Genomic DNA, 226,927 nt, shown 5'->3' with positions numbered 1-226,927 from the left:
GGGTGGCGTTTCTGCCTAACCAGATGTTGGGAGGGGAAAAAATCTTCTCATTAGGAAACTGAAGTGTAAGTAGAAATTAAAAGAACCAAGGAGGGTAGTGCTGAAGGAGCAGGCACGGTTAACCATGTGCTGCTGCACGAGTAGAGTCCCATTAAAAAGGGTCAGTTGAGAATGAGCTACTTTTGAAGCTGTGTTACATTGCCTGCAGTTTTTGAAAGCCTGAATAGGGATTAAGACATGAGGGGCTGGATGTGGATTCATGATGCGTGGAACACAGGCACTGCTGTGCTGATGTTCTGCATATAGGCGGTTAAAAACAGGACTGGACTTAGTGTCATATGGAAGGTTACTGGCTCAGCTGCTTCAATCTTTTTTCAAAGTGTTTTGCAGAAATTTGCAGGGTATCTCTGAGACCAGTGTGCCCTTTAAATTGCATAGAAATTGCTTTGTCATCATAGGATCAACTTGAAATGGCACCTCTGGCCAGGCACTGCAGTGACCCAGAGCAGAACCTGTGTGCCAGTGGTGTGATTACCCTTTTAAGCTCAGGCTGCTTTTTGTGTCCTTAGCCTTGTGCTGTGTGAGCCAGAGCACTGCTTGGCTGCTGTTCTGCAAGATGGAAAGAGGCTTGTGTGTTTGTTGTTTTGTTTTTTTTTTTTTTTTTTTTTTTTTTAACTGGCACAGAATTTTCCTTCAGCTTTCCACGTTTTTGTGCATCCCCATGGAAGGGACAAAATTATGTCTGTTCACCATTTTCTGCTTTGTAGAATGCAACCTTGAGCCAGGACATTCTTATGGCTTCAGGTTAGTTGCTTTTTTGTGGCTTTCCAGAGCTGGTAAATGCTTCACAGTGGTTTTTCCTGGGATTTTGGGGATGGTCTGAGTAGGTGAATCGTTACAAGGGCTGGAATAAGTATGAAAAAGAGATTGAGCTGAGACCTTTTCTATGGGCCCTACAGAAAAAAATTCTGGAAGTTTTTGCTGGAGCTCTGTTTGTTGTCTGCACCATCCAAGCCTCAGAGCTGCTCCCAGTAGGGGTTGGAAGGGTCGGAATTAGAGGGAAGGGCATAGAGAGATTTTAAGGAGATGTAAGAGATGATGAAGTTGATTACAAACATTCCTGTCCCTGCAGTGGGCCATTCTGCTGGGACAAAAGATCTGCAACCAGATCATTACATGTAATAAGCTGGCTTAAAAAAAAAAAATTAAATTGTTGTAGGTTATAGCATCATCCTCACAGGCCATTACAACAGCAGAACTGAAGGGCAGAGCAACCAGCCCAACTCAGGCTCTGGGAAATGGAGGGAAATCTGCAAACCTGTAGCAGCATCCTGTGCAAAGAGCTGCCTTTCCTGGGGACCAGCTGAGTGCACTGCTTGTTCCTGCTGCAGCTTCCCCCAGGGCAGAGCAAGGACAGTTGCCATTAGAGCCAGTTCCAGCTGGGTTCCTGGGCACAACAGCACTGACCTGCCAGGTTTAGGATTTAGCTCTCTTCAATTTCTTCCACAAATTGATTCAAGTACCACTTAATGTAAATGGAGAATGAGGGTGCAAGATTCAATGGCTGTGAAGTGGGATTCCTCAGTGACAGGCACTGGAGTGAGGGAGCTAAGGTGGAAATCTGCAGCTTTCCTAGCCTGGAGTGTGAGGGAGGTCTCAGAGGAGTGATTTGAGTGATCTGAAAATAAGATGCAGGCTGTTGTAGCTCAACTAGAGCTCAGGCAGCTCAGTCTGTTCTGGAGATGCTGGAAACACAATATTCTCAGTTTCAGGCTAGTGGATAACTGCTCTCTGCTCTGTATTTAATTTTACCTTTTCTGTGATTCTCTAGCAGTGGGAGTGAAAGGAGAAGGAAAAGGATAGCAAAAGAAACTAAAACAAACCCTTTTTTCCCTAACTTTCTGGCTCCCAACCTTGCTACCATTTCAAGCCTGTGTGGCTAAGCAGAACAAAGAGCTGGGCAGCCGAGCAGTAAGAGGAAAAGCAAAATGTGAAATGTCTTGAGCAATGATGGTCTGGCACATGAGAGGAGAGAGGTGCAGGGAGTTGGCTTCCTACGCTGGGGCAGCCTCCTTTTCTGAGACTTTGAATTTGGGTAAAACATACAGAGAAGGATGTTGAAAAGCCAATCAGGTAAAAATACAGCCACTCTTTGGACTGGGCTTAGTTGTGCAGGAGGAGCATTGAGGGCAGGCCCCCTTCTCCACTCACCTGCAGCAGCTGAGTGTGCATGCAGGCAGCAGAGGCCATGGGACTCGTGCCTGCAGGAGAGTCAGCCTTGGAGGTTTCACTATTGCTCAGCTCTCCAGCCCTAAGGAAGAGCGAGAGAGGAAGTGGAGGACTGATGATGATGGAGTGGTTGGCCTCACAATGCCGTGTTACTCATAATGTGGTTCTTGCTGCTAATTGAGTTGGAATTACACTGTGAATGGCTTAATTCACTACAGCCCTAATTGACTTCTGATGGAATTTGAGCAGAATCTCATCAAAATAGGTGTTGTGGCAGGATGTATCACTTAGGACGAATACATCACTTCCTTAGGTTCCTTTTTAGGAGAAGAGCTATCACTCTATTCCCTGACTTCATTTAAGACTGAGATTGAAGGAGGGCTCTGTGGCAAGAAAAAGTCTCACTAGACATGGAGTTCTAGTGGCAGAGAGTGGTGGTGCCAGTGGAGAAATTTGTCTAGAAGTGCAGAGATGCTTCACTGTACAGCCAAGAGATGTGGGGCAGCCTCCACCAGCTTTGTGGGTGAAGCAATGACTTGGTGGAGGAAGGAAAAAAATACAATAAACTCTTGGAGCTGTGATCAAAGGAACTTCCTGCTTTTCATTCCCACTGTATCCAGGGGCACATCTCCCTGTGTTGCCTTATAAAGAAACAGCATCGCACAGGAGCTGAGTCCACCTTTCACTTTTCCTCCCCCAAACTCCTGGCACTGAGGCACTCCTGGTGCAGCAGCAAGGGAAGCATCCTTTCTCCTAGCACAGGCTCTTCCCTTCCAGGTTGCTTTACTCAATCCTGAGCTGTCCCTGGGATTTGAGAGGACCCTGGCAAAACTTCCCAGCCCTGCAAGCTGCTGGATGGATGCAGCCTGCCCAGGCTGCCCCATGGCCGGTGAGCACGTGTTGAAAGCTTATTTCGTTTCCTTTTCAGCACTTCCCCATGGGAGCTGAGAAGGGCATGGGGGCTGCATGCATCCTGTCCACACTGCCAAGTCCATCCTAGATCAGAGCTGGCTCTTTCAGACCCCATTTCTGCCTCCCAAAGCTGATGCAGGTGCAAGGAGCTCAGCTCTGGAAGAGAGACAGGCTCTAGCCTTAGATTAGGTTCTCTTCTTGACTGTGTATTAACATCGTCACTAGGAACTGCAGCAGGCTTTGAAGCTGAGGTTATGGGCACAGCCAAAACAGGTTTTAATGATGTAACACAGCCCAATTTGCTATGCAGGCTTTTGATCCTGTGGGCTGTCGATCTGCTTGTGCAGCTCACAGCTCGCCAGCTCATCATTTTCGGAAGCACAAGGCACCCATACATCTTGCCCTGATGTGTCCTTGTGGGTAAGGCATGGATAAAGCTCTTGATCAGCTTTTGCTTGAAGCTCAGCTCACTATTTCCCTCTCACCTGTGAAGTTTCTGGGAGGTGACTTCAAGGAATAGCTTTTGCTCCAGCATGGATCCTCAGTTACACTGCAGTGGGACCCCACACGAGGACAGGTGCCAGGTTTGTGCCATCTGTGTTTGTTCAGGCCCCTGCTGTGAGGCTGGAGGGGATCCACATCCCAACATCTCTCCTTTGCTAAGGGAAGTGCTCAACCTTTGTGCTGCAGCCAAGGAATTTGGTTCAGAGTAGGGATGGCCAGCACAGCTGGCAGCCCTGCTGCACTTGAGGATAACTAGAGGGTATCTCTACAGCGTAGGAGGAAATTATACCGGGAGTAAAGCCCCACCTACCTCAGAGGTCGTTTGCTGGTACTGGTGAAAACTGCTTGAACAGAAAAGCCAGCAGGGCTTTTTTTGTGGGGCTGACTGGTGCAGGGCAAGTGGCCCCACTGCCACCAGTGGAAATGTCAGGACAAGGGTGAGACCAGTATTCCAATGGCCAAGGATGTGACAGCATGTGCACACCCTGCAGGACTGGTCCTCTCAACTGGCTATAGCTCAGCCCTAAACAGAGGGACGCTGAGGATGAGCCAAGCCTGGCAACACATCCCCATGAAGGGACCTGACATGTTTGTTTTGGGCAGAAGATGAAAGGGGATTAGGGAGAAAATCACAGAGGGGGACCAGATAGAAGTTTCTCTGTGGCTCCTCTCCCATAAGTGGGAGCAAAGAGATACGTGATGGAGAGAGGAAGTGGGCACCCATTCCATGGACATGGAGCATGGCAGCTGCAGAGCTGTGTCCAGGATTATCATGCAGCATCATTTCAAAACAGCTTCTCTCCAAAGTAAGATTTCAAAGTCCTGAACCCCTGGGTGGAGAGAGCAGTTGTTCCCTGCTCTGCTGTCCAGGATCTGACAGATAGATCAGTTCCCCAAAATCTTCCCTCTGCAATCCCCTGGCACCTCTGTGAGCTGTGCTAGAGGATGCCTGCTCTCCATGGGTCCACAGTACCTATGGCTTGCCCAGCAGGAGAGGCTGCCTCATGACAGTGCCACAAACTATTAAAAGCAGCAAGATGATTAAAATAAACTCTCATGGGACATTCACTCCAAACAGAAAGCATGAGCTGGATTCTGTCATTTCCCGGGAAAATTAATCTGTGTTTGCAGGCTGCCATGAAGTTGGGAGGCACTCAGGCAGTGCTGGTGGGAGGCTCCCCAGACTAATTTCTCTACTGGCAAGGGGGGGGGGGGGGGGGGGGGCGGGGCGGGGCAGCAGCACTGCTGTGGGCAGCTGGCTCCATTTTCCCCTGTCAAACAAAGCCTTTTCCTGGCCACCAGAGTGGAATAAGCAAACACCTCCGAGCAGGCGCCGTGGTGGGAAGAACTGAGTCTGGAAATGCCCATGCTCTGCTCCTGGCCATGGCAGAACCTTGGCTGTGTTGCAGAAGGATGAGAGGTGCTTGGGTGGGAGCTCATGGGGCACTTCTTGGTCACAGTCCTGCTTGCTGGGACATCCCACCGAGGCAGAGATCGCTTCCTGTGAATTGTAGCGGGCTAGTTGGACTTTCATCCAGCCGGAAGAGCCCACAGCTCCCTTCTGCACTCGGTTTCCTCCAGCACAGTTCAGAGATTCCCTGAGAATCCTCCAGCTGATCCCAGCAACATTCCCACCTGCCCAACAGGGACCCTTGCCTCTCTGCAGGCAGGTAACCCCACGACTGTTGCTGAAAAAGAGGCCCTTAGGTTTGTGTTTATGTTGGGGGTAAATCGATTGCCACTGCCCAGGTACCTTTGCTGGGGAGGATCACAGACACCCAGTCCCAGGCCTCCCAATCCTGTGTCCTCCTCACACTGCTGGGGACACATCTGGTGTGTGCAGGGCTGACCTGTCCTGTTTGTGTTGCTGGGTAAGAGTGAACCAAGCAGCAGAGGTGGGTTGCACAGGCAGCAATATATTGCTCTGACATAATTTGTTCCCTTTACCTGTTTAGCTTTTGGATTCTGCCTTTTCTGTTGCAACTGGCACAGCCCTTCTTATTAACCTGGGCAGTTACTGTGCCAGGACAGGGATTTCTCTCACATGGTTTTGATGCTACTGCTTTATGGTTTTCTTGAGCAGTGAATAGATAAAATATTTGCTATCTTTTCTCTTTTTCTTTTTTTCTCTTTTTTTCTCCTCTCTTTTCTGAACTACCCAGCAAATCCTTTGCTGCCAGACTCAGTCACAGCACAACATTTCGCAGAAAATAAGTGTTCATTGCAATTCCCGCTTTGCAATTTAAACTTCTGTCCTCTTTAAAAACAAAGGTAAAATGTGGGGACATGAGGATCTGGTAGAATCCTACTGCTAAATTACTGCCTTAGAGAATGATGTGGGAAGTGTGGATGGAGAATACTAGCTGTGACTGATGGACTGGGATGCGTTTAAAAATTAAGTACCTCAGAGAACTAATGAAGAATGGTTTCAACTGAAGAAATTTCTCATGCGTTGAAAGCTTGAGGAAAGAGATGAATTATCAATGATACAGCAGGTGAAAGGGGCTGCCTTATTTATTTCCGAAGCGCAGCAAGACTTGATGTGTACTTACCTGTGTTGATTATGAGCCCTGCTGAGCTTGATTATAATTCGCTCTCCAAGGCGAGCATGCTGTGCTCGGTGGCAGGGAGGAAGTGCAGAAGGAATTCATCTGTGCCAGGATGAAATGTGATTACTGGCTGCATGCTGCTCGTTTCTGGGGGTTGGGGATCCAACACCTCTCAGGTATCCTATGAGTGCTAAAGCACTTAAGAGAAGTTTATTTTTTTGGCCGGTTTCTGGTTTGGTGCCATAACACCTAAGCTCACACTTGGTCACAGCACAGAGCCGATAGTGTGAGGTGATCTCTTTTAAACAAAGCAATAGCTTTATATGAAAGGGAGAGCTTTGTTATAAACTAATTCTAAAGCAGCTGCTCCACAGCCGTGGAGGAGCTGGAAACTGCTTTAACAGTGGTTTTAGTTAGAGCTTGAGCAGTTTATGGACAGGATTACCTGGTATGATGTCTGTGCTAGCAGATTCCTGGGCTCAGTGACACAGGACAGCAATGGGCAGCCCAAGCAGGGATTTTGGGGATGCTGCAGGATTTGGGGTACACTGCAGAGATCTCAGTGGGTTGTGGGTTAGAAGAGGGCTGAGCAGAGACTGGGCAATGAGCCCTTGGCTTGTAGACTCACACTCCTGGTAGTTCTGGGAGCCTTCTATGAGGTTTTGGCAGTGGAGGGGTGGGTTCATTCCTGCTCACAATCTAAACCTCTGGCTCTCATTTCTATTCCTCTCCCTTCCCCTACTAATGTCTCCCAAGGAAATGTTCCTGCTGCAGTAAAGGGAGGAAAAGACAAATCACAAAAGCACAGGGCTGGGGGTTGCCGGGTGGGGAAGCAGCTCCAAGGGGCTGGCCTGCTGGAGCAGACTCAGGAATGCTGGTGAGGGAGTGGCAGCAGGGACAGTTGAAAATGGATATTAAGGAGAGAAAAGGACTTTTTAAATCAGTATAAGCAGGTTCAGGAGATAAAACTGCAGTGTCTTCTCTAGAATGACATGATTATAGACTCGTACCACAATTACATTTATTTGGGCACCCTACCTGTGCATTCTCACTGCTGAAGAATGCACTCAGACTGCTTCCAGCTTTCCCTTCTGTGAAAAATTGCTGGAATTGCTGCACTCACTTGGGAGACCATGATGATTTACCCATTCCATATTTAACTCATGTCAGCCAAACCACCTAAACTCCATCTGAATGCAAGTTGTATGAAGAAAGGTGGTATTAATAAAGTCAGAGGCAAGTCTCTGGAGGGAGTGACCAGCCTGAGATGGTAATCCTGAGTGACACAGCCAATTTCTGGGTCAGCCGGACTCTACAGCACAGGGCTGGTATGCCCAGCCAGCCTCAGTGTCACTCAGGTCGGGCTTTCCATGACGGTTTTATCATCAGTTTTGCCAGGCTGTGGATATCCTTTTCTGAATTTTGCAAGGGCTAGTAACATTTCATTTTGATTTGGATCTCTAGCCCTGATCAAATGGCTGTTCAGGCAGGAATAGGAGAAGGGGCTGGAAAACATGACTAAATATGGCTGTGTTTCTGGTTGCTACAGACTGCAGGATTAGTGGCCTCTTCTTGCCAGCAGCCACAGCTGAAGTTCCCAAGGTTTGAGGATCACTGAGGGGAGCTATGGCCCAGCCCTCTCCCTGCTTTATTTATTTATTTATTTATTTATTTTAAATTTTGTTTTCCACAGAGAAATCTGCAACCTATTGTGTGGGCTAGCAAACTTGGCAGCCTCCAGCTGCCTATGAAATTGCATTAGGCATTTATATTTCCTGTAGTGGATTATGTGTTGTCTGGATTTCAGATGATTTTGTGTGAGGGGCTTAGCCTTTTTTTTTTCAGGGGTGCAACAAATTGCATTTGAAATAATTTCATCCTCTTGGAGATAGGAGAGCACTGGCAATCAGTGGGGCAGACAGATGTGTTTCAAGACAGATGTAGGCAGCTTCCCTGCCTGCAATTTACAGAGCTACTCCAGCCGTGTGTGCAAGGCATAGGCACCAGGGTCCTCACCTTGTCCACATGCCCATCAATAACCTCATTGATTGCCACGATATTTCTCATGCTTAAAGTTAAGCAAATGCTTGAATGTCATGCTGAATCACAAGCAAAGGATTTCTTTGCACTCTCACAGAGTCAGCTCTCTTGACCCAGATGGCTCTGTGAACCCGCACACATCGGGAGATTATCTGAAATCTTAGTATTTATGCAGATGTAGCATACGTGAGGGGTTTTCTTTTCAGACTGGAGGTTGACTTACTTTGAAAATATCCTCTTGGCTTGTATACAGAGTATTTATTGTGCTTTACCACTGTTTTCTAATTTGGATCTGAAGCCAAAGAGGCAGTAACTATTTTTAAAGTGGAGAAATCACATAGGAAAAAAAAAGAAGGAAAAATATGTTTTCAAATCTAATTTGAAATCTGTGTATCAGCAGCAAATAGCATTGTGAAAGAGTAAAATCAGAGTGCAAGTGCTTATTCATACAATGTTGTCATAAATTCACAGAGTACTTTTCTGCACGAAGGAAAATCGATCATCTTTTGCTGCAAATGTACAATCTCGGGGCATGATTTTGGAGTCATGTTTACGCGAGTAAGTTGTGTCTCACAGTCCTTGTGATGTGAATGCTGCAGTACTGGATAGTCAGCAGGTGGAGTCATCTATAATGGATGCGCTGTGGTCTGGAAAGTTGAGTAAGTACGGGACGGGACAGGATACATGGAAATTTCAGTTGGAAGTTAGGAAGACCAAGGAAAATATAAGGCATGGAACTGGAAAACTGTGAACGTGTCATACAAAGAGCTAAAACTTTAGCAGCAGCAGAGGAAGGACATGCAAAATATTTGGAATAGCGAAAAGCTGGAGCAATCCTGGAAACACTTCTGTGGCTTGGATCCCGAGGCGTAATTCATGCTGTTGTAATTTGCACAGATGGTGGATGTCTCAAGGGAAACATCAGGGTGTGGGCCAGCTTCAAACACACACCCTTTCTTTATCCCTGAATCAGTCACAGAAGTGAAAGGTGATACCGAGATTGTTGCAGAAAATATCTGCAAGCTATTCTCTGTGCTGGGAGATGGCTCCTTTTGCATGGTGAGTCTTGTAAAGGATCAGCTTAGTTTGGCATTTTTTGTGTAAGAATGCATTTTCAGAAGCTTATCTGCCTGTTACATTGCCTCCAGAAATGAACATTGCCTCCAGCGGGGGCATTTGCCCATCTCAAGCTGTGCGGCCTCCAGCCTATTTGGAAATGCACAGTTGCAAATAATGATTAGTGCTCTCTCCTTGTCTGTGTGCCCGTGTAAGCAGAATAGTAATGCCCGGCTGCTACAGACTCATGTCTGAGAGAGGAGAGGGTGGCACAGCCCTGAGGTGCTTCAGAGACACAGCCAGAGATGTGTAGCCAGGCCACGGGAGGACTCCATCAACAGCAGCCACTGCTGACCCATTGATGTGAACTTCAGCCTTCAGCAACCTCTGGTTCACTCATGTCAGGTAGCCAAGGGGAATAAGTGCCAGGTATTTCCCAAGTACTGTATCTCTGGCATCCAGTAGGTAGGGGAGGGTCAATGAGTTTTTTGGGGTTTTTTTCTGGTCTGTGTCCCCATGAAGAGACATACCCTGTGGTACCTCTGTGGCTCACACTGTTTATCTTGATTATTATCTCAGTCTTATTTATCCAGCCAGCCCTGCCATCTCAACAGGAAAACAGGAGGCCTTTCATCTCCCAGATGTGTTCTTCACACACCTTTCTGCTATTATATGTTTTTGGGATATATAGGGATGCCCTTTCATGTTAGAAGTGCTGAAGGACCTACTTTATTCCCCATCTCCCCAGACATAGGCAGTGCTGACAAGATGGCATTTTTATGCTAATTGCATCCATGCAGGCAACTGCATCTGTGCTGCAGGTGCCATCCTGATTTAGCAGCATCGGGACACCTGAAATGACACAACTGCTGTACAGCCTGATGCCCCACAGAACTACGGACCAAGCAAACAGCAACAATAAATGTGCTGCAGCAATGTTTGCAGGAAAAAGGAAAATGAGTCAGGAAAATTTTGCTCTGAGCTCTCTGGTGGATTCTCAGCTGCTGACGCTGCTGTCTAACTGGAGTGCTGAGGTGCTTGGAGGCATTTGCTGAAGCCAGGTGTCCTCATTGCAAGAGGTGGCCCTGGGAAAAAAGTGGTTGCATTGTGGGTGCTGGCCCAGTGACTGACAGCTGCTAGTGCCTCTGCGCCACAGTGACATATTGATATTGGCATCCTGCCGCTGTTTGGGCACTGGCATAATCCTGGCACATGGTTTGGGCCAGGTGACAAGATCTTAGGATTTTGCTGACTTAGGTTATGAATTTTTGCTGTGTGCTAATTGGTTAAAGGAAAAGGTAGCTTCTGCTGGTAAAATTTTGTAGCAAATTGCTGGCCTGAGACAAGGAAGAAGAAACATTTACCCACACTAGTTACTACAGAAAGCTCCATTGCCTCTTCCTGAGAAACAAGGACCAAAGTTCAGGCTGAAACTTTACCTTGGCGGCACTTCATCACCTGTAGGAGTACTGCTGTGAGGAGGAAGAGCTTTTGGCTTCAGAGGTTTGTCTGACTGGACAGAAACAGCAGGAATGATCAGGGTTGGGCAAGGTGCTAGACCCCACCTGACCCACTTAGCAGAGAGACAAAACCCTCCACGAAGGAGAGGAACAAAGCTGCTGGAGGCTGAAAGGGCAAGAGGGTGGTCAACAGGGTGAGACATGGTGTGCAGATGGTGGAAACAGCAAGAAACTGTTCTCAGTCATGGTGGTGGAGAGGAGACATTTGCTTTGAAGTGTCTCTGAATGCTTGCTATGCCTTTGAGCCAAAGGCTAATAACTGAGTTTGTGCCTCTCTTCATGCCTGTGCCTTAGAACCTTCGTGAGTCACTGCCTCTGCTCTATTCAAGCACCTTCTGGGACCCAGCCCTTTGTACTTCTACAGATGCTTCACACATCCTGATCCCACTTGATCTCCAGCCCAGTGGGAGCACCAGTACATGTTTCCCCAAGAAATCTCTTCAGCAGGTATCCTTCTGGGGGGAAGAAACCACCACCATTTTATTCTAAAATGAAATGAATTAATTTATTTCATTACCAGCTTCTGGGAGTTCTCTGCAAAGACAACATATCTTAGGATTGCTTTTCTTTGATCTGTCAAAGACAAAGCACTGGTGAGCACTCTGCAAACTTGTTGATGCAATCACAGCACATAAAAGCCTTTGGCAAGAGTGCTGTGCAACAGTGGAAGGGTTAACAGAGGAGTCAGCTGTCTGTTTAGTATGTCTCAGATGTCACATACAAATACCTAAAAGGCAGCTGGGTTGTGTGAAAGGAAATCAACGGATTAAGATTGTGTCTCAGCTCAAAAGCTTTTTTGTGACTTCAGGAACGCCTCATATCCCATCTGTTAAATGGAGATAATACCCAACCCACAAACATACCATGAAGATAAATTAATTAATCTTATTTTAAGAGGAAGTGGAAAGATCTGGACAAATGGTAATATGTAGTAACACGGCAGTAATGTCAGAAAGCTCACAATGGCACAGAGCATTGTGAGGGTGACAGCTGCAGGACACGTTGGTAGGAGGGCACAGTACTCTCCTCAGCTCTTTTCACCTGCACCATAGCTCAGGGTGCTCTGTGCTTCATGGTGGTCCTGGCTCCCCCCTGGCAGGCTGCATACCATAGCCAGCTGAAAACACCTCACCAAGGGACATGCCTATGGCACTGCCAGCTCTGCCAGGAGCTGCTCTGCAGCACAGACCATGTGCACACAGGATGCAAGGGAGAATTGGTAGCAGCTTTGGCACCCTGCATGGCAGGAGATGGTGGAAATGGGGTTAGGAGAAGGAGAAGAGAAAAATGTAGGCTGGGTATCATAAGGCAACTCCTTTCTTTGCTATCCCCAAGGGAAGCGTCAGACAGACACTCAGTTACCACAGTGAAATAACTGTTCCCAAGATTTCTCTCCAAACTGTTTTTCTAACTTGTCTGAAGGTTGAAGACTTCTGCAGCTCTTCACAGGCAATACCTTAACCTGGACCCTTCACATAGAATCCCTCGTCAAAATTAGGGGGCAAAGAGAAGTACAGAAACACTGCTTTTCTCTGTATGAGAAGCATCTCAGTCATGAGAATTTCAGCCTTTTTCCAAGCCAAGAGTGGACTGAACACGTTACTTCAGTGTTGTTTGACAGTCTGGCTCATTTTATCAAACCTGGTCAAGATGACTGAGACATGTGTTTAGCCTTGGTGGGTGAGCAGACAAAAGCTGCATGTAATTGTCTTCTGGGTGCCTGCCACTCCATGGGGATTTGTAATCATTTCGAAAAAAGGAGATTTCCCTCATCACTGGAGGAGACAAGCTGGCACCTCAGCAGAAAACATACCACTTAAAATAGCTTTCAACGTGGCCTTGAAAACTATTTTTGGATGAGGAAAAGGGAAGACTGGAGTTGTGTATGGTAACTGTAACTCAAAAGCAAAAGCTCTATAATTTCATGAAGATCAACAGATGTACAGGGGACATGGAACACTAAGATAATCTACCTGGTCCCCAGGCTTTGTTGTACATGGTGATATTAGAGAAGTCAAGAAAGGCTTCCTCACGCTAACCAACTCCATTTTTAGTTTTTCCTTTTTTCTCCAAATTGTTGGCAGTCAGGAGTGTCATGCCCATTCCATAAATCAAGCCAACAGCAGATTTGTATTATTATGTGTGGATCAGTTCTCCATTAAGTTGCCATGGCTTCCAAACTATGTTCAGGATGATACAGGCTGCCTATGTCTTCCTCATTCCAGAGCAGGTATTGTCGTTAGTGCTACCAGATAGCATCTGCATAATAAAATCAACTTTTTGGTTGATAATAAAATCAATGTTTTGGTTGAGGATCCCAAATTTGTTCCTCAAGATCAAAAACGTGGAGACACACAAAAGGGCTGATGAATGGGCTTTGGGTTCTTGCAGACTGGTGTCTCTGTCCTGTTGGAAGTCATATGCAGCAGAAAAAACGAATATATATACATATATGTATATAAATGCAGGAGAAAACTACAGAGGTCATTAGGGACAGGAAATCAGTGTAGCCCGTTTCTCATGAAATCAGATGTGCTCTGGGGCTGCGAGGTGAGCCCTGGAGTGAGATGCAGGGAGGAGGCCTGGAAAAGGCCGGAAAGAACACAAGGCACAGAAAGATGCGAGGTTGCGTTGAGCAGGGATACGGGGCTACGGAGCTGGGCAGCACATCCTCTGCCGCTGGATGCTCCTAAAGCGGGGGGCCAAGCCAGTACCCATCACCCCAGATTCGCCTATGTTCCTTACAGAACCGCTGCGGAAAGCTCACGCCGAAAGGCAGTCCTGAGCCAGCGGGGCCGGGACCAAGCCGGCCCGTGACGGGGGACCCGGCTCTGCCCGAGGGCTGGATTCCCCTACGGCCAACGGGACCGCCGCAACCCCGCCGGGGTCCTGCACCCACCGCGGGCCCCCACACGGCGGCCGCGGCCCGACCCGTGGCGGGCTCGGCGTACCCCGCTACCGAGAGCGGTGCTGCGGGCCGGAGAGAACCCGGCCGAGCGGCCATTTCCTGCCGCTCCGCACGGCCCCGCGGCGCCCGAGCCCCGCGCCGGCCCCGCCCCGCGCCCCACCCGCCGCCGCCGCCGCCGCCGAAGGTTTCCGAACGGGGGTCGAGCTGCTCCGCGGCGTTTCCGGAGATTGCCGAGGGGCTCCGGCCCCTCCCCAGCTGCCGCCGAGCCCGTGACCGAGGCGCTCCGGTGGGTCGGAGCTGGGCGCGCCCGCTGCTACTCCGGTCCTGGCGCGGGGCTCGCCGCCTTCCTCCTCCTCCTCCTCCTCCTCCTCCTCGTCCTCCTCGTCCTGCCGCTCTTGCTCCTCCGGCAGCGCCGGGCGCCGCGGTGACAGAGCGGGGCGATCGCAGCGTGGGGCGGCCGGGGCTCCGGCGGCGCGGATGGCGGAGGGCGGCCAGCCCCCGCAGCAGCAGCAGCAGCCACAGCCGCAGCTCCTGGCCGGCGGCGGCGCGGGGTCCGCCCGCGGCGTGAAGCGGGAGCCGGAGCTGGAGCAGCCCATGCCCGGCGGGGACGGCGCGGAGGGCGGCCACAGCAAGCGGCTGAGGACGGAGGCGGAGGCCGACGGCGGCGGCATGCAGGTAGCGGGCAGGGCCGGGCCGTCCCCGGCTCTCCCTCGCCAGGGCTCGGCCGGACCGGGCTGCCTTTGATTTCGGTGTGCGGGATTCGGCGCGTTGCGCTCGGGCGTGCGGCCCTTTCCCCGCGGGCGGCTCCCGGGGGCGCAGCCCAGCACGTGGGGCGGCGGCGCGGGGCCCCGGGGGAGCCGCCGCCGGGTCCGGCTCCGCGGGCACCGCCGGGCAGCCCGGGGAGGCCGCGGTGGTGGGGCCGGGTGCGGGGCGCCGGCAGCGCTCCGGGGCCGGCGGCGTTTACCCGCGTCGCTTGGGGCTTGTACGGCACCAGGAGAAATCTCAGGTGCTGCCTGGGAAGGACGAGGAGCGGGGTGATGGGGCATTTTCCATGTTGGTTCTCAGAACCCCACGTTTGTGTCTTCTCTTGCCAGCATGGTTTGATCGTCCCCAAAACAGCTTGTTTCAGGTGCGTTGGCCTTTGTGTTTGAAGGGTGATGCTGCCAAGGTGTTTCTGCTTCCCTTTGTCTAGTCGTTGTGGAGGGTGGTTTTATTATGGTAGTTGCTTCTGTCTCTTGTGGTGAGTATATCAGAGCCCTTTGGAAGCAGCGTGATTTATTCATTTGAACTTGTTTCTCTTCTCGCCTTTTCTGGGATTGATAAGCACTCCTGGCTTTCCAAAGGGAGCATCCTATTCCCTCCATGGTGCTTCTTATCAAGATGCCAAATGCTGGCCAACACTCTTCCCTTTTTGTTTTCCAGGCTGTCCCCTGTTTTCCTGCTCAAGAATTATTTTTTTTAAACAGCTTGCAGTAGGAGGGTTTTGTTTGTGGTTCTGTCTGATGTTCATCCTTTCATGGTGGTCTCAACGCCCCACAGCATTGTGTTTTCCCAAGTGTGATGGCATGGCCTGAGCCCTTGCTGGGGCTTCATATCCCATACCCAAGTGCTGCTGCTTGTGCTCTCCCAAGGGCCAGCGAAAATCGTGCTCTTTTATCCCTTGAAGCAGTGTATTCTCCCACACATAGGTGTCAAGTATGACTCAGGCAATGTGTACAAGCAAGGAGAAAGAGGCTCAGCATCAACGGTGTGTTTATATGGTATGCCTTGCTAGGAGTTATGAATGAGTACACAAGCATGGTGGCATGAAATTCTTCCAGCTCTTCAGAGTTGAAGTGAGGCAGAGATCCTGTATAGTTACAGAAGATGCAGCAGTTTGCCCTGCCTATAGTGGTTTAACTGGTTTTTGTTGATATAAACCTGAGTAAATCAACTGAAAATTGCCCAGGAAGGGACTTGGGCTGGTTTAGCAAAAGTCTGATTTTTTGTTTGTTTGTTTGTTGGTTTTTTTGTTGTTGTTGTTTTTGTTTTTAATTGCATATGAGTACAATTTCTCTACAGATAAAAGACTCCTCCCTATATTTACATTGAAAAGTGTCTTCTTGTCTGTTCAATGAATAATGCAAGATAGTAAGATTGCAGTGTTCAGCCATGGGGCTGCAACAGTGTGTGTGTGTGTGTGTGTGTGTGTGTGTGTGTGTGTAGCAGTGTGTAATGCTGGTGGTCATGATACTAGGGATCAGTTGTGGAATTAATTAGCAGAAAGTTGGAGGTTATTTCTGTACCAAATAGTGGAGAAATTAGGTGAGGTGCAACTAGTAGAGCTGAATTTTTAAGTGTGTCTGTAGTCAGTGCAACTGTTCTTCAGATTAGGATACCCATGTTGTACTTACTTGGCATTCTTAGTGTAATTTTAGTCTTTCCAAATGTATGTGTATGGAAAATACATATCTTTTTATTATAAAAGATGAAGATAAACATATGTATATGTGTTCGTATATATGTACAAATGTTCCAAATAATGTTCCATTATTTGGAACTAGGTGATCTTTAAGGTCTTTTCTAACCCAAAGCATTCTATGGTTCTATGTCCAGAATTTTCTCTTGACTTTTTTTAGTTTTAAAGATAGTAGTTTATATATTTGGAGAATCTTCACATGTTTGCAAGTAAGAAGTACCAAATTTGAAGCCAAACATACCAATAATATCAGAGTTAGGAAAAATGTGTTCTCTAATGTTTGGGAAATTCGGTGTCTTTTTACTTAAAAGGCAAAACACAAGATTGTCCTTCATGAGGATTTCTGTTCAGATAGTGCCTTTTTTCGAAGTACTTTACTTTAGAATAACAGCTTCTTTTTAGCAAATCCTCTATGTCTAACTATATGTAATGTTTACAAGAGGAATAAAGAGCCTATTCTTTGATGGGCTTTTTTCTCCCTCTCATATGTACTAGAGGCTTTCTGAAACTGGAAATAAGACCAGCAACTGTTGTACCTTGTTTTTCCTGGAGATCCTGTCAATTTTCTACTTCCTGTTCCAGAGCCATGGGCTGTTGCTGTGTAAACTTGGTGACCTTTTGTCTCTGGGCTGATAGCAAGGAATCACGGAATGCTATGCCCACCACCAGCACTTCTTTGCATAACCTGTACCTACCAATGGCTCAGGATATAAATACAGTATGTAATGCTGAAATAAATAATTTAGCTGTAGAAATTACTAATTTCTGTAAATTTCTGTAAATTCTTAGCTGTAAAACTAAGATTTTTTGGGGGTCTGTTAGCATGGAATATCAAAACTAGGCTAAAGGAAGATAAAACAGTAGCTAGTTATTAAGACCTTGGGGCTGAGGGTGCCTAAAAGCTTTGAGTAGCCCTTAAATTCACTGGGCTTCTTGTTTTCTGCTGTCTCAGGCCAGCATGCTCAGACAGCTTATGCAGTTAGGGTTTCATTATCTAATCCATCTTTGATCAGGCTGGATAAATGGTGTTTGGCCAGTGCTGATCTTGTTAGGAGGGTGGTGTAAAGCTGCTTGAGTTGGGATTGGGACAAATCGGATCATGGCTGCTATCTGCTTCTGGGACATATTTCAGTTAATCATGGTGTGGGAGGAAAAGGTCTACCAGGAACTGCTGGTTTTTAGCTCCCTCTGTTCCATAAATGGCAAAAGTCTAATGCTACCAGGCAGGAATGTCACCTGGAAGTATTTGGATAGGTTTGTAAGCTTTGGAAGTAAAGGGCCCCAAAGGTACTGCTACTTTTTAACTGTATAAATACTAGCAAAAATTACCTTTTGCTCTGTTTGCTGACTTGGATGGTTGAATCATTTGGATTAGCTTGCTGATCTGGGTAAAAATAATGCCTAACACAGGGGAGAAGGCAAAAAAAAAAAAAAAAAGAAAGTTATATTAGCCCAAGTAACTTGTGAAACTGCACTGAAATGCAGTTGTTGATGCAGCTGTATTTGCTTCTTGTCAGAAAATACTGACTGCCGCACAGATGGAATAGAAAGTACCCTTGCAACAATCTCTCTCCTCTGCTCTTTCTTGTGTGATGAAAGATGAGAAATGTTGTGTCTAGCTGGGAAGTGTGCCTTTCTCTTTCAAACTGCAGACAAGGCTGTAATTCCAGAGTGCTATTGTCTTCCCCTTCCAGGTGCTAGAGCTGTACCAGACAGTTTACACTGCTGAAAAAGTTACTAAAATATCTTCCTCTTGCTTGGCGTGGGGTTGAATGAGTTAATCAACTCCTCATTTAGTCCCCAGCCTGAATTTTGATTTAACTTTTTTATGGAGTCTAGGCTGGTTAGTAAATGAAAATCATACCTGGTGGTAATACATGGGTGGAATTAGATGCAAGATGTGAACAGAGCTGATCCTTGTTCCTCTCTTTGAATGACTTGTGTGCTCAGTATCCCTGAGTATTTGGGAGAATTACTCTTTTTGCAACTGTGAGTGTGGCCAGCTGGTCAGGACAGACAGTTAATGCAGCTGTGGTCTGTGCCTTGCCCAGTCCACATAAACCTTTAGTGGCAGCATTGAGTGGTAACTCTGTGTTGTCATTCAGCCGTGTCAGGACAGCGTTCATAAAGATGACTAGTGGTTTTGAGATCAGTCCCCTGTGACTGAAAGATGATGTAATAGATGATAAGTCTTTGCTTCATAAGAAAGTCTGTGGTTTCTCATCCTATCGTGAGCCAAAGATAGTCTCCGACACCCTCTACCAACCTAACTTCTTTCCAGCACAATCACTGGAAGCTTTGAACTGCAGGATGCCACAGAAAGGGGAGAGTGGGGACATAGCTGGTGCTTTATGACGATCAGTATCCTTGTTTAAGCTATGGCCCGTTTGTTGTGGTGCTCCAGAGGATGGCAAGGAATCGGTCTGCTGATAATTGCTAGATAGGTTTGGGTTTACAAGTAAGATGGTAGACTGGGATTGTAATTGAGAAGGGGCCAGTGAATAACAGCTTTTGTGCTGTGAGGGACCCTTTGGAAGTCTGTATTTTTAAATCTCACAGAAGAGAACATTTAGTTCCAGTAAATTGTGGAAAAGCTGTGTAATCAGGTTAGCTTTTTCCTCTCTCTTATTTTTCATGGCATGGCTGTCTTTGTAAAGAGATGCAGAGCAATGCAGGGGACAGAAGACATTATAGTAAAAGAAACAAAGTTCCAATCTTTCGACCCCTGCCTTGGATCCAGGATGAGGTTTCCTGTGATGCTGTTTCGACAGAGTATTGCTGATGTGATGAGATGTAAAGAATCACCTCTGAGTTTTTTTTTTTTTTTTTTTTTTTTTTTTTTTTTTTTTTTTTTTTTTTAATATTTGAATGCTATGAGTTAAACTTAACACAGTCTGGGAACATTTAGAAAATCTCCAGTTTAAAGAAAACCTTTGGCAAGCAGACTGAAAGTTAGGATTTTAGAGTTGTTAAGAGTGCTTGAATGTTGGCTCTTTTCTTGCCATATTCAGGAAAATGGAAAGCCCAAGTGAAGTATTCTGCATGCTTTAGTACTCCTCCCAGTTCTCTCAGTATTTCTCTGTAGATTCCAGAGGCTTGTGTTCAAAGGTGATGGCCACATTTGTGAGGCTGGAAGCCAAACAGAGGTCTGGCTCTACTGGAGATGGTTTCCTTCTGCATATGTGTGCCAGCTGTAGACATAAGCTTTTTTATTTTTCCTTTCAGAATTCCTGTTTGGAAACACAAGTGCTCTGGTATTTTGCAGGAGACTTGGTCTCTCCCTTGCATGTTGGAAAGGTTGCCCACCTAGCTGAGTTTGGAGCAGCTCCCAGGCACATTCTGTGCAATACCCTCTGTCAACTGTTCCTCCCAGTGATGCAGCAAGCAGAGTCCCTGCATTGCCCTTCTGCACTGGGCACTTGCACTTCTGTGTTCAGGGTTATCTCAAAGATGTGCTGGTCACCGAAGGTTTAGCAGCTGTGTTCCTGTGCTGCCTTTGTGCCTTACTGTGACTGCCCTTTCAGCCACTGCTGTAGTGAGGCTGGTGGCAGCAGGAGTACCAGAACACGAGATGCAAAGGAAGCAGCAGTAAAATAAAATAAAATAATCAACTGCTTCGTTTGCATTAGAGGTAGGGAAGCGAAACTAAAGTTGAGATAGATTTGAACAGGATTCTTTGTGTGGTCTGTGGCCCCCTGGAAACTGCTGGTGAAGGACATACCCCTGTTAGCTTTGAAAAATAAAGCCTGTTGTTAGCAGTGTTTGGTTGGCTGCACAGAAACCTCTGTCTCTGGAAAATGTTAGGAATCACATTAGTTGAAGATGTGTCACTCTATGCTGCTGACTTGTCTTGTGGTACTCAGCAAACCTTAGTTTTTGCATGAAGTGAAAGAGAAGGGCAGATGTTTTGGTTGTCTGGAAATCTCTTATTTAATTTGCCCATCTCTGATATTACTTGACCTTCTGTGTATGTGTTTGCTGTTGAAATGTGGTGGCTGAGGGATCAGAGGAACATCCAGAAGAGAAGTGAGAGATGCAATTAGAGGTAACGAGTTCCAGTTCACTGAAGCATTCTGTTGATCTACATTTTACAGTGGTATTGAGTGGACACCCAGGTGTAGCTGTCATGAGATAATCCCAATGTTTAGGGATTAGAACTGCTTGACTGCGTTTTGGGCATTAACTCCCTTTGCTCTCCAGTAAATTTAATTTTGCCAGCAATCTTCTGTAAATTCAGTTTGAAAGATGTGTATACATTTCCCTCAGCATGTTTCCCCCTCTCTCTGCTTCACTTTCTTGCATGCATCTCATTTTTTCCAGGTTGAATTAGAGATATTTGTAGGAGCCAAGTCCAACTATGGCAGAGACTGGATGAAACAGTCCTCACGAGTCCTGGACCACGCCACCAACTGGACCCTGCAGTGTTCCCTGTCAGGGCCCTGCCAAGCTGCTCTGATGAGCTGTGCCTGGCTACCTGTCCTACAGGAAAGCTTTGCTGAGAAAGGCCATGTAATTTTCTAGATTTCTAACCTGGGTTCTGGAAGATTTCCCTGGTGTTTGTGAACCATTCCAGTCTCTCTCTCATTTGGCTTGTCACAGGTACATATGGTGTCTATCTAAACCACCCCTATCAGCTCTCTTGCTGGGCCAAATGAAGTGGGACTCCAACTCCTTAGCCGTGATATGAGGTATTTAAGTGGCCACAAAGAAAGGAAGGTTGTATACAGAAGCTCCCTTATTTAATGAGCAGCATCAGTTGAACTAGAGCTGGTTCCAGCATCTGCTTGGGCAAAGTAGGAAGCTTTGGCAGTTTCTGTCAGCTCACTTGGTGCAACATTGATGTTCAGTCAGATATACCATTGTGCCAGCTCCTAACCTTTGGAGTATGGGCAGAGAGTACTTGTGGTTCACACTGATTAGAAAGAAGTAATGAGATCTTCTTGGATAGGACTATGGGATTCAGGCTGGCATGTTTTTGAAGTGGCTATTTGTTACTGGGGCTGTTGCTTATGTTTGCTTTTGTCTAGGAGAGTTCGTGGTGCAGAAAGATTGAATGCTTGCTTCAAAGAGCGTGGAATAGAAGCACTTGTTGTTTTTCTTGCATGGCATTACTGGGTTTTATCTGCTCATAATTGCCTCAGCAATAATGCAGGTATTAGCATAGAGATCAGAAAGAAGCTGCACCATTTAAGAGGGAAAAAACCCTCATGATGTCAGCACTTTTTCCCTCTGACTGTGCATAACTAAATTTCTTTTAATAGGCTAAAGAATCAACCTTATGTAGCTTTTCTGTGTGTCACAAATATCAAAATAAGCTCCCCCGAGGCCTTTGAGGCCTTGAGATCTGGATCCGGCTCAGGTTTCTTCAAGGGACTGGATCATTGTGCACTTTTAACTGAGGTTTTCTGCACAGCTTTCCCACTGCTATTTCTGTAGGAGATTCTTGCAGACATTTGGGGTGGTTGTCACTGTTGAGGGTGATGCCCAGGAAGAAAATCCCACCAAAGCATTACTAAAAAGCCTTGATTTAGTGCTGTGTGGGCTGAGGAGAGGCTCTAGCTGGGATCCTGGTGCTATAATTTGCTGTTTGTGTTTGCTGTTGTCCTGCCTAAATAGGGGTGGGAAGGTTACTTTCCTCCAGCCTGCTCACTGACCTCAGGCAGCAAGGTGGGGAAAAGGCCAGGCTCTGCCCAGCTGCAGGGCTGGGCACCTTCTTACTGCGTCCCCAGATCTGCAGGCAGAGTAGGCAAGCATGTCCTTCCTAGCAGGTCGTGTGAGAAATCCTGCTTCTCAGCCATCTCTGTCTGGCTTTTTGATTTTATACTGTTCTGTGTCTTTGCTTCCCTTTTGTGGGAAGAAGAAATGAGGGCAAGTGCAAGCAATGGCTTCTTCATTACCCTTTGTACTCTGCTGTCCTGGAAAGCAGCTCCATCAGAGGCCTCTTTCCTACCCGTATTTCATGTTAAAAGCCCTGTGCGGCTTTGGAGCAAAGCTGGACCCTGATGGAGTAGGTTTTGTAGGTGCTTCTCCTTGCCTATAGGCACTAGTTCTTGAAGCTCAGCTTTGGAGTGACCTGGGGTGGTTCCTGGGATTAAAGACCTCTCTCTGAGTGGTGCTGCTTCTGCTTCCAAGAGTAGGACCAGCCACACAGCCTGGGGAGATCCAAAAGGTTCATTCAGGGAAGGAGGCCTAGGCTGTGATGTTGCTGCAGCAGAGGAACTGTGGGGCATACCAAAGGAAGTGGGGGCTGGCAGCATGGTACGGGCAGATGTCCTTGGGCTGGTGGCGTGCATGAGGGTGGGAGACAGATGTTTGTGTTATAGTGGCCTCAGGAATGATTTGAATCATGGGGGAAATTGAGACAATAAAATGTATGCAACACTACTGCCGATTTGCAGCAGCAGATCTGTCTCTTGGACAGTCTGCAGGAGAATCCAGCTGGCTTCTGAAGCACCTGCCCATCCTGTGATTTGTTTTGTCCAGTAGTGGAATTTGAAGTGTGTGGAAATGCAGAATGCTTTCAGTGCTCTAGTTCCAGGAAGAGATGTGCAGCTCTGTGGTGGTGCTGGAGTTATGTTTGTCCTGGGTGGTCTGGAACTGCAGGTGCAGGCTCCTCCATGCAGAGGCTTGAGGAGACAGAGAATGTGCTGGGGTGAGAACCTGTGCACAGCAGGCTGACTGGGGAGACTTTAATTTGTGGTGCATCCGCATTGAAGGGGCAGAACTCATAGCCAGTAACCGCCCAGCAGGAGAGTGTGAGAAGAATGCATCATGTGAGGTCATAATTATGTGTTCATACTTTTTATGTTTTCAGAGATGACTTCATTTCCACAAGTGCAGCAAATGGATAGTGCTCACTGAGGCTCTATTAAACTTAATGGGAGTTTTGTAACCAGTTAAAATGGGTATAAGGTCAGTTCAATATTTCATTTATTCTCTTTCATCTCACATATGACCTCAAACTGAATATACTGCAGATAACCTAAACCTTGCACTGAATACAGACCTATTAATTTTTAATTGTCTCTTCTACACTACTTACCACTGCAGTGTGGGTGCTTCACAGGTACTAATGATTTTAATTTTTAGTTTCCTGAGAGGTAGAAAAGGTACTTTGTCTTACTGTGGAAGAGGAGGATTGAAGTACCTGGTAATAAGACCAGTTTTGACAAAAGAGGATTGACACTTAGAATCTAATATATTTTTATTTGTAATTTTGATTGTAGCTGGGGCTTTTTTATTGAGGTCAGGTTTTGGCGATGTTTTAATCCTTGATCTACAGCTCTCTACAACTTCCACTGTATGTGTGTGTGTATATATATATATATATGATGCCTACTGCTTCCATGGACTGATCCTTAAGTGTGTCATGTTGGGCAAATGCACAGTGGTGTTGTTTTTATCCTAAAACCCAAAAGAATAGCTTGAATTAAGGAGATTGGTCTGCATCATAGTGAAATTTTACTTGGAAGAAATCCAACTAACTTTTAAAGTAGAATGGATGCTGCTTGTCCTAAACTATGAAACTACCTACCATTTGGTTTCTGTAGCTGTTTATACTGCTCAGAACACAGCACTTCTTAGGCTTGCATGAAACAAGAATTAGGAAAAAGTAGCACATAATCCTGATTTATTGGTACATCCCTGCACATGAGGAAACATTGAAAGTTGCATGGATAGTTGCTATTTTTTAATCTGCAGTCCTTGACTTTTGCAGTTGCTATTTTAGGAGAGAATGTAGCTACGCTGCCTTTTGAGTTAAAAAGCATCTTTTGGTCTGTTAAGAAGCAAAGAGCTGCTGTGTGGACAGCAAAGGCAGGAACCAGCTCCTGACCTGTTCCCTGTGCTGGCTCCCAGTGGGGGCTGGCAGCTCTCTTCCCTTTCCTTGGGACACAGGTGTCAGCGTGGTTGCTTGTGGGGTCAGCGAGGACAGAGGCATGTTTGCTGAGGAGACTTTGTGACACATTAGAGCTCCAAAGGAATCCTGCCATTTGGATACAGGTGTCTTGGATGAAAAATACGTAGTTGATCATGGACTTGGTATCTCCTTTTTGTTTGCTGAATAATGAGTGCTTCATGCATCCCATCACTGCCTGCTTTTTATTGCTTCTGCGTGGATGTTCAGTTCTGTTCTCCTTAGCTGTGTAAAGGGAGGTGGGCAGAATTGTGTTATATGGCTGGGGTTCTGTCATCTTCAGAGAGCCCCAGACAACAAGCCTAGTTTTGGGCTGAATGCCTGATCTTACTGCTAGGATTGTTAGATTACAATGCTAGAAGTAGTATAAAGCTGTAGGGGAGGAATAAACATCCCATCCCACTGCTTTTTGGAAAGAAGAGGTAAAGACCAGCCTGGCAATGCCTTCTTTGTGCCTCTGCATGTGTTATGGGAATTCCATTGCCTTGAAGTGAGGGGAGAAGATGAAGCTGGTGTCCTCTCCAAAGCTCATGTGAATCCAGTGGAGACTTGGCATCTGCTAGTGTCACCAGCTGGATCTAGCAGGTTTTTCCCTATCTGACTTATATGCTTATACTTAAGCACTTCTTGGGAAAGTCTGATTTCCTGGGCTGGTTAGATTTCCGTAAGAGTGACGGTCTACATGCCAAGTGCCTCATGTTGTGAGAGCTAAGCTGAGATCTCAGAGTCACAGACAGAGGAGACAAGGCTGTAGTTTGCAATGGTGGGATGGACTCAGCAGGAGGTGATAGTGGCATTTGGAAACAGTGCTGTCAGTGTGTTGGTTAGATATCAACCATGGGCTGGAGAGCACTTCAGAGAAGAGGAGAATGTAAAAGGAAATGGACCAACTGTGGATTTTGATTGTCAGATAGAGAGGGTTACAGTGGAACTTCACTCCATAGTGTTTCCATCTGTTGTGGTTTAATCTTAGCTGACAACTAAGCCCCACACAGCTGCTCACTCCTTCCCACTGGGATGGGGGAGAGAATCAGAAGACTAAAGTAAAAAACTTGTGGGTTGAGATAAAGGCAGTTTAACAGGTAAAGCAAAAGCCACACATGCAAGCAAAGGAAAAGAAGGAATTCAGTCACCACTTCCCATGGGCAGGCAGGCAGACATTCAGCTATCCCCAGGGAAAGTGGGGCTTCATTGTGTGTAATGGTGATTTGAGAAGACAGACTTCACTCTGAGTGTCCCCCTTTTCTCTTTCTTCCCTTAGCTTTATTGGTGGAGCATGATGCCATGTGGTATGGAATATCCATTGGGTCAGTTGGGGTCAGCTGTCCTGGCTGTGTTCCCTCCCAGCTTCTTGTGCATGCTCAGCTTCCTCACTGGTGGGGTGAAGCAGAAAAGGCCTTGACTCTGTGTAAGCACTGCTCAGTAGTAACTAAAACATCCCTGAATTATCAACACTGTTTCCAGCACAGATCCAAAACACAGCCCCATAACAGCTACTGTGAAGAAGGTTAATTCTATGAAAGCCAAAACCAGTATACAGTCTGTCCATCTCTTCTCTCAGTTCTCACAGAGACCCATCAGTGCTGTTATGATGGATGTGGTGAATGGGGCTAAGGCTGGTATTTGAGTACATATTGTCTGACCAATTGATACTTGTCTGTATACATGTATACATATACATATATATATATATACACACACATATGCATACATACATACATACATATATATGTGTGTGCATGTGTGTGGCTTTGCCAGGAAATTGAAATTATGCTCATAATTAGGTTTGGGTTTTGTGTTTGTCTCTGTCCCTTAATGAGATCCTTCCAGAAAAGGCTTACTCCATTTCACTGTCTTGCCTGATGACTTCTGGCTTTCAATAGGAATATCATATGGTCAGTGCCAAATGCTACAGTTTCAGAAAAATAAGTTTTATCTGTTGATAAATCAGAAATTAGCACCACTAAGAATTCTTCATGCTTCATGTTCTGTCTTGAAAACTCTGTCCATAGGTCTGATAACATATCTGAGTGTATCTCTTTCTTTCAGCCAGATCAATGTATAAATTCTCCTGATTGTTTCCCATGGGGAAGATGTTGACTTGAATAAATGGAGGTGCTATGAGACTTCTTGTGTGTAAGTTTTCCTCCTGTTATTCATTGCTTAAAGGGTGAATTAAGAATTCTTTCTTTGCTGGTCAGTGGGTTGATGTTTTCATCTTGGGCAGTATCAGGTATTTATGACTACTTTGCATGCCAGGAGTAGAATGAGTTGGGTTTGCTCCAACCACAACCCCTTTAAGGACTAGGAATTCTTTGATGAGTGATTACAGTTAACTCTGGACTCTTAGTTGATGGATGTGATGGAGCATGTCCATGTTTCTTGGGAAGGTTTCCTTAAATAGGCATGACCTTTCTAGTGAAAACAGGAAGATAGTTTTTGCTTTTTTCCTCCCCAGCATGGCATTTGTTTCATTTTTTGACCTCATGATTACTGCAGGCATTTACCATAGGAGTAGCTTATAGGCTTGGTAGCTTCATGGGCAGAGTTTGGCAGCTCCATTGGAGTTTTGATAGGGGTATTGCCTTGCTTTGCAGTGGGGTGTTTGATATAGCATTTGTTCCATCCTTTCTGTAGCAGCCACTGTTTTTCACCTTTGGTGACCTGGTTCTCCTTTCTTATCCTTTCTGGCATCCAAAACTATGAGGCATCTCTATGTGCAGAGGAAGACTAGCCAATCTGCATGTTTTAATATGGAGTTGGGGAATGGATTCAGTACATCTGGATCATCCTATGTTCTTGTTTCTGTTTGGTTTCACTAGATATATGGAATCTACAGGCAAATTGGAGAGAATGGTCCTGTTACCTCAGAGTTAGAAGCCCTCTGGCTGTGACTTGAATGTGAGACAGTCTCCCTGAAGTAGTGCCTGTCCCTGACCATCCTTTGGAAATTTAGCAGGAGAGGGATGTGCTTGATTCTCCTGTGCATTGAAATCTTCCAGGATGCCTGGTGTCAGATAGTCACTGTTGCTGACAAGGTGTTAGCAGCTCTTTTATGAGGTTTGTGTTTACATAAACATGAAATCTCTGTGTTTGGGCTCTCATATCTATTGTAAGGTGTTCTGTGAAATTGGTTCCCTTGGATTTGGTGTTTGATAAAGAGATGATGCATATAGTCTGGAAAAGGTGCAGTACAGTGGACAAACTGACCAGCCCTGCTGGCACAGTAATATCAAGTGCTTTGTTTGGCTTGTGTAGTTTACCTCATCCTCAGGATTAGTGTGAAGTACAAGTTTGATGTACATTCTCCTAAGCAATTTCTTTTACTGTGTCACAAATTTCTTGATGCCTGAAATGTTGGAAGTTTACAATTAAAGATTCTAAGGTCTGTAGATCTATCTGCTTGGTTCTGGGACTGGCAATTTTTACTTTTGTTTTTAGGATAAGATTTTAAAGATAATCCCTAAAAATCTCTGGACCCCTTGGGCAGGAGTAAACATATGTCATTGTTCTTCTTCCATGGGTGAATTACTACCCTTGTAAGGCTTTCGCTGCCACTGAATTCGGAGGCAGGATTTTTTATAATGAATAGTCACATTAAGTAGAGGAGAGCTTCCCAATTTTACTTTGCAGGTAAATATTTTTGTGTCTTGTATGGATTTTCCTGGGGTGCAGAGTCTGTTGGATGGTTAGCTTTGCTCTCTGAACCATGTGCTTATATACAGGCAGTTATTGCATGGTGCTCCTCGTGGAGGCAACCATCTTGATGAAGTTGCTTGAAAAAAATTACTGTTGCATTTGTACAAGCTGCATTTGAACAGGTGCACTGTGAAAATAAGATTGCAGTGGGAACGGAGAATGGGATGTGGTTATCAGTCATCTTCCATCTCCTGTCCCAGGGGAGCCAGGACAAGTGGTCCTGCCTTCCCTGATGACTCAAAGGGTACTGTCACGTCTGTTAAATTAGCCCTGGATTGGTGTTGCTGGAAGCGTGTCTAGTCAAATGCTAATTCAGCATGTTGTGTGTGTAGCTAATTGGCAGGGTAGAAAAAGCAGTGTTTCCTGTAGAAACTTTCTTCTTACCTGCAAGAGCTTAAACGGTAAAATTGTAAAATATCCAGTAGGAAAATGTCTTCTTCCTTGCATGGTTAGCAGTGGTAACCAAAAGCAGATTTTTCAGTTCTATGTTCAGAGCCCTCTGATAGTATTGTCATGGCTTGTGCTTCTGTTTACAGATTTCCCATGTAGCTGAATTAAATTAACTAGACCAGTCAATTCATTGCTGCTGTATTTAAACCCCTGGGCAGCAATGAATCTGGCAAGGATGGAGCATCATTTTCATGTGCTACTTGGAAAGGGAGGATGTACAGAGAAATGAAATAGTGTTACTGCTTGGAGGAGGGGTTCACAGTCATGGGTCAGGCGGCAGATGAAAAGAACAGTGTAGGTTCCCAGAAGTCTTTTTTGTCCACTGCTTCCCGTGTGGCTCAGTCACTAGGTAGCAGGAGGTTTTTTCTGTCATGTATGGGCTAGCGGAAGATCAGTGTATACACAGAGTTTATTCAAGGCAGATAGCATTACAGGAATCAAAACAGACCTCTTGGTTCCTGTTCACTGATTTAATCCTTTGTTTCTAGCAGTTAAATATCCCTGTATTCTTTAGCCTAGCCTCAGTTATCCTGGATTTGAGCCCTTCTTAAATCTTAATTGCATAGTATTCATGTTAGGAAGAAAGGTGGTGTGAGGTGATGCACAGAGAAATGAGACAAGTCTCCCAGGTCACCTGCAGAGGAGCAGAAATCTCAGAGCACTGAGTTGAGTAGACCATCTTTCCTCCCCTTGTTTGAACTAGTTGGCCTCCTTTATTGCTGCCCCCTCCATTTAAAGGATGGTCCTTTGAGGCTGTTTTGGAACACATGGTGAACTGCACACTGCTCTTGCCTTACTCTGCATCAGCTTTCTGTGTTAGCAGTAGGTAGTTTGCAGCATTTTACAATATCTTTCCCTAGCACCAAAATTCAAATGAATTACATATATGGATCTGCATCCTGTTGTTAGATGTTTCATATTTTCTTTAGGCTTATGCAAAATATGGTGGAAAAGGTGCTACAGATTTATCTTTTGTTTTTAATGCCCTCTCCCATGAGTCTGCATAGCTTGTGAGACTGGGATGATACTGTATGCTTAGCTTTGCAGCCAGTTTGGAATTCTGGGCTTCACTGTGTCTTGTTTGCTTCTCTTGTCTCTTGTCTGTTTCCTCCAAGTCTTTCATGTGGAGTTTACAGATACTGGTGCAGTTTGCATAGCAGAAATTTATAGCAGCTGGTGAGTGGATGTCAGACAGCTGATTAAGCTAAACCTTCAAAAGTCTTTTGAAAAAAACCCAGTAGTATTAAATTTATGATTTGCAAATGTTGTATCAGTACTACTGGGCTAGACAGCTTTAGACCACCTGGTATAGGTTGGTCTGACTGATGACAGCCCTTTGCTCTGGGCCACCAGTCCTTGTGTTTGTGGGGTATTTACAGTGGGCACAACCTCTGTTTACTGACTCTCTGTGTTGGGGTGCATGGTATGAAATAATACCTCAAGGTTAAGCTGGAGGTAAATAGGTTCTGAAAGAAGTGATCCTTTCTCTCGGCGCTCCATTTGACTCAGACTTTATTTTCATGATCTCATAGAAAATAAGTAATGCCAAAGAGAAGAATTTATCTCTAAATCCAGAAGACTCCACTATGGTGGATGTGTTGCCTCCGCTGTCCTTTCAAGAGGCAAGCTGGTGTCTGGTGCTGGCTGTGCTCATCTCAGCAGTGCTGACAGCAGCAGTATGTGGGGTGATGTGGCATGATGTGTGCGGCTGCCATGTCACTTCTGTCACCTGGTAGTATCTGTCGGTGCACAAGGAGGGTCTTCTGCATTTTTAGTACCATCATGCTACTGTCAACCTCTCTCACATCCACATTGCTTTAGAAATGAGTGGACATCTGCTCCTCCTGCAGAGGAGGAGGGTAAATGTTTGCTCATCCATGGTTTCTCTGATCCAAGTGTGTTTTCAACTCTGCCTTTGTATTTGATGGCAGGTCCTCCATCCCCTTGGCGCGTGTCTGCAAAGTGCTCATGTGCCGGCATGCGTGTGCTGCCCTTGAAAACAGACCAAACTTATTAAAATCATTGCTGGTTGCCATGGCGGCTGTTGTCGCTGTGGGCTAATAGGAAAGGCAATTACTGCTGCATGCTGGGGAGTATACCGGGAGGCTGCAGGCAGGGAGGGTACAGGCGACTGCATGCTGATGTGTTGTGTGACTGATAGTTTGGATGTCACAGTGAGCAAGTAGCAGAGGAGAGAAAGGCAGGAGATACCCTGTAATGGGGTTTGGCCAGATATGCTGTATTTCCACCTCCTGGGCAGGCTCATTGAGAGATTCCCACCCTTCCTTTGATTGTCAGGGGGAATCTCAGTGTTGAGTTTTATGTTTTCAGCTGGGTGCAACACAGTGCTGCTCAGTGACTCTCAGCTGGCCCAGAAAGTGAAACGGAGCTGGAAAACTTTATGTGTGTTGAAGATACTAATTTAGTCCCTTTCCTGCTGTTTCCTCTCTGTGAATATTCCTCTTCACTTCTTACTTTGCTGTTTCCTGTAGGTTGAATGTCATGATATAAAATAGCTCCAATTTTCTTGGAGTGAGTAGGATCACTTAAGAAAAGTGCTTCTTATAATGAATGTAAAGCTAAAGGGAAATTGCATCCTTCATCTTTATTCTCTGAATTTGGGCAGCATGTGTCCAGGCAATGCCAGCACTGTTTGTGCCAAGTGCAAACATGAAAAGAACTGGGATTGTTTTATAGTGCAGAGCTTGTAGAAAATCAGTAAATTCCTTGAAAGATTTGAATTGGAGAAGTAGGTGAGAGTTGCATATCTTGGGGATATTAAAAACTGCTTTGGCAGGGTTTGACAGAGCACTGCACTCCCAAATTGAAACCCTCTGTCCCCTTCAATTTGTTCTGCTTTCCCTTTCCCTTGTGCTAAACAATGGCCTGAGACCTTGTTGCACAGGAGCACTTCCAGGAGGCTCTCTTTGTACATTTAGAGGCACATCGTGTATGTTTTTTCTGGCTTACAGAATCCATGATGGTTTCAATGAAGTTAAAACGATGGCTGTCACCCCCTTCAATAGGGAGACTAGTCCCTGGAGGCATGGGGGGGGGGGGGGGGGCGGGGGGGGCGGGGCTTCTGGTCCAGACAAAGTGAGAAGAATAAAACAATCTTCTTGGAGCAGGCAGAATTGGAATCTTGTGTCAATTTCTCTCTTCCGGCAGATCTCTCAGCAGCTGTTTCCAGAGGGCCTCTGGATCATGCCCGCTGAGGGATAGCTGTGGTGACTCACCCGGCTGGGATCATTTCCACAGCGTGTGAGAGCAGTGCTTCCCAGGGAGCCGTGGCAACAGGAAGGGGAAGATTTCTAGTGTGTTTGATTCCTCAGCGAACATTATGCTGTGTCTGTTTAATTAGAGACTGCTACTTTCTTTACTGGTGTACTAAATATAAATGGAGGAACTGGTCTAATATACTTGAAATTGCAAATGTCAGGAGTCAATAGCTTTATTTTCTTCTTGCCAAATCTGATTTGGTTTTAAGTACTGCCAATATATCTAATGATGTCGTGTCCATTAAAAAGAATGAGGGATTTAGACTGACACAGCCTTCATCGTCTTCTCCCATTTCTCTCTTGTCCCATCTCTGTTTTACAAAGTAAGAGATACTAGTTGTTTTGCAGGTGTTTGTACAGTAAGATCTGAGGGTCAAAAGGCTCAATCTAAATACACTGTGAACTGAGTTTGTATTCAGCTAATATACCGTTGTTCAGGTCTTCTCTCTGCACAGTTTTTGGCCCAGACCTGTACATTCCAAGCATTATCTTTGTGACAGTCAGTAGACTGCCAAAAAACAATTTAAAAATACAAAAAATGCAGTAAAGATAAAAAAGTTGCCTCTGGAGCCCAGGCTTCGTATTCTCTCTGGGATTCTTTGTTTGCTGAGCTACAGTCTAAGTTGTGCCAGGCCCCAGGGAGATCTGTAATGGGACAGACATCTATGCTTAAGATGCCTTGCCCTGTTGGTCTGCTGTGCAGGAAATGGAATAAGTATCAAATGAGATTTTTTTCCCTCTCTGGGCTTATACTGAGCACAGTGGACCCAAGCTACTTAGTGTCCATCTGCTTAGTGTACATCTGTACAGTGCCATTGCAGACACTGCTTGTGTGTGACTGTGAGCTGTAGCACGATGCCTGGAAAGTAAGTTCACTGGGAAGTACAGCTTGCTAGGAAGTACAGCTGGTACTGCCAGCCACTGTGTGAAGTGTATGGTCCCAAATTGGTTGAAAAGTCCTTGAGAGCAGAAACGATGGGGAGAACTCCTCCTCATGGTGAAGACATTCAGTGCTGCTAGTAGCAGCGGTCAGACTCTGCATCTTGCCCTTGGCTTCAGTAACTGCTGTTCGTGCCCTGGCCAATCTGGAATGCTTTTGTCCTGGCCAGTACAATAATGTGGGCTACCTTGTCTTGGGGCAAAACTGGCTGCTGGGCTGGAGGAGGAAGGAGCATGCTCATTACATGCTGGAGGCATTTTTGCCGTGTTGCAGCATGTGCTGGGAGATGCATAATTGAAAAATGAGAGCACCTAGAACCTTGGCCTGACCTGCCAGGTCTGTTCTGGCCTCAGGACTTGAGGTCTGGCAGAACAGCTTCAACATTAGATATCTCTTTGTGAAATGGGGAGGAAAGAAATCCAGAGATACTTTTTGCACTTCCTGAAGTTTTCCCATTTTAATGGTGGCAAGAAGAAATCTTTGTTTCTGGAGTGTGTTGAGTTGTAATCATTGTCTGTTCTCAGCCTGCATAGAGTAGATGAAAACTGTCCCCAGGGTTTCTGTGTGCTCCACGTCATCATTAGACATGGCCTGACATGCACTGACCCGCACAGAGGATTTTTTCCAAAAGCTGCTTCCTCTGCTCTATGATGCAGTGTTGTAACACTGTTGCTTTGAAGGTTAACATTTTTCATATCCCCAACATTGTTTTGCCTTATCCCTCTTTTCCCTTCCCGCAGCTTTTCCTATTTTTGATTAGTCTAACACAAACGTCTCCAGGGTCAGAGGAGTGGCTGCAGGAGAATAGCCTTCAACCTCTTCTGCTTTAAGCTTTGGGAGCCGGGCTGATGGAGAGCACATGACGCTGCCGGTGGCTTTTCCTTCCCGGCGGGACACAGGGAGCTGTGTGCGCGAGGGGCACAAGCTGTGCTGGGTAGTGTGTCGGCGCTCCGCTCCCGCTGGTGGCGAGAGCAGGCCGGGCTGCTGCCAGCGTGGCACGGCTCGCCCAGCCGGCGTCTCTCCCGGGCACGAAGGGGCTCGTCCAGCCGGGTGCCCTTCGCGCACCGCCTTCGGTCCTGACCCCGGACGGGAGTGCGCAGAGCGGCTGAAGGCGATGTGGGCAGGCTTCATCTTTCCTCGGCATGGTGTGAGCGAGCGAAGCGCCTGAATTATTCACTCCTCCTCGGCCTGCTGTTCCTATTGAATTCCCGTGTCGAGGCACCCTGCCAGCACCCGCTGATGAATTCATTGCTGCGCCTGCCTCAGGGGCACCCTGTGTGTTCAGGGCGGGAGGGGGCGGGGGGCGGCCGCCTGCGCCTGGCTCGCCCTGGAATTGGGTAGCTGCCTGTCGGTGAGCCCGAGTTGCCCTGAAGCTCTTCCGTCTGCAGCGTAGGTGGGCGCCGGCCCCTTCACTGCTCAAAGGGTTGTTGGCAGGTCTGTGTGTTTTTATCTGTCTCTGCCTTGCAGCCGTGCTGTAGCCTGCCTGGGCTCCCTGTCCTGATCTTCTTGTCCCAGCTCTCCACATGTGTGACCTGGTATTGTGTCCTATCTGTATTTTGTCCTGGTGGAGTGGATTTCTCTGCAAACCACATCCTGATGTTTCACACACCATTTGAGGTTCTCCTTATTTCTGTATCCTGACTTTTCAGGGATGATTGTGCTAGAAAAAGATCACGTTTTACAATTTCTGAGAGGAATTTTTTTATTATTCTAAAAGAATCCATTTCCCTTTTGCCTATGATGTTTTTTCTTAGTAATCTGAATAATTTTTTTGTTAAACGTTTGAAAGGTCTCTGCTGTTCACATTATCACAACTCATTAAAAGCTGTTGAAGACACATTTTATACTTTTGAAAAGAGGTTATCGCTTCTCTTAACAAGAACTTCTGGATGTATGTTTGGTACCATCTTCATTGTGTTGATTCTCTGCTTTGTTCCTCTGTATTTTCTTTTTTAAGCAATTACAGCAGGTGGCTGGTCTTTGGGGAAGCTTCCTTTGACCAGAGTGCTCTCTGGTCCCAGTTGACAGGGGTGGATGGAGTTTCAGGTCCTCCTCCTGGCTGCACAGAGGAGTGTTTTTTCACCTCTAATTGGATCATGTAAATCAGCTCTTTCTTTGTCTGGTTCTCTTTGTTCAGAATCTCCTTCTGGATTTTGACCAATAAATCGGCCTTGACAATGGATTGGCTTTTCCTTTAGTAATTATACTGATACTTGAAAACTGGTGTAACTGATGAGCAAAATATGTGTAATAATCAGAATTGTGACCGATAATTTTCCTCAAAAACTGATTTCTGTAGTAGAAGCAATAAGTGATGGAGTACAAAGTAGCAAGGGGTTTTTTTAATCCTGTGCTGTTACAGCCCTCTGGGACCAGTGTTTGATAAAGTGCTAAGGAGTCCCCAGGGTCTGAGAGATGCTGGAGAAAACAGAGCTCCCTTCCAGAGAGAAACCCAGTCCTTTCATGCCAGTGCAAATGCTGGATGCTGGAGTGGTGCATCTTTCTCCTGGGCCATGGAAACCTTATCTGGCTGTCCCCTCAGCCAAAGGCAAAGTCTTTGAGAGTCACTGGCTGCAGTCTGCAGTGTGTGTGGTTGTGTTGGGTAATGTGGGAGGAAGGATGTGCTGTACTTCTTTTTCCCACTTTGGCACCTATGCCTGCAGCAATGGAGTGTGCTGTTACCTCTGAAGTGGTGTCTACAGTAATGCTTGCTGTGGCTTCTCTGCAGCACAGAGCGGAGTAATTCAATGGAGAAGGAGGAGCAAAACAAACCTCAGGAAAGCCTAAATCACAAATTGCATGAGCATCAACTGGCTATTGAAGCAAAAAGGCTAGAAGGAAGGGAACAAAGGATAAAGTCATCTGTTTTGTCCTTTGTACAGGCAGGAATGGAGAAGAGGTAAGTGTACTATTCCCTGTCAGTACAAGAGAGGGAAAGCAAGCTTCTTCATATTGCTTTTAAAGTTGGATGAGTGGGAGACATGAAGGTGCAAAGGTATGTATCCTTCATGCAGCAACCCAGAGAAAGTCTAGGACTGCGCTTCCTGAGTAGCACACAGGGGTTGCAAATGTGTTTTTGCTGTGGCAAAGGCATCCAGCCCCTCAGAAGTAAATACAAAGAGTGGCAGACTCGGACTCGTAAATGGTGAGGCCTACATGTAGTCAGTTGGGAAGCTAAACCTAGTTGTAATATGTGGCTTCCAGGATTCAGGAGAGCTGAAATTGCCTATTGTCAAAGTGTGGGACTATCTGCTTTCATGTTCTCTTTGCGTAGTAGAGATTCAAAGCTTTGAAGAGTCTCATTTGTAGCCATTTTGGCTTCAGTAATGGCAGCAGAAGAATACTTTTTCTTTCTTCCTTCCTTCTTGTTTTTTTCCCCCAGGAGATTTTTGACTGTTTTCTGAAAGGAGCAGATTTTGGTCTTTTTCCCTCATCTTCTGATCTGATTGAAGAGCAGTGGGGGACAGAATTCAATCTGTGGTTTGCTGCATGTGTTCAATCCCTCTGTCCCAAATCTGTACAGTGTCTTTCTGTGCAGCTGATAACAGCTTTCTCATGCAGCACTTACATCTATGTGAAATTACAGTATCCTTTCTTTTTTCTTTCTTTTTCTTTCTCTGCTGCTCCTTCAAAGCCACAAGTAATCCTCCAGCAACAGTGCTATCTTTCAATAGACTCTGACTGATGCAGTGCTATCTTCACAAGGAATGGGATTTGGGAGGTGCAGTTTTTCACCTAGGAGGATTACAAGCTCCATCTTGATACAAACATTTTTAAAGTACAGGTGGTAGTGTTGGTGCCTCAGGACTTTGTTTTTGGCACTAAGAAGATATGCTGCAAATTCAGGAATGCTCCTAGACCTTTCTTCCTTTTTGTGTCAGTTTTAGAGCTGCAAAATCTCCATTGGTGTCAGTAGTTGCCTAGGAAGTTTAGGGGTCCGTTATGTTTCAGTTTTGGTCATGTTCATGTATAACTATGTATAATGTAGCTGCAAAAACAGATGTTTTGTATACATGCAACCTTATCTTCTGTAATCATAATTTAGGTGCTTTCTTGTAATGCATTAAGCAATGTGACTACTATATGAGATTGGTTTTGTTCTTTTCTCTCCTTGTAAGGGAAAGCAATATATGCTCTTTCAAGATGAGTTTTTGAAGACTTTTTGTCCACATTCTCAGTGTGAAAGAAAAGTTATGCATACTTTAAGTATGCCTACTGATGAAGTCTTCTACGTGCTTCATCCTACCATTGCCATTCTTCCCCATAATCAGTGTTCTGATTCATAATCAAGTTGGTCTTGTCAAATCTGTGACATGTTTGCGACAGTGGTAGATGTGTTTATAGCTAAGAACAGTGCTTTTGCAATGGGAAAACCTGGGAAAAAAGGTATTAGAATTTGTTTTCATAGATCTTCTCCAATTACTGATCTGAAAAATAGCTACCAAGTGTAGATAGATTTAATTAATGAAAATGCCTTTTCCCTCCTGGATTCTCACAGCCCTGGACATAATTAAGGAACTAAGCATGACAGCTTGGTTTTGAATACTCTTTGCTACTATCCTTAGAGCATCACTTTGCTCATGAAAACTCTCTTAAGGAGCTCCAGTCTCTGGTAAAGTAGCAGCAGACTTGCATTGTTCCTTGCTTCTGAGGGAGAAAAGAGCCAAGTATGAGCCAACATCACCTGTATCTGGTTAGGCCATACAGTACCGGAGATGTTTTGGCATGAGGAAGGGAAGCCATGAAATGTGGTGACACCATGACTTTCTTCTGCTGCTTCAGATGGCTGCTTGGTGTTTCTGATGATTAATTCTTCAAGGGAGTGAAAATTCTGACTCCTACAGCATTGTTTTAGATGCCTGTGTAAAAGGCTCTGAAATACATGGAGGTCAAGGACTGGTAGTTTCTAAGGAGAATTCTTATCAGCAAAGGTCTCATTGCTGCAGTTGGTTTAAGCTGATGGGAAACTGCTTTCATTGAAAGAGAAGCCCTGCCTTCTCCCCGACTCCAACCATGTGGTCATGCACTCTCCCACATACAGGTGTTAGGGATTACGTGGCCTGTAGTGACCACCTTTGTTCATGAATCTAATCCTTCACCTTTTTGAGGGATTAGTTTCCAGGAGGATCAGCAAGCTGATCTGACTTGAAGTTTTCTTCTGTGATCCCTGCTGTGCATGCAAGATGTGAAGTAGGGATGTGCACTTGGGAACCAGAGAGGAAAAAAACCAAAGTGATTTACTTTGCTGGTACAGTTATTTTTGAGATTGGCTTAATCTGGCTGTAAAACCCATACTCTTAAAAGGTTTGTATCACAGTCTAGCTCAAGGGAGTTTGAGGCTTAATCCCTTTATATTTGGGCTGAGCAATGTGCAGAAGGAAGGAGCAAATAGAACTGAATTTTAGGACTGCAACTGTCTAGAACTTTAACAAAAAATGTTGGCTATATTTACAAAGAAACCATGAGAAATAAAACAAAAAACCCAAATGGTGCTTTGGCAGGGTTTTAAGATTTAACTAGCCCTCTCCTCTGCTATTTGCCACAGTGCCTTAGGTCTGCTCCAGCTCAGAGGTTTACTACACTGCCAGTTTCTCTGTACCTAATTTAAGATGTTTTTGTGTTCAGTGGGAGGGTGGCTCCCTTTTTTGTTTGCTTCATCTGAATGTGCTGCATAGGAAGATACACAATGCTGTAATTTCAGGACCCCAATGCTTTTAGATCTCTTTTGTTCTGCATTTGATCTGTAGGCTCAGGGAGGGAAATGTTATTTCTTAATGCAAAGAAGTCTCCAGGGATTGCACACAGGAGAAGTTTTTAGACTAAATTGTGAAGGAAACAATCTTAGGTGAATGTGCTGTGACAATCCCTGCCCACACATACGCACTTAAAAACCAAGCAGTAATTTCAATTCCATTTTAAAGTTGGAGGAATTGTAATGCTATCACTTTCCTAAAAGCTTTGTGAAAAATGGTGATGGAGTGGGAGAGATGCAGACAAGTGCCCCATAGAAGCCAAGGCGGTCAGGACTTGTGGATTATGCACTCCATGCAGAGCAGCTGGACAATTGGTCTGGCCATGCCATGGTGTTTGCTCCCTTTTGCCCGGAGGGACCATAGCAGGGGACATATGGGGGGGGGGGGGGTGGGGGGTGGGGGGGCTGCGGTTGTAGCTGCAGTAGGCTGGAATGGGAAACAGTCAGGGGGCAGCGGGTACAAATCCCCGAGGAACTAGTTTGGGTTAGTTCCACTGCCTTGTTTATTTCATTGTCCTGCAGGCAGGGAAGGGAGGGGGCTTTGATGCTTTTGTGTGGTGCTGGCAGAAATGCAGTCCGGGGGTTTTGAGACCTCCTGGAGGGGGTCGTGGGTCTTTTCCAGTGGCTTCAGACTATCCATAAAGACAATAGAGTGGAACTGAGGCTCTGTGAGGAGTTTGTATGCTGTTCCTGAGGACTTCTGGGGCTTTAACTAAGCCTAAAGCTCGTAAAAAGAGAGAAATGCATTGGAGGCATGTAGGATGCTGCAGGGAAGAACGGTGTCTGTCTCCTGCCTGCTTGACAGACCCAGATCTTGCAGTTCCCCAGGTTCCTAGGGTGCAGCAGCCTGGGACTTTATTAGTGCAGTCACCACAAAGGTCTCTGGCACCTGTCTTCACCTCTCACAGGCCAAATTTCTTCCTATGAGCTTGTGCTATTTAATTACAATCTTTTTTTTGCTGTTGATGGCTGTATTTACACTCAGGATGTGTCAGAATATCCAATACCTGAGACTGCTGGAAGTCTCTCACTTAATTTTCCCATTAATACATAAAGTTCTTGTCCCTTCTGGGCAGAATTCAAGCAGCAACAGCTATTCCGTTATAAGCAGAGCTAGCATTCCCATCTGGATCAAACTGAAGAATTCAGACCACTTGCAGATACCTCTCTGGTTAATTTTATTCTCCACAGTAGTATGATCTTTCTTAGAGAAGTCTTCAGAGAGGCTTGCCTAATTTCCATGCAGTGAAAGGGAAACAGCAACTTACTGCAAATGTCTAGTTCGGTCCCCTTAGCAGGTGGATTGTATTTTGTTTTATATCTTCCTCTCTTTTCAAAGCAATCTCCCAACTTTTTGTTCCTTTTTCTTAAAATTTTGAAATAAAATGTGTACTTTATTTCAAAAATATATATGTATATATAAAACCCAAAACTATTCCAGAGAGGAGGCGTTCCTCCTCTTGAGGGAAGGAGATGCTTTGATAAGTGTTCCTTTCTTTTCTCCTTTTAATAGTGTTCTAGCTGTGACCATTGCTTGCATGGGAATGCTTCATCCCTCCTGCATAAGTTATTTGACTAGGTTGGGACATCAGCTGTAGCCTGCCATCCTGTGCAGATTGTCTAGGTGGGGTATTTCTGGTAGCTTAGGCAGGATTTCTGTTTTTTCACATGCTTTGCAGTAGGGACGTGTGACCACAGCTACCATGCAGGTATCTCAGGACAATCATGTTTGGCAAGAGCTTTGCATGAGCAGCGAGGAAGTTTGTATAACACAAGTGGATTCCAAGGAGTCCTTGGTTAATGGCTTAGAAAACCTATTATTTTAAGACTTTCTTTTTTATTATTATTTTTATAAATTGCGCTCTGGTTATAGAGAGCTCTGGCATGTGGCCACATCCCATTCCGCCTGTCTGTGGCAAGAAGGTGGCAGTCAGCTACAGGGTGGATGTAAAAAGAAAGGCAAAGATGTGTTTTCTGTAGTGGAATCACTCATTACTTTTCATATGGAATTGCTTAATTGGGATGTTGAAAGGTTAGCTTTGATTTTGTTTTGATACTTCTCTACAATTTTGTAGGCAAATGTGTAGCACTCCAATGTCTAATTAGAAGAAAAACCCTGAAAAATACTCATATGTGTGGGAGAGATGAGTAAAGGTTAAGCAAAAAGGGAAGGGAAAAAGCAGGCTTTATTTCTTCGTGGAGATAGCAACCCTTGCAAGGGGAGTAACCCTCTAATAAACTGTTACATGAGGATTTATTCTGGTAAAATTCAACAGTCATGGCCTCTGTTTTTCCCTTTTAAAATACTAGTGAATGGCACTTTGGGGATAGACACCCTCTTTGTCTTCAGAACATGTGCTGAAGCACTAAGAGGCTGTTCCCTTATCAGAGGGAGCCTGTCAGGGGTTGAAATGGCTGGATCAGTCTCTGCTGCCCTTCTGATCCTTGGTACCTCTGAGGCAGTAGTGTAGCCGTCAGCATGATGATGTGTTCTGCATCATGGCCTTTCTGTTCTCTTAAGAACAGAATTAAGTCTTTTGTGTGTGTCTGGAATATTTGTCTCTGCTGGAGTGGGCTCTCTCAACTCCATGTGCTGATTTATGGTGGAGAAATAAGAGATTCCAAGAGCTAGAATTCAGGGTATCCCTGAATGTGCACAGTTCCCATTTGGGGATATTATATATAGCTGTGGGATGACTTGCTGTCCATGTTTTCCCCAAGCTGATCATATTAGGTGCAATTAGTGCCCTGGATGCTCTTTGGGATGCACTTTGGGGTGTCTCTTGTAAGCAGAGGGAGCTGCCATGCTGTGCAAGTTGCTCTTGCAGCAGCACGAGAGGGGGTTCATTCCCTTTTAGAGATGCCCTTTTGTTCCCTGTTTTTGCAGGGAGAGGAGCTTTCCAGGAGGGGGATGAGGAGGCCAGACTTAATGGTCTTAAGAGTGGATTTTTTTTTTTTTTTCCTATTTTGCAAAGTAAGGCCTGGGAGTTGTTTCTCTTTAACTGTTTCCAGATGGTGCTGCTGGAACACAAAGATTTCTAGTGTGTTTGGGATGGTGGCTCTGAGACCCCCAGCCCCCCAGCGTTTCCTGTGTAGCTCCACAATCCTGCAGGCTTAATCAGAAACAGTCCTGGCTGCTAAAGCAGGCTGCCCCAAGCCCTCTGCTTTCTCCCTCCTCTAGGCTTTTTAACCCCTTGCCATTACAGCTCCAGCCTGTGAGTCTGCCCACTTCACTTCTTTCTCAAGCTGGCTGTGGGCACATGCAGTGTTCCAGAGATAAAACTGCATGTGGCTAGACTGCTTGAACAATTTATGTCTTTGGGGAAAGGGAAGATGGTTTGTAATGTGAACCTGGGAAAATAATTTCTCTAACTATGTAGGGCAGCTTATGCAATCAGGCCAGTGTGTCCAGGGCGCAGAAAATTTCTCTTGCACCTATTGCCTGCAGTACTTACTATACAGTATGATTTCGTCAGAGTCTTCTGCTGTTGAGCCTCTCTTTTTGTGCTAATTTCCCTTTGAGCAATACAGATTTAATTTTATATTACAGCCTCTTCACACCCAGCTGACAAATTAGCTTCAGCTTTCTTCTTCTGAAGGTAATATGACAACTGTAATTTTGTTTGCAAAGGAGGAGTACTCTTATTTCTTTTTAGCCTTTGAGCAACAGCCTGTGAATATTTGTAAAATCAGCCAAGAAGCTTGTGATCGATCAACTGACTTCCCTTCTGGATCCATGGTATCATCTCCCTCGTCCTGTTCTCTCCTGTATTCTCCATCTTTTTTTTAAGAAAACGGAACAGTGAATCTGTCTACTAAGGAAAAACTCTGCAGTCCTCTTCACCTTGTGAAAGCTTGTAGTCATCATGTTCAAGCAAGCCAGATTTTCATGCCATGAACATGTTGCCCTGTAATGAGTTTCCTTAGTGTAAATTCTGTGTGAAATGCTTTCTCAGCTCCATGTAACAATTACAGCATCCAAAGGTGACCCAGTGCTGGATTTTAGAGCTTTGTTATGAGCCCTCTCCTATTTCCATTGAGTAAGAGTATAAATGAAGATGAACTGCCATTTCAAAATGCTTCTGATTAGTAAAAGAGGAGGGAAATCAATATTTTGTGCTATTGACTTCTGTGCATGCGGAATGTCCTTGTATTTGCTGGATCACAGACGTCACATAGTGCACAGCATTCCCACGGGCTTTAACTTGCACTGGATCTATCGTTGCCATTGTCGGTCATGAACCAGCAGAGTCAGACTGTATTTTCGTTATGCCTGGAGCAGTATGAGGATGCTACCATATGTAGTCCAAAGAAAGTGTATGTTTTGCACATTTAAATTACACTAAATTAATGAAATCTCATCTATTTGAGTAGCTGAAAATATCCGTTGGCTGATGTGGAAAATAAAAACCTAGCTGGGGGAAAGGCTGCTGCTGACCAGAGAGCTGCTTCCATTATTTGGGGGAAAAAAAAAAGGAGTCAGGGAAGAATCAGCATTGTTATAAAGAATATATGTAAGATACTTCAGTTTTAGCTGTGAAAGTGCTTTTTGTGTATGAAAATCTCCCTTCTCTGCAGCATTAGACATCTGTACTGTAATTCCATATGGACACTGTCAGCTTTAAGCCTGAGTATGCATTTGTAAACCTGTTGCATCATGAATATTTTAACAGACCTGAAAGTATTTAAACTTTTCTGTAAGGTTTGGTTAGATGTGTATTTGTCTGTATTCCATTTGCAGCCTCTGCTATGGCAGTCAGTTGTTTTTCCTATTTTATACATACGGTTTTGCAGAAAAGAAGTGGCAGGAGATTGGAGTTAAGAAAATACATATTTCAAAATACAGAAAATGGCACTGACATGTTAGGGTGGCATCACTGGGCCTATATTCAATAGGGATGCAGCCATCACAAAGTTGCCCTATTCTATCTGACTACCTTGTGGGCTTCCCTAGCTGACTGCTCCAGATGATTCAAACTCTGGTCAGGGCAGGAGACTATTTTTATTAATCTGACATCATTTTCCTTTTTTGTCTTTACTGTGTCACTGGGCTTCCTGCCCAGGGAGCCTGTGGCAGGCCTGGCCTCCCTCCAGCTAGGCTCTGCCGGGGTCCTGCCCCTTCCCGATGGCTGGACGTAAGACCTGTGGTCCCACAGCGGGCTGTGGGCACCCTGGGGCCATGGGTACCATGTCCCTGCTAGAGAGCTGGGTGTTCAGCTTTGCGGAATTCTGAGGCCGGAGTGGACACCCAGGACAGGGACCCCCTTATGCTGTGGGGTTAGGGTGGGTGCGAGGCTGCAGGTGGGAGCTACATTCCTTGGTGCCTTCTGAGGCACCTGGGACATGGCAGCATGGGAGCTCTTCTGCCCCATCTGTTCTACATTGTACTGGCTCCTGCAGAAAACACAGTATTTTTAGGATATGGGGAAGCCTGGAACAGCAGGGTGGGGGTGGGCCTAGGCCAGAGGCTGCTGTTGCTGCAGCAACAGGGCCAGAATTCCAGGAAGGAAGAGGGGCCGGATGAGCCTCTGTCCCAGCCTCTACTGGGCTGCAGAGCAGGGAGCTCATGGGCGCTTCTCTGCTCCATGGGCAAAGCTGCCGGCATCAGGCCCCCACAGCCAGAGCCCTGCACTAGCAGCTGCAGCCCCTGCTTTTCCCTCCCTCAAGAAGTAGCCTCAGTCATTGGGGTGGTGTCAGAAGCCAGGGCTGTGCTAGCCAGCATTCTTCCCAGCCATCGAGGGCAGCTGTGGGCAGTGTACTTGTTGTGGTGATTTTTATCAAAATCTCAAGCTTGTAGTCCCCAAATAAACTTTAAAAAAAGAGGGAGTAGAGGGGTGTGTGGGTGAGTAGTGGGTGAAAAGTAAAATTAAGTCCTGCTACTTGAACCAGCAAATTGTACAGGTTTGTCAATGTCAGGACACTAACAATGAAGCAAGTAAGTAGAAGGTCTTTGCTAAATGATGTCTGCACATGTGGAAAACAGCCAAAGCCATGAAGCAAGTTTAATTGAAAGTGAAGACAGCTGAAGGGAAGCGTCCCATACTAAAGACACAGATATTGATGCTGCAGAGTAATTAACAAGAGCTGTATATCAAATTAGGATAAGTATCGAGGGAGAAGGGTGACATTAAGATCCATTTAAAAACTACTTAGTTCAGTTTTTCATTAATAATTGGTAATTTACCCTTAGATGGTACTTTTCCCATTAATTTTATCCAAAGACAGTTTAGGGTAGGAGACAGTACACACAATTGAGAAGGCTGAACGTATCAGATACACTTGGACAAAGAAATGGTTATTTCTTTTTTGTTTTTATGCAATAATTTGTGCAAGTACGGGTCTGATAAAGAATTGCCTATTTTCTTAGCAACAGATAATAAAATCAAGGCATTTAAAGTTTTAGCAGTGCTCTGCCACAATTAACTACTAAAAAGCCTTTTTCAAGACAATCCCCCCACCCACCCTGCCTTTCCCCAGCACAGGGTTTCTGTCTTTCGTGTGCAAGAAGTAAAACAAAAAAGGTGGTGAAATCTCAGAGCTGTGATAAACAGCACTGGGATTTCTGTCTGGCTCATGATCTTTACTTTTTTGCAACTGTCACTTTCAGATTAATAGCATCATAGCCAGCATTTTCAGCCTTTTTTTTTTTTTTTCTTCTTGTGACCATCTTATTCACTGTGCTCTAAAGAAGCGACTTCTGTTTGTCTTGTTCAAGTCTCTGATAAATGTGTAGCTTGTGCTATCTCATCACTTCAAAATCCCATTTTGCTTTTGGAAGGAACAAGTAATTCCTTGTTGCCTTTTTTTCAACGCTCTGTGTAGTCCAAGGGTTTCTGGCTTTCTGGTGTGGGGACTTTCCCTTGTCACTTTTTTTCCAAGTTACCAGGCTGCCACACCACCCGTAGCTCTTGGGGGCAGCCAGAGCAGAGACTGATGAGCTGTTCCTGTGAGTTTTGCTGCTGCTGTTCAGAACCCAGCAAGTGGTTATGGAACTTGAAAGGACTACATGAACTTCACTTTTCCTGGTATCGTCACAAAAGCAGGAATGCTGCCGATCCAGGGAAGAGATTGCTTGGTCATGTTTTTGAGAATATCTTTGCAATGGAAAGGACTCAGCATTTCAGGTTGAAGCTTGGATTCAGCAGGAATTGATTTTCTGGCTGGGGGAAATGTGGATGAACTTGCTAAGCTAACGGTTCCTATGAGCAAAGTTTTAATCTGCAGACTTTAGGTTTAATTCTGCTGTCAGGAAACAGTTGCTGATCAGGCCTCAGTGATTGTTGCACATGGCAAAATGGCAAGTTGTGATGTAAAATTGATTCATTCTGGGGTCAGGTGAGTCGAAAAATAGGATTATTGCATTTTTAACCTAAAATTCAGTTTTAATGTTAAGAAAATGATAGAAGGACTTTCAGACCTTCCATTATGTGTTAGAGCTGGGACATTTTCCCTAGAAGAATGACTTTATTCCAGTCCTTTGGGTCCTTTCATAAGTTAGTGCCACCTGCAGAGAAGATCACTTCTTAATGCTATCTTGGTTTATTGACAGTTCCTTATGTTTTTAAGAAGTGTCTAATTCAGTAGCTCTTGGAATTTGTCGAGCTGGGAGGTGTCAAAACCCCCAAAAACTCCAAAGCCTGGCTGTTCTGCTCGGAAAGGAGCATCTACTTTGAACTTCAGTCATCTGCAAATGGCTGTGCTGGGTCTATCCTCTGGCCTGTGGCAGTACCTGTGACTTGCAGTTTGTGGCAGACCTTACTATTGCAAGTGCCAGTGGAAAAAAACTTGTGTTAGCAGGGCTGGGAAATGAATGAATGGGAAAACTTTGAAATAAAGGGGTGGTAAAAACTTAGTGGATTTGACTGAGTTGTGACTTTTATCCTGTCAAATCCAGTTGGCCTGCATAGAGGCTGTCGCTGGGGTGCAGCCACAATGGTCACACATCCTATGGAAGTGTGGAAGCCCATGTGTGAGATCATCCATATGGTTTGAATAAAATCCCAGTATATATTGCAGAAAGCTGATTTATGGTATTAGCTTCCAGCTTCATTCTCCCTACTCTAAAGCAAATTGCAAGTGGCTGAGAAATGCCTTTCAGTGGTAAACAAAGTAATGAAACATCCCAGTGGCAGTTTGATTTGATTTTGCAGGCTAGTGCTACCTAACTCAATTTCTTTATGAATGTCTGGTTGCATGTTGGCATCAGAAGAGAGTGTAATTGGCAGGAGGGAGCTGTGCAAAAGAGATGGAGTTTTCCGGGAATTCCCTCTCCCATCAGGCTGCTGCCAGAAGGCAGGGTCCCTCTATGTTTGTGGTGGGTACTTATCTGTGTCAAATCTTCCCTCTCCCTTTTTCAATTCCATTTTGTGAGATTAGTTTTGTTTTGTGCAGTCAGAGGAGGAGATTGATCTATATCCCTAGCTTCTGCTGCCTTAGATTGCCTACTAGCAGGGGTTTTCTGTCTGGGTGTTGCTGGACTGTGCTGTTCCAGTTGCAGGAGTTTAATACCTTCACTTCTTGCTCTGTTTAGTTTTTAACAAAAGCAAACTCCGTATGGAATAATCATGCAGCAGGCCCCAGATTCACCATTAGCAACCTGTAAAATTGCCGGCACTGGAGATTATTGGCAGGAGATGGTTTCCCTAGGCGCTTCTGGCCTTCTCCTGGAGAGTTAAGTTCAATTAGAGCAATGATACGCACAGCTGGGATTTTGCAAAGAGTCCAGTACTTGGTGGTAGCATTGCTGTATGAAAGGCAAAGAGATATCTTTGGCCTTTTTGTGACCTTAATGCTCCAGCTGCTGCCCTCTTTCTAACCTCTGCTATCACGGAACTCTCACTAATGTAACTCTCTTTCACCTCTTCTTTTACCTCCTGATGCAACCATACCCCTCAGACATTTTTAGTCTGCATTCTGTGAGATTTGTCTTTCAAAAAGCAAAGTGGAGATTGCAGGATGTGTGGCATTTTCCCCTCCATTCAATTTTTCTTGTTTCTTTCTGGCTTACGTATTGAAGAGTGCCCTCAGATCTCTGTAATCATCTTTCTCTTCACTTTAGTGATTTGCTTCTACTTTCAAAACTGTTCTATTTCTAGATGTAGTTTCTTGGTACCCAGGTTCTTTGATTTCAGGGAATCCCACAAACTTGACTTCTGTCTCTTGTCTGCCACAGCCTCAGGATGACAGTCCCTCTTATTAGTCTCTGATGTGGAGAACATCATCCTGAATATAACAATTTCATTTTCCTTTCTTTATTATAACTTTTAGCTTGCATTCACTGCCCTTATAGTTAGTATCTGTAAGGACAACTTGTCCATTAATTCCTTATTTTCTGTGTGGAAATTTTCCTGGTTTTCAGGGTGTTGAGAGAGACTTGCACAGGAACTTGTCTGAGATACTGACCTTGCAGGTGTGTGTATAAGTACTGTTAAAAGCATGCCTGGAATAGTCTTTCAGGAGAAGACCATCTCTCCTGATATAGGGTGGATGTTTATGGTATTTAGACATACATTGGTAAACTGTAGTTAGTGGAATAAACAATCACAGGGCTTATAAGGTGTATTTACATTTGGGGAGAAAAAGACTAACTGCGTTTTCATAATGGTGTTGTTTTTTCTTACTTAAGTTCATAGTTAAAACCCAAAAGCTTTGAGTGGTGCTGTCGTTGATGGTCTCTGTTTGCTTCTTCCAATTTCTCCGTCTTCCCTTCTGTTTCTGAATCGTTTGTGGAGTTTTGTGCTTAACCTGCTTTCTGGCTGTTAGTATTTGAAAAGAATGTACTCACACAGTGGCCAGCCTAATTAATTACTGTTAATTCCCAAAAATTGGCTGCTGAAAGCTTTTTGGTCCTTGAAGCTTTCATACTGTGCATGCTACTTTAGCATGAGCGTTCAAGGAGGGGGTGGATGTTTCCTTGCAGTTTTTCACAGAGAATCCCCTGGGCAGGCTTGAGGTAAAGAGGAAGAGAGGGAGGATGGATACAAACTTTAAATAGGATTGCTAGTGTCTGCACTGAAATATTAACACCTTGCTTTGCAGCAGTAATTGTGTTAAAGCGTTTAGTGTAAACTCTGAAATTGTGCTAGTGGCCACATGCCCTGTGTAGAGGGGAGTGGACCTCTCTCTGGTAGGAGCTGGCGTTTCACTCATATATCCCAGCACAAAACCTAAAACATCTCAACAAAACCTCTTTCCTGACAGTGGTTGTACATCTCAGTCAGCTTCATGCCCATAATGTATTTGCTTTTGACAATTTGAGATTGTTTTGCTGTGTTTTGTCAGGGCTCTCTCCCTCCTCTCCTTCCCCAAGAGCTGCTGGAGAAAGCGCAGGGCTAACTTAAGAGTTCCTCCTCATAAGTCATAACAGAAGATAGACTTAAAAAGTGATTATGGAGGGTGGCTGTTTCCTTTCCTCTTCCAAACATTCTGCTGGGAGTAGCTTGTGAATGCACAGGGGTACCAGGGTGGAATTGATATAGACTTTGTCTAGTTTAGTTTATCCTCTGCCCAGACAGGAAGATGCATGCCTGAGGCATGAGTGCCCTTTCCCCATTTCAAAGAGGATGTGTTGGAGGGAGAGGAACCAAAAATAAATTAAGAAATAGAAATAAACATTTAGGAAGTATTATGTTATCTCTAATCCCCACTGCACTGCTAAAATAGAGATGGGTCTGGGAATTTCATGGAGAAATTCCAGAAGTGCTGGAAGAGCAGGGTGATGGAGCTGCCAATAAAACAAAATGTGTAGCCTCAGAGTCCCTTCTGGGATGAAGAAATAAGGTCTAGAGGATTGATTTCCTGTTGGGAGTGTCGAGGTATTGCATAGGCTTACTGAAGTATTTGAAGTTGCATTGACTGCTTTTTAAGTTCGTATTAAACTATTAATATAGTTTTAAAAGGAAAAAAGAGACATATTTACAGCTAATTTTTAGGCACACAGTAGGTTCTGTAATTTTATTGTATTTTATGTTCTGTTTTCTTCAGTTTTCATGATAGTAAATGTGTTTGCATATCAAAATTTTTTGGAAAAGGACTAAAATTATACATAACTGATATTACAGATGGTAGAGTAGGATTAGTTCATGCTTATTTTATGGCTTTGATTTTTTTTTTTTTTTCTTTTACACAATTTGGCACATGCAGTTGAAGGCAAATTTTAGGTGTATTAGCTTATATGGAAAAAAGGAAGTTGGCAGAATACTTTAACTCATTCTTCCCCCATTTCATGCAGGTTCTTTGTCTTTGGCTGAGTTAAGACAGGCCTATATTTCCTTGCTTTCTGTTCTGTGTAACCCCTACATTCGCTTTTTGTTTTCTTGTCTTGCAGAACGAGCCTCTGACTTCAGGTTATCATGGGTATCCAGCGAGAGACAATCAAGTAAGTGTCTGATTGCAGTAAATGCCTGTGTCCATGCATCTCTGTACATGTAAGGGTGTTTTGTCTGACAGCTTCCTGGCTGTCATCTTATGGAGTGGAAATATTTTTGTTCTACTGTGGATTGTTTGTGGAGACATGATTAATTGAATGGGTTTCTATGGCTTTAAGCAGTATGTGGCAAGGTGCCGGGTAAGGGGTTAAATATCATCCACATTACCAACAGCTCAGGAAATTCTCGATTCTTAAAAATGTCACAGCTTAGAATCTCTGTCCTAAGCTCCCACTATATCTCCTCAGTGTTAATGAATGTAGATGTTCAGTGCCAGTACATGCTTGGCCCCGTTTTATACTTATTGCTGTAATTCTGGCATCTGGGGAGCAAAACAACACTGAGTTTTTGTGAGAGTGTGCTTTGCTGGTGGAGTAGGGAATGGCACATCCTGTTGGGTTGTTTCTAATATCTGTGAACTTGTCTTGCAGTCCTTTTAAGTCCTGCAGGGCCCCTGCCCCTTACTCTTATTCAGGATGCTCTCCTACAGCAGTAAAAATTACATTGTTCAGTGCATTGCATCTGTAAGCATTCTCTTGCCTTCTGACAGAAGACAGAGAACTCCTGGTTGATGAATTTGTGCGATAGATGGAGGAGATGCTTTGGAACAAATGAAATTTAATGGTTGTAAGATACAACTGTCACACATTAAATCTCCCTTCTTAGAACGAAGTTTTTTTCAGTGTTTTGCAGTGCTACTGCAAAGCAGAGTATGAACCAGTGTAGCAGGAAATTAATATGCATGGAAAATCAATAATGCAGCACAATTTCAGTAATGAGCAAATAACAAAACCAAAATCAAATTCTTTAATACTCTCAGGTACTGCAATATAAAGAAAGTGATTTTCATCATCTATTGATGAGGTCTGGGTATATATATGCAGCTTAATGGGCGATGTTTTTATGAAGGAAGAGCAGCATAGTGCAGCCTCAGCAACTAAAAAGCTTAAATCTTTGGTGCTTGGTATGTGTATACGATTTTATAGGAGGAAATTATTCAGAATGTCGTCTGGGATATATTAAACGGCTAACTAGCACAAATAAATACTAGACACTGGGATGCTGTGAGAATTGTATTCCTACTCTGTCTAGGCTAAGTGTGGCAGAGCTGTGAGGCAGAGCCAGTCAGATCCCTAAAGTGTTTCATATCTGCTTTTAGCTTTCCCATTCTGTAGCACCTTCTGTACCCTATTTTGGTGCTTCACTTTACCTACCCATTTAGAGGTGTTTTAGGGTGTTTTGATACCTACCACTACGTCCCACTTCAGAGGTTTCCACTTTCTCATCCCATAAGAGCTCTTCTTATTTGAAAGTCCAGAACTGCTATTGCTGGCAGGTTGTCAGAACAGCATAAATGGGCATGGGAAGCTGTACTACAGCCAGTATGTGGAATGCGAATTACAGCCTGGGCAGCCCTGGGGAGCTCTATATGGGTGAGGACAGGGAGTAATGAATGTTAGCAAGTGTGTATATGTATTTTAGATGGCAGATAGCTTTATGGAATTTTCTTGGAGGACAACAGCTGCAGTTTAACTTGTGTGTTTTCATTTAGCAAATGCTTCTAAAAATATTTTTTGGCTGTATTTTGTTTGTTTTGTTTTTTCTTCCTGCTCTCTGCAACATTTGATTCGTAGTAAGTATTTGCCCTTCAGTCTTGCTTGTGTCCCTGAAGCAGCTTAAATTCAGATCTGGTTTTCACTAATGAGGTTTCAAGGCTTTTAGCTAATCTGATTGCAAGCTTCTAACTTGATAGCAGCAGCAAAAGAAGACTTCTGTTGCCACAGGCTGGGGCTGGTGTGAGAGAATCAGCGATGGCTGATCCATCACCTGCCTTTTTGCACTGGGAAAGAAGGAAGTGGTGTGGGGAGTATGTATAGGGATGCTCACCCTGTAACAAAGTAATTATGAGATACAGGAGCAATTGTGTTGGATTTCCTCAAATTAGGAGCTGGATTTGAGCTAGTAAGGGTAAGTCAGTGTATCGTGCTCTTCTCCATTACAATTCTTTACTATAAGTACTTGTACTGTGTATTTTTCCACAATTTTCTTAAGGAGAAAAGTAGCAAAGCAGAGCTTATTTTTAGGGCTTTTCATCCTGTGACCACAGTAGTCAGATTCTGACTAGCCCTTTCTTTCACTTTATGTAGCATCCTACTCCATCACTTGTTTGAATGCCTTTTTCGTTCCTTCAGGCTCTGAATGCCGTTAATTGCTGGCTGCAAACCTTTCATTGTGCTGTTTTTACACCCTCTAGTGGTTAAATCATACCCAGATGTTCCAGATTATTGGAGTTTTTATTCCTGCCAGTGGTAATATGTGGTTGGTTTAAGTCTTCACTTTGACCATTTGGGAATGCTTAGGTCTCCAGAACGGAGTTTATTTTGTATTTTTTTCCCAAGTATTTAAGCATTCTGTTGTCCTCATGCATGGGCAGCAGTACTGAAAAAAATGAGATGGGGTTCATGGTGAGGCTCTTTCTCTCAGAATCCTGGTCTTGTGTGATTGCTTTATGATAACCCAGAGCTCTGGATGGTTATGCAGCCCCCTTGCTCCTCACTTACCCTGCCAGAGTGCTGGCTTGCTGGACTTTTTGTGGTGATAGGACCTGGGGACCATGTGTGCTAGATAATTATTGTATAAGTTTGCCTAAAAAGAGGCTTTCTGTTGCTGAAGTGTTGCACTACTGGATCTATGTTACAGTCCTGTAAGGAGCTTGAAGAGCTCTCTCAGGCTATTTTCAGAATTCAACATTTGCTCTGTGGATGCCTAATGCACATTTAGGAATGGGAGGATACCCTTTTCCCAGAGCTAGGCTGATGGCTGGGACGAAGCCCATGGTAAAGGGAAAATGACGGAACATTGGTGTAACATAGTGTAACATTGTTAACTGGGATGAGAACCACATCTTTCGGTGAGGAGGGCTTATTCCCTGGCGACTATTCAGTTTTTTTATCCCTCTGTTAGGTCTGCCAACAAAATGATATTTCTTTTTTTGTAACACAAGCGCCTGCCTAAAATGCAGTGAACCAAAACTTCCTTGCTTCATTTCCCAAGCTGTGATAAACAGCTCTGAGGTAGTTTGACTTGGTCTCAACATGGAAAATGACTGGTAGAGCTATACTGATACAGCTTTTACATACACACAAATTCATCAAGAATACATATTCTACTTCCAGAAGGCTGTTCCATGCTGACTGTGCCAGCTAATTTTGTATATAGCCAAGGCCTATATCATATTACTCTAGTGCTTTTCATGTCCAAATGTATTAGACATGATATCTGAGATTTGTTAGAGTGCTGAATACTGGCACTTCTGTGGTGGAATTTGGCAGCTGCACAGAATAATTTTGTTTCTCAACAGGAAGCAAAATGAGCAAGAATACCTTGTTTAGCTGGCACTGAAGGGAAGAGAGGAGGAGAGAGTTTATGGAAGCAGGAGGTAATTGCACACACCAGAACTGGGTCAAGATGTTAGAGCTATTATACTTCTCCTGTTATGGAAAGTGATCCTCAGCTAACACAGCGGGTTAGGATATTAGTTTGAAGCTTCTTTTAAAAGCTTATAATTTCCTAAGTACAATTCTTAAACTGGGCCATTGGCTTGGTGCTAATGTGGTGGAAACATTATCTATCACAAGTGACACTTCCTTCAACAGCTTAATTTCGGTGGCTGGTTTTCCATCTGAACACTCACCAGGCCTGACCTGTTGTTCTTCTGTATGTAGATGAGGCTGCAGCCCAAGATAGCGGGTGCCTATGGCAACTGCTAGGAACAGCTTTATCGGTATCCTCTCAGTTTTGAGTTCAAGCTTAAGGTGAAATGCTGTTAAATCCTCTCCAATTGCCAGCCTTTTCCCCTGGGTCGTTACTCACTTGCTGCATTGGAATATCTGACTGGGCATCGAAGGCTCCAGGTGGATGTGTGCACTACATTCCCTGGGGGCCAAAAGCTGGTGAGGGGAAACTGAACGGCAGTGGTGGCAGCTTGTGAGAACAGGAAGCCTCCCCGTTGCTTTTTTCCTCCCTATTTGTTTTCTTTGCCCAGTCCCTTCTGATGTGGGGAGTTTGGCCAGGAAGACCTTCATCCTGAGATGTGAAGGGTGTGTGAGAGCTCCCGTGGGGAAGCAGGTCACTGGACTTCCTGTTGGAGCTGGCTGCACAGAGGCACTGCTGCTCATTGGTGGTCTCTTGGCAGCAAGCAGCAGGGATCTTGACACAGAGTTCAGAGGGGAAACCTATCCTCTCTCATCTGTGTGGTCTGAGACTCCTTCACTTATCTTCCTCTTGGGAATATTGCCACAACTTGATTAGCAGCTAAGTGGCCCAGCATTGATTAGGATATCCACCCCAAAAAATCTCTTGATGTAGCACCAGCAGACTTGAGATGCTCTTGCCATGAAGCAAATAAAAATGTCATCTTGGAGGAAAATGGCTTGGTCACTTGTGTGTTTTCGCTTGTACCATGATAGCACCAACCACAGTCTCTCTAGTGCCCTGCTTGGTCAGTTTTGTAACAAAGACTCCTTGTCTCAAAGTTCAAATCTAAGTAGTCTTCCTGAAAAGTTTTAGTTTTTAATTCGTTTTCCTCCTAGTGACTGACGATGAGAATAAACCCTCCAGTGTGTATGTTATGTGGCTGTGTTACCTGTGAAGTGGTGGCAGTGGAAATGTTATGTTATTCAGGAGTTAGAAAGGAGCATAGTTTGGGTATTTTTGGGTTGTTCATTGCTTACACACCTCATTTGAAAAGTGTATTTAATACAAATTCTTAAACTCAGGGGCAGAGAGAGGTTCTAGAGAGGCTCAAATAAAGTTTTAACACCTTACTCTGTGAGTAAATAGCCAGGACAAAGATCATGAAGCTTCTGAGATTCTCCATTCTCCATAAAATGGAGAAGACCAGGCTCACCGTTCTTGGTACTTTTGAGGAGTCCCCCTTGGCTTGAAAGCAATCAACCCAAAATTTGGGATGGGATCAAGCTAATGAGGGCAAACTGCTCCAAGCACTTTCCTTATGTTTAAAATTAGGTGGATTAGGATAAATCTGCCAAATCTCCTGTGTTCTGCCTCATACAGCCTCTCTTTAGACAAGCAATGAAATGTTTCCACACTGTACTAGACAGGACTGAAGGGATATTCTATTACTGACCTAACTGCAGTGTCCCATAGAAAATAACGAGCTTCATTTCAGAAAATGTAGTCTGGGCAAAAATGTCCAATGTGTTCAGGAGGTGAGAAGCATCTGTCAGATGCTTCACAAAGGGGTTCAAGAGTGTGTAGTGGGAGAAATGCTGGGATGTTACTGCTTCACAAAGCTATGAAGAGTTTGGGCCAGTTCAGATGTGTTTATGGAAAGCCATTTAACACTGCAGGAGTGAAGGAACTTGGGAAGTCCTTTACCAGATTGCATCCCACGGTACTTAAAACTCTCAGTACATTCAAAATGTAAAAACGTATTGAGAGAGTGAAGAGAGTTAGGTTAAAACAATGTAAATTGTGATATGTGAGAAGGAAAATAAAGAACAGAATGTTTAGCTAAAAACTGAAGGAGGAGTTGGCTACAGATTGAAGTTTAAACAATAAAGGATGAGTTGGAAAAGTAAGATCCACTGAGTCTAATCTGCTGATATATCTCCCCTGAATCCAGAGCTGTCTTGGTCAGGCACTTGATAGGTCACTTGAAGCATAAAGTGTTTCCTTGTTTTACTCAAGACCAGACTATATTCCTAAGAAGCGGCAGGAAAGATACAATAAGTGTGATTAAAAAAAAGTTGTAGGACATAAACCACCAAATAACTTAGCTTGTTATAAACCTCCTCTCTGAAATTTCACTCTGAACTAAGTCTCTGTGCTTATATTGGCCACATTCCCCCAAATCTCTGCTTTCCTTTTGTTTAGCTGATTTCCTAATTTCAAACCCCTTAAATAATATAGGAAGCATGATGTCTTGCAGTTGACATGAGTCTTGCAAATAGATCACTCTGGCTGTATATTTATTCCCTTCTTCCCTCATGTCTGCTGCCTTTCTAATCTCTGAATTGAAGGAAATGAATCTTTTCCATACAGACCCCTGAATACCTTCCATAAACATATCCAGTGAACTCCATGCCAGTGCATGTCTTTCTTGTAATCAATAACAAAAGATAATGAGTAACCACAGGGAAAAAACTTGTAAGAAAAGAAATAGTTAAGGAGTGCACCTAATTCAGATACATGGGAAGACTTCCTCGCAGTAAGCTCCTGAAGTCCTATAAACAGCTTCTCAAGGGAAGTAACAAATAACTTGCTGATGAATAGTCTGACCAGACCTCTGGGGTTGTAAGGCGTTGGCAGGAAATGGGCTTGGATGATGTAATACAAATTCCTTTCATGTTTCAGTCCTCTGATTCAAGCAATTTCTCATCTCTGCTTAAGGGTTAAAGAGAGGAGATTTGAGTCAGCCTTGGGAGAGTACCAGGAGACCACTTTTTCTCCTGTGATGACCATTTGAGTGTTACTCCATGTCTGTCTTGGAGATTCCTAAGCCCCTCTGTTCCTTTGGCAAGAGGGACAGCATCTTGTTTAGATTTTCCCTTCTGAATGATTATGCCAGTGTGGCATGTGTGCTAGGAATAGTCTGGATCTGTTATAGGACTAAAACCAAATAGTGCAGAGAAAACGGCCTGTTGATAGCTATGATATCCTATTGAGGGCATGAAAGCAGCTATTCCAGGTCAGACAGGTCTCTGCCTTCCAGGGTTCTGGCTTTGACAGTGTCTAATAGCAAGTACTTAAAACAGAGGGACCAGTGCCAAGATTCGGTGATGCTTCCCCTCTGCTGTGCTCTTGAAGCAATCCTGTGGCTTTGGGATTTCCTGGCTATAGATTTTTATTCTTTTTTAAAAGTCACCTGTGATAGATTTTTTTTTTCTTTATTGAATTTCTCTAAATGGTTTTGGAGCCTGTCTAAACCTTTGGCATCCACAGCATCCTGTGGCAACAAGTCCCTGTTTTGGGTGGTTTTTTTTTAATGGGGGAAAAGTTCTTCTGTACATTACTAACTTGAAACTGAGGTGGTTTTAAAGCTCTCGAGTGGGCGAGACTTCGGCTTCTTAGCTTTTTTTTTTCTTTTCTTTTTAAAAAATATTATTATTATTCATTTTTTAAAATCCCTCGAATAATACCTGTGCAGCTGTTATTTCTAGGTACCCAGAGGAGCCGCAGCGGGATGCTGACGGACAGTCTGTGCTCTTGGGAGCTTCGGCTCTGGCCGCCGAGCCGAGCCGAGCCCCGCGGGGCCGGGCGGCGCTGGCGCTGCGCTGCCGGGAGAGGGCAGCCGGCGCACGGCTAGCGCGCCCCGCCCCGCCCCGCCCCGCCCCGCCCCGCCCCGCCCCGCCCCGCCCCGCCCCGCCCCGCCCCGCCCCGCCCCCGTCCCTGGCGCTGCCCCGCACAGCGCAGCCCGCGGGAGCCGCACAGGGGACTCGGCCTCTGGCGTTCCGCAAACGATTGGGGGTGACTGGTCATAGGTATTCCTGGAACGGTTCTTTTGGGCCAGGGAAATTGTGTTTAGAGGGATGGGGTGAGGGCAGCCCCTTCATGAGACCTGCGCTGGCCTTGGGCTCGTTGACAAGTCACGATGGAAAAGATTTCCACAAGTCTTTGGTGCGTGAGCAGAGGCAACATCTAGGAGGAGTGTTGGAGGAGGAGTGCTCCCAATAGACTTGCTTTTAGAGTGGAGCCTAAGCAGGCACTCTGTAGGCTTTCCTGCCCTGAGCTGGTTTCTTCAGAGGGAAGGCCCAGCACTGCTGCTGTTCAGAGGCACTGTGAAAGATGATCTCCGCCTTTGGACACGCAGAGCCTGTGCTGCAGTGGTGGGTTTTCTCCAGTGTGCATTATGCACATCATGGAATCTCACAGCTTTAAGTGAATGAAGAGCATGTGTGTGAAAAAATAGTTTTCTTGCATCTTAATTTTGTTAAAAGGCAGCTAGAGATCCCAAGAAATTCAGTTGGTCAGTGTAGTTACAGAATGTGGAACGATGCTGAAAAAGATCAGATGTTTATGGTCAGATCCTTTACTAAAGGAAATTAAGCCAACAACAGACATACATTGCTAATTTTTAAGGGCTAATCATGTCAGATCAATTTAGTTTTTTCGTTTGACATGGCAGCAGGCCTGGCAGACAGAGAAAGCGGCTGGCTTTGGACATAGTCCCAGATGACCTTTACATAAACTAGACAAATGAAAGGTGAAATTAAGAAGGGGCTGAATGTCTCATTGGAAAACCGTATGTGGAACAATTATATCATGCTTTTTTTTGTGTGTGTGTGTCTGATCTGGAGTCTTAACGTGATCTGGCTTGGCTCCTCTGCTGTTCTCTACTGTTCATCAAAATTGAGGGTAATAAAACAGTGACTGAAATATGTATGTGCAGGGGCTGGCAGCCTTTGGGAGATAGGATTAAAAGTTGGAAAGATCACAGTAAATTGCAGAAATGCTCTGAAATCCAACAATGTGAAATTAAACAAAACCAAGTTGTATTAACAAAAGGAAGTGTATATGCAATGTAAAATGTAGACTAACTGGCTAAGCACTAATGTCCAAGGAAAGGTCTGGGGTAATAGGAGATAACAAACTGAGTTTGCAGTGCTGGTTTTTGTGATCTTGAAAACTTGGTATGGATTTCTAGATGTGTCAAGTAACTGCAGAAGACAGTTACTCTTTGCAGCTTAGTACAGCAAGTGGAGCACTGTACCTACTTTTAGGCACTTCAGGATGTAGACAGGTCCAATCTGGAAAATGTCCCCGGAAGAACAAGAAAAGGAGGCTCAGAGAGCCTGACATAGTAGGAAAATACCAAACTTGTTCCTTCTTTTAAAAAAGACAGAGTAGAACGTATGGAGAATGGGGATTGATTATTTATTGTGTCCATTGAAGACAGCTTAATTGGTATCAAGGCTTAAATTGGATATCATGGAGTCAACCAGCATTTTCTGATTTAATGTAGTAAAGAAGTGGAAGGGTAATTTAGAAGATCAGAGTTCCAGTTTCTAGGAGTCTGTAATAACAAGTTAAGCAATTCCTGATGGATGTTTGCCTAAACATGCTCTATGCTGTCTCTGAGCATGGAGGACCTCTTGTCTCCCCTGCCCTGTATTTGGATTATTTTGTGACAGTCAAAAGCTGGTTGTTACCACTGACATTATTCCACAGCCATATGACTACTCTTTGTTTTTCTGTTTTTTTTTCTTTTTTTGGTGTGTGTCTAAATTTTTAAGGTAAGTTCCTCTGCTCCTATATGATCTTAAAAGTGCCCAAGATCCTTTCATCATGACAGCTGCCTCAGCTGTTTCTTCCTGAGCTTGCTTATTACTCAGATGGTGTGGGTTATTCAGCATCTCTGAGTCAGTCCTTTGCTTTGTCTCACAGTAATAATATCTACTGTGTGTGAACCTTGGATTGATCTGATGTTTTGATTTCCCTTTAAGCTCTCCGGTCAGATTTCCATTATGAATGTGTTTAGAAGAGATATTATTAATGTTATTTTTCTTTAATTAACATAAACCCATCCTTGCTACCCTGCCTGCATGAAGAAAGGACTGAGAGGATTCAGAAGGAGCATTTCCTCAGGCTGGGCAGGGAGCATGCTTCTGCCTGGCTGTGACTGGGATCTGCTGTGGGAGGGCAGCCTGTGTGCCTTAGCCCGAGTACCGCAACTGCTTCTGTGCCCTGCCTGTGCCGACTGCTTGAGCGAGACCCGAGTAAATGAATGGGATTGCTTTTTATTCTGCTGACTTCTCCTGCATGGTGAGTGAGCAACTTTGCATTAGCTGGAGAAGGATGCTATGTGCAAGCAACCTGCCTCAGTGAGCTACGCAGATGTTCCTCAGAATAGCTGGTATATGGATGATGGTTTCATAGTTCATAGTATTAAGGGAGAGGTATTTCCAGCAGTAGCATAATGTTGCTGAGAGCAAGCATTTGCCAGATGGTTTCAGCTCCCCCGAGGTTTTGGGATGTGAAGGGGAAGGGGCCAAGAACACACTTTTGATTCATTCCATTAGTAGATTAATCGGCACTGTCCTGGCTTAATAAGTGTCTTAGATTTCCCAGTGGAAATGGCACATGTAATTCTGCCCAGGTCACGCCTTGCACCCCTGTGTTGAAACTTTCACAGCAAGACACTGTACTGCTGCAGGGAACATCTGCAAAGCAAGACTAGGGGTGGGGAGGGGGGGTGGTATGTTTTTGTAATGGAGGGAGAGGTGAGAAAAATCTTTTTAGTAGGAACTGTTAAATAATGCTTGTGGGAGTGAAATAGGTTGTGAGAATCTTCTTGAATTCTGCATTTTGGTGGGGACATATTTTAAAAATCTTGCAGTGGTAATTTGATGTTAGGAGGCTTTTCTTCTCCCCTTCCATTCTGTATTAATTGCCAGCTAGATTGCATTCTCCAGGAAGTCTGATTAGAGGACAAGGGTGCCCTTCCTGATAAAGGTCAGAGGCTGCTGTCTCCAGAGGCTGTCGATATAATGATGAGAAGTGTCTAACAGATTTTAACTGAAAACCTCAGCAGATGCTGAGCTATTTACTTGGGGCTGAGGGTGGGCAGTCCTCCATGACCTGTCCCTTCCCACCTCTGTTTCCAAAGGCCAACCAGTTGTTGGGGAGTGGATTTAGTTGCTGCTGCTGCCCGCACAAGAGGTTTGTAGTTTGTGGCGTTTTAGGAGGAATCTGTGGTTTTAACTCTTGGTGCCTGTGGATTTCAATGAGCTGCTCTCTGATGTCAGAGCAGCATCAAGCTGGCTTGCTGCCAGGCCCAACGAAGGTTTAGCAATAGGATTGCATCTAATGAGACCCACTGACATTTCTTTGAAGCTGGATTTTGTTGAGGAGACACTTCAGATACTACCAGTAAACACATCTTTGCGTTTTCTGGTTCATTGTTCCTGCTACACCTGGAGAGCATGGGGCTACCCTTTCTTGCAGGTCAGGAGGACAGCAGTGGCTAACGTTGGCAACAGTTTGATCCTTGTTTTTATTTCTGGGGCACCTGTCACCCTGGCTTCTTGCCATGGTCTCTCTAAGATAAAACAGTGCTGCTCATTTCAAGTGCTTGGAGAACATCATCTTGTTTTCCAACCATTTATGGCAGCTAGCTCCAATCCTTTGCAGGGTCTGGAGGAAAACTGACAGGGGCCAAAGGAGTAAATGTCATGAGACTTGAGCTTTCTGTTGAAAGCTGAGATAGCTATTTTACATCCTGTGGTATATTTAGCCGGATTTAGGCTCCTTGGTATTTCCAGTAGAATGACATTTCAGAACAGGGAGCTGAACTCTGACAGCAGCATTGTCCCCAGTTGCTGTCAATTTGACCCCAGACAGAGAACTGCTGTTTTTCTTGAGCAGCTGCTTCTCTGGAGCAGAGTATGGGAAATGTGATAGTCTCTGAAATAAAATTGACAGATAGAGCTGGCCATCTGAATTTCACTCAAGAATTAATCTAATCACTGTGTAATATGTTCTTACTGGGTTATCCTACCTAAAGGGCAAAGTTAACTACATTAAGCACAATTTGGAGCAGTTGATTTCCTTCAGACTTAGACTTTGGATACAACTGACTATCTGTGTATGAACTTTGAGTTTTCTGGGCATCTCTAATCCAGTTTGTAGTGACATTAGCATTAGATAACCATAGCAAGGCCTTTATCTGAAAGGGAACCTGCATTCTTCAGGTCACACGAGGATGAAAAAAGATTGTTCTGGTTGCTGTTGCTTTCTGGAAATTTGGGAACAGGGAACAATTTAATATATTGTTGCTTTGTTATCCAAATAAGTAACTTCTTTAGCAGTTACCATACTTACCAGATGGCAGAGCTTAAATTTGGATTCAGATAAAGTGAGACTACATTGCATAGGACCTAGGACACAATAAATGCTTGTGTTGACTAGCCATAGTTACTTCAAACCATTCATCTCATCTAAACGAAGTGTGAGTTGCTACTCATTCAGTGTGTCTGTCTTAGGGATTGGAAGAGTAAGGAGGTTGCAATTATATCTAATGGAAGAGTCTTAATTTTGCCAGGGTTTGATCAGAAAATGCAATGGAATGGAATTCACAGTAATGTTTTTTTTGGGTGTGGTGTTTTTTTTTTTTTTTTTTTTTTTTTTTTTTTTTTTTTTTTTTTTGGTCATGGCTGCCTGTCAGAGAAAGAGGGGAAGGCGGATGAGCTTTAATATGAGTTCAGCTGAAGGTGTTCAAAATATGTGACCCCACAGACTGCAGTGATGCTGAACATTAGATCTATAGTTGGTCTGCTCCTATGAGAGCCAAAATCTTCCTGATTCAAGTACAAACATTGACGCCAGTTTGTTGGGACATCCCATGTTGCCAACTGTGGGTGTTTTCAGTACTAACTGCATGTGAGATCTGTTGAAAGAGATATGTAGGTATCTATCTGTATGCCTCTTGGAAGTCCCATATTAAGTATATATACTAAAAAGACTTTGAAGAATGGATTCTCTTCTGTTTATAAAGTGGGAGACCAGTAGTGTAGTTAGTCTTTACAGATACATACTTCTCTAACTTGTCTTATGCACATAATTCCCTGAGGGACCAGTCAGATTGAGGGAACTATTTGCTGCAGCCATGAGAGTAATCTAGCTAGATGGTGGTGGCAGAGGTATGGTTAAAGAGTGCTCTGCTCAGAATGAGATCAGAAACAGAATTGCATTTCTGACAACTAACCTTTGCTGATCATTGTGAATTGAAGTTAGGGATATTATACTGTATAACTAAAATTTTCCAGTAGCATTTCTTTCATCTCAGAATCTTCTTCTAGTTTATATCTATTTATACCTCTTACGCTATATTAATGCCTTTTACATTTGAACAGTCTGCTGTTCCTTTATGTGGCTTGATAACTGCCAATACCCTTGTTGAAATATTTTGCTTTTAGTTCTGCTAATGGCAATTTTGCCTGGGTTTTCTTACTCTCATTATGTAATGGAAGTATCTGGAGTCCCTGGCACGTGTGTTTGTCTATTTTCTCCCACCCGTACTTATCACAGGTTAATGCTGCATTCCACCGAAGTCTTCTAGCAGTTCAGTTTTGTTGTTTTTCAGGAGATGTCATTCAGTGTTCATTGGTGTTACCTCTTCATTAGCTGCAGTTAATCCTTTCTTCTTTGCTGATTATATCCTTGTGCCATTTTCCACACTGAAGCCAAATTTCAGGCACTCAGCTATTTTGTCTTCATTAGGTACATGAGGCTGCTAGGTAAAGTCATAGATTATTCTTCTTCTCAGAGGGTCAAATGAAAGAATGTTATTTGAATAAAAGAAGAAGTAAAGCATGTGTGACAATAAGGATTAAAAAAAGGGGCAGAGTGTAGTATTTGCTAGCTGATTTCTTCCCTCTCATAGGTGTATATACAGTTTGGGGCTTTATTAGACTTTGAGTCTCTTTAAGTTTAAGAAAATGCATTTTATATCCTTAAAAAGGGACATTAAAAGCCAGTTTTCAACCCAAGCAATAAAGGATAGAATTTTATTTCTCTCTCTAGCAACTTTATTATCCCAGGATTTGTAAACAGCTTTCTAAGCCATAGTAAATTAGATCCCAGCAGTATAGAGCCTCTGTAGATAAATATAGTAGCCATTATAAGTTGATATAGTCATATTGCCTAGGAAAATACTACTGTTATTGAAAAGGAATTTGCTCGGGGCAAGAAAGTACCCATTACTTCCTGAATAACTCACTAACATTGTTAACCTTCCTCTGCACAAACAAGCCAGGAGGAGTCTCTTTCTGCAGGATGGTATTACTCTCCATCTGTATTTCCCTTTACCATCAGCAGACCTAAACCAATGTTTCAGCATATTGATAAATGCCTCTGTGGTCCAGGCAAGAGAGTTGTGCCCTGTCTTCCCCTTTCCCTATTGCTGCAATACTTTTATCTTCATACCCTTTCTTAATTTCTGGGATGTTGCTGTGCTGATGAATCACTGATGTAGTACAGCCACTTGACATGGTCAACACAGAGATAAAAAATGGTGTAATGATGCTGCAGCTCGATTGATGAGGTTTTGGAAGCAGTTTCCTTCTTGCTGCCTGAAGTCTCACACCTTGAGCTGGTGCCATCAGTTCATCCTTTGGTATAGCTTCCTTTGTGGACTATGAAGAGATGAGTTGTTGATGTAGAAGCTGAGTTGATTTTTTTTTTTTTTTTAATTTATGATTTCCTCTTCAAAATCCACAGCCAGTGAAATACCCTATTTAGCACTGACAAGTCTAGGGCACAGAAGAATCTTTCTGCCCTTTATCAGTTCAACTGGATATTGTACTCCTTATTTGACACTAACATAGACTTTTGTTGGAATTTGATGCTGTGTAATACCTTTCTGTTACTTTATAGGAAAACTGAAGAGAGATCAAACTTCTTTCACTTTATGAAGGTATTAAGGCAGTTATTAGATAACCAGACTTTAAAAAAAGATATATTTAAATACCAGGGTTGAAGCTTGCTCTGTTTCCTGCTTACAAGTATCTAAATATATTTGCTATATGCTAGTTTAGTGTGGACTTCAGACTAGATCCATGTGGGATAGAATGCAAAAGATATAGCCTGAAAATCAAGCCTAGGGTGGCAACACAGCAGCAGAGAAGCTTTTTCTTATGTAGATGTTTAGCTTGCTAGATTCTTCTCAGAAGCTATTGGAGGATTGCAGACTTCACTCCTGGTCCACCATAGTAAGGCTAACAAGTATAATTAATGGAAATTCCCACTTGGCTGCCCAAACTCATGTTTGCTATATCCTGGGAGTGGCTGCATATTCATTCTGTTTCTGCAGATGAATGCCCAAACTGGAGCTGTGAGAATTCCTTACATCTAAATGTTTGCATGCTCTTCAGTGTTTAACTTTGAATTCCCAGGCTTCACAATTTAGTTTTGTTCATGTGGGTGTTCTTGGTTTTAATTTAAAAGTGTATTTTTAGGAACATATTTTCAGTGAAGTACCTTTCCTAGTTACTGAGCTTTTTTCTCTTGAAGAATTGACAGTGTCTTCCAGAATAGTGCTCTTGAGCATAGTTGTGAGGAGAGGAAAATCCCAAACAAACTCAAAAAAGCTTTTCTTGGTATCTATTTCTTTTTTTTTTTTTTCCCTTATCTACTTTTATGATAAGCCTATGAATTGAGATCTGAAGTTTATTTAAGGACTTAAATTTAATTACTGTGATAAGTCAATAGCACGACAGTCTTTAAAAATTGTTGGGTTTGTTTGCATGTCAGGGTGTTTCATTATTTCAGGCTTTCTGCTTTTTGTGGAAGATAAACTAGCTTTTGATAGGTTGCTTTTAAATAAATAGTCTCTTTTCCGAAGCCTGTCACTGACCATACATGCAGAAGAGAAAACAGGGAATCCAGTTTTCCAGTAATGAAATGAATTGCTCTATAACAAAATGTTCTAGTTTTTTTTTCTTGTAATATGCCAGTGTTTGGCTTATTTGCTTGGCAAAGCATCTAAGCAGAATTGTAGTATTTTTCTGAATGATTTATTGTATGCACTTTGTATTCTTGCCTCCTTTCATAAACAGGATAATGCAGAGTGAGGCTTCCTGGAATCCTTTCAGATGTCGAGAGGAAATCTACCTTGTGGCTCAGAAATTCTGATAATCAGAGATAATCCAGGATCCTGAGCAGAGGCAGTCTCACAAATGAGCAGTACTCTGCCGCCAGGGTAGTCTCCAGTGGCACCCAAAGAAGCAAACCAACCTCAAAGAAGATCCTCTTATCTCCATAGGAACTGCATGTGTGCCCAGGGCTGCCTTCTGTGCCTCTCCCAGATAGTTTCCAGCCCTATCTCTAATCTTCTTTCAAAAAACCAGAACAAACCCAAATAAAAATCAACTCAAATAAAACCCCCCAAGACACAAGGCATGCCCAAACCCACAACTAGCAGAGTTCTGATTCCCCTGTTCTCTTCCTGGGATCTTCTGCTGGAATCAGATAAGCCATGGAAAGCACCCACTGAACTGGAGAAACTTCCCTCTGGGCACCATAGAGCATGTTCCTTTTCCAGCGCTGGTCATGGTTGATTGACGTGTTTTCCCTTGAATCTCTGAAGCCTCGGCTGTCTGAGTGCAACTTCATGCCAGGAGTGGGGAGCTACCAAGGCGCAGAATACGTCTAGGCAGGACCTCTGGGGTTGTAGAGTGAGTCATGTCCCGGATCAGGCAAAAGAGAAGGAGGAGGCTCTCAGTGTGAGATTCTAACCACAGGTTTATTGTGGCCAAAGGGTCCAGGGAGAGAGAGCGGTGATCATGGGGATGCAGGGTCTTTTTAAAAAAGGGTGGCACAAGGGGTGGGTACAATACACTAGCCAATAACTATTCAGCAGGGGAGGATCACAGGGAGTGGTTCACAGGATTATGCCCAATGAGGGGATACAAAGGGAAGGTACAAAGCTGAGGAGCCAACAGGGTGTTGAGGAGAACAGAACTTTCTAGAACAGGGGGAAGGAATCAATCATTGATTGACAGGTGAAGGAGGGAACAAACCTGGGACAGAACCAATCCTGAGGAACTAACAGGGAGGTCAGGGACAAACCGTTGGGAAAAACAAGTACTGCAACAGTTGATGGTTCTTGAAATGTTTGCCGTGGTAGGACAATGATTGAGTCTTCATCCTCAGTCTGAATCCAGCATCTGCATAAAATGTGGACACTCAGAGTGGCTTTTGGCTGTGAGGAACTGCTTTCCTTCAGTTTGGAATTAAATTTCCCTGTTCAACCTGCTACAATCTTATGCCTTCAGTGGTAGTGCACCTTTCCTGATGCAGTCTTCTGGTATGATGGGGGCTGGCCCAACTCAGTGAGCAGCACCAAGGCTTTAATAACAATGGGCTGCAAGAAACGCCTGCATTTGCAGTTGCCATTGAGTCGCAATTGTACTTTTAGCCTTATGGCCGGTTTAATGTTAGTGCTGTAGTTAGGGCTTATTAGAGCTCCAAGTGCAGGTGATGCAGTTCAAAGCAGATTGCAGACTTCCCTGAGTGTCCACATTTAAATATGTTGACAGCTGTAGTACAGTTAAAACCCGCTTGTTATCTGGTTGCATCCCTTTTGTTTGCAAGCTTGCGCTAGATAAGAGAGCCACAGAGCTGTTTGTTGGGTAGCTGTTGGAACATTTTCCTTAGTTACTGCTGGAATGGAAGGCATTTTGTTATCACAGACTACAACAGCTGACTTTTCTCCAAATATAGAACAGAAATACATATTGAATGCTTTGGCCCTTTCTTCAGTATTGGGAATGTTTCTACCTTTTCCCCATAGTAGCAGATCAATGCAGTTGCTGGGGTTTCTATTCTTGAGAAGCTTTAAAAGCACATTATCATCTTCCAGCTCTGACTATGGATTTTACCTCCTGTCACTAGGTTTCCCTTATAAATTTTATTTTTTCCTATTCTAATTTCCTTTATATTTTCTTCTCTCAGCTTTTTTTTTTTTTTTTTAAGTTCTTTTCTTTTTTGTTCAAGCACAGCGATGTGACAGGGAAGCCCAATGAGCAATCTGTCTGTCTAAGAAAAATATGCCACTGTACCTCTGGTCCCCCTCAAGTGCTGAGTATGTATGTAGGTGCATTGGTTTGGTCTCTGTTCTCTGTACACATATCCAGATGCAATTGTCACAATCATTTTAACTAAGCTACTGCTAATTTGTATTTTTATAATTGATTGCTCATTTCTGTCAAGATGGAATCTAATATGAACTTACTAATTTTCAATGTAACACTTCTTGAACTAAGAAATTGTTTTCTCTAATTTAGCAATCTGGAGGGTGTTCTTTGACACCAGCCCCCCTATGCCTCCTGTGAATGTTGTTGCATTAGAAATTCCAAATGATCAGATGGGATTTTCCCTCAATTATGAAGAGGTGCTCATCTAGCCACTCACCCTGTGTGTTATCTAATATGATTTTAGTAGTGTGTAGCAGACACACCAGCTCGTACCCTGTCTTGAGCTTTATCTGCTAGAATGTTAATCCATGAGCATTTGAAATCATATGCCTCTGAGACACGATCAGCTGGAAATGGATAATGTCTGTTTGAAACTGTGCTGTTCCCATTCCCTGTTTGCCCACTCCGATCTTTCTTAAATAGGCTAGAACTTTCTGTAGATTGCTTTTTAAACATTTGTCTTAAAACTCGTATACCAGAAGTACATTTAGGTTGAAGTAATGCATGTAACTGAGTAGTTCCAATAATTCTTATTCTTAAGGCTTTTGATACTGGTACAGAAACAGGTAGGTTTTTTTTCCCCAATGTCTCTTATTTTTACAAATACCTTTATACAAGATTAAATAGGTGGTTACTTGCTCCCTTTTTTATCTTTCCCCTTTTGTTACTTGCTAAGACCTTTCTTACTTCTCTAACAAGCATTAAAGTCTTTGTAGACTGCTTCCTTCCCCTTTCACTTTGATTACAACAGCCTCCCATCAGAGAAGAGGGACCAATGTTTCACTAGGCTACAGCTCTCTGAACATTTTTCTCATAGCTTGGTATATATTAATTTTAAAATCTTTTCCTTTCTATTTTTAATCCTTTCTGAGACATGAAAGATCCTTAAGAGATAATGTGTATTTTCATACACAGCAGCATTTACAAGTTCCCTGACACATATCCTGTAAACCACTGTTGTTAGGATTATGGCAAAGCATTTGCAGGGCATTCTAGCTACCTGTGTCAGAAGCCTGTCTTAGTCAAGTTTGTCTTTGTTTTTCTGGAATAAGGTGCATTGACATACTGTTGCCCTCTTGCTCCTTAGAGAATATTTTTGTGGATTTTTAGGAGAATTTTTTCAGAAAGAAATGTCTTGTATGGATACTTTTTACATACCAGCTAATGTAGTTGAAAAAACAGAAAAAAAGGCATAATGAAGATGTAATAACTCATCTAGTTGTTCCTTGCCCCCCCCCCCCACCCCCGGGGGGGGGGGCTAAAATGGCACTGTTACCAGTGCTGCAGCTGTGGATAGTTGTGGACATGTACTTCGTGTTCTTCGTGTTGGTTTGAACCTCTAGGCAACAGCAGCTCTCTTGAAGCAGGGTGGTGGTGGAGTCCTCCCACAGCCTCATTTCCTGACTCATCGGGCACTCCTCTCACTGCTTGAGAATATTGGGTGTTGAGAAATCTGCTCTTGCACTTCATCAAACAGGGCTCCTGCTCCAGGACAAAGGTATTACATCACCAGAAGTCTGCTGCTCTCAGTAATCTTCCCGTGTGCCTTCCATGGAGAGATGGTGGCCTTGTAGCAACATTGGCAAATAAATTTTGAGGTAGTATTTAGATCATTCAAGGAGGGTTCATGGGTCTTGTTTTGACTTGGAGATTGAATGTGACCTGTACAATGTGGAATTGCTGGGATGATTTGTAACAACCCTCAGTTGTTGAATTAACGAACAGGCTTATTCTGAAAGTTTTTATTTCCTTTTACTGAAGGTGGCCTGAAGGGTGAGAGCTTGGGGAAGAAGGGGAAGATTTTTTTTTTTCCCTTTTTTTTTTTTTTTTTTTTTTTTTTTTCCTTTTCCTATGTTTTTAATTAGGGAAGTTTAAAATAGCTCTCCAGTGAAGAGGTGTCTTGTCTCTGCCTCGGCCAGCCCTGACACCTCGACAGTAAAGCGCACGGCTTGGTAGCAGGATGAACCTCACTGATCCCTGTGAGTTCTTTCTTGCTTGCTTGAAGGAGTGAAGCAACGATGGCAGGAAAAAAGAGGGAAGTTGTTCAGGGTTAACTGCTGGCTTTATTCATCAGGGTATCTGCCCCAGCAGACACCCCTCAGCAGAAGCAGCGGGGGAAAAGCGAGGGGAAAAAAAGGCGGGAAACCCCCCAATGCAACACCTTTTATTGGGGGGAGGAACTCAGGGATGGGTTTAACTGGGGACAAATCAGGGGCCAAGGGGGTAGGCTCTCTAGGTAAATGACATGCATTGTAACCAATCAATAACTCGGGTGGGGAGACAGCTGAAGTCTTGTCCAATCACTTGGGGTCCTTACTGGAACTTTCCAGACTTCTGGGAGAGATCCCAAAGTGACAGACAAGACCCAGGGGCTGTATAACTTATGACTGACATATAACTAGGGTTGGGGTGAAACCAATAAGGGTGGAACATGGGTGGCATAGAGCAAACCATTATAACTTATGAAAACGAACTTCATACAAGGAACAAATACATACATAAAACTGATAAAACGAAAACCACACCACTACACTCCAGCTTAGTTTTAAGACTCATCCTTTTCAAGCTGCTTATAGGAATACATATGAAGTAGGATTTATTTGGGTTTGCTCACCTGGTCCACGTCTTCTCACTTTCTCCCCTGCACACAAGGAATCTCAGCTTTCCTTAAAATGACCATAGGATCGTTTTTGAATTGTGATTCTGGATCAGAAGAAAACTTTGAAAATGCCATCAAGGTTATCTGGTGCAGAAATGTCTGCTTCAGTCTGCAGACTGGCTGAACTAGTTGCTGCTGCTAGTGTGATCCTGCTTCAGAGATGTTAACAGAAGTGTCTAATCGTGATGCAAATGTCAGCATTGCTGCTGTTTCACTCCTCTCAGAGCCCCTGAGAACAGGTTTGTGGATCACATGCTTCACTCTTCGGAGACTGTGGTGCATAGGCTTTGGTGCAGTAAGTAATTTTTAGGAACATTGCTTTTCACCCTCTCAACCTGACCCATTGTGCAAAAAGGTGAGAGCAGATGAGAGAACTTAGCAATGCCATAATGGAACAACCCTATGCAATCCCAGCTTTCTGGAGGAGCTCTTGCTCCTTTCCTTGAGCAGCAGGGCTTGGGTTTTCTGGGTTGGAAAGCAAGTGTTCTCTTGCTTTGTCTTTAACTAGCAGATCCCTATGACTGCTGTATCCTGGTAATGGGAATAAGCCTTTTCTCTAGGTTTCTATGTGGGACTTCAGTGACAGTCATGTATTTATTTCCTTAGAACCCATTGGTATCTTATGTGCTCAGGCCTGTTCCTGGGACAAGCCTGCCTTGGAGTGTGTCTGTGGCTTGGTGAAGGCAAGGGGTGCCTGGGCTGGCTGTGACAGGAGGCCCATCCTTTTGTCACCCCACATAGACAGGGCCTGACGTGTGCTTTGCTCCAAGCTTCCTGGATTACATTTAAGTAATCTGTCAGTAGAGGAAGCAGAGGTGATATGTAGAATAGCACTATTTCTATATCTTTAGCTGAGATAAAAATATTTCTTCAAAACTCATTTCCAAGGAGACCAGTGTCTCAATGAAAACACTTTTTAATTTTTTTTTTTTCCCTGTTTGAGACGAGGCCATATTTAACTTAGCATTTGGAGCCCGGGAAGTCAATTCTTCATTTTGAGGCAGGAAGGGAAGGGGGCAAGAAACCCGTTTCCCTAGTTTGGAAGAGCAGTTTAACTGATTAATGAGATGTGAGGTGACACTCATCCTGTGGCATTGGGCATGGGGGATGGGACGAGGATTTGCTCGTGCGGGGAAGGCTGGCTGGTGCTTGATGAGGGAACTGGGGCGAGTGTCTTTTGCTCAGCATGCCTTTCCTGGGGCTGCTGCCCCACCGGGAGAACTTTGCAGTCTTGAAATTGGAGCAGGCTGGGAGTGCAAGGCTGTGAGGGCACTTGCCCCAGTCAGACTTGGGGGTAATCTGCCTCCAGGCAAGTGGGAACCCGATACACTCTGAGGAACCGGAGCCAGCTGCCACTTTCCCTTTAGCAATATGCAAGTCTATAAAATACTCATGTGAAGCCACCTGCGAAAGCCGATTAACCCCTTTATCTGTGTCACTTCTTTTCCCCAGCTCCGCCGACAGTAGTTGTTCTTCCTGAGGGAGCTCCAGGGCTGGTACACATGGATTTTCTCCTTAGCTTCAGGATACCCGTAGTTATACTCCTTGATGCCTGTCAATGGCTAATGATTAAATACAGCTACTGAATTGTGACCAACTTTGGGGTGTTGACTAAGAGTGTAGATGAAGATGTGCAGAACCTGTCTATGGTACCCTGCCTGGCTCCTGCATCTAGGATGGTTCCTGCAGGAGCAATTACTGTGTGGGGGGGAATGGGTCCTAATCCCCCAGTGACCTTGGAGGACAAGATTTTGCTCTGCTTCATTTACGGCTACAGTTTCCTTTTCTAAAGTAAGCGCTCTCCAGCACTGGGAGCTGGGCTGCATTTATTACTAACCCCACCCATCCCTGCCTCTTGCAAGAATCTTGGGAGGCTGAGATTGTGTTCTTAGAAGCAGAATGACAGAGAGAAATTCCCTGGAGGCGAATGCAGAGTGTGTGCTGTGCATGCCAGTACAGACACACGGGGCTGGGAACTCCCAGGGAGAGATTAAGTGCGAGAGAAGAGCGCAGAGCAGCCAGAGCTGGAGGAGGGGGGTGGAGGAGGCGAGAGGCTTTCTAAGCCTCAAACTGAGCCGTTTGGATTTTTTTTTCTTTAAGAAAATAAAACAAAAACCACCATCGACTAACCTCGGTCTTGACAGTCTTACTGAAGTACCTCTTGTGTTGCTGGATCGTCTCACTGCTGGGTTTGAAGGACCCAGGCTAACATGATGTACCTCTGGGTAAGTAGGAAGCGTGTGTGAAGGCTTGCACACTTTGCACATATAAGGAATGGAAAGCTGAAGGACTCTGCACTAATGTGAGCGGCCTTCACTGTTGGGCTTAGCTCTCTGTAGCCTCTACTCACTGTGGGCTAGTTTTCCCTTTTAAAAAATAATACTTCAAGCAAATACTATTAACTGAGTATTGAGCAGGCTTTTCCTGTGGTTATAAGTGCCTCTGGAGAGAACAGTTTTGGTCAGGTGCCTTGGAGACAAAATTTTTGGTATAATGCTGCTCACTGTCTGCGTGTGAGCAGACACAGGCAGAGAGACCTGTGTGTGCGTGTGTATATATATATATATATATATATATATATATATATATATATATATAATGCATAAAGCTGTTCCCATGTGCTTCTGCTTTATGGGATTTTTGGTGTTACTGAGAGACATCCCGAGTAGTGAAGGAGTGCTGCTGAAAGGGATCTGTAAGTCTCTGAAGGCTAGAAGAGGTGCAGGAAGGGATTAGATAGTTTTGCAATTTGGGACTTGAGGATGGATGGAGAAGGTCTTTCCAGAAAAACTGGATGCAAGGTTGTTTTTCCAGAAGTGACACAGTTGCTCAAGTTTCTGGTGGAGTATGGAAAATAATGTCAGGAAAAAACATGTGTTAAGTGTTATATAGATCCAGCAAGCAAAGTAATAGCTTATACAAAGGCATATATATTTTCAGCCTTTGAGCAAGGACTGAAATTTCTACTGGAGCAGTCACTTCAAGACTGCTCAGCCATCAACGTGTAATTTTGTCTGCTCCTGGGCACCCTTGAGATCAGCAGTTTGCCCTTGGGTTTCCTCACCCAGATATGTGGGGTAAAGAATAGTTGGGTCCCAGGTTTTTTGTTTGATTTTTTTTAAACCACCCTTGTTTGTTTTTGGTTTGATTTATTTTTTTTTTTTAAAAAAAACCCCACTCAGAATGAGAGGGCTCTTTCTGCCTCTGGCTGCTTTGAGTCCAGCTCCTCATCACTCCCAGGAACAAACACTGGTTTATTTTAGCAACAAAGCAAGCCTTGGAACCCAGGCAGAAGGATTTGACTTCCCTCCTTTGCACATACACACACTATCTTTGTTGCAGGGTAACCTGATTCTGCACAGGGGTATGCACACTTGTCTGGTTTTGTCCAGCTGGCCCTGCTGGCAGGCACATCCACCTTCTCTGCTCAGCCCCTTGCCACTTGGGGTCCTGGTTTTTAGGGAGAAAGACTGGGCACGACCCATGGCTCAGCTATGATTTGTGTTTGGTTTGGTGGGTGTGCTGAAAGGAGAAGTAGTTCAGCCAATGCTGCTGCTGATGTTAGATAAGGAATAAACTATGGAGATGTTCCTTACTCTCCTGAAATGGGGAGGATGAGTGTGGGAGCAGAGAAGAGCTGCCCTGCTATCTCACCTCCTGTGCTGAGGGGTGTGTGAGCACTCTAGTGTAAAATAGAGGTGTAAGCCTGCCTGAAAACCAGCTTTGGCCCAAAACATGAAGCATTGGCCTGGATTCTTAAAAGAGGGTTGAGTTTTGGGATGGATGAACCTCATGGGCTGCTGCTTCAGCTTACACCCTGAACTTCAGGCAGCACTACTGCTGTGTTTCCTTTGCAGTTTAACTTCAGAGAAGTGGGGAAAATAGATACTAAATGCTTGAATGCTGAAGGGGGTTTAAAGGCATCATCTGGGCACTCTGCCATGATAATTAAAAGAATTAGTGAATTTTTGCTATCTAGATATGATCTTTCCCTTCTCAGTACAGTTTACACTATTAATTTTGGGGAATCTTCTCCTCCTTGAACCTTTCAGGGACCTTTTCCTCCATGCCAATTTATGTTTCTGCTTTAAGCTCTTTTTATCCTGACAGGCTACATAACCTTTAGCAGTGAGAACAAGGAGCTTCAACTGACAGATCTGGTTTGGTGTGGAGTTTGTTGTGCCTTGACTGTGCCAGTTTCTTGCTTCCCCGCTCACAGGTTCCCCTCTGCCTCTCATTCTGTTCTTGTTGCCTATGCTATCTTTTTTTTTTTTTTTGTTCTGTGCCTCTTGTCCTTGGAATGTCGGGATTTCAGCAGATGCATGGAGATTTGTACTGAGTCATTTCTTAATTCAATGCATGAAGCTACATTAATGCAATGTTAAATTTGAGGTTTTAAATATGCAAGTCCTGAAATTCAGAATTAAGATTCCCACAGCAACCATTATGTTTCTCTCCCAGCCCCCCACCCCCCCAGGGATGCCTGTTAAAGAATTATCTTCTTTGAAGAGATTGTGCTATATTGAGTGCTATCAGGTTTGACAAATAGTAAAATAAAAAGGAGAGTGCACCTTCCTCTCCAGCTGTGGTGTGATGTGGATACTGAGCCCAGACATACAGGTTACCTGCAACATCACAGTCCCTGATTATAATGCTGTCTCTGGAATGAATTGGTGGTGTAGCCTTGGTTCAGTCTGACATTCCTGCTTACTGAACTGTATTCCCTCAGGTGAAACTTGTTGCAGGATACTCTTGAATATTTGAGAGCTTTGTAGACTGCAGGAGATTGTAGGCTGTGGAGAGCTGGAGAGTAGGAAACTTAAAATATCTGTTGTGATGACCTAATGCTTAGCATTATAAGCAAAGTGAAGGCAGCAGACTATCTATGCCATTAAATATCAAGAGAGACTATTTATCTTAACACGTTTGTTGTGTAGGATGCAGTTGTATGAAGTCTTTCTGAGATAGAGATGGTATGATAGTCCCTCTGATGCTGCAAGCTGAGTGTATTGTCAGTGTTGCAACTCAAGGAGAGTATTTGCCTTATGTATAGGAGGTGCATATAGGAGTTTTGTTTGTGAGGGACCATCTAACTCTAGTTTTGTCTCTTCTAACACTCATCTCCATTTGTGTGCAGCTGGCTGGGCTCTTGAATTGCTCAAGAGAGAGCCTACTTATAAGTTCTCTAAATGTGACATGGGTAATTTGGGCTATGAAGGCAAGAGGGTCTTTGTGCTGAGGATGATCAGGAATGGCAACATGGGGGCAGGTGTTGTTCTGGTGACAGCCAGGAGCAGAGTGGTTTGAAGGTGGGAAAAGCATTCAACCCTTTACTGGATAAGAAAGACTGAGTTTTTTCATTTATGAGCAGATGAATCTTTGTGTGCTGTGAGTCATGAGATATAATCTAGAATAATTTCATTCCAAGTATTTTTTAAAGTGCATGATGTGCTCTGAGAGTTGCATGTATGCAGGTTGCCTTGTTGGAGGTCTGTTGTTACAAGAAAGGTTGAAAGGAAGGGGCAGCAGACCTACGAAGCAATTTATCAATCATCCTTTTCCTGTTCTCAAAGACAGCTGAAACTATCAAAGGCAGGAGGGACCAAGGTAAGGAAGGTCCATGCTGTTGCTAGGCTTCTGGTAGGAAAGCACTGGATTCATTGCTGTGTTTATAGTGGGTATGGATAATTTCCTCATTTCTCGCAGCCATGTACAGAGTACATGCTCAGTGTTTGTCAGAGGGCTGGCTGCCTGTTGCAACAAAGAATAATTTCTTTCTCTAGAGCCCTGGGAAAGTGAAGATCTTACCTAGACCCACTAATTACTGTACAGCAAGAATAGTGCTAGTAAGCTTCCCAAGCTTATTTTGAAATTTTTGTTGGTTTTCTTCCTGATCTGTCTTTTACTTGCCTTTTTGTCACTTAAAAGTCTCTCTTTGCATTCACTGGAATAATTTTTCCCTCTAGGCTCCAAGCTCATCAGCTTTACCACCAAGGGATTGGAAACCCAGCTCTGCTGCCAAACTTGAGTCTTAGCAACGAGCTCTTCCTCACGCCAGGTGTTTTTATTATTTGCTTGGTCTTTTTTCATGAGAGGTAGCTACTGCCAGTGAAAAGTATGGACATTACAGCGTGGTTTTCAAAGCATGCGTTTGATAGCAGCAAAACAAGTGGCTATCCAGGGAAAACTGCCTCCCTGCACTGTTCTGGTACGAAGCCTGGGACAGCTCTTGCTGGGGAAAGTCTAGCTGTGCTTCTAGGTCTTTGGCTGGAACCTGTTTGGTAGGCATTGCTAATGAATGTCAAACATCACCCAAAGCTCTGACAGTAGGGAGAGCACAGATGCTGCGTGTGAAAGGTGTGCGTGTGGTATGGTCACTGCTGAGAGAGGTGGAGATGGGGTTGCCTCTGGGAGACTGTGGCTGTGAGGATGTAGAAAGGTTTTCCTGAATGAATGTTAGAGGTCAAGTCTGGGTGGATTTCTGTGAGTATGTTAAAAGACATTTTGTGTTAATATAAACACTGATACTTGGATTCTTGCTCTGGAGCAGAAAAGCCCTGGAAAATCATAAAATGGAGTTCACGAGAAAATCCTTGAGCTCGTAGCCTGTAAGCTGATTCCCCAGCCTGCAAGTCCCTGTGGTGCCATGCTGTGGCATGCATACGTAGCAGCTTGAATCCAGAAGTGATATAGTTATGTTTGTCCAGCACTGCAGCTGAGATAATGAGTTCTGTTGCTTGGTAAAGTTTATTAGCTTTGGTGCAGCACCTCATGAACATGGTTATACTGCTTCCACACTCAAGCTGCTCAGTGCACAGCTGGGTTGAGGATGTCTGCATTGCATTCCTTTGGGGCTTTATGTGGCAAAGCAACTTGCATCTATTTGCATCTAGTGTTTTATACAGGCTTTGGAGATTTGGGAAACAGAGAAAGAAGAGTGTATGAAAGAGATTCTGTAATGTGACTGCCTGTCTTATTAGAGAACTAGAGTGGATAATCAAGGTGATCTTTTCTAATTCTGTGTTCCTGCAAGCCTGTAATCATGGAAGATGCCAAGGTCACTACTGAGGCAAGAAAGTCCAGTGCAGTTCAAAAAAAGAAGCCATTTCAAATTAAGGTACTGGCTTCAGAAGATGAAGATTCAGGATCAGGATACTCTGTTCTCTAGGTTACAGTGATTTTATCTGGTTTTTTGTAAATCAGGTGTACGGCACATTTCCATTGTGTTCAGGGATTCCCTTTTTTGATGAGTCTAAACAAAAGAGTTAGGGAGATAAAGTCTTGCTCAATTGGTGTATTTCTCCAGTGGCTCTTCTGCCTGACTGCTATATTCCCACCTGTCCAAACAGTGGTGAGCACAGGGGACTTTGTTTGCTGTAAGCCTGTCCAAGTCTTGGAAGACTGACAGGGGCTGGGCCCTGGTTAAGGTAGTTTTTCACAAAACAGCCTATTTATCTTGGAAGGAAGAGAATAAACTGTAAGAGAATAAGGAGAGAATAAATCTCAGCCTTTGTGATTTCCAGCTGAAAGCTTGAGGAAGAGTGCAGATAATACAATTTGAGACTGAATGTCTGGGTTTCCTGGACTTCCCATGGTGCTTATTTGCTAATCTTAATTCCATTAGTGACAGAACTTTACCGTTTTCACAGAATCACAGAATTCTTAGGCTTGGAAGGAACCTCTGGAGATCATCTAGTCCAATCCCCCTGCCAATGCAGAATCACTTTAAACAGGTGGCATAGGAACATATCCAGATGATTTTGAATGTCTCCAGAGATGAAAACTCCATAACCACCCTGGGCAGCCTGTTCCAGTGTTCTGCCATTCTCAGTGTAAAAAAGTTCTCGTTCATCATGAGGTGGAACTTGTTGTGTTTTAGTTTATAGCCATTGCTCCTCATCCTGTTACTGGGCACCACCAAAAAGAGTCTGGCAACAACCTCTTGGCACCTGGCTTTGAGATATTTAAATGCATTAATGAGATCCTCTCTCAGTTATCTCTTCTTCAGACTAAAGAGGCACAGCTCCTGCAGTCTCTCTTCATCATCTTTGTGGCATCTGCTGAACCCTGTGTGATATCTCCTTGTCTTTCTTGAAATGTGGAGCCCAGAACTGGGCACAGCACTCCATGTGTGGCCTCACTAGGGCCAAGTAGGAGGATCAGCTCCCTTGACCTGCTGGCCGCAGTTTTTCTGATTCACCTCAGGATACCACTGGCCTTCCTGGCCGCGAGGGCACACTGCTGGCTCATGGTCAAGTTGTCATCCACCAAGAGTCCCAGGTCTTTCCCTGCAGAACTGGTCTCTAACAGGTCCTGTACTAGTACTTGGGGTTATTCCTGCCAGACCCTACACTTGCCCTTGTCAGCCTCATTAGGTTTCTCTCCACCCAACTTCTCAGCCTATCAGAGCTGTCCTAGCCCACAATAATAGCAATGGTATAGGAAAGATCTCTGAGTGAACCTGAGTTGGGGTGGCTTTTTTGCCACAGCTCTAAGCAGTCACTGGGGTAGCAACTGTGTCTGTGTGCATTCTTAACCAAAAGTATGATTGGACAGCTTATGCAATTAGCTGGAAAAGTTATTTTCATAGTTCAGCAAGGGCTACTGGGTGCGATAGGAGCTTGAGTGATGTAAAGGGGTCAGAAAAAATGCTCTACGTATGGAGTTGCCAGTTTGGAGAAGGAACTGCAGTTTTTATCTGCAGTACTGCAGCTGTGGATGGTACTCCATACCTAAGGCAATGTGACTCACCCTGCAGCCATGCATTGGAGAGGCAAGCTGTGCTGGTGGACCAGTGCAGATAGTTCCACACTGAAAGTGAAAACAGGCTTGCAGAAAATTAAGAAATCCATTGAGGATGTGCTTTGTGTTCCCCAGTGCTAAATTCTTTTGCTAAAAATGTTAAATATTCCTCAAAGCTGTGAAGAAGCTTAAACAAGTAATTAAGTTTTCTTCGTCTGTCCCTTAAATTTAGGTTTAATTGTTCTCAGAGTCCTGTGTCTCATGACTAATACACTGCCTGCAAAATGCGCTGGCTGATTTTTTACCAGATGGTTCTTGGGTCTGTATCTGAATCCAGGGCAAAGGCAGTTAGTTTTTCTCCTGACTCGAATGAAAGATATGTCCCCCACACAATGCTCTGATTGAATCTTGGACATAAGACAATAATGAAGTAAAAATGCTTTGACCAGATGACAATTTCTTTAGATATTCTTAGGGATTATTATTCATTATATTTAAAGAGCTGGCATAGGATCATGCTAGAACACTCCTCTACATTTTTTTATAATTTATAAATCATCTAGTGTTGAAATGAAGTTTAAATGCAGAAAAATGCTGGAATTCAAATATGTATACATGGCTAGAAGATAGAAAATGTGCAGTGTGAATTGCCCGTTGCTGTTTTTTCACTTTTCATTTTTGTTATAAAGGCTTTCTTTTTCATTCCACCCTCAATCATGATGGTGATGTCTGCTCGCATCCATGACATACCTTTTGGATAGAGAACCCTTGTGAGTTAAGACAAAACATCCGTCAGGAAGGTGCAGCATAAGTGGGGTGCATATCTCCATGGGGACCATTTCAGCAGAGCACATTTGCTCTGAGGCCTGTTGGATCCAGCAGTCATTCGAGCTATTTCCCCTCCCCCTCCCCCTGATTTATTACACTGTGATTTTGGCTGCTGTTTCATTGAGGAGGAGCAGTGCATGGTGATTACTTTTTTTGGACCAACCAGCTGAAAAGGAGAAGCCCATTCAGCATAGGGGAGGCTACTGACTGTGACATCTTTTAAGAAGTCGACAGTATTGGCATTTTTAAATTTTAATGTTGGGGAAAATTTTCTCCTGTAGAAGAAATTTGAGTGGAGTGTATACAATGTTATACATATGTAACTGCTGTTTTAAAACACCTTTTGGACTGAGAAGTGCTGTAGAAATATGAGATCCTTGAATGCTTTTTCCTTGCGTAAAGAATACTGCTCTTCAATGCAGCTGTTTAGCTGTTGTGAGCAGGTGGGCAATAAACATTCCTTCCCTTTTCAACCAAGTGTGGTGGTGATGGATACTCTCTCATTTAAACATGCATGGCTTTCTCTCCTACAAGAATTAAAAGCTTTAAAAATAGCTTACATATCTAGAAAGAAGATCTAGCCTTGTCCTGTTTCCCTCTTCCCCTCCCCCTTGCTACCAACTCAAATTACCAACAAGCTTTGGAAATTTCGGGGCAGGGGAACAGAGGTGCAGCTGGCCTGCATGTGTTGCACCAGCTGTAATGCAAATGATACATGCTGAAAGAGGCTTTTCTTACTTTTGTAATTCTTGGATATTGTTGTGCAATGGGGACGTGTGACAATTTGTCTTAAATGAGTTTGCTGATATGTTCCCAGAGTATACTGCATCCTTTGTTCCTTGCCGGCAAGAGACAGTATCAAAATCCAATTGCCTCTTGGCAGCATGTCCGATTGCAGCTAGGACTGTCCTCTTGCTTTCCTCATCCATCAGGCCTGGGGTGATCACATCACACTTAACAGCAGTTAATTTAGGGCTGGCCAGAACACAGACTTTGGTGAATCGTCAGCTTTCTTGGCTTTTTAGATAATTTGTAATAAACCACAATTTTTTTGTGGTTTGTTTCTGAAAGTGACATTAGCTATTGCTCTTCTGCCTGAGAGGGCCAAAGGGGAAGTGTTTGACTGCCCCTGCCCTGGGTGTTTGTGGGTACCAGTCAGCTTTGCTACCGCTTATCTGAAGCAGTAGAAGTACAGGCGCTAGAGGTTGAGTTGTGTAAAAACAAAAGCTGATGTTGATTTAATCCCATTACACTGCGTTAATCTCTCAACCACTGGACTCTTAGTAGGATTCCAGCCTTAATCCTGTAAGGATCAATCTGGCCCATTGCTTTTCTGTCCTGATCCTAAATCCCCCTTTAATCTTGTTAATTACACCAGGCCTTTTTTGGTTTCATTTTTTTCCCTTGTGGATCTAGCAAAACCACATGAAATCTTTGTGTTGCTGTCTCTGACTTGGTTTTTTTACCTTTTGTTCATCCTGTTGAGGAGCAAGGTTCTTTTCAAGGCTGGTTTCACCATTCATAGCAGTGCATTTGGTGGGTCTAGTGTCTGCTGCTTCAGACTCTGGGGAAGTCAGCTGGTTATGCTGTTGTGCTGAATCCCTCCTGGTTCTGTCAGGAGTTTTCTTTTTTTGCATCTGTTGTTCAATATTGTGCTGTCTGAAAGGGACGGGGAATCATGAAACACGTCAGCCACTTTGAAATTGCTTTCTTCTGTTAAAGAAAAAGGGCTTGTGGAGCAGGATCCCATCATTGGAAGAGAAGACAATGTCATGGAATATGGAGCACTGCTTGGCTGATGAGGCACATGCTCCGAGAAGACTAGAACCTGTGTCAGGGCCTGGGTAGTTTCATTGCCCACAGATATATTATGAAGGTCATAGAGAAATTCAGCTGTTTAAAGCAACCTTTTTATGTTGTGTGTTTGGGTGGCTTGAGGAGAGGAATAACTCACATTCAGACTTGAGGCATTTTATCTTCACATTGCACTGTCTGCAGGCCTCCAAACACAGTGCTGCATTTTCTGTGTAATGCACAAGGCCAGTTTCTCGCTGTGACAATTTGCTCCTGGCATTTGGAATAGAAACTAGCAGTGCTTAATGTATTCATCTCTGTTATTTCCTTTACTGTAAAGAAGAAAACCAACCCAAAATTGCACCTACATTTGCTGTAACTCGATCAAGAGCTGACAGATCATTTCTGGAACATGTCTGTGCTGGGATCTTGACTGCTCTGCCAAATTTTTTGCCTTTATCTTGCAGTGCTGCTTCTTTTCTCTCCCGTGTCCATGCAGCTCTGTCTCACCCAGCAGAAGCTTCTACTTTTCCAGCCTTTCAGCCAAATTCTGATTTCTCACCACTTTGCCAGAGCACCATGGGGCTGATATCTCTCCTTGCCAAAATGCAGGCTGTAGGTATGAATCTGCCATAGAAGTAGCCAAGGTGATTTGCTTTTAAACCAGATGGAGAGGAAACCAGGTCTGGATCACAGAAGGTGTGCTCTATGGATGTGTTTATTCCAATTGAAGCAGCCCTTGTGTTTAGCTTTTGGAAAACACTTAGAGCCATGACAAGGAAGTAACAGTTGCTTTTAAGGAAACGTGGGCATTTTCCCAGCAGTTCTAGGGTTAAGGAAATTGTAGAGAGGTGACATGGTGACAGTGTTCCCTATTTTTGTGTGTTGCCAGTAGAGAGAAGAGGGAAACTTTGATTTCTAATCCGCTTTGGAGGAGGCTCCGTATCAGGCCTGCACAGAAACATCCAGTCAAGCAGCTCCTTTATCATAAAGGGTATTTTAATTAAAACTGTTCTTGCATCATGAGCGAAATGAGCGTCAGTGCCAGCCAGCCCTGTACTGAGCATTTATCTCCTTCAAAACACATTACCAGTAATTGCTGCATTAAATCAAAGTCGAGGGAGATTACAGGTCTGAATTGGGCAGGCGACTGGTGCCAGTGTGGGGAGCTCCGTGCTGCTGAGCCGCTGATACCAGAAGCTCCTCGGCCCCCCAGCCGGGAGTGAAGAGTCGGAGGGCTGCTGGATCCCAAGAAGCCCTTCTCATTACAAGACAGGAATTTTTGTTATAACCTAGGAGGAGTGGCATACTGTATGCTTGCAGCATCTTAAGCTGCTGGTGTTTTTCTATTAACTTCCTTTTAAAATAAACAAACCTAATAACAAAACAAACCCTGTGGCATTGCCATCCCACTTCTGTCTCCTGTTTGGATCCACCACAGATGTTCCCTTTTGTTCATCATCTACTACTTATTCCAGCCCTGAAACTTGGAATAAATTACCTCTTGTATTGATATATCCCCTTTTCTCTACCCTTCTTGTCACGGCTCTGCTATGGAGCTGCTTACTTGGTTTCTCTCTGTCCCAATATAGGAAGGCTTCTCCCCTTCTTCACCTTCCCCCGCCCCTCTGAGGAATTGTATCTGCCTTGACCTGTGGCTCCTTTGCCAACTATGGCTCATTAGTTCTTACAATTATTTTTCTAGGTTTTTAAGCATTCTGTTGTCTCTAGGTCTAGAGCAGCTTTTTCCCTTCTTCTTCTCCCTACACTTTAACCTTGGTCATTCTAAAAAACATCTGGTCATCCTAGTGTTGCTGTTGCTTCTACTCTCCAAACCTCTGTCAGGGCTAGGCTAAGGAATGGCCATGCCCACATGAGGTCTCAGGCGTGTGGATGGGCTGAGGTAATTAGATCTCTGTGGGCAATCACTTAATTATCAAAATGTGACAGCTGGACTTTTGGTGGCTGTTATTACCTCTGTCCCATAATTGCAAAGAGGGTGAGCCAGGAAGAGAATGTGAAGAAAATATGGAGTTTTTTTCCTCTTCAAAAGTGTCTGTCATTTTCTTTGTTTTTGTCTTGAAGGTGGTTGCGTATTTTCCTGTTCTATTGCCGACAATCTTGGGGCAGTTGGGTGGCAGTGGTATTTTTTCTTCATTTTGCCCAGAGGCGTTGGCAATCTGCCATTCTGAAATTTGCTTCCTACAGTTTTTACACATCTACTACATTCCTATGCTGCAGAATAGGGTCTCATTCTCAGCACTTTACTGAGAATGTGGTAATGTATGTAAAAGATGATGCTGCAGCTGGATCTTCTGCTAAAACAGGTTGCACACTGTCAAGCTGTATTAGATTATTAAGATTCACACAAGTTTCTTGGAAGCTGTCTCGTTCAGAGCAGTTGCAGGACTATGCCTGCTGTGCCCCTTCAGAGCCTGAAGTTGCAGCTTTAGCTTCATTACAATATGAGCTTGAGATTCAGTTAAGTATTGCCCTACTTTAACTCTGGCCTATGCATGAATTTCTAGCCTGAAATGAACGGTTCTTTTGAATTCCTGCTAAGAGACATGTAAGGCCACAGAGGCTGAAGTTTGAGTGCTGCTAATATCCCAGCTGATAATGCAGAGGGATTGCAATTTATTTTTGCCTTAGTAGTCCTGTTACCACGAAGTGAGAGTAGTACCACTGCAGAGTAACTGGAGAGATGTGCAGAGAACATGAGCCAAGTCTTTGGTGGAGATTTCTTGATTGTGAGGGAAAGCCCCATAAGGGTTTTCATGGGAGCCAGGAAACTATCTTTATGGCATCATGGTTTTGGGACAGAGAATGCAGATAGTGTGGCAGATTAGGGTGAATGAACGTGAGTGATTTTTTTTTTTCTGTAGAGGTCACAGAAAGCTGATGAAAGAGCAGGTATCTTGATCATGCAGATAGTGGAACCAGAGAAAGCCCTCAGTGGTTGTTGTTCAGGGATTTCAGCTGCTGTGGCTTGTTTTAGAACTTGCTGGGAGTTGAAACTAGCCTGCAGGAAAGGGCTTTGGACTGAGCCATTTTGGCCTTCGTTCTGTTCATCTGGCTCCTGGGGAGAAGTGTGGGTGGCAGTTATCTTATGTGCCCATGGCAGACCTCTGTGCCCATGTCCTGGGACTCTCTGTGAGAATAAAAAGATTTCCAGAATTTTTCTGTCTCCTGCTTTCTCAAAACTAAATGGGTTTCAAAAATCGCAGTCAAAATCTAAGTGTTTGCTGCCTTTTACTATTTTTGTCTTAGTCTGAGGCAGAAAGTGATGTGAAGACTACTTCTTGCCTCTAAGCTGGCATAGTCTTAACATGCCTCTTTCTTTTCTCCACTATAGCCTTATACTTCTCCATTGAAACCACTGGAGAAGGGACAGCAATTACTAGTACCTCTGCCTCCAGATGAGTAGTCCCTGGGGTCCCCCCCTACATTAAAGGATGACTTGCTGCTGTCACCATTCATGTAGCCTGTATTGACTCTCCTCTTTCAGGGTAAACTGCATCATTTTTGCCAAACCTCAGCTTTGCATGCTGTTTCTGGATCCTTTCTGTGCGCTCAGCAAATGCACCAAACTCTTAACTATAGCACTTATACAGCACTGGTATTTCGCTCTTGAATCTCTTTAGAGTTGCCTGACTTTGGATTTTTTTTTTTTTTTTTTTTTTTTTTTTTTTTTTTTTTTTTTTTTGGTAGGAATGGGGAAAAATAGGATTCATCATCTGGACCTGAGCAGGTGGGCAAGATTTTGAACTGAGGCCTGCAGTAATTAATGGACAGATGTTATTCTATCATGAAATTATCTTTGCAGATTTATGCCTAAAGTGTCATATTTTGTATATTGCTGTCCTGGAACTGTTTCCACACGACTTCGTGAGATTTATTTGGTGACCTGCTGTTGTGGCAGCTAAAGGTCCTGCCTGCATATGTTCTTCAATTCCTTAGTTCCTGCCAGTAACACAATAGTCTCAAACCCAGTTATCACACATAGACAGTGCTGCCTGTTTATTTCTCTCTTACTTTCATTCAATTAAGAATTTTTTAGTATTTTTGATGTGTTTTGCCTCTTGCTTACACAGTTGCAGGCTGTGGGCAGCTGCTCTGCTATTGTGATTGCACCAAACTGGGCAGGGAGTGCTTTTGCTCCTGTGTCAGACCAGCAGAATGCCCAGAAAACCTTTCCCCCAAAATCTGCTTTTGTTTGTAGCTGGGAAGCCATACCACTCTAAAACAGGGATAAATTTAAATTCATACTAGCATAATTTATTGTGTGGCCACTCGTTAACTTGGAACAAGTACCTTATTCTATTCTAGTTTGTCATGTGGGGGCAATTAGATTAGCTGGGAGGTGAGGTGGGGAGGAGAGTCCATACCAAAACTGTCTCTGGTAGGAAGCAAGTGTTCAGCTAGATGAGTAAGACACACAGCCACATTCTGAAATGCTCTGCAGTGGTTGATCATGTTCTCCCTTCACCCCAGGCAAAGGCGATGTAGAATGTGTTCACTCAAACCCTTGTTGAAAGTGGTTTATCCCATGAGCTGTTTGCTGGGATAGATTGGGAATGCATGTGGCATTTCCAGCAGCCCCACGTGGCCTTTTGCTGGTTGATCTGAGGTAATGGCAGAACTGTACTTACAGGGGAGTCGTCACTGTGGTCCAGCCCTAGTTTGTGATTCATTCAATTAAAAATACTTGGTGAGTGTATGTCTGATACTACCATCTGGTGACTTTTAATAATATTTATTCTTAGGAAGGTGGTTCTTTAATTAAGGAATTAACCTTAATTTTTGTAGGCTTAGCATCTGAAGAAATGCTCAGACTTAAGCTGCTCTATTTCTAGAAGAGTCAAATCTTTCTTTTTTGGATCTCCCTGTTGTCCCCTTAAGGATCAGCTAATTGAACTGCCTGCTGCTTGTTAAGTGAAAAACCAAATGGGAGTGTGAGAGACAGAATTGGCAAAGCTTTTCTTTGACTGAGGTTCTGGAATAGCCTCTGAAGTGAAGGAAAACTGCCTCCACTCTATTCTTTTTGCTTCCTCTTTGTCCACTGCCCCCAAAGGAATATACAAAGGCAGTGTGGCTGTCATGTGATGTCTAAACTATCAAGAGAAAACTCCTTGTCTTCTTTGATGTTGAAGTTCTGCATCTGGACACCTTTTTGTTTCTCATGTACCGAGTGAAAAGCATGTTGATAGACATGTAGCATTACCAAGATCAGTGCTTATATAAGTGGTCGCAAAAGAAAGCTGTGATACAATCACCTTCATTACCAAGTGTCTTAGCCCAGAAGTGTAGTTATTTGCTTCCTGAAGTAGTGCCATGTATTTAGAGTTCTCCTTGAAAGAAGGCCCAGACCCAAGACACAGATAATTTTTTTCTGGAAAATCTGTGTGTACTTTCTTTTCCCCCTTTCATACTATGCCTTTGGAAGTAACTAAGGTGATGGAGTCTGGTTTTTAGAAGCTTCTTTTGGACTTGCTGCATGTTATCATCAGGTGTTCTGGAGTTGTCTCAAGATTGTATGATTAAAACCTGTTCTGTAATGCATGTAAAACAATGGATTGGGGTGGAAAGGAAAGCAAGCTGAAGTCATGTCTTCTGTATGATGCTGGTGTATTAAGACTACTGGCATGTTTATTTTGTAACTTAATCACTAATAGATTCTTGTGAGTTATTGTTCTGTTAAAGCTGTCTTGCTGGGAGCCAGCTTTTTAGCATCCTGAATAAAACTTCAGTTCTTTTGATGGGATTTTTTCAAACATCATATGAGTGTTCATCACTGCCTTACATTTTTCCTTTGTAGTAATTTCGCAGGTAGGCTTTGGGCAATTTGAGTTTTGCCTGAATTAATTTGAGTCCTTGTCTGACAGAAGAAAGTTGTCTGGACAGGATCTGTACTTCCAACTGAAGGAAGACTGCCTACAAAAATATTAACTTTAGAATCGAGAGTGTTCGTCTATCTGTCTTGATGGCTCTGACAGTGTAAGTTAGGTATTGGAAGAGCTTGGTTTCTGGTTGAGGAAGATCCACGCTTGTGCTTTCATGAGTCCCCTTTGGTATATAGGTTTCTGAAGTTTGCTAATGTTACCATTCTGCTGGATGGCTGTAAGAAAGCTAAACAAAGCAAAACATGCCATTTGCCCAGCAGACAGAGACTTGCAATATGCTCCTTTAGCAGACTGACTTCGTATTATTGTTCTGCCTCCTTTTTCCATGTCCTTCCCTAAAGCAGAGTTTGTTGAGGCTTTGAAAATAAGTGGTAGTAAAGAAGTAATGATTTCTAATTCTGACCTGTTTTCCTCCTATGTTGTGTATTTGTAATTGTTTTTTAAAACTGTTCTTGTTTTCCAGTCTAGACATGCCATTAATATTTAACAGCTACATGTAGATGATGGAGTGAAGACCTAAGGGCAGTAACAGGATGCAGGTATCTTATGTCCACAGTTTAGAGTGTGCATGGTGCCTGCTGTTAAGCCATTTTAGATTGGTTTCAGGACTACAGAGCTTGGTTGGAGGGTGTTTAGAGTGGTGGTAGCACATGCAAGCAAACTCTATCACTCTTAAGTAAATTGCCTTGCAAATGAAGAATGTGTTGCAGAAAAAGATGGAAAAGGGAGATCTCTGGAACTTGCAGGAGAAAAGACATGACCAGGAGCTGTTTCAGAGCTCCTGTTTTATTAAGTACTATATTTGGAATTTTTCTCTCTCAAATTTTTTTTTAATTGTGTATTTTATCCATGAAAACAGGACGCGTAATGGCTGAAGTTCCACTGTCTGCCTGAGGTATTTCCTTGGCGGAGGTAATGAGTATTATGGGGCAGTCTTTGCTGCTTTAGGTTTTTGCTGCTTTTTTTAGCTTTGGGTTCCTTAGGCCTTTTGCCATGGGCCTTTTACTTTCCTTGAATTCAAAGTGTATTTTTGGTAATTTCATTTGTGCTAATGTGTTTTTGGACTATTAATCCTAATGAACATGAGGAATCAGGCAAGTAATGGCTCCTATGGCTTTACCAACCCATTCAAATTCTTTCCTGTGATGTCCTTATTATGCTAATCCAACACACTCTGGTTTGCTGCTACTCCACATCCTCCAGAACTGCTGGTTTAATTTCTGCTTTAATGCATGTAGTTTTGATCTGCGACATTAGCCTGCTTAACATGTTTTGCTTGCAGAGAAGGTGCTGGCTGGGTGCTGAGTTATTCACTCACCTGCATTGCTGATCCACCACCAAATCTTCTTGCTCTTGAGATCAGGACATCTATGTAGAACTGGCAGGTTTCTGAAACGTAAAAAAAATCCAGTTTCTGCAGTCACCCATATGTTGTCATGTTTGCTTCTGCGTGCCATTTCGGAATACTGAGCTTTCCTGTGCGTACTCTGCTTACATTCATGTCCTCCCCACTTGAATCTCTAATGATTTCAGGGTCAAAATAACACCTAGACCATAAGTAAGTTTTCTAGTAATTGGTGATATTAAATCTATGAAGAAAAAGGAAAGTCACACAGTTCTTTGAAAAACATTATATCCATTCCAGCAAACAAGCAATAAATGTAGCCCTAGAGAGAGGAATGGGGACTTTCTAGTATAAATTCTCACCTGGAGTGAGCGAAAGTTGCCCTTCTGCTCAGGGCACAGGACCTGCTTTGGTGCAAATTGAGAATCTCTTGCAGCTCTGTAGATGTAATCTTGGTGCTGTTTGTCTAACACTAGATGAACTGGCTGAGCTGCTTGATCTATTTAGCTGCTACGAAAGTCAGTGCATACCCAGCCAGAAAATGCATCCTTGCTTGCTGGCATGTTTCCTACATTTACATCAGTCTTTAAAAAGCAGAGACATATTGTAAGCTCCTCATCAGATCCCTGATGACCCAGTTTAGCAGATGTAGTGATTGGCTAATTGTTAAAGATGCCATTTTTGGTGGGTGAGAGGAAGAGCATCAGCCAAGCTTTTAGTGATGAAGACTTAGATTCAGCGGAGGTAAGAGCTCTTTAGTGGGAGTAACTAGATAAAGCTTGTATTAATTTGTCTGGAGAACAGAAAATTATGCAAAATATTTATAAATCTAAATTTATAGTTCATAAAATGAAATTCTTGGTGTAATTCTTTAGTACAGATCAATGTGGGATAGTGGCTATATAACACGGAACTGTCTCAGATTCCATGCTGTATTGCTGTGTCACAGTAGCACAGTTTTTATCAGTGTCTGGAACTGCCATAATGTACTTGTAATTGTGACTTAGCATGTTTGCTATAAACAGTCTGAACAAAGCAGGCAAAGCAAAGCCCAGGGCTGTGGTCTTAGCATTTCCTAAAAATGTTTCTCTGTCTCCAGACATCAAAGAGAGCAGTGCACATGACGTAAAGTACTGAGTTCAAGAACACAGGGAAAAACTTGTGTAATCTCCATGCCTTGCTTAGTACACAGAAAGGGGAAAATTAGGCAAATGCTGCTATAGTGGCATGTAAAACAGTGTCTCTAGAAAGAGCCATGGGTAGATAGTAGCTGGAAAAAAACTCGAATTTAATGTTATTTAAAGAATAACAAAGTTCAGCAGTAACTAGATGGGTGATAGTTGAGACAGTTGGAAGCTGTGTGATTGATAAATGCACAAACATCAGAGTAGGTTTTTTTGCAGACTCCTTGCATTTGAAATAACAAAAAGAGGAACCAGAGCTACTGGTGCAGAACATGAAACTGGATATTATAGAGATAATATCAATCTGCAAAATTAGTAATCATGGCTAACATGCATTCAAGATTATGTGTGGTTCAGATAGGGTAGATGTAAAAGGTGATAGGCTGTATTGTATGCAGTAGACTGTAAAGAAGAAAGCAGAGTAATACTGATAATATAGGATTTGTTTCTGGTCAAATTGATGTGGGGAAGAATGGTAAAAGAGGTCCCAGGGGAAGGACTGTGAGTCTGCTGTAATCCTTCATAGGATTGGATTCAGATAGAAACTTGAGGCTTGAAAATTATACTATTCCCAATACTATTAGAGAAGTAAATATTAGTATGAGAAACTTTAATTTCTCAGATACAGCTTGGAGAACAAATGCTGCTAATAATCGTCAGATCCAAAGATTTTGTCATTGTAGCATCGTCACCTGTTGTTGACACAGTGAGTGGATTATTGGTCCTATGACTGTTACAGAAAAGCAAGCTGTTTAGGAGCCTCCATCTCCCCACCTTTGGATGGGATGATCATGATATAAACTTTGATACATGAAGCAATATATTTAATGAAGTCAGTGCAGCCCTCAATGCTCCATGGTGTGATTTGGGGTTGGTGGGCTTTTTTTGATTGATTGGTATTTTTTTTCATTTGTTTTTAGAGGCATTTTGGATACAAATTAGTGATGGTATATGTAAAAGGGAAAATCCTCCGAGAAGAAACTTTAGCCTACCCTTATAAAGGTGAAAGAGAAGCAAATTTACTAAAGACAAATTATCAGCAGAGATTGCTGTGCCTTTAAAATCAGAAGGGATGAAATAAGAACTGCCAAAAACCAGGCTGAATTAAACCTTAAAAATGTTGCTAAGGAAATGGGTGACAGTTTCTCAAAATACAGTTAGAGAGAAGGGAGGAGGTGGGGCCACTTAGTGTTGAGGATAGGGTAGTTAATGAGGCTGCTCCTGTGGTCACGCAACTGAACAAGTCTTTGTTGTTTTAAGTACAGTTGATCTTGGGAGCAAGGGCAGTATTGGTAATGGGCATGAACCCACCATAGAAGCAACCACACTGGACATTTCAAAGACCCTTGTGCAGGTAGTTAGTGCAGGTAGGCTGGGCTGGGAAGCAGGGCTGCCTGGGGAAGGGGGATGCCTATTCCTGGATGTGAAAGAACTCGTTCATGTAGTTACAGATCTGCTAGAAGTTTTAATCTATCAAATATCAGTACTGTCATATGTTTGGAGAACAGGAGGTGGAATAGACATATTGCTAGTGGGGAATGATCTGAGTAAATACAGACCTAACCTCAGCTGCTGACACACAAATATCAATTGAAGGCTTGGATACAAATAAAAAATGCAATAAAAGGCAACACAAATCCATTAAAACTGGGTTGTGCCTTATCAGCCTGTCTGTTTTTAAGATAATTAATTTTCTTACCTTGATAATGCGTGCTTTACATAAAGGGATGATGTCTCTTAGTATAGACAGGTTCTACAGCATCTGATGTGGTGCTACAGAGGAAAGTACTAATGAGACTAGAGAAAATGCAGTTTACTGCTGGAATTGTGAAACAGAGCTGATTTTGTTCTGGGTGATGTCTTTAAAAATAAAGATGACCACAGGCTATATCAGGTGCAAGAACATGCTTCTGGAGGTTGGAGAATAGCTACCCTGACATGTGACAGAAGACTGGAACAGCTGCTTGTTTGGATGGTTAGAGAGGGAATACACGAGGAAGGTTAATTGTAAGGGAAAGAGAAAATACAGCTAAGCCATAGGACAGTACTGGCACAAGAAAAAGGGAAAGACAGAAGTTGCTCAGGAATAGCATTGAGCTGGAGAATACAGATCCCAGATATTCTAGAGCAGCCTTTAGCTGGGACAGTGTAGCTGTAAAACCCAGCTCTAAGATAGAATGTGATAAATTTTATGAAAATATGATGATATATGATAGCAGTTGATCTGTGTGTTTGTAGATCTTTTCCAGTCTTCATATTTCTGTAAATTTAAAATTATTCATATATGTAAGCATCTGCAGGAACAAGGCTGTGATTTTATGACAGTTTCCAAATTTGTGTTACTGGAAATGCATGGCCATAGTAGGTTGCATGGTAATGTAGTTGGACTGTTATCTCAAAACAGAATTATAGAGTGCAGCGCCATCATGTACTTGACTAATATTTGTTGCAAGTCAGTGTGCAGTAGTAAACCAGCCCTTGTGGCCAATCTTGCAGAAAATTCAGTAGTTTATTACTGGTCCTGCTAGTAAAGTCCTGCTGTGTCCATCTTGGTACATAGGAGTTTAAAACAAGCTTTTGTCATTTAACTGGGGGACACAGGAATTGTGATGCTTTGTTGCCAAAGTATCGCCCGAATATCTTAATGCTGGTTAAGTCACAGTATTTAAGTTTCCATCAAAAACTTTAGAGCATGGCAGTTTTTTGGATCTGTAGTTAAAATAGCAGAGGAGCTTAGACGATGCTTCCCTTCCGTGTTTTGTTTTGCCCATTCGATGGGTACTTGTAGACAGGAAGATGTCTGCACCAGGATTTGGAAATGTTTTATTCCCCTGAGGCCTGGTGACAAGAATTGGATTGTGAAATAAATGTAAGATTTTTAACTTAGTTAGGTATTTGGTTTTAAAACCTGGGATGGTAATATGAAATAGCAAAAACAGGCTGTGGAAAAGACTGGTTTGTCTAAATTAATGCCTTTTCATATAAAGATTTTATTTGCAATACTAAATTGCTTGAGTGCATAGTAGTGAGCTATGCAAAAGAATGAAGGTCAGGCACCTTCTGAACATGTAGTTACAGAAGAAAGAAGGAAATAAAAAAAAAGTATTGGTAGTTCGGGGGAAACCAGATTCTCTCTGTGCCCCCAGGAAGGGCATTCAGGGAATGCTGAGAGGTAGTTAAGAAGCCCTCTGGTGAGGTGGAGGCATAATGGTGAGCTCCAGAGAGCTGTTTTGTATCTGTTTGGGGTGAAATAAATTGGCCAGAGGCAGAATGAGATAGAAGTTTGTTGTGGGAGCCTCATCCTTTTTCGCCAGTGAAGAGGTCTAGAAACATAGCTGCTTTCCCATTTATGGGCAACTAATTTCTCTGTCTGTGCAAATCTTCACACAGAAACAGCAGCTATAGAAACTTTCATTTATTTTAAATGTAGAAAATGTCATGCTTTATACTCCCCAAATTGGTCATGCTCCTTTTGTAAGGAAGGAGCAGCCCTGTGACCCTAGGAAAGATGATGAGAGTGGGGAACAGCTGCTATAACCCAGCTCATAGCTGTCCTTTTCCAAGGCTTTCAGAAAGCAAGGGCAGTGGCAGCAGAGGATGAGCCAAGAGCTGTCCTGCTGGACTGAGTGGGTCGGAGGGCTGTGGATTAGGCATCTCTTACCCGAATTGACAGGTTTTCGAATGCAAATTATGCTAGATAATGATCCACATACTTAACCTCTTGAAGAAAAATAAATCTCAAGTTTAACTCTTTCTGAGGGAGAGGAAATTATGAGTGACGATAGAAGGGCAGCTGCCCTAGAGCTAGACTGAGGAAGCTGTTTAGTGGTGCACAGCAGCACTGCAGGAAAGTTAAATATTAGAAATGCAAAACCCCCTTGACTTAATGCATTTAAAATGGTGTGTGTGGGGGAGAAATTTGGCTAGCCCTTCTTGGGTTTGATCGCTGTAGCATGTTTATTTTTGAAACCTCAGAGGGAGGGGTTTTATCCCTGCTATCCTTTGGAGGAAGGTGGGAATCTTGTGGGCTTGGGCTGTTAACTCTTTGAGAACCCAGGTTTGGTCCAGTGTCAACCTGGTGTGTTTTTTTGTAGTGATTGCGTGAGTAACCTCATGCAATTTGTTTTGGGAGATCAGGCCGCCTTGGTGCACCCCCTGGCCGTGGTGTATCTTTTGAGAATCAGCAGTGGGCTCTCGGATGTCTGGTAATGAGCTGGCATGTGAGGCTGCTGGGGTGAACCTGCTGGCCGAGCAGCTCCCCATTTGTCCCTGTCGGTCAGGGAGCACATTCCTCCCTGAGAATGAGGAGGATGGGCTTCCTAAAATGGGCACAACAACTGGCCCTGCCCAGCCTTGCCCCCTTCTCCCTGCTGCTCAACGTCCCTGCGTGACAGAGTTAATCCCCCTTGCCGCCCCCAGTTTGACTGGAACAGCTGAAGGGGACAACCCACTGGCCTAAGGCTGGGGCAGTGGGGGCCATTCCAGGGCCCAGCTCCCCTCACCAGCCCCGGTTCTGCCAGCTGTCCCTGCTTGCTTCAGCTGGGGAGGGAGAGAGAAGCGTTAAACAATATGGGCGCACACTCCCTTATGAAAGAGATCCCTTCAGTTTGAGATATCAGTGTGGCTTTCTTCTCTCTCCCTCCCTACTTCCCTGACACCAAAGGGTTTTACTATGCTAATCCCAGCACCTGTCCCTGCAGAGGACAGCAAGAAGGGTATGGTGGTGGGGGAGGAACAGTCCCATATGTTTTTCCCTGTCCTGGATTGGGAGTGTTCCCTCTGACGCACCTAGAGCCCAGAACATACGCTCTTTTCAGATCCTAAATGTTGTTTGCTTCCTCTCATCCCTGGCAGCAGTGGCTGTGAAGATCCTGTGTCCCCCTCTTCCTGACAGTTGTTCTCTTTGCTGCCCGGGAACTGCAGGACACTCCTCAGTTGAGGCTTGCAGGGCTGTTTTCAGTAGAGGATTTCTAATTTTAGGAGCCTCTGCTGCCTATGGTTGAGTGCTGCCTTGCTGGATCCCAGAAGAGAGGAGCTGAGCTGTGCCGAGCCAGGCAGCTCCTTTTTATTTTCAGCTGAGCTAGTGTCAACCTGAGTGGCCCCAGAGGGCCGAGCCAAGCACTGCGCAGGGCTGCCAGAGTCCTTCCCACAAGGCTGAAAGACGGAGACTCGGATTTGAAGCTTCCAGTCCTGTGTCCATTTGGCCTTTAGCTGGAGGATCTTTGGCTATGTATGGTGTGTATTGTATGGATTACCAATACCCCGTTGTCCAGGTAAGCAAAAGGATAGTGGCAACTTTAAAGAGTTTTGCTCTCTGTTTTTTGGACAAAACTGGAGCTTACATGCTGGTTTTGTAGAAGGACACTGCTTCCAAGCTGGTCATCTTGTGTCCCAGGCCTCTGCCCAGAGACTCTGAAGTGGGCTTTAAAGCTCCTTCACCAGAGCAGTACCATTTGATACTTTTTAACTCCAAGATTTCTCTTGTTTGAGACTTGTGTATTTTGGTTTGCATTTTTGGCATTTTTCTTTGATCGTTTGTTTGTTTGTTTGTAGGAGGGGTTGAACTGACAGCAGTCCTGTGCTGTGCAAACTAGTGTGTTGTGTGTCTTACTGTGTTGTCTGGGCACATGTCACTTGTACGTGTGACTGCAGCCTGCCACGGGGATGCTCAGCCACCCAGAGCAGCTCCTCACCTGTTCTCCTCTTCCCTCCTCCAAAATCATCCACAAAACCTCAAATAAAATCTCATTTGTCATGTTATTGCTTTTGAAAGTCCAGAGACGATGTGAAGAGTAAAAGGAACAGGTGGGTTTGAGAAGCAGTGTTTGGGGCTGGGCGAAGCCTGTATTGCAGCCTCCGCTGGGGGAGGGGGCTATATTTGGAGCACACGTGAGATTTGCTGGCCCAATGTGTGGAGTCCTGGAGAAGACAGAGGCTGTGTGGGTCAGGCTCAAATACTTTTGGAGCCAAGTGAAAGATGATGTTCTCTAGGCAGTCTTTAGCTATTCAGTGTCAGCACTCCATGTCCTTACAGGCACCAAGTTTATCCAGAAAATGTGAAATGTAGACTAGCAGTTCAAGATTATCTACGGTAAAATACATCAGATAGCCACTAAATAGTATTTTGTTAGGTTACCCTGTATCAGGAGTTTTATTACCCACATGAATAGAATCCACCAGCAGAAGTGTGTCTTTTGGTTGTTAAGATTTGTTCCTGATAAATTGGTTCTTTGCACTTGAAACTTTTTTTCTTCCCTCTGGCCTTGGTCCAGCTGGCAGGTTTGCTCCATCTAAACTTGAGCCAGCACAGAAATGCAGGTAATGGGATGTTAAAATTGAAAGCTATGCTTGCTCTCCACCCTTAGCAGCAAAGGGTGGTAAATAACATAGCAAAAAAACCCCCAAAAAACAAATGCAAACTAAACAAAAAACAAAGCCCTAACAAAAAAAAACCCAACCCCACAAACAAACAAAACCCCCCACATTCTGAAAGCAGAGTGTTTGCAGACTCCTCTTCTGAGTTCCATGATTTCTGTGAGCGTTAAATTAACCCAAGCATTTAAGAATGTACGTGTACACTACTTTATCAAACTAGAGTTTAGTTCTTCATCTGTGTTCTCATCAGTGTGATTTCAGTGGCCTTGTCCTTTGGCCTGCTGCATAAACAGCCTTCTCCAGCTTCTTTTCCATTAGGATTTGAATGGTAGGACCTAAAGCTAACCACCATCATGTGAACACAGAAGAGAATATAAGTGTCACAGACATGCTCAGGTCGGAGCAAGGGACTTTGCTTGGCACAATGAGAATTATCAGTGCTGTGGCACTGCAGAGACAGACTAGTAAATTTGCCTGTAGTTATTTCAAAACATTCCTTCTACAGCACAGTAACAAAGTTTTGATGCATATGTGCCCATGATGCATGAGAAATTGTAAGAACTCGTAAGTATTGTCATCTAGAGCTGTTCTGAATACAGCTCTACTGTATTACTTTTTGAATAAATGCAGTAAGTAGGAAGGGGTGATCTCATGGCTCTGAGCTATGTGTTCTTCAGGCTTCCAGCCTTCAGCTCTGCTCGTGCTTCTCTGTTCTTTTCATCAGCAAGATCTGCAGTTTGGGTTTTGGTTTTGCTTAGTAAAGGGTGGCAAACTGTGATGGTAAATTCAGGAGTGGTTCCATGATTCTCACATAGGAGAAGCTAAGTGGAGATCCCCCAGATTATTCTGCATGGCCATGACACAACATCTGAACCCACATCCCTCAGTGTGGAAAGATGAGTTGCACAGATTCACCAGTTTTTTGTAGGCCTTGTTCATTTTTGGATGTTGTTCCTGGGCTCTAGTAGAACGGAGACAACAAAGATCTCAAGTGTTGCCACGTCAGGTCATGTTTTGCATGGTATGTTTTAAGCTTTTGAAACTCTGTATCAGATGTTCATTTCAGCTGGTTTTGCAGCAGTACGAACTGTTGTAATCTTGTGTTTCTTGTTGCCTGAGCACATACCCTGAAAATTGTGTCTTTTCTCTTGCTCAACAGGAGCGAAGGTGGATACAGTCCAAGCATGGGGGAGGAGATGCTTTCTGGCCCATGATGGAGATGAAAGGGGGAGACCAGCAGTAGATCACACTGAAGGGAATTCCCATTCTGCTGGCACATGAGCAAAGCAGATGTACCAACTGGGTGATGGGAGGCAGTGCAAGGGAACGTTCAGTGCATGGTTGGGCACATAATTTTCCTTAGAAGACTCTTTCTGATGGCAAGTGTTTCTGGAGGTTCCTCAGGTGAAGGCCAAAATGGAGTAGAAATGGTGCTATTCTGGTTAACAGTAATGGGATGGTGTCCAGAAGGTCTGTGCTACAGCCCTAGATCTGGAACAAGAAGATGCTACATCATGGCACAGATAAGACTGAGTAAACACAACAGTTAAAGTACTTTAGTGGAGAGAATAAGGAGATATCTTGAGTGATTTGCAGAGGTCAGATGAATGAGGTGCAAAATGCTGAAACCTGGTGCTTTGTCATGTCAAAGGTTTAAGGAAGTCACGGTGGTTTTTGCTGGTTTTAAATGGAATTTACACTTGACCTAGAACTGTGCTCCAGAATCTCAGGTCTGTAATAGAGGGGGAAAAAACCAAATCCATTACTTTCCCTGGTTTTGCAACATTGCATTCAAATATGTACTATTGTAACTTGCAAGTTACCAGAGGGGATGAGATAACACAGAAAACGTGGACTGACTCAGAGGTCTGTGGGCTGCATCCATGGAGGCTGGCTCCCTCCCAGAGGATCCCACACCACGGTTTGGTTGTGTTGTGCGGCTGGCCCATGGCTCTCTGCCTCCATGCACTGGTGGCATGTAAAGGCTTCTGGTGTCTTGATCTACTGCTTTTCACAACAGAGGAGGGACTGGCTTGTGACATGTGCTCCTGCTGGCTTGCTGAATGAGGAGAGAAAGGGCAAGGGAAGGAAAGGAAGAAGGGTGGGAGCCAGAAGTCAGTTTGCAGTCAGTGAAATTGGGAAACTAAAAAGCATTGTGGGTCAGCATGGGCTGCCTGGAGAGCAGTGATGTAGCAGAAGCCCATGAAGCAAAACCACTGGGCTTGTTTGGATGTGTTTTTTTTTTTTTTTTTTTTAATGTAAATTATACCTGAGCATATTCATGCAAAGAACACGTGGGGGTGCAAGGTGTTACTGCACTGCAATTTGGCTTCTCTGCTGCTAAGGCCTGGGGAGTCTCTTGAGTACCAGGTGTCAAGAAGAGATACATCAGAAGCACAACTTGCCTGAGCTGGTTTTATCTCTGCGTCATGAGCACTGAAGCATCAGTACAGTCTTGTCTAACTGTGGGACTCGCAGACCTTCGCTCAGCCCTGTCCATGGGTTTCCATGGGGGCAATGTTGGGAAAAATCAATCAGAGCATCTCAGATCCTGTCTGGCAAATGGGGTAGCTGCGTATCACTCTGTTTTACTGGGTCGCTGAGAGAACAGATGCTGTCAACCGTGGCGTGCTCAGGTGCTCAGGGCCAGATGCTTGCAGAAGATAAATGGGAGGGGAAAAAAAGAGAGGTGGGAAGAAGTCCAGCGGTCTCCAGGTTTTATGATGATAGAAATGCAGATACTGGCACGGATACTGCTTCCGGTGCAGCCAACACACCGTGTAACCCACGCGTTCTCCCTTTTGTGGCAGGAGAGGAGTCTGTGCAAAACTGACAGCTATCTCTCCAGCATCCTCCAGCCGAGGTATGCTCTCTCCCGCCTACTGAGGTTCAGGCGGGAGAGGCCTGGGGCGCTGGGAATGGTAGGTACGGAGAAGCTCGTGCCGGCGTGAGGTTCTGCCGGCCGGGATTGGCGCTGTATGGGGCCACCTTGGCTTTTGTTCGCAGCTCGCATTTGCGCCTTTGCCGAGCCTCCTGGTTCCCGGGGAGCAGTGGGAAGTCCCGGCGGGCAGGCGAGGGAGCGCCTCGCTGGGGCGGGGGGGTGGCCGGGCCGTGCCCAGCCTAGGCGGGCGGGGCGAGGCCGGGCGCGGCGGGGGGCGGCCCCGGCTCGCATTAATTACCTTCGGCGTTCGGGGCGGCGCTTCCCGCAGCCATCTGGCTGAGTCGGGGGGGTGGGGGGGAGAAGGGGAGGAACACGGGAGAAGAAAGAGAGGAAAAAGGGCTCGGGGAGCACCGCGCCGGCGAGGCAGCGCAGCGCAGGCACCCGCCGCCGCCGCCCGCCTCCACAGGGCTGCTGCTTTTTTATTTAGTTTCATTTTTTTTTTTTAATTTAATTTTCCCTCTCCCGTGCGGCCGGCCTCCCCCATTTTGGTTTATGGAGAAAAAGAAAATGGTAACTCAGGTAAGGGTGGCGGGCGGGCCGGGCTCCGGCGGCTGCCTGCCCGGCTTTGTCTGGACGGGGAGCAGGGCGCCCGTAGCCGTGGGGAGCGGTGCGGGAGGGAGCCCTGCCGCGCCGGGCACCCGCGGTGGGAGCTTTGGGGAAGGAGTTCCTGCGGTCTCCCTGCCTGGAGCAACCTCGCGGTGCTCTCTAGCGAGAGCGCTGTGCGTGAGGCAAGGGTTGCCCCTGCTTCGAGTTAGGCTAAGCCCGCCTTCGAACGGCCGATCCCGAAGGTGGACGTCTTCCCCGCCGCTGGCGGTCACCGCGAGAGCTGTGAAGCCCTTGTAGGTAGCTGTAGGCGTGGGGCTGCCCGTGTCTTCCCGGGGGAAAGCGGCTGACGTTTCCCGAGGAGCGCGCCAGCTGCCAGGGCCATCGCGCATCCACCGCAAGGGGTTTTCGTCGGACAGTGCTCGCCTTTTAAGGCTACTGTAGGCTTTTGGATGATTTTTTTTTTTTTTTTTTTTTTTTTTTCCCTGGCATGGCGTGTGCAACTCGCCATCGGAGGGAGCGGGCAAAGGGAGGGAGGAGTAGGAGAGCGGCATCGCGGAGCTGGAATGATTTGGAGTTAGGCATTATATAATGTCCCTGCAGTGCCTTGCAGAGCTGGAAACCTTTGGGGGATATTCCCATAGGGGGTGGAGGAAAGGACTCTCAGAAGGAACTTTTCTCTTCAAATCTGGATTTCACAAGTGCTTTTTTTCTGTTAAGCTTTCCAGGTCTATAGAGTAGATTCATACTGCCTTTTTGGCTTTCCTTAGCTCTGGCTGAAGCTCCCTTCACTAGCTGCTGCTGAGATCCTGCATGTCCCACTGGAAGGGGCAGCTCTTTCCCTGGCGCCTAACTCAGAATGATTCTGCTATGAGAAGTGACACCCACTTTGACCCTTTTCTTCTCTCATCTTGCTTTGATTGTCAGTGGCTGAAAAATAGGTCTCTGTCCATTCTAGAGTTATCTTCCCAGGATCCCAAGCCCCACCTTCTGCTTCTGCTATTTAGTCCCTTCCATTACAGATTCCTTTTTATCTGGACCAAGGCTTTCTGTTTTGAGACAGAAGAGCTCTGCAGAAATCTTATGGGGCTTTCTGTACCTCTATTTAGTTTAGCAAGTGATGCTGGAAAGCTGTGTCTCTGCAGTCAGGGTCCTTTTGTGTTTTGCTGTGTGCTCGGAGTATGCCTGGTCAGACAGAGGTGTGTGCCCCTAAGCTGCAGGTTGATGTGTGCACATTTTGGAGAGTTGTTCTGCACAGCCTTGTGTTGCAATGTGCTCTCAGCCACAGCCGTCACGCTTGGACCCCATGTCTATGCGGTGCAGAAAGGTGCCTGGGTCAGCAGGACCACGTGTGCGTATATTGTACAGGTCTGGGACTGAGCACCCTGGAGCACGAGCCTGATGGCTTGAGGATGTGCAGAGCTGGGAAGGATGGGATTCTACTGGAGCACTGGCTTAAACAGGGGAGGGTATAAACTCATTTAAAGGTTTAGGATATCCTAATAGACTCCAGGGAAATCTGTCTTCCACAGAAACTCTGCATTTATTTATGTGGGTATCAAGACTGTGTGTTATTGTATTGTTTGACCTTGAATTATGGTTGTCTTAAGAGTATGTACTATTTAGTATAGGTTTTCAGGATTTGCATTGTGTATTTACATGGTGAGATGATGGAGAAGATGCATATTAAAGGAACAGTAGGAGAGGAGAACTCAGACTGTGTGTCATTGGTTGAGGATCCAGATGAACGATGGATAGCCCTTGTACGCAGAGTTGAGAAAGACAGCACAGGTGAATTCAGCTCTAGCACAGTGCTGCCTTCTCTCAGGGGGATCATTTGACTGCTAGGCTGGTCCCTAGCAGTATTTCACTGCAGATTTGGCCAAATGTAGGGCTGAAGGAGCATGGCAGATTCAAGACAATATCCCCAGCCATGTTATTTTGCACTTGTTTAAAGCAGTGGAGCACCATTACTTAAACTTCTGAACTTACTTCCTTGAGGCTCTGTTTCATTTATGAAAAGTAAATATTTTTGGTATGTTAAGCTGGTAATTGCCACTGAATGAATTCAGCATTGCTATAGTCTTGCTCCGTTTAGTTCAATCTCTAGAAAACATTGCCTACCTGGTCTGAGTTCTCTGGTATTGTAGGGAGCAAACTTGCTGTCTTGCTTGGAGGTGAGCTTCTGTATAGGCATGACAAGCTGATAGAACAGAATAAATATGAGTGTGTGGAGTGACAAGACTAGAAACAGTGATGGAAAGAAATGAGAGATGCTAGGAGGTAGAAATGTGCTTGAAAAAGAGGAAACAAAAATTGCTAATGAGAGTAAGAGCTCGGATTCATTAACAGAAAGTACCTTAGCCTTATCCCCCTTAATCCTAAATCAGTGAAAATGAGTGTTAAACGAGGCCCAGTACATTATGTACTAATTGCAGATAAAAGAGAGAGTCTTCTGTGGATGAGAATTATATGCTAAAAGGCTTTTTCTCTGTGTGGTGCATAGTGAGGTTGCTGGCTTGTGTGGAGCACAAAGCCCTCCCTTTCTTGGACAGCCCAGTGCCTTGCTGGCGTTTTCCTCCAAATCTGTTTCCCATCAGGGCTGAGAGAGGGGGAAGGTGTCGAGCATCTCAGAGAGTGGGGAGGGAGCTGCCACCTCCTTAAGGGGTCCCCTCCCAGTCCATGTGGCAGCCGGCAGTGCTGAGTGTGTGTGTGCGTGCCTTTGTAATGAATCCACCCGCCCCCCCCCCCCCCCCCCCCCCCGCCATTGTCTGCTCCCCTCCCTGCTCTCAGTGCTCTCAGCGACGGAACCTTTCACCTGGGCTGCTGCCCGCTGGCGGGCCTTCTTCCAAGATAAGAGGAGGAGGAGGAAGGGCTGCTTGTGGTAATTAAAGCCAGACCTTGCAGAACTGCTATTTTTTGACCTCAGCACCCCGTTTTCCTTCTTTATCTGTCTTGAGTTCCCAGCTTTTGATGTGGGTGTAAGCAGAAACATCAGAACGTCTGCTTTTGTGCAGCTGTAGGATCACTAGTCTCCATTTTGTGGCACCATTTGAAGCATCTTTGCTGCCCTGCCTCCCAGCGTGCCCCCTCTTTCCGCCCCCCCCCCCCCCCCCCCCCGCACCCCTTGGAGGCTCCATCCAGTGCTGTTTATCTTGGCACGTGTTTGACTTGCTACACACTCTGCCCAGGGCTCAGGGAGGTGATGGCATTTGTGGCTTTGAGACTAATTTATGTTCTTGTTAAAATGAACCAGCAAGCAGTCTCATTTTTTCCAGAGGTTTTCTTCCCTTTCCCTTCCCCCTTCTATAACCCTTTCCCTCCCAGACCATGTGTGTAGCTGTGAGACAACTTGTGCAGCCAAAAGTTGCTCAGTCAGTGATTTGTTTTTTTAAATTAAGAAAACCCAACAATTGCAGTGCTCCTTAAATGGAGATCTTATTTAAATCAGACCAGTGGCTGACTCATTAAAGGCTGCTCTGTCTCCTTTTTGTTTCTCTGCCTCGTTCCCTTTTCCTTTCTCTACCTCCCATTACAGTAATGGTGTGATAAAACAGATTTTTGTGTTCCATGTTGGATCATGCAGGGGTGTGTAGTTCGAGGGGGGAGACAGGAGATGGGTAGTCCTGTCAGGACAGCACCTTGTGCTAGCTAAAAATGTACAATGCATCCCATTACAGGAGACTTCTTTGTTTGAACTGTCTGCAAGGGAGACTGAGTCTCAGAACAGCCTCCCCCCTCCCGTCCCCTTACAGCTGCTTTAGGTTCTATTCCCCTCCAGGCAAGCTGGGTGCTGCAGAATTCCCCTGCTCCCTTAAAAAAAAGAATTAAGAAAGAAAAGCTTTATCTCTGTGTGGTAGAAGGTCCCCTTTTTTCCTTTTGAACTTCTCTTAGGAGCTACCATTATTTCCCAGTCCCTTTTCCCTGCTTTGAGGATTGCATGTCCCTTTCCTTTCAGTCCAAGTTGTCCTTTCTGCTTGCTCCTTGCTTTGGTGTTATCTTGCAAACTTGCATAAGGTATCTGTTGTTGTTGTCTGAAAGGAATTGCTCTCTTCTCTGTCCATGGACTTCTGCTCTTCCCCTTTCTTTACTGCTCAAGGAATGGTGCTTGTTTACATGGTATATGACTCAGTCCCTATACCTATTTCCCCAGCTTTTCATTCCCTTCTTCTGTATGTCATAGGACTTCTCCTTAGTACTGCAAGAAGCCATGTCGGCATCAGAGGTTTGTGTGAAAGAAATCCTGTCCAGTCACTTTTCCAGGAGACTATCCCCTGGGAATGCAAAGATTAATCTGCATCTCACTTTCCCTGATATTAGGACATAGTTTCTTGAGGTGGGGCTATGGGTTGTGTATAACTGTTGTTATGCTTAGAGATTTAACTGCTGGTTGAGAAGGGCTTACTCTTAAGGGCCTAAAAATCAGTGGGACCTATCAGAACCTGGTGAGGATTTGTAGTCTTTTTCTCTTTGCCCCCTGTGCTGAGCACTTTGAGATGCATTGTAGTAGAAGTGAACCACTGCAGGTGCTTGTAGAGCTGCCTTGGGATGGCAGAAGCTGTATTCAACATTTCTTAGGCAGGACGGAGAAAAGCAACTTGATACGGCACTGCCATTTCCTTGCGTCCCTGTTGTAGAAATAACCTCACTGCTCCCTAAGTGCATTTCTTCTGCAGGTGACTAGGTGGTTTTCCCTGGGAATTGAGAAATGAGGATGCCTAAGTTTGCTGTGATATTTGATTGCCAAGGCTGTGTAAATTTAACATACAGTTTTAATTGTATTTTAAGAACTAGTAATTTATGAAGTATCTGGATCAGTGAAGAGATTTTAGTAAGCTACCAAAAATTACAGAAGTTCAAGGTTGCAGAGGAGGGAGGCCCTTAAAACCAGCAACACCTTTCCCTCCAGGTTATTAATTCATGATGGCTCCATTGCATTTAATTAATTTTGACCAGCCTTCTACTACAAAAATCTAACACCAGTGCCATATGGGTCTGCAGTGGGTGTTTCTGTGTGTGATATTTTTTAGACATGGATTCTGGTCTTACTGACTGCTTTGGGTAAAATGCTCCATGTTCCTGTTTTAGATCCATTTCCAGCAAATGGTGTGTGCAATTGGCTGCCCTTCTGCAATGAGTTCCTTAATGTACTTACCTCCCATCTGCAGAGTCCCAGACTTCACTAGCAGGCATTCCTTGGAGGTCTGAGTACCAGGGAGGAGATGGTTAATTTGCCTCAGTCTTCTCACAAATACTATTCAAAAGGATGTAGTCAGTATTCTTTCTGTCAGACGTGTTCCCTGGAATCAGAGCAGGGAAATGTTAATTTTCCTACCAAAAGTATTTTGGTATGCTCCTGTAGAGTCACTTATGATCCTCTGCTGTGTAGGATGGCTTTTTATTGGGCTGTTGGAGGCTGTGCTGTGACCAGTGAGGGCAGGACATGTATAGGCTGGTTTTGTAGGGTTCACAGAAGCCAGAGCAATTAATACTCAACTGGAAGCTTTTGGAAAAATAGTGTGTTTTCTCTGCATGAAATAAAATGGGGCAAATGTTGTTGAACAATGTGCTTTGCTTAATGCCTGATCTCTTTCTTTTCTTTGCAAAGCTGTTCATTAAGCAATATTATTCTTGAGCTGAATTGAGAGTGATGAAGATGGTAACAGGCAGGCATTTCAATTCCAGGGCATTTCTGTATTTTAAGTCAGGAAAGAAATCTTTGCTTGTTTTCTCTATTTCTGTGGCTATTAGTGATATTCTTTAATCATGTTTGTATGTTATTTTTTTCCACAAGAAATAAAAGAAAAACAGACAACCCTCTAACCATCCCCATCAGCTTTGATGTATGTGGCACCATGATGACCCCTGCAAGTTATCAGTGGCAAAATTGGCCATCCCAGATACAACCTCTACCACTTTGACTGACTATGTAATTAGCTGTCATTTTCTGTGCAGGCCAGCTTGATCATTGTTTGCCAGTTGGTTTTGTATATTGCTGACAGCAGAGGAATAGTGATGTTTTGCATTATTAGGCTCTGGTTTAGGCTTTGGGGGTGTACACTAGTATGCAGATTTTCCCCTTTCTTCCTTCCCTGTGTGACTTCTCCTGTCTCACCTCTGCCCTCCATCACTGAAGGATGGATGGATGGATGATGCTTCTTACTCTCACTCTTTCCGCTTGATCCCTGGTCAGCAGCTTGTCCTATACAAACCATACCGTATCCATACTCTACCAGTCTCCATTCCTCTCTGGTTACGTGCCCTCCTGTTTTGGCAGATCACTTTACCATGATCACTTCAGTTTCTTCTCAGCTAATTTTTAGACCTGCTTATTCTTTGCTTCTCTTCCTCCTCTTCCTCCCTGTCCTCACTACAGTCTCCTTGTCATAGGCTTTTTTAAATCTCCACCCACTCCCTTCATTCCTCATTTAGTTTGCCTTTTCTGCTCCTATTCCAGTCATACTTGTCTGTTCTGTCTCTTTGCTCCCTGTAGCTGCCTGTGCTCAGGCTTCTTGTCTCAATTTAGTTTTCTCCTGCTGTACTTACAGGATTTTTTTCTTGGTATTTTTGGATTTGAGATGGGTAACTACTCCTTGATGTTACATCATCTCTGTAAAGGAGGTGGCGCAAAGTACTGGTGATGGATCATTTTCCTGCTGTTGGTGATCTCCAGACCTAGATCTGACATGGCCAGTATCCCCTGTGAAGCTGTGGATGATCTCCAGATGAGAGCATGAAATAACATAAAATGGGGTGCAAGCGGCACTGCCAGCTGCCCTTAATAGCATCTCTGTTTCCTGTTAGAATAAATAATACCTAAACCATTCCTGATGGTGAGTAACCTGCCTTAAAAGCATTTGCGATGCCACTGCTGGCCTTTCTGAGCATTGCTAAGTCTTTCCTAGTATCTAACATAAAGCTTGTTGCCACCATTTGTTTCTTTCTGTGGGGAATATAAAGAATGGATCAGTTCTTTCCTTTTTGGCAGGTTCTGCATACTGTTATTTCTTTCTTATCTATCTTGTAGCCGTTTTTGGCCATTGCATATGGCTTTACTGGGAGATTTAGTTGATTAAAAGTAAGACAGGTGCTGTAATTTTCCATACTTTTGTAATAATGTTGGTGAGATCTTGGTGACTAAATATAGATTACTGAAATGCTAATTTTTCTGTTAAATAAGTAGTTCTCTTAGACTTTTGAAAGTGTGTGTGGCAGTTTCCTCCTCCCTTAATCATAAACAAGACAAAATATGCCCCCTACTTTTTTCTTGGGTTGTGCTTAAGTAACAAAAGAAGTCACCAACTCCAAAATCAATTACAGATACCATTCAAATTGAATTTTCTTTTCATGCTATCTTGGAATTTTAACAATTGAAAACTGGATCCTACGACGGGAAGTAGCCAGCCTGGCTCTACCAGCTCTGCCTGTAATGGTGATTTTTTACCCTGAGTAGTCTCTAAGTACCTAACTGGAATTACACTCCAAGTAGCCTGTAATCTGAGGGTGCGTGGATACACCAAAAATGCCCAAGTAATTGCAAGGGTAATCTTTCTGGCTTCTGAAGTCTGCCCTCAGGCTGGGAGTCTTGAGTATGGTTAAAACCCTCTGAACTGTCCTCTGGTTATCCTACTTAAAATTCATAGTGTCTGCAGCTGTGGTCCTGTGGAGTTTAGGATTTCTGTGTGCTGTATATAAGTCCTGGTCTCCATGAGTTATCTGACTTGGAGGGCATATTTGACTTTCAGATAATTGCCTTTGATTAGCCAAGATGTAGATAATCAGCATTTGACCTACGCAGTGCATAGACCATCATTCACCTATCAGGTCTCACTGAAGCTCCTTATCTAGGCGTATGCTCTCCCTCCAGTCTTAATAGCAAAACCTGCTTTAAATTACTTTAAAAGATTGATTTAAAAATGCCTTGGAGAGGGGTTTGGATTTCTTACATAGTACTAGTCCTCTTTTGTCTAGTGTACCCTCTGTGAAGAATGAAACCATTAATTTGATTTGTTGTTCTTTGTAGCTTTTCTCATTTTTGCTATGGCATCCTATGAAAGGAGGTTATCAAAACTGAACAATTATGCAAAGTACTTAGGAATATTAGAGAGCAGGAGTAGGAAAGGCTTTTGTTTTTCAGTGTGCGTCCCTTCCTGTCTCTTGTAAAATATGGTTGAGATAAACAGGGCAGCAAGGGAAAGGATTTCAGTTTCAACAGGCATAGTTTTAAATCTGTTTAAACTTTAAAAGGATCCTTCCAGCCTGAACCAGGAGGTATAAGAGGAACAGCATGTTAATTTGGTAAAATAAATGAAATTATCGGTTTGTTGACTGTTGGTTGACTATAAGATATTGTGCTGTGTTAGATTTGCTTAATGCTCAAATATTTAATGAAGATTAATTTGCTTTAACTTTCCCCTTTGCCTTTCTTTGTGTGTGATGCTGTTTAATGTTGCTGCGTTAGCTTTGCAAATCCTTTCTCAGATCTGTTTCCACCCCGTTCCAGGATGAAGCATTCTGTCTTGAAGCAGTGGGAAAGGGAGGAAAAGCAGTTCTAGGGGTCCCTTTCATATCAGTTTGGTTGGGGAGGTGTTAATACTTTTTCAGAGTCACATTAGACTGTGTGATGGAGCCAAACTCTGGCAAAAAGTGTAGTGTGGTGAGATAGAGGAATGAGGAAGATGGTGACTGAAGGCTGTGGTGAGAACTTTGGACAGTTCCTTGCTCCGTGTGTCCTTTACAGGGACATGGGTGACAGACTGTGAATACACTAAGTATGACTGACGAGGTGTTGTAGTCAAGGAGAGGCTCACTCTCTTGGTGGCAGAAAGAATTTAGGTCATCTGAAGCCAGTTGCAAACATTCATCCTAAGAGAATTTTTCTGAGGGACACTAGGTCTTCAAAGCCTCTTTTGATCAAAATGCTGCAAGGGGTGTGAGAGTAAATTTATCTGGGAACATGGACTTCTGAAGGGTGGAAAAAATACTGTGGAGATCTCAGTGCTTCATCGGAAAGTGAGAGTTCTGAGTACTTTGTCTTATTCAATGAGATGAATCTAAATTGGGTTTAAGCAGATTATAGATCCATAATCTGTGTTCTCCATCAAGTCTGAAACTGTACCTTTGAGCATCCCAATGGTGACTTTGGCCCTAGACCAACTGATGGTCTTCTAACAAGCCCTGCTGTGAGGAGGTGAGAAAGGTGATGACTTCACTGTCCCTTTCAGCACAACTGTGGTTTCTCAGGAATGCTTTTTTGGTTTTTGTTAGGAGTACTCTTAATTGGTTTTGATAGTGGTGTGCTGCAGGAGTTACTGCAAGTGTTGCACAGTGGTCAAGAGAAAGCTGCACTGAAGGCTCCAGACCTGAGCATCTCTCAGCATGTTCAGATCCTTGCCTGCCTGGCCCTCCTGCCTGCCAGCTCGAACCCTGATGAGTGGCTGGGGTCCTGCTTGGCAGCTGACATGGCCAAGAACACATCTCCCAACCAGACCTCTGCTTAAAACAGAAGTGTATAGAAAGCCGGTGGCCTTTTTTTTCTCAGTGGGTAGGTAGGAAATTTTGAGCCATGTTATTTGTAACACAAAGAATAGCTAGAACTGAGTAATAGGAATTTCCTAATGTTTTGGAGGAGCATAGAGGAAGATAAATTTCATTCTTTAGGGCATTTGTAGAGGGCTGTAGTGGCTTCAAAAGTGTAGTAGGCCTCTAGGTTAGCTGTGAGGCTCTGCATGTCACTATACAATTATTCTGAGATCCTCTCTGGCCTAAATCTAGGAGAAAAGAATCTGATGGCAGGAAAGAACCACGTTTGATGGACATGGCTTAAATGCAGGGTTGTGATGAGCCTCCTGGCTACTGTTCAGACAATCCCAGCAGAAGAGTGTTCCTGTAGCCAATCATAAAACCTTAAAATCATGGGATGATTTGGGTTGGAAGGGATCTTTAAAGGTTATCTAGTTCAACCCCTCTGAAATGAGCAGGGACATCTTCAAGAATTCAGCTGTGAAGTGGTTCAGGAATTGCCTTCAGCTGTGTCTGTCCCAAATTTTTGCCAGGGAATTACTGTGCCTATGTGAGCTGCTCCTGTGCCCTCATGTGAGGTCAACTCTGTTAGAAGTTAGCTCTTTCAGAAGTGCATGGAGATGAGTTTGTTGATTAGGTGTGATGGTGGTACCCAGCAGAAGCAGAGCACAAAACCTTTTCCTTTGTGATCATTTAAGATCAACCATGGCTGTAAAGTAGAAGTGGTCCTTGTGCCCTGTGGTGCCAAATACTGAGATACTGAAAAGGCTTTGTGTCCTAGACTTGCAAGAGGAAGCTAAAAGAGCAATTTTCATTGTAAAGAATTTAAAGAAAGTTTTTCAGGTGTATCAGTCTTCCTGTGAATTGTCTTCTGTTAACAATATATTGGCTGTGGGCTATTACTCATGCTGTTGTTGGTCACTTTTGAACATAAATGCTATCTAAAAATTTAATAGGACAGATATAAAGCTCAGTTTGTGGTGATGGGAGGCTCAGATCCCATCAAATGAGGTAGAGTTAAAACCAAGTGTTTATGGCTCATGCTGAAAAACATTTCTCAGGTTTGACAGTGATGTCTGTGGGCTGTGCTGGCCCATCTAGGAGATGAGACCGTGGAGCCCATACAGCAAGCTGGGTCTCTAAGTTCCCAAGCTGAGTGTGTTGGGTTGCAGACGGACATCTGTTTTCAAAGAGCATCTTTGTAGGACAGAGGAACTCCCTGTCTGTCTATTCCATGCAGTAGCTTCAGACTGAGGCAAAATTATTCCGGTTTCTTATGTCCTCATTGCTTCGCATTGAAAATTCTACATCTTAAAAAGAAAAATGCACTTTTGCTTTCTTGTTTCAGTTAATTGGGCTAGCTCTTAATATGTTGAGGATTATCGTCTGAACCACTTACATACTCGTGCTGCAGGATCTCCTTCCTCCATCACCTCAGTGTTACATGTTTTGCACATTGTATTTCTTAAAAGAGGCCGTAGCACCTTTGAAAATTAGAAGAAGGATAGAGTCTGGTCAAGTCTTGTGGTGTTTTAGGTCAGCTGTCAGTGACAGTAACCCGATCTATAGCAAATCTTTCCCTCCCTCTCCCCAGGGTGCCTGCTCTATCCTTTGCATGCCAGTGAAGCCGATATGATCCAAATTAACTTTTTTGTCTGTTTGCATTTATTTTCTGAGTCATGAGAGATCCTCAGGAGCCACAGAATTAAATGTTGTTTTCCTTTCTAACGCTTTTTGTATGGTATCAAAAATGTATTTTTAAAATTCATTCATAGGATCAGATGCTGTTTTTTTCCATGTTAACATGCTGCTGGGTATGCAGCGCATCATGGAAATAACATGGAGCTGCACAGTCAGCAGAGGAGTGCTCATTATTTTGATGTCTGCTGTAAAATGGTGGCTCCTGCTCTAAATTACTCGGTGAGATAATTGCTCATCTTCCAAGATGTTTTCCCTTCTCTATGTATGAGGTCTTTTAATAGATAGTAAAGTGCAAGATGTTTTTTGGGCCGGGTTGCATCTGACTTCTGACTGGATCCTTTAGTTTCAGTGATATATGAAGGACAGCTGGGGTGGTAGTTAGAAGCAGAGATGTAAAATCCCAGGACTCACTGCTGGTAAAGCAGCAGGATTGTTATCAGTCTCTGAATTACACTGCTGTGACTGCTGTTTTATGCTTTTATGTAAACAGCATCTTTTTGGTGGTGTGGCTGATGGCCTGTCTTGACCAAGGGATGCTGCTGCTCTTTCAGGAGCAGAAGGGACGGAGGGTGGCGGCAGGCGATTGATCCACCTATTCAGTAGGCAGGTGCTCTTCCTTGAAATGCTGTCTGAAAAGAAGTTTTGCTGTTTGACAGTTCAGTATTTCACTTTGGAGCCATTTCGTGCCACAGAGCAGGAGAATGGGAGAGAATTTTGTTAATATGAAACTGGCCATCCCAGGAAGGCTGCCCAGCCCATGGGGGATGCATTGGTCTCTCCCCTTGGCTATGAGGACCAGGGAGGAAATAGCAGGAGCTTTGACTTGCAGTAGAAAACTCACTGAGTGTGCTGCAGGGCCCTTCCTGCGCATGGAAAAGACCTGGCTGTTCTCCTTCAAAGGTCTAAAAGCAGCTGAAATGAGACTCAGGGGAATTTAGCAGTTTAATCCAAGACAGCATCTGCAGACCTTGCTGAGTTGTCGCATACCCTTGCACGCTCCCTGCTGTGCCTAAGCCGTTGACAGAGCTGATCCATTTGGTGCCCATCTTGTACCTTGAGATGGGCCAGGATCCAGGTATGAAGAGTGCCTTCTAATACAGTCCAAGAGGCACCTTTGACAGCATGTGGCATGTTGTGATTGCAGTTTGGTTACTGTCATCTTTTAAATGATGGTTGGTGGGCGCCAGTAAAGGCAGATACTACTTTCTTTCTTTATACTGTTAATTAAAGCTTTTACCTGGAAAGGAGATGCCATGGTGCAGCTCACTTAGCCAGGGCAGACTAGCTTGTGTCTGTCGTTCAGGATAACCCTTTAGCTGCTGTTCGTGAAGGTATCTTTTTGGCTTCCTTTCACTCAGAGTAGGTTTATTTGTTCTCTGAAGCCTTCTCCATATACTGTGTGAGCAGCAAATATCTTAGATCTTTTGAATCCAGGCAGATATGCAGTGGAGGCTGCTACAAAAGATATTTTTTTAGTCTGGTTGCAGATTTCATCACCCTATAGATTATATCCTGAATAAATGTCTTTATATGTGATTTTGATTTTCTGCTGAGTATTAGTTACCCCCTGAAATTATCTTTAAAACCCAAGAAGTTTAGAGGTGACAGCATAGCTAAGGTCCTACTTATAAGTCCCAAGCTTTTATCACTGTCAGAGTCATAATAGCCCCCAGTACATGAATGACAAGCAGGTGATAGCTGAGAGTAAATGAATGGGTTTTCTGTTACATCCTAAACTTGATTTCTGGCTGATTTTATTTGTGCTAGTGATGGCCAAACTGTGTACATCTGTTAGCATCCCACTGAGAGGCCAGTGAAGCTGCTCACACCCAAGAAATGCCTGAATAAATGCACTGCTGAAATTAAGGGAAGTAGTTGTGGGGGGTAAAGACAGATTGTCACATGCTGTTTCTCAACCAGGTGCTGGTTGATCTTTGGGTTTGGTGATCTTAGGTTTTTTCTCTTTTAAGGTGCAATATTAAAAGATTTAAGACCCTGTGGGGTTTTCAAGCAAATTATTTTCTTCCCGAGTATGAGGACCCAAGAGGCAGAAGCCCCAGGAGAGGTAAAAACAAACCATGAGCTGTGTTCTGCACCTCTGTGGAAAGCAGAGTACCTTGTTACTTCTTTTACAGGTGTTTTTGTTTGTTTGGAAAGTAACTGGAGGTGTGTCCATGAATATTTGAGGTTGCCAGGTGCCTGTTGAAGGCTGGAGGGAAGTAGAGCCAAGGAAGGGCAGGCTGTGTGGGAGCCAGAGGGGCAGAACAGGGAGCAGCCCTGGCCCTGTGTGGTTGTCTCATCCCTCTTATGGTAGTAGACTTCTTATTGGGATGAATGTGGTTTGAAATATTTATTGCCCTGTTTAAATATTTATTGCTGCAAAGGCAGTGCAGCCTGATGGCAGCAGTGGAGCCTCAAGGGACAGGGGCCACAACAGTCCCTGGCACTTCCTTTCAGTAATATGGTTAAAAAAAAATTAAAATATATGTGTATATATATATAAATATTCGGGCATTCCCCCACTGCAAGATTGACAGGAGCACTCAGGCATATGTCCCAGTGTTTCCTCTTTGTGTCAGAGACTTTTATTTGTTCTCAGGCTCATATGCTTAGGTGCTGCTCTTGGTTGCCAGATGCTAATGCTTTTTTTTCAGGCTTGTATCCTGGAGTGAGTGGCTTTGTTTAGCCTGATACTGTGAGTGTGAAAGAGGATGTACAGAAGGGCAAACTGACTAGCTTAAAAGGGTTTAAGTTTTGCTTAGCCTGTTTTTTTGTCTTTCTGTAGGTGTGCAAGGTGAGGGGAAGAAAAAGGACCTTTAATGCACTTGGCTGTGGAAGGTGGGGATATGGTGAGAATTATGGAGGGGTAAACTTCTCGGGAGCCCATGTAGTACTATATTAAGGGAGCTGCAGATGCTGACAGACGTTCCCTGGCATGAGATGCTCTTATATCAATTTAGCTTTTATGGTTTATTTAGCTTCAGTAAAATAGAGCAGTTTAAAAGTAGGACTACCAGTGATACACAGTAGTTTAATGTGAATATTTTGCAGGTTGCAACTATTAAACCAGCACATGCTTTGTGTGTCCCAGGGCATTAACATGGTGATGGCAAGGGAGAGCAGCATGTTTCCAATAGTGCTGCTGAGTGTGAGGGCTGCAGGAGCTGCTATAGTGATAGCCAGTCCAGGAAGAGGCACTTGAAAGGTGGTCAGATGTGCCGCTGATCTTGAGCTTTACCTGTGAGCTGTGTAGGTGGCCTATATAGGGAAGAGTCTATACTGATTCGTGGTTACAGCAGGAATGTGGTAAACATACATTAGCTGGAAGGCATGGGGAAAAGAGGCTTTAAAAGGATTTTGTAACAATGGGAAAATCTTTTCTGAGATAGTCGACAAGTTCACTGTGTATGAATCTGCTTTATGCTGGCTTATGTGGGGATGCCCTAGAAGTTAAGTACAAGTGAAGCAGTTAGTGGCAATTGCATATGCTAAATGCCCATGTAGCCTCTTGTTCTGCAGTGAAGTGGCGTTCAGGTGCATTTTGAAGTTGCGCTTAATGTAGCATAACTGTGAGCTGCTGTGAGAAGAGCAGGCCCCCTTTCTCTGTGCTCTGGCCATACGCTCAGCCTCCTCACCACGTTGGGCATTGTGCTTAAGCAGATATAAAACAAGACAGTTGAGTTTATGACCAAACAGATGACTTGTTTGGATTAATTTTCTGGCAATGGCTGTGGTGTGACTGGATCTCACAACAGCCAGGGAGGGGAAGTGCAGCCCCTGATTCCAAGGCCAGTTGGTAGTTTGTCATATTAGGTGGTACACAAAATTGCACCTATACTTTTCAATAACTTGTTCCTCTCCATGAGATGAGGTCATTATGCTTATAAATGTGTATGCTGCTTAATTTAATCAGCTTTAATTTATATGCATTGACTTCCACCAGCTCTTGTTAGCTTTCCAGGATACTGTCCTATAGGTCTGGCTTTAGATTGTCTCTTCTGGCTGTACCTGCATTGTAGTCCATTATGTCTCACTCAGGTTACCTCTATTTTGGGTGACATAATGTTTTCAGCACAAAGACAGGAAAAGATAGAAAAGACTGAGTCCTTCACACTAGCTGAATTAATGACTGTCATTTAGAAATGAGTAAACAAAATGAAATGGACTCTTTTACCAGTGCTGAATTTATTAGACTCAGCTTTTGGCTATTTGTTTTCTTGATTATTTTTAAAATTAGATTAAATATTATTAGCATCTACTTTATTTTCCTCACAATTAATATACTTTAATAAAATAATCAGTTGCCTTTAAAAAAAAAAATGATGAGCAAAATAAATTGGGCTTTTCAAGGTTTTCAGTGTACAGCCATGTGGCTTTTTCCAATCTTGGGGTCATTTCTCTAGCTCTTTCCTGTTCCCTTTTGAATTTTTAATTCCATATTTAAAATTTGCATATTGAAGCATGTATCTTATTTTTCATTTGGCTAAGGCCATATACCCAAGTAGTAATGCTTCCCATACCCTCAGGTTGGTAATATACCTGGAAGCTGTAGTCACTTTCTCACTGTACCAGGCTGCTGCAGTGGTGAGTTGCTTCTCTATGACTGTGCTCCTTTCCAGAACCTCTGCTTTCCAGGACACAGTGGAGGCTTTTTTAAAAATGGAAAACTCGGAACAAATGGAACTCTTGGAACAAATGACTAGCAAGAGATAGGAGAATGCTGGAATGGAAAGTAACTGTGGGAAGAAATCTGTGTTTTTAAACCGTCAAATTTCTGTTCTGAAATGTGTGCCAAGTCAGTCACAGACTTCCTCCACCCTGCACCCTGAGAGAAGCTTGATATAACGTTGTTGCTGTGTGACTGAGTCCTGGTACTCGAGTCTCAGATGGGTCCCGTTTGCCTCATATCATCTCCAGTCTTCTGTACTGAATTCTGAGCATACAAATGATAGGCCAGTGGCAGTAAAAATATGACAGGGCTGAGACGTTTAGCTGCTTGCATGAAAAAAACCCCAGAGCCTCAAGAGGAGCTCTGGTTTTGTGTTTAAATATGCTGCATATGTCTCGTTCTCCACCTTTGCTTCAGAGTCACGTCCGAACATGTGGCTCCTTGCTATGGTTTCTGCCAGCTCTGCAGTTCTTTCCAAAGCATTCAGCGCTCTCCAGTTGATTCCAGATGTGTTCTCCCCTTCCTGGTGCTTTCTCCCTTCTTCCTCCTCCTGCTCTGGCAGCAGAGTCAGGGCTGCTTTTTTTTCTTGTGTGGTGCTGGAGTTAGTGCAGGCAGGCAGGAAGACTTCCCTGTTGTCCACTGAAATCTGGGGAATTGAAGGGGCCAGTATAAGTGAAGATGCCTGACAGGGCTTTGAGGTTTGTCCTTCCTCCAGGAGCCAAGTCAGCTCAGAGCAGCCCCTTTGCACAGTTCACTACTTCCTTCAGCTCATTGCCCTCACAGCAGGGGAGAGAAGGACAGGAAAGCCTGATACCAAAAGTGATCTTCAAAATCACTATAGTGATTTTCTCTATATATTTCCAGTGCTAAAAGAGCACTGGAAATATATAGAGAGATCTGGAAGAGTCTGTTCCAGATAGCTGTGTCACATAGCGAGGGCTTTGAGAAATCCTTGTCACTGAAGTAGATACAAATCTTTCTAAGGGGCTGGGTGAGCTTCATGAGGACTTAAACATTCAGGAAAGCCATCTGAATTCTTGAGGTATAACTCTCCACACTCACTGAGAATTTGGTGATGTACTTGGAGATATGCAGAGTAACAGTCCATTTGCAGAGCAGAGACGTGGTGAAAAATTGCTTATCTGTCTAACTAGGTCGTTGATTGGGGTTGGAGAAGCAGATACTGGTTTTCTGAAATATGTCAGCTGGAGAGTTACCCTCTCCCTTGAAACAAAGCTGTTTGAAGTGAATAATCTGATTGCAGAATTAGCTAAGGAGACAGTAACTGTGACACTATCTTGCCAGCCTGGTCAAGAGATACTGTGGGACCAGGTGGTATTTTCTTCCCTGTTATATTTCCATGTTCTGTAGCCCTTCTTTTTCTAAGGAGCACGAGGAACCACTGGTTAGCTGTCGAGAGTAAGGCAGAGAACCAGCACAGGCAGAGTTCCTCTGTGCCATCTAAAGTATCACATAGTGCCCCGGTGTCCTGCTGCAACCACGGACCTCTCCTGAAAAGCAGTTTTACCCATTCCTTCCCCACCACTGGCCTCTGGTTTCAGCTGCTTCCCTGAGAGAGGATCCATAGTCATGCAATTGAGAGTGTGATTTGTTTGCTAATCTGCTGAATGGCTGATGGCAGCTAGCTTGGATTGAACATACGTGACACATCTGCAGCACACTGTTCCTTAGCTGTGACTCATTTCAATTCTGGTCCCAGAGAAGGAACTTAGCCCTCTTTGCCTGACAGATGAGTAATTCCCTTTGTGCGGGGACATGCTTCTGCTGCCCATGATGCCCACTGGATTAATGGAGCACTTGATTTGTAGTATTTTGAGACATTATTTTCATGTTGATTTATTTAAAGTTAGTTGTCTTATGGAAATCTTTTTTTTCCCCAAGAATGCTTGACTATGAATATTAAGTGGAAAATAGTCACTTGAATAGTTGCAGAGCTGGGAAGAACACAACCAGGTTAGGTGCTAAAAGGGACCAGTCTGGACCAAAAAATTGAGCTTGAGCTTTTCTCTTAATTGCTGGCTTTGTTGCTGAGGATTTATCAGTCTTGGTGACTTTTTCCTTTGTTCTCCACCCTTAATCCCATCTCCCCAGTAATTCTCAGAGGTAGTTAAATTCCTAATATGGAATGCAAATAGACGTTGAGACCTTGATGTCTCTCGAAGCACAATTCTCTCTAATCAACCCCAGAGAGGATGAATGGATTGAGAGCATTCGTTGAGGATGCCTTTGTGCCAGTAACATTAACCTTTTTTTTTTTCCTCTGAGTGGGGAATAATGTAGATTTCAGGAGCAGAAACCAGTGCTTTTTAAAATCTGAAGAGTATGTTTCTGATTGGTAAGTAGATGTGGCCCTGGGCCTTGTTAATGTTGTATAACTCTAAAGCTTTAGCTGTATCCAACAGGAAGCCTCTTTGCAGGTGGCCCAAAAGCATCTTACCAAGTGTGCATGCATTCAGCACTGAGAGCCTGTGCTTGTGCATAGGGGTAGAGCAAAAGTTGGCCATTACTGGAAGTGATGATAGCATAGGGGTGAGTGAGTGCTTCCTGTGTACAACAGTAAGATAAGACTATAACTTTCTTTCATCCTTTCCTACAAAAGGGGGGCTTGAACTTCTTTTCCATAAAGTTCTTAAATGCATTTAAAAAAAAAAAAGGCCAGCTGCTTTATTTTACGGAACACTTTTGGTAGCCTGGAAAGATAGCGTGTGTATGGGAAGGTAGGTTGTTCTTCCCTTGCTTTACATATCTAGGAAGGGGAAGATTAGATAATCTAGTGTAAGCTTGCACCAGGAAGTTGAAGGAGACATGCCTTTAAATGGTTAGCTGGATGCAAGTGTGAGTGCAGGCATCTCTTTTTAGATTTTTTTTTTTAATCTGCTGCGAGATTAGTTTATTGAGGCTTAACTTAACCCAGTCCAAAAGTGTTGTGGTTTGAAAGCAAAATGAATGAGAGGCTCCAAGTCAGAGATATAATTTAATAAGAAGAAAGGTAAAAAGGTAAAAGTAGAATAAAATAAATGCAATAACACAAAGGATCACTGACAGAGTCAGAATACAACCTGAGCAGGATGGTGGAAGCAGTCCAGGTGAGGTGCTCTTCCTGAAGCAGTGATCCTGTAGAAAGGTCTGGTAGCCCTGCTCCTCTGGGAATCCAGTGGATAAGTGCTGCTAGCACGGTCCCACATACCAGCTTATATCCAGGTGAGAATGCTTGGCTCCTCCCCCTGGGCAGAGCATCTCACAATAGGATGAGGAGGGTGAAGTGGGTCCTTGATGGCCCATTAAACAGAGATAACCCCTGGAGGGAGTTACCTGTGACTCATGGGCCAGGCGTTAATGGGCCATTAGCAGAAGAGGCAGAGGCTTGGGAAAACACTGCCCCACCTGGTTTCAAAAGTTCATGAAGATGGTGATAGAATAAATACTTTGTGTACATCCTACACTGCAACCCAGGACAAAAAGGCGTTTCCTGAATGATTACGTCTGATTTAAGTTTTTAAAAGTGTACTCATGAACTTAACTTCCTTTTATTTTAACAAAACTACCATAAAATTCCAGCAGGTGTTTCCAGAACTACCTAGATTTAGAGTTTGCCTTTGGGAGGATTCAGGAGGAATTGCTCTCATACCCATGACAGTAGAGTCAAAATCCAGCATCCTTTTCTATTACCATGGTGTGTCATAGATCAAATAAAGATCAAGCTCCAGATGTGCAGATGAAATACAGAATCTCATATTACTGTGATTCTCTTCAAGGTGCTTCTATGATGAACCCACACTAAGAAAGAGTGTTGATCTTGTCAGTCTGTATCCCAGACACACAGGCATGTCAGTCTTGCTCTCTGGAGTTATAGAAAATGCCTTTGTAGTGTGGAGAGTGGGTATCAGGTTAAGGTCACATACCCCTCTCAATCCAGGAGCAGGTTTGTACAAAGATGAAGGATATGAGATGGTTATATCCTTTGTATATATCTTTTTCAGCCTCAGATTTCTTTTCTGTAGGCATTTTACCCACTCTTCCCATTCAGAAACTAATTTGTAATGAAATGGCCACAGTGGGAAAAGTGTTATTGCCGTGTTTTGGGATAGAGAGCTTGTAGTGTGTTTGTGGGCACCTGCAGGGTTGCAATGGCCAAGTCACTGTTTTAGGGTGTCTGGGGCATTGGAAACCCATGACTTCATCATTCTATATATCACTTTGTCTAGTGTTTGAGTATCTTCATGGCCTTAAAGAGCAAAAGCACAGTTTTAAAAACCCAGGCATAGGTTCGGTGGATGAGAGCCACCTGTGTAGGGTGGAATTTATCTTTGGTGTAATGAATGCCCCAACCTGTGTGTTTTTTCTGCAAGGCATAATGCTGGAGTTCCTGGTGGGTGTGGGGAGCATCATTCACACTGCTTTGTATCCATTCCCATTTCCAAAGAAAATGCTTGTTGAGACATTTGTTATCAGCGGACAAAATGTGGGATTGCCTGTGGAGAGAGTTAATGCATGCTGGAGGCTGCAGCTCCCTGGCAGCCTGAGCTCATCCAAGTGCTTTTGCCCATGGCCCTTCCCTCCCCAGCTTCTCCACCCCCTGTCCTTTCTGGCTCTGGTTCTCCTCCAGCTCCTTGCCAAGCTGTTTCGACGCTCTTAATTGGGAAAAAAACTAACCTGGCAATAAAAAGTGAGTAATTTTTTTTTCCTGGGATATGTGCTGAAAGGGCTCAGTGGTGAGCAGGCTGGCAGAGGAGAGGGGGCAGGAGTGCACAGCTGGAGGTGGGCTGGTGGCAGCTCCAACCAGAGCCCCTCTAAAGCTGCAGCTGGGAACTGGGAAGGGAGACTGTTAGAAGGGGCTGGGAAAGAGACCCTGCTACTGCAGCTTTTTTGTTGATCTCTGAGAAGAGGAGGGGGGGAAAATACAGCCCATTATTAATTAATTAATTTAATTAATTAAACATGTCTAAGCAAAAGCCTTGTATGGTAAGCCCTTTCTCTCCTGTCTGTGTACAGCCAGGAAGCAGTGCTTTGCATGTGTGATGTTTGCATCCCTGACAGGAGGCTGTGACCTGGGTTCTAGGAGTGACAGCACAGTCCCTGCATTCCCCTCACTCAGAAGAATCCCTTTCTTAGAAAGAGCTGAGGGTGGGAAGCAGCTCCAGGTTCCTGCAAGGCTCTTCAGATCCCAGCTCCAAACATTTTTGCTGTTATAGGTTAGTGCAGACAGCAGACAGTTGTAGCCTGGAATTCTGGTCTTCACAAACAGGTTAATTGCCTCTGTTAGCTGCAAGTCAGTTGCATCAAGGATTCATAAAATTAGTTCAGTGAAGACGTGTATTAGAAACCCCATTCCACTAATAGGCTTATACTCACATCTATCCCAGTGATTTGGGGGTTAGCAGAGTTCAAAGGCATTTTTAAGAGATTATTTGATGTTTATATGCCCTACCATTTCCCTGCTCTTTTCTGTGATGCTGATGACTCACAGTAGGGTTATGGATAGCACAGGCGAGTTACCTTGTGGCAGTTTGCCACAGAAACTGTGCAAGTTTAGAAATGTACAGAAATTGTACTTGTTTAGCTTTACCAGGAGTAAAATTTTTATTAGGCTTTACTATCTATGCATGTTATGGCATAGCAATACAGAAGAGATCTGGAGCTGCATTGCTATAAGGCTCCTTTCGTATCTCTCTACTTACGTGCATTTCTCTAATAAGGAAAACAAAACGACTCTTTCACAGAACAGACTGATCTTTGACAGATTTATGGAAGCAGGAGGCCTTTGTGTGCATTTCTGGTGTTCGCTCTTGGCGCTGCAGTGCCGTGATCTTGGATCACCACCTGCTGTCTGCTGTAAGAATTCATCTTGTGTCACATTTGCTGAACCACATTGCTTCTTGTTGAGTTGTTGTCCCCAGCTCCCACCCTTCTGCAAGGTAGCACCACGTGTGCTTACTCATCAGTTACTCATCGTTCCTCCGCTTAGCTTGGAGCTGCAAAGTTCATTAATTAACTTAAAACTGCATAAGCTCTTAGAAGTGTGTCCCCATTAGGGATTTTTCACTGCTTTAGCTAATCTGTTTTTTAAACATGTAGGCAAACTCCTGACTTAAGGAGGAAAATTGGCACCTGCAAGGATGAGACTGGATCTTTGTAGGGCTGAGAATAGGGACCTGAAAGCAGAGCCCAGATGGGTAACCGTATCCTTCCTGTGCCCTGAGGGCTTGGGTGCTCATGAATCAGATGCCAGCATTTTTCAAGGTGGCAGCTGCTTTGAATTCCTACCTGATGTGAATGAATGATTTCTGTAGCAACAGCAACAGAAGGAATAAAAACCACAGGAATTACTGCTTTTCTTTGAACTATAGGTTAACATATATCATACAGAAGTGGTTTTTTTTGTTTGTTTGTTGTTGGTGTTTTGTGTTTCTTTTTCCTTTGGGTATTTTTTTGGGGGGGTGGGGGTGGGGTTTATTTATTTTTAAGGAGTACAGGTTTATTACACTGTTTCACTTCCACTGAACAATCTGAGCATGGGATGGCAGCTGTCATGGTTGGTGCATGGCAGCACAAACTGGCAGAGCTAATCAGTTAATCTGGAACTGCCAAAATTATTCCTGCAACCAAGTGTCCCTCACACTCGCCTCCTGGAGACTGCCAGCCTGATGCATTGTGACCAAGAAAAGTATCTGTCTACACCCTGACATTGATTAAAATTTACTTCATACCATCACAGAAATTAAAGATGGTAGTAGTTTTTGTGGGGAGCTGCACCCAGGTTTTCCTAGTCCTATGGTGGCATCCTTGTGTACATTTGGGGATGGTGACTGCTCTTGGACATGCCTGTCTGGGTTTCTTGTTGCATCTGAGTAAATTTTTAAGATGTCTTGGTGAGCTTAAACAGGCAGGACTGGCAGTGCAGTGAAGGATGTCAAGATTGGGTAGACAAAATATTTCCCTTTACCCAGAAATTCAAGGGGGTTCTTCATGCTCTCTGTATCTCCTGAGAAGTGTTGAGAAGAAGCACCCATGACTGACAGAATTTTACGTGGTGGTTTAGAAGTAGGGAAAGGAGTTCAGGTTCTATGTTTGAAGATTATTGGGATTTTTGTGTGTTTGTGTGTTCTGTGTTAGCTCTTGAAAATAAGAAGTATTGTGTAAATGTTGAAATTTGATAGAATAACAGAAGAGGTAGAATCTCCTCTGGGTTTGGAGGATCTCAATATGCTGAAACCTGCAGAGATCTCATCAGGAGTCCTTTTCTATTGATGCTAGTGGAAACAGAGAAAAAAGTAATTCTAAAGCATCAAAGGAAATTAAAAATTTAAAAAAATCAGATGGGAAATATGTCCATAATTATATAAAGAGAAAAATATTTGAGATACAGATACTCCATGGGATGATGAAACCTGGACAAATATAATAATGATAGATTTCCAGATAACCTGAGACATTAAATGAAGGATGCATTTGTACTAAAAGATAGGATTTTTGTACGTTAGTATGATTTGAGGAGTGGAGGAGTGACAACGGTATTAAAAACATTTTATTCTGCACCAGAAATCCTTCTTTGAAAAATCTTAGGAAGGTCAGAGAGAAGTAATAAATAAAGTTACCAGGATATTTTGGCTTGAGAGGTGTGATTAAACTCAAAATAAATATTTATTATCAAAATGCCACAAGCAACAGAGGAGAGAGTAAGCATTTTTCATCTTTCAAACATTTGTAGATAATTGAAGAAGGGAGAGAAATTATTTAAAAGGTTGAAGTGCATTTCAACTGAAAGCAACAGTATTAACTGAGGGGTAAAAACACTGAAAATAAGATTATATAAGGTTCATGGGATGACATTTTAAACAGTCTAAGAGTGAGGGTGAATGCTGGACTATGTCCTTTGGGGAGCAGCCCTGCACTTGTGACAGGATGGCAGAATAGGTTTTGTTTGGGGCTAATCAGCATTCTCTTCCTCTGACCTGGGATGCTGCTGGTTTGTTCTGAGAAGACTGGAAATAGTTTCTGCTCCTCCATTTTTCCTGTGGAAAAATTTTTCTTTGAAAAGAAAAAGTCAGTGTAATGTAAGAAAGTGGGGCAGACAATGTGGGCTGTTCAGAAGAATGCAGACAATCAAATACAATGAAATATTGTAAACAGAAGAGCTTGGAAAGGAGACAGTATGTGGACAGAATGAAGTTGTCATATCAGGGGATTACAGTCTGAGCAGGTGAGCAGTAGGGTTGCTGATACCTGGTTTGCAGTGGGATGGCCATCATTCTGCCTGTCCTGCCTCCTGCTTTAGAGTCACAAGTGGCTTGCTTTGTAGCTGAGAATAGCAAAGGAATGAGCAGAACTGGAGGGCTGGTGGAGCTGCCCTCCTTTTTTGAGGGGGAAACAAAAATCCTGTCCTGCTTTCGAAAATGTGCTTGGTGTATGAAAAAACCTCTGCAGAGCTGCAAGCACGCGACTCAGGGCTGCAACTGCTTGGGGGAGTGCGTCCAAGGAGCTGAGCACTGGCCACGGGTGGCATGCTTGCCTGAATTTTTCTCTCTCAGATAAGGCTGCAGAGTTTGTGTTCCTGCAGGCAGCAAGGCTGGACTTGAAACTGCCCCTTCTTCAGCATGGGCCAAGGCTGCAGCTCGGCTCTGCTAAGTGGTATTGAATGCCCTTCCCTCTCCTTCTCCCCAGCTGCGGGAGCACGTGGCCACGTGGCCCCCAGGGGAAACAGACCAGATAGACTAATGTCAGAGCAAATTTGGGATTCAGCCACTGTCTGAATGACCCAGTGCTGGCTGGAGGTGCACTGCGTTTATCATTGTTTCCTCTGCCTGGAAGGGAAAGCTGCAGGTAGGCTGATGAAGGGACTGAAAGGTTTGTCCGGCTTCTTTGGAGGTCCGTCAGCCCCTGCATGCTCTCTGCTGAAAGGCTGCTTGGTAATTCCCACTCTGCCTTTCCTATCCACAGGATAAGGTCTGTTTCGATTTACTCCATTGATTTAAGCATGCTGGTGTCAGAATAGCCTCGAGCACCTCCAGGCTTTGTGGGGGAGGACCCAGGGCTGGAGCAGCAGCCAAAATTTAAAATCAGGATTAGTCTGTTGACATGCACATAAATCAAACAGCCCTCCTATCATAAATCTTTTCTGTGGATTTTTTTTCTGCTGCGGCAGTGAAAGCAGTAGGAGTGATGCAGCAGCCTGGGCTTCCCAGGGTTGGGCTTCAATGTCAAGGCTGTTCTCCTTCGCCCCAGGTGGCTGAATGCAGTTCTCCCCTTGGTGAGATCCCTGCAGAGGCTGCATGGCTGCATGTTTTTTCATTTCCTTCTTGTGGTTTTCTGACATGGTGGGGTAGCATTTTTATTGTCTTCTGGGGATATCTTTTGCATGGTCAGTTCTTGGTTTCTGAGTCATCTGATCGGTGTTAGCTACATCTAAGACAGTGCTAAAAGCTTCTAAAGAGTCCACTATGCAAGAGGTCTTTGTGGGATACCTTAAGCTGAGGGAGGAGTAGGTAATTAATGCCTTGTGTGATTGTACTGATGCTCAGGATTGGGAAAGAGTGACTGTGCAGCTGGCTTGGGATCTCAGCTTGTTTTGTACAGCTCTTTGGTGTCTTCATGCTTGCGCCAGCGTGAAGAAGCAAATGGGATATTCCAGCAACAGATACCTGTGCTCTGTATGCAGTGCTGCCAGGGCAAAGGAGGGGGCTTCTGCACAGATGGATTTTAAAAACTGTACTTTTTATCACTGTAACATAAAAGAGAGGTGTGTGCTCTGAACCACGCGGTGTGCTTGCTTGTGGACTTGCTTGTGAGCAATGAGGGTCAGGCTGGAGGAGATGGACCCAGTTAATGGTACTTTAGGGATGTTGAGAAACGTTATTCTTCTGTGTTTCCTTCTCTGTTCCAATGTGTGAGTGCCTCTTCCCTCTTCTGAAATAACGCCTTACTGTGTGTAAAGCTTTGTGTGAGATCACAGGGGTGTGCAGTTTGCAAACCCTGTAATATGTTCACTATATGCCACCCAGTAGCAAGAAAATTGCCCTGAAAAGATTAAGAAAACAGTGTCATGGCTCAGAGGAGCAAAACATGCACTTTTTGATAGGAGAGATTATAGAAGACTGTGGAATACTATGGTGACGGTGGGTGGGATATTCACCTGAATGTGTGTGTTGTTTCTCAGGCTGATATTTTGGTTTATCTTCTGTAGTATAAAGCTGTTTTCTCCTTTTTCCTTTCTTAAGGGTAACCAGGAGCCATCAGCAACTCCTGATGCAATGGTGCAGCCATTCACCACAATCCCATTTCCGCCACCCCCCCAGAATGGGATTCCCACAGAGTATGGGGTGCCACACACTCAGGACTATGCAGGCCAGACCAGCGAACACAATCTGACACTCTACGGAAGCACGCAGCCGCATGGAGAGCAGAGCACGAACACAGCCAGCACGCAGAATGGATCTCTTGCAGTAAGTGTACGAGGATGCCCAGCCAGAACAGCACAATGCTTTGGGGAAAAGTAGCCACTAATTAGATTGCTGTTTCTCAAGTGTGCAGCAAACCAGCAGTTGACTTGAAAGGAGAGAATTATAAACAAAATGTGGCTTCTGTCCTTCCATTACTGGGTTTCCCCTTTTGCATGTTCCCCTTTTAAATTAGTGCCTGCTGAGAGCAGTAGTACTTGAAATCATGATCATGGTGATTTTACCATGGTGGCATTGTCTGAAGACAATCTCTTACAAAAGTGTCAATTACTTTCTGTTAATTGGTGAAATGTTGAAATAGATGTGATGGAGGCAAATTCTGGAGGGTTGGCAGTACAAAGAATTAGGGTGAGCACATGCATTTTATGTGTAATCCCAATGTGGATTTGTTTTCAGGAAGCTAACAGAGTAGAAAATTATTTTTCTTTGACTTTCTGAAGACAGCAAGGAGCTTCATGGAGCAAGGATAGGAGATGAGCTCTTAGCTACTGGTCTTCCATTTGCCAAACCAAGATTTTCATCATCTTATATATTTTCTTTCTTCTTTTCATGGCCTGAAACTGGCACTGGGCAACATGCTGGCAGATTATCCCAGGAAAAGCTTTATCCACCCCTTAAGCCACTTGTTAAGACTTAACTTCTTAATAGAGAGCCTTATGGTGAGAGCCTTCGACGCTCGGGGTGGATTTAATCTGTTAATGCTTTCAGTTTTACTTGTAGTTGGTGTTTGGCTTGTAGAGATTATTTTTTTTTCCCTGGTAAGTACTGAATGAGTTCAGTGCCAACAATTGGAAGAACTGATAGTGCCAGCTCAAGTGTTCATGGTTCCTGATGTGTACTTCTGCTCCTTTTGCAATGGGCAGTGGCTGCATGGTTGGCGCCGTTGGTCATGACTTTGATAAGATATCATTGATTTCTTCTTGGGAATGCCACAACTTCAGCATCTTGAGGAAGAAAAAGAGTACAAACTCTGTAAGGCACATTGGTAATGTATAATAGGAACATAGGGTGCCTTGCTTGGCAAAAAACAGTAAATAAGGAAAGACCAGGCAGGAAATAAAACAGAGCTGATGCAGTGTGCAGAAGTGCAGGTCATTGTTTTAGCACCAGATTATCTGATACCATTCCAACCCATAAGATTTGGGTTTCCCATCTCCAACATGCAACTGTCTCAGGCACTGCCAGTTGGATGAGGAAGCTGGAAACAGGGAATAAAAAATAGGGCAGTGGCTTTCCCCATGTGTTTTTGCTGTTCCCATCCTTGTCCGGAGCTTAAGAGCATTTCTTTTTAATGGAAGTTATGTGAGCCTTGGCCTTGGATGTAAGCTCTTGCCAGCCTTCCTGTTCCTCTTCCATATTAGGAACCATCTCTGTGGCTCTGCAGGGCAGAGCTCTGTGTTTCTTCAACTAATGCTGGCTCCAGGGAGCCCACAGCCTGTGGCTAGCCTGCAAGGAGGGATTGGGAGCCCATCTGTGTGGGAGGGAGTGTTGCTGGGAGACTGCTGGCAGGCAGTGGTGTTGCCAGGAGTCCGTGGAAGGAGTCTGACTGGCAGGGGTTATCCAAGAAAAAGGCTGAATAACACACAGCACTTGTACTGGCTGTTGGAAACAGGTGTGCACATCTGGAGTGACTGTTTGATGTGGTTGAAGACGTGCAAGCTGAGCATGCAGAGTCAGGCATGTGGCCATAGCTGGCTGGGAAAGAGTAAAGGCACACACCAAGGGTCTTGCTGTGGCTGCTATGGCTGGGACTGATCAAACCCAGAGGATCCCAAATGGTGGCACATGAAGAAAACTGTGGGAGCAGGGTAAAAGTGCCTCAACAAGGGGCTTTTCCACACACCAGACTTTCACATCCACTGCATCCTGGATCTTTTAAGTCTCTTTATCTTTCCATCTAGGACTCCTCTATGAAGTTATTTTGATTCTGTGGGCTGCCTTAGGATGTAATTCCTTGTAACTTTTCGCAGTATGCTGATTAATGATGTAGGACCTAGGGAAAGCAAGAAGGCTCAGTAGTTACTCAAGTTAAAAAATGCTATTGAAATACAGCAGAACAGGTTGCTTATTTAATCTTAAACATCTACAGCTAACGTTAAGCATTTTGTCCATCCTGTCAGCTGGCTATTACTTGTTTGACATACATGTTCAGCCCATGTGGACAAGACTGTTATGCTTTAAGGCATCTTCTCCTTTAACCATTTTATCATCTTGCTCAAACAACAGTGCTAACTTTAATAGAGCAAAAAGCCATCACAGGTGAGGTATGAGCCTTCCCTCCTATTATTGTGACTGACGAGCACAGCTGCTGTCACATGTGTGAAGGCAATACCTCCGACTCAACAGCCAGTGGATTTTTTAACTGCTGACTTGAAGCCTGTGCTCCCATGGGATGATTCAGAAATTCCTTCAGCCGGACAGATAAGTTCCCTGCTTGCTTTTAAGAACAAGTCCTGTGATTGGTCATGTTGACAGAAGAGATAGAGATAGCAAAAGGTGTGGTCAGGTGGTGGGGATTTCCTGCTTTTCAGGCTGATAGCCTTTAGGATAATTGCAAAAGTAACAAAGAACATGGGGGTAGTTTAAAGGTCCCTCATGGAAAGAGGGCTTGATCGTGTTGGTAGGACATTACACAGTAATGTAATGTGGTCTGTAACAGAGTCCTTAAGACACAGGGTAGAAGCACCTTTTCATAGAAACTTAGCTGCTTAGCATTAGAGGTTAATGGTGGTGTCTGAGTTAGTAGACAGGGTTAATAGGTCTGTGAGCCTGAGGTCAAAGATCAGCAGTGAACTTACGTAAAATAAACTTTGAGAGTCAAAGTCCATGCCTTCCTACGCAGTCTAAAACCCTGAACAAAGGGGAATGACTGGTTGGTGTCATGAGCTGAGGATGAGCTTGGCTATGGAGGTCTGAATGTAGTGGAAAGCATTCAGAGGTCTCGGGATTGGGGCATGGAAAAAAAATTGGCATGGTAGTTGGTGTAATACAAACAGCTTCATGTTTTGGAATCTCTGTTTTAGGATCAAGTCTCATCTGTGGGGCTTTGTTTCTTGCCTGGCATGTGGCAGGAAGACCTCTGTCTTCCTGTCCAGGCATCTGTCCTTTCTCTTGATACTGTCCCAAAGCACAGCTGAAAGACCTGGATTAAAAATAGGCCGAGGTACAGGACCATATTTGGCTTACTTGGTCTGCCTGTTGCAGCTCTCTTCTTAAACAGTTGACGCTCAGCATTTCACTTACGTTGCTGGTTTGCCTGGTTTCTTCCCCCTTCTTGATTTACCTTAGTGCTCTCATCCCTAGTGGAAACACCCAGCACAGTTAGCTGCAAGGGGAGATGCTAATTAGGCTGCAGTACCTCTGGCAGCTGAGCTGATCTAAGAGATTCAGTGCTGTCAGAAAGGAGAGATCTGGCCCCAAGCACAAACTCCCACTCCTATTTACTGTCTCTGGCATTCCTTACATGAGCCACTTTAATTCACTGACCTGGCAGAAAGCTGTCCAATTCTTTTGCTGGGTTAATGAATTAGAGCAGCTCTTGGAGGGATCCAACAAATGCCATTGTTGCAAGGTAAGCATGTGGAGAGCATGGCCAGAAGCCGATAGCAATTGTCAGCTCTCTGCATCTTCTGGTACTCTACCCGCAGAGGGAAAATTAATCATCTGCTGAACTAAAAAAGCTTGCTTGATAGTAAATGCAATGCACTTAATACTGCAAGCTGATTATTCAACTTGTTTCTCTTGTTAATGTCAGACAGAAGAATTTGTATGTCTGTATAAATTATGGAATGCAGCTGGAGATATGGAAGTAGAGGAATAAGTTTATGTAAATTACTTTGCATGAAAATGGCAGGTGCTGTTGCCTTGGTGTTATGTTGTCATGAACTAGTATAAAGCATTATTTAATTACAGAGTATCGTGTCTCTACTTCTTGATGTGATGTACTGAAACGTATTTAACTCATCCTCTACACGATAAAGGGATATTGACTTTCAGATTCTCAAAGAAGACACATTTGTGGGGGGGGGCCGATATGTGCCCAGAAGCAAGACAGGGACGATGCTTGGTCATCTGGCTGTGCCTTGTGCATCTAGCAAGGGCTTAGAAAAAAGAGAGCAAATGACACCAAGGATTCCTCAATTGACTTTTGCAACACAGGGATGATGTTAGAATGAAGACTTCCCCTTGGGTATTTCTTGCCTAGACTGAATTTGCAGAATTTTCCTCTGTAATTACTTTTCATCCCTTTAGTAATTAAAGCAATTGCTCATGTGAGGTATTTCAGGTGAATAATATGTTTAATGAATATTGTCAGTTATTTTCTGGTACTGCTGAGCAGGTAGACATGAGGAAGAACTAGCTTCAAATAAGTAGTTTGCTGCTGGTTGTTCGACCACCTCAGCTTAGCAATTGCTGTCTTCAGGTTGCAAACCCTGACATTTAACATCAGGAGTTTGCTTTGAATATGAGGCAGATTGTCAGGACTTGCAGATTTGTGTCTAGTGAGGCAGATTTAAAAATGAGAAATGGGAAATCAATCAGTAAGTATCTTTACGTTAGAGTATATAGCTGTGGTACTTCTGCATGTTTCTTGAAGGTTTTAGCAGATCTAGCAGAAGTAGAGAAAGAGCTGTCAGGAATAAAGGTATATGACAAGTACCTAGAAGATTGGATGGTAAGGCAGCTAAAATATGGAGCGTTCCCATTTTTCACTTACTAGAATGCATGTGGGAAATAATTGGGTGCTATGATGAAAAAAGAACAGAGTTTGCTACTTATTTTATACTTATATCCATATAATGAAGAAATTAGCATTGCAGCACTTGTCCATGGGATGCTCGGCAAATTGAGGCATCAGCTGGCTTAATTTGCTGGAGAAAAGTCAGGAAGCATTTGCATTGTTCTTGCATCCTTCCACAGGTGCCATATATTTGTCTGCTGTAACTGTGTGGCAGTTGTTCTGCCACTGTCAATGGAGAGGTCTGGGGTGACCACTGTCTTGGTAAATGTTGCTGTCTCCTTTACCTTGTCAGGGCATCCCTGTTTTGTGAGGAATGGGCTGGATCTTTTGCTCACAAAAGGTTTGACAATCTGACCAGGAGAACAAGCCTTTAAGGGCTTCCATTTTACCACTTCATTGAGAGAGAAAAGAAAAAAATCCACTATAGAATACTGTTAGAAATACCCATCTTTGGGTTGAAAATGTTGCTGGGCACATCAGAGGTGTTGTGCAGCATAGGTAGCAAAGCTCCATATGTGCTTTCCTATATTAGGTTTGTGTTCTGTGAGGTATGTCTTTAATGATGAAAGAATAAAATGATTTAAGCTTCATATATCTGAAAATAGGTAACTAACAAAAAATATATATCAGAAAAAATATACCCTAAATTCACCTGACTGTATGGAAAATAGTAAAAAGCCTTGTAGAAGTTAATTGGTATGTTCTTAGAATTTTTTGGTCTGTTTTTTTAGCATACAGAATATTTTGGATAATAGTTAATTGTGCCTGTAAGTAGCCCCTATTTTTTTTTTTAATAACACTGCTGGCATCTTTAAAAAACCAACTACATTGATATAATTGTAAAATGATATTTACTGCTGTTGAAAAGTGATAATTAGCCCTAAGGTCTTTTGTCTGCTGAAAAAGTGTTTAAGCAGCTGAAATTCCCATGGCATTTGCTATTGCATGTGCGGGACCTCAAACCTATTTTGGTAGAGTGTGGTGAGGAAGGAGATGGGTTTTGTGTCTAGGGCCTAATTCTTCATTTGTTTTTCCATGAAACCTCCTCAGTGGGTATCTGTTCATTTGTGGGTGACTGGTTGTTTTAACACAGGTTCTTCACTAAAATTTTCCTGGTATCTTTTGTCGTAGAGATTTTTCTAAATTCTGTGCTTTGCTTCATGGTGGGAATATTGCCTTCTCTCAGTTGTAGCTTTTAGTCCTTGTCTCCATAGTTCTTCAAGCTCTTGATCCAAACAAGGTTGGGTGTTTGGTTTTGGCTTTTTTTTGGATTCAAGACTGATCAAGGAGCAGTGGAGTGAGCACAGTCTGTCTCCTGGATTTTCTAAGCCACTCAAATCTCCTTTTAAATATAGTTATTAGTTACAGTTTGTATTTTGTAAATATTTTCTTTGCAGTGATTTATAGCTCTTAACCTCCTTAGTATGATTCACAACATTTTGGACCGCCTGCTTCCTGGGGGAGAGAATGGGATTTTTTGGTTTTTTGTCTGGAACTTGGATCTGAAGCAGTTCCAGTTCTAGAAGCAAGTGGGAGATGGAAACAGAATGTGCTGGGTATGAATAATCTCTGTGTTGATCTGTTGCACCGGTGCTTGTCTGGCCCACTAGGGAGGCATCTCTGTCTAGCCATTCAGATGGAGATCTGCTCAGACCTCAGGTGGTGCTGCAGCCCCTGCCTTCCCTGCTGCTGAGGGGAAACCCTCAGCAATTGGTTGTTCATCACCTGCATTAGGATAAAGGAGACCAGTTGAGAAGTGGGAAGATGGTTGTAGAGCTGACCCCAAACCTTTTGGAACACCCTTGTGTTGCCAGATGTCTTCCTCCCCTTTTACATGTGTATGTGCATGAGTATAATCTATGCTTTTCTTTGCAGCTGCCTCTTCTTGCTTAGGACTTCCTTGCTGCTGGCAGGTATAAGGGAGGAGCTGACCTGGGGGCACAGGCAGCAAGGAGTTAAAAGTGAAGCACATGCTTTGCTGTCCTGTGCTCTGATGTGTTTCTCGGTGACCTTGAGCAGAGCTCAAAGCTTGCGTGTGCAGGCATGAATGGCATTATCACCTATATCAGTATATGTTACATAGACTATGCTGAGGAGGTGCAGTGAATCTGGTGCTGTTCCTAAATGTGAGACCTTTGCTGCAGCATGTCTGTATTGCCTATGACAGGCATTGGGACCTAGGGAGTGTGTATTAGTGCCCCTCCAAGCTGATTCTCTAGAGAAGAGAGAGGTCTTTTTCTTCACTGGGAAGTGCTGACAGAAGGTCAGAAGGAGCTCGAATGCTTTGTGGGGAAGGAGTCAAGATGGGGAGTGGGTACTTAGTAAAGTGAGGAGTTTCATCATTTGGCTTGGTTAGGGTAGCACTGCTGCCAGGCTCTGTTATGTGCTGCATGAGAACAGGCTTCAGGCCCTTCCTTTCATCTCCTTCCTAATGAATTAAGCCAAGTAATAACTGTAAAAAGAAGAAAAAAAATCTGAAGAAACTGGGTTTTTTTTCATTTATGTTGTAGCTGAATGTGTGGCGGTGGACAGATGTATTGAGCTAATGTTACAGGGGTTGAAAGTTCAAATCTTACCTTAGGGCCATGGATGATAGAGATGAGGGAGCTACAGAATGCCTAAGAGGATATTTAATGTTAAACTACTACTGAAAAATCAGGCTATGAAAGCATGAAGAGCATTTGGAGTCTCTCAGTATAGTTAAGAAAGTAAGGGTGGACCAAAATCCCTTTTCTTGGATCCCAAGATTCCTTCTATCATTTCTTCTCTTTGATGCATTTGCCTCACTGTATACATCTCACCTGCTGCAGAATAACTCCTGCAGCAGCTCTTTGCCTTATGAAGGAACAGCTGTGAGTGCTTTTGAGGATGGCAGTGTACATGCTACATTGCACCCTTGGTAAGAAAGGAGTTCTGCCCTGTGCCTGGGAGCAAATATATGGGAGAGGAGTGCAAACAACATTCTGGCTTCCTCCCCTGTAGAAACAGCAGGCCCAGTCCCATGCAACCTCTGTTTTAATGTAGCTGTCCCTTTTAGCAGGAATATTGGTGATTTTTGGCAGTACTCATTTGCAGGTGTTATATGCAGTGGTGATAGATAAGCTACTGCTGTGTTTTGTCTTTCTTGGACAGATGTGCCCTGAGGAGCAGAGGACTCTGATGGAGGCGTAAGAATTAAACCACTAAATAGTGTAGTGTGATTTAATTCCAAGCCAGCTGCATTGATTCTTCACCTAGGGTATAAGTTTGAAGAGTCTTTTTGTCATAGAGGTGATGGAAGGAGAAGAGGGGGAACATGCGGGGGACAGCTTTTAGATAAGATCAAAAGGAGGTTTCTGAAGTTTTTCTCAAAAATTTGATGTTTGGGGTGGTGGATGAATCTTAGACAAATAAAAATGCTTCATTCTACAGGGCTTCTCCTGAGACTTGCACAGCTATGGGAAGTAGACACACTTGTCAGGGCAGTATTGTCATTCTTCCTATCATAGATAATTTATGTTAACCAGATCAAACATGTTTTGTGCTGCATGCATAGCTCTACTGAAATGAAATGGAAAGCTGCCACTGCTTTGCTCAGCATGGCAAGACCCCAGTGCTTACTGTTTGTTTCCTCTTGTCTTTGTATATACACTTGATTTGTAACCAACACGTAAGTTCAAGGTCATATCTTTAAGTGGTATTTCTAGGCAGAAGATACTGTCTTAGTGTTGCCAATTGAGTTTATCTGTGAAGAGGTGTTTCCAAATGTTTGTGAAGTGTTGTGTATTGAATGATGTGCAGAGCAACCTAGCAAGTCCAGTCAATGGTTGGAGAATTAGTGTGGGCAACTCCCCTGAGATTTCTTTCATCGTTGGTACACAAATTGCATATTTAAAACAGGAGAAAACAAGGACCCAAACCAGCAGAAACCTCACCCCTACTCTGAGGTCCTTAATCCTACATGTTTTCTTGAAAATGCCTTAAAAAGACTGGCTCTTAGCAATTACAGTCTTTGCTTTATTGTAGGACTTCTTTTTACTTGATGTCTTAAGGAGGAAGTCAGGTTGGCATCTAAAGAGTTGAAATGGCACTTAAAAGTGCATCACATGGGTAGTCAAAGCTTGACTCCTAGGAGTCTGAGGCAAGCAGCAGGAGAGAGACTGAGTGAGTAGGTGCTCTTTGAATACCTTGGCTTGTCAGTGAATGCACTTGGAAAGGGGCAAGAGCAATAAAACTGACCAAATTGTGGTCTGCTTTGTTCTGTGGCTCTGAGATTTTGGGGTCATCTTTCTGACTGAGATCTGAAAAATGTTATTTTCTCATCAAGCCATTTTGCAAAGGGGCCTTGCCTTTATATTTAGTGCTGTACTCAAATTTTAGTACTTTTCAGTCTCAGCTCACACAGGCGGCTGAGATTCTGTTCGTTACTTTTCTCCTGCCAGTAATCTCTGTGCAGGCATTAGGACTCTCATCTGGCACACACATCTCCCTTATTCCTCTGCCTGCTTCTTGTACTTTTTCTGTGAACAAATACCTCTGGTGTACTCCTTGACCTCTCTTTGCCATGCCAGTCAGCGCTTGAGAGCAGTGGAACAAATTGCCTTTCTTAGCTGTGGATTTGGTAGCAAAAAGCAGCACTTGGAGTTTTTATAAATCTTGCAGTGGTGATGACTGTTTCCTGTCCCAGGGCTCACTTAAATGTATGAAAAAAAAATATTCAGAGACATCTGTAAGCTGTTCCTATGTGGACTTTACCATTTAATTATAGATCTTCTTTTGGGGTAATATTTCTCTGAAGGGAACTTGACAGAGCAGATGCCATTTTGCCTCAGGATGCACTTCTGGCATTGGCCCGGTGGAGAGCTGCCACTTCAGCTATGGGATTTTGATGATTGCATGAACAACCTGCCACATGAGATCAGAGTGGTGGTACTACCTCCCAGCACCAGGATATGAAAAATCCATCTCCCCATTAGAGCTTTCATATGGTGTCAGCTGAAGTGGGAAGAATGGGCTAAAAGAGAGAAGCAATTTAAGAAAACCAAAGACTAAGCTGGAAGGTGATAGGAGGGGAGGGAGGCTGAGATCTCATTAGTGTTTACTCATGGAAAGGGAGGGGAAGAACAACAGCTCAACTGCTATGTACTACTGGCTTTATCAAAATAATTGTCAAGTGCTAAATAGTTCCATTGCAAGTGCAGTGCTAGTACCTAAGAAGGGGTAGACAAGATGTACAAAATGAATTTGTGTGATTTTTACCTATGTGCACACTTTTGTCTTTTCTGATTTCAGCAGACAGAAGGAGGGGCACAGACAGATGGACAGCAATCACAGACACAGAGCAGTGAGAATACTGAGAGCAAATCTACTCCGAAACGACTTCATGTGTCTAACATTCCCTTCCGCTTTCGAGATCCTGACCTTCGGCAGATGTTTGGGGTAAGTTATGAGCACCTTTTCAGACATAGCAAATTATCCTCCATGGGTGGGACACCTGGTGCTGTGTATTTCTGTGAATGAAAAGCCCTTCCTCCTGAGTTTAGTCAGCACACTGTAATGCAGGATTAGGACAATTAGTAGTGTTTAAGTTAGCTGGTAAGCATATGGGAATTATAACAGTGTTCTTCCTATTAAGATATTCATAGAATCATAGAATGGTTTGGGTTGGAAGGGACCTTAAAGATTATCCTGTTCAAACACCCCTGCCATGGGCTGGTACGCCTTTCACTAGGTGTGCTTAGAGCTCAATCCAGCCTGGCTATGAACTCCTCCAGGGATGGGGCATGCACAACTGCTTGGGGCAACCCACAACTTCTCTGAGCAGCAATGTTCAGTGTAATCTAACAATTGGTTTGGGGAAAAAAAACCCAAAACAAAATGAAACACCTTATTTCTGAGTAAAGGCCAGGATTAAGCACTGACTTACTATATCTTTTTCAAAGCACTGTTTTTCAGTTGCATAGGAACATGCTGAAGTATTTATTTCCTTGTGATCCATTTCTGTGATGAAAGATGGCTGCAAACAATTTGCCAACTAATGATTGCATTTGGAAAGGCTAGTGCAAGTCAGATGGTATTTTACATTGTGTATGATATATGTTCTCTTTCTTTTGACTACATGGTTTGTCTTCCCTAGTCCTTGCATGCTATTCATGATTCTTGATTTATAAGCTCTTTGAGGAAGGGTTTGTTTATGTGAGTACACGTGGTGACTCATTCCATGTGAACACAGATAAACGAGCTAGATGTCTCATGACCTAACCTTCAGGTGAAGTTATCTATATGTCATATCATCATCATGAGCAATATTTGACTTGTTGATATAATTATAATATGATCCTTGGTTGATGGCATGTTTTAAAGTATTCAGAAATATTTATTATTATTTATGAAGTTATGCCTTTTTAAGGTGTAGTCCAAAGAATCTAAGTCAGGAAAGCCCAAAGCTTTTGTCACCTGAGGCTTGGAGTGTATACCTTGGTCCTCACTTATAGCAGCTGCTCCTCCATATTCTGCAGTATTTCTGTTTCAGTTGTTGCATCTCCTGAGCCATCTGTGTGGGTGTGTATGCATGCACAAAAGCACATGCTCGCGTGCAGAATAGAGTTGCAGTGTTGTAAATGTGTCTAATTCATGGACCTCAATGCTGTAAATGAGAGAAGAATTTGGCTTAGCTATACAGAGAGACCCGGCCAGGCTGAAGAAATGGGCTGAGGGAAATGTTAATATATTCAACAAGAGTGAATTTCAGGCCTTTCATCATACTCAACTTTCTGTGAACCAGACCCCCTGGTCCCTTTCTGCAGCACTCTTCTCTGGCATCTCATTCTCCAATCTGTCTGTACATCCAAGGTTGCCCTGTCCCAGGTTAAGAAACTGGCGCTTGTCTTTGTTAAACTTCATATGGTTGGTGATTGCCCAGCTCTGTAATTTGTCTAGGTCTCTTTGCAGGGCCGCTCTGCCTTTGTTTTACCAATTAGATACCAGGAAAATTTTAGGAGTTTTGTAAGGATGCTTAAATAGTGGAACACATTGCCCAGATGGGTTGTGGAACCTCTGTCCTTGAAGGTATCTGACTTGACTGGACACAGTCTGGCTGAAAAGATCTCATCATCTCATCATACCTGCTGTGAGCAGGGAATGCACTAAGTGATCTCTGGAGTCAGTTCCCAGCCAAAACCATGGATCTGTGATTCTGTTGCAAGAGGCCTGGGTTTACTTCCCTGTTGTTAGATTAGATTATTGTTATACTCTTGATTATTATACTTAGATTATTGTTATATTCTTGATTATTATACTTAGATTATTGTTATATTCTTGATGTCTATGGGAATGTTTTCAGAATTAAACTCATCTCCTGGCAGTCTGTGAATCTTCTGCTCTGCTTTTGTGGTTTTTCTAGCTTGCTTTTTGCTGTTGCAGGCTGTGCAGTAAGCAGTTCCATCCGGTTTGGACAAATGGTTGCTAAAAACACAGCCAGTTCTTGGATGACCTGCTACAATCTGTATTCATCACATCCTGCTCTGTGCTACGGCTGCTCCCTTTTCCTGGGAGCTGCATCTCCTGGGAGCTGCAATATAAATTGTACCCCCTTGCTGTCCCTTCTCCTGGGACTGGTGCTTAATTGACAACTAGCCTTTTCACACTTGTTCACCTTAATGCTTTTCTGCCATGTGCTCCTCGTGTGAGAGACATGGATAAGATGGAAATGACAAGGACATCCCTGTCCTGGTGACTCTTGCCTATGCTTTGCAAGTTGGGACACCCAGGCAGTTTAAATGAACTGCAGTCCTAAGAAGTGACTTGTAGAAAATGCAGCCTAATTACTTGCTTTAAGATTTCCTGTCATTTTTTGGGCCTATATGGTGCCCTTTTTGTGCATAGGAGGGATGGGGAATAATGCTGTATGAATTGGTTTCTGGTGTTCCTCTGGTGTTTATTTTTTCTCTAAACATCAAGTCAAGTTCCAGCACACTGATGTGATTTGAACTGGGTAAATTACATATTCCTTGTAAAACGTTTTGATAATTCACCTGGCCCTGTGGTTGCTGAGAGTTATGCCTGCCAGAAGAGTGTTTGTCTTCTGGGACACAAAACACCCCATGTGCCATTTTTCTGTAATAGAGAACTTTGCTACTTTGTCAAGGAAATAATGAATGAGTCTCACACATCTTCCTTTTTCTTTCAGTGCTGCTTCTCTCAGCATGCTCATAGCCTCAAGCAGGAAAGCATGCTCTCTGAATCCTGCTTGCTCCTATTTCTTTTTCAGGATCAGGATGCTTTCCTTTGGGTGACTCACTGAAACCTACCCTTTCTCCTAAAGGGGACTCATGGTTGTCTGAGTCTTCAGCCGTGACTAGTCTGTAACCCTCATCTTCTCCCCTTCCCTTCTGTATATCAGGTCACATCTCCTCAATGTCATATTTGAGAGACTCAAAATCCTTGCCTGGAGTGATTTTCCCAAGCTACTGTACAAAGAGAGAAATTGGGTAGACAGTAAAGCCGTGGAGGAAGAAATAAATGTGATGGTAGGGAGGGAGTAAAGAAGTCCCCTCAAGGATAGAACAGCATGCGAGAGGTCAGCCCAGTCCTGGGGCACAGAAATGCTTTTGTCCAGATTTGAGTAGAGGGGGACTTGAGACATGCTGTCCCATGTGTGATTTAATACATATTACATAATGCTTTCTTTCTAAACCTGCACTATTTGGCAGAGTTGCAAATGTGTTTCTTAACAAATCCGAATTATTTGGGTTCCGACCATCAACTATAATATGTTTCTAAGGGATCTTTAAGCTACCCTCAGGAATAGACCAAACATTTTCTTATATATATATATGCACCTTACAGGGAGGCAAATAATATGGCCTGCTTAAAACAGGTAATATTTACTTTACATTTCATGAGGCCAATGAAAAGACTTCCAGAAAGCTTCTAGTATGAGTAGGTCATTTTTTAATGCACACAGTTCTGCGCCCACTGTGGAATAAATCAATAGTTGACCTTGTTCTTGCAGATAAAGAAGAGTTAATAGCTGACCTGAAATCCCACCATTGCCTAGGTACCAGTGATTGCTATTGTCTGTATTTGCTTTGTGCAAACAGAATATGGCATCCGGCAGCACTGTAAGGAGCTTTAGAAGAGTCTGGTTCTTGGAGTTTAAACAATTGACAGGATAACTGCCCAGGAAGGTACCTTTAAAAGGGAAGTATTAATGGAAGCCATAAAGTATTCAGCAGCATCATACTGATGGCCAAGAAGGAGAGATTCCACAGTCGCTGAAACTGTGGTAATAAAACTCAAAGCATTCCGCACTTCAGGCAAGGAGGAGGAAATAAATAGCAGTGAATATTGGTGCAAACTTAAGCAAAGAAGCAGGTGAAAGTGTGCTAGTCATGGAGATACTGGTGACCTAAGTTTAGAAAATCCATCAGTTTTTTTACATGCAAAGATAAAAGGTCTACATATGGGTGCAGTATAAAATCAGGAGGTAGTTGTGTATTCTTGGGGGAAAACCCCAGAAACAACAGCAAACCAAAAAATCAAACAGGGAAAAAACAATCCCCAACTGATCGTGTTTAGAATTTGAGAGGGTATTTTTACGTCACCTGGTTTTCTACATAATTATTAACAGAGAAGGATGAAACAGTGCTCACTAATATTTCAAAACCAGCACATCTAGATAAGGTATGTCCAACAATACTACCCAAAGCAAGGAGCTCCATTATTCATTAATACTATTTTTTAGCCAATTCTTTTAAGCTAGGGGAGTTGCAGAGGGATGGAACACTGCCCACCAAGATTCACTATTGAAAAAAACTGAAAGGGATAACCCAAAGAGCTAAGAACTATCTGTCTTCTTTTTAATCCAAGATAAAAATAATTCTGCAGCATTTTAAAGAAGCCCATTAGAATCTGAAGAAACATGTTAGTATCTCTTTAGCAGATCTTTGAAATGTATGTCTTTGCAAACAAATGCTGTCTTGTCTATTTTGACAAGATATTGTACAAAGCAATACTGATAAAGTGAAACATTGCTCAGCCAGTTGAATTTGTCCAAGTGACCAGTTTTTAAGAAAAACAATACTTATCTCAAGCACAACACACATTAGAGGGATTAAAGACCTCTTTAATGATAGATAATATAAAAATAGTAGTTACTTGGGACATAGCTGTGATGAAGACTGTTTCTATTGTCAGTTTCCCCAGGGATCTGTTTCCATCTCTGTCCTGTTTACTATCTGTATCAGCCCATGGAGATGGTACTATTAAAACCTTGCCAGTAAGGTTTGCAGTTAAAAAAACTATTTGAGGAGGAGGAAAGAGACAGATAAGGTTACTGTTAGAGAATGAGTATAAATGCCTGGTTGACTGATGATAAATCCAACAAAAAACTGTTTGATGCAGCTCATTGCAGAGTACTGAGTATGTGGGAACTGGTCTGTGCTCTTAAGATGGAAAGCTTTCTTTGGAAAACACTGATTTGGAGAGTACTAGTGATTATTGAAGATAGTTGCTTCAATAATTCAAAGAGGTTATCAGGTGGAAGGAGGGACGTGATCTTCCTCATGTTCCAAATTGAAAAGACAGCGACTGCATAATTTTATTCAGTTCTGAGATCCATTTAAGACCAAAGGAAATGAACTAGGAGTTGGAAGGTGAATGGCTTTTTTAACTTGGCAAGGTATTAGGTACATTATTTACTCAGCTTATTAAAAAGAGATGTTAGGAGATGATAAGTAATTTCTATACAGATGCTTATATATGGGTAATACCTACTAACAAGGGGTTTAGGTCTTGTTTACAGTCACAAGATTTTCCAGCTGGAAGTTGAGATTTAACACAATTACCCTTGAAATAAGAAAAAAAATCATAGTTATTGGTGATTATTTGAACAATGGAACAGTTTGCCAGGGAGAAAAAGAGTTGCCATCAGTGTTAAAAGCAAATTAGCAACTCTTTTTTCAAAATCTTACTCTCCATTTTCTGAGGGACATTGTTTGGCTAATGTGTGCAAGCACTCTGACATGATGGTAGTCATGTTCTCCTACACTGGTGGTAAGATGTTCCCTTCCTTTCTGGACTGTGTATGCAGGAGAAAAGTTGATGTTTCCCCTCAACATATTTCTAGTCCTTTCAGCTTTGTGCTGTGATAGTTTCTGTGCTTGCACCTCATGGTTGGTAGCTTCTGCCCTTCCCTCTCATGCTTCAAGAAACAGTTTTCCTCCCAGTGTAAAATTGCCTGGGATAGTCTGGTCATTTCTGGACTTTTGAGTTGGATAGTCTTTGGAGTCTTCTGGTGAAGATAGAGACAGGGTTGGACAGCCTGCATGAAGGAAGATCCTTCTGTTCCCAAGCTGAATCTTGAATTATCTCCACAAAAACAAGCAAGTGAATTGTTTGGTAGTTCCTATGGATGTCTTTGCACAAAAAGTTTCTTACTCATTGTGAGAGCAACAGTATGAGGAGTCAGAATTGATGTTTCTCAGAATTGACTGTGGTGAAATACTCTTTGGTTAAGTGTAAAATAAAAACAAGGACAATGTTGATGATGTTTGCAGATGAAGGTGGATTAGCACAGTACAGGTTGTGAATCTTTGCAGACTCTGGCTTCAGATGGAGATCCTGCTTTTTAAAAAAGTTGCTCAATCCATAGCTTCTACTTGTAGACTGTTAGCTCCTTCTGCTGGGGAGCATAATCAGCCCAATTGATAAAGGGGTTTTGTGTGTTATCAGCTACAGTAGTAACAACACATAGATGTTTTCTATGAAGGTGACTATTATGTCCCATTTAATTAATTTCAGTTAATGAAGTTATTAATAATGTCATTTATTGCAGGTGACAGAATGGTAGCCACTTTTTTTTACATTGGAAAAGGATGACATAAAGGCAGGTAATGTTATCCTTTTCCTTCTCTAAGCATAATTCATATCTCTACTGCAAGGTTTTTTATGGTGCATGTTTGTGTTAGACCACTACTTTGTATGATCCAAGCAACAGAATTCTGCAAGCTCAGATACTCTTGGAAGCTCTTGCAGCCCTCAAACCTTGGCCTCTGAGGAAACATTCTGTCACTTTGCACTTCTGAAAATATCCTGGTGGATATAGTTTTTCATCCAACTTCATTCTGGTGTCAAGAGTGCAAAACACCTCCATAAGCCTATAGTTTGAGGCTAAAGCAATAACAAATTGGACTACAGCTCTTTGTCAGCAAGAATTTGTTAGAATTTTAAGTCTGTACTTGCCAGTAAATAAATTTAAACATAGAAGTAATTAGCGATACACAAGTATTGACAAGGGAAGAAGTACTTGCTTAAGTGTTAAGGTATGTAGGTAATAGTATGATAGAACAAGAAGCTCTGACCTGCAGGTGTTGATGCACTGGGGCCCAAAGTACAGCAATGGCACACTTGCTTAAAGGGACTGCTTTCTGAGTGGATTGGACACCCGAAGGAGGAGATTCTGTCTTCTGGATATCAAGATGTATTTTAGGTTTTTATCTTCTGGTATTACTGGCCACCAGTTGCATGTAATAAGTCCCATGTGCCAGTACTGGAGAACAAATATTCTGACACAAAGTGATCTCCCTGTGGCTTTGTTTCCAAGCTCTCCTTGTGATGACAGTGAACCCCAGCCCTGTCACAGGGTTTTTCACAGGGACTTTGTTCTCTTTGTTCTTGCTCGTGTTGGCTAGAGGTTATAAGACGTGCTGCTGATTATATTGATGCGTTTCACCTGAACATTTTCTGAAACTATCTTTCAAAAAAGACTTGTATGTTCAGTGCTGCTTGACCATTGTGCATTGTCTGGATGGTCATGGTGTGCAGGGACAGTGTGCCCCTGCAGCTGCCAGCAGCTCTTGTACTGTCTGTCTTGCTCTGAGAAAGCTCTCTGCTATCAATTTCTGTACTGACCCTCTGCTGGAAGGCAGCAATGACTGGGTCATACATTTATCTAAGATTTTTTTTTAGATGTTCTTTCGACTTTACTAGGAGAGTTTGCAGCAAGACTGTGCTGAATGTCATTTAGTAAATAGTGCTCTGCTGTAGCTGGATTAAATTGGATAAAAGGCCTGGATAAAATTACATGGAGTTGTCTTCTATTAACTCAGTTTCACATGGATTCAGTCTACATGCTAAGTACTCTCAAATTGATTTTGGAATGTATGCTGCTTTTGTGGGCATGGGTCCAAGTACCTTTTCTGCAGCATCAGTACCAAGTCACGCTGCAGTCACACCTCTGGGGAATGGCACAAAACAGGAACAAGGAGCTGGAAGTGTAGACCTGGAAGCTAGACTGGTGGTAAGATCTCTCTCTAGGTGGTGCCCTGTGGTAGTGTTCATTCCCATCTCTGTTTCATGTGAAAATCTTTTATTTGGGATTTGGAGAGCAACAAACAACTGAGAAAGTGTTTGTCATCATGTTTTGTTGTTTTTTGTGTTTGTTTTCTGGGATGGTTGTAGTCTGTAAATCCTGTTAGAAATCTGTTGTCTTTGTGTGGCTTCCTGTTAAAGTCTGGTTTCTCCAAAAATGTGTGTTTTGTTGGGCAACAGCTCAACCCTAGTAAGGGCTACTTTATGCTTGTTCAGTATCTGTTCACTTGATAAACTGTGCTAGTACTTTGGTTTATAAATCCTTGATGCTTCCGTCCTCCTGTCAGCAAAGCGTAGTGGTGTAGCTTGGCTGACCAGGGTTGGCCCTATTGCTTGAAGAAATGTGACTCAGCTTTGCGTGAGGAAGTTGGTGTGCTGACAGTGTAGTTCTGTCAGACCCCATACTGCCGTGACTAAGCACTGACTAATACACAGTATGATGGAGCCAGTTGTGCTCAGCTGAAGGTATATGCCATGGACCTGGGATGTAGAAAAAGGACTCTCTCTGTAGCATGGATCTATCCTGCTTAAAAAATGCTCTTGTTCATGTACCTCATGGTTTCCTGCACAGGATGTCGGTTTCTTGGCTATTTTGAATGTTGACCATCTTTAAGAATGGACTGTTTGACACCTTTGAAGTTTAGATAGCTCATTGGACTCATTTCTAAGTGAATTTTGTAGGGCTAATGAAGCTGCTTGGACATACGGAGTTCTCTTACAGGGATGAGGTTGTCACATGATGTCTCTCGTGATCTTTTGTTGTTCCATGATTTCTAGAGAATTTGCCTTGTACTCCCTGCTGTTTGCATCTTTAGGATTAAGTTATTTGTCTGGCACATTTTGGAGCTGATTTTGAAAGCTCTAGACAGGGACAGGAGTCAGGGCCAGCTGGAACAGAGCATATGGGAGGGGCCCTACCAAATTGTCAGTGCCTTGGAAGACAAAAGCTTTCTGGTGCCAGATCTCTCAAATTTATTATGTTTAATGTAGCTATGGCCTCAGCTGGAAAAATCTGTTGCCTTCATGACATCTGTGTGAAAAGAAACACACAGCATGCTTATCTTTCCTTGCACAATGCCCTTGCATCTATGATGAGGTAGACTGTGTTCAAGCAAGATGATTAGTTTCTGGTCATAACTCCTGTCTGTTCATACCTTTATGCTTCTTAAAAACTGTTACTTCCAACACTCCCTGCTGCCATTGTAGAGGGTCTAATTCTTATTTACCTGCTGTGTTAAAAATAACTGAAAGCTTGTCAAGTTCACTCCAGGGAAGAGACCATTAAAATAAAACAAGATTCTATAGCTCCTTTGCCATGGCATGACTGGAATAGCACGTGTGTATATTTTCTCATCACACATCACTGTATGAGCAGTTCAGGGAAGTGGCTTCTTGCAGGATCTGACATGGTAGGGAATGCTGGCCTCTAGGTCACGTGTAAGCTTTCTGAATCATGGTGAGGAGCATTGGAGACAGGTAGTCCTGCAATACTTTCTCCAGAGGCTGTGCAGAGTTCTAACTAGAAGTTCTTGGTAATCAGTGATTGAGCCAATCAAGTCTGTAGTGCACAGTGATTCATGTCTTAATTAGAGGGTTAGTCCTCATGGATGACTTAAGCATGGGAGTTGTTTTATTTGGCCAGTCCCTATGTCTTTTGAAAAATAAAAACATGCCTGTATATACTATATACCTGATTTAAAAAAAATTATTATGCGGGCACTTGGTGTTGACCCTTGTATTTAGATAGCCTAGCATTTCCTAGGCAAAAATTGTGACCTTTCACTAAGGAGATCTTAAAACTTGGATTGTTTGCCATAGACTGTTGACATTTGGTAGGCAAAGCACCATTGGAGAACAAAGTGCCTTTTTATGTTCCACTAAATTAGATTCAGCTTTGAAGGAGTTATAAATTGTTAAAATGAACTAGTTCTTTTTTCCCCACTTTCATTCTTCAGGAAAATTCTGGCATGCCAAAAAAAAGTGCCTTCTGGTGCCGGGACCTGCTGTAGCAATTGCAGCAGTGGGGACAAGAGGTGCCGTGTTAGGAGCTGTGGCAATAGCTGCAGCACAGCCTTGAAGAGCCCAGCACACATCCTTCTGCCTCACAGCCCTGCTTTCTTTCTTTTTCTTTCATGGAGCAAGAAACCCCTCCCCAGCAAACCTCTATTCAGCATTCAGTCCCCATTGTCTCTGCTCTTCTCTCCCAAGGAGGTCCTTCCCTCTTGCCTCTTCAAAAACACACAACTAGGAGAAAAGAGATTGCGGCAGTTTGCATGGGTGGATGTAACCCATTGCAGTAGATGTCAAGCCTGTATTTGCTGCAACCACAGGCTCTTAATTCTGTCATCTAGGAAACAGAGTACCGCCATCATCTCATAGGCAGGGCAGGCCATGCCACCTCTTGTACAGCTAGGTCAGACCTCTGGCATTCTGCGTCACTGCCGGCATTCTGTCAGCCACAAGAAGTTGAATGCACAGGACAGGGTTTCCCGTTGGTGTGGAAGCTCTGCACTGGTAGCTCAGCCCAGTGGGGCTGGCAGGCAGTGCTTGGCAGCACTACCCGAGGAACCACGCCCAGCTGGGTGCACAGAAAGGGGAGGATGGCTTGGCATAATTGTGCACCAGAAGCTGCACAGTTTGTTCTCTTTCAAGATGATTCTGAGGTAGATAATGGTGATTTTTTTTTTTTATGGCTTTGAAGAGTCTGAAAATAATTTTGGCATTTGCATTTGTCGAGAGCCTGGCTCTTTCAGTGTGTGTGGCAAGGCTAGGCAGCTGAGCTGATCTAGCAGGGGACAGATCCTGCTCTTGGGCAGAGTGTGCGCTCCCTTTTGTTTCTTGGAGCCGTAATGCTCACTGACCCTTCAAGCCACTGCAGATCAGTAAAGTGTCAGAATCTTTGTATGTATTCCTTTTCTTGGGCTAGGTTTTCACAGGATTGCTGAGCTATATCAGTTTATCTGCAGGTGAGAATGAAAACTGAGGCCACCTCTGGAAGGCTGGTGAGACCAGACAAGGAAGGATAAAGGACCAGGGACAGCCCTTCAGTAGCCACAAGCTGCTAAATTGATTCAGCCCCAGTCATGTAACGATGCTGAGATAGTCTACCAAGAAAGCAATCATGACAATCATGACTGATTCCTTTCATGGCAGTACCAAAGCTGTATGCAACAAAGAAAACAAAAAGCAATCAACAGTAACCTCCTTTATTGACAAGCCCACACCAAGTGTGGGATAGAAATAGAAAATATATTTCAGCTGTGATTGGCAGAGAAGTGGTCAAAAGAGGATCCAGCGTAGATCAAGCTTAAGCTGTTGAGATGTTGAGATTTCAAGGAAGATGCATGTTTACATTAGCATTATTCAAACTTGTGTAATATAGGATGTTGTGAATTCAGTTGTTCTTGGGATGAATAGAGGATCAAGTATTGTCCGTAAACAACAGAACAGTAAAAACAACATCTGTGAACCAAGATCTCCTTTTTAAGAATGGAGAAGGCAAGCAGACAGAAACTATAGCTAAAATAGTTGGATGTGTTTTGTTTGTTTGCAGACAATTGTGGAATACTTGTTCAAGGGACTCAGCAACTTTTTATTGCTAAGCATATTCAAAGCCTCTCCTCAGCCATCATGGCTCTTTGTTGTAAATGTTCCAGGTTATCAAATCTGGCCACAAGCCTTTCAAGAAGGGCACCCACAAAATGAGTATTATACCCATTTGACTCTGAATGCAACTGTTAAATTTGAAAAAAAGAGCAAATGCTATTTTAAGAATGCTGGGCAAAGGGGAGAGTGTCCTAGTGCCTGACCCTGTGTTCATTATCTTTTTTAACTGTGAAGCCATCCTTTATTTACTTATTGATCTTTCCTTCATTTGCTAGCAAACTTAAATCAAAACCGTGTTGGTGGAAACTCTCCTAAATAATGGGATTGGAAAAACTGATGTAGTATTTGTCTGAGTGCAGTATGTGAGTATGTGTCTCTAGAATGAAGACTACTCCATGTACATACTCCTAAAAATGACGTCTACACCTGTCTTTCTAGAGAGCAGACTTCCAGTTTGGAAATAGAATATTGACACTACTGGAGGACAGAGGACTGTGGGCCTCTGTTGAAGTGGTGGTACTTCTACCTCTAGGCTACTGTTTTGAGTCTGGCTGCTTCAGTACAATATTTTAATACATTCTTAGCAAGATGAAAGATGTAACCCATGATTCCACAGAAGTGGTAAATCTACTTCTCTGCTAAATAGGGAGCTCTTTGGAACTCTCAGTGCAGAGCTCTCCTTGGGGTCTTCAGGCTGAGGCAGAGGTCAGAATTCTATTACATGCATAGGTTGCATAGGTTGTTGACCACCTACTATATATCACAGGTTGAAGTTGAATGATGTTTTTCTGAAAAACAAACTCAACCTGCCATCAATTCTTTTGAAGGCTTGGACTTTTGGAAAATAGAGGGAAGGAAAGAAGCTTTAGTATTTGAAATCCTGAGGCTGGGAGTCTTAGGTTACTATCCCTTCCAGAGAAACATCACTGTTAAGTTTCTCTTTGTGATAGCCACTTCAGGAGGAAGCTGAAATGCTGCATTATATGTGAGAAATGTTGTTGGATATCTGAGATGAAATCATAGAACCATGTCTTAGATGAAATAGTAGAATGAGGAAGTGAAGAATTATTTAGATTAATGGGGGAAAGATTAACTTCCTCAAATCTCTAAAACTCTTCTAGAGATTGTTTTTCTTCCTTTAGATTTTTGTGAGAAAACCTGGAGTTTGTGACCAAGATGATCTGCATGTCTTAACCCAGGAGAATTGGGTCATATCACTGGAATTTTATGCCTTTGCCTGTATGTTAGAAATGGAAATACTCTCACCTACCTTCTTGCACTAATCCAGCCCCTGCAAAAGGTAGGAAAAATGGACTGCAAAAAATAATTTTTTTTTTCTTTTCCTTTGTCTCTCTGCAGCAATTCGGCAAAATCCTTGATGTAGAGATAATCTTTAATGAGCGTGGCTCAAAGGTAAGTGTTTTTGTACCCACTTCTCTTGTTTTAAATGCAGAGTAAAAGGCAGTTCATTGCCTAAAGAACATATTCTGTAGAAATCTGCAGGATTTAGTGTGATGGGGGAAGGGAAAAGCTATTTTGGAGACTGTCTTCTGTTCCCTCTGACTCGAGACACTGAGCATGGTCATTTCTGGGCAGCATGTACAAACGCTCAGAGATACTCCTGTCTGTCTGTGCGATCAGGTTCCCCAGCCTTTTGAACAAATAGGGACTCAGTCAGCTGAGCCTTCATACCAACCTGTTCCCATTGCAATGGCAATGGCTGCCCTGTGAGGAAAGCAGAATAAGGTAAAACAGCTTTGTGTGATGGGAGACTGTAAGAACAAAAGCTAAGTTCACCCCTATCCCTGCCATTTTCATTGCATTAAAATGCTTCTGTAGAAAATCTCGTATGTGAAAGGATTTTATTTACTGTTTTGCAGACTCACTTGGCACTTCTGAGATACTGATCTTTCATGTTTGAGATATTTGATGCCATATTATAAGCATCCTCATTCCACTTGCTCTGCCCCATGTGGACCTCTCCCACAGATTTTGCATTCATGCTCCTATTTTCTTCTTACAGATATATTAAGAGGCAAGTTTTGTTGAGGGATAATGGTAATAATTATTAAATAATAAATAATATTAAATTAATTAATAATATTAAATTAATAATATTAAATAATAAATAATTTATTTCTCTCGAGATGAGATTTCAAATGTTGCTCAGGTCAGCTGCAGAGAGATTCAGTGATCTCTGTCCTAATTGGCAATTGGTTCTCATCATGTAACCAGTATCACCACAATGACAAATTGCTGTGATTCTCTCTCTGCCCAGGAGGTTCAGCACTGGAATAGCAGGGAGTTTTGCAGGTCAGGAGCGAGGTGCATTGCCAAAGCTCTTATGGGGGAAGCTTGCACAGTGCATGTCTATACTCTGCTTGACTTAATCAATGCTAAGATTCCCATTTTCAATTAAAACAAAATTTCCCTCCTCCTCACACACACGTGTGTGCACATGTGTGCATGCACACAAAAGGCTTTGAAATTCAGCTAAGCAGTTTTGGTTTAGAGTCTATGCCTTTTGCTTGGATTTGAGGCCCACCGTTTTTATGGTGGCCTCTTTGCTTCAACATATATTCATTCTGGGGTATGTTCATGTTCAGAGCTCTCTGCAAATTTCCACCCATGTTGTCCAAGATGCATTTTGAAATTCTTCAGTCCTGTATTATCTGGAAACCAGAAAGCCATTCATCCGTTTACAAAAGACATGAGTTTTAGCCCTTTCCCCTCATCCTCTGTTTCTGCTTAATACTATTGTTTTGTTTTGTTTTTTAACAAGACAGTCTGAGCAAATAAATGTCTACATGGTTTGTTAGAGTTTTACTTCCCTGCATGGTTAAATATCTATATGCTTTACCAAAACAATCAGCTGTGCTGAATTTGTAAATATTTATTCTGCTCTCTGCTGTTCTTTTGATATTTATAGGCCAAAGCTACCTGTGAATTGCTCTTGATTTGAGTCATTATTGTTTGGTTTTGAGAATAGCCTCTGGCCTCTATCAAATCCCTACTTATTTAGACATTATTGCAAAAGAAAGAACAAAAATAACTGGCCTGGCAAAGTGTTCTTCATATCCCACTGGCTGTGCTTTCCAGAGCAGCGTTTTCATCTTCACACACGAACTTCACTCTCTCCTATCCATACAGCCCTGTGTATTAAACACCCACAGCTGCCCTTTCCCTTCTAGGCAACATTGACATTGAAGGCTTTTCTGTGAAGACTTGATTTATGACTATGAAAAGTACCTTCTTGTGCTGTTGCTAAAGCTCAAGGCTTCTGGTTTTCAGTTAAAACCAAAATTATTGCTGAAGAGTTCCTTAATGAATGTTACCCTGAACCCCTAATAAATATTTGAAAAAAAAAAAAAAGAAAAAGAAAAGAGATGTTTTTCTAGTCTTTATTAGCCATGCAGTTTTATACTGCTTTTTTGTCATCTTGCAGCAAAAAGCAGTTACAAAACTGGTAACCTGTATTGAGGGATGTCCAGAATCTGAACAGAATGAGAAAACAGCCAAAGAGTTATTTCATGGTATCTTTACATCCTTCTCACCCAAAATAATTTCTGTTTTAAAAAGAATGCAAGATTCTTCCTGCTTAGCATGAAAATGGGAGGCCCCAGTGTTTGAGTGGGGCATAGCTGCACGAAGCACCTGGTATTCACATAACAATGGAAAAACAAGTTTGGTGATCTGATGGTGAAGCAAAGGAAATGGATCTTTCTGGAAACCACTCACTCTTGGGTTTTTCCTCCACCTTAGGAAAAAAAAATCTGAATGCATTTTCCTGCCCTGTGGTTTGCATTCTAATCTAATGATATGAAACCTCTCTCTCTTCTTCTCCTCTCTTGGGAATCCGAAAGCAGATGCTCCTGCTGCCTGCCTTGTGCTGTGTTCTCAATGCTCCCTTCCCTTTCCTGGGTTCCTACTTGGAAGGGTTGTAGTGTTTTGTGTATATGTTTTGTAAATATTTTAAAGGTACAGTGGTAAATCCCAAACTGCCCTGGGTTTGCCCCCACCCATTGTATGATGGGGCTGAGCAGCGCTTTGTCACTGCCAAGCTGTGGCAGGAGAACTCTACTGGGATTGCTCCAGTGCTGGTCAGTAGGAGGGACTGGAGGAAGCGTTCAGGTAGCATTCTTCAGTTTGAATCCACCTGAGATGACCAGGCAGTTTTCTTCGACAGCCTGGGGAAGCTCTATCAAACTGGCTGCAACTTCAGGATCTCTGTGTACTTAAAAAGTTTGGTGACCAAAGAGAGAGCTGGGTGTGTCCATCACAGCCACCTCTCTCTCACCTCAGGTTCTTTCAGAAATGGTATTTGTTGACTTTCTCTATCACAGCAGCATAGAAAGCAGTTAATGAGTTTTCTTGCTTCTTCTCTCAAAGCAATGTGAATTCTTGTTTTGTAACTTCCTTTCTTCCCAGATTCAGTCTGTTTAGTAGGAATATGTGGACCCTGGTAGACCTCACGCTGATACTGCTTTGCTGTGTGAGAGAAACAAGATAAAAACTTCAAACATTCCTTGAATTACATTTTGTTTTCTTCTTGTTTAATAGAATTATGTCTATCTTCCATTGATGCGTTTGGCTTTTTTTGCTTTCTTCCAGGAAATTAGCTGTTTGTTTCATTTATCCTGTTTACCATTACATTTCTAGTTCTGACTGGTATAAACACCTTTAAATAACATTCTGCCCATCGTTGCAGTTTACCATGCACTTCAGTGAACCATGAATAAAACACCTCTAGAGGAAGTCGAGAGGGTTCCTGCTCCTTTTGTTAGTGGAGATGCAGCCTCTGGATGTGTATTTTGCCACTATTGTGCTGAATTGAACAAGTAGACATATTTGCAGTATTAATGCAGTCTGCCTGTGTAGTGAAGTACCCTGTGGCATTTGTAAAACTGCAGGGGAAGGGAATCCAAGCTCTTTGCTCACCAGCTGTGTACTGTGTGGCATTCCAAGATGTGCCCTCAATGACATTCAGAGACCAGGAGTACATCAGCACACAGCAAAATCCTGGCTGAATAGAGAGTATGGTTTGGTTGGTTGGTTGTTTTTTGGGGGTTTGTTTGTTTTGGGTTTGGGGTTGGTGTTTTTTTTGTTTGTTTTTTTTTTTTTTTTTTTTTTTTTTTTTTTTTTTTTTTTTGTTTTTTTTTTTTTTTTTTTTTAATATAACTTTTTACATGGTAAGAATTCATATTAGCACAGATGAGCTCATGATTTCAGGATACTCTAAGTTTATGTCCCTCACTGATTTCCACTTGGGAGACCCAGATCTCCGGGTTCTTATAGGACTACAGTGCTTAAAAGTGCTTCCTATTTATTGTAAAAATCAGTCGTATAGTGGGTTACGAGAGAAATTGCATCTGTTGGTGTTTCTTTAAATGGATTAGGTGTTTTGAGTTGAGCCACTCTTGTTTTGGACCTAGATTCCTCTCAGTGGGAAGCTGCTTATTACATAAAATGAATTAGAAGTCTTATTTTCATTTTAATTCTATTTTTATAGTTTTTGTTTAGATTTTGTCAGTTGAGTCAGAAATAGTGTTATTAATACAATGAGGTTTAAAAACAAATTAAGTACTGGTGACTTTCAGCATCACTTTCTCAGGTCACCCTTTAGGATGCCAGTGGCATGAAGGAGACATGACCAGTGTCCCTTTATCCTGGCTCAGTGGTTTCATGCCTTGAAGTCTGGAATACTGAACTAAAGAGATCAGTTAGTCCATACACTGAACTGATATATTTAAACTTGAATTTCAGGCTGAAGTTTATGGTTTCATAGTATAAGCTGATCTACTGCTCCTATGGGAGTGCTTTTCCACCAGTGCTCATTTCACTATGTAGGAAACTGGATCTAGGTGCTAAATTAGTAAGACACTGAGGTAGCAGGGAGAGAAATGAACTTGTCTTCAGCCAGTTCAGCCTGTTGAACTCACAGACCACACAGTGAGATCCAGGATTGTTGAAGGGAGGAGGAGCAGCACACACCTGGGGATCACTGGGGCCATGAAGCCCCTGTCCTGAGCTGGCTGGAGCTGCTCTTGAAGCCCTAGGCTCTTGCTGCCCACCAGTGCAGGCTGGGCTCCCACTCCTCACTGCTGGTCTCAGCCCCCTCTGCCGTTTCCCAGCAGGGATTGGCAGTGGTGCGGCTCAATCTGGATTGTGGAAATGATAAAGCTTAAAAATAGCCCTGCAGGTTTTTATGAAGATACACTTAAATTTTTTTTTAGTCAGGTTAATTCTTGCATATGGCTCACCAGATTACACAGGTACACAGACAAGTTCGACACGTGTGTATGCCTTAATGCAAAATGCGGCATGGGAGCCAGGAGGAGTTGGAAGACCTGCTGAAATGGTAGCAGCTTGGTTTATGCAGATGCTTTCACCAACTTGAAGGGTGCATTTGTGCGTGTGTGTGTGTTCAATAATTTGTTTCTGGGTTTAGTGCTGTGTTGCTGTCGTTGCATTCAGTCCTGCTCATCTCTGGTGGATTATAGCTGAAACCCTCCTACTCCTTCCCAATGCCTTGGAAATAAGTCGCCTAAACTGCTGCCTCTTTGGCCATTTTTTTCAGGCTTATTATGGAAATAAGGGGGGAAAAAAGGAAAAAATTGGTTAGAAACAAGCACAGCAGCAGATGACAGCAAGGCTGGTTGTTGGTTGTGTCCTCCAGTGGTGTAAGTCAAGACGCTGCTGCTGAGGTGACTGGTCTAAACTCCATGACGAACGAAGGGTTAACAATGCATGGGTTTCAAGGGGCTCTGTTTAGTTTTCTTTGCTTTTATTTTTTTATTTTACTTTATTTTATTTTTGTTGTTGTTTTTTGTTTAATTTCTGTGTTCTGGCCACACCCAGGAGAACCGTCTGGTTTTGATTTCTCCCTTTACGGTTACATGGTAAATTTTCTTTCTCATTCTTCAGAGATGGAAACATTCAAATACTATATATATACACATTTATTATTTTTTTTTCACTGCTCATCATGTTGCTTGTTATTTATTGCAGAATCTGAGGCCAGACTAAAAAGGTGACAGTTACTCGGTCTCTTTCAATAAACCTTTCGGTAAAAAGGGATTAGTCTGATACTGCAAATTACTCACCAGTCCTAAAAATGTTTGTTGGAATTTGGTGTTCACTGAGTTAAACTTATTTTATGCATGGGAGAAGTTCATGGAAGTTGCTGGTGGGGAGGAATTGTTGAAAATGTTAGCCTTGTTATCATAACAGCATTATTAAACTCAAACTATGAGTATAATCTAAATTTTAGAAAACCTAAGGGGGTTTTTTGTCCAGGATCTTCCCTTCCTCTGGCTCCATACCTCTTACTATGGAGCAATCCAATACCTACTGTAAAGCTAAGCTAGTAAATACTGGATGCCTGCCCTATCTTTTCTTTTTTCTTGTGTTATTTCTTTTTTTTCTTTCAAGTTCAAGACAACCTTGCTGAAGGAAAACTGAGAACTGTTTGTTGCATATGTATTTAGGTACAAATTAATCCCTATTCTTTATAGGTCATCTGTGAGAAGGAATAAAAAATATGTGTATGTTCTTTTTTCTCTCCCACTTCAAAAATATGTGTGTGTGTGTATATATATATCTAATTGCTAGTTTTTAAACTTAGAAATAACAAAAATGTCAAGTGTGGCTCACCTGTATTTCCTAATGAGAATTTGAATGTCTAAGAGATGCATTAATATGACAAACCAAGAGGACACAAATACTAACTGCCATAGTCAAATATGTAAAGCATTAATTTAGCATTGACCTAAAATGGTGTTCAACAAATAGTTGCACAAGCTAAGGGCTGATCTGTCAGTAAAATATGGTTAATTAGTTATGTTGTTCTGAATCAGATTAATTCTGGTTTAATTCACATTGTTAATTATATTCATATAGTCTGCATGTGGATTGTATGCTACCTTGAGTTAACTTAATAAAAATACTGAAAATTCCTATGCAGTTTAAAGATATTTAATGATAATGTAGTTTTTTAAAATCCCATATGGACTTTGGTAATTGCAAACAGATGTGAATTAAAATAGTCTTAGTTTGGTTCTAGCCTGCACAGATTAATGTCTAAAAAATTAGTTTCCATCTGCACTCAAGCTTTCAGTTCACATCATCACTGAAGACATAAATTTCATTCGGTCTCCCCAGGCTTGTCTAGAACAAATAGAAATTTTAATGCAAAAAGAGAAGAGGGAAATAGATTCCTGTTGCAGTTCTTACCTCCCCTCCTCCCCCAGCCTTTAAAGGATGTTTTTTCCCCATTATACAGAACCAGAGGGAAAGGTGTTGCTCTGTTTCTCAGGCTTATCTTTCTCTGTAGGGACTCTTTAAAGCAGGTGCATTACCGTATTCCTTCATAGTCAGCTTTGCTATTACACCCCCCTGCACCTCCCTCAGTTCTCTACAATATATTTGAGAGTTATATGCAGTTGGCCTGTTTTATTAGCCCCTATGTCTTGTAGCTCTGATTTTAATTCATTTAAACAAGGAACTTCTGTGCTTTTCTGAAAAAGGCATCAGTTTATTATTTATATAGCTCTTTATTTATAGCTGGAGAAATGAAATTATCTGAAGCTTTAGATTATTGGGTTGGAGCCCAAAGGAGCGCTTTCATTGCTCTCAGCATTGCAGTACTGGCTAAGGTCCTTTATTATTGCTGTTCAGGGGGGAGAAAAAAAAGTAAACCTCCCCCTCCCAAAACACCACCAACAACCACCATGTATTTAACAAATTTGTAGCAGTTTTATGCTGGAAACGTAGCTGTGGATGATAAAGGCCAGCTTGTCACTTAAACAGCTTGGGCCATTTAAGATTAGTATTGTAAAGACCTTTAAAAAGCACTTGAAGGATAGTGCCTTGCTTGTGTCTCCTTGCTAACAGTGCTTTGAAATCAAGATGCTATCTGTTTTTTGGGCTGTCTAATCCAAATACATACTGACCCCAAGGTGCATGAAGGAGGTTGCCTGGCTAGCATGCCCCTCCCCCCAATAGGCGTAGCTGTAGATCACTCTCATCATCTCACTCTTCAATTAACATGAAGAAGGAGTTTCCATTGCATTAAGTGTGAGCTTTGTTGTTCTGCTCCTGAGGGTGCTGGAGCCAGTGGAGATTACTCTCTATACATTAAAGCAGTATTTGCTTTATATCAAGCCACAGCTGCCAGTTATTGCTGTTGTTAAGATATCCTGAAAGCAGAATGCAACAATGGTTTTTATTTGGGTCCACTCTCTCTAATGGCATGAAGATTGTCTCATCACAGTTGCCTGTATTAAGAGGCCATTTGCTTCTAGTTAAAATCCTAATTCACTTTGTCATGTTGGCTCTCTCTTAATGTCAGTGCACTCGTTCCTGTGGAAGGAAGCATGGTCTCTTACCCTGTCATGTTACACCACTGCATGAGCTGGCAGCAGCATGAGCATGCATACGATGCCCTTGTGTTGCTTGTGCCTTCATGGATGTGGTAAACCTGAATTTGTCTAACTAAAGTGACGTCTTGGCAATCCTTGAGCCTTTGTGGTTGCTCCGAGCAGGGCATGTCAATTTTTCTGGAAGTTTCATGGTCTAACTAGGCAGAGATTTGTTGCTATCCACAGCACAGAGGTTGCAATTTCAGAACAAAGCTGATCATATGAAACCTGCCTTGACCAATGAATCAGTATTTAGGTGTTCAGATTTACAGTCAAGTCCACCACAGTACTCGGAGATAAGAATATTTTGGAACTACAATATGTGATACTGTAAATCTTCACAATAAATATGCTTATTTTATGGTGCCACCTAGAAGCCCTGCTTCTAGGGCCCCAGGTATCATTGGGGAAGTTACAGGCTTAGGAGTAGACATGAGCTGTGCCCTGAAGAGCTTACAAGGGATGCTTTACAAAGAGCCCTTTCCTCTCAACTGTGTTCTAAGGTAGGTAATTATTATTGTCTCCAATCTACAGGTGGGAAAAACAAGGTTCAGTGTTTGATTTGCCCAAAGCTTTGCAGAATTCCTGGTGCTATGCATGAACTCAGATTGCTGCTCACTCTCATAGCAGTTTCTCAAGAGAGCAAAGTGCTGCTCAGTGTCCATGTCCTGTACTGTGTCTGGGGTGGGTGGTTGGGGTCCTACAAAATTTGTGTATTCATTAAGAGGGGAGAGAAGTCCCACTTGGGCTTGCCCAACTCGCCTATATCAGAGCAGGATTTAGTGTTTTTAAACAAAAAACCAAACCAAAACAAAATGAAAAATTGTCTCGAGTAACTTTGTACTTCTTTTTTGGTCTGGCCTCAATTGCTTTTATGTTTTCCTTTTTTTAAATTACTCTTATTATTCTTATTATTACAGTTCCTTTTTTATTGATTTTAATTTCTTTCATTTATGAAACGTGCATGAACCAACAATGTGACTCTAGGAGGTTATTGCTGAGTTGTGCTGATGTCGATTTCATACTGTGATATTTTTTCTCTATTTACCTAGAGATCAGTATTTCAATATATAACGATGTGCATGTTTTCCCCCCTTCTCCCGCTGCATGCAGGGATTCGGGTTCGTAACTTTCGAGAATAGTGCTGATGCAGACAGGGCCAGGGAGAAATTACACGGCACCGTGGTAGAGGGCCGTAAAATCGAGGTGCATGTCTTCAGTAATTCAATTTCTTCTTTATATTTATTCTTTTGATTTCTTTTTGTGTCTTGCCTCACTTATTTCACATTTGGATCCTTGTCTTGTGTGTGCGTGTGTTTGTGTCTGTCTTTCACCTCCCTGCACTGAAATGTATAGAAGTTTACACCCTTTACAGAATATTTTTATTGTTGTTTTGGGTATTTTTTTCCTTTTCTTTCTTCTTTTATTAAGTTTTATTCCCACCCACTCCAAATTTTTGCCCTTCTGCTGTCTTGATTTTTCCTTTGCTTCAGTTTGCAAGGCTCCAATTTCCTATTACCAGGCTTGAACAAAACTAACTGAAAGAGTGCTATCCAACTTCTAACTCTGTGTCCAGAAAAGAAAGCAGGGGGCCAGCCAGTATCCTCTCTTTCCTCTGAGGCCAGTTCTCCTCCATGCAAGTGTGAGATGATGCCTATGGGAGGGGTGAGGACATGTGGGGCAGCAGTCCCGAGTGGGCTGTGCTATACACACTTCTGGTTTCTTGATCTGCCCATGGTCAAGAATAGGTTCGGTGAAAGCTAATCCTAAAAGTTTGCTAGCTCTTGCCGCTGGGGAGGGAAGGGTTAATGTTGAATGGCTATCATGGCCAGATGTTGGGCATGCCTGGTGTTGACCAGTGTGGTGTTCCACTGTGTTGAAGGCTAACTGGCATCATCCCTCTCTCCTTCTTTCTTTAAAAAAAACCAAACACAAACCAAAAAGTACAAATGTTGAAACAAAAAAGCCGCCTTTTTGAGTAAGATGTCTGCATATTTTGCCTTTTTTTTTTTTCTGTTTTGTTTTGTTTTTTTTTTTTATTTCCCTTTCCGATGGTTTAGTGTTTAGGGCCCTTCACTTGACTCACTCTTTCCCTGGTAACTATACACAATGCTGGCGATGGTACAAGTTGGCGGTAAGTGAAACAAAAGTGCTAGAGAAGAAGCTTTTTCTTTTTTTTTTTTTTTTTTAATTTTTCTTAAAATTACAAAAAAAATTAAGAAAGAAAAAAATCCATCTGCCATCTCATATTAACACTACAAAATGTGATTTGACTTGTTGTCCCCACCCACCTCCTTCCCCTTCTCCCCCTTTTATTTTCAATGCTGTTGAGTAATGCCGCCTGGACTTTGGATGTACATATTGTTTTGTAGCAGTCTGAGCTGTTTGATTACTGACTTCATGGTGATTTCCCCTTGCACATCTTACTCAGAGTTACTGAACTCCAGTTTGGCTGATTTTTATTAATGCACCCATTTCCTCCTCTCTCTCTCCTGCCCCTTCTTTCTGCTGCTCTTTCTATCTGAGACCTGTTTGTAGCTGTTACTGTTTGTTTTCTCTCTTTTTCTTTCTGCCCCCTCCCCAGTTTATTTCTTTACAAAGTTAAATGCAGCTGTTGGTCTCTTTGCTGACTGGTGGTTTCTAATTGGTTCTGGCAATTTTTCCTTTAAGTGCTTGTGTTGCACTTTGCTGTAGCAACTGATTTCAGGCACTCGCTCCATCTAATGATTGTCTGTGAGACCCTATCCCCTCATTCCTCCCTTCCTCACCCTCTGAATCAATTGTGGTGTGTTTTTTTTTTCTTTCTTTTTTTAATCTGTGTGTGTTTAACTGCATGCTCTCAGTCTCATCATTGTTGTTTCCCATTCTTTCTTTTTTAAATGTGTAATGTTTCTATTGTTTTGGGTCCAAAACAAGAGTAAAATGTAGCTCTGGACTCCCCAGCCTGTGTACGCCCACTATCCATACATCTCAAGGGCCCAAGGCAGCTTCTATTGTTGTATCCATTTTTTTTCTTCTTCACCCTGGCCTCCATTCCCATTTGGCATGGATTTTGATAAATTATTGGTAATACATAAAGACTTCACCCTTCTTGCAAGAGCTTTGAGGCTGACACGGGGCTGCAGTAACTTGGCTTCCAAAGTAGTCCATCTTTTCTTTATCAGCACCATCTCTGCGGTAACACCCCACTTGCTTGAGCAGTCAAACCGCTTGGAACTATGCCGAGCTCTGTAAAGAGGGTGGAGGGTGCAGCAAACCCAAAAATGATCCAAGTCTTTTTGTCCCATGAGATTTGTGACAAGGAAAAAATAATCTGGAAAAAGATCGGAAAATGATGGGTGTGAATCGATGAATGTAGATCATATAAACAGTTGGTGATGTTCCAGAGATCTCCTAAAGCCTTGGGAGTTAAATCTAATGCTGAGGGACTCCAGGCTACCTTCTGCTACCCAAGTGTCCTGCCAGTGACCTGCTGGGTCCCAGTTCCAGCAGCGAGCTTGAGAAACAAGTCAGCTTGTGCATCACCTGGTTCAATTTCCCTGCCCTGGGCTGTGGAAATTATTCCTGCCTCTCGAACAGAACCTGGACAAAGCATCTAGGGTTTTGCCCTCTTGATCACTGAGCTGTAAATAAGCCCATGCCTAGGGATGGCAGGGTGGTGGACAATCTGCACTTTACTCTTGTTGGCCTTTTGTTTAATGCATAATTTTAAAGTGCCACGTTTAGCTGTAACTTTTATAATTAAATGGCAACTGTTAAAAGTAATTTAAAGATTGCATTCATGTAAAATTAGCTGTTTAATTTTTTTTTTTTTTGCTCAGAGAAGCATAGTGTGTGTGTGTGTGTGTGTGCATGTGGTATCTGAGAGTTTTTCACAATTTTCCCTAACATTCTGTACTTCCTTCCCTCTCCTCCCCCTTCCCTTTCTTACTTTTAGGTTAACAATGCCACTGCGAGAGTGATGACCAATAAGAAGATGGTCACACCTTATGCAAATGGTAAGGGAGTCTGTCTGTACTAATGATGAGCTGAAACTTTTGAAGAGAGACTAAAGGGAAAAGTCATGACCTCTCCTCAGGACCAAAAGAAACCAATAAAACCCCATAAACTCTAATTTGTATCATTATACCATTCAATATAACCCTAAAGTGTTTGTGGAGGAACACCATTTTCCATATGGAGAAGTGGGAACAGAGAGTAGTACCAACATGCCCAATGTGGTCAAGATGGTAAAGGTGCCACGGACCAATGGGTTGCCTGCCTTACTACTGCAGGCTGATTCTGTATGGTGGGATGTGCAGTACTCCTGTGTCTCGCTGCCATCACGTAGATACCTAAATATGAACACAAAAACATAACTTAAGATGCGTAATTAGCTTAATACCTTAAGATAGCTCCGTTTAGGTTCTATCTGTAAAAGAACATCTGTTCCCAAGCAACCATCAAAACAGAGCCTTTGTGCTGCTTGTTTGCCTGCTTTCTGTTTCAGTCTGTGCTTGTGTTCAATAGTTTTCCAGTGAACCTAAACAGAGAAATACCAAATTGTTTGGGTAATGAAGAATCCTGTTTCATTGGGATATCTTGGTGGTTCTCTGTGCAGTCATTTTAGTTCATGGGCATATATAGCATAAAAAGGTCATTCTCCCAGCAGAACTGAATTCTGCTTTGATAAAGGTTTTGAATCTGAGTCTTTGTCCTGAAACAGGCAGCAAAGTTCTCTTTGGTGTGAAAAGGTTCCCAAACAGTTTCATCAAGGCAGGAAGCTGTATACAGGTAGTTGCTAGTGTGAGATTCTGTTTGATTACAAAGACTCCAAACTCAGAAGATAAAAATTTTTTTACATTGCTCTGCTGCCAACTTACTGAGTGGTCCCCTTCAAGTAAATCTTACTTTGGGCACAGAACTGGGGAGACAGGGCCAAGCAAAAGGCCTGGGACTCTGGGTCACAGTACCTGGAAGGAACTAGGAGATTGTGTGGCAAAAGGCAATGTATCCATGGTATATTGTCCTGAAAACAAGGGCATAAAATGTCATGCATGTGACTGTTTGGTAACAAAACTTGGCTTACTTGTGAAAGTGATAATATACAAGAATATTTTGTTTTTGCAGCCAGCAGTTTAAAGCCAGCTTTAAAGCTATGCAAAGGAATTTAGTATTAGACCAGGCTTAAGGTGTACTGGCAAGTATGGTTGTACAACTGTTATTAAATTTGCGAGTTGATAGTCCCCTCGTGGTCACTAGTGGAGTATTTTGCCATCAAGGTGAGGAGTGCAGCAGCAGAGTTCCTGTACTTGCAGAGAGAACCTGTACTGCATCTGTCATTCATACTCTGCCAACAGGTGAACGGTGGTGTTGATGGGCTGCAATTCAAAAAGTTGTTCATATGGCTTCTAGAGTGGTTAGAGGTGTTAAAAGTTCAGCAAGTGCACCAGGGCTCCAAGACAGAGGAAGCATATGGATTTATTTAAGTAAAAATGCCTCTGTCGTTGCTAGCTGAACAGCTGAGATCTTTCCTGAAAGGAATGCTTTGTGGAAGCTAACCCAGATCACATTGTTAGCTTTATACCTCTTTTCTCCCTCATTAGAGAGATGGAGGGGGAAAAGACAGATAGGTTTCTAGATGTGACTGGAAATATGTACCAGCTCATACCCATGCTTCTTTAAGCCCTATTCTCTTGTAGGTTTTATCTTGATGATTTGCAGTACTTGCCAATTATCCAGATTATGTTGAAATTATTTCTCTGTGAAGGCTTTCACCTGAAAAGCACCATAAAGAAGGCAAGAAATACTAAAATAACAGTGAGGAGAAAATGTGAGATGAATAGAATGATTTGGTTTTATGAACTATAGTTGCATAATGCAGTTAATGAGGAAATTCAGACACTTGCTTTTTAGCAGATCTCTAGCAGACTAGACAGAAGGGTGTTTTGAGAATTCAGGGCTATAAATTGACTTGCCTGAGATGACAGTCTGGCCCGGTGGCTTTAGAGAGAGCTTGGATCTACAGTGTTCCCAGTGAAAGTAAGGAGGAGCTGGCAGCAAGGCTTCTGCAGGGAATGCTGGGTTGCATGGTGCTCATGGCAAATACGCATATATGGTAGTTGGCATTCCCACAGCAGTACCTTTGCCCACTGCGGATCAGATGATGTTTTGCGGTTCCCTCCAATACAGCAACCTGGACCTAGAGCTTGACCTTCGAAAAAGGCAGTTGGCCTCCATCTACACCAAGGGGGATTGAGGCAAAGCAGAAATTGGAAAGAGCTGTGCATGTGAAGCTGGAGCGCATGCAAGAGACCATCCCTCCTACCCACGCTGCCCGTTCCTTCTCTTGGTGTAGATTTTGGCATTCACTGCAATCTTTGTTGTTTCAGGTTGGAAGTTGAGTCCTGTGGTTGGAGCGGTGTACGGCCCTGAGTTATATGCAGGTAGAGCTGAAGTAGACACTTCCACTTCTGCCATTTAACTGCAGTGGTGTTTGTTTGTGTTCTTAATCTGATGTTTCTTTATAACCTTTTTACAGTTTTGTTTTTGTTTTTTATTCTTTTAAAAATTGAATTAGCATCCAGCTTTCAAGCAGATGTCTCGCTGGGCAATGACGCCGCAGTGCCCCTGTCAGGAAGGGGGGGTATTAATACTTACATTCCTTTAATCAGTAAGTAGCCCCTGATGACCCCTGTATTGTTACTGTGCTTGAGTTAATGATGACCTATTACCCTTCTTCTCTCCAGTTTGTATAATATATACTTGAAAGGATGGGTCTCACTGGGAATGAGTTTACCTTGAGCCAAAGTATAGTGTGCAGTTGCTGTAACTTGTTCATCTGCAGCATCTTGCTGTACAGCTGAATGGGTTCTTCTGAATGTCAAGGAGGCTGCAGAACAAGGGGAGGGTGTGTGTGAGGAATAAGTCATTCCCTTACTCCCCTCCCCATTTTGAAATCAAAGAAACCAAATTGACAAATCCCTAAAGTACATATTATACAAGCTGCTAAACTGCGAGTCTGCAGGGCCCCTAGTGGCATGCACCTGGATGCATGCTGGGTTGGGTCTGTACCCTGGGACTTGTTCCCTCTCAGTGTCTATTTATGACAGGTTTGCAGATGCCTCTGAGGTTTTACAAAGCTTCATCACGAGCCAGTTTACTTCAGTTTAAAGCATAATAATAGAGGCATTGCTATATGTGGTGCCAGTTACTAGTCACACTTGTTAAATGAAGGTGGGCTCTCAGTAAACTGGCACTTTATGGGAAATTGCTGCTGCTGTTATATGGGCTATCTTGTCTTTCAGGCCTTAAAATGAACATACAGAGGATTGGGTGGCAAAGAGTGGGAGGGGAAAGGAGGGAAGAGACTGATGTAAGTTGGTTGACTTTAAGGGCCTTTTGACAAATTATTTTAAAGAGCCTCTGAAGTTTTGGAAGAACTGTGTGCTGTATTGATAGTAACTCCCTGTGCTTCTCAGATTCTAACCAGACTGCATGGTGATATCAAAAGGTGGGGGGATTTGAGGCCGGTTTGGGGTGGGTGAGGCATGCAAAACATTAACCTCTTGCATGCCAAACCTCTCTGCAGCCCTTCTCCCCCCAAAGGCCATGGTGTAGCAGAAGTATGTATGGGATGCTTGCTGGGTTATAAATAGCATGTCCCTCTGCAGGATTGATGCCAAATATCCCACCGCTATGAAGCTTTTGAGTCACTTTGTTTGAAGCAAGTGGTTGCTCTCTGGGTTGGAGCTTGTATCCTTTTCACCTTCCACCTTGTCTGTCTTTACAGTTCCAGGCTTCCCCTATCCAACTGCAGCCACCACAGCTGCCGCATTTCGGGGTGCCCATCTGAGGGGCCGAGGAAGGACAGTGTATGGGGCAGTGCGGGCAGTACCTCCCACGGCCATCCCTGCCTACCCAGGGTAAGCTCTGGTCACAATAGCAGAGTGCTCTGCACAGCCGTGTCAAATAGCTAATCACTTAACAAAAAACCCCTAAAATTGTCTGGATGGTGAGAGTCAAGATCTTGCTAGTGGCAGAGCATTCTGCACATGATGGCATCCACTGGGGGCAAATCTAAATTTTTCTGTGTTAAGTTCTTGACTGAAACAATTTTCAGTACTTACAACAGCTTAAAGTGCTGATGGGTTCCTTCTCATAATTTCTCAATTTGTCCGTATATGGTATTTGTCATCCATTGACCCAGTATGTTATAGTGCTGCTGAGAAGGACACAAAGAGAAGATCTAAAATTCCTGAGAAGGTTCTGCTCTTTGCACTCCATTTGTGTTTCCATATTCAGGAATGAAGAATATTATCCGTTACCTTCATGCCTCACCATCTGGCAGTAGGACACAGAAGAGCCAGTTACCCACAATGGATTTGCTTTCTTTGTGGAGACAGTTTAAAAAGGTTTAAAACAAAGATAAATCAAGTCCATTAATTTAAAGCTGGGAGTGTTTGGGATGTAGAGAGAACAGTAATGCAATGAATGGCAAATGAGTGGCCTTAGCATTCTTTGCCCTGAGATTTTCACTAGTAATGCAGTGCAAAAAATGCTGTTACAAAGGAGCATTCCACTGTTTAAAAGGGAACTAGGAGGGAACTAGGTCTGTATGTGAGTTTTGTTTTGGGGTTTTTTTTTGTTTGCTTAAATGTGATAGAATGACAGATAAATCAGCAAATGCCTTCCAAACTGTCTTTTTTTTTGTTTGTTTTGTTTCTAATTTTGAGGATGCTTTAATCATATTGTCTCTGGAGTTCTACTTGCCATATTTTCCAGGCAATGTTCTCAGAAAGAAGAGGAGTAGGAATGAATTCTCTAACACAGAGATGTAGAGTGACCCTTCTTTTCATTTACACTAGGGCCAGAAGAGAAGAAAAAAATCATAAATCTTTTATTAAAAAGGAAAGTGGAATACATACACATCAGTGCAGGGAGGTGGCCTGATATATGCTGTATAAGCTCACAATATCTTCTGTAGCAGATTAAGTGATGAGACCTACTGTGACCCTTTTAGAGTCTAGTCTTATATTTAAAGTGGAGCTCCAGGAAGCAAGCTGCAATGGTCATGTATCTATCTAGCTTTGTTCTTTGTCAGTTTTGGCAATGTTTGTATTTAATTCACCAGAAGACTTTAAATGAAACCTCTTGTCTAAACATTGGTCTTCTGAACAGTGTTTCTTCTGAGTTTTCAAATCCACTTTTTTGCCACCACTCCTAGTTTACATTCTGTATCCTCTAACCAGACCTGCAGCTTGTCTGTCTATTGCTCTAAAAATGGAACAGTCTAATTTTATTTGGGGGAGTGCTGCACAGTGAAACAAAGCAGCAAAGCTGAGCTAAGTGCTGCCATCTACCAGAATATGAAATATTTGCACCAGGGAAGGGGAATGTGCTTTTCATCAAATTACAGCTAGAGCATTCCTAGCCAGAGGCTGTCAGGAGTGGGGCACTTGGGAGGGCCTTGTCTTTGATGTAAATCCAGCCTGAGTCCCATGTAAAAGGTTTATTTTCATTTGAAATGTAGGCCAGTAGGGTCCCATAATACCATCTCATGTCTGTGTTTACTGGTATTACACTGAATTTTTCTGACCCTGTTGACTAACCTTCATGGGTAGCATACTACCTAGTAAATATTTACAGGGCACCAGTAAACAAGGCAGATTCACAGAGGCTCAGAATTGTCCCTAGTCCCAAGCACTGGGATGTAATTAACTACTACTGGTGGTTTTTGTCATCATAGTCTGTGTCTCTGCAAGATACTTTGTAGAAGGAATTTGATTCCTAGTGGAATAATACAACATGTGCTATTCAATTCCATGTTGCAGTAACCTGTAGGACAGCCACCACTCCATGTGGGCACTGTTGACCTCTGTGGGGTCAGGGACAGGCACGTGTTCCTGACACCTTGCCCTCCATCGGTTACTTTCTTCCTGGCCAGTGGAAAGATGACACCATAAGATCAGTGAGCAACATGAATGACCAAGACATAGTGAGTAATGTGGAAGAAGGCAGTAAAGTAAGCTGCAGGTTAACTCAAACCTGATAGAAGGAATTGGTTTTCACAAACCTCAGTGGTGGTTGAGTTCTAAGTTACAAAACTTAATAGTATCACTGCATTTGAGAGCTTAGCAGAATTTTAAAAATGCAGAATATAGATTAATAAAAGCTCATTGGTATTGCCATACTGGATCAGACTTGAGCGCCATCCAGGTTAGCATAAGTTTTGACAGTGTCAAGTGTTAAACCAGAGGAAGGTGCAAGAAATGGTAGTTCTTCATTGTTTTAATATTTACTTCAAGAACTCACAATTTGCTAATGCATCTGTGGAATGCCCATACTTACCTATGGCCATGGTTGTTTATCCAGAGAAGGTTTTTGATACCTCAGAAAGCAATTGCTTAGACTGTTTGAGGTGATGTGAGATAGTCACCTAAACCTGACTTTGAATACTAATGTAACCTTCAGTTTTAAGTGAGGTACCACTTGGTAGAAAAAAGGAGACATTATAACCTCTGATACATAGCATGAGTGAAAACTGTACTGTAATATTGCCCTTATTTATAGCAGCCATGCTTTTTAAAGAAGCCTGCTAACAAATAACACTTCAGACCAAAAGCTGTAAGAATCTAGACAGTCTGAAAAAAACTCACCTACTGTAAAACTCTCAAAGCTATATAAACTTGATAAATTCTATTTCTCAACCTGTAGGTTAGTCATTGACTTGTGCATGGTCATCAAGTACCTATATGAGGAATAGACTTGCCATAGTAAAGAATAATTTACTATAGGAGTGTAAATATATGTGAGACTCACTGATTTGAAGCCAAAGTAGAGAGAAGACTAGATACTGGGCAGCAGAGAGCTTTGAAGGATGTTTTTTTCGTTCTTTTTACAACACAGTTAGCTGTTGATACAACTAAATGATATGCAGGCTAGTTTACAAAACCAGCCTATTTCTTTTTCCCTTGGATGTGTTTTAGCTCATCTAGTAGGCTTTTTACAGATTTTACCTAGATTTGATTGGCTGCCAGACTGTTTTATACTTCTGGTCAAGCTACATAACCAGAATGAGGTTTTCAGATGAAAGAACTCTTTGAATGGAATGTCAGTTTTTGCTTGCATTAAGAATCACAAATAAAGATATTCTACCACATAAATCTTGCTAAATTTCAGCCCTAGAAGTTGATGTTAGTCAAATCCTTACTAAAGGAGATGGAGGAATCACATATGTTTGGGTGTTTGGATCCAGGAAGTCTTACCTGTTATTAGTGTTCCTTGCAGTTTTCTTTGGAGAGCTGATGCTAGCATCTCTTCCTGACAGAAATAGTGGCCTGATCCAATGTGGTAATGCTTATGTTCATCCAACTGATTGTGTTTGGAATAACTGTTAAAACTGCTAACCTGTTCATAAACCAAGTCACTTCCTGTGTCATGCGTTTGCCTTTCCTGCAGGAGCAGGTGGAGTATCACTGCTAAAACGCTCCTGGTCCTAGATAGAGAACCCAGCAATGTAAGTCACTGCCACAGGAGCCAAACTCTTGTTACATGGTTGTAAAAATTTAGCTTCAACAGACATGATCTTATGGCCTGCTTCTTCCTGCTGAAGTGGCTCCCTTCTTCCTCTAACAAGGGTCTCTATCTTTATACCTGCTCCCAGCGCTCTTGGAGACTACAGTAACTTTGTCCATTGGGAATGGAGTGTACTTTTCCTGGGGAAGGCAGCAAGACTAAATTATTCAAGCAGTAGCTAACAATGCAAGATTTTATTTTTTATTTTGTTTTATTTTTTTAGTAATAGCATGCAGAATTTTGGCAAGATCTGCTGGGCTTTTTTTTTGTGTGTGTGTGCCTTACAATAGGTGGGTGTCTGAGGGTGGCAGGCTCTTGGCAGCATTTCACATTCCATCTGATGAGTAAAAAATAGTCAAAAGAATAGCTAGTATACCATACCTTCTTTTTCCTTAATGCTATGGGTAAGTCATGCACATCAGATCCATGAACATCACAGATGGTGGGGTTAATGCTTTTTAAAGCCTTGAGCGAATTTGTGTGGAGCTCTTCAGAGGACAAAGCTGGAGGAAATTCCTCAGTATGCGAAGCACATGCTGAACTCAGATGGGTGGGGGGGCATCTCCTCTCTTCCTTCCTCATCCTTCCCCATCCCCTGTCCCCAGAGTGAGCTGTGTAGTCTTATGCTAGTGAATGCTCTAGTAAGAGCAGCTATTTCTGAATCCCAGGCTCTGTTTAACAGTTTTTGTGCTTGAAGTTCTGAGAGAAACAAAATTATGGCTTAAAACAGAAAAAGCACCATCCCATGGAAACCCTTCCAGTTGCTCCTCTCTGCTATGGAATAAGTCATTACTACTGGGGACTCCCACTGCACCTTTCAATTTTCAGATCTTGGACCAGTCACCTAACCTTTTTAGCTCATTATCTCTGCTTGTGAAAGCAATGCATTGTGGGTATTTTTGGTTTTTTCTTTTCAATTACATTTCTCTGTGTTTACTTTGATCAGAATTGATTGACTTGTTTTCCTGAGGTGTTGCATCAGTTCTTTAAGATGCTGAATAATAATACTTTGCATGCTTGTGTGATCAGCCAAATCTTATCGCATGTCTAATGTGCAGGGTAAAAGCAGGTGATGTATGGATGTCAGAAACGAAAGTCATGCAGCCCTGTGAAGCCTGAAAAATGTAATCAGGCATAAGTCTTTGAACCACACATCCTGACATAGGTGACTCCAGCCCCTCCAGGATGCCTTCTGTGAGGGGCTCCTCAATGTCACAAGCCCACTTCATGAAGCCAATGTTTCCATGTGTTTTAGTGGGAACTAAAATCATTCCAGGAGAATAATCAGAGTGGAGGTTTCTAAACCCTTGTGTCTCTCTTCAGGACGTCAGATCTTTTTGAGTGAATATTTACTGTACAAGATGGTGGTTCCCCTCCCTCTCTCCTTTGCATACTGTCTCCCCCTCTGCCCACCCCTTCCCCCTTTGCATGCCATGGAAGATGACTTGGAGCCGTGCGTGCGCACACACATTCTCTTGCTGATTTGCTCCTGCCAAAAGCCCAGGTTGTGGATTCATACATCACCTGCCTGTGTAAAATGCATGTGCATGCTGCCGTCCTCAATAACCGGAATGTGTTTTCTGTTCTTTTGTTTTTTGTTTGGTTGTTTGGTTTTTTTTTTGTTGTTGTTGTTGGTTTTTGTTTTTTTTTTTTTTTTTTTTTTTTTTTTTTTTTTTTTTTTTTTTTTTTTTTTTTTGTGTTTTGTTTTGTTTTGTTGGTTTTTTTTGTTTGGTTTTGTTTTTGTTTTTGTGTGGATTTTCTGCAGTGTGGTTTACCAGGACGGATTTTACGGTGCTGACCTCTATGTAAGTACACACACCGGAGCCTTCTTTTCCCCAACCCCTGACAAGCCAGCCTTTTTTTGTTTTCTTTTCTTTTTCTTTTGGTTTGTTCTTTTGGTTTGGTTTGGTTTTTTAAATATCATTTACTTTAATTTTCTTCTTCCTTGTGGATATATATATTTATATATTTAGGAATGCAAGCATGCTTCTCTGTCACTGCGCTTGCCCCTGGGTGCAAGACCTAAGCCTTTGGGTTTTCCTGATCATTGCCAGGGTCAGTTTATTGGGTGTCCTGTCCCCCACATGCACACTGATACTAATCAATCTGAGAGATGATTAGCAAATTAAAATTTCTCTCAACACTTCTCTCATTTACATAATTTGGATATAAAAATAACAGGACTGGTTTAGCCTCAGACCCTCCCTTTCCTTCTCTCCCTCTTCCCTCCTCTTTCTCTTCCCTCTTGGGGCCCTTTCAGGTTTGATTTGTGCAGCCCACACGACAGTGAACAAGTTGTATGTTTTAAAATGTTCATGTGCCACTGGGATGTGGAGATTATTCCTTTGGGGAAGACACTGGGACTGTTTAAAAATGCTGAGATGTTAGAGTGAAAATTGACATCTCATTTTGCTGGTAGGAATGGCACCTAAATACACTAGATTCTCTCACCTCTTCAGGGAATTGTAAAATACAAATATGTGAAGATGTTCAGTTACAAGAGTCAGCAACCTTCTCCTGTTTGGGAGTTAGCTGTGATACCACGGGAGACTTTGTCCTGTCATTGTCTTTGTCCTGCCCAGTCAGTCTGTATTGCAAATCTCCAGGGATGTCTGTGTGTACATAGGCGGATGGAGGTATTTGAGCTGGCCAGTGAGAAAAGTGCTTTCGTCTCCAAGGGAAAGCTATTGCAGAGCAGGAATATGGTAGGAACTTGCCTTTCAAAGCAAAAATGTTCAGGGCCAGAACTGCCACTGCAACTCATGGCCTGCCTGGCTTTATCAGAGTTCCCAATTGTGGCATTATAAATCATAGCTCTCTGAAGCTGGGAAGTTTTGTATAGTTTGGGTAGTGGCACAATTACCAGCCTGAATTTCGCGTTCCCTCTCCTTTGAAGGTGCTGTTCTTGACTTTTTTAAAGAGGACCCTGGTGTTAGACTCAGGATAATGGATGGAACTAGCTTTTGGATTTTGTTGGCTTATATGGAGAATCAAGTTCTGGATAGCTGCTTTTTCCAGCCCAGGTACAGCAGTTGGAAGATGTGTTCTTTGAGATGGAGAGAACTGCATGCATTTCTTCACTCTTCCATATAATATCATGCATGCAGTCCTTTAAAGATTGATCTGCCTAGTCAAGTGTTTCTTTATAAAACTGTCAAGGACTACACAAGGTTCTGCATTTTCCTGCCTCACTCCTAAAACACCACCTTTACTGACTTTGCTATGGCAAGTAACCAAGAAAATGAGTGGTGCTTAGTGCCACTTCCCACAGAGTGTGGCATCTAAAAGGCTGCCATATTGAAAGGGAAGACTGGCCAGGGTTACTCCCTGTTTGTTTTGAGAAGGCTCCTTCAGAGCTTTTTTTGGGGAGGAGAGGCTTATTTAACATGTAAGGAGAAAAACTTCAGCTGTGATGAACTCCCATAACCACTTGGTGCTGCAGAGCAGTACTGCCATGCCACGTAACATAAAGCCAAGCCCCAAGGTCAGGTTAGAACCATTAGGTGAATTTCTGATGACTTTGCTGTTGGTGGCAGTGGTGTCACTGTCAGAAAGTAGAATGATAGAAGAGAGGACTGCATCAAAGTAGATGGTGGAGTAACATTTTTCCTATGTTATTGCTGACCAGAGCCCTCCAGTGGAGCTCAGGAAAAAGTTGTTTATCCAAACTTGAAGTTGCCCTTACAAAGAATTTGCTTGGCACAGGTGGATTGATTGATTTGTTGTATTTTCACTGCAGTGCTTCCATCCCTCTAGTTGCTGTGATAGGTTTATCCAAATTCTGGAAAGTATGGCAAAGGGTACTTTAGTTAGGACTAGGGGGAAGTTATATTGAGGTTCTCTTAAGACTTCTGAGTCCATAGATTTGTGGAAAGGAGCTGAGCTGATGGGGACTGCTTAATGGTAGGCGAGATGAAAGGGAAGTGTCCCAAGATTGGGCTGCCTTTTCTGCATATATGCTATGCACCAATTTCTCATTTTCCTCCTCCTCCTTTTCCTCACTCCTTTTTTCTTTCCTGGGGCAACCATCCTGCTAGCCATTTCTTCTGTGAAGAAGGCATTCCATCTGTTGTTGGATGCGTCCCATTCTGGCAAGACACCTGAATTGATAAAACAACCTGCCCCAGGATGCAGAGGGCTTCATTTCGGATCATAAGAAAGGTTATCTTTCTTCTACAATGGGGTCAATCTGGGTGGAGGGGGGGGAAACCCAAACAAACCCACTGTGCGAAGACTGCTCCTGCCTGTGAAAAGCGTGCTTGCATCCACTGGAAAGAAAAGGCTGGTGAGCCCTGCTGTGGGCTGTTTGTATGATTATTTCTTTCCACAGCTATGTTTTTTTGAACTGCTCTTCCTGTGTTCTGTTATAGAATAGTCTTACAGGAACCAATCATTAGCGCTAAAATACCTCAGGTAGGAGTGCCAGTGTGACCTGCCAACCAATCAGATTGTGGATTGCAGTGGAAAAAACTGAATTATACTAACCATTCCAGCACCACATTAGAGATGGGAACAGAGGCTTTTTTAGAGCAGCATAGACTCACGTGTGAGCCAAGCCCCCGCCGTAGCAGGGTGGCGTGTGTCCAGATTTCATACCAAGTGACATTTCACTAAAAAAAAACACAACAAAACAAAAAACCAACAAACAAACAAAAAACCAACAAAACTTTAATTCAGTGGAAGGGCTAACAAGGTCATGCTTGTCCCATTATCATGTAGAAGCACGTGCTGCAATGGACACCGTTGTCCTGTCACCTCTTCTAATTCATTCATGCTCATTCCTGGTGCACATATGCCACCGTTCTAATACAGAAATACCAGAAGCGGTTCTAGCCCTCTCTGCTTCTTAACTTCTGTTATATGGAAGTACGGGGGTGGAGAAGACACATCAGAGAGATGACAAATAGAAGATCCTAAAATTGGGCTCGCTGCCTAAACCTGGCAAGCAGTAAAATGTACCTAACTGGTACCATGAGTTACACATTTCTCTGCAGTTATGGACATGCTTGTGTCCTAGGGGCAGAAAGGCTCTTTGGAGTATAGAGGGCAGTGACATATTTTGTGTGCCCTTCTAAGGCAGGAGGGGAATAAGAAAAGGAAGGTTTATACCACACTGGCATAGTAAGCCGAAGTTTTTGGATTTCCTCTTGCTCTCATTGGATTGATCACCTGATATGGACTTGAAGAGTGGAGAAGATGTACTTGAGCTGAACTGCATAAAATGCTAATTTATTTTCATTAACACACTCAGTAATTGGAATTCTGCTTTAGTAGGGATTGCAGCTTCCTGTGTATGTTTTTTTTCCACGTTTGTCTTATTTCAGAAAATATAAGACAATACTGAAAAAGCTGTCATCTAATGTTAAAGAAGGAATTTAGAATAAAATATAGCTTTGTTGATGCGCCAAGGACAGTAACATCACAGAAGAGTCATTTTAAATTTGGGCTTTTGTTCATACCCAAGCAATACAGCTCAGGTCTGTAGGCTCAAGCACTGCAGAAGGAAAGGGATCCAGCATAGCCCCAGCAAGACTGGAAGGCTGGATAGACTGAGAAAGAGAACTTGAATCAAGATAAGCAGCGTATAGGCTGATGTTAATTTCTCTCACATGCTCCCCAGACAGTTCAAAAGCCTATACCAAAAAAGGCTGGTCTTGATTTACACAGTCCTTTTGGTTGTTTCTAATGCCCTGTAAAAATGCATAAGCCTTCTCACTAGTTCCCATTTCCTTATGGAGGCAGTAATTAAACTGTCCCATGATAGAAATAGCTGTGACATAATATCTTTGCAAGAAGCTCAGCCACACTTACGTCTTTTGAGATGAGACTAAAGATTTAAAAAAACTGAACCTGTATGGGTAACTTGTCCCTGTGGAATCAAATAGGTGGAGTGGGAGTTTGCTTGGCTGTCCTGAGTTTCAGGCACTATGCCACTCAGTGGTTTCTTCTGTTGCAGTTTGGCTGTGGCACTGAAGGAATGTGTTGAAACTGGCAAGGGCCTTTTTTTTCTCTTTTTTTCTTTTTTTTATTTTCTTTTCCTTTTTAATAATTATTTCTTTCATCTGGAAACACATTTTTTCCTCTTTATTGCTGTGGTTGCCAATGCTGTATGCTATTATAATTTATATTTACTGGAGTACCTGAAGTGGGTGGCACCAGAAATCACTTGGGGTCATCGGACCCTGCAGCTGAGCTTGCAGACGAGCTCTGCATATCAGTTACAGGTTTTATGTGAACAGGAATAGCAGGAGAAAATATCTGGTGCATTGGACAAGCTGAACAGGCTTTAGATGCATTCATTGAATTATATAGGTCTGTCCTGGATTATGGAGAATAGGAGCATCAGCTGGGTAAGGCAGCCTGTACAGTGTCTGCTCTGTACAGTCTCAGAGCTTGGTGAAAGGATTTATGAAAAAAGTATAGTTGCAACAGTTCTTCTTTCCTTCATCCTATTTTGCTGTATTTGGACCTGCTGGTCATGCTAAATACATCCCTGTCTCAGAAATCTCCCAGCTGTCCACACTCATTGCTCCTATAATAGGAATGCACCATGGCCATTATGATCCCCATTTTTGGTTTTATTTGGAGTACACATAAGTAGACTTTGCAGATTACTTTGAAATGAGCAGGTCTACCTGTACGTGTGTACCTCTATCCTTTTTTAAATAACAAGTAGCTTCAATTTTGCATCAATGCATGGTTAAAAAGCAATACACGTCAGCTATTTCTTAACTTCATTTCTCCAATGAATTATTTCTCCTTTTTTTTCTTTTATTTTTCTTTTTTTTCTTTTTTTTTGTGTTGTTGTTGTGCAGTTGACTGAAGAAATGTTAACATCCCGCTCTAAATCTCTCAGTGGAGTCTCTGTTCCCTTCTCTGATATAACAGATGGGTTATTGCTTGTTATAATTATTAACATTGTGGTGTGGGACAGGGCTAGGGTGGGAGCCATTCTGGGGGGTGAGGGTGGGGTGCTGTGGGAGTCATTAAGGTTGGAATGTTAACTCCAGTGGTGACTGACTGTTTCCATAATAGCAGGTTGTTGTGGCTGCACGCTCTAGTACTTGAGGCTGTGTACTTCACTGAGCTTGTGGTAGAGCCTAGGGCAATCTGCTGTCCCAAGAGAATGCTGGGATGGATAGAACTAGCCAATATGAGTCTGAACGTGGTGACTTTGCTGGTTGTTCTAGCTCCAGATGTTAGCATGCTTAGTTTTTAATTTTGATTAATAAATGTTACTCCATTCCCCCTCCCACACCTGATTCCAACTTTTCTTCTTCTTTATTTTTGTTTTGTTTTGTTTTTTTTTAAGTTCTGTTTTGTTCTCCTTTATGAGAGACATGAATTAAAAGAGAATTATATGATAAGCCTTTTTTTGTTTCAAACTGCATCATGCTGTCATGTTCAGAATATGTGCCAGGCACATTTGAAGTGGCTTCTAGTCTGAAATGTGACTGGCAAGTGTGGAAGTGTGGGGCAGAGTGGGAATCAAGGGTGCATTGCTGAGGCCAGCTGCCCTGCAGAGGGTAGTGCCTGGAGAAAATGTCTCCTACACTGTGCCCAAGTGACAGACCAAGGGTTCAGGAAGCTCATAGCCTAAAGGGAATACCGCAATGGCATTGGTACAAAGTTTGATCTTAATTTGGTGAGGTTAATGAAGATTTGATTTGGATTAAGGCTGCACCTCATTCATCTTGCCTCTGTCATGTTTTACATGGTGAAATGGTGCATGTTTTACATGCAATGATAGCATGGCAAAACCAAGCTAAACATCCTCAAACCATCAATCCAAAATGCAGGATTTGAAACAGCTAGGTGAGATTAAAAGGGCTAAACTGTAACATGACATCTTTTCTAGGCGGAGTGGTGATGTTTCACAGGGGTAGATTTGTCTTGCTTTTTCTCCTGTTAACTAGAAGATTGAAGAGGCTGCAAGTCCCTTTCTTCTGGAGTAGGAAAGGGTGTGCAAATATATTTTAGATAGCATGTTGGCCTTCACAGGGCTAATGCAGGCCACACAAAAGAAATCAATATTAATTTAAAATCATTACTTCTAATTTAAAAGCTACCCAGGTCCAGATTGAGCTCTGTTGAGCAAAGACACAGTTCTGTAGTGGAGCTGATCTTGTACTCTTTGTTACGTGTATGCAAAAGATATATAGGGAAGAAGTGGTAGAGGTATGTTGAGCTGATTCTGGAGGTGAAGAGCATAACTCTGCCTTCTGGTCCTTCAAACCGTGAAATGTCAATTAGAAAAAAAAAAAAAAAGCCAGAAGCAATCTGGAATTTTCCGGCTTTTTTTTTAATAGCTCATGATGTTTCTAGAAAGTCAAAACTATGGTTCATTTACCAAGCCTTCACCGCCAAGTTTAAAAAAAAAAAAAAAAAGTGATCAAAAATAAATAACTAACCCGGGCTTCAGAGCCCCCTTTGCTGCCTGCTGTGCCACCTTTGTCCCTGGCTTGAAAGGTGGCTGGCCTTGGTCTTCCAGTACTGCAGGCCTTGCTCTGACTCAAGAGCTCCTTGTGAGAGTTCCAGGAGGAGACTCACAGATCTTCTCTGAGTCAGAATTCACATTTTGCCAACACAGCTCTTGCATACATTTTTAGTAACTACCTCTGATCACCTTTGCTACAGGTGTGTAGCATGGGCAGAAATACAGCAGCAGAACAGACTGCTCTGGCATAATTTCCCTTGACCTGTTTCTTTCTTATATGGAAAAGAGGGGAGAACAGTCTGGTTGGCCTCAATATTGGTCTGCTTGTTGACAGTCCTAAAACCACCAGGGGCTGTCTTCTCTGACCATCTTTTCCTGATTGCTTTTTGCCTTCTCTGGCTATTGATACTTCTGCACATGTGGACCCAATTAAGTTCTAGCCCTTTGGATTTTCCTGGCTGTAAAAGAGAGAGGATAAAAAAGAAAAAAAAAAGTAGGAATTTCTCTGAATGGTCTCCTTTCTAAAACACTTCACAGAAAGTGTCCACCTCTGATTTCCCCTCCTTAACAGGAAGGGGTTATAAAAATTACCTTGCATGCAAGATTCTGAGTCTTTCCATTTCTTCCTCCATGCCAAATTGCATTTTCTGTAGGGTTGTAACAATGCTTGATCTCCCTTTAGTGCATTCCTTTTGCTAAAGAGCATAATAGAAGGGCATCCCTGGTCTCTCTAAGGAAAGGAATACATGAGTTAATGGGTGATGCTTGCAATAGAGATGACATGGGAGCTGATGCATTTTGAAACACTTCCTCTCCTTGTGATGTGTGTGACTTTTTTTTAGTTTTGTTTTTTTTTTTATGCTCTGCATGGGTGGACAGGTATCTGTAAAGTCAGTTCTCTTCTCTCCTGCAGGGTGGATACGCAGCCTACAGATATGCACAGCCTGCTACTGCAACAGCAGCCACGGCCGCTGCAGCTGCTGCAGCAGCTTACAGTGATGGGTATGTAAGGGAGAGGTGTCCATGGGGGCTAGCTTGCTGTGCTCAGGGATTCAAGGAGCATTGATCCATCACAGAACTTCTGCTTCTTTCCCCCATTTCTTTGTCTTACCTGCACTTGCGTGTGCGCACATGCATGCACCACCCAACACGGAAGACTTGAATGCAGAGTTTGTCTCTGCTCCTGGACAGTATTACCCCTATTGTATTTGAGCTGGCACAAATCCTGTCCTCTTCCCTATCCTTGTGATTCTCCTCTGCACAAAGCAGGCAGTGTGGTTACAGCCTCAGAGTCAGAGATCTGGCTTTGGGCAGGTTACTTAATCACTGAGTGCATTTCTTTCCCCGTCATAAAGTAAAAACAGCTCAGCTCATGCAGTGTTCTAGGATGCTTTAACATTCAGCTCTGAAGAGATACAAAGGATTGTCTTCATCAGAGTGCATGCCTTGAGATTTTTCTTTGTCTGTGCAATGAGACCATGTTTTAATCCTAGCACATTAAAGTTTATACTCCTCTTATAGTGGAGAATCTCTCACTGCTTTCCATTTAGCAGCTGCTACTATGCCAGTAGCAGTAGTGCCAGCAGTCACTCTCCTCCCTAATTGCATCATGCAATTCCCCAAAGGTAAGGGATGCACTAGCTAACAATTCAAAGGTGCTGACCTCTTCCCTCCAGGTCAGGCCTATGGGCTGTGCCACGTTCCTTCTGGCAGGCCATTCTCTTGCCCATCTCATACAATGCATGGCAACATGCCCATAGGATCTCTCTGCAGAGGAGCTGCCTGCGTGCCTGTGTGTGCATGGATGCATACATGTGTGTGCAAGGGCATGCTGCTGCTTCCATTACCTGTGGTCAGACAGCTATTTCTCTGCCTCTCCCAAGTGACTTCTCTTTTTATATCTTTTCTCCCTCTCTTCAGTTATGGCAGGGTGTACACAGCAGATCCTTACCATGCCCTTGCCCCTGCCGCTAGCTACGGAGTTGGCGCTGTGGTAAGTGGGATTTTCTTTCTTGTGCTGTTTCTCATTTCCAGCATGGGGAACAGCCTCTGGGTATCGTGCCATGAAACCTCACCCAGAAAAACTTCTTTGTTGAGGGAGGAGGTCCTTAGCAGCAGTGCTGGGTTCCCAGTTGTTCCACATTTTTATCTGTGTGCACTAAGAAAGGAACCAGGCTGTAGGAGACCAGTTATTACTTGGTCTTGCACATCATCTAGTACAATGAAAAATTAAAATGAAAAGCCAACAGAACTGCCAGGAGCCAGAACATTGTTGGTGAATCAGTAGAACTGTATTGAGGTGATACATAGAGCAAAAATCAGAAGTAGTTAGAGATTCAGGATACCCTTTCTTGCCCTTTTCAATTCTAGGAAGCAAGGGAATAAGTTGTTCTTGTGACATCTTGCATCAAAGCTGCTTCACTTGGTTCCCTCTTGTACTACTGGAAGAATGTGGTGTCCTGCCTGCCAGCAGTAGTTACGCAAGGGCAGGATGAGGTATGCTGGTGTTGGACGTATGCTGGAGCAGCTTGTTGAAAACACATGCTTGCCCATCTGCTAGCCAGTGCAGTATCTGTGTTGTTGCAAAGGCTGGAATACAAATGTACTCAGAGAAAAAGACACCTAAAAATAGATATCTGCAGTGTAGCACCTCCATTTTAGCCTCAGCTCATCTTTTTAGGGTCAATGAAGGAAAAACAGGTAATTCTAGGATACCCAGTCATCATATCTATTTTAGACCTTTACCTTGAGGTGAGGTGAAGACCATCCTAGAAGTGCTGGTCTCTGCAGTCTATAAAGGCCTGGTGAGTCCCCTCTCTGGTACTGAATTCCCTTCCACTAAGACTTGCCAAACTTCACCTCCAGCTGGCTGGCCATGAGCATGCCCTCCTGAGCCACATCTTTGGTTTTGCAGGCAGAGTTTTCTCTTGCTTCTTAGAGGTGCTGACGGTGGTGGGTCAGTGCCAGGACAGGTTCTTCTAGAAGCACTTGGGTGCTGTCCTGGGTATCTCTTCACAGTTCTCCTAACAACCTTTTCTTCTCCCATTTAATTTCTACAGGCGAGTTTATACCGAGGTGGCTACAGCCGATTTGCCCCCTACTGAAGTGACGTGAGCCCCCTGCAAGTGGGACAGCCCCCCCAGTTCATGAGGCCTGGCTATTGCAATATTTACTAGTAGAGGAACTCTATAGCAAGTCGAGGAGGAAAAACAAAACAAAAGAGAAAATACTTTTTTATACCTCACTATGTTCTTTGAATATGTATTTTTTTTCCTTTAAATTTCTGCCTTTAATTCTTTTGTTCCAAAGATTGTGCTTTTTTCCTTTTTTTTTTTTTTTTTTTTTTTTTTTCTTTTCATTTTTGGGTTTTTTTTAACTGTGGTAAAAATAATGCATTTCTGTATCTGTATGTTGGTGCATAGCTTATCCTACCAATCACGGAAAAGGCGATTAGTGATAAAGGAAAGCTGTCAGAAACTGATATCATGCAATTAATCAGGAACTCACAGACAAAGTTACTTCCCTGGGTCTAGTGCTTGGTGCCTGTCAGAGAGGAGGATGTAAGAGAGAAGTCTCCATCTGCTGTGTTTCTGGTCTGCAGGAGGACCCACTCTTTGGCTGTGGCTGGGACCTGAATGCTGGTGGGACATAGTAATTTACATTTGGAAATGGGGAAAATGCAGACACTTTCCTCGTTTCTGTCACCATCTGATGCACACAGGTTCGTGACAGTTTCAGCAGTGTCAGAACTTTAGACTTCACAAGAGAAGAGTGCCTCAACCTGCCCAATGACTTCAGCTGTTACCTGCTCTACAGGGGACAAGACTTCGAAAGGAGTTTTTGATGAGGATGATCTCTTCCCCACACACAGGACTTTTGCTTGCTGATTTTTGTCCACTGCAGGTGGCTGTAATTGTCATACTTTTCATTCCTCCTTTTGAAGATCTTTCTCTCTTGCTGTCCCTTTTCTCCCCTTCATTCCTCGAGGAGTGGCAGATGGAGTGCAGGATCACGCTGAGTACCTCTGTTGCGAACAGCAAGTGATTAGACTTGGGGAGGTGAAGCACCTGTAGCCTTGCAGAGGAAGAAAGTGAGCAGAGGCCCAGCACGCAAGGGCTCTGCTTCTGTTCATCCTGAGCTGCTTAGGTGCTTCTGCAAGTAATCCATTTCAAATAACGTGAGTGAGAGAAAACCAGTCACACATAGGCTGCTCAAGGTGAGGGACAAGCATGTGGGTTTGTTTAGGGGAAGAGGAAGGGGATCTTTTATATCTAAATGTGATCCTGAAGTAGTTTTGTATCTGGCAGAAGCAGTTCATGCAAGCTCTGAATTCATAGGAACTTCCTACCACAAGCTATTTCAGGCCCTTCCACAGCTGCATTGGAGCCTCTGGATTTGTTTTGTCCAGCTTCTCACAGAAAGTTGTGCACCTGGTCTGCTGAATCCATATAAACACTACGTATTAGAAGACTTGGAAGAATAGAAACTATTGAGCCGAAGGTTCCGTGACTCCCAAGACCATCTCCCTTCTGCTCTCACAGAGAATACGCTGTGATTCAAAGGCAGCACGCTTAGATGGCTGTGATGTGATGCAGAGTTGCTGCTCTCCAGACCTTCCTGTTCAGCTGCTTGCTCCTAGAGTGCTCCCAATAATCCCAGTGGTCAGAGGCAGGCTCTAATCACTTGCTGGAGAGATGCAGAAGCGTGATTGTCCTAGGCTACCTTGACTCCATGGATTGGTGCTGGGACGAGCCACTGCCCTCAGAAGCACAGCTTAGAGTATGGATTTGTTGGTGGAGCCTCTCCAGCTCCTGTCAAACATCTGCTTTTCCATCCACCACTTACACAGAATAGAAAAATTCCTGCATTTAACACTAAGCAACGTCAGCAAGCAGAGGTCCTGCTCCTGGGGAGGTGTTCTGCTCCAGCCAGACACAACTACAGATTTTTTGCTCTTCTGCAGTGATACATGGAGAATCTCTGTGCACAGCAGAGTAGAGGCACCTCAAATGGGAAGAATGGGGATGCCATTAGTTAAGCTAGAGACCCTGAAGCTACTGATTTTTCTGGAGGAATAGCTAGATAAAGGGGGCACCAAACTGCCAGCCTGTTGGCCACCTTTTTTTTCTCTGGTTTTATTGGTTTTTTTTACTTTTTTTTTCCCAAGCCAAAGTTTGGTTTGTTGCTGTTATGACAATTTTTTTGTTGTTGTTGTTTGTATATAAATATTTTAGCTTGAAAATAGGGAGGGGGAGAACAGGGTGTTGGAGCTTTCACAAAATCTAGGAAATGAGGGAGACTTGGGGTGTTTGGGGGATTTTACTGCCTGAGTTGGGGTAGAAGAGTGAGGACTTGTGGTAGAGGTAGTCATATGCAAGGGGAGTTATTTCCACTGCAGAACAGCCAGGGGATTTGTGGAGCTGGGATGCAGCAAAAGCCTGTACTGGACTTGTTCTCCCCGCTGTGGATGGAGGGCCTGAGCGAGGCCGTCCCTTCCCTTCCTGCAGGCAGTTTCTCAGGCTGTGAGCCCAGGAGCATCTGCAGAGCCCTGCTGGGGCAGCTGCTCCTCCACTGCCCCTCTCCCACATTCAGTTCAACTGGTTTTCACTGTGGCTCCCCAAAAGCCCAGTTCTCCCTCCCTGAGTGTCCTCCTCTGCCCTGGCAGTGCCACTTGCAATCCCTCCTGCCACTTGGCCTCCCTGGCAGAGTCTATGCATGGCAGCTTCAGCCCGCCCAAGTATATTAGGAATATGAGGGGTTTAGTGCAGAAGCACCCAACCTTGAGGGGCTGTGGACCCCTGATCTCCGAGTAATACCTGTTCTAAGACCATCCAGCCTGATTCCTCCTGTATCTGAGCCTGGCCTGCTCTGGTGCCTCCCTGCTGGGCTCCTCTGGTGCATTAAGCAGCCAGTGTCTCTGTGGCTCCATCATTAATGCTGCAAGATCCTCAGAGAGAGCTTGCTGATAGCCCGGCGTCCTGCTCTCAGCACTGAGCTGCAGAGGGGACATCAGGACACTTATATGGCTGGGGGCCAGAGGTAGCTCACTGATGCCACGTGTCCCAAGCAACAGACCTCCCAAAAACTTGCATGGCAAGGTTTCTTGAGTGAGTGTTGTGCGTGACAGGAGAGCTCTTCAGCCTTTCTTCCCTGTTGGTGAACAACAGCAACAGTTTCACTCTGATGTGTTATGAACTGGCTAGAGATGCTTTCATAGTAGCTAAGATGTGGCTATATCCATCTTCTGAAGAAGTGAGGACAAAGCCTATATCTCTCTATGCAAAATGAATTACATTTAATAAATTGAACTGGGCCCTGGCTTATTAGAATGATGGCAGCTAGTGCTTGTTCATGTGGTGGGTCTGCAGTCACAGGTCCCTTGAAAAGCAGAGTTTGGCTTTCTGAGGGAAACCGCACAGGCAGCCTGGCAAATTGCTTGCTGTTTGTCACCTCATCTGGTAGCATCTGGGATTCCTCTTGGTGCAGAGAAAAAAATGCGTCTTTAAGTGTAGCTGTTTGTACATTCTTGCAATAGGTCCAGCCAGCACATGATGATATACAGATGAAATTTTGGGTTGAAGAGTTGGTTTATTTAATGTGCTAGTCTGTATTTCCTTGCAGTTACAGTTGTGCTGGTATAAAGTAACATCTACTGGTATAGCGTATTCTCTACTGGGAATAAGTTAAATTGATGCCCAGCACATTAGCAAACTGTTGTCCTGGATCCCATGTGTGGGAGGCTGCACTGTTGTAGGTGGGTTAGCTTTTCTAAGAAAAGCCATGACAGGACCTGGAGGCGATGGGGAGCTCAGTGTGAGCCTACTATAGCCACCTTTTCCCAGGTTAAGTAGTTAGGTGGATCCTGTGTCATGAGTTCAGATAGACAAAGCCATGTTTAAAGATAGCTGTGGCTTGGCTGTTCCAGTGCCTGAGAGAGAGCAGACTTGCCCAGCGAGGAGCACTGGCTCTGGAGTCTGAGACCTGTGTTTCAGACAGGGCTCTGTCAGTGACCCCCTCAAGGGTCCCTGTGGGGCAGTCGTATTGCTACTTTATTCACTTCCCCATCCCTAAAGTAAAGTTGAAGTTTATCCCCTTTTCTTACCTGTTTTGAGATCCATGGATGTGAAGCGTATAGCAAGAGCTGAGGAGAGTTTTCTGAGTAGCTGGCCTGAGTGCTGGTTGTGGAACAGTTAATGAAGCCATTTCCCTGCCTGAAAAAAGATACTGGCTGCTGGGCTTTCAATTCCAGCACCCAGAGCTCCCTCAGTAGGGAATTCAAAGCAGAGTCTCCCAGTTCTACCCATGTTTTTTCACAGCCCATCCCTATCTGTATCTTCCCATCCTAGCCACAACAAAGATGGAGTCAAGTGGAAAACAGGTTTGGGGAGCACTTAGGAATTTAATAAAGGGAAACCCAAACAACAGCTCTGGGGAACGCTTTTGCCGAGTCTAGCTCCAAAGGGAAAGCACACAGGCAGCTTGGCAGAGGGCCTGCTGCCTGTGACCCTCCAGCCTGGCAGGGTGGGGGAATGCTTTCCTTGGTGTAGAGGGGTGATTTTTAAAGTGTTTTACCTGTTTGCACTGTTTTAAAATAGGAGGAGGGTGGGGGGGGAAGAACCAACCTAGTGAAGAAGATGAACATCCAATGTAAACTTTGTGTTTTGGTTTTTTTTGACATGCTCTTGGATAATGTCAAACATTTTGTAGTATACACCAGTGAGACTTGATTCTTCGTTGCATAAAACACTATTTTTGGTGATGTTAATGTCTGAAAAGCCCATTCCCTCCATCTTCACCTTACTGATTGCCCTCTCTGCCCTCCAACCCCAGTAAATTTCTCTTCTACAATGAAAACTCCAGTCAACAAGGCAAGCAGGAGTCTGATAGCCAGAGTGTGAAATGGGGCCCTTTGCAAGCACGCTGTGGGGTTTCTGCCTGGTATGCTTCACTCCAGCCAGGAGCTGTCAAGAGAGCCCCCATCCCTCTGCAGTCCCTGCATCAATGGCAGCCTGAATGGGACTCGGGATGGCCAAGTCCTGTCTTTGTTGCCACTGTTGACCCTGGAAGACAGCTTCTTGCTGGGGCTGCCAGTGCTGCCCATGATTGTCATCTTGGGGCCATGGGCTGCAACTGGCCAAGGCTTGTGCAGGAGACCGGTTTCTCATGCTGTCTTTCAACTCATGGTAGAGCAGGATTGCATCAGCCAAAAACCTAGCCTGATTTCACCAGGAGATTGCTAGTGTCTAAAGCCGTCCACTGAGATGTTCATTTGGCTGGCAGTCAGAGTCAGCAAAATGCCTGTTAATCTTAGGAATGTTTTTTCTTTTGAAATTTTTGTTGATGTTCTGAAGTGAGTCAATAAATCTCTTGCCAGATTCCCAGTTCTCTGCTGGTGGAGGGTCTTCTTGCTTCCCTGAGGAGTAAATTCCTTACAGAAATCAGGCCTCTCACATTAGTAGTCTCAGTTCTGCTCACGTTTTTTATTTTTTTTCTGTTCACAGTATTTTGTGTGCAAGTATTGTAGTTTTGGCAGCTCAGTTTGGCTGCATTATCAAGTGACAGAATCATCCTATTTAACCCCAGGGGATATGATTTGGTTTAGTTTTCTTTCCTTGGGTTTTTGTTTGTTTGGGTGCTGCTTTTTTTTTTTTTTTTTTGGTTTTTGTTTTTGTTTTGTTTTTGTTTTAATATGATAAATCCTGCTTGTACATAGTTGGAGCTAAAACCTGGGGCTGATGGCAAATGAGAACCAGGACTGTAGAGTGATGGGGAGCTGGTGGAGTATTTTACTGACCTCGCAGGCTGATCTCTGAGACTTGGAAATTCTCAGTGCCAGGCTGACATGCCGCAGTACCTCCAATGGCAGCAACAGACTTGCCCCTTCTCGCAGTCTCCCCAGCAACTCCCATTGCCAGGTACCGCCAGGGAACAGGACGTGTCCTGAGTGGGATGCATTCCCTTCCCCTGGACCATTTCCTAGGACCTCCGAGCCGCTTGCCCAGGGTCCCATTTCCCTGCTGACTCTGCATCCCAGGGCTTTGTGACAGCCTTTAACTTCCTGCCCTCCCTTGTTAAGTATCATATTGTATAGTAGCTTTCAGACCATACAGTATTCATTGGGTTAATCCTATTATTATCAAGTAGCTGGAATTGTGAAGGTTGGAGTAGTTAGATCTTTAGCTTTTATTCCTTTTTTTTGTATTACTATCCATGTGTATAAATTATTGATCATGTTGCTGGCTTTTATAAACTCTAAGCAAGGGGGGAAACCCTTCCTAACCCTTTGCAAATGGTAATGAAGCACTGTTTTTAAATAAAAGAAAGAAACACCAGTCTGCTGGCTCCTCTGTGTTGTTTGTTTTTCAGCACATCTGGATGAATTTCACTGGTGCATCACCCTGGCAGGTAAAACGCAAAGAAAGGAAGATGGTGTGAAGAGCAAGCTGGGAGATTGGATCTTCTTAACAGTGATAAAGGGTGAAGTCTTGGCAAGTCACACTGGCAAAATCCCAGCCCCATCTGTTTCTATACCAGCCTCTCAGAAAATCCACACCTTTCCCTGCTATTCTTTCCCATTGCTACTTATTAGCAGAAAAGGACCAATTGTTTGGTATTTGATAAGAAGCCTTTTTTTTTTTCTTCTTTTCTCTCCAAGCCTAGTTGGTGTTTGAGCCTGTTAGTGTGAAGGAGAGACAACCATTTCAAGTTACAGGATTGGCATCTCCTTTAGTGCCTCATGTGGCCAACCTCGCTCCATGTTAGCACAAGTTTAATAATTACACACAAGTGGAAGCTGGGGTTTCTGTGTCAGTGTAAATTTCCTCTGGGAGTTTGGACACGTCTTTTAATCACTGCTCCTGTTGTCCTGCCTGTAAAAGGAGTATTGCTGCAGACAAACAGAAATCCATTCATGTTCTGTGTAGTACTTCCAAATCCTCCAGTGAAAGATGTCATGCAAATACAGATCTGTGTAATCAGGTGCCTTTTAAAGTGAAATTATCTGAAAAATAGCAAACAATAAATCCCTGTGGCTAATTGGAAGTGATTATTGAAACAATGAGCAAAATTATACAGACAATTATGCCTCGTACAGTTGAGGTTGGTGCTTTAATTGCTTTTGAAAATGCAAGGAACAAAAAGGGTGGGATAAGGTGTGTCCCTGGGCAGTAGGATTGTCGATTATGATGCAGGAAAGTGTGTGAGCTCCTTTAGCATTCCGTCCCAGTATTTACCAAGGATATGTTCCTGTCAGATGATCCTCATTTCATTCTAACAATAACTCAAGAGGATGTTCAACAGTGACTGCTAAAATTAGATGCTTGGAAATCAGGGCTGAATAAAAGCTGGTTAAGGGATTCTGCATCAGTGGAACTGGGAAAGGTCTTGAAATGCAATTCCTCCATGCTGAGAGAAAGGTATTGCAGAGGCAGGCTCCAGAGGCACAGCAGAGGAGCTATATGTCTTCCAGCCGACCCTCATTTCAAGGCAAAGCTGTAAAATGGCTGATCCTGGAATTCACTAAATAGTCAGGAAAAGTGTTGTAATACTCAGCATTGGTCAATGTGCTTTATCCAAGGTAGAGCTCACCAAAGGAAGCAGAGGTTCTTTGAATGCACTGCAAGCTGGCTGAGGAAGCAAACATGGCTGATTTAATACATCCTCCCTTTCTATAAGCTGTAAATAATTGTAATAAGTAATAGACAAATCACACTAGTTACAGCTGATTGTGAGCCATGGTGCTTGTTTCTATATGTGTAGGTAGCATCACCTGAGAGTGACAGTGCCACTGTCATCAGGAAGGAGTTGGGAGAGGGTTTGGCAATAACCTGGGCGTGGGCTCCATGTCACGGGGCTTGGTGTCAGCCTAGGGTCCACTAGTGTGGCTGCTGAGCAAGAATCCTGGTGCCACGTGGCTGTGCCTGCCTGCTGCAGGGTGGGATGGAGTCAATAAATGGTAATGTTTGCTGGAAAGCATTTGGGTCACACTGAAATGATTTATTAATTCAAACTGAATTTGTGGAAGAGTTCAAGGGTGAGGTTAATGTGACTGCTAAGGCTGTATCTTAGGCTGGCACTGACAAAGAGCATCAGGAGATTTGACTCAAAAGCTCAGGAAGAAGTCCTGATCCCTGTGCCAGTAGCAAAGCTGACTTCCTGTCAGGATTTTGCTGCTGGACTTGACTGCACTGGCTCAGAGGTGGCAGCCTGAGCATCCCTTTGGTAAGAGAGTTTAGCTTAGCAGCTGGTGTGGGAGGAAGAGTTATTTGCGTGCCCTCTTTCTGTCTTTATGCAGAAAATTGCAAAGTTGTAGAATAATTTGGGTTGGAAGAGATCTGTGGAGGCCATCTAGTGCTATGTCTTGCTCAAAGGTCAGTCAAGTTCACGTAACTGTAGCATCTTCAGCGTGAGCTCAGAGGGGGAAATGCATTCTGCAGTGCCAACAACTTCAGTATATCCTGGGAAGTGAGAGGTGACCTCCCGCTCTGCTCTGTGCCCTCAGCTCTTTCCCTTCCCTATGCAGCTGAGGTTGGTTGTTGTTTGCAGCTGTTGCACTAGGCTGCGGAGAAGAAAAACTGCAATGTGCTTAAGTGTGATTTAGACAAGATGTATTTTTTTGTGATTGCTCTCAGTTTGCTTGAAACGCAATCATTTCTGGTGTAGCGTGTTGGTGCTTGCTACTGCTGCTTCCAGCATGGTTTGGGGGCTGGAACTGGGTGGAGGAAGAGAAGGGAAACAGGAAAACAACTGTGAGAGCTCGTCTGTTATTTGTCTGGAAGGATAATTGATTGCTTTCTAGAAGCACCTCCCAAGGAACAGAGAGATGACTTTTTCATGTCTTTCCTGCCAATTGGTGTAACATTCCCCAGCACACAGCAGGTGAAGCCAGGCAACTCCAGCTGTGGGTTAAGGAACTTGCTGCAATTAGTGATTTCTAAAGCATTTCTAAGTGCCAAATACTAATCCAGGAGCTTCCAGTGACCTGCACCATCCTGGCTTATTGCTGACCTCACTGGAGATGGACCATCCTCTATCGTGGGTGCTCTCTGTTCACCCTGGGCTTGCACTGACCCTTTGGCCCAAACCTAGAACCCTTGAGTGCTCCTCTTTTTCCCTTTGCTGGTTGATGGAGGCACCCCACAAACCAAGTCCTTGCCCACAGGGCCAAGTGAGTGTGCCAAGGCCAGCATTTCCCCAAGTCACCTGCAGCAGAGGAGAAAGCTCCTCGCTTGTGTGAGCCTCATAACCAGGGAAGCAATGAGAATACTGGAGCTGAAACTGGAGGATTTTTGCTTCTGGCAAGAGGCAGTCATCTTATGCAGGTCTCTGACAGTGCCGCCAGGACTGTTTGGCTCCTGAGGTGCAGTGGCCACCAGCCCATGACCAGACTCTAGGAGTCAGCCTTCACACTTGGAGAAGCCTCACCACATTTGGTCCCTTCTATGCTGCAATACACTGATGCTGGAGTGCCAAGGAGGAGATGCACAGAGCCGGCACTGGGAGCAGCTGTCCCAGTTTGTGGAAACTTTCTTGCCTTTTTAAGGACATGCAGAGTGTTGTGCTCTAACTTTAGCACAAAGGTATGGTTGACTTGGCTTCTTTTATTAATGGATGAGTATAAATATATCTGTTCTTGGTGCCTGTCTTGTTCTTCCATGTGTAAACACTGAGCTCTGTCCCAGCTCCTTTTGATGATAAATTCCTTGTCTTTTGAATCACAAATCACCTTTATGTGTGTCAGGAGGAAGCATCAAAGCCCAAAGTCACTTTGTTTTTTATAGCACCAGTGCTCTCCAGCTGAACTCTGCTCAGACATCACCAGTTTCACGGAGCTCTGCAGCAACAGCAGATCTAGCGTGTTTACAGTCTTAGTGAAGTAGCCTTTGAGCTCCTCTGGAGTCCTGCTGCCACAGAGCACTGCAGTCCTCTCTTATTTTTGCAAGGATGTCGCCTGTTCTTCCTGGCAGGAGGCTAGCAAACCTTGCTTCCTGTTCAAAATGCCAGGGCTTTTCTTTTTTGGTCAGTGCTTCTGCGTTCTGCTGCTTCTGTTCCATGAGAAGCAGCTCTCCAGAAATAGCTTCTTGCTCCTGGCCGAGCACAGCTCACATGGGCGCGATGCCACCGGCTGTCCCCGCATTCTCCCCCAGTGCAGGGCAGCTGCAAATGCCTGTGCCCACAGCACAAGGGGCTGGGGAAGGATTTTGGCTCACCCCAGTGTGGGTGAGGGCAAGCTACCTGCTCTGCTGGTCCCACTCGGCTGCAGGGCTTGACGGTGAGAAAGGAAAAGGGAGAATCTGTGCCATCCATGCAAAGCTTTGCACAAGTGGTAGAAAGCTTTTGTGTTTTGGGGAGCTGATTGAAAAGTTTGGAGAGGAAAAGTCAGAGTTGGGGAAAATACGGTGTGTGCTGAACTTGTACAGTGGCCTTGAGGGTGAGGGCTGAGCTGGCTGCAGAGCTGTGACCCAGGAATAACACTCTTATTTCTTCTCCGGACACCTGCAATGGGGTTTGTGGTAAAGGAACAGAAATTACCCCCTTGCTCCTCACTAACAGTGTGATATGACCAGCACTGAGCTGAGAGCCGGTGCATCCGGAGGTATGGAGAGATGACTCTGACACACTTTGTGGGGTCAGATTGGGTGAGACGGCCTTGAAGCATCAGAGATGACAGCTGTGGTGAAGCCCACTCATCCAGGTCCTGCCGTGTTTGAGAGGGTCATTAGCTCTGGAGGGGGGGGGAGGCCAGGCAGAGCCTGGCTCAGCAATTCGAGTCACTGAGCAGCTGTGCAAAATATCTCTTCAGCCCTGGGCTTTCAGATAACTTTTACTTGAAAAAAGCAAATACCTGGAGAATGGGAAAAACCCCATTCCCAAAGGCTCGTTAGTTACATCAAATACCTCTTGCACTAGGATTTGGCACCTGTCAAGAGCAGCGTGAGTAAATACTGGGGCCTCTGCTGGCAAGTCACTGATCCCCAGTGTTATCCATGAGCTATGGGAGACCATGAAAGGCCTCCCCATCAGCCAGTGTCCTCGCACCAAAACTGGGCAAAGACCCCATGTGCAGAGCTAAGGGAGCTTGCTCTGGTTGTCCCCCCGCAAAGACCAGCATGCAGGCAGCAGCTATAAGGCATCGCTAGTAGCAAGGAGGGTCATAAATAACCCCAAGGATGGGATGCCAGACCACCTGATTTTCCTCTGGCTGATCCTGGAGCCTTCAAGCTCTCAAGTATGTTGCATTCCACTGAGGAATGGTACCCTCAAAACAAAAAAATGAAACCAAAGCCAAATTTTTCTCCAGGGGCTGAACACATTTGCGCCTGACCAGAGCTGCTCAAACTGTGGGAGTGGTGCCCATCAATGGCTCCCAGCAGTGGCTTGTGGTGCTTAGATCCATGACAGCACCCTGGGAGGTGTCTCAGGTAGGACATCCCAGCAGCTGCACAAAACCACAGTGACTTGCAGGCCAGGTGTGACCTGGCTCTGCAGGGGAAACTAAGGAATTCTGTACATTTAGGAAACTAAATACTCTGGAGCCTTGCCTATCTCTGGCATGCCCTTATCCTGCTTGCAAGTCCCTACAGCTGCCTTTCCCCAAGGCCTCCACTAGAAACAAAACATCTTGACAAAAACAAAGCGGTCCTTTCAGTATCACTTTGGCTGAGCATCCCTGCTGGTGACTTATGGCACCAGAGACATGTACTGTGTGGCCATGGTGCAGAGCCAGAAGCCACTATGTCCTGTGACGCAGTGTCCAGCTCTACTTGGAGCTGCACAGAGCATGGTGGATTTGAACTCTTGTTTCCTTTGGGAAAAGGTGAAATATTTGTGACATATTGATCATCCTATGCCTTTTTATGACTTTCTGTCCCCTTGCAGGGGATCCTTGCAGATGAGAGGCTTTAGAGGAACAGAAGCATCCTTACAGGCACTGCCGAGGCTGAGATCTCAGCAATCCTGTGTGTGCAGGAAGTGTATCCTGAAAAAGAGCTCAGTCTGGGTACAGTACATCTCTGATGTGACCCCTTGAGATTTTTCTCACCACATGTATATACGTCATTCCCTCCCGGCCACTGCAACTCCGTCGGTCTCTTGGGGCCACAAGTTTCTAGAATAGTTGCCAGCACTGAGTCTGAGCATCTGTGTCCAAAATACAATGAGAGTTGCCAGGAGGAGAGAAGAGGCAGTGGATGAGTCTCGTCTTTTCTGCTTTGCAAACAATCAAGTCCCAAGCTTTGAGCTCTGCTATGCTGCCCTGATTGGCTTGGTGGTAGGTGGCTGCTCAGGGAGTGCTGCAGAGCAGAAGTTATCTTTTTCCAAATCCTTTGCTTCTGCCCTCTGGCAACCAAGAAGTCCTCATGGAACAAAATCCTAACATGCTCAGAGGCATGTTTCATGCCCAGAAATGTTTCTGGCCTCAATTTCACTCCAGGCATTGGGGAAAATATGAATGCTTTTAAAAGCTGCCATCTCATTGTCTAAGTCAGAGAAATCAAGAGCTATGAATATTCCTGACCCACGGGAACAACAGGGCTTGAGCACACAGGATGATGCAAGACAGAAGAAAAAGCAGAAAAGCACATTTTGAATGCTATTTTAATAGTCTGGTCATCTGGATAGAATTAAAAGGAGGACCAGGACCAATAAAGCCAGGACTCACTGCAGGACTCAGCAGGGCTGTGAACACCCAGAGCTGTCTTACCCACTAGGGCAGCCAAGGCCATGACATTTCTGAGATTCCTCTACCCAGGACAGTTATTATTCCACTTCATTTTACAAATTATTTTTTAATACCTCTTTTCTTTCACTAGTGTTTCTGTGAACAAACTGGAGAGGCTTCAGAGCTTGGGAGCCACCAGCCCTCTCTTCCCAAAGCCACAGCGAGATGCCTGGGTCTGGGATATCCCAGGCATCTCCTGGCTCTTCATGTGCAAGAAAAAGAATTCTCCATTTCCAGAGTGAGAGCTGTGCTGCAGCGCTGAAGGTCTATGGCCACATCAGGAACAGGACTGGCCTCTTCTCTTTCACCCTGCAAGTGTCACTGACCAGTGAAGAGCAGCAAACCCAGGACCCAGTCTCAGGCCTGGTCTGATTTTACAGCTGCTTTCTGCAAAAAAACCAAGCCCCTGGGTGGGAAATCTGGAGGACCAAAGGATTGTCAGCATGGTGCTAATGCTAAAAATTGGGTCAAAGGGTTGACTAAAAGGTGAAGAGACCACACAGCCTGGCAAGGGTAGCGGGGTAGCCCTGGCACTGGGGCATCCTGAAGGGAAGTAGAGGAAGGAGTTCTGTGAAGTTTCATCCCAAACTTCAGGCACATGATAGCAGGGATGGCTATTTGACTTAGTGACAGCCAAGGGAAAGAGGCTGGAGGCTGGTGTGGAAGGACTGCTGGGCTGTGTCCTCTGGGCAGGGGCATCACCTCCTTCTGCCCACAAGACCACTTGTGCCCTCTGCTCAGCCCTCAGTTTGAAGAACCAGACTAGTACTTCATGCTTGAAGTTGTCTTCATTAGTATTTGTGTGCTAGAGAACAATTCTGCCAGGAGCCACATGATGTCCATGTTTTCACTGCCATTGCTGCAGCTGCTTGTGTTTCTCATTTCAAAATATCTGGGTCATTAGACATCAGGATGACCTGGTGGAGACCCTGCCTTCCTTAGCTAATGCATTCTCCAGGATGTGGGCACAGTGACTCAGGGATGCTTTGTGATTTCCTCACTTATATTCTCCTGTCCCAGCTACTGCCTTGAGGATTTTCCTTCTGCATCTAATCCCATAAAGGCCCTGCTGGTTTCCCACATGTGAACTGTGGGTAGTGAGGTGTCTCATGCCTCTCCTTTATAGGCTGTCCCAGGTCCTGCCTATAGTTGCACTTCCTATGTGGAGCCATACCCACATCTGGTCATATCCCTTCACTCCTGTAGGGACCCAGCACAGGCTCTGGCCATTCAGGGGTGATTTTTTTCATTGTGTGGGTGATGTGCGGCTCCAGAGCTCCTGTTTCCCAATCCTGCTCACCAAAGTCAGACTAATGTCTCCATCCACTTCTGTGGCAAGCTCAAGGCTGCTTCAGGAGCATCAGGGTTTGAGCCAAAGCTTTGGGAAAAGGTTGATCTCCAAGCATGCTCTGTGGGCTTGGAGCTGGAGATGCTAAGCTGTTGCAGTTACTCCTGCATCTCTGTGCTCCTCAGCATGTCTGGAGTATGAATGCTTGGATATGAATTCCTCAGCATTTAAGGGTGAAAAGGTTATTTTTCCCACATTACCTGGCTCCCACCTGTCAGTTGAATGTCACAATAATTTAGGTGTAGCAAAGGTAGCAAGTCATTTAGGTTCCGCCCAGCAAGAGCTGGAGGTTAGGTCACATGCATAAGGGGACAGGAATTTCCCTTAAGTCTTCAGGAAACATACGGGCTGGAGTCCCAAAACTGGGGCAGCTGGACAAGCCCTGCCAGGGCAATGTTTTTGTGTCTCTTCAATGCTGTTCACATGGGTTTACCATGGCAGCACCCTCCCTCAGAAGTGGGTGATGCTGTTCCAGTGCCACCAGGTTCAGCTGCCATGAAATCACCCGTGGCATTTTATAGGAGACATTTGCCTATGTGGGGATGTTTGTGCTTAGAGTCATGTCTATTATTGCTTCTATGCCTTGTATTTTAAAATTGAGTTTGATCGGCATACAATGCCTGCAGTGCAGCTCCTTTCACATCATCTGTCATGTCAGAAAATTGTTTTGAATATCTGTCTGCTCATTTCAAGCTAAATATTTACTCTGTAATTAGATAGTTTTGTTTCAAATGCTTTTTTTTAAAAAAAAAAGTATTAATGAAAAGTCAGTATTAAGTTGCCTAAATGGATGGGAATAAGCAGGTAGAAAGCAAAACACTTTTGCAAAGCTGGTGTGGGTGTTTATGTTTGTGACATCTTCACAAAATGTCCCTCTGTTTCTCTTTTCCCCTGTGTCCATCACTGTGAAAATCTGCTATATCGGTTTCTGTGTCAGGACATGCTGGGGATATTGCAGCTGTGTGCGTGGAGGTGAGGAAGTCTTCAGTGCATGCTGTCCCCAGCTGACGACGCTCCTTGATGGTGTCCCTGGAGCCATCAATGCCCTGCCCCCAGGATGCTGTTTGGGTGTCCTCCTAGTGTGGCTGCAATGCAGTTGTGGTGTGGCAGTGCTGGAGGCATCTCTGACACAGCCCCTCTGGTCCAAGGCACACCCTATGTGTGCTGTGCAGGGATGTAAAATGATGGAGAACTGAGGCAAATGTGGTTTCATGTTTTCTTGCTGCCAGAGTAGCAGAAGTTGTGCTCTCACAGAGACAGAGAGCTCATGCAGTCACACGTGGACGAAGACAGAAAAGAAGGAGCAAGTTTCTTACTTCACTGGAGCACTCAAAAAGCATTTGCTGATGTTGTAAATTTATTTCCAAGATGCTCAAGCCTGTGGCTTCTGGTTCACCTGGACCTGAATTCAGTGGCAGGGGAACTCTTCCTCAGAGCACAACCTTACTTTTAATTACTTCTAGTTAAATCTGTATGAAGTAATTGTGTATTATTAAACAATCTCACTCAACATAACTCTACTTTCATTCTTCTTATCCTGTATAAATAAGGCACATATCCACTGGCTGTTGTGTAAATAACATCACTGCCTCACCCCTGCTGAGGGGTGGTCCTTCTCTTTCTGCTTCGTCTTCTCACCTCTGATGCCTTTTGGCTACGTTATCTCCTGTCAGCATGCCTAAAGCCAAATAAAAATACACTGCTTGCAGCATTCAGTTGTATTTTCTAAACCACTGCTTACACTGCTGTCTTAATGCATCTGTTCCAGTAACACTCTCTGAGCAGGGAATGCTGAACGAGAAGCTCTGATCCACTGCAGGAGCTGGGAATAGGTGCTGGTTCTTCACACTGTGCATTTCTGCACACACTGGATTGTCATAAGCTGCTCTAAAAGGCTAACTGGGTACATGAGCTTGTGAGCCCAGTCCTAGAGCTGTAATTTGGAAGTGAGAGATGAAATTTCCTACTTAAAATAAAGTTGGCTTAGAATTATAAACTCGTGGAATCCTTTGGGTTGGAAGGGACCTCAAAGATCATCTAGTTCCAGCTCCCCTGCCATGGGCAGAGATATCTTCCACTAGGCCAGGTTACTCAGACCTTCATCCAACCTCACTCAAACACTTCCAGGGATGTGGCATCCACAAGTTCTCTGGGCAATCTGTTGCAGTGCCTCATTCCCTCACAGTAAGGAATTTTTTCCTAATATCTAATCTAAACCTACTTTTTTCATCTTGAATCTATTCCCCCCATGTCACTATGAGCCCTTGCAAAAAGTTTCTCCCCATCTTTCATGGAGGCTCCCTTCAGGTACTGGAAGGATGCAATTAGCTCACCCTAGGCCTTCTCTATTCCAGGCTGACCAAACTCTATTCTCAGCCCTTCCTCATAGGAGAGGTGCTCCCTCCCTCGGATCATCCTGGGGACATCATTTCCTTTTTGCATTTCCTTCCTCCCTGTCAACGTGCACCATCTTGCACAGCAATCTGGATGTCCTGCAAGGCAGATCCTGTGGGTGTGCTGATAAATGTCCTTGGCCTCCCTGCCCAGTGCCCCCAGCTGGGATATGTACCATGCTCACCACTGTGGTGAGCTCCTTGGACACTGATCAGGCTTAATGGCTCCTGTGCTTTCATGTCAATGCAGCTTTCCAGGGCAGCTTTGTGTGCAATGCCTGACATGTTAATACTAGCAGGCACAATGTGCTTCAGAGAAGCGTCCATGACTTTTTCCCTCAGGCAGAAAATCTCTCTCCACAGAGGAAACCAGTTACCTGGCTTTGTTCTGGCAGCTGGAGGCTAATGGTGGCCAATATGTGCCATTCTTGTGGGTTTTGTTGTGATTTTGGTGATGTGGTTCATGTGGATCTCCTCTGAAGACATTTCTCTTAGATTTCAGGTTAGGGAACTGCCCCAGGAATGCTATGGGCTGTGTAATGGTTCCTGCTAAATCACCAGCCAAAATCATCAAAATGTTTTTTGAAAGTTTCTGGACTTAGGAGCATAGAGATGCTTTCTGTGGAGCTGGTGGGATGATCCCACAAGAAAAGACCTGCTGGTGCTCATGCTGCTCCAGCACCATGGAGCACTTCCAGCCACAGAGGCTCGCAGAGTGGCTTTTCCCACATCACCAGTGTTTTCCAGTACTTCTTCACATTAAGCTTTGCTCTGCAGGAGCTCAGAGGCTTCTAGAATCCTGTTGCTGGTAGCCAGCAACTGTTTTCAGAAAATGGATGGAAAATCTCATGCCCCAGTGGAGCCTGTTTTAGGCTTGGAGTGTTGAGGCTGAGCAGAGCCCAGCAGAAGTGATATTTTCCATGTGTGCCCATGGAGGGTAGTGATCAGGCTGCCACCTCTGAGTGATGAGCTGGGCAAGAGGGGCACTGTCTGTGCTGAGGCTGGTGCAGGGGTGCCCTCCCAGCACAGTAAAATGTGAGTGGGAGAAAAGGGGAGCAGAGCAGCAGCAAGAGCAGAGAAACCATCTCAGTCATGGTGCCTTTCTGATGGCACCACGTCTGGCACTCACACGGTGGGGACTTTGGGCTTACCCTCCATAAAGAAGATGAAATACCAGTCATGTGGAGAAAGAGGAGGAGGGGAAATACTGTGGAAAAGGGAATGTCCAGGAGAGTGAAACATTTCTGTTAGGAAAAGTGGAGCAAGGGGAATGAATGGCTCTAAGAGTTCCCAGGCAGGGAAGTGCCGTTTGCACAGAATCACTTTGGAGACTGGCACCAACTCTCCCTCATGTGGGCATTTCCCTCTGCTTTGTGTAGAGTCTGGTAGATGCTGGTCCTGCCAGCAGCTCTGAACCTCTATTGGCTTCATCCTAATGAGATGGTTCATAACTCCTGTATTAAATACCCATGTGAATTAGGCCAAGAGGGTGGCCTGAACTGCAGAGTCAGCACCTGGAATGGCCGGAATGGCACTTATCATTCACCAGGTGAGAGGCGCAACTCTGTCTGCAAAATGAAACACCTGAAAGCCCAACCCATGAAAAGGGAGCAGCAGATATGGAATCAATGACTTCCCACACTCAATCCTTGCAGGTCAGACTGGCCAGGACTTCACTTTCCCGCTTCTCTCTCACTTTGCTCAAGTCAGTCTTTTTATTTGTTTAAAAAACCAAACAAGTCAAAACTTATCACATTCCCATCTGAATTTCAGTCTGAACTGCTCCCCTGCCCAAATGATTCTCTCTCAGCCCAGACTATGCTCATGGATGAGACATTTGTATTACAAGCTTCTTGACACAAAAAGTCTGCCTGTTTTGTCTGTTCTATCTGCAGTCCCAGTTCTTTTCCTGACTTTTTGATCTGTGGTCCCAGTGTGTCCTTGTCTGTTTTTTGTTTATGATTTGGACCCTCTCTGCCCCAATAAGTAGGTGAGACCCTGTATGTCTTCCTGTGAGAGTCAGTGTACCTCTCTCAGCTCCATGAGCTACAGATCTACAAAAGCAGCAGATAAATACTGGCCTTTTGCTGAGGAGGATAATAAATCCAGAGTAATTTGGCCTTTGCTGTAAACTCATAGACAAGTCACAAAATTAGCACTGAAACATGGAGAAGGAGCATAAATTCATTTAGAGCAGAGTGAAATTCACCATGTGGAGTGAAATCTCTGCTGCAGTCAATGGAGAAGGAATAAAAGGACCACAGGCTAAGATAAGCAATTTCCAGACAGATGCTGCCACAGACCAGCTGGATATGACCAGCTGCGCCACAAACACTGAAGCACTTAGCAGGAGGAGGAAGATCAAAAAATAAAACTGTGATGTTTGAGGAATTCATAATTAAAAAGGCACCAGAGACAGGAGCCCTGCATGTGCACAGATCTTTGAGGGTAACGGAGCTTCATTTTTATTGTTGGTTTGATTTTGTTTAGAATAAGCACACCTTAAAGCTGTTTGTGAATGCTTAGAAAGTGATTATCAGCTTTTTGTCTTTGTGCATTGGCTAATCTTCTGAAAAGTCACCAAGTCAGCAGGTTGTTTTAAACAGTTTGACCTACTAAGACTGCAGCCATGTCTGGAGTATATTTTGGGGAGCATGTATAAGAGGATTAACAAAAATGATGAACTCATGAAGAATTCTGCTTATGGCTGTTAAATGCAAGCATGCAAATATAACCTTGGGAAGTCCTTTAGCCTCAAGTTGCTGTGATGGAATAGAGCTGTTCCTGCTTCTTACACTTTCTCTGGGCACATGCCACTAGTGCTGTTGGGGGAAGAGGCTAGATGAGATAGTTGTCCATGAATCCTGTGTATGTAAGATGCTTACAGGTGAGCCTTCCAGAGGTGCCCAGCCTTGGGATGTGTATATGCTACCCTAGACCCCAAAGAGCTGGAAGGGCTAGCCAGGCTGAGCATTTGGCAGGCATGCTGTGTTACACTAGTACCATTACCTAAGGAACCACTGGACCAGGACTCTCAGCAGAGGTGAAATCTTCCAGTATTTGTATTTTTTGTGTCAGTATTTTGCAGCCAGCAGCAATCCCCACCACTGTGGCTGTCTTACCAGGAGGACCCTGAGGTGGAGAGGGCAAAAGATTTGTTTGCAAGCACAGCAAAGGAAACAACAAGGAAGAGATGCAGAACAGAGACCCCACCCCAACTAAACGGTCAATGTTCTGTTCAGGCCGCCAGGCCACTGGTGCTCTGGTGCTATGCTTAGAGTGCTCACTGCTGCCCAGTGCTGATCTGCTTGAAAAAAAATATGATTATTTTGCCAGTTTTTTTTTTTTTTTTTTTTTTTTTTTTTTTTTTTTTTTTTTTCTCCAGAGGGAGCAGCTTTCCTGCAAGAGTTCCCAGTAAGACCAGGAGAGCACAGAAAGCACTACTGGATTAGGGGCTGCTTAAACTGGTGCTGCTTCTCAGAAGAGAAGTCCTGGTTGTTCCTCTCCTCCCTAAGGGTGCACTTGGCATTGGAATAATAATGCAAAATGAGACCTTGAACTTTGAAAAGGACCAACTGCAGCTGGAAGCGAGAACCTGCTGGAGCTCATTAAATGGCAAGCGTAAACATCAATAAAATGAGGGGTAGATCTTGGCTTCCCCACCCAGAAGCTCCATGCTTTGTGGATGAGAGGCCGTTTTGCAGGCAAAGAGAATGAAAACATGTCTTTTTTCTCTCTTTTCACCCCATGAAACTCAGGCAATGGGAAACCCTAATCTCTGTCTGCTGTTCCACTAGTTAGACAGTGTTGCCTAGGGTTTTGGAGGATGGCTCCATGGATGTTTCTTCCACAAAGGATGCCTGCCTAAGTAGCTCTGCCTCCTGCCCCCACCAGCATGCGTCAGCCCAGCTGTGTGACAAACCAGACCACAGAACTTACCTGGCTTCAAAATACACTCTCCAAAATATAAACACAGTTACTTCAAACTCAGACCAGTTCCTTAATCCAGCTCATTTGAAGCCCTCATAAAGAACTGCCCAGGCATCATGGGGTACATGTGCAACCTCATATTAAGTGCTGGTAGCTTGAGGGCCATTGCCTGCCCAGTGTGCTGAGAAGAAAATCTGCAGCTGTATCACCCAATTTTACCATGTAGTGATGGGCTCTCCCACTCTGTTTTTGAGAGGCTGAGAGTCCACAGATAAGCTGTGCACTGTGTGCTGAGGCCCAGTGCCTCCTCTTCCTCGAGGAGCAGCTCAGACAGGAGGAATAATTTATTGTTGCTGGCTCCCTTCAGACTCCCTTCAGAAGTCTCCCTTCAGACTCTGGGCATGGCTGTTGGTATGTCCCAAGGAAGGGAGGGCTGCTCACAGGGCACTTGTTTTCGCAGTGGCTCGGCTCTGTCATTGCTGAGACTGCTCTTGCTCTGGTCTTGGCTATGCTGCAGTTGATGCTGCCTTTGCAGGCACATGAGTACTGCTCCAGCAGCACCCAGGAACTTTGCAAGGCACCACCCATATGCCCAAGGCACTGGGAAGAGGAGAATTAGGACATTTCCACATAAGGTATGGAGTGGGGAGCAGTCACCCCTTCCAGCTGCCTGGATTTCATTTAACATGACCACTAAATCCCAGCCTCAGCCACATTGTAAATGTTTCTGTGGAAGCTTCCTGTGGGTAGCTCTGAGCTGCAGAGGGGTGGCAGGCAGACACCCAATACTGAATGCAGGCTGATTGCTTGACCTTTTTTCCCCGAATGTGTTTTTGTGGCCCTGCCTTTCTCAGTTGTCCTTCAGCAGGCTCTAGTTACAATATTTTATTGATGATGAGGGATGAGGGAGGGATTCCTCTCTTGCTTTAGTGTTTCAAAGGGTAATACATGAATCCTTGAGTACCAGTATGGTGTTATGATGTCTGTTCACCTGAAGAGACTGCTGCATACCACATTTCCCACTGACTCCTGGAGATCTCCAGGGTTGCACTGGCATAGCCCTGTGTTCTTACCTCTAAAAATTTTTTTATCCTTTTGCTCCTGGGTGGGTGAGGCTTTAAAATCTACCTATAGTTCTCTAATCATACTCTTCCTTTCTTAAAGTGCACTCACAGTTTCCCACACAAAATCCTTAGTCCTTTTGTGCTCTGCATTCAGTTCTTTAGAGAAGGTTTGCATCCCCAGAGAGAGCTGCTGCAGCCTTGGAGACAGCCTTGGTTTCTACATTGTAGCCTAAATATTCTTGTCCTGGATTGCCCTTCTGCATTTTCTCCCACTGAATGCAAGCCATGGTCTGCAAGAAGTGTCTTGTTTAGCCAAGATAAACATTTTCCCCAGGTGCTGTGCAGAGTAACACATTGTGAAATGCCTCAATAATTGCACAGGAGCTGTGGGTCATGCCTGTATTATGTCTGATAGTCACCAAAGGCTGGATCCTGTGAGCACCGAAGCGAAAGTAAAGCTACCTCTGACTTTATGGCACAGGGCATGATCCCTGAGAGAATTCATGCTGAGATACTGGTAAGTGCATAGCACAGCTCTGCAAATTCACAGCCCAAATCTTGTCCTGATGCTGAAATCTGCTGCTCCTAGTCCTTCCTCCTCCTTTTAAGCAAGCAGGTCAGGTCACCTCTCAGCTGCTGAAATCCATCAGTGTACAGGAGCCCTGCCTGGAGGCATTGCTAAGAACAGTGTCCAAGAACAAGGGGAAGAGAAGAGTGAGCTTGGAAGGGATTTGGCCACTGCCATCATCATTTAGGCTCCATCTCATTTCCTACAAGCAGTGGGGGCTTCACAACACTCACAGTTTTGGATGGTGCTCTTATATGACAGTCTTCTGCTTCTCAGAGTACTGAAGTCAAGGGCAGGGCTGCCAAAAAAACCAATGCTCTTGCCCTGCTATAATATCCCATTACTGTATCCCTCACCTCTCCAGCTAAAGCTGCTGTGTGAGCGCAGCACTCTCACCTGTCTGTCTGCATGGACTGAGCTGCAGTCTCCAAAACAAAGCACAAACTAATCTCTTAGAAGAAGCTGCATTTCAGCAAAATGCCATAGAAACCATAGCTGCGTTACAGAGGGCCTTTTCCCTGGCATTATGCAAGAGGTAATTATGTAAGTTGTTATATAATATTCCTGGCTTTTTCAGAGTGCCAACCTCCCCCTGACCACAGCAGTGTGTATTATTTACGTCATGTCACGCTTTATACAACCCAGGCTCGTAGCAGAGCTGGGGCTGCTGTCATCACTGCTCACAGCCATGGGACCCCTGGCTGCTCTCAGGGCTTTTTAAAAACTGTCTTATGGGGAAAAAGCTCATTGAAAAGAAAAAAATTATTTGATCAAAATATCTGTTCCTCTGAGACATTTTGCTATGTAAGCACACAAAGTGGTTTGGGTTGTTTCTTGAGGAAGTGTTTTGGAACATCTCTTTCTTTCTGGAAAATCTATTTCACAAACTTAGTTTAAATGAAAAAGAAATCTGTGATTTTTGCCAGTGCCTCTCTCGGGTACCCATTTCCCTACTTGCAGCAGGTCTGGCTGCAGAGAAAATAAAGTTAGAAATTTGTTCTCTTAACCACCAAGATAGTGTGAGGGACTGCTGGACTCGCCAACATTCACTTTCCAGCCCAGTGTTGGATTTCTCTCTTCACAACAGTGATACTCTAGGAAAAACATTGAGTATGGCCAAAAAATGGATCTGGTGGCTGGTGTGTGTTCCTTTGTGTCTCCCAGCTCTACCTGGGGGACTGAGCCCCACAGTAATAACCCCAAAACAGCTGGTGTTTCTGAAACTATATCCAAGAGCCAATTCCTGCTCTTTCACTGGTGTGTCTGTGGGCTCAAGCAAGTCATAGGACTTCTTTCATCCCTCATCAATGTGGAAGACAAGTGTCTTTTCTGTCCATGGAATTGTGGCATGGTCTAAATTAATTAATACCTGTGAAAAGTTTGCCAGCTGTGGAGGGTGGAGCAAGGCAGAGGTGGGACCGCACCCACTATTCTGCCAGAGATGGCTCTTCACCTTCCTGCTGAGCCTGTTAGGTGGGGGGACCTTTCATAAGCTCCTTTTGGTAGCAATTTTGGGCAGAAAGAAGCTCCATGAAGTCTCTAGAACAGTACTTCTCCTCTCGGCAGTACCCTGACTCTGAGCTGTGGCTCTACTGCTGTACCATGGGATCTTCTCTGTCCCCATCCCACCACTCCACCCCTCTGCAATATCAAGGCTGGGGGATAGGGGCGAAGGCACGGTATCCCTCCCAAGTGACCAAGGAATAACGATGTCTCTACATTCCGCAGTGAAGATGAGCGCCTTACAAAAGTTCTGCGCCCAGCGCTGCCCTACCTCCGAAACGAGAGGACCGCGGCTCCCCGAGCCCGCAAACCGCGGCGGGGGCTGGGAAGCGCCCGCGGCGCCGGCGGCCCGGCCTCCCGTGGCCACGAGGTGGCAGCAAGGCCCGGCCCGCGGGGCCGCGGCCGCGGCGCCTCCCGCCCGGCCGGGCACCGAGCCACATACAGCGCCCGGGCTGGGGAGGAGCCGGGAATCACCCGCCGCACCCACCCCGCTCAGCCCGGGGCTGCTCGAGCACGTCCAATCCGAGGGGCTTTGGACTGGGGTGAAAACGGCCGCATCGCGCTAGCGATGCACCCCAAAGCTGAGCCAAAAGCATCTAAGGTCCATTTCTGCTGGTTTAGTGAGAGTGCTCCAGGTGTGGGTGCAGACACAGCCACGTGTGCCAGCACAGCTCCGGTGTGGGCAGAGCTGCTTTAAACAGGCTATCCAGTCACCTGGTGCATTTTAAAGGAGGCAGCCAATGTGCTGGCTCTCTCTGGTTTGTGTTTAGCCAGATGATTACGCAAGTGATAGATTTTGCCCCAAGGGGACAAAATAGATACTAAAATGTTATGTCCTTTTCATGGCTGCGAGGTTGAGGGGTGGTGTGGTACAGTATAAAACTTCTAGTATTTCTGTAGACTATTTATTTAAGCTCTAGGGAGAAGAGCTTATGATTTAATTTCATTACTACTTTGCTTGCAGAAAAAAGCAATATGGAATCTCATACTCATTTTAAGTCTTCTGACTATTTAATGCTAATGTCCATACCAGGACTTTTGGCTTCACAGCCCTGGGGAAAGCTACAAAGAGCAAGGAGTTGACCAGTTTCAAATGGAGTTATTACAGCAAATGCATAGTTCCAGCCTGGGGAATATACAGAGTTTGGAGCATAAGCAGCAGCCTCTCATGTACTGGGAGCACATTTCTGTTGCATCTGAAAGGTGTGTAAACCAGTAAGGTCAGTGTTCAGGATCCTGCCCAAGCCTGGAAGGGTACAAATGCTTCATTAGTGCTGTGAGGATGTGGGCAGTGAGGTTGGAGATATGTGGTCTCCCCTGTCTCAGCCCTGTACTGTGGAGACCTGCACGAGGAATGAGTGGATGAGTACTAAGTTCTATTTCATCAATTTAGCTTAGTTTGGGTAGTTGGTAGTGACCTGGTGTTTGCACAGGTAAATCAGGATTATATCTTGAAATTGAAGTCTTGGATGTAGATTTTTGGATGTGAAGCAAACTGGTGCACAGAGGAGATGGAAGGGGAGGATTTCAGAGTCTTAAGTTGACTTGACTGACAGAAGCTTGCAACATGTAATGGCCAAAATGTCCTTACCTTGAGGCTTGGATGCCAGCTGACACCTCCACTGGGCTTTTGCCCCCCTTCTTACCCACAGCATTCCCTTTAAACCTCTGTGTTTCTAAGGCATGTGAGGCTCAGTGCCTCCATCACCCTTGCTGCCCAATTACCACTGTCTGTGGGCACTTCTCTCCCCTTGCAAGGCTGGAGCAGGGAACCTGTAGGGAGTGAAAGGGTGCAGAGGCACTGATGCAGCTCAGGTCTTGTAGCACTGTGGTAGAGACTGTGGGGTTGAATGCTCTTCTCCTGAATTCCAAGGCAGGTGTCTTCAGCCTATGGTTGATATTTCTTGCCTGCTTTCTCCTTGGAAACGTCCAGAGGCATTGTTTGGGACAGCAGTACTGGCTGGGCTTTGCTCTGACTGCAGCAACCCCTGGAAGGGACCAGTCACCCCATTAGTGTGCTGGGCCATTACCAGTCCTGACAGGAAGGTAGGAGAAAGTCTGGGAGCCCTCTCAAAGCATACCCATTTTTTGTTAGCTCAGTGGCCTTTCCTTCCAACACTGAAATTTGTTTGACAGAAGCAGCCAGAGACCAGAACTGCTGGCTGGGTGGGTGTTGAATGTAGCTTTGCTATGTCCTTGTGTCTCTGGTCTGCTGCAAATTACTCTTCTGGCTCAGTTGTACATCTCTTGGCTCCAATATCCAACTCAGCCATCAGGTAATCCTAGGTGTTTCCCAGAAGAGCAGGCAGCAGGATTCTGGCAGGCAGGTATGGGGGAACTGACTGCCATACAGTTTTTATCCCTTCATTCCTCCTGCAGCAGGTGGGGAAATGACTGGGCTGCCTTGAATATGGTTATCTCTTAAGGGAATGTCACAAGTGGTGTGTTACCCCAGGAGAAAAGGATGGTGAGATCACTATGGGAAAGGAAAGGCCTTTGGAGTGATGGAGTCAATGCTACTGGCTGTCCTGGCCTTTTCTCCTGCCTGCCCTTGGCAGACTAGGGGAGAGGGAGGCAGGGTGGCCTTGCAGATGACTGTGCTCTTCAGGAATCTCCTGCCATAAAGCTGTCTCTGGGTCCTTGGGAACCTGGGACAGGCTCCTGGCACAGCATTCTGGCAGTGCCCTTTCTGTCTAGGGTGGGACATATGCCAGTCCAATACGAAAAGCAGAAATGATGCCATCAGTGGCACCCACAATAGTACCTGACCCAAAATAGCTTCCTAGGAAAAAGCAGGGAGGCTGATTAGGTTAGGCAAGCCTGAAAGAGAGCAAGAAGTCCAGCTGATGATTGACAGGTGTAGGTTTGTGGGCAGGGGCTATAAATCCCACGGGTGAGCTCTCCAGCTACACTGTGGGGAAAGGCAAGGCTGCAGGAAGTACTCGGGACCTGTCTTTGGTGAACCATGGGGCTCAGTGATCAGGAATGGCAGCAAGTCCTGACCATCTGGGGAAAGGTGGAGTCCGACATCGCTGGCCATGGCCATGAAATTTTAATGAGGTAGGCAAGGAATTTCAGTTCTGAGAGTAAAGCTGAGAGCTTTTGATGAGAGACCTGCTTGTCAGTGTTTATTTCAACAAGGTGTTTTCTTTCTTGTAGAGTGGAGGTTTTCCCATTGCTATTTTCTGGGTTAAAATTTACCCACTGTGTAAAGAGGCTGTGTTTCTGTCTCTCCATCTCTCTATGGGTGCAGGAGCAGACTAGTGCTGCTTTTAACACATGGCTGTGCTTTGTCTCTCTGCCTCTGGTGGCCAAGCTCTGCTTTGGATCCTCATTTCCCAAGCACTACAGTGAGAAATGCTGGAGTGAACTGTGTGTCATGGGGCTTCAGATGCTCTGCAAAAAGGATGTGAGGAGGCAGAGAAGGAATGAAAGGAGAGGAACATCACCTCTGTGGCAATTTTCTTGGAATCTATTTCAGTAAAATTAACTGCAAAGTACCTGAGTGTTTCCCTCTCCCCACCTTAGTCTCACCTGGCAGAGCCCTTTCTGCTTTTTCACCAGAAATCTGTGTGACAACACTTGTCCACTACCTCATGATGAATTTGAGGTCTGAGGATGAAATGAGGTGCATCCTTCCCCTTACTTCCCTCCTCCATTATTCCAGTGTCAGAAGTGCTCATAAGGTCTCCAACTGAAAGGACCCCATCCTCCATGTTGTCCTTGTAATCCTGGCACTTGGAGTGGTGAACACCTCAGATATTGCAAAGTGGGAAAGGACATTAAGTGGACACTAGAGCCTAGGTTGTCCCTTAAGACCAGAGAGGATGCAGACTTTGAAGAGATTCTCTTTAGCTCTCCTCTCAGACTGTGCACACCCAAATGTGCTGGAAGGGTACAGACACTGAAGAGAGTACTGGGGATCTGGCACCTACTTGGGATTTTCAACCTTAAGCATGGCTAGTGCAAGGAGCCTACACCTCCAGGCATATCTACTGCAAAGCTTTGAAGAACCCTTTTCAAAGATGAGCCAAAGCAGGGAGCTGTTTTCCTTATCTGCTTTATTGTGCCCTAGATCAGCTGCCATTTGAAGGGAAGGGAATGGAGTGGGAATGAAGTGGGTGGAAGTGTGATGGCTTTCCCCTCTTGTGGTCCAGAGCAGGCATGCTGGAAGGGTAACAGGAACCTGAGCCATCCTCCCCCATCCATCTCTGAGGTGGCTACTTTGGCTCTGAATTTGCCACATGCTGGTAAAAGCAGTTCCAAATGGAAAAGTAAGAGCATTTTTCTTACAAGTATCACCGAGTAGAGCATGCCATTAAATAAATAAATGTCACTCTGTGACTTTGTGTTCCTCTGCCAACCCAGAACTCCTCCAAGGAGTTTCTGAGGGAGGAGAGAGGCAAGGGAAAGAGGGTTAGGAAAAAAGGTCAGGAACCAGATTCCTCCATATCTGCAATCATAGGGGTTTGGGGGCACAGAAACCACCCCCCTCCAGATGGCACTCAAGAACATATGACCTCCAGATATACGGGACCTGAGGCTGGGCGCTACCTTTTTTTTTTTTTTTTTTTTTTTTTTTTCTTTTTTTTTTTTTCTTTTTCATGAGAAGCTTGTAGAGCTCTCATTTCCTGGCCAACCAACAAATCATGGGCTGATAAGTGAGTTTGTGTGAAAGGCAGGGGTCTATAGATTGGCTCCCCAGCAGCAGTAAATTTATGAAGACAGCCAATTTTGTTCGCTTTTGCAAACTTTTGCTTTTTGTTCGCTAATTTTCACATGAATACAAGAACTCACCTCTCAGTATCATGACTAGCCTTAGCTCTTGGCTCTGTCCTAAAACTGTTGACATAATCCAGTGGATGGGTGCCAAAGATTTCTCAGAACTATATGGAAAAAATAAAGACACTTCCTCTGTTGCTCTAGTTGTACATGTTTAGGGCAGTGTCTCTGTCATGACTGGAGGGAATGTAAATAGTGGTGACCATCTTAGGAAATGGGTAAGAAGGTGGAATTAAAGTAGATTGAATATTCAAAGGAAGGTATGTCAGGAGCTTCTACTCTCCAAAGTCACTCTGCTTTTGTCCACAGACTCTTCAAGGACCATCCTGAGACCCTTGATCGCTTTGAAAAGTTCAAAGGCCTGAAGACCCCTGATGCAATGAAGGGCTCTGAAGATCTGAAGAAACATGGAGCTACTGTTCTTACCCAGCTGGGCAAAATCCTGAAAGCGAAGGGTAATCATGAGGCCGAGTTGAAGCCCCTGGCTCAGACCCATGCAACCAAGCACAAAATTCCTGTTAAATATCTGGAGGTATGGAAAAGGGCAGGGAGTTTCGGTGTCTGATATGTAGTGAATGTGTGCAAGACAGCCATGTGAGAGTTTGGCTTTCATTTACTGATGACTAGTTGGACTTCAGTGAGCTCTCCCTCAAGTCCAAGGTCTGTGTGTACAAGCAGGAGACCCAGAAAGGGCTCATGGTATGCAAATGGTATGTGAATATCCAAGTTTAGATTTCCCATTCCAACCACCACACATAGTCTGAACAACCCTTGACAACAATAAACCAGCCCATATAGCCTATGCATGCCTGGGAAACTGTATTACATAAGGACTGTCAGTGCACAGGACACAAGGGACATACAATTTTAGAGTAAACCCTGGAGGATCCATTGGAGACCAAGACCCATAAAACTAAGTGTTATACAAACACAGGGTATGAATTTGCAGTCTTAATGGATGAGCAGACAAAAAGTGGAAAGGGCCATGGTCTACTCAAGGTCATGAAGCAGATCAATGTCGGAGCTAGGAATAGAGCCCAGTTCTTCTGCCTAGCCCAGGCTCCTTACATACTAGACCTCACTGTCTCTCCAGAGGCTGCAGGAAGACCTACTGAATTAGCTCAGAGATATTTCCAGGCTCTGCAACCTATTTCTTAGTCTGGCTTTTCTGAAAATAAACCTTGAGTGTCCCTTCAGTTTTTCTTTCTCTCTTTCCTTCCTCTCAGTTCATTTCGGAAGTCATTATCAAGGTCATTGCTGAAAAACACGCTGCAGACTTTGGGGCTGATTCCCAGGCTGCAATGAAGAAGGCTCTGGAGCTGTTCCGAAATGATATGGCCAGCAAGTACAAGGAGTTCGGTTTCCAGGGTTAGCACATACGCACAAAGGAACACCACAATGGAGGGCCTGGCCACGCATCTTTCCCCAGTGCTATTTTGGACATCTCACAATTGGCCATCTCTGATGTGTGGGAAAGCTTTGATGAGAGGCCAAGAGTCACTCCAGGCAGCATAGAGGCACTCAGAGTGATATCCATGATAAACTGTCGTTTCCTGGCTTCATATATACAAATGAAATATTCTGCTTTCTTAGGAAAAATAACATTAGGGTTATCTGTGAGCTTCAGCCTGTCTTGTCCCCTTTCCCTCTCTCTCCCTGAAACTCAGTTCCATCTGAGAGGCAAATGGCATGGCCGAAGATGAAGGGATGTGGAGGATCAAGGAAAGTATTGAGTGTGGTGAATGAGTGAAGGAATGACTCAAATGAGAGATGTGAGAATGGGAAGCAGGGACACAGCATCCCATTGCTCCCACAGGTGAGACTGTTAGCAGGTTACTATGAAGAGCTTCCAGCACAGTGTTACCTTGCTTTGTGGGGGTGAATGCAGCCAGTCAGTCTCTAGTGCCTGCCAGCTCTGGAGGGTTTAGTTATTAAACTTGAATTAGCAAAACTATAAAGAGCAGTACTCCCTGTGATCTGTGGGCTTCTAGCAGCCGCCACTATGTGTCTGGAGGTCTGTTGCACTGGAAAGTGAAATATGTGTTTCTTAGAAAATAAAAATCCCTGCACCAGAGTCGTGTGTTTGCTCCTGGCTGTACAAACACCCCAGTGTTTAGGGAGAAGGAGAAAATGGAAAGGTGTTTTGCACACATATCTGGCTGCAGAGCAACCTGCACTGTCAGTCTATGACCTGAACAGCACATGGCATCTGTCTTAGCCAGGGACTCGGGGCACTCAGATGTCACCATGGAGACATGACCTGATTACTAGACCTCACAGCACAAGACAGCAGCCTCAGCTCAGTGCTTTGGAGCTGAGAGAAGTGCTCCCTGACTAAAGGCCATGGCCACTGATATTCTGGGGGAATGTGGTGAGGGAAGTCCCTTGTTCATTTATGAGGAGGTGGCATGTGCAAGCAGCCTTGGTTCCCAGCAGCAACACAGTGCATTGCTCTCTCCAGGCACTAGAAAGGAGGAATGACCAGCTCAGGTGGAAGGCTGCAATGGCAGCATATGCTCTAAAGACCCAAACTCTGGTCTTTGCAGCCTTTTCAATTTTTGCTGAGGTGCCTCTGCAGTGCATGCTGCACTCTGTTTACAGATCTACACCCGCGCCCTTTGGGGGGACCTTAAGGCATAGACATAATGGCAAGATGCCTCCCTCTGCCTGTCACCCTCTCCCCATCCCAATATCAGGGGGTTGTGGCTAGGGGAAATGCATGGAATTGACACAACTGTTCTTTTTGGTGTGCACTTTATCTCACAGAGACAGTGTGAGGGCAAGCACAAGGAAGAAAAATGAGGTGCTCAGTAACAGGAGTTACTAGCGGGACCTAGTTCAAGGTACTCCCTGCTACACTGCGTGCAGTGGAGATAGTGAAGGAGCCACCAGATCCCTTAAAAATCAATCCTGAACCAGCATGATCTGCTGTGTCTTTGGTCAGGGCAAAGGCCAAAAGAATTCAGTCTCTGAAAAGAGAAGGAACAATAAATTCCTTCCCAGAACAGTGCATATCTGATTTCTTGTTGTTTACAAATCCTCACTTTACCTCTGGGAGTTTGCTTGGTGTTTCAACCTTTCAGAAGGGGTCACAAAGGCATATGCTGTCACCTAGATGAAGTTACAGCCAGGTGGTCCCTGGCTTAAGCAGTGTGCTTCGTCTGACTCCAGTCTAGTCTGTCTGGTTTTGTGGGGAGGGCAATACGTTTAATTAAGGTCTAGGATTGCTTGTCCAACACAATAAGATTTCCTGCCAGTGCCAACAGACTCTGCTTTAGGATTAAAAGCTCTGCTATAGCAGCTGCCTCCATCAGTCTGAGTGGGGCTGGAGTTGTGTGGATATTTTTATGTAGGGCAGGGTGATGGAAGAGGGAGAGTTTTCATGAGTGTTGTGCCTAGTTACCGGTTATTAGATACCTGGACTAAATGCCAGTCCATTGGGAGCACTGACCTTCTCTCTGCCTGCCTTACCCCATTGTGTCAGTGCACTAGGGACCATCCTTAAATCTGTTGGTCAAATATGGGGCCTGACAGAGGTTTTCGGGTTGTGCCTATGGCTCAGTGAAGATGCGCAAGCCGAGATGAACCAGCACGTTCAAGTACCAATAACAGTGAAGGTAACTCCAGCAGGCTCAGTGATTTGGGGTGCTTGTGGTGAAATCCACATCTCTTCACCTTTGCTACTCTAGGCACACAGTATGCCCTTGGCTGAGTCCTGACATAACTGCAGGGATATATATAATTCCCACAGAGTCTATAAAAACTCCTGCAATGGCCCTTGCTTTAAGGGCAGGGGAAGTTTCATGGAGCAAAGGGGATGGCACGGAAAGGATTTTTTAGCTCCGTGCTGTATTGATTCAGAGTCCTCGCTGGACCCTGTCACTCCGCTGCTAGCATGTAAAGTTCTTCTGGTTCATATATGGGACAAAGTCCTCTAGTGGAGATAAAGCATATCAGTACAAGTCCAGACATTTTCCTCCTTCCTTTCCAGAAATAGCTTTACATCAGGTGGATGGGTCCCAGAGACTTGTCCCCAGCCCCTCTCCCCATTGGGACCATGTGGTGTCACATACACGTTCCCAGTCACATGATGGGGTGTGGACTGTGTGGCTGCCAGCCTCCTTGCTCCAGCACGTACGCACCGACTGCCGCCAGGTCGGGCTTGCAGTTTCCATTGCATGGCAGAACTCACCATGGCACCGAGCCAGTGACCTGTCTGGGCTCTCTTGGGCTTCGATGTCAGACACCAGCCACTCATCAGAATCTCAGATGACGGGAGCAGGCCCACACTTCCCAGACCCTGTGCAAATGAGCTGTCAGCCCCAGCCAGGGTGCAACAACACTGCAGGCTGTGCTGCCTGTCCCCCTTTTCTTTCCCTCTGCCTGCTGATCCTGCCTGATTCCAATACACCTGCCAACGTCAAGTGGCATCACAGAACAAGTGCTGGGGACCATACTATTAATCCTGGGATCTGTCTCTTGGTCACCTCAGTGGGAGAAAGGGATAGGGCTCCGATGACTAATTATGTTAAATACTTAGCACATTAGTATGAAGCTTGTACACACACATTCTTCATATTTGCATCTCCTTGCAGGGCTAATGAGAGGAAAGGGCAGGGATGTTTCTAGTCCATGTAATAGTCACTGAACAGATAAGTCTGGTTTCTGGGAATTGAAGCACAGACAATGCCTGAAGGATGTAATGCCTATATGACATTAATTTAATAAGGAGACAAATGGTTACCTATACTACATGCTTTCAGATGAGGACTATTTTTGACATGATCCCTATTGTTTCTACCACCTGGCCAAAACCTGTCCTGTATGTTATGCCACTGAGGAAAAGAAATAGTGGAACTGGGTATGTTTTTTGATATAGACATGTGTGCCCATAACATTTTTTCCAGAAGGTGCATTGCATCAGAGAATGTCCTCCTTCTTCCTGGACTCATCTCAGGTGTGCTCAAGGCTGCTTTTCCAGGCTGTGCAGGGCTTAACAGTCAGAGTCTGTACTACTTCTCAGACAGAGTGCACACACAGACACACACAGATACACACACATATCTATACACAAGCACAAGCTTCAAAGCACACATCATAGCAAAGCCTATCTTCAGATTCCAGCATTCTTGTGCGCCAGTTCTTCATCTGAAAGGATGATACATATGAATTCTCACATTGTGTACAAATGAAATACAGCCTTGAAATACCTAAGGTCTAACTAAGTGGGAAGAGACTATGCAAGGACAGGGCACCTGGGGAGTACTGTTGGGTAGTAGGGCTGTTAAATTTCATTAAGTTGTGCCAACAGAGTCAAGGAAGTCACCTGGAATTAAGTAAATGAAAAGAAAACTCAACCAACCTCTTTGATCCAACAGCCTAATAAATGAGCATTTATGATCATGAAAGAGTCACAACAATGCAGCATTCTTAACCAGAACATAAATCCCTCCCTCCCCTGTGATCATAGGCACAAGCCCATCTCCCAGTCCTGTGACTCCTATAAAATCCTTATCCAAATGTCAGCAAAGGTGACCTTGTGGCTTTTTAAAGCAGTACTTTATAGTCACTTGACTGCACTTTACCAAAGTCTTTTCCCAGTTTGGCATTCATCCCCTGCAAATAAATAAACAGAACAGGTTGCCTCCACCTTTCCCTCCAGCCCTGTAGTGACCACCCATGATAAGCCATGTCAGACAGGCCGGTCTGGGGCTCTCCTAGTCAAGGCAAGGCAAGCTCTAGCATGGGGCATGCCAGCTATTCGGTAGCTGCATGGACAAGGCAATGTGTATTTGGGATGGGGAGAGATACATACTGGTGTGTATCTTAGCTACACCTTATGTCTGGAGAACAGCCTAAAGGAAATTATGCTTGTTTCCTGTTTCCCTTCTCCAAGGAAAGCTCAGTATGAATGCAGCTGTTGGGTGCCCGATCTTATTTTAGATTGTCCTTAAAGCAGGTTCAAATATTCAAGTGTCAGAATAGATTTGGGTGGAAGACCTTCTGGATTATTAGCACTTAATTCTCTATGTCTGCATGCTTAGCTTGTGGATCTTCCATTACATATATATATACATATGTATGTGTGTGTACATATATATATATAAGTGTATATGCATATATATATGTATTATATAAGTATTATATATAATCAATTGTGCTTTTATGAAGTGTTTTTATCTTCTGTCCTCCCTTAACATGTTTCCTTACTCAAGATAAATTCCAGCATCCAAGCTCTCACCAGAGGGGTGGAAAATTACTGGACCTGATACTCTCATCCAGATCTGGGCTTGCTCTGCTCGAGGCCTGAATGACATCAGGCTTGTCCTCTTGGCAAGCCTTGCGGTTATCTGAAGAGTTTGCTGATACAGTGTCAAAGTGAGTCTGTGTTTTTTCACTCAGATGGATGAATAGTCTGATGCCCTTTGAGGGATGCCATGGATTAACTGTGAGTTGGTTGGGTATAAAGGAGTAAAAATACCAGAGAGTTTTGTCTAAACCAGCCATATGGTGTCTCTGCAGAGTCTGTGGCTGAGCAAAAGGTGTGCACCAGTCACGCTCAGACAAGCTGTCCAGAGATGGTGGAAAAGGAGGCAGAGCACACGAAGTGCCTCACTTGCAGCCCTCAGCTCCCCCTCTGAGGGCAAATGAATCTGTGGGGTTTGTAAGGAAAGAAAGGAAAATTAAATACACGTGGGAAATGGAGGCACAACTGCTTCCCCCCCAAGGCTATTTGCTCTGTTAGTGCTTCCTGAAGAGCAATAGCATAATTCTGACAACCCTTCGGCTGTTATGCAATGGGTGGAGCTTCCTAACTCAAGCTGCTTAATCGGTGTGCTTTTGTATGGGAAGAAAGATGGAGTTTTCTCATGGTGCTAAGATTATGGATGTCATGCTTTCACAAAGCTGACCCATAAATCATGAGAAAGAAACTTTTTGCACATTTTGTTTTTGCCATGATAATAGCATGTATTGTTAACTCAACTAATTCCCCAGGTAATTTTAGCATGTCACATTTAAACTGGTGTCCCTATGTCTTTTGCTATGTTCCCTCTACAGATGAGAAATGGTCCCTCAGTGCAAAAAGTCATCATTTTTTTTTCCTTTTCAGTCAAAGTCCTCTGTCCTAAAATGGAGTTCTTCATAACAGTCACAAATTGCTAGCTCATAACAAAAAGAGTAATTACAAAATATTTTTAAACATGTTTCACACTATGGTTTTTCTAGTTGAGCAGGGTCCTAGCTTCCTTATCTGTTTTAGACTTGTTGACTGTAAGTGCCATCTGGGACAAGCTCTATTCTAATTTCTAATGGTAATTAAGAACTCCACTTCATCCACTCTCAGTCTATAAAAAACTGAAACTATGCCTGAGCTATTTGCTCTTCTGCTCTTAGCCTAGACCTTAGTTAGAAGCCTATCTATGCTTTCCATCTACAGTACGGTGCAATTAAGCCCATTTTAGAGAGGGCAAACTCAGGCAGAGAGGCACAACCACGTTGTTTTCAGGCTTTTTTTTCATCCAGCTGTTTACTAGGCCAGGCTGCTGACTGCAGGGCAGTGGATGTTTGTGATCTCTTTGTGTAGGAAGACCTGTGAAGTTGTGCTATCTGCCAGTAAGCAGTTCTTGCTTTGAAGTGGTTGCGTTTTAGCAGCTGTGAAAGGACATCCTGTATATAGACATGCAGACACAATGCGGGTGCGGTGTAAATAGCCCGATAGGTTACAGATGCGGCATGCAAACTGAAGCAGTCTAAAGGCTTTAGGGCTGACCTTGAAATGAAGCTCTCTGGAGATGAACTATGAACTATGTTGACACTTGGGAGATTGCTAATCTTCTCACTTCCAAAGAAAAGAGACTCCCAGACTGAGATAATAAAGGACATGGATATCTAAATCGAAATATGTCACCAGCAGAAAAGAGGTCCCTAAATCCTAGTCTATGAATCTCAGATCTTTCTGTGTAATTATGCACATGCTTACAATTTCATCTGTAATCCCCTCCTTGATTTCTAACATTTTGTGACCATCTTGGGTGGGTCTAAGCCATCCAGTATTCATTTGCCTAACTTAATTCATAATCCACAGAAGTGACCTTCTTCTGGCAGAAGATCCAGTCTTTGGCAGATCCAGTCATATTTTGCCTAATCTGGCCTCCACAAAATGCTGTTCCAACTACCTCCATCCAATAGTTTGATTAGTGAATAAGGTTCAGGTACATGCCTGTTATCACATAGATAATTCAGATGGTAATCCTTTGGTATTTTAAAAATGAGCTGTGCCTTTCCATTTTGGAAAGGGCTTGTCTTTGGGTGGAGACCAGGTTTCAGTGATGGATCCCTGCCTGACTCCTGTGCCTAGGCTCTAAAGGAGTAGGATTTAAAAAAAAAACAAAAAAACCCCAAAACCTCAAAAAATCCAGTGCTAGTTTTTATACTGACTGTATTTAGCTAGCCCTTCTCACTCAACACATGGCTAGCTGAATCCTTTTAAACCATGAAAATCTCTATTGGTATGCTGGAGTCCTGGGCAAGTGGCTCAGCCTGGAGTATTCTTCTCCAGCAATCAGAGCTGTATAAAAGCCTTCACACACCTTTGAGGCTGTTACTGTCTTAGTGGGACCATTCCTTCCCAAGGGCATTCTCTTTGAGAAGAAAAATGGAGAGAGGAAGGAGAAATTTCTGTGCCTAGCATTAAATGATATATTGCAAAGTATGAGGTATCTGTTTGGGAACAACAACCTATGTGACAGCCTGCTGTGTGATGTTCAGAGAGTCTGGGGTTGTTTTTCCTGCAAGCTATGCTTCCAACCTCTCCTCCCACCTCATTGACAGTAACATCTGGATCTACCTGCACTCGTGGTTCTCTTTGGAAGAGTGTAAGTGCAATAAGAGAAAGAGAGTTTTCTTCCCTTATTGCTCTGTTTTGAGGATAGCTTAAAGCTGTGCCTGGCTGGAAGGAATGTACAGATTTCATGAAGGATGGTTGTGAAACATTTCCTTTCCTAACTGCATCACATCCCTGTTCATACACACAGTGGGTAATAACCGGGAAATTTTCACCTCAAATTCTTCTGGCAACGTGGAGTAGGGAAAAAAATAGAAATGAGGTAATGCTTTTTCTTTCCATCTACAGTCAGGTTGGAGAGGGACAACACTGCATCGCCCTCAGTAAAAGGGTTAATTATGGAGAACAATGTGTTAGAGACTCTCAATGTTAGAAACAGACCAAGACAGAGTAAGTGCTGCAGAGTACAGCATCCTTTCAAGTACTGGTGTTGGTGAGATAAGAGATAATACATACTAGAGAGTGTCTATTCAGAGAGAGAGACATCACTTATATCTTGAGGGCAGAGCATATTAGAAATAAATTTAAATAAAAATCTTTCTTTGGGCATTTAATCTCCCTCCTATTGGAACTGCTTACCTACAGTTACCTACAATTAAATCTGTGATGAGAGAGCATGTGTGTGGGTGTGTGTGTATGTACAGCACAAAGGCTATAGTTAATACACAGAACAAAATGTTTTGTTCCGGAGCCCCAAATGTACATGGCCTCTCAATACTCATCAATTTCAGTGGGTGTGAGACCTTAAAAAGACCTAGATTCATACAGAAAATTCTTTGCCACAGGCTTAGGATTAGTGATTTCTTTCTGCTCATGATGCAGTACAAACTTGGAAATCAGCTCTGCATCTATTCATCAGCTGAAGTATGAGCCCCTTTTATTAGTGCCTTTTGTGGCAATAACTGTGATCTATTTAAAGCCTTCAAACTGCAATTCCCCACAGCAGATGTAGTGGAAGTAGATATCCATGGAAATCAGTCAAAATGAGCTCATGTTGCTGTGCAAAGGGTAGGCTCCATTCTGCTCAGCAACAGTTACCCAATTCATGCCATATGGGCTTTGGTTCCTTCATTGGTGGTTTGGGGTTTGGTGCTAGGTTTCCTGGGGAAGTTTTGCTGTCATTTACAGTCCCTGCTTCATATTCACTCTTTTTCATTTCTCCCCCTTACAGGGCATTCAAGGAGGAGACACTGCTCTATTTGTTGCCTAGCTTTGCATCCTCTGCATCCAAGATGTCATGACTAAATCCATGGCATAGGACTGCCAGCCATGGTCCAATGTTAACAGCAGCAAACTCATTCTCATCTCAGAAAGTGATCCTTAAACAAGAACTATGAAGCCGCATAGGTGGGTAAGTGTTGCAGGAAACCAGGCCAGGCCAGGAAGATACTTTTATGCAGGAAACTGTTGAGATGCTTTAGTTTGTTTGGTTTTTTTTTTTTCCGTAATGAACCATTTTATTTAACTCTCATCCTTTGTACTTGGCTGACTGGTGTCAGAGCTGGCCAAGTTCAGGGTTTCTCTGCCTGGTAGGATACCATAGATGGCTATTAAGAATTCTGGATAGGAAATTTTTTGGTACAAATTACTATGTAAAACAAGGCTCATATTTACAACAAGAGTTGTTCTGTTTGGCTGTTCTTATTGAAGTGGGACTGGAGCAAAACGAGAAAAGAGCAAAAGATGCACTAGGTATGCCTAAGAAGGCAATGTGTACAGACCCTCGCAGGAGTGGTCGAAAGTCCATACAAAACCTCAGAAGTCCATACCAGGACCAAAGTTATTCAATATTAGTATAATTTAATAGTAATGGCACAGCAGTGGGATCAAGTGCATCCTCAGCAATTTTGCAGATGACACCAAGCTGAAGTGGTGCAGTTGGCATACTAGTGGCAAGGGATGATGCCAAGTTCCGCTCCACTCTTAAGCTGTATACTGTTGTGTCCTCAGAAAACTATTCTATGGAAGAATTAATGCAACTCCCCAGTACAGCCTAAACTAGTTGTCATGACATCACTTGTTCATTTGTTTATTTTTCCCTGAGTAATTGAGATTTGGCCTGCGACAGAGATGGAAATGGAAAGCATATTTGCCCACCCGGGCTGCAGAGAAAGAGTGTAAATGATGCTATTAGTGAAGTAGCACTTTGAGTCATGTTTAGTACCACAGCACAGCTGGGTCAAGAAGAAATCCTCTGGGAAACTGGGCAAGGAAAAATGAGAAAGGAAAAAAAGCAACTCGCACTGATTAGTTTTTCTTTCTTATTTCCTTGGGATGTTGTCACATGTTTTACTGGAAGAGATATTGTTTGGCCAAAGTACAAGGGATTTCATCTTTCCAACTCTTCAGTAAATCCTAAAGTTCTTTTCAAACCAAGATTGCTATACAGCTGGGATTCCTGGTTCAGACTCTTTCTTCCATTCAGTGAATTCTTACTGTCCAGTGTCCCACATGTGAAACAGCTTCTCACTCAGCAGCATCTAGCAAGATGCTGGAGATCTGATTAGACACTGAAATGAGAACTGGAACCGGGGAAAGGACATTTATATCTTCAGATTCAACCTGCTTCTTTATTACAGACATAGTAGTGGGCTATGTCTTTCCACATTCAGATAACTGACTTCAGAGTTTCATTGCAAAGCATCTTTCCCAGCCTTCCACAGGACTCCATTTAAGGCATTATCTTTATTATAATTGGTGGATGAATGACTAAGTGTTTGGACAAAGCATAAGAGTCCAAAGATAAATAGTCTGTGCTCTGTAGACAACTTTGCTGAGCTGACATTTGTTGCCAGTAAGGGTTCCACTGAGATAATTTCCCAATAAGGTAAAATTAATCTGATTCACTTCCCATGAATGTAAAAAAAATGAGAGCATGACTGTAATTTCTTAAGTCACCTGACCGTCTTCTGCTGGAGGTGCACCTTTGCATTGGCATAACTGTTACAGAAGAACACATCCAGTTTTGTAGCGCAGTTTCTACAGTTCCTCTAGAAAAGCTGGGTATAAGCACAGCCTGCCTGACATGCAGCTGTTGACTCCTGCTGTTTCTCTTGTAGTCTTAACCTGCTCCAGAAAGGGACAGTTACTTCAACCAAGGACAGACTTCTCTCATTTGCTTCTAGATGCTTTGTCCTGCTGCACAAGGTAACGTGACACAATTTCATTATGTGGCCTCATATACTCAACACACCTCTAAACTATACAGAAGCAACACCAGCCAGACACAAAATTCATGTAACTCCTTTGGGTAATTGTGAAACACAGTGTGCTCGATCTGTAGGACTAGCCACCATGACACAAAGGACTTAGAAGAGTGATTCTAGCAAGTAGAAGGTGTCAAGATAAGAGGTGCTTAGCTTACAAAACAGCCAGAGAAAGGAGATGAGTACTGCAACAAAACTGGATTCAGTTGCAGAAAATAACCCCATGTGACACACTTGACATTAGCTTCATTGTGAGCTCAGCTTGAAGTTTTTGGAGGGAAATTCTTTAGCCATGCTGTATTGAAGGACAGAAAAAATGACATCAGAAGATACAGATGATCTCTACTACTTTCTGAAGAACCCCCCCCCCCCTCCAAATCTATTTTTCTAATGTCATCTAAAGAGCACTTAATTATACATAAGATGTAGTGGTTGATACTGTCCCAACAGACTTCCCTCGTTTTGGTAGATATAATGGGTTGGATTGCCATATTTCCAGTCAAGCCAAACAGCATCACACCATTTCCTGGGAAAAGTTCAAATGCAAATGGTCAAACTCTGTCAGCTGTGACTCATTGCATCAAGTCCAGTGACTAGGAAGGTCAAGAACAATTAATTCAGAGACGAAGGTACCAGAGCTTTCAGCTCTGCTGCTGCACTTCAGGATTATGCTTGGAATAAAACTTGAGAACTCATTTCACCATCTTCTCTTCCTGAGCTTTGAGGTCATCATTGTTTCTCTGAATGTGAGCCCAGCACTCTGAGGTGAGCTACAGAGGACAGTAGCTGCCTGACAGCGGCTCACAAGGACTCTTACTTTGCCATCCCTCTTCTTTTGACCAGAATCTCCATGATTGGTCATGGAAGCCCTCCTGCAACACTGCCAAGGCAAGCTGCACATAGATGAAGAGGTTAGCACTATCCAGTTTCCCAGCTAAGAATTTTCCCACCTGGCATATGCAGCAAAGGAATGGTTACTCGGGGTTTTAGTTACCAGCACGCCACCGGACTTCACAGCGGTTAAAGCACGAGGTTTAACAAACTGACATTCGTTAAAGTGCGTTTTGTCAGAAAATTCCTCCCTGGCCCACCGGCAGAGCTGGGCCGCCAGGAGCCGCACGCGCATTCTCAGCCCTGTGGCCGAGGGGATTGCCCCAGGATCCACCGTGTTTGCACGGCTGCAGTGCCCCGGCCCGGACTGTGTGAGGGACGGGAGCCGCATTCAGGGGACGCTTTCAACTCGGGAGTCATGATTGCCGCTGAAATAGTGGGAAGCGTTTTCCAGGCGTTTCAATCACCTTACCCTCCAAACAATCTAGTTCCTCAGAATTCTGCATTTTGCACAGGAATCTGCATTTCGGTGGCACCCCGGGGGCGGATGGAGCCGGTTCTGCGCACAGGCTGGGCCGTGGCGCGAACATGGCGCGGGGCCATCACTGAGGGGGACCCGCCACGAGAGGGCGGCCTGGCGCCTCGCGACCCCGCCGGGGCGGGCTGGTGACTTTTCCTCTATTTTTCTTTTTTCTTTTCTTTTCTTTTTTTCTCCTCCCCTCCCCTCCCCTCCCCTCCCCTCCCCTCCCCTCCCCTCCCCTCCCCTCCCCTCCCCTCCCCTCCCCTCCCCTCCCCTCCCCTCCCCTCCCCCCCCCCTCTCACTGCCATCAGTGGAACTGCTGGAGGATCACTGTTGTTTGACTTTGGGCTATTAGGGCTTCCCTGCACCCTTTTGCAAGCATTCTTAAGCCTCGCAGTGCCTATTTCAGCAAAATTAACAGTCTAGTTTTGCAGAGGGTGGAACCCATTCCACACAGGTAAGTCTCTTGTCCCACTCCAGCCAAGTCCTGCTTCCAAATGCCCTGAATAACCACTATGCAACACAGATATTTCTGTCACACCTAGTTTGAGGCCTAATTCCTGTTCTTCATTCGCAACCAGATAAGATTTAGGACCTTCCAACTCTGCTTTCAATTCCATAACATCCAAATTAACCCTTCACAGGATGTGAACATAGCTCCAATTCCCAGGCATGCTCAAGCTTTGGAGAGATTCCAATTCAGTTCTTTGCAGCTCCACACCATTTCTAGCCATCACATGTCACACCTCCTGAGGCCAACATTTAGCAGAAGACTTCTCCATCAAGCTTCCAAGATGTTGGCTGTCAACATGCAGACATGAAAAACAGCCTCCCACTTCTCTCCTTCCTTCTCTACCTCTGTACCATACTGCAGAGTCCCCTGGGCTCCTGCCATGTGGATATAATTTCATAAAAACAATCTAGCTGTCTCTGGTACATGGATATGGATGACCTGCTTTCAGAGACCCTCCACAAGTAGTGCAGTTTTCTGATATATCCCTCACCCCTTCATCTTGTGGTGTTTTACTACCAAGGCACCACACAGTGGTCCAAAAAACCAATCTACCTTCTCTCTTCTCCTTAAACCAGATGGTTTCTTTTTTACAAGAAATAAAAGCAGACATGAAGCCATGAGTTCTTCAAGGAAAATTTTTTTCCTCTCCTCCTCTCTCCACCTACATGGCATGAATCTTAGGCTGTATTTCACAAGTTTGATTTGAAGTAAGCTTCTTGCTGCTGGCAGAATCTGCCTCCACGCCCTCTCTGCTCATTCAGTGAGTGACACTAATCAGTGGTGTGGGAGGTAGGGACAATATCAAGTACCAAGGTGATTGACAAGCCTCACTCAGAAGGTACATGTACCCCAAAAGGTACGTGAGGGTGAAATAGGGTGGATCAATCAATCTCTTCTGATCATTGCCCATTGCTGGCACAGCTTTTCATTTAAATTAATAATTCACTGAGAAAGAAGAGAAAAGAAGAGACTAGAAGAGAAGAGAAGAGAAGAGAAAGTTTTCCACAAAAAAGCGACCTATTTGTTGAAGATTTTAGAGTATTTTGAGGTTTTTTTCCTCCCGTTAAATGAGAAAATGCCTCCGTGTTAATCACAATATGGAATCTACATGAAAAATCAGACCCTGCTGAGCAGGAAAAGATCCTCTGAATTATCTCAGTGGGAGAGCTGGCACTAATTTACTGCTGTTATGCTACAAGTACTTCTGATGCAAAAGATGAATGGAGCTGGAAGTTTGTAATTTGACTTGCAAGTACATTTAGGCTTTTTGAATAGAATCAGCTCAGCAGTGTAAATTGGCATGAGACCCTTGACCCATGGTTAGAATCAGCAACCTTGCCCTGTGTGACCTGCTCTCACACCTCATCTCTTTTTGAGCAGTCTTCCTTTCCTCCTCCTCCCTGCATATATTTTTTGCTACTCCAGAGCCCTAGATGTAGAAATGTGCTTCTGTTTCTCTGCTGTACCTTCTAAAAAGTTGAGTTTCATGCCCGTTGTATTTTATTCCTATGAGTTTGCCAATGAGCCATTTAATAAACAGAGAGAGAGATGAAGAAAGCAGCCACAGCTTTCTTTGTCACAGAGATGTGAAGGATGATGCTGTTTCACACTATATTTGGATATTTCCAAACCCTGTAGCCTTTTCTACCCTGCTCCTTGAACAATACTGTAGGCTACAGCTGTATTAAAAACTAAATGTAGGATCTTTCTCTGGCACTGAAACCAACTGGAATGGAAAGGTCTGCATTTACATACATTAAATCTCATTACCCTCCAGCAGAGGGTGGTTGTCTGCAAACTCCTTATGAAGAATTGTTCCTGGCCTAGGCTAAATCACAGACTGTTTAAAGGCATTGTCTGGTATGACCCCTCCTTGGTCTAGGTCAAAAAATGACAGGGAATGTACTACAATTTAAGAGTGGGTGATTCAGTTCTGGAGTATGAGAATACAACCTGGTACCATTTAATTTTCAATACAATCGTGACCAAGATGTCTCTTGCTTCTGAGCATTTGATTTTGTAAATTCTATAACACAGTTTCCACCTTAAAGCCCTTTCTTCTGTGTCAGGATGAGAGGTGACAGTGGACCAGAGAAGAAGGGAAGATGGTGGCAGAATATATCCTGATGGAATGGAGCAAAAAGGAACATCAAGTGGGAATCTCCCATACAGTATCATCTTCTCTGCAGGGCAGAGGCTTGGGTCACTCCACCTCCTAGCAGAACCCTGGAGACCGTAATTGTCCAGGTGGGAAACTCTCCCAGCTTTTTTGGTGGCTTCTGTTTTGTAGTGTCCCTTTGCCTGTAAATGTGATGCATTTGCTGTTAATGTGATGAGGCAAGAACTCTGAAGCTGTGGTCCCCAGGCTGGGGAAAGGATTCAAGACTTCTACACAAGGATGAGACCTATATTTCCAACAGGTAAGTTGTCTCTTTAACTGCTGTTCAGCTTCTCAAGTTTTGTGGTCAAATATAAAAGACCAAATCTTTGGAGTATTGGTTTCCCAAAGTTGTTTTTGTTTAACATTCAGGATCAACATCTCCAGCTTTTTGGGCTTGCATCAGATTACATGGTAGTATGGGCTCACCCTGGCAACATGTTTTCACAGCCTAATTCAAGGCACAGGCTTTGGGAATACTTTTGCATGGGCTTGTGCTTTACCATCAGCCCGGCAAGTCATAGGCCACTGGTGCTCAGCTACTACTGCTGGCCTGATGTCAAACCCAGATCCCAGGAATAGCACTACTGCTCAATTAAAGGGGACATCTGACATACACACACCCTTAGACATTTTTTTGCTCATCTGAGTTTGCTTTCTGAAGTTTCCTGTTTCCCTCTAAATTATGTCTGTTTGAGTAAAATGAAAGGCTTGGCTTTTTTTTTTTTTTTTTTTCATTTCTTTTCCTGTCTCCTCCTGAGAAAGAGAGTGAAGCCTGCAGATGGCCAGAACCCAAGCTCAGGAGCACAGTGTTGGAATGCCTCTCCTGGGTCAGGGTGTCCACTTCCTGACTGCAACATCCTATCATGTCACACAAGGTCCTTCATAATGCGTCAAACTTATCTTTAACAATAGCCAGGCTCTTGCTTCTGGCCTCTGGAACACAGGCAGAAAATGAAACTTTTAAAACTATCCCAAAAAGATATTTCCTGTCCACAGGACAGACTTCACCCTGTGACAGCCCCATCTGCTTAATTTTCCCATGTTTTGCCCACTTTTTTGTGTTTTCTCTTCTCTGCCCCTTCCAGGCTTCAGGAAGTAAATTGTCTTTAACTGTGTTGGGGTAACCTGAAGATTGACTCTTGTCACCCTTGTACTGACTTTTTTGACATACTCAGCTCCTGGCAAAGAGGCAGGCAGTACTTCCCACCACAGAACAGTTTCTGGCTTAATGCCCATAAGCTGGAGTCATGTCAAGACATGAGCCTCTGACGTTTCCTGTCACAGTGGACATCTGGGGGACCAGTTATCATGTTTCAGGCCTTTGTGAAGTTGCTGCCTTGCTGGCATGGTCTCAAAAACCAGTTTGTCCCTAAAGTTACCCTGAAAGCTTGTTAGTGTTGTGCCAACATAATCTGGTCGCTCTGAGGCTACTGACCCTAAACTCTGGGCTCAGCTGTGCTTTTCTGTAAGTACCCCAGAACCAAACTGTTTGAACACAGCACTGTTTATTAAGTGAGTCTTGCATAACTGCCCTGGTGTAGCACTGTGAGGCTTCCAAAGTGCTCTCACTCGACTTCTCACTTCTGAAGTAAAAGTAATTTTGGCTGGCTGTACACTTGTTTCTGGGGTGGTCTGGGGCTGTGCCCACAATGGACTTGTTGGAAGACACTATGGATCTGTTGGAGCATATCGCAAGTCCCTTTTAGGGTATTATCACAAGTTTCATTTCTCTGCAGACCAAAACAGTTCTGTCTGGTATGGGACACAGACAAGATAAGCACTGTGGCCTGGAAATTGAGAAAGATTCCTGTAATCTAGGCTCTTTATCATACAGTTTCTAACGCATTGCCAATGTTGACTTGTGTGAAGCAGGAAAGGACAGGGGAAAGCCCTCAGTTCTGGCAGTAATTTGTCGCTCTCTGTGTGACATGGCATGAAATGACATCTGATGGCTTTCTGAGGTGGAACACAACATATTGCAGAGAAGAGTCACTGTGCCATGTACACAAAAAGCCTTTGTCCCTTCAGCCACCTCCCTAGACATGCCAAAAGGGAATAAGCTGTGGAAACTGTCTGTATCAGTGGAGACTCTGGTTGCAGGCTTGAGCATGCATCAAGGTCATGGACTAAAAGCCATCAACAAGGCACAAACATGGCACTGCAGTATGCAACATGCAGGTGATGAGGACAGTCAGACCACAAGCCTTATATGCAAAATTAGGAAGTATCTGGCAGTATCAGCACAGCTCAACAGAGCCATTTGATTTCCTCTTGATTCTGGCTGAGCAGAAAAAAGAGGAAGCTTTCATCTGAAGTTTACCAGGGCTAGAAATGTCAGGTACTCTCTTTTCCTTCTGGGCTCTTTGCAAAAAGTTGGAGTGGAATAGAAGAGGACAGGACC

General features: G+C 43.9%; 2 protein-coding genes across 9 annotated transcripts; both read left to right on the top strand.

Moving 5' to 3' along the window:
• Positions 1 to 14,195: 14,195 nt before the first annotated feature.
• On the top strand, positions 14,196 to 186,808 carry RBFOX2 (RNA binding fox-1 homolog 2; the record flags this gene model as incomplete). Of its 8 annotated transcripts, XM_083859394.1 has the most annotated exons (15): positions 14,196 to 14,393; positions 49,537 to 49,587; positions 125,795 to 126,019; positions 136,047 to 136,193; positions 149,091 to 149,144; positions 158,264 to 158,356; positions 161,088 to 161,148; positions 163,522 to 163,575; positions 163,710 to 163,802; positions 164,922 to 165,054; positions 170,472 to 170,511; positions 175,522 to 175,598; positions 178,057 to 178,145; positions 179,064 to 179,136; positions 180,203 to 186,469. In XM_083859394.1, 15 exons carry the CDS (start codon positions 14,196 to 14,198, stop codon positions 180,255 to 180,257), a joined length of 1,443 nt encoding a protein of 480 aa, XP_083715520.1. In that variant the 3' UTR covers positions 180,258 to 186,469. The 8 variants fall into 8 exon arrangements, with proteins under 8 accessions (XP_083715520.1, XP_083715513.1, XP_083715514.1 ...); XM_083859387.1 differs by lacking the exons at positions 170,472 to 170,511; positions 175,522 to 175,598 and adding an exon at positions 173,077 to 173,119; XM_083859388.1 differs by lacking the exon at positions 175,522 to 175,598.
• A 19,744-nt stretch (positions 186,809 to 206,552) lies between these two features.
• MB (myoglobin) lies at positions 206,553 to 210,523 on the top strand. Its single transcript, XM_083859386.1, has 3 exons — positions 206,553 to 206,727; positions 208,759 to 208,981; positions 209,676 to 210,523. The coding sequence occupies exons 1-3, from the start codon at positions 206,633 to 206,635 to the stop codon at positions 209,820 to 209,822; spliced, it is 465 nt and encodes a 154-aa protein (XP_083715512.1). The 5' UTR covers positions 206,553 to 206,632; the 3' UTR covers positions 209,823 to 210,523.
• The last annotated feature ends 16,404 nt before the right edge of the window (positions 210,524 to 226,927 follow it).

The sequence above is a fragment of the Zosterops lateralis genome, assembly GCF_965231275.1.
Source record: "Zosterops lateralis genome assembly, chromosome: 4".
In the NCBI taxonomy this organism is placed as follows: Eukaryota; Metazoa; Chordata; class Aves; order Passeriformes; family Zosteropidae; genus Zosterops; species Zosterops lateralis.
This window is presented reverse-complemented; position numbering and strand designations above follow the sequence as displayed.

What these genes read in the sequence shown, in the direction of transcription:
- MB (XM_083859386.1), top strand. Translation starts at nt 206,633, where the DNA reads ATGGGGCTCAGTGATCAGGAATGGCAGCAAGTCCTGACCATCTGGGGA. An exon ending in GGCCATGAAATTTTAATGAG is followed by an intron (nt 206,728 to 208,758) that starts GTAGGCAAGGAA and finishes TTTTGTCCACAG; the next exon opens with ACTCTTCAAGGACCATCCTG. An exon ending in TTCCTGTTAAATATCTGGAG is followed by an intron (nt 208,982 to 209,675) that starts GTATGGAAAAGG and finishes CCTTCCTCTCAG; the next exon opens with TTCATTTCGGAAGTCATTAT.